The 262,357-nt window shown below is 42.4% G+C and overlaps 6 protein-coding genes and 1 long non-coding RNA gene across 15 annotated transcripts; 3 read left to right on the forward strand and 4 right to left on the reverse strand.

Annotated features, from left to right (window-relative positions):
- Positions 1 to 6,445: 6,445 nt before the first annotated feature.
- Positions 6,446 to 41,159, reverse strand: LOC306930270 (pregnancy zone protein-like). Of its 2 annotated transcripts, none has more exons than XM_079511138.1 (36): positions 40,763 to 41,159; positions 40,017 to 40,197; positions 39,790 to 39,927; positions 38,801 to 38,853; positions 38,556 to 38,576; positions 38,232 to 38,397; positions 36,153 to 36,227; positions 35,790 to 35,907; positions 34,827 to 34,944; positions 34,608 to 34,720; positions 34,353 to 34,523; positions 33,557 to 33,784; positions 33,002 to 33,065; positions 32,653 to 32,798; positions 32,323 to 32,472; positions 31,498 to 31,641; positions 31,263 to 31,356; positions 31,058 to 31,187; positions 30,080 to 30,305; positions 29,574 to 29,697; positions 29,006 to 29,127; positions 28,652 to 28,703; positions 27,552 to 27,638; positions 26,360 to 26,536; positions 26,147 to 26,222; positions 25,849 to 26,020; positions 25,622 to 25,693; positions 24,703 to 24,865; positions 24,127 to 24,317; positions 16,458 to 16,691; positions 16,203 to 16,327; positions 11,573 to 11,663; positions 11,370 to 11,438; positions 8,760 to 8,865; positions 7,725 to 7,782; positions 6,446 to 7,456 (listed from the first exon to the last, which is right to left on the reverse strand). In XM_079511138.1, the coding sequence occupies exons 8-35, from the start codon at positions 35,877 to 35,879 to the stop codon at positions 7,748 to 7,750; spliced, it is 3,570 nt and encodes a 1,189-aa protein (XP_079367264.1). In that variant the 5' UTR covers positions 35,880 to 35,907; positions 36,153 to 36,227; positions 38,232 to 38,397; positions 38,556 to 38,576; positions 38,801 to 38,853; positions 39,790 to 39,927; positions 40,017 to 40,197; positions 40,763 to 41,159; the 3' UTR covers positions 6,446 to 7,456; positions 7,725 to 7,747. The 2 variants fall into 2 exon arrangements, with proteins under 2 accessions (XP_079367264.1, XP_079367263.1); XM_079511137.1 differs by lacking the exons at positions 6,446 to 7,456; positions 7,725 to 7,782; positions 8,760 to 8,865; ... (2 more) ...; positions 16,203 to 16,327; positions 16,458 to 16,691 and adding exons at positions 19,024 to 19,130; positions 19,957 to 20,019; positions 20,857 to 20,962; ... (2 more) ...; positions 22,877 to 23,001; positions 23,132 to 23,365 and having other exon boundaries at positions 40,763 to 41,110.
- Positions 41,160 to 44,866: 3,707 nt separating this feature from the next.
- LOC306930269 (alpha-2-macroglobulin-like) lies at positions 44,867 to 81,445 on the forward strand. 6 transcript variants are annotated; one of them, XM_079511133.1, is made up of 37 exons: positions 44,867 to 45,023; positions 45,185 to 45,365; positions 45,455 to 45,617; positions 45,807 to 45,859; positions 46,128 to 46,148; positions 46,313 to 46,478; positions 47,381 to 47,465; positions 47,644 to 47,761; positions 51,013 to 51,130; positions 51,237 to 51,349; positions 51,434 to 51,616; positions 52,184 to 52,411; positions 53,006 to 53,069; positions 53,273 to 53,418; positions 53,606 to 53,755; positions 54,445 to 54,585; positions 54,727 to 54,826; positions 57,347 to 57,473; positions 58,215 to 58,440; positions 58,826 to 58,949; positions 59,170 to 59,291; positions 62,843 to 62,906; positions 63,217 to 63,267; positions 64,308 to 64,391; positions 65,234 to 65,410; positions 65,557 to 65,632; positions 65,723 to 65,894; positions 66,050 to 66,121; positions 66,957 to 67,119; positions 67,462 to 67,649; positions 68,739 to 68,972; positions 69,103 to 69,227; positions 69,669 to 69,759; positions 69,893 to 69,961; positions 71,252 to 71,357; positions 80,463 to 80,532; positions 81,333 to 81,445. In XM_079511133.1, the coding sequence occupies exons 1-36, from the start codon at positions 44,938 to 44,940 to the stop codon at positions 80,501 to 80,503; spliced, it is 4,428 nt and encodes a 1,475-aa protein (XP_079367259.1). In that variant the 5' UTR covers positions 44,867 to 44,937; the 3' UTR covers positions 80,504 to 80,532; positions 81,333 to 81,445. The 6 variants fall into 6 exon arrangements, with proteins under 6 accessions (XP_079367259.1, XP_079367258.1, XP_079367257.1 ...); XM_079511132.1 differs by lacking the exons at positions 80,463 to 80,532; positions 81,333 to 81,445 and adding exons at positions 72,476 to 72,543; positions 73,381 to 73,489; XM_079511131.1 differs by lacking the exons at positions 80,463 to 80,532; positions 81,333 to 81,445 and adding exons at positions 72,476 to 72,538; positions 73,383 to 73,489.
- Positions 81,446 to 84,216: 2,771 nt separating this feature from the next.
- Positions 84,217 to 87,735, forward strand: LOC306930272. 2 transcript variants are annotated; one of them, XR_013790871.1, is made up of 7 exons: positions 84,217 to 84,280; positions 84,380 to 84,472; positions 84,563 to 84,640; positions 84,724 to 84,815; positions 84,922 to 84,990; positions 86,240 to 86,297; positions 86,548 to 87,735. It is a non-coding gene; the product is annotated as an uncharacterized lncRNA (long non-coding RNA). The 2 variants fall into 2 exon arrangements; XR_013790872.1 differs by lacking the exons at positions 86,240 to 86,297; positions 86,548 to 87,735 and adding an exon at positions 85,153 to 85,374.
- An 11,920-nt stretch (positions 87,736 to 99,655) lies between these two features.
- Positions 99,656 to 174,158, reverse strand: itga7 (integrin, alpha 7). The gene is made up of 25 exons (XM_079510386.1): positions 173,715 to 174,158; positions 138,980 to 139,107; positions 137,832 to 137,911; positions 135,637 to 135,892; positions 133,379 to 133,483; positions 129,882 to 130,089; positions 127,453 to 127,649; positions 127,003 to 127,091; positions 126,222 to 126,349; positions 124,667 to 124,762; positions 124,496 to 124,557; positions 120,976 to 121,145; positions 120,029 to 120,181; positions 118,444 to 118,559; positions 117,586 to 117,775; positions 116,225 to 116,299; positions 114,725 to 114,804; positions 113,445 to 113,522; positions 112,723 to 112,825; positions 111,109 to 111,366; positions 110,643 to 110,771; positions 109,047 to 109,160; positions 106,863 to 106,961; positions 105,633 to 105,758; positions 99,656 to 100,865 (listed from the first exon to the last, which is right to left on the reverse strand). The coding sequence occupies exons 1-25, from the start codon at positions 173,924 to 173,926 to the stop codon at positions 100,710 to 100,712; spliced, it is 3,408 nt and encodes a 1,135-aa protein (XP_079366512.1). The 5' UTR covers positions 173,927 to 174,158; the 3' UTR covers positions 99,656 to 100,709.
- A 10,961-nt stretch (positions 174,159 to 185,119) lies between these two features.
- LOC306930004 (protein shisa-5-like) lies at positions 185,120 to 187,878 on the reverse strand (the record flags this gene model as incomplete). Its single annotated transcript, XM_079510741.1, has 4 exons — positions 187,807 to 187,878; positions 187,198 to 187,372; positions 186,300 to 186,442; positions 185,120 to 185,277 (listed from the first exon to the last, which is right to left on the reverse strand). Coding segments are annotated over exons 1-4 (543 nt in total), but the record flags the coding sequence as incomplete, so codon positions are not given.
- A 4,063-nt stretch (positions 187,879 to 191,941) lies between these two features.
- LOC306929746 (uncharacterized protein) lies at positions 191,942 to 209,564 on the reverse strand. Of its 2 annotated transcripts, XR_013790835.1 has the most exons (6): positions 209,049 to 209,564; positions 206,263 to 206,422; positions 204,777 to 204,904; positions 198,451 to 198,759; positions 193,419 to 195,523; positions 191,942 to 193,347 (listed from the first exon to the last, which is right to left on the reverse strand). XR_013790835.1 is itself a non-coding variant. In XM_079510398.1 (5 exons), exons 1-5 carry the CDS (start codon positions 209,116 to 209,118, stop codon positions 195,321 to 195,323), a joined length of 870 nt encoding a protein of 289 aa, XP_079366524.1. In that variant the 5' UTR covers positions 209,119 to 209,564; the 3' UTR covers positions 191,942 to 195,320. The 2 variants fall into 2 exon arrangements, 1 of the variants encoding a protein (XP_079366524.1); XM_079510398.1 differs by having other exon boundaries at positions 191,942 to 195,523.
- A 6,885-nt stretch (positions 209,565 to 216,449) lies between these two features.
- Positions 216,450 to 234,581, forward strand: alas1 (aminolevulinate, delta-, synthase 1). The gene is made up of 11 exons (XM_079510389.1): positions 216,450 to 216,620; positions 220,684 to 220,910; positions 221,893 to 222,063; positions 223,209 to 223,358; positions 224,531 to 224,750; positions 225,843 to 226,027; positions 227,497 to 227,676; positions 229,904 to 230,068; positions 232,662 to 232,930; positions 233,700 to 233,862; positions 233,983 to 234,581. Exons 2-11 carry the CDS (start codon positions 220,709 to 220,711, stop codon positions 234,141 to 234,143), a joined length of 1,866 nt encoding a protein of 621 aa, XP_079366515.1. The 5' UTR covers positions 216,450 to 216,620; positions 220,684 to 220,708; the 3' UTR covers positions 234,144 to 234,581.
- Positions 234,582 to 262,357: the final 27,776 nt, after the last annotated feature.

Below are 262,357 nucleotides of genomic sequence, written 5' to 3' on the forward strand. Positions count from 1 at the left end.
AAGAGCAAAAGCGAGTGAATGCTAATGATTTCAGTGGTGCTATGTCAGGAGGTGCATCAGCCATGTCATCACAATTTCGGGGAAATGTGCAGGATAGCTCCAACACAGTGGGAGCAGCAGACAGAAGCACGTGGAGATGTTACAAATGTGGGAAAGAAGGCCACTTAAAACGTGATTGTCCGACCTGGAAAAATAAACCAAAAAATAAATTCCACAAGGCCAAGCACATGATGTGTGAGGATGAAGAAGATTCCTCTGAAAGTGCCTTCGTGATCAGAGAGGCAAACAGTGACAGACCACAACAGGCTGAATGGGTAATTGATTCTGGAGCATCAAAACACATGACGTGTGATAAAGAAATTCTTCAAGAATACCAGCAATTCACAAAAGCACAGTCTGTGAAACTGGGTGACGGCAGGATGGTTGACGCCCTAGGAATTGGAAATGTCAACATGAAAATGACTTTCAAATCAAGTGATGTAAAAAATGTCACAATGTATGACGTGCTGTATGTTCCAAAGCTGTCTGGGAATGTATTCTCAGTGGGAGCTGCTACGAAGAAAGGGAATACAGTGCAGTTCAGAAAGTCTCGTTGCAACATACGTGGAAGAAATGGAACACTTCAAGGAATGGGAACACAAAGAGCTGATGGACTATATCAGCTGGATATTAAAGGAAGTGAAACTGTCTATCACAGTGCTTCAGTAGCAGCCAGCCTGTGGCACCAGCGCCTTGGTCACACCACCAAGCTTAAGGAACTCAAAGATCTGGTTAACGGAGTGAACTTCTCTGCAGAAAATGAGATTCCCTTCTGTGAAGGATGTGTGGAAGGCAAGTTGGCTAAGAAGCCATTCAAGTCGATTGGAGGAATCCGTTCCAAACGCAAGATGCAGCTGATTCACAGTGATGTCTGTGGTCCCATGCAGACCAAATCCATAAGTGGAGCAAATTATGTTGTGACTTTCATTGATGATTACACAAGATGCTGCAAGGTATACTTCATAAAACAGAAGAATGAGGTGATAAACAAATTCAAGGAATTTGAGAGAATATTCTCAAATGAGTCTGGTCTGAGCGTCACAAGGCTGAGGACAGATAATGGTGGTGAGTACACATCAAAGGAGTTTCAAGAATATTTGAAGTCTCAAGGCATCCACCATGAAATGACTGTACCTCACTCACCACAGCAAAATGGTGTTGCAGAAAGAAAAAATAGGACATTAGTTGAAGCAGCTAGAAGCATGCTGTCACATGCTAAGTTGCCAAAGATGTTCTGGGCAGAGGCTGTAGCCACCGCATCTTACATACAGAACAGGCTGCCCACAGCTGTTCTGAAGGACGAGACACCCTACGAGAGATGGTGTGGGAAGAAACCTGACATGAGTCACATGAAGGTGTTTGGCTGTATTGCTTATGCACATATCCCAGATGAAGAAAGAAGGAAACTGGACAAAAAGGCTGTGAAGCTTCGTTTCGTGGGATATGCAAACAATGCCAAGGGATATCGCCTGTATGATGAAGAGAAGAGGAGGATTCTAATCCGTCGTGATGTCATCTTCGATGAATCAAACTTCAACTGGAAGCAGGAAGTGAAAGTACCCTGTTCAGAGAACGAGATAATCATACAAACAGATGAGAGTGAAACACAACATGATGAGGTCACAGTTGACAGCACTGTCAGAACAAGCGGCAGAATAAGAAATGCTCCAAGGAGATTTGGATATGATGAGTTTGCCGATATAGTGACTGTTGATCATTATGCCAATATGTGTTGTGTGACAGAGCCAATCACACTGAAAGAAGCATTGGTGAGTCCAAATGCAAAAGAATGGCAGGAGGCGGCTGACTTGGAATATGAGTCACTGCTGGAAAATGAGACGTGGGACTTGGTGGATTTACCAAGAGAAAGAAAGGCAGTAGGATCGAGATGGGTGTTCAGAGTCAAGCATCATAGTGATGGAAGAGTGGAGAGATACAAGTGCAGGCTCGTTGCCAAGGGCTACTCACAGTTGTATGGTGCTGACTATGATGAAACGTTTTCACCAGTAGTACGTTTCAGCTCTATTCGTACATTATTGTCCTTTGCCATTCAAAACAATCTACATGTACACCAGATGGATGTTGTAACTGCATTTCTTAATGGACATCTGGAAGAGGAAATCTACATGGAGCAGCCAGAGGGCTACATCAAACCAGGGCAGGAACGCCTGGTATGCAAACTGAAAAAATCAATCTATGGACTGAAGCAGTCTCCTCGCTGCTGGAGCAAGGCTTTCACAGAGTTCATGATGGAAATCGGATTCAAGCAGAGCACATCAGACCCCTGCGTGTTTGTGAGATCAAGAAAAGAGCTTGAGATACTCGCAGTTTACGTCGATGATTTGATTCTGATAACGGAGTCAACTGAGAGGCTCTCAAGGAGTGCTACAAGATGAAAGACATGGGAGAGCTGTCCTATATCCTGGGCATCTCTGTGATCCAAGATAAAGAGAAGAACCGTGTCATTCTTCATCAGAAGCGTTACATTGAAGGAATACTTCAGAAATATGGAATGGATAATGCAAATCCTGTGGCAACTCCTGCTGATGCCAACGTCAAGTTGAGGAAGAGTGATGGTGTCAGTAAGCCAGTGGACCAGCATACCTATCAGTCAATGGTGGGAAGTCTGCTGTATGCTGCAATGGCCACAAGACCAGACATAGCTCAAGCAGTGAGTGCTGTGTCAAAGTTCAATGCAAATCCAGATGCTGCACATCTGACTGCTGTGAAGAGGATACTTCGATACTTGAAAGGGACAGCAAACCTTGCTCTCAAGTATGAGCAATCAGACTCTGGAGCTTTGATTGGATTCTCAGATGCTGACTGGGCTGGAGATCAGCATGACCAGGCAACGTCTTTCTACTGAGTGGAGGGTTTTGTGTTGAGTTTCAAGTACATCGCACTCAGTCAAGCCGCTCAAGAAGGAGTCTGGCTGAAAAGATTACTGAGTGATCTCGGAGTGGAAGCTATGTCCACAGTGATCCTGGAAGACAACCAAGGAGCCATCGCAATCGCGAAGAATCCTGTGAACCACTCCAGGACCAAACACATAGACTTTCGCTACCACTACATCCGTGAATGTGTGCAGAATGGACAAATAGAACTGCAATATTGTCCAACAAATGACATGAAAGCGGATATCTTTACCAAACCACTGCCTAGACAGAAGTTTGAATATTTCAGAGGAGAGATTGGACTTTTCCTTATTTAAAGTAAAGTGGTTATTTATGCTTGACAGGTGTACGCCGAACGCTGCCTGATCAATGCAATTCTAAAAAAGAAAAATGTGAAAAAGAGTTCCAGTGAAATCATTGTAAACAAAATAAAAGAGTTCCAGTGAAAACAATGTAAAAGAAAAATGTTTTTTGTTGTTTGACATTATTTGTGAAGGAGAGCACAGCTCTGTAATATTATTTAAAGGGACTTAATGTTATTGAAAACTAAGTGGGAGTGTTGTAATATGCAGTAGTTTTCCAATAGTTTCTCCAGTAGATGGCACTGTTGCACTGCCGATTCATTCCACCTCTGCAGACTGCTTGTAAAACAAGAGAAGCATCACTTCCTGTATTCGGTTACTGTTGACTACATGTGTGCGTGCTGCCAAACAATACTCTTTTCCTCAGTTTTAGTTTGTTTTTCATTGTTTCCATGCTCTACAGTGCCTCCAGTATTTTATAACATTATTGAAAGAAACCCCCTTTACTGTATCTTTTACTGAATGACCGTTGTTACCCCCCTTCCCCACTTCTAGTGTGATTTTACCTTTTGACTAACAGTCAGCAAGTGTTTTGTGTGCGCAACATAAGTCGCAGTGCCATGATAGTTGCAGTGATTTATATCTTATTCTCGTAACAGTTGCAGCGATTTATATGTTATTCTCATAACAGTTTGCAGTGATTTATATCTTATCTTAACAGTTTGCAGGTTATATTATGAGAAGTGCTATATTGTCCCTCCGGTCAAGTAATTGAAATACAACACTTATGAAGGTTTTGCTATCTGTATTATGTGAAATTGTGAATAAAAGTTGATCTAGTGATTGTACACAGAAAAGCCTCTGTCGTCTATAAAGTACCTTGCATGGGGATTTTGGTTACAAGAGTAAATACTGAATACGGGTCTCTCACCGATTGAGAGTGGCGTAGTCCTAGTCTATGAACTTTGGTTCTTATTCCAAAAGTATCATCAGTGTCCATCTGGTCACATATATATATATATATATATATATATATATATATATATATATATATATATATATATATATATATAAAAGAGGCCCTGTACATTAAAAGGTACAGGGCCCAACACACCTCTTCACTCATTTATGAGTGGTTGCCAGACATTTACAAAGCCTTGATAGTTGCAATGTATGACATATGTAAGCTTTTCTAAGGGTATTATCCTTAACACTGCTTCATACCAGTCTGATAATGAAGGTGGTTCTCTGGCAACCCAGACCTTGAGAATGCTCTCTCTCTCTTGCAATATACAGAAGTAGTACTAATCAGTTTGACATTGTATTTTTTCGTATATTTCCCACATCAGCAGCCAGTAGGCCTATACAGTGTAATGATGAAAACTCTATATGATAACCCATAATTTTACAGATATCTTCCTTCACGTCCTCCCAGAAATGTCTGATTACTGGACAGCTCCAGATCATATGTACATAGTAACACTCATTGTTGAATCCTATCAAGTTTTTGGTTTTATGTACAATAGAAAGTGTCTCAATGGCTCTGTTTGGATAACAAGAATGGAGGTGGGAGAGACTCATTTGTGTACAGGACGTGAATATAGTGTTGTTTATTTTACACATGACATGCAGAATGGTTAGCAGAAAAAGGTGAAATGTGGAGTATATGTAGGTATAACTGTATAAGTCATAGATAGCCTGCTGTGATGTGTTCCCTCATTACGACTTGAGATGTCCAAGTCCAAACAGCTTTGATCAGTTCAGACAAAGGTATAAAACATGTTCACCATTCTTTCCCCCTCTGAGGGGAGATGATTGTTCTCTTTGAGTGCATTTACTCCTGAATTAAGAGATCTCCACTTGTTAGAGTGGAGAGTGTAATAGATAATTTACAACTGAAAGGGTTTATGATCAGTAAGCCTAATGGGGCCATTTCCATTGTCACTGATCTCTACATGGACACGGTGTGTCTATGTGAAGCAGTGTGTACAGGTGTGATCTGCATTACCATTGATGGAATGTGGGCTCAGATGAGGCAATGTTTTGGGATTCTCTAGCCTTACTGTTGTGTTGACAGTACTATTAGTTGGTATGGGGATTTTTTATGTTGGATTTATCATTGGTATATAATTCTGAAATGCATTTTTCGACTACATTTCAACATTCTATTGTTGTTCTATATCACTGCTAATTGCTCAGTTAATACAAGCAATCAAACAGTTTTCCATACTCTGTTACTTGTAACACTCTGTTACTTGTAACAGAGTATTTCTATATTGCAGCATTGATACTTTCTACAGTAAGTAGAAAGTGTGAGTACTTTTTCCACTACTGGCAAAACTGTTATCTGCTCCTACATTACAAGGTGTGTTGTTGCCTTCCAAACAGTAGTCCATATGATTGACTGAAATTACCACACACACACACACAGTACTCCTATAAACAAAAGCTCAAAAAACTCCTCTTGACTTGTTTGCTTACCTTTATTCGTGACTGCACTACTTATTTACATGTAACACAAAATAAACAGAACACTGCTTTATGGTGTCATTCACTCACAGTACACATTGAGAGCCCACGCAAAACTGCCCATAATCACTTTCACCTAGAAAATCCATTCACATTTTTTATAATTCAGCTGACTGTGGAGACACATGCTGGAACTTTTTACTTTGAAATGTTTTATAGTTTGAGTTATTTAATTTAAACGCCAAATGCATTCTCAATGGCGAAAACACAAACTTTGGCACCACGTGTTAAAAAAAAAAGAAAAAAAAGAAAAGTTGATTTTTCTTTAATAAAAAAAAGAAATAAAAAAGAAATAAAAATATATATTTTTTTTTCCAAAGACGTCCACAGACGTCTTGGGCTATGCACGTGCGGTAATACCCAGGACGTCCACAGACGTTTTGGGCACAAAATGTGTTAACAGTCTTTGTATTGAGTTGTACTTGACATGTACTGAAATTCTGCAAACTGTTAATAAATCAATCAATCAAAACAACTCCATGAATAAGAAATACTATTACATAGATTGTGTTTAAAACAGTGTGTTTCTCGTCCTTCCATTATTGAGATCTTATCATACTGTTCACACTAACCAGGCTTATCTTTCATATATATATATATATATATATATATATATATATATATATGTGTGTGTGTGTGTGTGTGTGTGTGTGTGTGTGTGTGTGTGTGTGTGTGTGTGTGTGTGTGTGTGTGTGTGTGTGTGTGTGTGTGTGTGTGTGTGTGCTCATGACGTGACGAGTGGTGGCTTGAAGCAGTAAAACTCTTAACCACACTGACCACAACTACTTTAAATCCAGTGTGTACTTCCACATAATTTGAATCACACCCCAGTGTGAATTCTCTGGTGGCTTTTAAGGTGGGACATTTCAGAGAAGTGCTGTCCACACTGATCACATCCATAGGGTTTATCTCCAGTGTGGATTTTCTGGTGTCTTTTAAGACTTGCCATTTGAGAGAAGTGTTGTCCACACTCATCACATCCATAGGGTTTCTCTCCAGTGTGAATTCTCTGGTGATTTTTAAGGCTGGACATTTCAGAGAAGTGTTGTCCACACCCAACACATCCATAGGGTTTCTCGCCAGTGTGAATTCTCTGGTGCTTTTTAAGGCTGGACATTTCAGAGAAGTGTTGTCCACACTGATCACATCCATAGGGTTTCTCTCCAGTGTGGATTTTCTGGTGTCTTTTAAGACTTGACATTTGAGAGAAGTGTTGTCCACACTCATCACATCCATAGGGTTTCTCTCCAGTGTGAATTCTCTGGTGTTTTTTAAGATTGTTCATCATAGAGAACTGTTGTCCACACTGATCACATCCATAGGGCTTCTCTCCAGTGTGAATTCTCTGGTGCTTTTTAAGGGTAGACATGTCAGAGAAGTGTTGTCCACACTGATCACATCCATAGGGTTTCTCTCCAGTGTGAATTCTCTGGTGGCCTTTAAGGTGGGACATTAAAGTGAAGTTCTGTCCACACTGATCACATCCATAGGGTTTATCTCCAGTGTGAATTCTCTGGTGTCTTTTAAGGTCAAACATTTGAGAGAAGTGTTGTCCACACTGATCACATCCATAGGGTTTCTCTCTAGTGTGAATTCTCTGGTGTCTTTTAAGGGCAGACATGTAATGGTAGCGTTGTCCACACTGGTCACAGCCATGTTTTTTTTGTTTAGCCAAGCTTCTATGTTCACTTACTGTTGGTAAGACATGGATTGGAAAGGTCAAAAAAGGTTAATAAAGAAATACACAAATAAATATAAGAAAATAGCAAATCATTATACAGTAACAATACATTCAATATACAACAGCCCTTAATTGCACTAATACAGTCTAGTATACAGGGTTAGGTATTACTACAATCACTTCTATTTACAAATTCACTGTGAGAAACAAATTACTATGAAACAAAATGGAAGATTGAAACATTCAATATATGACGGGTGAAAGCGGCAAGTAACATACCATGGTCTTTGTGTTCCTCCTGTTCAGCAGAGTTGAGGTTGATAGAGTTCATCTTCACCTGAAGTACACAGTCAGATCTGATCAGAAATTATTGATATCCTGGAGCAGTTGTGGAGAACTGACACAGACCAACTCTTCTTATACTAGAGAGCCTGAGGTGGAGCTGCTTGGATTGATAGGCCGAAGAGGAGAAGAATAGAACCATATCTCAACCAATCACAACCTAACAAACTCTGCGTGCTCCGCCCCTCCCTCCTCCCCAGGCATGCTCAATGCAACCTTCTAGAAAGAAACTGGTAACTGTGAGATTGCTTAGTTAACTTAATATGTAACATCTGAATCTATATCTAATATGGACATTATGCACATATAGTGAGTTTCCGGGCAAAAATATGTACAGTCTAACACTATTGAATAATTGCGAACGCAGTGAGCATTTACTATGAGACCCAGCAGATCACGTCTGTGTGTGTGTCACACTGTAACACCACCCGCCCACCACCAGAGGGCGCAGCTGTATCACACACACACACACACACACACACACACACACACACACACACACAAAAAAAACTTAAAAAGGAAAAACTTTAAGGAAAAACTTAAAAAAAAAAAAACCTTAAAAAATTACGTAATTTATTCTAATTGTTGTTTTTGCAATTTACGAGCTGCGTTCGCTTCCCGCGTTTGCGCGTCTTACTTGTATAATTCAATATGAATTCATTGTTACTGAAGCAAAGCCATTAAGTAGAAGAAACGACTGTGATTTACATCCCAGAATCTCAATTTATCTTGCAAAAAGGTTACTTGGGGTTTAGTCACACATGTACTCACTCAGGTTTTAGTCACACATGTACTCTCAGAGTTTAGTCACACATGTACTCTCAGGGTTTAGTCACACATGTAGTCACTCAGGGTTTAGTCACTCAGGGTTTAGTCACACATGTACTCACTCAGGGTTTAGTCACACATGTAGTCACTCAGGGTTTAGTCACACATGTACTCACTCAGGGTTTAGTCACACTATGTACTCACTTGGCTGGTAGTAATCGTAGATCTTGACCAGTGCTGGTTTCAAGTTCAGAACTGGGACATTCTGTATGAGCTCCAAGGTGTGGTTTACAGGTGTGCCTCGTGTTAACTGTTGGCAGAAATGTAGTTGACCATACTGTACCCTATATATATATATATATATATGTAACCAGATGGAGTCGCTACGTACTCCTAATGTCACAGTGATACTACGCCACTCCCAATTACAGGGTGGGAGACCCGGAATACATATGAAGGTAAGTGTTCAGTTGAGTGAACAATAATTGTCGGTTGCTTCATGGGAATATAACTTTATTCGGAGAAAGTACAGAGTATTGACATTTCCTTTAAAACGTATATTCACTATTCACAGTATTGACATTTCCTTTAAAACGTATATTCACTATTCACAGCGTTACCAATAAAAGGTTATCAAGTCTTCCACTACACAGATAAAAGGGATTTGAATCAATTGCACTAGGATGCACTCAGTTCCTATGTCCATAGACACACAGTTAAGCACTGCAAAGAAACCCAATATCACTCAGAGCCAAATATGGTTGGCATTAAACACTGCAAAATAATACTAAAAGGCTAAAAGCCAAAAAGAACACCACACTGTAAAAAAGGACAGTAGTCCTTGAGTGCAACCCTGCAATATAATCCTTGAACCACTGTATCCGTCTTTGGCGGTTAACTAGTTAACACTTTGGTTAGAGCAGTAAAAGTGAGGACCATTATATAACACCACTTGGGCGTGATCTAGTACAAAACCAATATAAAAACTATAGCAGCATAGCATAGACTTGAATTCAAAACAAAAAAAGAACAGCGGTTCACAGTATGAGGTCCAATCTGTAATGGAATTAAAGTGCTTTCATGGTTGTACTCAGACTCAGATTCTGAGTACAACGCTGATGTAGCCAAACAATCATACATGACATGCATTAAATGTACTTTGTACTGCTAATTAGCACATACCCTGTTAAGGTGATCAGGGCATCCAGGTTGTTGGTAAAACAGTCAGTGTTTGCTCGGTCGGGACACAGTCTGTGTAATATAAACGTCATGAGGACTAATATAAACATATCATGAGGATTTGCATTTTACTTAACAAAGACTGCTATGCTGTCGCAGTATGGACGCAAGCCTACCTCTAAACTCTGGTGTGTAGGCTTACACGCACAACGGACACCACGTTAGTCAGGCTCTTGTCAGTGTATTACTGGGTAGAAACACCGTCTGTGTAACAAACGTATCATGAGGACACACGTCATTCATCAAACACAAACTTTTATGCTGTCACAATACGGACGGAAGCCTACCTCAAGACTCTGGTGTGTACACACACACACACACACGCACGCACACACTAGCCGGCTCGTTCACCGCTGCGTCTAACAACGAGACAAGCATTTGCATAATTAACTGGGAGACAATTTAACGTAACGGCTCGTTTGTGCTGTTGCGGTATGAGGCAAGCCTACCTTGGTTTCTCTGAACTGTGCACACACACACACACACACACACGCTGACAGGGCTGTCACTAGATCAGAGCTCCACAGTTTCTGACGAAGAAAAATAATAAAGCATAAATAAACTGGAGGTTGTTGACATAAATCAACCTAGAGACAGGTAACCCTATATTAGTAAAAACCAAGAGCTTACCTCGATGCTACGAGCACAAACAAAACACCACCCAACAGCCTGACTGGAACAGGAAACAACCTGGGTAAAACACCGCCTATTCCCTATGCATGGCCAGCTACCCTATATGCTGAGCTGAGGGGGTGGTGCTATGAAACGTATTGGTTCCGAGTCCCAGTGGGACTGTCCCACTGATTACATATATATTGTCATAATACTAGTTATGCCAATAGTCCTCCTTGGTCTTTCTATCGTACCAGGACCACTAGGACTAGTCTTTCTATTGTACCAGGACCACTAGGACTGGTCTTTCTATTGTACCAGGACCACTAGGACTGGTCTTTCTATTGTACCAGGACCGGTGCTTTTCCATCTTATAATATCCCTTATTACACGGCTTGGTTGAATGCTTGATTCCAATTGGTCAATCGCTGAATTCAGTGGTCTGTCATTTCTTGATAATGACCACTCCACTGGCTAATCAAAGCCTCCGAGCACCTGCTGCACCCTGCTGATTTACTGCCGTTTCCACCATGACAGCCATGTAAACACACACACACAATGCCATTTACAGCTAAACATTGCTCTCAAAAATGTTTTTGAAAACATTTGAGCGAGGAATAGACAATGCAGTACCCAAAAATGGGATTCCATTTGATCAACTCAGTTCCTTGTTTTCCACTGGGCAGACGCCAGCCAGCGCAACACTTGTGGAATACTTTAATAAATTGACCCACAACAGAACGAGGCATTTCCTAACTTACGGTAATTAATGCATTAAGTAGCTGTGTATTAAGTGGGATAATGTCTGCCTAGGTGGTCATTGTAGGGATATAATTCACCTTCAGGGTGACGCTTCACGTCGGTGGTTATAAACGCCCTGTCGGTGAATTATCTCCCTACAATGTGACCACCTATAAGCAGACATTATCCCTTACTTATCCTACCTCCCCCCAACACTCTCACCTCTGTTAGATACAGAATGACGTGGTCATCCTTTTGCTCTAGAAGATCCACCAGCAGAGCCTTTTTCAGCTGTGAAGAAACCATATTAAACTGGTTATCATCCATTACCTCTGTATTGGTCATCATATTTTACCCATGTGTTGGAATGTTAACGTCTACAATTAAAAGTTCTCACCAAGTCAAACATGTTTAGAATGACTCACCTTTTTCAAGGACTCTGGGTGTGGGATGAATCCAGAAAGCATCGCTACATCAACCAACACCATGTTTGAAGTAGTTTCATTTCCAGTATATCTGTGTGGGTAGAACATGTTAAAACATCATTTCTAATTCAAGTATTTTGGGGGGAGGTTTTGGGAAGCTTTTGGATGTTTGAATATACAATAATATTGCCTATTCATTTTTTCATAATTCTCATAATTAGTGGGGATTTCTTTGTCGTCAATAGAGCGTCGCAGTCCGGCCCCCTTTCATGACGGCGCCAGGCCCAGGAAATGAATGAAACACATAATTACAAAGAAGAAAAACAACAAAAACCTGCCGTTTTTTTCTTTGTTTGGCCCAAAACATTGTGTTTATTGTCATGATTTGTCACGACAAGAGTTGGCTTTGTCCACGGCGTAAACGTCTTTAAATAAATACGTTCTGAAAAGTCTACGAGGAAAATGAACGGGGGATTTCTTTTCCGGGTCTCTCGAGGGGGCGGGACTGCGACGCTCTATAATGGTTACATTTAACGTAATGTATACTTGACATGGTTGTGGTTCCGTCTCTACAGGTGATCCTTACAGGCCAGTGGCGATTTTATCGACGGTGCAACAGGTGCATTGCACCGGGGCCCAGCCCCCCAAGGGGCCCATGAAGGGGAAGGAAAAAAAAGAAAAGAAACAGCTGACGCCGGGCCCCTGTTTTGTGAATGAAATAGCTGTGGCCGGTCGGTAAGGGGTTAAACGCTGAGAGAGTGGCTGGGCCCGTTTAGCAGTGGGAGGAGTAATGATAATTTGTCCAATCACCTTGATACCTGAACTGTCAATCACGAGTCGTGGAAATGAATGATGTCAGTCAGTTCCCCTTTCAAAAAAAACAAAGCGCGAATGGAATGGATGTGGAAGTTAATGTTGACACAAAAAGTGCAGCCTAGGCTAGGCTGGCTAGTGTATACTGTGCTTCTTAGCTTAGCTAGTAAAGCTAGCGCCTAGCATCATCATCATGTCTAAGAAGAACGACAAGAACAACAACAAGATTCCAACACAGTCAAAAAAGCATAAAAGTGGTAATGAAAAGAGGAAGCAAAAAGAGGAGCGCGATGAGCGTATAGCTAAAATGACAAAATTAGACAAGTTTTTTACAACACAGCAGCCTACCCAGCCCCAGGCAAACGCTAGCAGCGGTGCCTCTACAAATGAAGCGCCAGCCCCACCAGAAGCTGCCCAACTTCCCGCGGCTCCCGCCTCTCCAGGCGGCCAGGAGGAGACTTCCCCCCCGGGCTCTGCTCGTTCTTCTTCCCCGCCACCACCCCAGCCTCAGCGGTCGGAGTTGCCAACGAGTTCGACCCAACCGCCCCGTCCGGTAACAGGTACGGACGTCACGTGGCCTAGCTCAGCTGTAAATAACATAATTCTGATTATAAAAGGTATTTATCATATTAATTTATTTTATCACCCCCGTGCCGTGGCCGGTGGCCCCGTCCAGCCTCTCCAGGCGGCCAGGAGGAGACTCCCCCCCCGGGCTCTGCTCGTTCTTCTTCCCCGCCGGCGCCACCACCCCAGCCTCAGCGGTCGGAGTGGCCAACGAGTTCGACCCAACCGCCCCGTACGGTAACAGGTACGGACGTCACGTCGCCTAGCTGTAAATAACAAACATAATTCTGATTATATAAAAGGTATTTATCATATTAATTTATTTTATCACCCCCGTGCCCCGTCCCACTTCTCCAGGCGGTCAGAAGGAGACAGAGTCGGCGGACTCTGTGACTGTCACTGTGCCCAGTGTACCCGCCACCAGTGAACCTGTTGCAGCAGCAGAGCCTATTGATCCCCCCCGAATGCCCAGCACAGATCGAGGACTCTACGACATCACTCGCCGGCCTCCCGACGCCAAGACAAAAAGCTATATAATAGCAACGGGTTCATGTAGGCCTACCGGACCATTTCCCAGAGACGAAAAAAAAAGGTGTTTCTCTGAAAAATACTACACCACCACTACCAAGGCAGGTATCAAAATACCGAGATCATGGCTCTGTTATTCGCCCACGTTGGACTGTGCCTATTGTGAGCCGTGCTGGTTGTTTGCTGACCGGAGTGCACCTTTCTACAGTGATGCGTGGGTCAAAGGAGTACGGGACTGGCAACATTTATCTGACAGGATTGACTCACATGCACAATCTCAGATTCATACCGGAGCGTGTATCATATATGAAAATTGGAAGAGAAACGAGAGAATTGACGCAGATATGGAGAAAGACGTGAGAAATGCTGCCAATTACTGGAGACAGGTACTTGAGCGTATTATCAATGTTACAATCACTCTGGCCACTTGTAGCTTGTCTTTTAGAGGACACAGGGAGAAAATTGGACAGCCTAACAGCGGGAACTTTCTCAGTATAATACAGCTTTTAGCATGTTATGATCCAGTTCTAAAATAACTTATTGCGCGACCACAAGGTTCTCTTAAATACTTGAGTCATGGCATTCAAAACGAAATAATCTACATTATTGCAAAACGGGTGCAGTGCGATATTCAAGAGGAAATAAAAAGTGCTCCATTTTTCTCTGTTATTATGGACACAACCCAGGACATTTCTAAAATAGACCAGATGAGCCAGCTTTATAGGTATGTGATTATCGAGCAGGATGAAAACAACAACGCTAAAGATATCCTGATAAAGGAGGCTTTTCTAGGTTTCGAGACAACAGAGGAAACATCAGCCCATGAGCTGCAGAAGAAAATTGTGGGTGCCATACAGCGTAACGGATTTGACTTGAGCAAATGCAGGGGCCAAGGATACGACGGCGCGGCTAACATGAGTGGAGTATATTCCGGTGTGCAGGCCAGGATCATGGAGATGGAGCCGCTTGCCAAATATGTGCACTGTGCTGCACACAACTTGAATCTGACTCTAAATGACTCTGTTAAAAATGTACCAGAGATGCGTCAATTCTATGACACTGTGGAGTGTATTTATGTATTTTTTGGCCAAAGTATTAAGAGATGGTCGCTCCTTACTGGTCTAATTTCATCTGAACGCTCAGAGCATGCTAATGTTACTCTAAAACGTCTCTGCCCCACTAGGTGGTCCTCAAGGCATGATGCCCTTAATGCCCTGAGGTACCGTTATGTAGATATCATGAAAGCTTTAGCTAAAATCAACCTCGTGGGCACAAAAAAAGAGGAACGTGATGAAGCTACAGCCTTGAAAAAGAAAATGGAAAATTTCAGCTTTATTTTCCTAGTCATACAGCAAACCAAAATACTGGAAAATGTGAATGCAGTGTCTCAAATGTTGCAAGCAAAAGATGTAGACCTGCATAAAGCAGTTGTACACCTCTCCAAAATAATTCAGACCCTCTCTGAATACCGAGAGGGCTTTGACGAGGTCAAGCGCACCGCTCAAAATGTTGCAGCAAAATGGGGAGCACAGAGCGAGTTCGTGAATACACGCAATAGAAGAGTGAAACGCCACTTTGATGAACTATGTGAAGACGAAAGGCTTGCTGATGGTGAAAGCTGCTTCAGAATACATGTCTTCAACGCCAGCCTGGACATCATTATCAGCCAGCTTTCACAGAGGTTCATTTCTATGCGTGAAACTAACGAGGTGTTCCACGCTATCCACCCGGGCACACTGAACAAAGCGCAGGATGACGCACTTCACGAGGACGCACGGCGCCTCGCGGACCACTACAGCAGGGATTTATCCTCAAGTTTCCCTGATCAACTCCTTGCATTCAGAGCCTGCTTCAAGTCTGAAATAGCAAAAGAGCCAACTGTGAAGGATATGGCTAAGATGCTTATTGTGGAAAACAGCACCATGGCAGCATCATTTACTGATGTTTGCACTGCGTTAATGTTATATCTCACCATACCTGTCACTGTAGCGAGTGCAGAGCGCTCATTCTCCAAGCTCAAGTTGATAAAGACTTATTTAAGGAGCAGCATGGGACAAGAGAGACTCAGTGGACTGGCTACGCTTTCTATTGAGAACTGCAGAGCGAGGGCTTTGGACCTGAGCAGCCTCATCAATGACTTTGCTGAGTACAAGGCCCGTAAGGTGACCTTCTAGGCTTCTAATGAGTGAGTACTCTGGCAACAGCCACATCCATTCCATTCATTAATGCTGTGGTTTTGTAAGGCATATAATGAGCTGTGTTTTTCTTGATGGTTATGCTATGGACATACTGTGGAAGTGGAATATATAATCTTTGTACAAGCTTTGTTAGTGTATGCTATATTTGAATGTTTGATAGTTTGGAGACATCAGGCTGTGGTAGTTTTGTTTGGTCAGGGCAGGTTGTTTATTGATTATATGGACACTGAGTTTGGCAGCTGGTGCTGAAAGGCTGGTTTAAATGATGAGTGTGTGTGGCTCTGTTTACTCAATGCTGTACCATATGTTCTCATGCCAATAAAGCCCCTTTGAATTGAATTGAATAATTTAATTGTGTGGCCGGTCACCTCACCTGTAATGTTAGTCTATACCTATTGTGTGTGTGTGTGTGTGTGTGCGTGTGTGCGTGCGTGCGCACGCACGCACACTTGTTTATGGCGGTGGTGGGGGGCCCACAAAATATTCTCGCACCGGGGCCCACCATCAGGTACTTCCGCCACTGTTACAGGCTGTGAAGTTTCAGAGTCATTGTCCGTGTCAGAGAGTTGCTGCTGCAGTCGGCCTCAGGTGTGACCTTGATGGACAAACTGCTTTCCTCAACTGGTGTCGGGATGTTGTAGTTAAGAGATATCTGAGGAAACGGAAGAGGAATTTCATTTCTACAGTCATGAAGAGTAAATGGCTTATTCTACATGGCTTGTTTTTAGGCCATTTGTAATTATGTATAGGACGGTTAATAACTTCATAGATGGTGAGCTGACCTGCGCTGCGACCAATGCAGTGCCCTTGATCTCCAGGCTGTACACTCCGCTCACAATGTGCAGCGCCCTCTCCTGGTAGAGCAGTTGGTTGGTGCTATTCACATTGAAGATCTCTTCACCGCTGGAGGATTTGACCGTCAGAGTGCTGGAGGCCTCAGGGTTGGAGTAAATGGGGTACTCGTTGATGACCAGAGGGAGGAAGCGAGCCATGGCCTGAATAGCCACTACCGTGTCCTACAAAGCACACAAACCACCTCTGAAATCAGTCTGCCACGTACAGGGCTTGTTGACCAGCTGAACAGTGCTGTTCTGATGTAAATCACCAGACAGGCCGTGTGAACCGTGGGATTGATCTTACTGTGCTCTACAAGCCTACTTCTATGTTTGAATTTCACCACATCTTCACCATCTGAACGCAGCATCTGTGTTTACCGACTAACAGAGCAGTGGGGAAGAGGGCGGCACAGGAGGAAGTCTACATTATGCAAGAAGCTGATCAGTGCAATATCACACCACCTAGCTCAGTTCAGTTACCACAGATTAACAATGAATGAACCATTTCATATTTAAAAAAAATTGAACACATGTGTGACTAAACCCTGAGTGAGTACATGTGTGACTAAACCCTGAGTGAGTACACGTGTGACTAAACCCTGAGTGAGTACATGTGACTAAACCCTGACTGAGTACATGGTGTGACTGAGATGTAGGAGAGGTTTAACACTGTACTAGTATTAGGGGATGTGCATGCATTTTTACAGTAGATTATTGTACAATTCTGACCTAGTATTGTAGGCAAATTGACAACAATTTTGTGTTCTGCATACAGTATATCGGCCATTTCCAAATTTGGGCACGGTTTGAGCCGATCTGTCCCCCTTTACTTCCATTATGAATAACTAATAATAAAAACCTGTGGAAGGAGGTTGACTGTATGTTGACCTACTGGCACAATAAATTTGGCAGAAGCAGATTGCAAGATTAGCTCTGGGCAAAGACATTGAATGGTTTGATTATAGTTTCATGCAGTTTATTATATCATGAGCATTGATCTAAAATGGTGATTAAGCTGCTGGTCAATCTAGGTTTGAGTTGTCCCATAGATCTGCGTTTGAGTTGTTCCAATATCTGCTTAACGGACACCAAATTAAGGACTCTTCTGTCCTGTTGCTCTGAAGTAAACTCTCATGGTCTTGTTTTCACTCAGGTGACAACATGGAGACGGAATACAGCTATCCTTGTCAGTAACTATGCATGATGTAGCCAGCAGGTAGTAGGTACAGACTATTTTACAAATTGATTCCTCAATGTGTGTTTACAGTAAAAGTGTATCTTCTAAATGCATCCCTTTTTTATATATAATTTATTGACCAATAAGTATCGATTTACTGTACATGGCATGCTCTACTACTACAGTGGTTCCCAGGGTGCGGTCCGGGGACCCCTAGTGGTCCTTGAGGGAGTTCCAGGGGGTCCCCAGCGAAATGTTTGGAACCAAATGGACCCTTATGGGTCTAACTGAGTGTACAAATGGACCCATTTGGTTCCATTTGTACACTCAGTTAAATTAACATTGATTTTACAATATACATTGGGGGTCTCGGAGATAGAAATGGGGGTCCGTAGCCTAATGCAGGTCAAACTGGGGGTCCTTGAAATTAAATGGGTTGAGAATCACTGCTGGAGACGTCAAAATCTGCTCTCATGGCTGGTCTATAATGTCAATGTGGGGGTCCTTGACATGAAAAGCTTTGGGAACAACTTTGTAGTAGATCAGTGGTTCCCAAACTTTCGTTTATTTGTTTAACTCTCCTAAAACTATCACTGATGTCCTGTCCTGTCCCATGCCCATTTAAATACTGGGCAATTCTATTAACTTTTCCTCAAAATGTGCATATTGCAGTATACTGTAGCACTGGATCGACACTGTTCAAAATGAGTAATGGATATGATGTTTGCTTAACCCCTTTTTATAAATAGAAATACGTGAATATTTTGAATTGCTCACAATGTCTTCATATATATATATATATATATATCACGTGCATTTATTGTTATTTTTGAGTGGTGTAAACCACTCCTACAACTGGCTTTTTTGTGCAGAAAAAATGAGCATGGTTGCTATGTTCACCCTGTTGTAATGACGTAATGAAATCACACCCGGGTGAACAGGGTTAACATAGCAACCATGCTAATTTTTTCTGCACAAACAAAGCCAGGTAAACCATACCCTGGCTACTATGCGGAACATAGTTGTAGGCCACTTGCTGGTGTAATAGCGTAGCTTGGCTTTGTTGGTCATTCCAGCCAGTCAGCTGGTCGACCAGAAGAATATAGCTTAGCTGAAGTTGACCAACTATACTGACAAACCAGCAAGACCAGCCTGGTAAACCAACTAAAACCAAAAGCTGGCATTTGCAGTCACTTTAAAAAACCATCATGTAATTCATCCCAACTACTGTATATGCCATGCATTTATACATTACATAGACCAACTTAATTTAATGCAAACTTGTTGCTGTACAAGTGAGGTACTGTATATATGCACAAACACACATTCACTACCTTCCATGATAACACAACTTTATTATCTTCCATGATACATTTCCAATTATACATGATTTAATTATAGGTTGAAGAAGTTGAGACGACGTTTCTCTTCAAGTACTCCACCTGTAAAGTAAAAATAAATAAAAAATACACGTGGTATGTATGTGTATATATATATATATATATATATATATATATAAAGACATTGTGAGCAATTCAAAATATTCACGTATTTATATTTATAAAAAGGGGTTAAGCAAACATCATATCCATTACTCATTTTGAAGAGTGTCGATACAGTGCTACAATATACTGCAATATGCAAATTTTGAGGAAAAGTTAATAGAATTGCCCAGTATTTAAATGGGCATGGGACAGGACAGGACATCTAGTGATAGTTTTAGGAGAGTTAAAAAAAATTAACGAAAGTTTGGGAACCACTGATCTACTACAAAGTTGTTCCCAAAGCTTTTCATGTCAAGGACCCCCACATTGACATTATAGACCAGCCATGAGAGCAGATGTTGACGTCTCTAGCAGTGATTCTCAACCCATTTAATTTCAAGGACCCCCAGTTTGACCTGCATTAGGCTACGGACCCCCATTTCTATCTCCGAGACGCCCAATGTATATTGTAAAATCAATGTTAATTTAACTCTGAGAGTGTACAAATGGAACCAAATGGGTCCATTTGTACACTCAGAGTTAGACCAATAAGGGTCCATTTGGTTCCAAACATTTAGCTGGGGACCCCCTGGAACTCCCTCCAGGACCCCTAGGGGTCCCCGGACCGCACCCTGGGAACCACTGTAGTAGTAGAGCATGCCATGTGCAGTAAATCGATACTTATTGGTCAATAAATTATATATTTAAAAAAAGGGATGCATTTAGAAGACTCACTTTTACTGTAAACACACATTGAGGAATCAATTTGTAAAATAGTCTGTACCTGCTGGCTACATCATGCATAGTTACTGACAAGGATAGCTGTATTCCGTCTCCATGTTGTCACCTGAGTGAAAACAAGACCATGAGAGTTTACTTCAGAGCAACAGGACAGAAGAGTCCTCCATTTGGTGTCCCTTAATCAGATATTGGAACAACTCAAAACGCAGATTTAAATTATGGGACAACTCAAACCTAGATTGACCAACAGCTTAACACCATTTTAGATCAATACTCATGATATAATAAACTGCATGCAACTATAATCAAACCATTACATTTTCTGTGTGTCTTTGCCCTGAGCCAATCTTGCAATCTGCTTCTGCCACATTTCTTGTGCCAGTAGGTCAACATACAGTAGCACCTGCAAACCTCCTTCCACAGGTTTTATTATTAGTTATTCATAATGGAAGTAAAGGGGGACAGATCGGCTCAAACCGTGCCCAAATTTGGAAATGGCCGATATACTGTATGCAGAACACAAAAGCAAAGTGCATGTTTTGTCAATTTGCCTACAATACTAGGTCAGAATTGTACAATAATCTACTGTAAAATGCATGCACATCCCCCAATACTAGTACAGTGTTAAACCTCTCCTACATCTCAGTCACACTATGTACTCACTCAGGGTTTAGTCACACATGTACTCACTCAGGGTTTAGTCACACTATGTACTCACTCAGGGTTTAGTCACACATGTACTCACTCAGGGTTTAGTCACACTATGTACTCACTCAGGGTTTAGTCACACTGTGTACTCACTCAGGGTTTAGTCACACTATATGTACTCACTCAGGGTTTAGTCACACTATATGTACTCACTCAGGGTTTAGTCACACATGTACTCACTCAGGGTTTAGTCACACATGTACTCACTCAGGGTTTAGTCACACTATGTACTCACTCGGCTGGTAGTAATCGTAGATCTTGACCAGTGCTGGTTTCAGGTTCAGAACTGGGACATTCTGTATGAGCTCCAAGGTGTGGTTGACAGGTGTGCCTCGTGTTAACTGTTGGCAGAAATGTATTTGACCATACTGTACCGTAGTTCACCATACTATATTGTCATAATACTCGCTATGCCAATAGTCCTCCTTGGTCTTTCTATTGTACCAGGGCCACTAGGACTAGTCTTTCTATTGTACCATGACCACTAGGACTGGTCTTTCTATCGTACCAGGACCACTAGGACTGGTCTTTCTATTGTACCAGGACCACTAGGACTGGTCTTTCTATTGTACCAGGACCAATAGGACTAGTCTTTCTATTGTACCAGGACCGGTCTTTCTATTGTACCAGGACTGGTGCTTTTCCATCTTATATCCCTTATTACACGGCTTGGTTGAATGCTTGATTCCAATTGGTCAATCGCTGAATTCAGTGGTCTGTCATTTCTTGATAATGACCACTCCACTGGCTAATCAAAGCCTCAGAGCACCTGCTGCACCCTGCTGATTTACTGCCGTTTCCAACATGACAGCCATGTAAACGCACACAATGCCATTTACAGCTAAACATTGAAATTTTGAAAACATTTGAGCGAGGAATAGACGATGCAGTACCCAAAAATGGGATCCCATTTGATCAACTCACTTCCTTGTTTTCCACTGGGCAGACGCCGGCCAGCGAAACACTTGTGGAATACTTTAATAAATTGACCCACAACAGAACGAGGTATTTCCTAACTTACGGTAATTAATGTATTAACCCATTTTGGGCGGGAACCCCTTCGTGTTTTAAGCATTATGTTATACTTTAGCTATTTTTGAAAAATCGTGAAAATATTAATTTAGGATTTAGAGGATTTTTTTTTAAATTTTGAGGTCAGGCCTAAATGGGTTAAGTATCTGTGTATTAAGGGATAATGTCTGCCTAGGTGGTCATTGTAGGGATATAATTCACCTTCAGGGTGACGCTTCACGTCGGTGGTTATAAACGCCCTGTCGGTGAATTATCTCCCTACAATGTGACCACCTATAGGCAGACATTATCCCTTACTTATCCTACCTCCCCCCCACACTCTCACCTCTGTTAGATACAGAATGACGTGGTCATCCTTTTGCTCTAGAAGATCCACCAGCAGAGCCTTTTTCAGCTGTGAAGAAACCATAATTAAACTGGTTATCATCCATTACCTCTGTATTGGTCATCATATTTTACCCATGTGTTGGAACGTTAACGTCTACAAATGAAAAGTTCTCACCAAATCAAACATGTTTAGAATGACTCACCTTTTTCAAGGACTCTGGGTGTGGGATGAATCCAGAAAGCATCGCTACATCAACCAACACCATGTTTGAAGTAGTTTCATTTCCAGTATATCTGTGTGGGGAGAACATGTTAAAACATAATTTCTAATTCAAGTATTTTGGGGGGGAGGTTTTGGGAAGCTTCTGGATGTTTGACTATACAATAATATTGCCTATTAATTTGTTCATAATTCTCATAATTAGTGGGGATTTCTTTGTCGTCAATAGAGCGTCGCAGTCCCGCCCTGACAGGAAATTAATCCCAATGCATTTTCCCATAGACATTTAAAAAAGTATTTATTTAAAGACCTTAAGCGTCGCACAAAGCCAACTCGTGACAAATCATGACAACAATATTTTGGACCAAACACATAATTACAAAGAAGAAAAACAACAAAAAGTGTTGTAACCTGCCGTTTTTTTCTACTTTCTAATTCTTTGTTTGGCCCAAAACATTGTGTTTATTGTCATGATTTGTCACGACAAGAGTTGGCTTTGTCCACGGCGTAAACGTCTTTAAATAAATACTTTCTGAAAAGTCTACGAGGAAAATGAACGGGGGATTTCTTTTCCGGGTCTCTCGAGGGGGCGGGACTGCGACGCTCTATAATGGTTACATTTAACGTAATGTATACTTGACATGGTTGTGGTTCCGTCTCTACAGGTGATCCTTACAGGCTGTGTAGTTTCAGCGTCATTGTCCGTGTCAGAGAGTTGCTGCTGCAGTCGGCCTCAGGTGTGACCTTGATGGACAAACTGCTTTCCTCAACTGGTGTCGGGATGTTGTAGTTAAGAGATATCTGAAGAAACGGAAGAGGAATTTCATTTCTACAGTCATGAAGAGTAAATGGCTTATTCTACATGGCTTGTTTTTAGGCCATTTGTAATTATGTATAGGACGGTTAATAACTTTATAGATGGTGAGCTGACCTGCGCTGCGACGAATGCAGTGCCCTTGATCTCCAGGCCGTACACTCCGCTCACAATGTGCAGCGCCCTCTCCTGGTAGAGCAGTTGGTTGGTGTTATTCACATTGAAGATCTCTTCACCGCTGGAGGATTTGACCGTCAGAGTGCTGGAGGCCTCAGGGTTGGAGTAAATGGGGTACTCGTTGAGGATCAGAGGGAGGAAGTGAGCCATGGCCTGAATAGCCACTACCGTGTCCTACAAAGCACACAAACCACCTCTGAAATCAGTCTGCCACGTACAGGGCTTGTTGACCAGCTGAACAGTGCTGTTCTGATGTAAATCACCAGACAGGCCGTGTGAACGATCTTACTGTGCTCTACAAGCCTACTTCTACGTTTGAATTTCACCACATCTTCACCATCTGAATGCAGCATCTGTGTTTACCGACTAACAGAGCAGTGGGGAAGAGGGAGGCACAGGAGGAAGTCTACATTATTCAAGAAGCTGATCAGTGCAATATCACACCACCTAGCTCAGTTCAGTTACCACAGATTAACAATGAATGAACCATTTCATATTTCAAAAAATTTGAACAAAGTTCATCCATCTTCAACCGCTTATCCGTAGTCGGGTCGCGGGGGCAACAGCTCCACCAGACTTCCCTCTCCAGAGCAACATTTAGTGACTTCCTCCTGGGGAATACCGAGACGTTCCAAGGCCAGTGAGTCGATGTTTACAATTTAGCTGGGGACCCCCTGGAACTCCCTCAAGGACCCCTAGGGGTCCCCTGACCCCACTTGGGGAACCACTGGATTAGAGCACAAGAAAGATCAACTATTTAGAACGAGCGACCACTCCACCCACGTCCATTGAAATCGTTCAATGGCAATACCGTTGAGAAGTTTAACCACGGCATACAGGGACAGCTGAAACTTAAGACGGGGGCAAACACAGTGCAACAAGGCGTGTATGTACAGTAGGCATCATTTCATCTGGTAGAAAGATTTGCACTGAACCTGTGTGGAGGAGAAGCCACCGTAGGAGTTCTCCTGGCGGGCCAACCACGCCGCGATGCGCACGGCATAACCCAGGTCTTCAGCGCTAGGATTAGGGCTGGCAAGCTTGGCCAGCAGCACATAGGAGGTGATCTCTACGGACATAGAGGCCGAAGTGTCGTCGGAGGTCTGAGACCAATGCAGGAAAAATCCTGGGGAAGCACCCAGACACACAAAAAAAAAAGAAAACTATCAACTTTACTGGTAAATGCACAATAGAGGGTATGCGCATGCATGAAGTGAGTGGCAAATCGAGTGGCAGAGTTTAACGTTGTCTAATGTTTGGATGTACATTATGGGCCGTCATGGTCAGAAAGTATTTTTTGTCACTCGGTAGGCATTCCCGCATAACCTCTACACACACACACACACACACACACACACACACACACACACACACACACACACACACACACACACACACACACACACACAGCAGTAATGCTTTATGCTAATTTTAGTCTCAAGTAAATACAGTTTGATCATATCTTAACAATCTTATCCAATTTTACGTTATCGAAATGGTTTCTGTCGCACCATCTGTCAATGCAATCGTGTCCAGGTGTTTTAGGAGCAGTGAGCTTGCAGTCGTGTCTCCCGCCAGAGAGAAGACGTAGGCCAGCAGAGCTGTAGTGTAGGTGTTGGTAGTCATGGACACATTGATGGCATCCTTCAGGCAAGACAGACTCCCCACATGTTCCTACAGAGACACACAAGTAGGCCTTACATTCAGAAGTGACATAAGCTAGCCTTCTCCAGGTAAATGTGCTTCATTTGAATAATAGCACCACAGCATTCTCTGAATCTTATTGCATCAAAACCATAAGCTTCATGCTTCTCAGGACAATTACCTCGACATCGATACTGACAACAATAGTCAAACGTAGTCAAATGTCTCGTTGACAATAATGTCAAGTTAGAAATTAAGAAGCATGAGATGACTGTAAATGGCCTATTATTCAGTGTCAGAACTACAATATCTGCGGCATCATTAGGTTCAAATCCATATTAGAATAAAGCAATAAGCCACAAGAGGTCTCAGGTTACCGGGTATTTTATAATGCCTGAGAGGCGTAGTGAGACACGACGCGTCGCAGAGTGTCTCTGACCCTTTCAGCCATTATAAAATCTCATGATAATCTACACCTTCAATCAGAATCACGTATTGGGACTAACAGTTTTAGAATGTACCTTGCATGTCACCCGCTCTTACTTCCTGACCTCTCCTGAAATTAATGTAAAAAAAAAAAGTGCTCACTGGCCTGGGCCGTGGCTCAGCGGTCCAGGCACCTTGGCTGGTAATCCAGTCTGGCAGTGTGCGCATGTTCGACTCTCGATCCCGGCGGCCTTTACTGCATGTCACACACCCCCCTCAGCCTACTGTGATTCTATCCCTCTACAAAAAATTAAATAAGGCAAAAAGCCACAAAAAATATCTTATTGAAAAAGTACTCACTGAAGGCAAATTCATCTCTAGGAATGTAGTAGTGATGTAAGCACTGAGAGTCACTTCATCCGACACTCCACCCTGCAAAGGGGAGCAAACACAAAAACATGTTACAATCTCCAATTATGTTTCTAAAATATATTTTAGAGTTTTACTCTAAAATACATTTTAGAAACGTTAACATGATAGACTTATTTACCGAGTGTGTACCCGACTCCAATTGATCCTCTCTATACCTTCATTCTGTTGTTTAAGAGTTTTCCAGATTGTTCAAAACAGCCATCGGGTTTGCGTTTACTATCCAGCCAGGTCTTCGCTTGTTCTATAGTCGACTGTATAATCAACTGGTCGAGGGAGTTGTAGAAAGACTTTGCTTGGACCAAAGTTCTCAGGACAAATGCAGTCAACCTGGGCAAAGATATTTACACACTTGTGTGTTATCAAGACATCAGTTGAGGGTTGAAGGATTATATCCCACACCTCAAACTAAATTATACTGTAGTATTTGTTATACACATTTAATAATATTCTCACCAAGTGTTCTCTTCACCATTTACAAACGAGCTGTAGGCACCATTTTTGTGCTTGAAGTTTAGTTGTCTCTGGAAGCCTGCGTTTAGATTATTCATTATTATAAAGACATGAAAAATACAGTGGGTGAAGTAAAGGTGCGTTTGGGAGGACGACACTCCATGTCTGGATTTATTAAATGTTTCAAGGGCCAGCAGCAAGCGACACTTGACTCACCGCCGACCAGGAAGGGCATTGCCTTCTTTGTGATGGCCTCCGTCAGCTGGTTTGTGTTCTCCAGGTATTGCAGGATGTAGACGTTGGGAGCTAAGAGCGCCATATTCTGTTCGCCACATCCATACGGCATCCTCAGCAGTCCATCCAGGTTCTTCATGGCACGGCCCATGCCAAGGCCTGTCGTCAAAGAGATACTAGACTGAAACTAACAGCAAAAGGGGCTCCAAGGACAGCAATGTTGGCCTATCAGTCTCAAAATATTTTGTAAACTACGGGCCGTATGTATAAGTTATTAATATTTTAAAATGTTCAATCAACTATGGAAACAATATGATGTACCAGAGAAAATGTGAGGTTATGGCCCGGCCTTCATCAAACCACTCAAGAGAATGTCCCGCTATCACCCTTAAATCTCCATATATTGAGCCGACCTGTTCCGACATTCCATATGTTGAATGGAACGAGTCGCTCTGGATTAAGAGAGTGTGCTAAATTGTAATTGATCTGGCATCAAACGCTGTACACTCAAGACCTGCTCCATATATGGCCAGTACAGAATTCATTCCGTTCATCTGACCCCCCATATCAAAGCGCCAGCCCAGCAGTCTGCCGTCAACGAGGCGGATGTGTGCATGCGACCCTTAGTGTTACTGGTTATAGAACCAGGAAAACGTGTGCATATAATATTTTATCTTGGTGTTCGGCTCTGCTACATTTTCTCCCTGCTCGGCACAATTAAACACCATCATTAAGAGCAGGGAGATAGATATACAACAACCCTCCATGCGGAACAGAAATAACAGGTTATTAGCGGTGGGAGCAAACAGTGCATAACAACCAGGAACCATATGCAGAAGGAAGGCAGCATATTAAACATTAAGTTATAATTTAGCTATTGAAAAATAGCAGATCTACAAGCTCATAGCGCGCCACTCGCGCTACAAGCTTGTAGATCTTTTTTTGAAAAATCGTGAAAATATTAATTTCGAAAACTGGAGGATTTAGAAGATTTTCTTTTAATTTCGAGGTCAGGCCTAAATAGGTTAAACCCTCCAGTACGTACAGTATGTATGACCCTTGAGCATAGCATGAAGCTGCTCGAGTATATCGGACTGAACTGACTCCGCAAGCTACGCATTATAAACAGAAAACCTTGAAATATAGAGTAAAAAAAAAAAACAGGCATCCTTACCCAGGACGGATATAGAACACCTGGCAGATCCCGTAATCACATTATCAGGGAGTTGTAGCTGGAAGTTCTCCGTCAGAGACTCGGAGACTAAAAAGCCAAGACAGAGGAAAAAAGATTAACTTGAACACCACATGAACTCGAGTAACATAAATTAAACTATCACCTCAGTCACAAACTCTGGAAACAGGCATTATTATATTATATCCCGGTGTCAACCACTGAACCACCCCCTAAAGAACCAAACGGCTCACAGCACGTCGTGCTGCAGGATTCTATACCTTTGAAAAATTGCAACAGCAAGAATTCAATTTTGCCTATAATGGCATGCCCAAAAATGAGATGCTGGGATACCAGGGTTTAATTGTTTAACTGACGATCCAGCATATGTCAAGTACTAGAACGGCCCCATGGTGTCACTATATTCAACCGGAACAAGGTACATTAGTCATTTACTTTTGCCAGGGAATTTTGCCCCGCCTTTAATTTCCCCCCCCCAAAACCAGATGATGAAATGTCTCATCACTAGGTCACACTAATAAGTCTGATCACTTTAGAAGCATTAATATTGGCCCGGGCGGCTGGCGTAGCCATCTGGGCACCTTGGCTGGTAATGCAGTCTGGCAGTGTGCCGCAGGTTTGACTCCCATCCCGACGGCCTTTACTGCGTGTCAAATATCTCTCCCCATTTCCCATCAGCCTACTAAAATCTTTAAGCGTTAATATTCCGAGATACTTGGTAAAGCAGAAATTAGGACAGACATCGGTGTTCTGATCCAAATCATGCAGAGCACCGTAGATTTAGAGAGAATAGCAAGTTGTCTGCCCGTAAACAAGTGAATGGCTGCAGACGCACGCAAAACATCCGGGAGCTCTGAGCAAGCCTACGGTAGCAACGGCCGCTGTCAAAAAATGGATTACAGTGGTCCCGTTTTATCATTAAAAAGGACCTAAAGACGTTTACACGCATCTGAGGCATCCCATGGTTTTAAGTGAGAGGATGTGTATGCACGTCCTTAGCATCAAGTATTAAAATATATATATCTTTGCCCTGAAACCATCCACCCCCGTGTTAGTTCTGCCGGTCCTCCATGTACACTCACATCTAGGAGACCACAACCAGTTGTAGATCCGACTTACTTCCGTTCCTTCTGCCTGAAAAGGGAGAAATTAAGGCAGACAATTCAAGCCATTATCGGCCAAATGTACATCGAGTAAAGCAAATTGCACTTTCAAAAGTGCTGGACTGACTGGCCAGACACCCCTAGTGGGGCCAATAACTAAAGTGAATTTAGAAAAGTAGTTATCCAATTAATTTTATTAAGTTATTTGGAGCAGAGGGCACACCAGATTACATGGAATTTGGAAATCATTTATAAACAACAAATAACTATTAGACTGTGGGTTTCAAATCTTAGAACCATTACAACTTGTTAGGGAGACAGACAAAACTCTACCTTGATTATCAGAGAGCGGGTGATGACATCAACGCGACCTCTCTCGGGTACACTGACCGTCTCGTTGTTACACGGTACATTGGACGCCACTGCCTCAGCAGTCACAGTCACATTAACAACGCCTGGAAACGTACATCAGCAATGACACGTCAACCATCTCTGATAACATGCAGATCAGAAGGTTCTCTTGAAAATGGACTGGAAGTTGTGGAAGTAATGGAAGCTGCCTTCCGTGGGCAATGTGCCGTTTGATTATGTGGGTCGGCGGTTCGAATCCCGGCTCAATGTCGAAGTGTCCTTGGGCAAGACACTGAACCCCAAATTTCTCCCGATGTGCTGGTTGGTACCTTGCATGGCTTCCGCCGCAATCGGTGTATGAATGTGTGTGAGAATGGGTGAATGTAATGCACAATCTATGTAAAGCGCCTTGGATAAAGGCGCTATATAAATGCACCATTTACCATTTATAACTTGTCCCATAGGGAAGCCAAAGGCATTTCCATGAGCGTTGGTACAATTTTATTGCACGTTATTGATGATTTAAACTGTGGTAGAGATCAGGTCTCACCTAGGACAGAGACATCCATAGTCCAGTTGAAGGTCTTGCGTTCGTTGGCACAGACACAGGAGTATTCTTCATCAGCGATGGCTGTGAGAGTGTAATTTGATGAGGGGCTGGGAGTCACACTCACCTGATGGAAAAAAAAAACAGTGAAATGAGATGATTGAACCGTACTTTTATTCCATTAAAATATAACAAGCCAGGGCTCCAACTACGGTGTAGCATCTTACAGATCTTGGCCATCTGGCCTACCTATAATTTTGATCTCTACAGTATGACTTATTCCAGTATAACTTTGACTTAATATTTGGGCAATGTTTCAGCCCGAGTTAGCCACCAATGAACATTGTAAATATTTAAACACCAATGACCATTGTAAATATCTAAACATAACATGGCCTACAGTGTGTACACACTTTATAGTTATACATTGTATAGTCTAAACGCTAAAGTGTCTACTGCAAATACATTTGTGGCAACTTTTGGTACATTCTGAAACCTGTATAAAGTACCATGATGCAGCTGGACTGGTAGTTGAAGACTGTAGCCTTCAGAACAAATCTCTCTCCCCTGACGATGGAGTAAGGCAGGCTGAGCTCCAGGAAGAAGGGCTGGAAGGCTTTGAGCTCCTTGGGAGGAGCGAGACCGAAGCCACTTGAGGACAAGCAGAAAGCCTCCGTCTCCCATGTGGTGATGGTGTCTGGGACAGTGAGGGACACGTCCGCTTTTCCCGAGGTCCTGGATGGAAGGACGGACAGGAAAATATTAAACTATTGGACATCAATCAGAACTTGTTCTCATTAGCCAGTATGTACTTGGACAAGTTTCTCATGATTACACAAAGGCCCCTTTTCCACCGGTTGGTTCCCAATGGGAACCGGTTCAGTTCTTTTTGGTTCTTAGTCCATAAGCCAGAGCTCCAAAATTGAAACGTTAATTATGAATTGACTGGGCAAAACCATACCTATATTAGATTGTTATCACAATTAAACTTCCCCAATTGAGTACTTACACGAAGACAATGATTTATTGTATTACAAATTTTAAATATGAAAATGAGGCATTAAGTAGGAAAATATGCAAAATAATCGAAAATATGAAAAAGCTACTACTGTGGAAGGATTATCATGTATTAATTTACTTGTATTGATCCTATAAACAATTTAATATAGGGTAGAGTTTTCCCACCAATTTTGGCACTCTGGCTCATGGACTAAAAACCAAAAAGAACTGAACCGGTTCCCATTGGGAACCAACCGGTGGAAAAGGGGTCAAAGTAATCTTCTGTTTTGTGTGGCTTATGATATTCTTTCAACCTCCCCCCCCAAAAAGAGAACCTGCTGGCTGTGGTAATTTAGCTAAAACATACAAAGTTTGTAGGATTGTAAAGACACCAACCTCATACATAAAGCTTTGAAATGGAATTTGAGTAGTTCAAGAGACACTTCAAAGAATAGGATGTTCAACGTGTTGTAGCTCTGTGCACTCACCCCACCGCCACCAGGTCCCATATCCATGACTCTGGGAAGAAGGTGCGGATCGTCTGTATGGAAGATCCTGGACCACCACTGGGTAAGGGTACTGGTGCCCAGCCTGACCCTGATCCCCTCCACATGGGCACTGATGAAAGAAAAACTATAGTCATGAATGCCACAAACACACTGAAATCAACTTATGTTATCTTGTTAAATTTACTTGGGACTTCTTGTTTGTAGTACTCTCTTCCCTTGAAGAGGACGCAGGACGGTGCTTTGATAGCCAAATTTGTTGCCATCTTCAGTCCCAGGTCCTAGAGAAAACATTAAAAATAGCCCAGTAAATTGGGAGTGCATCCCTCAACAGATAGTGAAAAAAGTTATATACACATTATCCTTTAGAAATAAAAATGTTGTACATATTGAAAAGGTTAGATGATATTGCAAAGAGATACCATAAACACTGTGAACGCATCCTTTCTTTCATCAAGAGCGTAGACACTTCTTTTTTGTCTCACAGGCAAACATTGTACAGCCACACCATCGCCAAGTTCAGACGGAATATAGTTTGCCGTCTTGACTGGCAACCGGTCAAATATCTGTTCAAAAGAAAAGAGGTTTTGAAAAGCAGTTGTCAAAATTACCTGCGTCTTTTGTAAAATACAGGGTGGTAGGGGTAAACAAACGAGGTCCAAAACGGACCTGTGGATAATGTGGACCGGTCCGAACAGCCCCAAGGAAAATTCAAAATTACTGGACCCAGTACGATGCTCATGCAAGTCCCGACTGTGGCATTGAAATTAGCCGAGTGTGTCATCTCCCCAAGTGCCAGGACAGCGTCCGGAGTGGAGGTCTCAGTCACAGACAGTCAAGAGTGCGCTCTGTTGCAGTGACAGCACAGTCGCCCAAAGACGTGCTCCACACAGTTCTAAATTCCGGTGGCTTTTGTTTGCGCTGAAAAAACCGCCAAGGTGTTCAGCAGTGCAGTGTGCTTGACTGTGTGTTTCAATCGGCTGTAAACGTTAAGTGTGGCTCATTCAATATACGAGGACAGACTAACCTTTGATTTTAAATCTCATTTTAAAATCAAAGGTTAAAGACACACGCACGCTTTGCCATATTGACCCGACACAGTTCTGGGTACCCTCTACTACTGTACGCACCGAGTATAAATTAAGAGTAGGGAAAGACTAGATAGAAACACCATGGCAGTTTCAGTATATAAACTGAGGTACTGTATCAGAAACAAATGATTATGTCAGGGAATAAGAAAGTCTCACCTTGTCTGCATCCAGCCGCTTCCCTGGCTCCTTGATGTGAACACTCTTGTCGATGGCACTGACGCCACACAGCGAGCCTGCCGTGGCTGACACCCGCAGTGTATTCTTCTCTCCGGGGATCGCCGTGGATGGAGAGAACTCCAGAGACACCTGGATTGTAAACAAAACAATCACCATGAATGCAGACCTTGACATGTGCAAAGCCCCAGGTTAGCCCCACTCACATTTGAAGGGTCTTCTGACTCCACATCCTCCACAGTGACCAGACAAGGTTACCCAGATCCCATGAACATTGGCACAAAAGAGAGCAGAGGCCAAACTTGAACTGACCTCATTAGGGAAGCATTTCTCTGTGGTGAAGTCTGCGCTGTGAGCAATAACCGTCTCACTGGGGAGGACGGTGTACACAAGCACCTGGAGCAATGGAGCCATTACTGGGGTGACATCCAACTTGAAGGAGATCTCACCGTCGGTGACTGGAAACACAGCAGGTAAGGACATTGGTAGTGAACTGTAGCTTAATCGAATATATATTACTGCTGCAGCTTATAGGCATTTATGCTTATTTTTCTGAATTTTAATAACCTGAAGCTTTCAAACTAAATTTACAGTTTCATTTCAAATTAAACACAGGAAGCTTAACAAAAGACAACGGCAATTACGTCCTGTGTAGACTTACTTGAACTATTCAGCACATCAATAGGTACTAGTCCTATGTCACGAATGGCTGCTCTGGATAAAATCTAGAGACAAAATGGAGATATGCAGATGATGCTTCCAGTCACATATATATATATATATAAGTTTAGTCAACTGCACATTTAGTTAATCGAAGTACTGCATTTCTACTATTGCCAGGGTGTAGACAACCACATGGCCTCTAATACACATGTCACCACCATTTTATATCAGACATTAAGAGTTTCATTGGGAGGAAGATGCTCCCTCATAGTTCAGCTCTCTGCTGAACAGAAATGTAAACAACCTGTAAAGGGTGCATTATTTATGGAGAACAAAATTACACAGTAAGAACTTCCGTTCGGCAGTTCATGCACCTCGAAGATTTAAGAAACCGGACACCTGCTCAATTTATTGTATGCTGCAGGACTTTATAGGCGTTCTGGTTTCTCACCCACAGACACTGTAGTCCCAGGTTTCCCCCCAATGTCTCTAGTAAACTTTACTCCAATTGAGTTCACTGGCTTGCCCAGCCAAGCAGTGTGGTACTACTCACCAGGTACATCAGGTGCACGGGGCCTGCAGCCTCTCCAACTACAATGTAGTGGATGGTGATGTTGTTTTCTCCATTGCAGACCAGTGGGTTCCAGGTCTTCTTCACCTCCAGTGAGCTCACGGTCTTGGGGTCAACGGTGGCTTCCTGGACCAGGGACAGTCGATGTTCCCCTTCCGTATAGTGTGTCACTCTGTACATATGGTACTGCAACTCTGGTGTCGCACTAGCCTTGATGAGAGAGGTTCAATATATAAATGAAGTCAGTCAACCAGAAAATGTGACCAGATTTGACAGAGACAAATTCTAGCTTTTCACCAGAGAAAAGCTTTTCCAAAATGAGTTAATAGCACAGGCAGACTCTTCACATACTAGAGCCTGTCTGAAATAAGTGTCAGACCTGAAATCGACATATAAATATGAAATAAATGCTTAAACATGTAGCTAGGTGTAATGTTTGCAACCACAGAAGTGAACCTTTCAAGTCAGTTTTCTCAACTCGCAGTTTTCTGCAAGACATCACTCTATAAGCCATATCTCCAAAACTGAACAACCAATATGTAAATTTGAAGCTATGATTCCCTGCTTTCATATGGCATGAAAAACGAAATCCAATGGCAGTCCCTCAGTCAAATATTATTTTGTATACGTTCCCTTTTTAGACTTCCGGTGATGCGTCAGCAACATTTTGGAACCCTCGTTCCCTATGATCTGACACGCATAACCTTAGAGCTGCCATTTTCATAGATTTGGTATAAACCTTCTCGTGCAGGAAATTGCATAACCAAGGCTGACTTACAGTGAGAAAGATGTCCTGTCCTGCGTCTGCTTTGGAGTCTGCCGTGTTGAATGAGAAACTGGCCTCACCGTTGACAGTCAATATCTTATGCGCCGTTGACCGCATTTGACCCTTAAACAGGTACACCGTCATGTCAGGAATGGGTGCGTGATTCAAGTAACGTGCTTTGACCTGTTGGAAATAAAAATATTATACAGAGTGCATAACAATAATGGCCAAATGTGCACAACTGTACTATGAAGCATTTGGACTTACTTTCCCTTCAATCACTGATTGGTCCTTATACACCATGGGTGTTTCAATAAAGGAAAGATATCCAATACAATAGGCTAGAGAGATCACTTTTTCTTGTGCAGACAGTGCAATACCTGTGGAGAAAACCCCCATGTCATTTCAGTGTTAGAAACATTGATGAGCTACTAAGCTCATGGCTTCATTCTTGAATTAAACGGTTCCAACAGTGTGAAGACTTGCCTGTTCCATCTTCCTCTACTTTTGCATTGAGTTGAAGTTTATCATCAAGAGACTTTTGGGCAGGTGTGGTGAAAGTTGACATATTGAAAGTGAAAGTCGCACAGCCCCCCTCACACGTCTGTACAAGAGGAAAAGAAAATACATAATGTGTGATTTAAACATAATTGAGAGGACTGAGATTCACCCCTTCTATTCCTCTTGTGCACCAGATAAGACTACCTCAGAAGCCAATGGTTATAGATTGCCATACATTTGATGAGGGCATTTATAGGCACATAACATCATGGATTAAAGCAAAAGCCAAAGCCAGGCAAAGCGTTGGCCAAGACCTAATCTGCAATTTGTGAAACAGTGTTCATAGACATTTAGTACAAATGTTTTGGTAGCCATAGCCAAACCTTGTATTGAATATATAGTTTAACCGTTGCTTTTATGAAATATCCGTGATCATTGATTGAATACTTTAGTGCAAGACATTAAGGCTATAAAGGATAAGGGGATGAGGGGATTGAGGTCACCGTTTCTTTGGCCATCTTCAAATACAATCTCATTGATATTTGCTTAACCCCGTCTTCTACCCTGAGCCATCTCAAACTAGCAAAGTGTGTCGGAATTGGGTGGGTCAATGGAAGTAGTTGCAGTTTGTTTTGGGAGGTCTGAACCTTAGTTTTTAATGACGTTGAGATGTGAGGTGCAAGCATAATCAAAATGGCATTGAATGAAGGCTACAGCTAGTCACCAGTAAGTTTTCTATTGTTAGTTTGACCAATTTAAAATGCTACAAAAAATATGCCATCTACAAATTTGCAATTTTTGGGGTGTAGCCGACTTATATGTAATCCAAATGACCGAAGTCAGTCAGTGGCAACTGAGAAACCAATTGCCTTTACTCTAGTACCAGCGTTGCAAAATGTTCCAGTCATTTTCACTGCAAATAATATATATTATAATAGATCATGTTACCCGTTTACTCTCTTTATGACAGGGCACAGTCATGCCAGGAACAGGAACACTATATCGATCAAGTGGTCGGCAGAGCTCCACTTCTATCATACCAGGCACAGGCTGTCCATAGGTGTACCTGATGAAGAGTGTAAAAACTAATCTCTAAAAGGTAGTCACCCATAGCAGAAAATGTATGCATTTCAACTGCAAAAAAAACATGTATATTTCAAAGCATTTAAAGGTGTTTTTTCCATGCAGGAAAGTAGGCTTGCTGTAAATTATAAAGTTTAAATGTTTATTTTCTGTGGGAAACCACAATGTGTTACGTGTAGACAAAGACCACAGGAACATACAAGCCAAAAGTTGATGCATCATACTTACGTTGCACAAACTTTAGCTGTAAATTCTTCTTGTTCAATGCTCAGCTTGTCATCCACTTCCAATTTGACATCAAATCTTGGCAAAATTGGGGACAATTGTTGCATGTTTATTGTATGACATGAAAGTAAATGGATGCCCCACAAGAGATAGACATTTTCATATACATGCTTAATGTTTAGATGATGGGTGAGACTTCTTCAAATAGAAATGTCCATTTTGGATTCTTGAAATAAACTCTTCACAAAAAGTTCGGAAACTTTAAAGGTATATTCAGTGATTTGACTTAATCTAAATATCTCTTTTTTTCTGGATAATCCTCCCTACTATAGAGTGTGCTGACCATATAAGGAGTTCCTCCCTGTCCCCAGTGAGCCCCTGGGGTCAAAAAACCCTAGTTTCAGTTTTGGTGGCGGGTGGCAAAGCCTTCATCCAATCAGGATGAGAGAGGCCTTCCTCCAATCATGATCGAGTGGGGGGCCTTGGTGCACATGCTGTTGGCCTGTTGCACTTCCCCCCACTGTAGAGCGTGCATGTGCACATTTTGTTACCGGGGCGGACTGGGTGGTTTTCTAAATCACTCAAATCACTGAATGCTCCTTTAACTTTGGGTAGATTATTTCTCCCCTTTAAGACAAATTGGTATTGTATTTTATATATTTTTATCATTGATTAGTCACCTTTTCAATGAGGTACAGCTTGTAAGGACCAGACATTCATGGAATGAGCAACACGGCTAAATAAAACGAGTCCAGACCTCGACCCAAGTGAACACTTGTCGGATCAGGCATGCTGTAGTGTAGAGCGTAGACCAACATAAGCATGTTGGCTGACTCGCAACAAATCCTGGTTCAGGTCAGGAATGGGATGCCATCCCACATCTAAATGTGGCTAGGTTGGTGACCAGCATGAGGAGGAGGAGGTGCCAAGCTGTGGTGTCTGTAAATCTTCCAGACACTACAGAGTTCTTGAACACAGAGAGTAAATATGACCAATATGTGTTGTTGTTTTTTCCTTATTACAAGGGTGAATAACAACCATTTGCCATTTTGGCCAAAAACATTGGAGGCAGTCAGTGGCACTCCACATTCGTAGAATGAGCAACACTGCTAAATGTGTGGGTACACAATCATGTGTGGGTACTAAGGCTGTACCTTAGCCCTTTTTTTTTGGACTCGAACTTTGGCAGGAATTCCCGAGCGAACATCCGGACCATTTGTTTCCAATTAATTTAAAAAACACCGTCAAGTGGCCCCGCTAAACAGCTGATCTGCAAGCTCACGTGAGCTTGCTGGCAGGCAGCTAAAACAGCGTATATTGCTCGTTATTTGTTCCACCTGTGTATTCTGGGAGGCGCATTGAAGTGAAGTGGGCACAGGGCAAAAGCAGATCCTCCGTGACCGTTTTGCTTAACAATGATCAGAGTTCCCTACTTTTTGTGATGTGATGCTAGAGAGCATATGCTAATATATCATGGCCCCTGTCAGCGATCATGCTGGTGTGTACGTGTGTGTGTGTGTGTGAGAGAGACGCGTCAGACATTCCATTCAATTCACCTCAGCTGCAGGCCAATCACCAAATTACAAGCACGGGAGATGGGACAGCAGAACTAAGAGATATTTCTTTCAAAAAAAATCATAACTTCTGATAGGAATGCACTAGAAACTTACTTTTTTTTTTACATGCTCATATCGCATTCTCGCCGAGAAATATTTTTTAATTAATAATAAAAAAATAAAAAAAAAAAACGAATGGTTCAAGCCCATTAATTAAGATTCGAGTGCCAACCCTAACGAGCGAACATTCGAACCTTGAATGTTTGGGGACAGCCTTAGTGGGTACACATTTAGCCGTGTTGCTCATTCCACAAATGCCTCGTTTTAAAGGTGGCTAATCAACGCTACAAAATACAATACCAATTGGTATTATTAAAAGGAACAAAATGACCAAAGTTTCCAAATTTTGTGAGGCGTTTACGTACCGTAGGCCTAGTCTTCCTGCACATTGTTCAAAACATAATCATAGGCTTACACTAGCTTTGCCCATTATGAATACATACATTTCTTCCAAATTAACTCTTACCGTATTTCTCCACCTTGAAATAATGATCCAGTTCCATGTCGTCAACATGAACAATAACTCTGTAGGGTCCTTCGTGGGCCTCAGGGTTCAATGGGTAAGAATGCTCCATGATGCTCGCATTAGACATGTGGTTCACCCACTGTCCAATGCGGTTACCATGAGCATCCTGATCAAACATGAATTGTGGAGAGAAGAGGCAACGGACAACCATATTATCTCGCAAACCAAAATATATGTCGTGTTTTCTACTGGTATAGTAGAAAACATCTGATTTGGTAATATATGCGGTGCATGTCGTTATATGTCAAATGCAGTTAGTCTTACCTCAAGCTCTACCATCTTGTACTGAAAGATAGAAAATTTTAAATTCTGTTAAACAGGAAACTATCATCTGTATCAGTCTCATTATCAAACACTCTGAACATGGATATACTGTAGTCGTACAGTATATTCATATCCACATCAGCTTAATAGACAGGACAGAGACGAGATGACATTTTCATATACATTTGTCTATTTTTAAAACCACACACACACTCTGATGTGATACAAGTATAGCAACCACTCACCAACTTATTGATAGGCATGAACGTGGTATTCATGGTGAAGATTCTGAATTTCACTGCAATAAATGACATTGGATAAAATTATCTACAAGGGGAATTGATTGAATAATAGCCGAAGGCATGGGGAGAGTGTATGTTTTGCACTCCGTCCGTGTGTCCGTCCTTCCGTCCGTCCGTTACCAGCTAATCTCCGGCACCGTTAACCCGGTCGATGCCAAACTTTGCACACACACTCCCTGGATGCCAACGATGAACCTCTGCCCCACATTTTCCAGAACGGCCTGTTATAGCGCCACCATGAGGCAGCTTTTCACATTTTTTACCTAAAACTGCACCGATCTGCGTGAAACGTTGCATGCACACTCCCTAGAGGCCAAGATTGCCCCGAACAAAAGCCTCAAATCATGAATGCAGCATGCAATTTACGTGAAATCTTTCACACATTTTCTTACTAGGCTGAGGAATATATCCCACCCTTTTCACATTGGGCTGTTATAGCACCACCAACAGGTTGATTTTTGCAAAACACATTTTTGGAACAAAATGCCTCAAATCATCCAATTGCCATCAAAGGCGTATGAAGAAATGGCAATCGGTACACATGATCTCTGAAGTCATGTGATCAAGACGAGTGTTGGATTTCTCAGATTGTACACCGATTGGCTAAGATTGCCTTCCAAAGTTTTCAGGAGTGGCCCGTTTTGTACAAAATGCTGCACATGTCCTGCCCATCCAGAATTCTATCCTCAGAGATGCTATGAGTGATCTGGCTCTGCATTTCCTCAACAAAATGAAGAAAATTGTTGCAAAATCAAAACAAAAAAAAACATCCTCCTAAACATTTTGCCAAACATCACACACACTCCTATCCTCCTGGTGGAAACATGTGCCCGGAATGGCACTTTTTCTAGTTGTTTATGAAACACTTACTCAACTTCATTTTCAAATTGTGCAAATTTTGTTAAATCTCATATTGATGAGCCAGCATTTACCCGTTTGTCCAGGGAGGTAGATTGGTTTATCCGTTTGGATGAAGGTCATGGGTTTGTAGGATTTGAACATGATTTTCCTGACTTCTCTAGCAACACCACCTCAAGACTCAGCACCAGTTCATTCTTCACTGGACGAGCCTGTGGTGGATACAGGAAAAGTTAGCATTATGTTGAAATGGGAACAACAAAACCAAGTGAAATCAATTTTATTCTGTGCCAGAGGTGACCTGGAATAGTCCACGGTGGTGGAATGGTTTGTCTGTAGTCTTCTGGAAGATCGTTTTGTTCGAGTTAGGGTAAACTAGAAAGATGGTGATGGTGAGATTTTCGTTGGGCTGCATAAAAGCCACGCAGAACATGGTCTCAGAGCCGGCCTCGATTACTGCAGGAATGGTCACCATGTATTGCCTATAAAAATCATGGAAATGTTTATACATACGTTGTATAAATTTGCTGAAAGCCTAAACTGTAAACTAAAATGTACTCTTCCAACTTTCAAGAACTAAATATCATCCAACCCAACAAGACATTCAAATGAGCTGTGGAGTGGAGCTCTATAGAGCGTCGCAGTCCCGCCTCCTACCCTGGACCAGGAAATGAAACCCAATGCATTATTCTCATAGACATTTCTTAAAGTATTTATTTAAAGACGGTTACGCCGCGGACAAAGCCAACTCGAGTCGTGACAACTCATGACAACACAAACAATATTTTGGACCAAACAAATAATTAGAAAGAAGAAAAAAACGGCAGGTTACAACACTTTTTGTTGTTTTTCTTCTTTGTAATTATTTGTTTGGTCCAAAATATTGTTTGTGTTGTCATGAGTTGTCACGACTTGAGTTGGCTTTGTCCGCGGCGTAACCGTCTTTAAATAAATACTTTAAGAAATGTCTATGAGAATGCATTGGGTTTCATTTCCTGGTCCAGGGTAGGAGGCGGGACTGCGACGCTCTATAGCCTATATACTTACTGTCCTGCTGCTGCTTGACTGATACAAATCCAGGTTAAACAGGCAGACAGAATCCATGTCCACGTCTGAATCCGAGAGAGAGCCATGACTGAGGGATACAGAATCAGTTGCCTCTACTGCTGACTGCTACATACACTCACAAGGTGCTGCCACACGGTCAAAAGAGCTGCGCACGTTCTCGGCTGCGCGCTGCTTAAAGCTTGAGTTTTTAGACAGCTGGTGGATGGAAATTAAGCTCCACCTCCGCTGAATTCTTGCGCGACGGCCAGATTCCCGGAAACGCTCTCCTCCGCTCAAGTCTTCCGCGGAGGTGGAGCTTCTTTTCCATCCACCAGCTGTCTAAAAACTCAAGCTTTAAGCTGCGCGCAGCTTAAGAAGTGCGCAGCTTAAGAAAGTTTTGCGCTATGGTGTGGAGACGGTGACACAGCAGTGAGTGAGCAACAATGCCTGTGGTGGAGGTGAAGGCTGATTTAAGCTGCCTGAGACGCACACCTGACCTGAGTCAAATTAATTAGACTGGGCTGGCTGTGCTTTGTGGCAGGAGGGTGAAATCACCCCTCAACGTCTTCTGACAGAACACGTACACATTGTGAGATTAACCTGACCTCGCCAGATGATGGCGGTAATTAGACCAGTTTCAAAATTAAGGAATTGAGTATTGCAAGTATTCACAAATATGTGTTTGGTTTGGTTTTTATACAGTAGGCCTATAGGTCTAAACGACTCTCCACAAACAAATAAAAAAGGAAAATTAAATAAATAAATATAGTTTTATATATTTATCGTGGATACTAACATTGATGAATTGAAAATGGTGGGGCCATACTAGTGTAATGCGCCTTTAGTTTATGGTGTCGTCCACTCACAGTTAACAGTCTTTGTATTGAGTTGTACTTGAAATGTACTGTAATTCTGCAAACTGTCAATAAATACTTCAATCAATCAATCAATTGAATGTAAAGAAAATCTACATAATAAAATACATTCACAAAATGTATTGCTAATTTCTTGTTTTAAATATAGCCTATGAAATATAAATCATATGGGCCTAACTGTAGAACATTAAACCCAACTTTTGTTACACCATCACTAAACCCTGGTATATTTTACCCAATGTAGGTAATTGTAGTGCATAAAACAAATATTTCTCATAAAAATCAAAAAGTCTCCTTTAATATTTAAACATGAAATGTCAGAAAAAAACCAAAAAATAGATCACAGGCCCTATATATGGCTATGATAAAGGGGAAAAATGTGGGTATTAAAAATATTCCTTAAAAAAAGAATGGAGCTGGGATACTTTTCCTTTGTATTGGTCCACCCATTCCAATGGTCCAGTGAAAAATTTAAATCCTATATCCCTAATCCCAGGTGAAATTAATCCAAATATGTGCTGGTAGAAAAGGGTGGGCCCTATTGTAAACAAGTGTAATGCTTTATGGTGTCGTCCACTCACAGTTAACTGTTTTTGTATTGAGTTGTACTTGAAATGTACTGTAATTCTGCTGTACTGTTAATACATAAATCAGCACCACTCGCACCACACATTTATCTGAGAATGGTTTTAATACTGCCACATGTCGACAGGTGTGTGTAGGCTAAAGAGGCTTTAGGGAAACAGGTTTGTGTATTCATGCAGGAGGCCTTAAGTGCGCAATGAGGACAGGTATGGCTGTGCTCTAGTCTAGGTTGTGTATTTCTATGTTGTTGTGTTTGACAGTGTTTCCCAAAAAAGGACATAGGCCCAATCTCAATTGCCTCCCTCAAGCCCTGAGCCCTGAACCCTCATTGACTTTAGTGACGTCAGCTGTAAGTGCTTGAGGGTGAGAGGCTGCAAGGGCTCCAAATTGTTGTGAAAGGAATGGGACAGCACTTTGAAGATATGAGTCCGCCATTAATGACACTTTGCATCACTTTATATATACCTTATTCACAGCCAGTGCCTAGGCCTACTGTACATGCTTGGCCTATTCATGTCTATCATGTCTATTTTAGTATTTAAGCTGATCATTTTATTATTATTCATATATAATAATATTCATTATAAATTGCATTCCCATATTCTTTTACTTTTGCTCATTAGTCATTTCTCATCATGTTTCCCTTATTATTATTCTTGTTATTAAATATATAGCCTATCCTTCCATTCCAGTCCGTCTCCCTTTGAGAACAGTGAGAAAGCACTATTGTGTTTGTTGACATTCTAACCGCGATACATAACTAATTTGCATACTTAAATGATTGACGTTCGGAGGATCACCCCTCCTTCCCCTGGTAACGCTATGAACTGTGGGTAATTTCTTTGCCAAAGTCAGCATTGATGCTGACTTTGGCAAAGGGTGCATAAAGGGGCGGGGCTGAGCCCTCACTGACTTACCGATTTCAAATGGGACATCCCTCAAGCCCTCGCAGACTTCACATGAACGCGCAGCTAAGTCAGTGAGGGCTCATTGAGTCAGCAAGGGAGTGGATTGGGATTGGGCCATAGTGTTTGATTGGCTGCCATGCAGCCTAGAGGGCAACTGAGCATGTGCAACACCATACCTCTTACACCATGATGTAAGAGGTGTCCTTTGGGAAACCGGGCCAATAAGCGGTTGAAGATGGATGGATGGATCATGGATGGATTGTGACAATAAATCTCTTCAGTTATGTCAGCGATGTTAAACAATATTTAATCTGCAATAATATGCTATATTTGAGTGGAAAAACTGTAGATGATTGCATAGTATTTAAAAGTGCAGATAATTATAGCTCTCCACAAATATAACACTTATTTATAGGCATGAGACTTCTAGTGATATAGATTAGATTAGTTCAGATATACATTTATAGACAAGCCAGCTAGGGAGTCTACAGTAAATAAAACCCACACACAAATGCAGTCACAAGTTTGTAAAAAGCAGGTTCAACAGTTAGTAACTATATAAATGTAACAATGATGTGGTTTTCATAATGTTACTGATGTCTGAGAGATGGGTGGGTCCTTAGGTAGCTTCATGATGCTCAGTGACATTTGATTGATTGATTGATTGATTTATGTATTAACAGTACAGCAGAATTACAGTACATTTCAAGTACAACTCAATACAAAAACAGTTAACTGTGAGTGGACGACACCATAAAGCATTACACTTGTTTACAATAGGGCCCACCACTACCAGCACATATTTGGATTAATTTCACCTGGGATTAGGGATATAGGATTTAAAATTTTCACTGGACCATTGGAATGGGTGGACCAAAGGAAAAGTATCCAAGCTCCATTCTTTTTTTAAGGAATATTTTTAATACCCACATTTTTTCCCCTTTATCATAGCCATATATAGGGCCTGTGATCTATTTTTCGGGTTTTTTCTGACATTTCATGTTTAAATATTAAAGAAGACTTTTTGATTTTGATGAGAAATATTTGTTTTATGCACTACAATTACATTGGGTAAAATAATATACCAGGGTTTAGTGATGGTGTAACACAAGTTGGGTTTAATGTTCTACAGTTAGGCCCATATGATTTATATTTCATAGGCTATATTTAAAACAAGAAATTAGCAATACATTTTGTGAATGTATTTTATTATGTAGATTTTCTTTACATTCAATTGATTGATTGAAGTATTTATTGACAGTTTGCAGAATTACAGTACATTTCAAGTGCAACTCAATACAAAGACTGTTAACTGTGAGTGGACGACACCATAAACTAAAGGCACATTACACTAGTATGGCCCCACCATTTTCAATTCATCAATGTTAGTATCCACGATAAATATATGAAACTACATTTATTTATTTAATTTTACTTTTTTATTTGTTTGTGGAGAGTCGTTTAGACCTATAGGCCTACTGTATAAATACCAAACCAAACACATATTTGTGAATACTTGCAATACTCAATTCCTTAATTTTGAAACTGGTCTAATTACCGCCACCATCTGGCGAAGTCAGGATAATCTCACAATGTGTACCTGTTCTGTCAGAAGACGTTGAGGGGTGATTTCACCCTCATGCCACAAAGCACAGCCAGCTCCGTCTAATTAATTTGACTCAGGTCAGGTGTGCGTCTCAGGCAGCTTAAATCAGCCTTCACCTCCACCACAGGCATTGTTGCTCACTCACTGCTGTGTGTATGTAGCAGGCAGCAGTAGAGACAACTGATTCTGTATCCCTCAGTCATGGCTCTCTCTCGGATTCAGACGTGGACATGGATTCGGTCTGCCTGTTTAACCTGGATTTGTATCAGTCAAGCAGCAGCAGGACCGTAAGTAGGCTATAGAGCTCCACTCCACAGCTCATTTGAATGTCTTGTTGGGTTGGATGATATTTAGTTCTTGAAAGTTGGAAGAGTACATTTTAGTTTACAGTTTAGGCTTTCAGCAAATTTATACAACGTATGTATAAACATTTCCATGATTTTTATAGGCAATACATGGTGACCATTCCTGCAGTAATCGAGGCCGGCTCTGAGACCATGTTCTGCGTGGCTTTTATGCAGCCCAACGAAAATCTCACCATCACCATCTTTCTAGTTTACCCTAACTCGAACAAAACGATCTTCCAGAAGACTACAGACAAACCATTCCACCACCGTGGACTATTCCAGGTCACCTCTGGCACAGAATAAATTTGATTTCACTTGGTTTTGTTGTTCCCATTTCAACATAATGCTAACTTTTCCTGTATCCACCACAGGCTCGTCCAGTGAAGAATGAACTGGTGCTGAGTCTTGAGGTGGTGTTGCAAGGACAAACATCCCTAACCCTATCTAGAGAAGTCAGGAAAATCATGTTCAAATCCTACAAACCCATGACCTTCATCCAAACGGATAAACCAATCTACCTCCCTGGACAAACGGGTAAATGCTGTCTCATCAATATGAGCTTTAACTAAATTTGCACAATTTGAAAATGAAGTTGAGTAAGTGTTTCATAAACAACTAAGTTGGAAAAAGGAATGTCGACAGCACTCCCAGTTTAACATTTATCCATGCTATTATTCAATCAATTCCCTTGTAGATAATTTTATCCAATGTCATTTATTGCAGTGAAATTCAGAATCTTCACCATGAATACCACGTTCACGCCTATCAATAAGTTGGTGAGTGGTTGCTATACTTGTATCACATCAGAGTGTGTGTGTGGTTTTAAAAATGGACAAATGTATATGAAAACAAACTACTCACAGGGGGGAAGAAAATGAAAATGCCATCTTGTCTCTGTCCTGTCTATTAAGCTAATGTGGATATAAATGTGGATATGAATATACTGTACGACTACAGTATATCCATGTTCAGAGTGTTTGATAATGAGACTGATACAGATGATAGTTTCCTGTTTAACAGAATTAAAATTTTTCTATCTTTCAGTACAAGATGGTAGAGCTTGAGGTAAGACTAACTGCATTTGACCTATAACGACATGCACCGCATATATTACCAAATCAGACAACTACAGATGAGCTATACCAGTAGACAACACAACATATATTTTTGTTTGTGAGATGATATGGTTGTTCCGTTGCCTCTTCTCTCCACAATTCATGTTTGATCAGGATGCTCATGGTAACCGCATTGGACAGTGGGTGAACCACATGTCTAATGCGAGCATCATGGAGCATTCTTACCCATTGAACCCTGAGGCCCACGAAGGACCCTACAGAGTTATTGTTCATGTTGACGACATGGAACTGGATCATTATTTCAAGGTGGAGAAATACGGTAAGAGTTAATTTGGAAGATATGTATTCATAATGGGCAAAGCTAGTGTAAGCCTACGATTATGTTTTGAACAATGTGCAGGAAGACTAGGCCTACGGTACGTAAACGCCTCACAAAATTTGGAAACGTTGGTCATTTTGTTCCTTTTAATAATACCAATTGGTATTGTATTTTGTAGCGTTGATTAGACACCTTTAAAACGAGGCATTTGTGGAATGAGCAACACGGCTAAAGCAGTGTTGCTCATTCTACGAATGTGGAGTGCCACTGACTGCCTCCAATGTTTTTGGCCAAAATGGCAAATTGCTGTTATTCACCCTTGTAATAAGGAAAACAACACATATTCGCCATATTTAAACCTTATTAATTTTACACTCTGTGTTTGAGAAAGACACCACAGCTTGGCTCCTCCTCATGCTGGTCACCAACCTAGCCACATTTAGATGTGGGATGGCATCCCATTCCTGACCTAAACCAGGATTTGTTGCGAGTCAGCCAACATGCTTATGTTGGTCTACACTCTACACTACAGCATGCCTGATCCGACAAGTGTTCACTTGGGTCGAGGTCTGGACTCGTTTTATTTAGCCGTGTTGCTCATTCCATGAATGTCTGGTCCTTACAAGCTGTACCTCATTGAAAAGGTGACTAATAAATGATAAAAATATATAAAATACAATACCAATTGGTATTAAAGGGGAGAAATAATCTACCCAAAGTTAAAGTTTCCGAACTTTTTGTGAAGAGTTTATTTCAAGAATCCAAAATGGACATTGATATTTCTATATTATGAAGAAGTCTCACCCATCTAAACATTAAGCATGTATATGAAAATGTCTATCTCTTTTGTCTATCTCATTTACTTTCATGTCATAAAATAAACGTGCAACAATTGTCCCCAGTTTTGCCAAGATTTGATGTCAAATTGGAAGTGGATGACAAGCTGAGCATTGAACAAGAAGAATTTACAGCTAAAGTTTGTGCAACGTAAGTATGATGCATCAACTTTTGGCTTGTATGTTCCTGTGGTCTTTGTCTACATGTAACACATTGTGGTTTCCCACAGAAAATAAACATTTCATTTAAACTTTATTTACTTTATAATTTCCTGCATGGAAAGAACGCCTTTAAATGCTTTGAAATATACAAAATGCTTTTTTTGCAGGTACACCTATGGACAGCCTGTGCCTGGTATGATAGAAGTGGGGCTCTGCCGACCACTTGATCGATATAGTGTTCTTGTTCCTGGCATGACTGTGCCCTGTCATAAAGAGAGTAAACGGGTAACATGATCTATTATAATATATATATTATTTGCAGTGAAAATGACTGGAACATTTTGCAACGCTGGTACTGAGTAAAGGCAATTGGTTTCTCAGTTGCCACTGACTGACTTCGGTCATTTGGATTACATATAAGTCGGCTACACCCCAAAAATTGCAAACTTGTTGATGGCATATGTTTAGTAGCATTTAAATTGGTCAAACTAACAATGGAAAACTTACTGGTGACTTGTGACTAGCTGTAGCCTTCATTCAATGCCATTTTGATTATGCTTGCACCTCACATCTCAACGTCATTAAAAACTAAGGTTCAGACCTCCCAAAACAAACTGCAACTACTTCCATTGACCCACCCAATTCCGACACACTTTGCTAGTTTGAGATGGCTCAGGGTAGAAGACGGGGTTAAGCAAATATCAATGAGATTGTATTTGAAGATGGTCAAAGAAACGGTGACCTCAATCCCCTCATACTTAGACTATTGTGTTATCCTTTACAACATCACACTACTGGTGAGGAAACTCACCAGTAAACGCTTTGATAATTTAAAAAAATCTAAATCCTCTCATCAGAGAATCCCAAAAAATGAAACTAATGTTGACAGGGCTCTAAAACAAACAGATTGGTCTAATATTTTATGTAGTCAGGATGTAGATAGTGGCAGTCATAATTTTGTGACAACTGTTAACAGAGTAATATCACCATTCATTAGGAATGTAAAGGCTAGACCTAGAAAAAACACCCTGCCATGGCTCAATGGCGCCCTCTGGCAGCAGATGAGGGAGCGAGATTATGCTTTAAAGAGATCACTTAAAACAGGTCTCAGTAGTGATAGGCAGATTTTTACAAGCCTTCGAAATAAGGTAGTTAGGAACCTTAGGAAAGCAAAAGCTGATTTCTTTTTTTTTTTTTTTTTATTAAAGTAATTGAAGATGCAAGAGGAAACGGGAAATTGATTTGGGAAAACCTTAATAAATTAACCGGGAGAAACAAGGATCAGAAAACAAAGGAATATGAACTAAAAGTGAATGGAAATTTAACTACAGATCATGATGTCATAGCAAACAAGCCTATTTTCAGGATAAGAGAAATTACCGAATCTGCAGTGTTGGATATTATGAGCTCCCTAAGAGACTCAAAAGCGATAGACGCTTACAATATGGACAACATTTCTAAAAACACACAAGGACGCCCTAATCTGTCCTCTAGTTCACCTGATAAATCTATCGATCAACCAATGCATTTTTCCATGTACCTGGAAAAAGGCTGTTGTAACACCCATTTTTAAGGCTGGGGACCACTCAGATGTGGCAAACTATAGACCAATTAGCATTTTACCTGTTGTATCCAAAGTGGCTGAGAAATGGGTGGCAAAACAACTGACTGCTCATTTGAACTCTGACCACAATCCTTTGCACCCACTGCAATTCGGTTTTCGCTCCAATCATTCAACAGAAACAGCTAACTGTTACTTTCTGGAAAGTGTAAAATCTAAGTTAGATGCAGGAGGCATAGTGGGCTCTGTATTTTTGGACCTCAAAAAGGCATTTGACACTGTACACCATCAGGTACTCCTGTCAAAGCTCTCCTCCTTTAACTTCTCTAAAGAAGCAGTCAAATGGATGCACTCATATTTAACAAACAGGAACCAAAGTGTTCGTATTGGTACTGGTACTCAGTCAACATATCTTAACTGTAACATTGGAGTTCCTCAGGGATCAATACTGGGCCCTATCCTGTTTAGTTTATATATAAATGATCTGCCTTCCGTCTGTCTGTCCAACTGTCTCCATACAAATGTATGCCGATGACACAGTTCTTTATATACACGCTAAAAACAAACTAGCAGCAGATAAATTAACTGCAGCCATGGGCCACGTATCTGATTGGCTGAGGAACTCATGTTTGCATCTGAACACCAAAAAAACTGTTGGTATGTATTTTTTCACACATAACGTACTGCTTCACAACCTGGTCACAGACAAATCAGACAACTTTAAAACCCATAGAATCACTGTACAAACAGACATTAAAAACACTTGACCAAAAGCCCAACCGTTACCACCATTGCCACATAGTTAAAAAGTACAACTTATTTAATTTTAATAGCTTTAAACACTTTTCAGATGCCTGTCTCATTTTTAAGATCTTAAATGGACTGGCACCTCCACCACTGAAACAATTCATAGGCCGAAGGGACAGTGGTGACAGAGCAACAAGGGCAACTACCAGAGGAGACTGTGAAATGCCAATCAGACGTAGTGTGTTTGGTAAAACAGTCTTCTCTGTTAGAGCCTCCCATCACTGGAACAGTCTCCCCACAGAAGTAAGAGAGACCTCCAACTATCTGACCTTCAAATTCAACCTGAAAAGGTGGCTAAAAACAATTCAAATCTGTAATCATGAGTAACTATCAGCACCATTTAGTATTTCTCACCGGTGTCATTATTCACTTCACTATGTAGTTGTTCTGTCCCCTGTACCATGTTGATCTGTTCCTGTAGTGTATTGTATTGTATTGTGTTTGTGTACTGTATGGACAGAGTGTTGGGTGCTAGCACATATGCACACATGGCATCAACGCATGGTGTTGTGTGCTGGCACACTACACTCTGTCTTTCTTTTATCTGTATTGTATTGTGTTTTTGTACGGACAGTGTTGGGTGCTAGCACATTGCACACATGGCATCAACGCATGGTGTTGTGTGCTGGCACACCATACACTGTCTTTCTTTTATCATTCATTTTTTAAGAGCCTGCCCAGGGACTACAGATGGAAATTAGCTTTGGCTAACTCTGGCCCATTTACATTGAGGTGAAAACTGACATGTTGATTAATGAGCTTTGTCCCTGTCGAATGAATAAATAAAATAAAAATATAGCCTTAATGTCTTGCACTAAAGTATTCAATCAATGATCATGGATATTTCATAAAAGCAACAGTTAAACTATATATTCAATACAAGGTTTGGCTATGGCTACCAAAACATTTGTACTAAATGTCTATGAACACTGTTTCACAAATTGCAGATTAGGTCTTGGCCAACGCTTTGCCTGGCTTTGGCTTTTGCTTTTGCTTTAATCCATGATGTTATGTGCCTATAAATGCCCTCATCAAATGTATGGCCATCTATAACCATTGGCTTCTGAGGTAGTCTATCTGGTGCACAAGAGGAATAGAAGGGGAGAATCTCAGTCCTCTCAATTATGTTTAAATCACACATTATGTATTTTCTTTTCCTCTTGTACAGACGTGTGAGGGGGGCTGTGCGACTTTCACTTTCAATATGTCAACTTTCACCACACCTGCCCAAAAGTCTCTTGATGATAAACTGCAACTCAATGCAAAAGTAGAGGAAGATGGAACAGGCAAGTCTTCACACTGTTGGAACCGTTTCATTCAAGAATGAAGCCATGAGCTTAGTAGCTCATCAATGTTTCTAACACTGAAATGACATGGGGGTTTTCTCCACAGGTATTGCACTGTCTGCACAAGAAAAAGTGATCTCTCTAGCCTATTGTATTGGATATCTTTCCTTTATTGAAACACCCATGGTGTATAAGGACCAATCAGTGATTGAAGGAAAAGTAAGTCCAAATGCTTCATAGTACAGTTGTGCACATTTGGCCATTATTGTTATGCACTCTGTATAATATTTTTATTTCCAACAGGTCAAAGCACGTTACTTGAATCACGCACCCATTCCTGACATGACGGTGTACCTGTTTAAGGGTCAAATGCGGTCAACGGCGCATAAGATAATGACTGTCAAGACTGACAGCAACGGTGAGGCCAGTTTCTCATTCAACACGGCAGACTCCAAAGCAGACGCAGGACAGGACATCTTTCTCACAGTAAGTCAGCCTTGGTTATGCAATTTCCTGCACGAGAAGGTTTATACCAAATCTATGAAAATGGCAGCTCTAAGGTTATGCGTGTCAGATCATAGGGAACGAGGGTTCCAAAATGTTGCTGACTCATCACCGGAAGTCTAAAAAGGGAACGTATACAAAATAATGTTTGACTAAATTTGACTGAGGGACTGCCATTGGATTTTTTTGAATTTTCGTTTTTCATGCCATATGAAAGCAGGGAATCATAGCTTCAAATTTACATATTGGTTGTTCAGTTTTGGAGATATGGCTTATAGAGTTGAGAAAACTGACTTGAAAGGTTCACTTCTGTGGTCGCAAACATTACACCTAGCTACATGTTTAAGCATTTATTTCATATTTATATGTCGATTTCAGGTCTGACACTTATTTCAGACAGGCTCTAGTATGTGAAGAGTCTGCCTGTGCTATTAACTCATTTTGGAAAAGCTTTTCTCTGGTGAAAAGCTGGAATTTGTCTCTCAGTCAAATCTGGTCACATTTTCTGGTTTACTGACTTCATTTATATATTGAACCTCTCTCATCAAGGCTAGTGCGACACCAGAGTTGCAGTACCATATGTACAGAGTGACACACTATACGGAAGGGGAACATCGACTGTCCCTGGTCCAGGAAGCCACCGTTGACCCCAAGACCGTGAGCTCACTGGAGGTGAAGAAGACCTGGAACCCACTGGTCTGCAATGGAGAAAACAACATCACCATCCACTACACTGTAGTTGGAGAGGCTGCAGGCCCCGTGCACCTGATGTACCTGGTGAGTAGTACCACACTGCTTGGCTGGGCACGCCAGTGAACTCAATTGGAGTAAAGTTTACTAGAGACATTGGGGGGGAACCTGGGACTACAGTGTCTGTGGGTGAGAAACCAGAACGCCTATAAAGTCCTGCAGCATACAATAAATTGAGCAGGTGTCCGGTTTCTTAAATCTTCGAGGTGCATGAACTGCTGAACGGAAGTTCTTACTGTGTAATTTTGTTCTCCAGAAATAATGCACCCTTTACAGGTTGTTTACATTTCTGTTCAGCAGAGAGCTGAACTATGAGGGAGCATCTTCCTCCCAATGAAACTCCTAATGTCTGATATAAAATGGTGGTGACATGTGTATTAGAGGCCATGTGGTTGTCTACACCCTGGCAATAGTAGAAATGCAGTACTTCGATTAACTAAATGTGCAGTTGACTAAACTTATATATATATATATATATATATATATATATGTATATGTATATATATATATATATGACTCACAGGCAAACATTTGATTTTACATATATATATGTATATATATATATATATGTATATGTATATGACTGGAAGCATCATCTGCATATCTCCATTTTGTCTCTAGATTTTATCCAGAGCAGCCATTCGTGACATAGGACTAGTACCTATTGATGTGCTGAATAGTTCAAGTAAGTCTACACAGGACGTAATTGCCGTTGTCTTTTGTTAAGCTTCCTGTGTTTAATTTGAAATGAAACTGTAAATTTAGTTTGAAAGCTTCAGGTTATTAAAATTCAGAAAAATAAGCATAAATGCCTATAAACTGCAGCAGTAATATATATTCGATTAAGCTACAGTTCACTACCAATGTCCTTAACTGCTGTGTTTCCAGTCACCGACGGTGAGATCTCCTTCAAGTTGGATGTCACCCCAGTAATGGCTCCATTGCTCCAGGTGCTTGTGTACGCCGTCCTCCCCAGTGAGACGGTCATTGCTCACAGCGCAGACTTCACCACAGAGAAATGCTTCCCTAATGAGGTCAGTTCAAGTTTGGCCTCTGCTCTCTTTTGTGCCAATGTTCATGGGATCTGGGTAACCTTGTCTGGTCACTGTGGAGGATGTGGAGTCAGAAGACCCTTCAAATGTGAGTGTGGCTAACCTGGGGCTTTGCACATTGCACATGTCAAGGTCTGCATTCATGGTGATTGTTTTGTTTACAATCCAGGTGTCTCTGGAGTTCTCTCCATCCACGGCGATCCCCGGAGAGAAGAATACACTGCGGGTGTCAGCCACGGCAGGCTCGCTGTGTGGCGTCAGTGCCATCGACAAGAGTGTTCACATCAAGGAGCCAGGGAAGCGGCTGGATGCAGACAAGGTGAGACTTTCTTATTCCCTGACATAATCATTTATGGCCAATAATTTGTTTCTGATACAGTACCTCAGATACTGAAACTGCCATGGTGTTTCTATCTAGTCTTTCCCTACTCTTAATTTATACTCTGTGCGTACAGTAGTAGAGGGTACCCAGAACTGTGTCGGGTCAATATGGCAAAGCGTGTGTGTGTGTGTCTTTAACCTTTGATTTTAAAATGAGATTTAAAATCAAAGGTTAGTCTGTCCTCGTATATTGAATGAGCCACGCTTAACGTTTACAGCCGATTGAAACACACAGTCAAGCACACTGCACTGCTGAACACCATGGCGGTTTTTTCAGCGCAAACAAAAGCCACCGGAATTTAGAACTGTGTGGAGCACGTCTGTGGGCGACTGTGCTGTCACTGCAACAGAGCGCACTCTTGGCTGTCTGTGACTGAGACCTCCACTCCGGACGCTGTCCTGGCACTTGGGGAGATGACACACTCGGCTAATTTCAATGCCACAGTCGGGACTTGCATGAGCATCGTACTGGGTCCAGTAATTTTGAATTTTCATTGGGGCTGTTCGGACCACATTATCCACAGGTCCGTTTTGGACCTCGTTTGTTTACCCCTACCACCCTGTATTTTACAAAAGACGCAGGTAATTTTGACAACTGCTTTTCAAAACCTCTTTTCTTTTGAACAGATATTTGACCGGTTGCCAGTCAAGACGGCAAACTATATTCCGTCTGAACTTGACGATGTTGTGGCTGTACAATGTTTGCCTGTGAGACAAAGAAGTGTCTACGCTCGTGATGAAAGAAAGGATGCGTTCACAGTGTTTATGGTATCTCTTTGCAATATCATCTAACCTTTTCAATATGTACAACATTTATAATTCTAAAGGATAATGTGTATATAACTTTTTTCACTATCTGTTGAGGGATGCACTCCCAATTTACTGGGCTATTTTTAATGTTTTCTCTAGGACCTGGGACTGAAGATGGCAACAAATTTGGCTATCAAAGCACCGTCCTGCGTCCTCTTCAAGGGAAGAGAGTACTACAAACACACCACACCACACCCAAGTACATTTAACACAGCCGACGCTAATCGCGTATCAATACGTTATCAATTAATCAAACGTCCGGTGCGAACCACGTATCCATACGTTTTAATCACTTTTTTATAGCATACTTTCATTCATCTTTTTACCCACCCGGACAATGAAGAATCATCCCCCTATCATTGCTGCTTAGTCCCGCTCACGTGATCAAAAAATAAAAATAAAAAAACCCTCCCCTCCTGAAAACAGGAGGGCGGGCCGCTTTACGTGTAGAAGCCACTTAAGGTGGCCTTACACTAGCCGATTCTTTTCAATCTGATAGCACCACACACTACAGGATAATCGGAGCGGGGCAGAGCAAATATCAAACATGCTTGATGTTGATCGGGTCGATCCCGATCGCGCCCGAGCAGATCGATTGAGTCGGGCACCCCCCGAGCGTCAAAAAATGCCCGATTATCGGCTAGTGTAAGGCCACCTTAAGCCAGTGTAAAATGGACGCGCCCATGGAATGATCCAGTCGGTGTGTGAAAAGAATCAATTTCACCTAACCTCGCCTCACCAGGCTTTCCTCCACCTATTTCCTTTACACAACACTATAATACTCGATCCCCCCCTCCCCTCCTGTTTCTCCTGCAGGAGGAGGGCCTTGCGAGATGGGGGCTCTGTCCTGGCTCTGTCTCTCGGAAAAAAACATGAACGGATCGCTGCCTAAACACATATGCACCGGATCCGATCGGCATTGCATTGCATAACGTCTGCAACACACATGGACAGATGCATGTTTCCTTCTTCATACTGTAGCGACGAAACGATCCCCGAGCCTACAATACTACGAACTAACGACAGTATCGAGGGGCCGCCACGACAACAGACACTGACAGTGTGCCGTTGGTGGATCACGTATCGCCATGCAGAACCGTCATAATCGGAGATCGCTCGACGTGTGATTGTAACGCTTTTTTATTCATTATAATTGTATAGTGATAAGACCGCAATGAACGCATCGGGGACGTAATCGACCCGGGTGTAATGTATAACGAACTTTTCCGCGTCCTAAACCGTGGTGTTGTGATCCGTTGTCGTCGACATCACAGCCGGGTGAATCTTTTTTTTTCCTCCATCGCCCCCAACCTGCATGCCCAGGCATGTTCTCTTGTTAGTAAATATACTTCACTAGCTTGAAAAACAAAATCAGCTGATGATGACAACGCGTCTCACCGTTATACTATAGTTCTGAACCGAACGGTGGAATGGGACTTTTTATAGCCGTACGGATCAAGACTTTTGCTGCCCAATGTGCCCATGAACCCCTCCCCCCCAATCATCAGGCAATCATCATCTAAAGAAAGCAGAGTTATGAAGGTTTATAGTCAGACATTGACAGGCAGATATAACAATAAACACAATAAATATGCTATACATCCTATACACCGAAATGAAAGCCCTGAATGTGTACTTTTACGAGGAAAAGAGTAAACATTGATCCCATGTACAGTTTGTCATAAATTGGTTACATTGCACATTGCGCCCACCAGATATAACTGCAGAGAAGACATGGACCCAAACTCAATATTCACAAAATAAGGCCTATAGCGACATATAAATACTATATACCGTATGAAACGGAAGACTCTCTGCTTTCATAAGAAAAAAACTTCTACTGTAGTAATAATAAAAATCACACCCATGTGAAGTGAGTGGTGCAACTCTGTCCCATATTCTGTTCTCTGCTTATTCAATACAGCTCGCTATATACGGACTGAGGCAGCAAGTCATGTAAACCTTTTATTTACAGTTTGGTCTGTAAACTTCTACTGTAGTAATAAAAATCACACCCCTGTGAAGTGAGCGGTGCAACTGTTCTCTACAGTTGCGCGGTGCAACTGTAGAGAACAGTTGCACACAGAAGTTTTTTTTCTTATGAAAGCAGAGAGTCTTCTGTTTCATACGGTATATAGTATTTATATGTCGCTATAGGCCTTATTTTGTGAATATTGAGGAGTTCACGTCCATGTCTTCTCTGAAGTTATCTGGTGGGCACAAGCTGCATTCAATAACCAATTACTGTCTAACTGTACATGGGATCAATGTTTACTCTTTTCCTCGTAAAAGTACACATTCAGGGCTTTCATTCGGTGTATAGGATGTATAGGATATTTATTGGGTTCAATTTTATATCTGCCTGTCAATGTCTCTGACTTTAAACCATCCATAACTCTGCTCGCTGTTCAAGATAACCACTTCCAGGCAAATGCAGGTGTTGCAAAAAGGTCAATATCTCCAGAATGGAACACGGTCAAAATGTATTTTTTAAATTGAAGTGGACAAGTTCAGCTTTCTTTTGATGTATGCGTGTGATTCTCGCTATAAGAGAACATTTTGCTGTGGGCCCCCGAACAAGGCCTTTGTGCAATGTTAAACGGTAGCAACATCCAAATAGGCCTGCCGAGATCTTGTAGCAATCAAAGTGTTAACAAGATGACATAAGTTGATTTCAGTGTGTTTGTGGCATTCATGACTATAGTTTTTCTTTCATCAGTGCCCATGTGGATGGGATCAGTGTCAGGCTGGGCACCAGTACCCTTAGCCAGTGGTGGTCCAGGATCTTCCATACAGACAATCCGCACCTTCCCAGAGACATGGATATGGGACCTGGTGGCGGTGGGGTGAGTGCACAGAGCTACAACACAAGCGTTGAACATCCTATTCTTTAAGTGTCTCTTGAACTACTCAAATTCCATTTCAAAGCTTTATGTATGAGGTTGGTGTCTTTACAATTCTACAAACTTTGTATGTTTTAGCTAAATTACCACAGCCAGCAGGTTCCCTTTTTTGGGGGGGAGGTTGAAAGAATATCATAAGCCACACAAAACAGAAGATTACTTTGACCCCTTTTCCACCGGTTGGTTCCCAATGGGAACCGGTTCAGTTCTTTTTGGTTTTTAGTCCATGAGCCAGAGTGCCAAAATTGGTGGGAAAACTCTACCCTATATTAAATTGTTTATAGGATCAATACAAGTAAATTAATACATGATAATCCTTCCACAGTAGTAGCTTTTTCATATTTTCGATTATTTTGCATATTTTCCTACTTAATGCCTCATTTGCATATTTAAAAATGTAAAATTTGTAATACAATAAATCATTGTCTTCGTGTAAGTACTCAATTGGGGAAGTTTAATGGTGATAACAATCTAATATAGGTATGGTTTTGCCCAGTCAATTCATAATTAACGTTTCAATTTTGGAGCTCTGGCTCATGGACTAAGAACCAATTGGGAACCAACCGGTGGAAAAGGGCCTTTGTGTAATCATGAGAAACTTGTCCAAGTACATACTGGCTAATGAGAACAAGTTCTGATTGATGTCCAATAGTTTAATATTTTCCTGTCCGTCCTTCCATCCAGGACCTCGGGAAAAGTGGACGTGTCCCTCACTGTCCCAGACACCATCACCACATGGGAAACGGAGGCTTTCTGCTTGTCCTCAAGTGGCTTCGGTCTCGCTCCTCCCAAGGAGCTCAAAGCCTTCCAGCCCTTCTTCCTGGAGCTCAGCCTGCCTTACTCCATCGTCAGGGGAGAGAGATTTGTTCTGAAGGCTACAGTCTTCAACTACCAGTCCAGCTGCATCATGGTACTTTATACAGGTTTCAGAATGTACCAAAAGTTGCCACAAATGTATTTGCAGTAGACACTTTAGCGTTTAGACTATACAATGTATAACTATAAAGTGTGTGTACACACTGTAGGCCATGTTATGTTTAGATATTTACAATGGTCATTGGTGTTTAAATATTTACAATGTTCATTGGTGGCTAACTCGGGCTGAAACATTGCCCAAATATTAAGTCAAAGTTATACTGGAATACGTCATACTGTAGAGATCATATGAAAATTATAGGTAGGCCGCCAAGATCTGTAAGATGCTACACCGTAGTTGGAGCCCTGGCTTGTTATATTTTAATGGAATAAAAGTACGGTTCAATCATCTCATTTCACATTGGGTTTTTTTCCATCAGGTGAGTGTGACTCCCAGCCCCTCATCAAATTACACTCTCACAGCCATCGCTGATGAAGAATACTCCTGTGTCTGTGCCAACGAACGCAAGACCTTCAACTGGACTATGGATGTCTCTGTCCTAGGTGAGACCTGATCTTTACCACAGTTTAAATCATCAATAACATGCAATAAAATTGTACCAACGCTCATGGAAATGCCTTTGGCTTCATGGGACAAGTTATGACACATAATCAAACGGCACATTGCCCACGGAAGGCAGCTTCCATTACTTCCAGTCCATTTTCAAGAGAACCTTCTGTTATCAGAGATGGTTGACGTGTCATTGCTGATGTACGTTTCCAGGCGTTGTTGATGTGACTGTGACTGCTGAGGCAGTGGCGTCCAATGTACCGTGTAACAACGAGCCGGTCAGTGTACCCGAGAGAGGTCGCGTTGATGTCATCACCCGCTCTCTGATAATCAAGGTAGAGTTTTGTCTGTCTCCTTAACAAGTTGTAATGGTTCTAAGATTTGAAACCCACAATCTATAGTTAGTGTGGTTGCCCTAACAATAGTCTGGTTGCCCTAACAGGGCAACCAGACTATTGTAATTGTGGGCTCGCAACAGCGAGCACACACTAGTTATTGCCAGTTTATATTTGTGGGCTCGCAACAGCGAGCACACACTAGTTATTGCCAGTTTATATTTATACTTCTTTATTCCAATTTCCGCCACTTTTTTCGGACTCCTACTACTTTCACACACTTTATGCTAGAAATGTTGTTCAAACTTCAAACTGTTCAGCTCTTTGCAGTTATTTATGCTTGTATTTAACTTTTTATAATTTTTTATACTTTTTTAACTGTTTCACGTTTTATTTTTTTACATTCTTTATAATGAGAGTCGATGGCAGAAAGGTCCCATTTTTCACAGTTCACTTTTTTGTGCTCTAATTACTCTGTCATACTTTCACTTTGAAACTCCATTCAAACTTTAAAATGTTCATCAATCTTTGAATTTATTGGTTTTTAAAAAGTTTATACTTTTTAAAATATTTAACTTTATTTATAAAATGTTTCTCTCATAGACAATGTATGGAATTTTTTCTCTAAATCAACTTCACTTTTGCAGCCTCATTACTCTGGCATACTTTGTCGTAGAACGTGATTTAAACTTTAGCTAACTCACACGACTGTGGACTTTTTCGTGGTTCAAACCGTATTCGAATACGTTACACGTTTTTTCCGAAATCGCAGTTCAATCGCAGGCCGTATCCCCTAATTAGTGCGCCCTTAGAGTGCGGGGCCTCCTTGAGTAGAGTGTGGAAACTGAAACGCTTCCCTCGGAAATCTACCAAACAAATTGTCGTCCTGGCCAAAATATTCACTTTACACGGATGTTCTTTGGTCATTTTGTAGCCACACATGTCCTCTTTCACACAATGTGACCACCAAAGCACAGATACATACAGAATGTGAACTACGGCCTTTTAAGTGACACAAATACAGTCAAGCTGCCCATTGACCTCCATTGTATAATTCTTACGAGGAAAGTATCGTGAAGACAATTCTTAACTCTCTCTTATAACCACATTTTCGATCGTACCAACACCACAATCGTACATGTTGTACCTCAATGTCTCAGGCCACTCACAGTGAAAATAATATTTGCATTCGACTTTTTGCGATAGAGCAATTTGTTCGGGCATAGGTTTTTCCCTATTCAGGCCCATTGAAATCTCCCAGTCATAGTGCTGGCACGGTTTTACTCTCCCACAGCTGAGACATATAAGGGCTTAATTACAGGGCTGACATTAGAGTTACAAGATCTCAATGAGTTGCTCTGTGAAACCTTGTGAGCTTGAAGGTCTGCTATTTGTGCAATTAGGCTCTACACACGTACGCACGCACGCAGCTTGTAGGTCTACTATTTGTGCAATTAGGCTCTACACATAGAGTCGCATGCACACGCACACGCACGCACGCACACACACAAAAACCCTGTCTTTTGCTTGCAGCATGCTACAGTCTTGCAATTTGCTCCATGGGCTTAGACCACCAATAGGAGCACGCTGTACTTAATTAATTGCTTAAGCCCCGCCCCTCTGGCTTCCCATTGGCTGGCCTTTACACAGCTCTAACTTTTGTTTGCAGCATGCTACAGTCTTGAAACTTGCTCCATGGACTTAGACCACCAATAGGAGCACGCTTCCATTGCTTAATTGCTTAAGCCCCGCCCCATTGGCTGGCCTTTACACAGCTATAACTCTTGTTTGCAGCATGATACAGTCCTGAAAATGTGTTTATGGACTTACACCACCAATAGGAACACTCTAATATAAACTTAAAAAAGAAAACTTAAAAAAAGAAAACTTAAAAAAAGAAAACTTAAAAAAGAAAACTTTAAAAAAAGAACTTAATTTATTTTAACTTAAAATTCTTTTAAAGAAGAACTTAAAAAAAAACTTAAAGAGAACTTAAAAAAACTTAAAGAGAACTTAAAAAAACTTAAAAGAGATTTAAATACTTAAAACTTAAAAAAAAAAAACTTAAAACAAAAACTTAGACCATTATCAATAATCATTGTGTTTATGCTTTTAAAGATAGGCCTATATGCTATTTTACCCTTTTTTGTACATGTAAAAGTATGCTATTTAATAAAATTTCTGCTCATTAATGCTTTCATATCCATTGATGTTGTATTTTTTTCTTTTTACCTTTTCTTAATTAATCAAGAATACATTGTAAAGCATTATTCATACATTACAAATCATTAGTAGACAGTTATAACTTTATTCTGCCACTTTTTGGGCATCATACTACTTCCACATACTTTATGCTAGAAATGTAGTTCAAACTTCAACATGTTCCGCTTTATGCAGTTATTTATGCTTATATTATTTTCTTTACAATTTTTTTTTTATACTTTTTAACTTTTTGTACTTTTTTCCAGTGTTCAGACTTGGTGGGTGGTCCCACAGACAGTTATAACTTTATACATTGCGTTTTTAGCGAGCCCACGCAGTTTCTACAGGAACTGCTTTCTAGTTGGAGTCTTTTTTTTGTATGTGCTACTCCTCCCACAGTTTTGACTGTACGCACTTGAGCCATATGTCAAATTGACCGGCTTCATCGGGAAGGATGTGCTTGTATTTTTTTTTTAAGAGAAATGTTGTATAGTTTAATTGATATTAATGTATTAGTGAATAATCAACGTATAATGTTATCGGTCGGCCTCATGGTGGCGCTATAACAGCCCACCTTACGTTTTGGCTTAACTCTTGAACCGTAGGTTGTAAAATCAAAATAATCTCCCCATATAGGCCACGCCCATTTGCGTCATGATAGATTTTCCGCCATTTTGAATGTTCTCCAAAACACACTTTTTGCTTTTCCTCCTACAGATTTTGTCCAAATCTCACAAAAATATGTACACGTGATCTCTGGACCTTTCCGATAAACTCGAACGGCGGAATTTTGATAGTGCGTATCGTTCGGCCGTAATCGTCGTCCGAAGTAGGAGGGGCCTATATCACAAAAAATGCCATAAATCACGAACGGAATGTCCAATCCATCCCAAATTTGAATCACATGTCCGGGGTGGTTTAATCAACCAAAAGCAATTCCATTTTCATCTATAGGGGGCACCGCAAATGCGAAAACTTTAACCATTTCTCGCAAAAACATGTTTGTTTTTTTTGGGGGCAAAAAATCCCCTGTTTACTTACACATGATCACAGGTGTGACTTGAAATTGTAATTTTTTCACGCAATTTTTTTTTAAATTGCGACCTTTCTAGTTATTTGTTGTTTATAAATGATTTCCAAAGTGTCCATGTAATCTGGTGTGCCCTCTGCTCCAAATAACTTAATAAAATGAATTGGATAACTACTTTTCTAAATTCACTTTAGTTATTGGCCCCACTAGGGGTGTCTGGCCAGTCAGTCCAGCACTTTTGAAAGTGCAATTTGCTTTACTCGATGTACATTTCGCCGATAATGGCTTGAATTGTCTACCTTAATTTCTCCCTTTTCAGGCAGAAGGAACGGAAGTAAGTCAGATCTACAACTGGTTGTGGTCTCCTAGAGGTGAGGTTCAAGGTTCAAGGTATTTATTAATGTCCCAGAAGGGCAATTGTGTTTACAGCAACAGTAGTGGTTTCCGACATACAAATACAAAACTATACAGGACAACAACAGACAAGAGAAACCATAGCATAACCGGAGGTCTGGTCGCATCTAGTGCAGGTAGAAGAATAAGAGATAAGAAGCAAAAAAAGTGCTTAAGATATAATATATAAAGTGCATGTTTCAGCAACATCATCACATAACATGAATACTGGCAGCATTGACTGCACGGATCGAGGCAGGGACAAAGGAGTGCTTATATCTGTTTTTTTTTTTTTTACAGCGACTGCCCCCAGACGACGGCCAGATGGCACTGGCCTGTACTCTGACACCAGTGAGTGTACATGGAGGACCGGCAGAACTAACACGGGGGTGGATGGTTTCAGGGCAAAGATATATATATATATATATATATTTTTTTTTTAATACTTGATGCTAAGGACGTGCATACACATCCTCTCACTTAAAACCGTGGGGTGCCTCAGATGTGTATAAACGTCTTTAGGTCCTTTTTAATGATAAAACGGGACCACTGTAATCCATTTTGACAGTGGCCGTTGCTACCGTAGGCTTGCTCAGAGCTCCCGGACATTTTGCGTGCGTCTGCAGCCATTCACTTGTTTACGGTCAGACAACTTGCTATTCTCTCTAAATCTACGGTGCTCTGCATGATTTGGATCAGAACACCGATGTCTGTCCTAATTTCTGCCTCTTAAAGGTTTTTTTTGTGTCTTTTGCCTTTTTTATTTTATAGAGGGATAGGTATACAGTAGGCTGATGGGGAAATGGGGAGAGAGATATTTGACATGCAGTAAAGGCCGTCGGGATGGGAGTCAAACCTGCGGCAGACTGCATTACCAGCCAAGGTGCCCAGATGGCTACGCCAGCCGTCCGGGCCAAATTAACGCTTCTAAAGTGATCAGACTTATTAGTGTGACCTAGTGATGAAACATTTCACGATCTGGTTTAGGGGGGGGTGGGGGGGAGGCGGGGCAAGATTCCCTGGCAAAAGTAAACGACTGTTTTTCTAACGTACCTTGTTCCTGTTGAATATAGTGACACCATGGCGCCGTTCTAGTACTTGACATATGCTGGATCGTCAGTTAAACAATTAAACCCTGGTATCCCGGCATCTCATTTTTGGGCATGCATAGGCAAAATTTAATTTTTGCTGATGCAATTTTTCAAAGGTATAGAATCCTGCAGCACGACGAGCTGTTTGGTTTTTTTAGGGGGTGGTTCAGTGGTTGACACCGGGACCTAATATAACTATTCCTGTTTCCAGAGTTTGTGACTGAGGTGATTGTTTAATTTCTGTTACTCGAGTTCATGTGGTGTTCAAGTTAACCTTTTTCCTCTGTCTTGGCTTTTTAGACGAATCTCTGACAGAGAACTTCCAGCTACAACTCCCTGATAATGTGATCACGGGATCTGCCAGGTGTTCTATATCCGTCCTGGGTAAGGATGCCTGTTTTTGGTTTTTTTACTCCATTTCAAGGTTTTCTGTTTATGATACGTAGCTTGTGGAGTCAGTTCAGTCAGATATACTCGAGCGGCTTCATGCTATGCTCAAGGGTCATACATACTGTACGTACTGGAGGGTTTAATATGCTGCCTTCCTTCTGCATATGGTTCCTGGTTGTTGTTGTGCAGTTTGCTCCCCACCGCCAATAACCTGTTATTTCTGTTCCGCATGGAGGGTTGTTGTATATCTATCTCCCTGCTCTTAATGATGTTGTTTAATTGTGCCGAGCAGGGAGAAAATGTAGCAGAGCCAAACACCAAGATAAAATATTATATGCACACGTTTTCCTGATTCTATAACCAGTAAGACCCCTAAGGGTCGCGTGCACACATCCGCCTCGTTGACGGCAGACTGCTGGGCTGGCGCTTTGATATGGGGGGTCAGATGAACGGAATGAATTCTGTACTGGCCATATAAGGAGCAGGTCTTGAGTGTGCAGGGTTTGATGCCAGATCAATTACAATTTAGCACACTCTCTTAATCCAGAGCGACTCGTTCCATTCAACATATGGAATGTCAGAACAGGTCAGCTCCATATATGGAGATTTAAGGGTGGTAGCGGGAAATTCTCTTGAGTGGTTTGATGAAGGCCGGGCCATAACCTCACATTTTCTCTGGTACATCATCTTGTTTCCATAGGTGATGAACATTTTAGAATATTAACTTATACATACGGCCTGTAGTTTACAAGATATTTTGAGACTGATAGGCCAACATTGCTGTCCTTGGAGCCCCTTTTGCTGTTAGTTTCAGTCTAGTATCTCTTTGACGACAGGCCGTGCCATGGGCCTTGCCATGAAGAACCTGGATGGACTGCTGAGGATGCCGTATGGATGTGGCGAACAGAATATGGCGCGCTTGGCTCCCAACGTCTACATCCTGCAATACCTGGAGAACACAAACCAGCTGACGGAGGCCATCACAAAGAAGGCCATGCCCTTCCTGGTCGGCGGTGAGTCAAGTGTCGCTTGCTGCTGGCCCTTGAAACATTTAATAAATCAAGACAATCCAGACATGGAGTGTCGTCCTCCCAAACGCACCTTTACTTCACCCACTGTATTTTTCATGTCTTTATAATAATGAATAATCTAAACGCAGGCTTCCAGAGACAACTAAACTTCAAGCACAAAAATGGTGCCTACAGCTCGTTTGTAAATGGTCAAGAGAACACTTGGTGAGAATATTATTAAATGTGTATAACAAACTACAGTATAATTTAGTTTGAGGTATGGGTATACACAAGTGTGTAAATATCTTTGTCCAGGTTGACTGCATTTGTCCTGAGAACTTTGGTCCAAGCGAAGTCTTTCTACAACTCCCTCGACCAGTTGATTATACAGTCGACCATAGAACAAGCGAAGACCTGGCTGGATAGTAAACGCAAACCCGATGGCTGTTTTGAACAATCTGGAAAACTCTTAAACAACAGAATGAAGGTATAGAGAGGATCAATTGGAGTCGGGTACACACTCGGTAAAGAAGTCTATCATGTTAATGTTTCTAAAATATATCTTGGGGTAAAACTCTAAAATATATTTTAGAAACATAATTGGAGATTGTAACATGTTTTTGTGTTTGCTCCCCTTTGCAGGGTGGAGTGCCGGATGAAGTGACTCTCAGTGCTTACATCACTGCTACATTCCTAGAGATGAATTTGCCTTCAGTGAGTACTTTTTCAATAAGATATTTTTTGTGGCTTTTTGCCTTATTTAATTTTTTGTAGAGGGATAGAATCACAGTAGGCTGAGGGGTGTGTGACATGCAGTAAAGGCCGTCGGGATCGAGAGTCGAACATGCGCACACTGCCAGACTGGATTACCAGCCAAGGTGCCTGGACCGCTGAGCCACGGCCCAGGCCAGTGAGCACTTTTCTTTTTTTTTTTTACATTAATTTCAGGAGAGGTCAGGAAGTAAGAGCGGGTGACATGCAACAGTTCTAAAACTGTTAGTCCCAATACGTGATTCTGATTGAAGGTGTAGATTATCGTGAGATTTAACATGGCACTGTTTTAGAAGAAAAAAAAAGCAATAAGCCACTCGAGGTCCCAGCTTACCAGGTATTTTATAATGGCTGAAAGGGTCAGACACTCCGCGACGCGTCGTGTCTCACTACGCCTCTCAGGCATTATAAAATACCCGGTAACCTGAGACCTCTTGTGGCTTATTGCTTTATTCTAATATGGATTTGAACCTAATGATGCCGCAGATATTGTAGTTCTGACACTGAACAATAGGCCATTAACAGTCATCTCATGCTTCTTAATTTCTAACTTGACATTATTGTCAACGAGACATTTGACTACGTTTGACTATTGTCAAGGAGAAATTCAGTATCGATGTCGAGGTAATTTGTCCTGAGAACCATGAAGCTTATGGTTTTGATGCCATAAGATTCAGAGAATGCTTTGGTGCTATTATTCAAATGAAGCACATTTGCCTGGAAAAGGCTAGCTTATGTCACTTCTGAATGTAAGGCCTACTTGTGTGTCTCTCTGTAGGAACATGTGGGGAGTCTGTCTTGCCTGAAGGATGCCATCAATGTGTCCATGACTACCAACACCTACACTACAGCTCTGCTGGCCTACGTCTTCTCTCTGGCGGGAGACACGACTGCAAGCTCACTGCTCCTAAAACACCTGGACACGATTGCATTGACAGATGGTGCGACAGAAACCATTTAGATAACGTCAAATTAGATAAGATTGTTAAGATATGATCAAACTGTATTTACTTGAGACTAAAATTAGCATAAAGCATTACTTGTGTGTGTGTGTGTGTGTGTGTGTGGGGTGTGTGGTGTGGGGTGTGTGGTGTGTGGTGCGGGAATGCCTACCGAGTGACAAAAAATACTTTCTGACCATGACGGCCCATAATGTACATCCTAACATTAGATGACGTTAAACTCTGCCACTCGATTTGCCACTCACTTCATGCATGCGCATACCCTCTATTGTGCATTTATCAGTAAAGTTGATAGATTTTTGTGTCTGGGTGCTTCCCCAGATGGTTTCCTGCATTGGTCTCAGACCAATGAGACTTCGGCCTCTCTGTCCGTAGAGATCACCGCCTACGTGCTGCTGGCCAAGCTTGCCAGCCCTAATCCTAGCGCTGCAGACCTGGGTTATGGTGCTCGCATCGGGAGGTGGTTGGCCCGCCAGCAGAACTCCTACGGTGGCTTCTCCTCCACACAGGTTCAGCTCAAATCTTTCTACCAGATGAAATGATGCCTACTGTACGTACACACCTTGTTTCAGCTGTCCCTGTATGCCGTGGTTAAACTTCTCAACGGTATTGCCATTGAACGATTTCACTGGACGTGGGTGGAGTGGTCGCTCGTTCTAAATAGTTGTTCTTTCTTGTGCTCTAATCCAGGGGTTCTCAACCCGTGGGTCGCGACCCCTCGGGGGGGGGTCGCCAAATTATTTTAGGGGGTCCCCAAATTATTAAAAAAAAAAAAAAATGTAAACATTTTATTTTCACGATTTTTCAAAAATAGCAGACCTACAAGCTCGTGGCGCGCTATGAGCTTGTAGATCTGCTATTTTTCAATAGCTAAATTATAACAATGCTTAAAACACAAAGGGGTTCCCGCCCAAAATGGTTTAAGGTTATTGTAGCAGTCAATTTATATTGGGGGTCGGGAGGGGGCAGGGCGGGGGTCCCGAGACATTGCCAAAGCATTTCCGGGGGTCCCCAGCCAAAAACGTTGAGAACCCCTGCTCTAATCCAGTGGTTCCCCAAGTGGGGTCAGGGGTCCTTGAGGGAGTTCCAGGGGGTCCCCAGCTAAATTGTAAACATCGACTCACTGGCCTTGGAACGTCTCGGGATCCCCCAGGAGGAAGTCAATAATGTTGCTCTGGAGAGGGAAGTCTGGTGGAGCTGTTGCCCCCGCGACCCGACTACGGATAAGCGGTTGAAGGTGGATGAACTTTGTTCAAATTTTTTGAAATATGAAATGGTTCATTCATTGTTAATCTGTGGTAACTGAAGTGAGCTAGGTGGTGTGATATTGCACTGATCAGCTTCTTGCATAATGTAGACTTCCTCCGGTGCCTCCCTCTTCCCCACTGCTCTGTTAGTCGGTAAACACAGATGCTGCGTTCAGATGGTGAAGATGTGGTGAAATTCAAACGTAGAAGTAGGCTTGTAGAGCACAGTAAAATCAATCCCACGGTTCACACGGCCTGTCTGGTGATTTACATCAGAACAGCACTGTTCAGCTGGTCAACAAGCCCTGTACGTGGCAGACTGATTTCAGAGGTGGTTTGTGTGCTTTGTAGGACACGGTAGTGGCTATTCAGGCCATGGCTCGCTTCCTCCCTCTGGTCCCAATCGAGTACCCCATTTACAACAACCCTGAGGCCTCCAGCACTCTGACGGTCAAATCCTCCAGCGGTGAAGAGATCTTCAATGTGAATAACACCAACAGACTGCTCTACCAGGAGAGGGCGCTGCACATTGTGAGCGGAGTGTACGGCCTGGAGATCAAGGGCACTGCATTCGTCGCAGCGCAGGTCAGCTCACCATCTATAAAGTTATTAACTGTCCTATACATAATTACAAATGGCCTAAAAACAAGCCATGTAGAATAAGCCATTTACTCTTCATGACTGTAGAAATGAAATTCCTCTTCTGTTTCCTCAGATATCTCTTAACTACAACATCCCGACACCAGTTGAGGAAAGCATTTTGTCCATCAAGGTCACACCTGAGGCCGACTGCAGCAGCAACTCTCTGACACGGACAATGACTCTGAAACTACACAGCCTGTAAGGATCACCTGTAGAGACGGAACCATGTCCACCATGTATACATTACGTTAAATGTAACCATTATAGAGCGTCGCAGTCCCGCCCCCTCGAGAGACCCGGAAAAGAAATCCCCCGTTCATTTTCCTCGTAGAATTTTCAGAAAGTATTTATTTAAAGACGTTTACGCCGTGGACAAAGCCAACTCTTGTCGTGACAAATCATGACAATAAACACAATGTTTTGGACCAAATCATGACGATAAACACAATGGTTTTTGGACAAAGAATGTAATTTTTCTTCTTTGTAATTATGAGTTTCATTCATTTCCTGGGCCTGGTGCCGTCATGAAAGGGGGTGGGACTGCGACAAAGAAATCCCCACTAATTATGAGAATTATGAACAAATTATAGGCAAATACTTGAATTAGAAATGATGTTTTAACATGTTATACCCACACAGATATACTGGAAATGAAACCACTGCAAACATGGTGTTGGTTGATGTAGCAATGCTTTCTGGATTCATCCCACACCCAGAGTCCTTGAAAAAGGTGAGTCATTCTAAAAAAAATTGACTTGGAATGTTAACGTCTACAAATTAAAAGTTCTCACCAACACATGGGTAAAATATGATGACCAATACAGAGGTAATGGATGATAATGTTTACTATGGTTTCTTCACAGCTGAAAAAGGCTCTGCTGGTGGATCTTCTAGAGCAAAAGGATGACCATGTCATTCTGTATCTAACAGAGGTGAGAGTGTGGGGGGGAGGTAGGTTGAGTCATAATGTCTGCCTATAGGTGGTCACATTGTAGGGAGAAATTAATTTAGGCCTGACCTAAATATTTGAAAGGAAAAAAAAAATCTAAATCCTCCAGTTTTCTGAAATAAATATTTTCACGATTTTTCAAAAATAGCAGACCTACAAGCTCGTAGCGTGCCACTCGGTGGCATTTACAGCAATGATTTTACATACAAGACATGGACACACAGTACAACAAATATAATACACAAGCACATACACACAGAAACAAAACCTTGTAACCAAATGTTACAGAAAGCAGGTGCATATGCCTTCCTCTAGTGTGAGGTCAGTTAAGAGTCTTTTAAAAGTAGTAAACATTCAACTTCAATTTGTTTTGACAATTATGAGCTTGTAGATCTGCTATTTTTCAATAGCTAAAGTATAACATGCTTAAAACACAAAGGGGTTCCTGCCCAAAATGGGTTAATGCATTAATTACCGTAAGTTAGGAAATACCTCGTTCTGTTGTGGGTCAATTTATTTAAGTATTCCATAAGTGTTGCGCTGGCCGGCATCTGCCCAGTGGAAAACAAGGAAGTGAGTTGATCAAATAGAATCCCATTTCCGGGTACTGCATTGTCTATTCCTCGCTCAAATGTTTTCAAAAACATTTTTGAGAGCAATGTTTAGCTGTAAATGGCATAGTGTGTGTGTGTGTTTACATGGCTGTCATGTTGGAAACGGCTGTAAATCAGCAGGGTGCAGCAGGTGCTCGGAGGCTTTGATTAGCCAGTGGAGTGGTCATTATCAAGAAATGACAGACCACTGAATTCAGCCATTGACCAATCCGAATCGAGCATTCAACCAAGCCGTGTGATAAGGGATATTATAAGATGGAAAAGCACCGGTCCTGGTACAATAGAAAGACCGGTCCTAGTGGTCATGGTACAATAGAAAGACTAGTCCTAGTGGTCCTGGTACAATAGAAAGACCAGTCCTAGTGGTCATGGTACAATAGAAAGACTAGTCCTAGTGGTCCTGGTACGATAGAAAGACCAGTCATAGTGGTCCTGGTACAATAGAAAGACCAGTCCTAGTGGTCCTGGTACGATAGAAAGACCAGTCCTAGTGGTCCAGTCCTAGTGGTCATGGTACAATAGAAAGACCAGTCCTAGTAGTCCTGGTACAATAGAAAGACCAAGGAGGACTATTGGCATAGCGAGTATTATGACAATATATATAGGGTACAGTATGGTGAACTACGGTACAGTATGGTGAACTACATTTCTGCCAACAGTTAACACGAGGCACACCTGTCAACCACACCTTGGAGCTCATACAGAATGTCCCAGTTCTGAACCTGAAACCAGCACTGGTCAAGATCTACGATTACTACCAGCCGAGTGAGTACATAGTGTGACTAAACCCTGAGTGAGTACATGTGTGACTAAACCCTGAGTGAGTACATGGTGTGACTAAACCCTGAGTGAGTACACGTGTGACTAAACCCTGAGTGAGTACATGTGTGACTAAACCCTGAGTGAGTACACGTGTGACTAAACCCTGAGTGAGTACACGTGTGACTAAACCCTGAGTGAGTACACGTGTGACTAAACCCTGAGTGAGTACATGTGTGACTAAACCCTGAGTGAGTACATGTGTGACTAAACCCTGAGTGAGTACATGTGTGACTAAACCCTGAGTGAGTACATGTGTGACTAAACCCTGAGTGAGTACATGTGTGACTAAACCCTGAGTGAGTACATGTGTGACTAAACCCTGAGTGAGTACATGTGTGACTAAACCCTGAGTGAGTACATGTGTGCCTAAACCCTGAGTGAGTACATGTGTGACTAAACCCTGAGTGAGTACATGTGTGACTAAACCCTGAGTGAGTACATGTGACTAAACCCTGAGTGAGTACATGTGTGACTAAACCCTGAGTGAGTACACGTGTGACTAAACCCTGAGTGAGTACATGGTGTGACTGAGATGTAGGAGAGGTTTAACACTGTACTAGTATTAGGGGATGTGCATGCATTTTACAGTAGATTATTGTACAATTCTGACCTAGTATTGTAGGCAAATTGACAAACATGCACTTTGCTTTTATGTGTTCTGCATACAGTATATCGGCCATTTCCAAATTTGGGCACGGTTTGAGCCGATCTGTCCCCCTTTACTTCCATTATGAATAACTAATAATAAAATATGTGTTTGCAGGTGCTACTGTATGTTGACCTGCCCAATAAATTTGGCAGAAGCAGATTGCAAGATTAGCTCTGGGCAAAGACACTCCTGGAGAAAATTGAATGGTTTGATTATAGTTTCATGCAGTTTATTATGTCATGAGCATTGATCTAAAATGGTGATTAAGCTGTTGGTCAATCTAGGTTTGAGTTGTCCCATAATTTAAATCTGCGTTTTGAGTTGTTCCAATATCTGATTAAGGGACACCAAATGGAGGACTCTTCTGTCCTGTTGCTCTGAAGTAAACTCTCATGGTCTTGTTTTCACTCAGGTGACAACATGGAGACGGAATACAGCTATCCTTGTCAGTAACTATGCATGATGTAGCCAGCAGGTAGTAGGGACAGACTATTTTACAAATTGATTCCTCAATGTGTGTTTACAGTAAAAGTGTATCTTCTAAATGCATCCCTTTTTTATATATAATTTATTGACCAATAAGTATCGATTTACTGTACATGGCATGCTCTACTACTACAGTGGTTCCCAGGGTGCGGTCCGGGGACCCCTAGTGGTCCTTGAGGGAGTTCCAGGGGGTCCCCAGCTAAATGTTTGGAACCAAATGGACCCTTATGGGTCTAACTCTGAGTGTACAAATGGACCCATTTGGCTCCATTTGTACACTCTCAGAGTTAAATTAACATTGATTTTACAATATACATTGGGGGTCTCGGAGATAGAAATGGGGGTCCGTAGCCCAATGCAGGTCAAACTGGGGGTCCTTGAAATTAAATGGGTTGAGAATCACTGCTAGAGACGTCAACATCTGCTCTCATGGCTGGTCTATAATGTCAATGTGGGGGTCCTTGACATGAAAAGCTTTGGGAACAACTTTGTAGTAGATCAGTGGTTCCCAAACTTTCGTTTATTTGTTTAACTCTCCTAAAACTATCACTAGATGTCCTGTCCTGTCCCATGCCTATTTAAATACTGGGCAATTCTATTAACTTTTCCTCAAAATGTGCATATTGCAGTATACTGTAGCACTGGATCGACACTGTTCAAAATGAGTAATGGATATGATGTTTGCTTAACCCCTTTTTATAAAAAAAAATACGTGAATATTTTGAATTGCTCACAATGTCTTCATATATATATATATATATATATATATATATATATATATATATATATATATATATATACCACGTGTATTTATTGTTATTTTTACTTTACAGGTGGAGTACTTGAAGAGAAACGTCGTCTCAACTTCTTCAACCTATAATTAAATCATGTATAATTGGAAATGTATCATGGAAGATAATAAAGTTGTGTTATCATGGAAGGTAGTGAATGTGTTGTGCATATATACAGTACCTCACTTGTACAGCAACAAGTTTGCATTAAATTAAGTTGGTCTATGTAATGTATAAATGCATGGCATATACAGTAGTTGGGATGAATTACATGATGGTTTTTTTAAAGTGACAAATGCCAGCTTTTGGTTTTAGTTGGTTTACCAGGCTGGTCTTGCTGGTTTGTCAGTATAGTTGGTCAGCTTCAGCTAAGCTATATTCTGCTGGTCGACCAGCTGACTGGCTGGAATGACCAACAAAGCCAAGCTACGCTGTTACACCAGCAAGTGGCCTACAACTATGTTCCACATAGTAGCCAGAGTGTCGAGCTACTAAGTATAAAGTAACTTTGAATCGGGCATAAATCAATTTAAATATTCACAATACCCTTAGAAAAGCTTACATATGTCATACATTGCAACTATCAAGGCTTTGTAAATGTCTGGCAACCACTCATAAATGTAGTAGATACTTCCAGGATGAATACTCTGTTGTCGGTGTGAAGGTGTGTTGGGCCCTGTACATTTGAATGTACAGGGCCTCTTTTATATATGGTTATATATATATATATATAAAAGAGGTTATGTCTGAGCAGAAGTGATCCCAACATATTGTACTGTGATCTGAACCTAATAAAAAAGAGACCACATGGACCCTGCCATGATGAAGACATACCAGCCAAGCTGCACATTCCAATGGATGAAGGTGACACCATGGCTTGGAGCTTTCACTTTGACCCCATCAACCCTGGGCATTGTGTCTTGAGGGGGGTCCCTATTGCCTCACATGGAAAAGCTCCTAAGCAGAGGGCTGAAGATAACAGCTCCACCTGGACCAGCCATGTAGAGCCCACCAACCCCAGGCCGGTGGTGGTCCAGAGGAAGGTAGCTGCTGTCCCACGCGTCCAAGCAGCCGAGCAGCAGGTGGTCAACAAGTCAAGGGTTGTCACAAAGAAGAGAACCCACAGTGATGCGTGGAGGAGGGTGATGAAGGTATAGCAGCCTCCATGCAGCAGAAGAAGACCCCTGGATCATCTTTATAAGAGACCAGTTGGTGTACCTGGAAAGCAACCAGTCAAGCGCCTTCAAAAGGTTCCAGAATCAGATGAGCCCAGGAGAACAGCCAAGTTAGCCATCCTGATTGAAGCCCTCATGAACGCCCCCAGAGCGTTCTAGAGCAGGAACTGTGCACCAGTTTTTGATAATAAGCACACCCTATGGCTATGACACGGTGATAAGGCAATGGACAACATTTGCCAGCAAATTAGAAAATATATTCATACAAACAATGTTGCATATTAGACAATTATTCATCAGTCAATCATGAGATTAATTTCTCCCTCTCAGCAGATATGCATTCTACAGTAGGCCTATACAGGAGGCATGACCTTTGAGAATTAGCTGTTAGTTTATCATATCTCCATTTCTGTATCAAACAGTTATGTTAGATTACAGTTATAATATTACACATCAGATGTTCTATTTGTTTTTGTTTATAACATGTCAGAGTAGTTTGACATAGGTTCCCTACTAGATCAGATTATATCCAGAATAGAAGGTTGGCAGCACCATCTTGTGGATCTTATAGTGAACTGCAGGTTTATTCAGTGTCAATCACTTTGTCCATATGATGATCAATGGAACAAATTATTAAAATTTCTCCATTTATTTTTATTTACAGTGTTAAAACAGTGCAGCCAATCCAAAAAATAAATAAAACATTGAATCATAGACACAAAAAAAGGAAGGGAGAGGGTGGGGGGGTTATCAGAACAGCAATATGAGCTTCATGCAGCTAATACAAGATTGTCCAGCAATACCTAAACAACAACAAGCCGACCCTTCATATCATGCTTTACAGCCATGGCATTGAACCACAACAGATCTACAGCAATGAGTCAGTGTGATTCCAGCCTGAGGGATCCCATTTCTCTCCACGGAATCTTCTCTCGCATTGCTTGAAACTTGGCGACCATCCGATCCCAACCAAGGTAGCATTATACTTTTTCTTCTTTTTGCTATTTAACTAGAACAAATGATGCCGGTTTTAACATAAGGCACTTGTATGCAGGTATAGGCTACATTAGAGTATCGACACGACAGTAATGTACAAAGTTATCCTGGCCAGTTGAAATAATGTTGCCACCGCTGGGGCCGTGCTGCACACAGATTAATCCAATCCCACTTTACAGCTTGAAAACTACTTGTACAAATGTCAAAATTTGTAAAAGAAAGGAAAAGTAAATTAAAAGGGGCTATTGGTGCTGCTGTCCAATGAAAGCCTTATAACTTGGTTCATTAATTAAAATAGTTATGTGTTTGCACTGAACAAGTACACAATGACCCTTCAGAGTAATTCACAGAAAGCCCACTGTATCGTTTCCAAACAGTAGTCCCTAAACTGCCTCCCCCTGGCTAGCCGGGGCGCCTGGTGGAGGGGAAAGGAACTGGTCGGAATAACGTGTTCCTTCCACGCACTACGTCCGGCCGGGGAAACTCTCCCCTGTCAGGTGAAAAGAAGCAGCTTGGACTCCTCATGCATAGAAGGAAGCATGAGGTCAGTCCACTGCCCCCCCCCCCCCCCCACCAGGTTGGCAAAGGAAGTGTTGCACCCATAATTGACACTGGTGAAAAAACAGGTTACAAAATTGTGGGATAGGCTATAACATTAAAAAAAAAAAAAAAAAAAGTTTCCAAACAGTATGCCTAGGGATTTGGACATTGTTTTTCTTTGTCTTTTTTCCCGTCCACCTTTGAGTTACATGTGTGTGGGTTTCATCTGAAAACAGCACTAATGCCATGGCGGCAGTACAATCTGTTATGGTTTTCCTGTTCTTATTCAAGTTCACTCAGGCAGTGGATAGAGGGTATGCGCGTGACATCATCATCAAACCCGGAAGTTATGTGGGAACGCAACTGAGTGGCAAAAAAGTACTTGCTGGCCGTGACAGCCCAAAACATCCAAACAGAAAAGTCTTATCCGATTGCATTAAACGACATTAAACAATGCTAAACTCACTTTGCCACTCACGTTGACACTCGATTTGCCACTCGATTTGCCATTCACTTTATGCATGCGCATACCCTCTATTGTTGGCATACAGTACATCCCACTTACGTCTTGAAGTGGAACGTGGAGGAAAAAATCACACCCGTGTGAACTGAGTGGTGTAAGGTGTAAGGTATTATATAGCCTGTCTGACGTAATTAAATCATGTCTGACGTAATGAAATCACACCCGGGTGAACATAGCAACCATGCTTATTTTTTCTGCACAGACTAACAAAGCCAGTTGTAGGAGTGGTTTACACCACTCAAAAAAGGGGGGAAATAAAAAAAGAAAAACTGCATCCTCTTTGAGATGACATTCCATGTCCTTAAATGGGTGTTTGTGGTACATGACCAGGTCAACTTATCGTTATAACTTTGACAGCATATCAGAGAGCCCAAGATGAAAAGACATTAGTTATTAACCTCTAAGATTATCTGATATTTTATATCACCACTTCCTAATGTTAACCAGCTCTATGTAAAAGGAAATCCCCAAACATTATCAACAAAAGAAAAAAGAAAGTATGTATTTTTTTTGTTTTGCCCATCTCAGTCTTACAGTAGTTAAGGCAAGAAGCCCTTCATGGCTTCTTGTTCAAAGGGATCAACATGCTCCTGTGTGTGTGTGAGTGCGTGAGTGCGTGCGTGCGTGCGTGCGTGCGTGCGCACGTATGGATGCGTGAGTGCGCGAGGTGAGAGCTTTTGTTTGTGTGCGCTTCTGTTGTCCTCTGGTGTGTCTGTCATTATTGATGCCAGTCGGTGAGGTCCATTTGAGCATCAGTGCTCCATTTGCGGGCTATAAAACATTATCGAGCAGCTATAGCTAGACTGGGAAGTATTGACGTCGTCGAACCCCCGGCATTTACTGTAAAACACCAACGCAGATGCACAGTACAAATATAGACCATCCGATAGATCCAGTCGACGTGTAACGCGGCACCGACACACACAAGTTACTGACGCATCACGACGTGCACCCGCATTTAAGGGTGTCATCAGTTCTAGGTGCACCTTTTTTTTCAGCCAGTTAATTGTGCTGCAAAGGGAGAGAGAGAGAGTGAGTGCCACATAGTGTTTTTAAATTGATTGACTCAGTGGGGGGGTCCGAGCATTTTAAGAGGTCCCGTCGCTCCAGTGCGTGGCCCACTCCTTTTTATGGACGACTCCTGACTTCTCGGTCTGGAACTGTGGCCGGTCCTCACGAGGAATCTTCACCGCGTGGTACTGAGGCACTTTCTCTTGGTACTGGACCCGCCGGAAAAAGCCACACTGTTGTTGCGCGGAAAGGAAGAAAAACAGAAGAGAAGAGAAGAGAATCACTGAGTGCAACAGTTTAATTTCCATTAAATGTTGCTGAGCCAGAGGCAAGGTGATCTTTCAGTAACACACGAATAAAACGCAAAAAGAACATCCACATGCGTTGTCATTTTAATAAATTCAGCTTCGGTCATAAGTGTATACTCGCGTGCTAAACTCTCAAAACACCCGTTAGGAGAAAACAAAACGCACACTATTAACGTGGACAAAAACTCGAGACCTTTTGACAAGTTCATTCTGCCATCATTATACAATAGAAAGACTAGTCCTAGTGGTCCTGGTACAATAGAAAGACCAAGGAGGACTATTGGCATAGCGAGTATTATGACAATATATATAGGGTACAGTATGGTCAACTACATTTCTACCAACAGTTAACACGAGGCACACCTGTCAACCACACCTTGGAGCTCATACAGAATGTCCCTGTTCTGAACCTGAAACCAGCACTGGTCAAGATCTACGATTACTACCAGCCAAGTGAGTACATAGTGTGACTAAACCCTGAGTGAGTACATGTGTGACTAAACCCTGAGAGTACATGTGTGACTAAACCCTGAGTGAGTACATGTGTGACTAAACCCTGAGTGAGTACATGTGTGACTAAACCCTGAGTGAGTACATGTGTGACTAAACCCTGAGTGAGTACACGTGACTAAACCCTGAGTGAGTACACGTGTGACTAAACCCTGAGTGAGTACATGTGTGACTAAACCCTGAGTGAGTACATGTGTGACTAAACCCTGAGTGAGTACATGTGTGACTAAACCCTGAGTGAGTACATGTGTGACTAAACCCTGAGTGAGTACATGTGTGACTAAACCCTGAGTGAGTACATGTGTGACTAAACCCTGAGTGAGTACATGTGTGACTAAACCCTGAGTGAGTACATGTGTGACTAAACCCTGAGTGAGTACATGTGTGACTAAACCCTGAGTGAGTACATGTGTGACTAAACCCTGAGTGACTACATGTGTGACTAAACCCTGAGTGACTACATGTGTGACTAAACCCTGAGTGAGTACACGTGTGACTAAACCCTGAGTGAGTACATGTGTGACTAAACCCTGAGTGAGTACATGTGTGACTAAACCCTGAGTGAGTACATGTGTGACTAAACCCTGAGTGAGTACATGTGTGACTAAACCCTGAGTGAGTACATGTGTGACTAAACCCTGAGTGAGTACATGTGTGACTAAACCCTGAGTGAGTACATGTGTGACTAAACCCTGAGTGAGTACATGTGTGACTAAACCCTGAGTGAGTACATGTGTGACTAAACCCTGAGTGACTACATGTGTGACTAAACCCTGAGTGACTACATGTGTGACTAAACCCTGAGTGAGTACACGTGTGACTAAACCCTGAGTGAGTACACGTGTGACTAAACCCTGAGTGAGTACACGTGACTAAACCCTGAGTGAGTACATGTGACTACATGTGTGACTAAACCCTGAGTGAGTACATGTGTGACTAAACCCTGAGTGCGTACATGTGTAACTAAACCCTGAGTGCGTACATGTGTGACTAAACCCTGAGTGCGTACATGTGTGACTAAACTCTGAGTGCGTACATGTGTGACTAAACTCTGAGTGCGTACATGTGTGACTAAACTCTGAGTGCGTACATGTGTGACTAAACCCTGAGTGCGTACATGTGTGACTAAACCCTGAGTGCGTACATGTGTGACTAAACCCTGAGTGCGTACATGTGTGACTAAACCCTGAGTGCGTACATGTGTGACTAAACCCTGAGTGCGTACATGTGTGACTAAACCCTGAGTGCGTACATGTGTGACTAAACCCTGAGTGCGTACATGTGTGACTAAACCCTGAGTGCGTACATGTGACTAAACCCTGAGTGCGTACATGTGACTAAACCCTGAGTGCGTACATGTGTGACTAAACCCTGAGTGCGTACATGTGTGACTAAACCCTGAGTGCGTACACGTGTGACTAAACCCTGAGTGAGTACACGTGTGACTAAACCCTGAGTGCGTACACGTGACTAAACCCTGAGTGAGTACACGTGTGACTAAACCCTGAGTGAGTACATGGTGTGACTGAGATGTAGGAGAGGTTTAACACTGTACTAGTATTAGGGGATGTGCATGCATTTTACAGTAGATTATTGTACAATTCTGACCTAGTATTGTAGGCAAATTGACAAACATGCACTTTGCTTTTATGTGTTCTGCATACAGTATATCGGCCATTTCCAAATTTGGGCACGGTTTGAGCCGATCTGTCCCCCTTTACTTCCATTATGAATAACTAATAATAAAATATGTGTTTGCAGGTGCTACTGTATGTTGACCTGCCCAATAAATTTGGCAGAAGCAGATTGCAAGATTAGCTCTGGGCAAAGACACTCCTGGAGAAAATTGAATGGTTTGATTATAGTTTCATGCAGTTTATTATATCATGAGCATTGATCTAAAATGGTGATTAAGCTGTTGGTCAATCTAGATTTGAGTTGTCCCATAATTTAAATCTGCGTTTTGAGTTGTTCCAATATCTGATTAAGGGACACCAAATGGAGGACTCTTCTGTCCTGTTGCTCTGAAGTAAACTCTCATGGTCTTGTTTTCACTCAGGTGACAACATGGAGACGGAATACAGCTATCCTTGTCAGTAACTATGCATGATGTAGCCAGCAGGTAGTAGGTACAGACTATTTTACAAATTGATTCCTCAATGTGTGTTTACAGTAAAGTGTATCTTCTAAATGCATCCCTTTTTTATATATCATTTATTGACCAATAAGTATCGATTTACTGTACATGGCATGCTCTACTACTACAGTGGTTCCCAGGGTGCGGTCCGGGGACCCCTAGGGGTCCTGGAGGGAGTTCCAGGGGGTCCCCAGCTAAATGTTTGGAACCAAATGGACCCTTATGGGTCTAACTCTGAGAGTGTACAAATGGACCCATTTGGTTCCATTTGTACACTCTCAGAGTTAAATTAACATTGATTTTACAATATACATTGGGGGTCTCGGAGATAGAAATGGGGGTCCGTAGCCTAATGCAGGTCAAACTGGGGGTCCTTGAAATTAAATGGGTTGAGAATCACTGCTAGAGACGTCAACATCTGCTCTCATGGCTGGTCTATAATGTCAATGTGGGGGTCCTTGACATGAAAAGCTTTGGGAACAACTTTGTAGTAGATCAGTGGTTCCCAAACTTTCGTTTTTTTTTTTAACTCTCCTAAAACTATCACTAGATGTCCTGTCCTGTCCCATGCCTATTTAAATACTGGGCAATTCTATTAACTTTTCCTCAAAATTTGCATATTGCAGTATATTGTAGCACTGGATCGACACTGTTCAAAATGAGTAATGGATATGATGTTTGCTTAACCCCTTTGTATAAATATAAATACGTGAATATTTTGACTTGCTCACAATGTCTTCATATATATATATATACATACCACGTGTATTTATTGTTATTTTTACTTTACAGGTGGAGTACTTGAAGCGAAACGTCGTCTCAACTTATTCAACCTATAATTAAATCATGTATAATTGGAAATGTATCATGGAAGATAATAAAGTTGTGTTATCATGGAAGGTAGTGAATGTGTTGTGCATATATACAGTACCTCACTTGTACAGCAACAAGTTTGCATTAAATTAATAAGTTGGTCTATGTAATGTATAAATGCATGGCATATACAGTAGTTGGGATGAATTACATGATGGTTTTTTTTAAAGTGACAAATGCCAGCTGTTGGTTTTAGTTGGTTTACCAGGCTGGTCTTGCTGGTTTGTCAGTATAGTTGGTCAGCTTCAGCTAAGCTATATTCTGCTGGTCGACCAGCTGACTGGCTGGAATGACCAACAAAGCCAAGCTACGCTGTTACACCAGCAAGTGGCCTACAACTATGTTCCACATAGTAGCCAGAGTGTCGGGCTACTAAGTATAAAGTAACTTTGTATTGGGCATAAATCAATTTAAATATTCACAATAGTATAGAGGGTGGCACTCCCCCTATGCTGCACCTACAGTATTGGGTTGGTAGTGCGTTTATAATACACGGCTCGCCCATGTGGGGCAGATGGTAACTGTTTTAAAAGCTTTATCTGTTACAGTGCATTACTGCCACCATTTGGGGTTATACTGGTGTGAAGTGGTCCTATCAAGGTATTTATTTTTTACTGCAGGGCCTTTGGCTGTTAGCCATACAGTAGGTGACTGGGTGGGGTGGCGACTGGCTACCTGGTGAAGCGAGCCATAGGATTACAGTATGTCAAGTACAACTCAATACAAAGACTGTTAACTGTGAGTGGATGACACCATAAAGCATTACACCTGTTTACAATAGGGCCCACCATTTTCAATCCATCAAAACATTTAGAGACGTACGAATATACACAACTATAGTCAAAACAGGAAATCATAGAGGAGGTAAAAAGGGAAAATAAACATAAACAGTGAGGGGGAAAGGGGGTGGGTAGGGGATTCAGATTTTACGGGCCGGTTTCGAATTGCAGCCGTCCCTATAGGTGCCCTTTGAGAGTAGTTTTGAAGGAATTTGCATGTCTTAATGGCTGTGTTTCAGATAAATCGAAAACGGTTCCAGGTGGCTTGTGTACAATTCAAATGTATCTGCCATTTTGCACATTTCCATTGCCTTACTATTTTTTATTATCATCATCCTTTGTTATTCTAATATACTGTGAAAATACTATAGAAATACTCTGTTACAAGTAACAGAGTATGGAAAACTGTTTGCTTGTATTAACTGAGCCATTAGCAGTGATATAGAACAACAATAGAATGTTGAAATGTAGTCGAAAAATGCATTTCAGAATTATATACCAATGATAAATCCAACATAAAAAATCCCCATACCAACTAATAGTACTGTCAACACAACAGTAAGGCTAGAGAATCCCAAAACATTGCCTCATCTGAGCCCACATTCCATCAATGGTAATGCAGATCACACCTGTACACACTGCTTCACATAGACACACCGTGTCCATGTAGAGATCAGTGACAATGGAAATGGCCCCATTAGGCTTACTGATCATAAACCCTTTCAGTTGTAAATTATCTATTACACTCTCCACTCTAACAAGTGGAGATCTCTTAATTCAGGAGTAAATGCACTCAAAGAGAACAATCATCTCCCCTCAGAGGGGGAAAGAATGGTGAACATGTTTTATACCTCTTTGTCTGAACTGATCAAAGCTGTTTGGACTTGGACATCTCAAGTCTTAATGAGGGAACACATCACAGCAGGCTATCTATGACTTATACAGTTATACCTACATATACTCCACATTTCACCTTTTTCTGCTATCCATTCTGCATGTCATTTATGTGTAAAATAAACAACACTATATTCACGTCCTGTACACAAATGAGTCTCTCCCACCTCCATTCTTGTTATCCAAACAGAGCCATTGAGACACTTTCTATTGTACATAAAACCAAAAACTTGATAGGATTCAACAATGAGTATGTTACTATGTACATATGATCTGGAGCTGTCCAGTAATCAGACATTTCTGGGAGGACGTGAAGGAAGATATCTGTAAAATTATGGGTTATCATATAGAGTTTTCATCATTACACTGTATAGGCCTACTGGCTGCTGATGTGGGAAATATACGAAAAACACTCTGTGCGGCTACAGTCTTGTCTTTCCTGTGTGACTCCTTGAGTTTGCTTTGATGATTGTTAAGTCCTGGAGCAGCTTGTTCAACCTCGAGGTAGCCTACAACTTGAAAAGCTTCCATCATCAAACCCTTCCTTAGAGTTGTTTACACTTCAGGACCAGTGCCATGTCTCATTGTAATGAGTCATCTGCATCCATTTGGCCTCTTTTCTAAAGACAGCTAGGCTACTCCATGTCTCATTGTAATCAGTCATCTGCATCCATTTGGCCTCCTTTCTAAAGACAGCTACTCCACCATTTACAGGACAAAGGGAATGTTGCAGTGCAGGGGTGAGGCGAGTGACCACATGACCATGCAATGTGGTGGAACTGCACAAAACAGCACATTGGCATGGTTAAATCATATTTCTAAATACTGTTTCATGTCTGAAAACATATCAACGCTAATTAAACCTTTCCGTATTTTGTCATCTTGATCAATATATCAATATATCTTAAGGCACAACATACACACAGGTTTGTGCACTGCAGGCTTTCTCTGAATTACTCTTCACTCGTTCTGTCCTGTCGTCCTCCTTTCATGTCTCCCCTTCCTGTTGTCTATGTGTAATCAGTGGGACAGTCCCACTGGGACTGGGAACCAATACGTTTCATAGCACCACCCCCTCAGCTCAGCATATAGGGTAGCTGGCCAGGCATAGGGAATAGGCGGTGTTTTAACCAGGTTGTTTCCTGTTCCAGTCAGGCTGTTGGGTGGTGTTTTGTTTGTGCTCGTAGCATCGAGGTAAGCTCTTGGTTTTACTAATATAGGGTTACCTGTCTCTAGGTTGATTTATGTCAACAACCTCCAGTTTATTTATGCTTTATTCTTTTTCTTCGTCAGAAACTGTGAAGCTCTGATCTAGTGACAGCCCTGTCAGCGTGTGTGTGTGTGTGTGTGTGTGTGTGTGTGTACACACAGTTCAGAGAAACCAAGGTAGGCTTGCCTCATACCGCAACAGCACAAACGAGCCGTTACGTTAAATTGTCTCCCAGTTAATTATGCAAATGCTTGTCTCGTTGTTAGACGCAGCGGCGAACGAGCCGGCTAATGTGTGTGCGTGTGTGTGTGTGTGTGTGTGTGTGTACACACCAGAGTCTTGAGGTAGGCTTCCGTCCGTATTGTGACAGCATAAAAGTTTGTGTTTGATGAATGACGTGTGTCCTCATGATACGTTTGTTACACAGACGGTGTTTCTACCCAGTAATACACTGACAAGAGCCTGACTAACGTGGTGTCCGTTGTGCGTGTGTGTAAACCTACACACCAGAGTTTAGAGGTAGGCTTGCGTCCATACTGCGACAGCATAGTAGTCTTTGTTAAGTAAAATGCAAATCCTCATGATATGTTTATATTAGTCCTCATGACATGTTTATATTACACAGACGGTGTCCCGACCGAGCAAACACTGACTGTTTTACCAACAACCTGGATGCCCTGATCACCTTAACAGGGTATGTGCTAATTAGCAGTACAAAGTACATTTAATGCATGTCATGTATGATTGTTTGGCTACATCAGCGTTGTACTCAGAATCTGAGTCTGAGTACAACCATGAAAGCACTTTAACTATATGGTAAATCGTGAGGCTAATTGAGGTTTGTGTTCCATTACAGATTGGACCTCATACTGTGAACCGCTGTTCTTTTTTGTTTTGAATTCAAGTCTATGCTATGCTGCTATAGTTTTTATATTGGTTTTGTACTAGATCACGCCCAAGTGGTGTTTTATAATGGTCCTCACTTTTACTGCTCTAACCAAAGTGTTAACTAGTTAACCGCCAAAGACGGATACAGTAGTTCCCTACAGAATGTTAACCCCATGAGCGCTGGTTTAGAAATAACAGGTAGCCTACACATTGCTTTTTAAACAAAAACAAAATTAAATGAATTAGTTATGAGTTCACATAACGTTATAACGTTTTTTTTAAAGAAAATAAACAACACACACACACACACACACACACAAACTTCAGTACATTTACAAGTCCAGGTGTGAAGGAGTACTGTGTTCATGGATTGAGTAATTTGGAAAACAAATCTATGACCCACCCGTACTTTACTTGTTTTTGCCCTTGGTTATAACTTATAATACATGTTCAAAGTCAATAGTTTTTTTGTATCTGTGGCTGGTAGGAGTGCGTTGTGTTGACAATTTCAACCACTAGGCCTAACATAAAATAGAGAGGCAATAGAAAGCATTATCATATTAAAGCAAGTAACCTTTTTGCAAGATAAATTAAGATGCTGGGATGTAAATCACAGTATAATGAGTAATTTCTTCTACTTAATGGCTTTGCTTCAGTAACAATTAATTCATATTTAATTATATTATTCAATAGTGTTAGACTGTACATATTTTTGCCCGGAAACTCACTATATGTGCATAATGTCCATACATATTAGATATAGATTCAGATGTTACATAATAAGTTAACTAAGCAATCTCACAGTTACCAGTTTCTTTCTAGAAGGTTGCATTGAGCATGCCTGGGGGAGGAGGGAGGGGCGGAGCACGCAGCAGTTTGTTAGGTTGTGATTGGTTGAGATATGGTTCTATTGTTCTCCTCTTTGGCCTATCAAGCCAAGTAGCTCCACCTCAGGCTCTCTAGTATAAGAAGAGTTGGTCTGTGTCAGTTCTCCACAACTGCTCCAGGATATCAATAATTTCTGATCAGATCTGACTGTGGACTCCCGACTTCAGGTGAAGATGAACTCTATCAACCTCAACTCTGCTGAACAGGAGGAACCCAAAGACCATGGTATGTTACTTGCCGCTTTCACCCGTCATATATTGAATGTTTCAATCTTTCATTTTGTTTCTCACAGTGAATTTGTAAATAGAAGTGATTGTAGTAATACCTAACCCTGTATACTAGACTGTATTAGTGCAATTAAGGGCTGTTGTATATTGAATGTATTGTTACTGTATAATTTGCTATTTTCTTATATTTATTTGTGTATTTCTTTATTAACCTTTTTTGACCTTTCCAATCCATGTCTTACCAACAGTAAGTGAACATAGAAGCTTGGCTAAACAAAAAAAACATGGCTGTGACCAGTGTGGACAACGCTACCATTACATGTCTGCCCTTAAAAGACACCAGAGAATTCACACTAGAGAGAAACCCTATGGATGTGATCAGTGTGGACAACACTTCTCTCAAATGTTTGACCTTAAAAGACACCAGAGAATTCACACTGGAGATAAACCCTATGGATGTGATCAGTGTGGACAGAACTTCACTTTAATGTCCCACCTTAAAGGCCACCAGAGAATTCACACTGGAGAGAAACCCTATGGATGTGATCAGTGTGGACAACACTTCTCTGACATGTCTACCCTTAAAAAGCACCAGAGAATTCACACTGGAGAGAAGCCCTATGGATGTGATCAGTGTGGACAACAGTTCTCTATGATGAACAATCTTAAAAAACACCAGAGAATTCACACTGGAGAGAAACCCTATGGATGTGATGAGTGTGGACAACACTTCTCTCAAATGTCAAGTCTTAAAAGACACCAGAAAATCCACACTGGAGAGAAACCCTATGGATGTGATCAGTGTGGACAACACTTCTCTGAAATGTCCAGCCTTACAAAGCACCAGAGAATTCACACTGGAGAGAAACCCTATGGATGTGTTGCGTGTGGACAACACTTCTCTGAAATGTCCAGCCTTAAAAATCACCAGAGAATTCACACTGGAGAGAAACCCTATGGATGTGATGAGTGTGGACAACACTTCTCTCAAATGGCAACTCTTAAAAGACACCAGAAAATCCACACTGGAGATAAACCCTATGGATGTGATCAGTGTGGACAGCACTTCTCTGAAATGTCCCACCTTAAAAGCCACCAGAGAATTCACACTGGAGAGAAAAACTAGGGGTGTGATTCAAATTATGTGGAAGTACACACTGGATTTAAAGTAGTTGTGGTCAGTGTGGTTAAGAGTTTTACTGCTTCAAGCCACCACTCGTCACGTCATGAGCACACATATGAAAGATAAGCCTGGTTAGTGTGAACAGTATGATAAGACCTCAATAATGGAAGGACGAGAAACACACTGTTTTAAACAAATCTATTTAATAGTATTTCTTATTCATGGAGTTGTTTTGATTGGTTGGTTGATTGATTTATTAACAGTTTGCAGAATTACAGTACAACTCAATACAAAGACTGTTAACTGTGAGTGAATGACACCATAAAGCATAAAGCTGTTTTTTTTATTTTTTGTTACATGTAAATAAGTAGTGCACTCATGAATAAAGGTAAGCAAACAAGTCAAGAGGAGTTTTTTTTAGCTTTTGTTTATAGGAGTACTGTGTGTGGTAATTTCAGTCAATCATATGGACTACTGTTTGGAAGGCAACACACCTTGTGTTGTTGCCTAATTTCCAGAAATTACCAGAAATTGCCTAATTTCTGGTAATTTCTTCTCAATGACTCTGTTCGAATAACACGATGGAGGTGAGAGACTCATTCACACACATGGACAAGGACATGAATGGTGTTTATTTTACATGTAAATTCAGCAGTACATGCATAATAGATAGCAGTAACCTTTAGAGCAGGGGTTCTCAACGTTTTTGGCTGGGGTCTGGACCCCCGGAAATGCTTTGGCCATGTCTCGCGACCCCCGTCCTAACCCCCACTCCCCACCCCAATACAAACTGACTGACTGCAAAAATAACCTTAATAATAGAGAAAAATGAATACTGAAACCAGATATAATCATTAAGGAAGGTTTATGCGTGTACTATGTAAACTCTTCTTTTCCAGCCATCCAGTTGCAAAGTCAGAGACACACAATTCAGGTCATGTATAGTGTTGTTAAGTATAATTCAGGTAACCTGAGATATCATGAACATGTGCATGGGATATTGTACGTTTACATGTCCAGATTTGAAGGAGTACTATGTTCATGGAATGGGTAATTTGAAAAACAAATAAATGACTCATTACGCTTTACTTGTTTTTTGTCCTTCTTGGTTTTAATGAATGTTCAAAGTCAATAGTTGTTTTTTGATCTGTGGCTTGTAGGATTGTCACGAACACAACAGTGTTCGTGACAATTTCAGCTTCAGTAACAATTAATTAATATTACATTATATTATTCAATATTGTTAGACTGTACATATATTGCCCATATACTCACTGTATATGTGCATAATGTCCACATATTGGATATAAATAGATTAATATGTTACATATAACGTTTACAAAGCAATCTCACAGTTACCAGAAGGTTGCATTGAGCATGCATGGGGGAGGAGGGATAGGACCAGGTGGAAGCAGATAGTCGCAGCCTTATGTTCCACCGGGAACGAAGAGGATTAAGTAAATACGTTTGCCACAAAGTGTACAGACAACGGGCATATCTCCTGTATGAGTCCCTATGTGTGCCATTGTCACATACCATAGCTACTCTACAGCTACAGGTAAAGGCCCTTTGCCTGTAATGTGTGTGCCTTTATGTTACTTACATTAGGCCTATGTCACTCAACCCTGTGCCACAGACGGTACAAGTAAAGGGTTTTTCCCCTGTATGAATCATTGAGTGTGTCTTCAGATTACCCTAATTATTAAATGTTTTCCCACACTCTGTGCGGCTACAGTCTTGTCTTTCCTGTGTGACTCCTTGAGTTTGCTTTGATGATTGTTAAGTCTTGGAGCAGCTTGTTCAACCTCGAGGTAGCCTACAACTTGAAAAGCTTCCATCATCAAACCCTTCCTTAGAGTTGTTTACACGTCAGGACCAGTGTCATGTCTCATTGTAATGAGTCATCTGCATCCATTTGGCCTCCTTAAGACAGCTACTCCATCATTTACAGGACAAAGGGAATGTTACAGTGCAGGGGTGAGGTGAGTGATCACATGACCATGCACTGTGGTGGAACTGCACAAAACAGCACATTGACATGGTTACACATTAAACCTTTCCGTATTTTGTCATCTTGATCAATTATATCAATATATCAATATATCTTAAGACACAAAATACACACAGGTTTGTGCACTGCAAACTTATATAATGATACAGGCTTTCTCTGAATTACTCTTCCTTTCATGTCTCCCCTTCCTGTCGTCCGTGCAGCAACACACTCCCCCTCTATACGTTCCCTACAGAATGTTAACCCCATGAGTGCTGGTTTAGAAATAACAGGTAGCCTACACATTGCTTTTTAAACAAAAACAAAACTCCTAATGTATTAGTTATGAGTTCACATAACGTTAATGTTTTTAAAGAAAATAGAACAGTGTTTTCACACACACACACACACACACACACTTCAGTACATTTACAAGTCCCGGTGTGAAGGAGTACTGTGTGTTCATGGATTGAGTAATTTGGAAAACAAATATATGACCCACCCGTACTTTACTTGTTTTTTTGTCCTTGGTTATAACTTATAATACATGTTCAAAGTCAATAGTTGTTGTTTTTTTATCTGTGGCTGGTAGGAGTGTGTTGTGTTGACAATTTCATTAAATATCATAAAATAGAGAGGCAATAGAAAGCATTATCATATTAAAGCAAGTAACCCTTTTGCAAGATAAATTGAGATTCTGGGATGTAAATCACAGTCGTTTCTTCTACTTAATCGCTTTGCTTCAGTAACCATTCATATTGAATTATATTATTCAATAGTGTTAGACTGTACATATTTTTGCCCGGAAACTCACTATATGTGCATAATGTCCATATTAGATATAGATTCAGATGTTACATATTAAGTTAACTAAGCAATCTCACAGTTACCAGTTTCTTTCTAGAAGGTTGCATTGAGCATGCCTGGGGGAGGAGGGAGGGGCGGAGCATGCAGAGTTTGTTAGGTTGTGATTGGTTGAGATATGGTTCTGTTCTCCTCTTCGGCCTATCAATCCAAGCAGCTCCACCTCAGGCTCTCTAGTATAAGAAGAGTTGGTCTGTGTCAGTTCTCCACAACTGCTCCAGGATATCAATCATTTCTGATCAGATCTGACTGTGGACTCCAGACTTCAGGTGAAGATGAACTCTATCAACCTCAACTCTGCTGAACAGGAGGAACCCAAAGACCATGGTATGTTACTTGCCGCTTTCACCCGTCATATATTGAATGTTTGTTTCATAGTAATTTGTTTGTCACAGTGAACTTGTAAATAGAAGTGATTGTAGTAATACCTAACCCTGTATACTATACTTATTAGTGCAATTAAGGGCTGTTGTATATTGAATGTATTATTGCGAACGCAGTGAGCATTTACTATGAGACCCAGCAGATCACGTCTGTGTGTGTGTGTGTCTGTCTGTGTGTGTGTCACTCTGTAACACCACCCGCCCACCACCAGAGGGCGCAGCTGTATCACACACAAAAACACACACACACACATGCACGCACACACGCACGCACGCACGCACGCACAAAAAACTTAACTTAAAAAAAAACTTAACTTAAAAAAAAACTTAACTTAAAAAAAAAACTTAAAAGGAAAAACGCACACACACACACAAAACTTAACAAAAAACTTAACTTAAAAAAAAAACTTAAAAATGAAAAACACACACAAAAAAAACTTAACTTAAAAAAAAAACTTAAAAATGAAAAACACACACACAAAAAAAACTTAACTTAAAAAAAAACTTAACTTAAAAAAAAACTTAAAAAGGAAAAACTTAAAGGAAATAAAAACTTAAAAAAAAACTTAACTTAAAAAAAAAACTTAAAAAGGAAAAACTTTAAAAGGAAAGAAAAACTTAAAAAAAAACTTAAAAAGGAAAAACTTTAAAAGGAAAGAAAAACTTAAGAAAAAAACTTAAACACAAAAAAAGAGAACTTAAAAAAAACCTTACAAAATTACGTAATTTATTCTAATTGTTGTTTTTGCAATTTACGAGCTGCGTTCGCTTCCCGCGTTCGCGCGTCTTACTTGTTACTGTATAATGATTTGCTATTTTCTTATATTAATTTAGCTGTGCATTTCTTAAAATGCACAGCAAAATTGTGTATTTCTTTATTAACAACATTTTTTGACCTTTCCAATCCAGTGTTGCATCATGAGTCTGGTCTCCATGTCTTACCAACAGTAAGTGAACATAAAAGCTTGGCTAAACAAAAACAACATGGCTGTGACCAGTGTGGACAACGCTACCATTACATGTCTGCCCTTAAAAGACACCAGATAATTCACACTGGAGAGAAACCCTATGGATGTGATCAGTGTGGACAACAGTTCTCTATAATGAACGATCTTAAAAAACACCAGAGAATTCACACTGGAGAGAAACCCTATGGATGTGATCAGTGTGGACAACACTTCTCTCACATGTCTACCCTTAAAACACACCAGAGAATTCACACTGGAGAGAAACCCTATGGATGTGATCAGTGTGGACAACACTTCTCTCACATGTCTACCCTTAAAAAGCACCAGAGAATTCACACTGGAGAGAAACCCTATGGATGTGATGAGTGTGGACAGCACTTCTCTGAAATGTCCAGCCTTAAAAGACACCAGAGAATTCACACTGGAGAGAAACCCTATGGATGTGATGAGTGTGGACAACACTTCTCTATAATGAACGATCTTAAAAAACACCACAGAATTCACACTGGAGAGAAACCCTATGGATGTGATCAATGTGGACAACACTTCTCTGAAATGTCCAGCCTTAAAAAGCACCAGAGAATTCACACTGGAGAGAAACCCTATGGATGTGATCAGTGTGGACAACACTTCTCTCAAATGTCCAGCCTTAAAAAGCACCAGAGAATTCACACTGGAGAGAAACCCTATGGATGTGATCATTGTGGACACCACTTCTCTGAAATGTCCAGCCTTAAAAAGCACCAGAGAATTCACACTGGAGAGAAACCCTATGGATGTGATGAGTGTGGACAGCACTTCTCTGAAATGTTCAGCCTTAAAAGACACCAGAGAATTCACAGTGGAGAGAAACCCTATGGATGTGATCAGTGTGGACAACACTTCTCTCAAATGTTTGACCTTAAAAAACACCAGAGAATTCACACTGGAGAGAAACCCTATGGATGTGATGTGTGTGGACAGCACTTCTCTGAAATGTCCAGCCTTAAAAGACACCAGAGAATTCACACTGGAGAGAAACCCTATGGATGTGAACAGTGTGGACAGCACTTCTCTGAAATGTCCAGCCTTAGACACCAGAGAATTTTCACTGGAGAGAAAAACTAGGGTTGTGATTCAAATTATGTGGAAGTACACACTGGATTTAAAGTAGTTGTGGTCAGTGTGGAAAGAGTTGTACTGCTTCAAGCCACCACTCTTATTCATGGAGTTGTTTTGATTGGTTGATTGATTTATTAACAGTTTGCAGAATTACAGTACATGTCAAGTACAACTCAATACAAAGACTGTTAACTGTGAGTGGATGACACCATAAAGCATTACACCTGTTTACAATAGGGCCCACCATTTTCAATCCATCAAAACATTTAGAGACGTACGAATATACACAACTATAGTCAAAACAGGAAATCATCATAGAGGAGGTAAAAAGGGAAAAGAAACATAAACAGTGAGGGGGAAAGGGGGTGTGTAGGGGATTCAGATTTTACGGGGCCGGTTTCGAATTGCAGCCGTCTCTAGGTGCCCTTTGAGAGTAGTTTTGAAGGGATTCACATGTCTTAATGGCTGTGTTTCAGATAAATCGAAAACAGTTCCAGGTGGCTTGTGTACAATTCAAATGTATCTGCCATTTTGCACATTTACCAATGCATATTCATATATTCAATATTGGTAAATAAGAAAATGCAGTAAACTTAATGTTAAAACTTGAATCAACATATTTTACATCATCATTGTGTTCAGAATCAATAAAATCCATTTCAATAAATGTGCAAAATGTAAGCATCTCTTTTACATCTTTCATCACATCACATTACTAGTTTCAATAATAAAACTTCTACTACCCATGTCATTTCTAAAATACATGTTAGTTTACAAATACTCAAATAAATATCAATACATATGTTACAATTAAACCAAAATACAAGCACTCTTGTGGAGTTGCTGCTAAAGCCATGTACTCAGCTTCACAAGTTGAAAGTGCTACGGTGCATTGCTTTTTCTGCCCAGTTTTCATCGCTATATGCTAGTAATCCTAGTTCTTCACATTTTCTATAGCACAAAGATTTATCCCTGGTTCAAAATCAATGCCAATAAAATGTCTCAATAAATAGCAATAAATAAATCACATGAATCACAAATATCCCCCAAACACAAATTAACACATATTTTTCCTTTTCTTTTGTTTTACTGTGTTGTGACAATCATGCATCACCACCCTGTTTTTGTTTTTACCCCCCACTGCATTCTTGCCCTCTGGCAGTATAGTCAGGGTAAATGTATCATTTTCTCTCCTAATTCCATAACAATAATCAAAGGTTACATTTCCCTGGTAATCAGATTTAACTTGACACTCGTAATCCTTTAAATATTGAGGTGGTCTCCTTTCTCTTTGTGGGTAAGTTGTACTCTGGCCACTCTCACCTGCCTGAAAGTCAACCAGATCTCCTACCTCGGATTCTGCATCCTGTTCAACCAGATTACTCATTTCTGACTGCATTTTGTTCTTGTGTCTCTTCTAGAGTTACATTGGTTTTCTTCATTTCTGACTCTACATTTTGTTCTTGTGTCTCTTCTGGAGTTACATTGGTTTTCTTAACTTTAGGTAGATGGTTTACAGCCCTCCTCATACTGTACTCATCATCCTCCTCATCTTGCCCTGTTTGGGTCTGAATCTCAGTGACACTCCTCTGAATGAATTTTACCAATCTGTGTTTAGCTACAAGTACTTTCCCTGTGTCAGGACAAAATACCAGATAAGCTGGGCTGTTTCTGTCATAGCCGACAAGAATACCTTCTTCACATTGTGAATCCCACTTTTTCTTATCTTGCTTGTATGCATAGCATGGGGACCCAAATGTTCTCATTCTCGAAAGGTTTGGCTTCTTTCCTGTCAGCATATAGTATGGTGTCTGCCCTACACACTTGTTGAAACACCTGTTTCGAATGACAGCAGCAGTCCTTACTGAATATGTCCACTTCTGAGCTGAGGTCTCATGTCTGATTGCATTTTTGCTTAGCAATGCTTGAAATAGGCCAGAAGCATACTCGGTACCATTATCTGATCGAATACACTTAATGTTCCCATAAGGTGAAACATCAGCAATGTATTACCCTGTAGCTTTGACTATGTCACTCTTACATTTGAAGAAATAAACAAAAATTGCTCCTGAGTAACCATCAGTAAATGCTAAAATGTATTTGAATCCATCTTTAGCCGTTGGATAGATCGGTCCAAATAATTCAGTGTGTACAAATTCTAGTGCAGCTTTAGCCCTTTGTTCTGGCTCTCTGTTTCGGCTCTGAGCAAATTTACCTTCTGTGCACACTTCACATGACAATTTGGAAATATCAACTTCGCCTTTAATTTCCATACCTTTAGTTACATTCTGCAATTTCAACACATGAAAACGTGGAATTTCATGCCACGTTTTGATATCATAACACCCTTGACATTCATCAACATCAGAATTTCCCTCTACATTGTTTAAATAAAACAATCTGTCATGTACCTTAATGTTGAATGTCGTACCGTTTTTATGGATGAGCTTGTTCTGTCCCTCTTTGAATATGACTGTGGCTCCATTTGCTGTAGCTGCTTTGACTGAGAAAATGTCTTGGGGAAAGGATGGAACGTAGAGCGCCCCCTTCAGCATCGTTTCCACCTCTCGACCTTGTTATCCCTCAGGCAAACTACTGCAGCACCTCTCTTCAGCGCTATGCCAGAGGCCCTCACTCCATCAGCCAACTCTAGAACATGCTTTCGTGGCTCGAAACTCTCGTCGAAGTTTCGGAACTTCTTCACGTCGGTCACAATGTGGGACGTAGCCCCGGTGTCGACCATCAGCCCTCTGCTCAGAGCAATGCCCTGACAGAGTCTCTGCTTCGGTCCCCCGGCGCCGTCCACTTGGCAAACCTTGAAAGCAGACGTGTGCTCTCTCCGTCTTCTCCGCCTGCAGTTGGTCTCGTAGTGCGTGGAACTTTTACAAAAACTGCACCACCGTCTCTGCTCCCTCCGACCAACAGCAGCCTCAGTACACTCGATAGCTTTATGTCCCTTCTGGCTGCAGTTGTAACAACAGGACGACAGTTTCATGTCTTTGCCTTTCATCACGCTGTCTCCGACGACAGAGTTGCACTTACCACTGAATTCATCAGTGCTCTCGTAACTCCTCAGCTTGGTTCCTCAGCAAAGGTTATCTTGTCATCACTTTGTGCAATGTGGATAGAAAATGGCTTGTATGAATCTGGTAGCCCCTTCAGAATCATAGTTGTCAACAAGCCGTCACTTATCGTCTCTTCCGCATTCCTCAACTTCCTCAGTGCTGTGATAGTGGTTTCTGCTCGTATAATAGTCATTAATTGTCTCATTAGCAGCTTTCTGGAGCGACGTAAGCTCTGTGTACAAACTAATCACTTTTGGTTTTCCCTTACCAGTATAGTAATTGTTCAGAATCTTCAACGCCTTCCTCCCGTCGTCTGCTGCATCGCGCACAATCAAAGACAAACTTTTCTCGTCAAGCACCCGAATCAGTTCAGCGTATGCCTCCTCATTTCTCTCGGCGTCCATATTGTCGCTGTTGTCATGCGCATTCAATATGGTGCTCTTAAGTCCTCGTAGCTTCAGGTAGGAGAAAAGTCTGGTCTGCCATACCTGGAAGTAGTCCCCGTCTCCATTAAACAACCTGCTCCACGGTTTGTATACTTTGTAACAATATTCTTCCCTGGGCCCATAACCTGTTAGACAGAGCTGCATTACAGCGATAGGAAGAGTCTATATACTGTGGACACAAGTCGGATGTATGGAGGAAATAAATAATGAGACGAGTAGGCAGCAGCGTCAGTTCACATCCACTCTCTCAGCTGTACACAACAGAACTGATGTGAGGGAACACATCACAGCAGGCTATCTATGACTTATACAGTTATACCTACATATACTCCACATTTCACCCTTTTCTGCTATCCATTCTGCATGTCATTATGTGTAACATAAACAACACTATATTCACGTCCTGTACACAAATTAGTCTCTCTCACCTCCATTCTTGTTATCCAAACAGAGCCATTGAGACACTTTCTATTGTACATAAAACCAAAAACTTAGGATTCAACAATGAGTATGTACATATGATCTGGAGCTGTCCAGTAATCAGACATTTCTGGGAGGACGTGAAGGAAGATATCTGTAAGAGTTTTCATCATTACACTGTATAGGCCTACTGGCTGCTGATGTGGGAAATATACGAAAAAATACAATGTCAAACTGATTAGAATACTTCTGTATATTGCAAGAGAGAGCATTCTCAAGGTCTGGGTTGCCAGAGAACCACCTTCATTATCAGACTGGTATGAAGCAGTGTTAAGGATAATACCCTTAGAAAAGCTTACATATGTCATACATTGCAACTATCAAGGCTTTGTAAATGTCTGGCAACCACTCATAAATGTAGTAGATACTTCCAGGATGAATACTCTGTTGTCGGTGTGAAGAGGTGTGTTGGGCCCTGTACCTTTTAATGTACAGGGCCTCTTTATATATATATATATAAGAGGTTATGTCTGAGCAGAAGTGATCCCAACATATTGTACTGTGATCTGAACCTAATAAAAAAGAGACCACATGGACCCTGCCATGATGAAGACATACCAGCCAAGCTGCACATTCCAATGGATGAAGGTGACACCATGGCTTGGAGCTTTCACTTTGACCCCATCAACCCTGGGCATTGTGTCTTGAGGGGGGGTCCCTATTGCCTCACCTGGAAAGAGCTCCTAAGCAGAGGGCTGAAGATAACAGCTCCACCTGGACCAGCCATGTAGAGCCCACCAACCCCAGGCCGGTGGTGGTCCAGAGGAAGGTAGCTGCTGTCCCACGCGTCCAAGCAGCCGAGCAGCAGGTGGTCAACAAGTCAAGGGTTGTCACAAAGAAGAGAACCCACAGTGATGCGTGGAGGAGGGTGATGAAGGTAGCAGCCTCCATGCAGCAGAAGAAGACCCCTGGATCATCTTTATAAGAGACCAGTTGGTGTACCTGGAAAGCAACCAGTCAAGCGCCTTCAAAAGGTTCCAGAATCAGATGAGCCCAGGAGAACAGCCAAGTACTGTGCACCCGTTTTTGTTTTTGATAATAAGCACACCCTATGGATATGACACGGTGATAAGGCAATGGACAACATTTGCCAGCAAATTAGAAAATATATTCATACAAACAATGTTGCATATTAGACAATTATTCATCAGTCAATCATGAGATTAATTTCTCCCTCTCAGCAGATATGCATTCTACAGTAGGCCTATACAGGAGGCATGACCTTTGAGAATTAGCTGTTAGTTTATCATATCTCCATTTCTGTATCAAACAGTTATGTTAGATTACAGTTATAATATTACACATCAGATGTTCTATTTGTTTTTGTTTATAACATGTCAGAGTAGTTTGACATAGGTTCCCTACTAGATCAGATTATATCCAGAATAGAAGGTTGGCAGCACCATCTTGTGGATCTTATAGTGAACTGCAGGTTTATTCAGTGTCAATCACTTTGTCCATATGATGATCAATGGAACAAATTATTAAAATTTCTCCATTTATTTTTATTTACAGTGTTAAAACAGTGCAGCCAATCCAAAAAATAAATAAAACATTGAATCATAGACACAAAAAAAGGAAGGGAGAGGGTGGGGGGGTTATCAGAACAGCAATATGAGCTTCATGCAGCTAATACAAGATTGTCCAGCAATACCTAAACAACAACAAGCCGACCCTTCATATCATGCTTTACAGCCATGGCATTGAACCACAACAGATCTACAGCAATGAGTCAGTGTGATTCCAGCCTGAGGGATCCCATTTCTCTCCATGGAATCTTCTCTCGCATTGCTTGAAACTTGGCGACCATCCGATCCCAACCAAGGTAGCATTATACTTTTTCTTCTTTTTGCTATTTAACTAGAACAAATGATGCCGGTTTTAACATAAGGCACTTGTATGCAGGTATAGGCTACATTAGAGTATCGACACGACAGTAATGTACAAAGTTATCCTGGCCAGTTGAAATAATGTTGCCACCGCTGGGGCCGTGCTGCACACAGATTAATCCAATCCCACTTTACAGCTTGAAAACTACTTGTACAAATGTCAAAATTTGTAAAAGAAAGGAAAAGTAAATTAAAAGGGGCTATTGGTGCTGCTGACCAATGAAAGCCTTATAACTTGGTTCATTAATTAAAATAGTTATGTGTTTGCACTGAACAAGTACACAATGACCCTTCAGAGTAATTCACAGAAAGCCCACTGTATCGTTTCCAAACAGTAGTCCCTAAACTGCCTCCCCCTGGCTAGCCTGGGCGCCTGGTGGAGGGGAAAGGAACTGGTCGGAATAACGTGTTCCTTCCACGCACTACGTCCGGCCGGGGAAACTCTCCCCTGTCAGGTGAAAAGAAGCAGCTTGGACTCCTCATGCATAGAAGGAAGCATGAGGTCAGTCCACTGCCCCCCCCCCACCAGGTTGGCAAAGGAAGTGTTGCACCCATAATTGACACTGGTGAAAAAACAGGTTACAAAATTGTGGGATAGGCTATAACATAAATTTTAAAAAAAAGGTTTCCAAACAGTAAGCCTAGGGATTTGGACATTGTTTTTCTTTGTCTTTTTTCCCGTCCACCTTTGAGTTACATGTGTGTGGGTTTCATCTGAAAACAGCACTAATGTCATGGCGGCAGTACAGTATCTGTTATGGTTTTCCTGTTCTTATTCAAGTTCACTCAGGCAGTGGATAGAGGGTATGCGCGTGACATCATCATCAAACCCGGAAGTTATGTGGGAACGCAACTGAGTGGCAAAAAACTACTTGCTGGCCGTGACAGCCCAAAACATCCAAACAGAAAAGTCTTATCCGATTGCATTAAACAACATTAAACAATACAATGCTAAACTCACTTTGCCACTCACGTTGACACTCGATTTGCCACTCGATTTGCCATTCACTTTATGCATGCGCATACCCTCTATTGTTGGCATACAGTACATCCCACTTACGTCTTGAAGTGGAACGTGGAGGAAAAAATCACACCCGTGTGAACTGAGTGGTGTAAGGTGTAAGGTATTATATAGCCTGTCTGACGTAATGAAATCATGTCTGACGTAATGAAATCACACCCGGGTGAACAGGGTGAACATAGCAACCATGCTCATTTTTTCTGCAGACTAACAAAGCCAGTTGTAGGAGTGGTTTACACCACTCAAAAAAGGGGGGAAATAAAAAAAGAAAAACGGCATCCTCTTTGAGATGACATTCCATGTCCTTAAATGGGTGTTTGTGGTACATGACCAGGTCAACTTATCGTTATAACTTTGACAGCATATCAGAGAGCCCAAGATGAAAAGACATTAGTTAATAACCTCTAAGATTATCTGATATTTTATATCACCACTTCCTAATGTTAACCAGCTCTATGTAAAAGGAAATCCCCAAACATTATCAACAAAAGAAAAAAGAAAGTATGTATTTTTTTTGTTTTGCCCATCTCAGTCTTACAGTAGTTAAGGCAAGAAGCCCTTCATGGCTTCTTGTTCAAAGGGATCAACATGCTCCTGTGTGTGTGTGAGTGCGTGCGTGCGTGCGTGCGTGCGTACGTATGGATGCGTGAGTGCGCGAGGTGAGAGCTTTTGTTTGTGTGCGCTTCTGTTGTCCTCTGGTGTGTCTGTCATTATTGATGCCAGTCGGTGAGGTCCATTTGAGCATCAGTGCTCCATTTGCGGGCTATAAAACATTATCGAGCAGCTATAGCTAGACTGGGAAGTATTGACGTCGTCGAACCCCCGGCATTTACTGTAAAACACCAACGCAGATGCACAGTACAAATATAGACCATCCGATAGATCCAGTCGACGTGTAACGCGGCACCGACACACACAAGTTACTGACGCATCACGACGTGCACCCGCATTTAAGGGTGTCATCAGTTCTAGGTGCACCTTTTTTTTCAGCCAGTTAATTGTGCTGCAAAGGGAGAGAGAGAGAGTGAGTGCCACATAGTGTTTTTAAATTGATTGACTCAGTGGGGGGGTCCGAGCATTTTAAGAGGTCCCGTCGCTCCAGTGCGTGGCCCACTCCTTTTTATGGACGACTCCTGACTTCTCGGTCTGGAACTGTGGCCGGTCCTCACGAGGAATCTTCACCGCGTGGTACTGAGGCACTTTCTCTTGGTACTGGACCCGCCGGAAAAAGCCACACTGTTGTTGCGCGGAAAGGAAGAAAAGAAAGAAAAACAGAAGAGAAGAGAATCACTGAGTGCAACAGTTTAATTTCCATTAAATGTTGCTGAGCCAGAGGCAAGGTGATCTTTCAGTAACACACGAATAAAACCCAAAAAGAACATCCACATGCGTTGTCATTTTAATAAATTCAGCTTCGGTCATAAGTGTATACTTGCGTGCTAAACTCTCAAAACACCCGTTAGGAGAAAACAAAACACACACTATTAACGTGGACAAAAACTCGAGACCTTTTGACAAGTTCATTCTGCCATCATTATGACAAGAGCCAGTTTGGTGTGAGACGTGCACTGCACAGACTGAAAACACACAGAAAGGAGGGGGGAAGTGAATTAAGCAATATTACACTCGAGGGGGTGGTTTAACGTCAAGTTACGTCATTAATGCACGCCTGCGATGCTGCAGCAACGCAGAAGTGCATTAATGATGTTAAACCACCCCCTCGAGTGTAATATTGCAATTATACAACAGTTACCCTTAAAAAAATATATAATGCTCTGGGAGAACAGAGCAGCTGAATTCTTTGTTTTGATTAGCCATTCCATGATGCTGGTTTGAAGCACAGCTAGAAGAAGGCTGTTTCAACCAATCAGATGGCTTCCTCGAAACGACCTCTTGTATAATGGTAAACGGCTCATAGAGGAATTGCCAGAATGAACCAGTGTCAAGTCACGGGAGACTCTCTTTGGCGGAGCCTGGGAGTCGATGGTCGCTGAGGGGGCGCTGGTTTTACAGGTTAGGGTCATGGTTAGGTTTAGCCATAGTTTCACTGAGGTTAGGGTTAGTTTTCTGGTTGAATTAAGGACTTCAGTGTTTTGTACCATACAATTGTATGTATAAGTACAGGACAAAGAATGTTTGCTTTCGCCATCTTTGTTGAAGAAGATTCTGGGCAATTATGTTTTAGTTCCTTTTATGCCAGTGTTTTAGTTGGCTAACACTGGACTAAAGCTAAATAGTTTAAATAGCCTTGGTAGGCCTAAAGTTCAATGGTGTTCAACTGGTCTCACTTCCTTCCTGGACTACATGTTGTCTCCGTAAGGGTCTGAGCTCCACCCACGCGGCAGATTGCCGCGTTGGCCAGATTCCCGGAAAAGCTTGCCCCAGCGGCATCCTGCCGCGGGGGTGGAGCTTCATTTCCATCCACCAGCTGTCTAAAAACTCGGAAATGACGCAAAACACAGCTTCCTTTGGCCGCGCATGCATGGAAGTACAAGTGTGCCCAGGCTGTGTGACAGCCCTCTCCCTCTCCACAAGGTGGGGAGAGTGCAGCAAAGCATTATGGTAATTGTAGTAATCCAGCAGTAAGACCAGTGTCCATGACACTTGTCTCCCAAACATCATTAAAATAAGATCTGGTTGCAAAAGCGGTGAAGATTTTTTTTTAAATAGGCCTGAATTGGTGGTTAAGCCTATTTTATGTTTATAAGCATTTTGTTTTGTTTTGTTGCTTGTAAACCAGTTATTTTTGGCAGGCATCTCCATCATGCGATGAAGCCTAAATGAAAAAAAAAACACTAATAATGCAGGGGCAGAATGTACAGAGACGTTTTGCTTTTGCTTTTTTCTCATTCGCATTTCCAACATGTTTGGCCACATCATCATCATGCCATTCATATTTTAACCCATTTAAGCCTGACGTCGAAATTTAAAAAAAATATTTTTAAAATGTTCTGAAAAACCTCATGTTTCTATATCAGTAGTTCACAATATTTCATGTCAAGGACCCCAAAAATTATATGTAATATGCCGCCGACCCCCATCTGAAAATATGTTCCTCCCGGAAGCAAAGATTTGAGTTAAAAACTGAAACTCTGAAAGAATATATATTCAAAGATTTGGCACATTTTCACGATATTTAAAAAATAGCAGACCTACAAGTTCATAGCGCGGCACTCAGTGCCGCGCTATGAACTTGTAGATCTGCTAAAGTATAACATTACGCTTAAAACACCAAAAGGGGTTCCCGCCTAAAATGGGTTAATCACCAACACACGTCAGGCACGTCAGGGCGAAGGTGAGGCTGGTATATGCTGTGGGTATAGGCGGGGTGAGGATGTTTACCGCTTGGGGGGGAGAGGGTTGGAGGGGAGAGCAGGCAGGCCAGAGTACAGGGTTTGTTTTGGAGGGTGGTGGTGGTCCGGGAGGGAGGGAGGGGGGGGTGGTTGAGACCCTATAGCTCTGACACCTGCTTCTCCGCCTCCGAAGGCTGCACCCCGAGGTGGGCGCGGTAGTATTCTGTGTCATAGTGGCGGCGAGGCTCAGTGCGCTTGAAGAACCCACACTAGGATGATCCATCCCAGATGGCCACGGAGAGGTGGGGTTGAACGGGAAGGAACGAGTACAGGAGGAAAGATGGGTGGGTGGATGGGTGGGTGGGTGGGTGATGAGTGGATGGGTGGGTGATGAGTGGATGGGAGGGTGGATGATTGATGGAGCAATGGAGGAGGGAAAGTAGAGAGTTGGAAGGTCGGAATATCGGGTCCCCAGATGAAGTTGAGAAGGAGAAATACAGAGAGAGGAAGGAATGAGATTAAAATATATATATGAATACTAAATAGTAAATTCAAGGAAATGAGACAGAGAAGACGGACATGAATACAAGCAAAAGGGGGAAACAAACGAGAGTGAGCTGGAAAATATAAACCGTTTAAATGACGGAAGAGGAATCAAGGAGAAATAATTGTCCTATCAAAGAGTGCTGAAATGGCCTGGGGGAAATGACAGCGGTGAGGGAAGGAAAGCAGGGACGTGCACACATACAGGTCTATCTCAATGAATTAGAATATTTTGTAAAAGTTCATTTTCTTCCGTAATATAATTCAAAAAGTGAAACTTTCATATATTCGCAATTCATTGTGCATAAAGTGAAGTGTTTAAAACCTTTTTTTGTTTTAATCTTGATGATTATGGCGTACAGCTCATGAAAATCAAAAAATCCCAATCCCAAAAGCTCAATGATTTAGAATATTTTACGAGACCACTATAAAAATGATTTTTTTATACGAGAAATGTCGACCATCTGAAAAGTATATTAATGTATGCAGTTAATACTTGGTCTGGGCTACTTTTGAACAAATTATTTCATCAATGGGGCGTGGCATGGAGGTGATCAGCATGTGGCACTGGTGAGGTTTTTTTTTCCAGTTCGATCTGGCACCTGCCCACAGAGCCAAAACTACTAGTAACTGGTGTACTGACCATGGTATTACTGTGCTTAATGGCTCGTACACACTGCCCCATATTTACTCCGATTATGCTGTCGGGGACCATTTTTGGCGCTCGCCGACAAAACCCCCGATCTGACACAAGATCGGTCTTTGATCGGCGAGGTTTTGCTCGCTGTGTGTGAATAGAAAGGCTCTGCGAGAAGATATAGTGCCGATAAAAGTGCTCGCCGACGCCTTCCCGAGCGTTGCTGAATATCAAGCAAGTTTGATATTTGGCTCTGTCGCCGACTGGACATCGTACAGTATGAAATGGGTTGCGATCACGTCCCGAGAAGTCCTGTATTACAGCCATTGAGAGCACAGGACAGCTGTGCTCACTGCTCACCGCACTGCTGTCTGTCTGTCTGTCTGTCGTGTCGACTGTATCGATAGATGATCAGATGATAATATATAACCATTATTCCTTGGGTAAATCCCTGTCCTGTGTCATACATGGTAGCATTAGGCCAATGTTGCTGTTAAATAAACCATAACCAAATCATTTCACTTGAATAATGTTGATAAAACCGCATCGGAGCAAACTTTTGGACCATACGCTCTCTCTCTCTCTCTCTCTGTGTGTGTGCGTGCATGTGTGCACACGGAGAGAGACAGAGTTATTTCATGAAAATCAAGATTTAACGTCCTGTCTCACTGCAGCCCACGTAGGCTACACTACACGCTGTCACAAACATTTCGCCGTGTAGCCTGGCTATTCCTGTGTGTGTGGCATGCACAGAGAGAGAGAGAGAGAGGGGCGTCCTCTGTGTCGGTCTCACGCTCGTATCATGGCATCATGCACGTGCGTGAGATGTAAAAATGATAAAATAAAAACAAATGAATATCGGGTCTTGATCGCATCTTGGTGAACTCTTGCAGTGTGTGATGCCTAGTCTGCGACCAATCGTTTAGTGTGAAAGCCACAACGATATATATGATGACAGACGATTTAAAAAAAAGACTCCTGCAGTGTGAAATACATAACGATCTGATGACTCGCCGACAACTTTAAAACTCCTACAGTGTGTGGGGGCCATAACTGAGCACGTCCTGCGCTCAGGATGTTAATAATCAGTGGTGAAAAAAGTAGTACTAAAAGTATCAATACTGCAATGTAGAAGTGCTCTGTTACAAGTACAGAGTCCAGACATTCAACATTCTGTAAACAGACAGAGGTTGAAAACGGGCGGAGTCGTCCTTTAACAAGAGTGGTCATGTGGTGAGGAGACATCCACTAGAGTCAGAAGGACTATTAGAAGACGGATACATTTATAGTTAGTTTAACTGTCCTCTCTGCACTTTAGGGGGGGGGGGGGGGGGGAGTTCTTATTATCTTTGAAGATTAAAAAAAAATAATCATTGTTGCAGAATACACACCAGAAGTCACCTTCACTGAAGTCTTTACAGATTACGTGTGCACGCTGTGTGCGTGCGCGTGTGTGCGCATGCGTGTGTGTGTGTGTGTGTGTGTGTGTGTGTGTTTGTGTGTGTGTGTGTGTGTGTGTGTGTGTGTTACCTTCCACAGTGCTGCGACCAGCAGGGTCAGGAGCAGGATTCCTAGCAGCACGGCGATGAGGATGACCCACCAGGGGATCTGGTACTGGTCAGCCAGTCCTGGCTCTGGGTAGATCATCACCGAAACCTGGTGGGACGAGGAAAACAACACTGGTGGCTTGAGCAATAGGCCTATCTCACAGCCCGTTTTTCACGCCCACTTCCGGTAAATAGTGGTGACTTTAACATGAGCATTTACACGTTTTTTTCTCTGGAGAATCTAAGTACATTTTCTAATGTAAAAATGTGACAGACCAATATTATTATGAAGCAAACAATATGGTAAATCAGCTCGAATAGATAGAACAAACCTTACCTTGAGAAAACAAAAGTTGTAGACTTCTTAAATTACCTCTGTTAACATGAAGCGTCTATGGAGTGACGTCACGCTATCACCACTAACCCCGAAAGGGGGCGTATTAAGGGGGGCGGGGAAATTCTGTGAGATAGGCTTATTGCACTAACCTAATGGTCGGATTAATGGACACAACGGACCCCTGCCCAATAGCATATGCAGACGCTCTTTAGTTGTTGTGCTAACGGCGGAGATTCAGAGTCTGTGTGCATGTGCGGAGGTTGATTTAGCGGCCGTGACCTCCTTTCATATAGGCCAGGGCCAATATCACTCGCACGCACATTGACAAGCCTCCACGCCACGGTCGTAACTGACCAGGGTTGTCGCACTCACACACACACACACGCGCACATGCACACGCACTCACACACACGCAGTCGCACACGCAGTCGCACATGCACACACACACACGCAGTCGCACACGCAGTCGCACATGCACACACACACACACACACACACACTGACCGAGCGCCTAACACCAAAGCCTGCATATCATTTGGGTGCAGCACAATCCCCGGGTATGGACTATAATTGAAGATTAGTTTGTAAATGGTGCATCAACAAAACATAGTCAGTAAACCAGTGTCGTTTGGCCAGTTTTTCTCCTCTGGTGAAAAGCTGGAGGCTGGATATCTTGTCCCCTAGTCCCTTCCTAACGTTTTAGTCTAGTTTTTCTTTGTTGATGAAATTGTCAATAGGCTATGTTATAGTCTTATAGTCATCACAGCTTAGTTTTCATTCAGTTTCCATTTATTTTCCGTCAGTGAAAACTAGGTAGTCGACGAAAATGTTTCGTCACAGTCGACTAAATCAACACTGCATGGTCAGTAGTAGTACCTGCGACGCAGCGTCCTTGAGGATCAGATGTTTGACGGTGGACTTGACGGTGATGTTGGCTCTGACTATCAGCTCCAGAGCACTGACGGCTGGAAACTCCTGGAAGAGGCAGACAGAGATAAAGAAACCATACATACATACATACATACATACATACACCAGTGTTGTTTTTGGCAACATTGTGAGCTTGTAGATCAGCTATTTTCAGCATGCAACTAATTGTCTAGTTTTTATTTGTTGACGAAATTGTCAATATATTTAGTCTTTGTTGTTTTGTCGACTGAAACTATGTTTTGTCATAGTTTCAGTCGACGAAAACAACACTGACATACACCCATTATGCTATAGAGCTCCGAAGTCTGACGTCACTTTCAGTAGAGGGTGTCAATCTCCAGGTTCATGTATTTGTTTTTTGCATTGAGATCCCCAAACGGCGATTTTAGGTCGCTTCATATAAGAACTGTGTTTGAAAAATAAACCGACCACCTCGGCGTTTCTGTCAGGGGAGTGGCTGTGCGTCGTTAATGATGTCCATTCATATTTGATACAGCCAGTTTCTAGAGAAAATGGAATTAATGTGACCGCAAAAGCCTTGAAACTACATATGAATGCAATGTCGCTGAGCATATACGTCACGCCCAGCTGTCAACATATTGCGTTCCTGAGATTCCTCGTTGACGTAAGCTCAGCTGGTGGTGACTCGACTCTAACCACGATACATTATATATCAATAAAATAAACGTAATTAACGTTCAGTTTCTGTTGTGCGACGGGCTGCGGGCAGAAGCAGCCTACCCGGAAATGTAGTCTCTGGGTTGTTTGGCTCGTTTCTAACGCTTATTTTGTTACTCTTTGGGTATATTTGTACATTTCCACCTTCAGTCGATGCTTCATATCCATATGAGTGAAAAGGCCCGGGTGATCGGTTTATTTTTCAAACACAGTTCTTATATGAGGCGATCTAAAATCCCCCTATGGAGAGTACAATGCTTATAAAAACATACATGAACCATGGCGCTCACTGCCCTCTACTGGTAGTAGAGGGCAGTGACGTCGGTGCTCTATAAGGGTAGTCTAGTCCCTGCATTGTTGTGTTGCATAGGCAGCGGTCACTATTCCATTTAATGCTTCCTTCCCTCAGTTCCATTCCTTAAATTCTCCTCTAGGTGTCACCTTGGCTTCAGTTTATGAGTTGAGTGTTCTTCTGGCCATATAAGCAGCATGTTGTGAGTGTACAGGGTTTGTTGAAGTCAGATCAACATATGGAATGACATGCAGAACTCCATACAGTATATGGAGATCTAAGGGTGGCAGCGGGGACATTCTCTTCAGTGTACAGGGTTTGATGAGGGCCCAGGTAGGGCCGGGCCTTAATTTTCGAGCCTGTTGAGAACTCTAGTTTTCGCCGGCTGCCGGGCGTGGCTACACTAATAACTTTGGGGCAGGCCCGTTCAGAGTTTGAAATTTGAATGGACAGGTATAAGTCAAATGGGTTTGAGGTCAGATGTAGAGTTGTTGGCCAATATTGATGACATCAGGGATCTCCATATATGGGCTTAACTGTGACAGCAGGTCGCATTTACTATGACATCAGGGTCTCCACATCTTTATCCCTGATGATGTCACTTGATGCCACGAGACCTGGGCACCATATATGGGGGCCCAGGTCGGGGTGACCAACAAACCAACCAACAAATTGACGGAAAATGCACGATTCCATAGTAAATGCGACGTGCGGTCGCAATTAAATACGTATACATTGATCTCTCAAAGAGGATGTTATTGCAAGGTAAACCATTTCAAACCAGTTTCTCTCCTGAATTGAAGTAAAATGGATTACAGTAGATCTACAAGCTCATAGCGCGGCACCGAGTGCCGTGCTACGAGCTTGTAGGTCTGCTATTTTTGAAAAATCGTGAAAATGTGGTGCAAATCTTTGAATATATATTCTTTCAGAGCAAACGTTTTTAACTCAAATCTTTGCTTCTGGGGAGGTCCCTGGAACATATTTTTAGATGGGGGTAGGCAGCCAATTACATATATTTGTGGGGCTCCTTGACATGAAATAGTTTGAGAACCACTGAAACATGAGGTTTTTCCAGATTTAGTAGACATTTGTAGAATCATCCTCAGGTCTAAATGGGTTAATTAGAATGGACAGACAGCCGTGTAATCATCTCTCACCTCGATGAAGGTGCTGTTCCACAGCCTGGCGTGGATGTTGAGGACAGCCTTGCCAGAGAAGCTCTGCAGGGGACACTGGATGAGGACACAGCGAGCTGACCCCAAGAGACAGTCCTGGTAGGAGAGACAAAACACTGGATGAGGACACAGCGTGCTGACCCCAAGAGACAGTCCTGGTAGGAGAGACAAAACACTGGATGAGGACACAGCGTGCTGACCCCAAGAGACAGTCCTGGTAGGAGAGACAAAACACTGGATGAGGACACAGCGAGCTGACCCCAAGAGACAGTCCTGGAGGAGAGACAAAACACTGGATGAGGACACAGCGAGCTGACCCCAAGAGACAGTCCTGGAGGAGAGACAAAACACTGGATGAGGACACAGCGAGCTGACCCCAAGAGACAGTCCTGGAGGAGAGACAAAACACTGGATGAGGACACAGCGAGCTGACCCCAAGAGATAGTCCTGGAGGAGAGACAAAACACTGGATGAGGACACAGCGAGCTGACCCCAAGAGACAGTCCTGGAGGAGAGACAAAACACTGGATGAGGACACAGCGAGCTGACCCCAAGAGATAGTCCTGGAGGAGAGACAAAACACTGGATGAGGACACAGCGAGCTGACCCCAAGAGACAGTCCTGGTAGGAGAGACAAAACACTGGATGAGGACACAGCGTGCTGACCCCAAGAGATAGTCCTGGAGGAGAGACAAAACACTGGATGAGGACACAGATAGCTGACCCCAAGAGACAGTCCTGGTAGGAGAGACAAAACACTGGATGAGGACACAGATAGCTGACCCCAAGAGACAGTCCTGGTAGGAGAGACAAAACACTGGATGAGGACACAGCGCGCTGACCCCAAGAGACAGTCCTTGTAGGAGAGAAAAAACACTGGATGAGGACACAGCGCGCTGACCCCAAGAGACAGTCCTGGTAGGAGAGACAAAACACTGGATGAGGACACAGCGCGCTGACCCCAAGAGACAGTCCTGGAGGAGAAACAAAACATGTGAGCTCACTGTGAGCTCAGAGATATTTTTTTTGCTTTCAACTAAATGTGATCTAGTTTTTAAGATGCAATCGTTTTTTTTTTTTTTGTTTTTTTTTTAATTATTGATTGATTGATTGACTACTTTATGAACAGCTGGCAAAAGGTGCAAATGTACAGTTATACAATGATGCTATATTATTGCTAGACTTGAGAGAGACTTGATCCTCATTAATTTGCTTCCTCATCTCTCATTATTTTGTGCACATGGGCTGGGACTCAGATTCTCTGACTCTTGTGTCTGTCTGTCTAATAACTATGTGTATTTCTTGAGTCTCTTTCTCTCTCTCTCTCTCTCTCTCTCTCTCTCTCTCTCTCTCTCTCTGACACAAAGAGTCTCCTTTGTGTCTCCATAGGGAGCGCACAGGGAGCATAAGGGAGTCATCAAATGGGGTGAGTCATCATTTTGGGGGGCATCGAACTATCCCTTTAAAAACAGGGTTGGTACAACTTGTGTGCCGATGGATGGCGCAAGCGAACATCTGATGTAATAACCTCATCCTCATTGCGTCTTGTCTTGGTCTTAATGATGTCCGTGGTCTTACCAGTGTGAGAGACTTGCGTCTCTCCGAAGCAGCGACTGATGGCGTGGTTCTTCTTCCCGCGCTGCCTTTGGTGATGACCTGACTGGCTGACTCCTCCTCCTCTGGGTGGGACCGGCCCTGCCTGCCCGCCTGGTGAGGGGGGGGGGGGGGGGGGGGTGAGAACACAAGAGCCTTTTTGTTACATCAGAACAGTAACGCTCAAACGTTTTTTATTTCAAGTAGCCCCGTGTTTACTTTGCATTTAGGATGTTATACTTCGGCTATTTGAAGATCTAATTTTTTGTGTTTATCAAATTGGCATCAAAGGTATATTTTGATGCCAATATATATACTTTTGTACTTTTTCTTTACCCATTTGAATACAGGACTTGTATTTGTAACAGCGTATATTTTTTATTGTGTTATTATTGGTATTTTATCCAAGTAATACAACATCTCAGTCAGTACTTCTTCCAGCAGCACTCACCCTGAGATGTCCTGCTTGCGGCGGCTCTGTGGCTGAACTCTCTGTGGTGGGAGGCCGCTGTGTTTTTGCCAGTTCTGCGGTGGTGGAGTTGGGCTGCAGTTTGAGGTGATCGATGGCGTCCGCTGGCGAGCACCGTGTGCCGTTCATCTCCACGCTGGCGGGGTACAGGAGCCACTTCCCATTGGCCAGCTCGTAAGGCCACATGATGTTCAGGAAGGCGTCGCCGAGTGCCTTGTCTTCTTTGCCCATGTTGGCCACCTGAAAGAACGAACGCATTCCACTTTAAAGGAGAATTCAATGCTAGAAGGCTTTCTTACCTTTTATTTGAGGTTGTTGGAAATAGCCCATAATGCGCTTTTGCACAAAATAACACCTGGACCTCTTTGGTGGGGACGTAACAACTACAAATAAAGGAAATAATGCCTTCTAGCATGGAATTCTCCTTTATTGATTCTCCTTGCTGTGACACTATTTTGAAATGGAGCTAATAGTGTGAGCTAATCAATGGAAAATGCAAGGCAACGCAAACCTATGTGTAGAGCAGGCAATACCAAATGGCTTTACATAAACCTCTAGAACCATGACGAAGTGAAAAAGAAAGGCATTATGAAAAAACATTTGGGAATTGGCATAACAAATAGGGAAAATTAAAGTATAAAATTAAAGTAAAGTAAATAGGGAGGAAAAAAGGGAGGACATTATTGGCAATAAATAAAAAACAAAGGGACATTTTAATACAACATAAAACTGTACGTAAGAATAAAAACATATGAATAATAAAGAATAATTTGAAAAAAATACAGAAAGAAAGTTGTAGTGGAGCGTAAAAAATGAATCAAAAGCCTCAGTATGATGGAAGCAGCAAACAGCATTTATTTAAAATAACAGAGTTGTATAGCAGACCTGCTCTTTTCCGGTATGTTCCACATATCTGGGGCATAAAAACTGAACAATAAAGATAAAGGTAAAGATAAAAATCAAATGTACACAAATATTTTTAAAATATTTTCAAATGACCAAAATATACTGTATATACTAGGGTGGCTAGAGCACCGAAGTCTGAGGTCAATATCGCTAGAGGGCGCCAATTCCACGAGTTTGTGTATTTTTTATAATTGTATTATTATCCCTATAGGGGCATCTTAGATCACCTCATATAAGAACTGTGTTTGAAAAAGAATCAAATCATCCCGGCAGTTTCACCCATATGGATATGAACAATCAACTGACAATTAGTTAGACTTTTTGCTAGAAACAAATATGAATGACTGACCGTTATAAACAATACAGAGACACCTCCCAACAATATCACAGAGACAGTTTGTTTATTTTTTAGAGAAAAACGACCGCAAACCCCTTGGAACAGGGGATGACGTCAGGACTTTGGCGCTGTATGTACATGTTTTGTGATAATAATCAAAATCTACAAAGTACCTAGTAACTAAAGTTTTCAAATATTTGTAGTGAATTAAAAGCAAACAATATTTGCCTCTGAGATTAAGTGGAATAGAAATTGGAAATACTCCAGTAAAGCAAAGGTACATCAAAATGTTATGCAAAAGTACAATACTTGAGTAAATGTAATTAGTTACTTTCCACCACTGCACACCTTACCGTGAACTCAAAATCCACAGGGCTACCAATTTCTTCCAGATCCTTCATGCCGCTCTCTCCCCTCACAGCCCCGCTGAAGAACAGCTGGTGAGGTGTGGCCACTCTGTGAGACACACAAAGTAAGATCAAGGGTGATTGATTGATTGATTGGTTGGTTGGTTGATTGATTGATTGATTGATTGATTGATTGATTGATTGATTGATTGACAATTGTATTAACAGTTTGTAGTGTCGAAAGCACAGTCAGCCAAGAGGATTGAAATACCTTGGTTATACCTGGAATGTTTCAGTGTTAGTCTAGTTTCAGTTGACTAAATGTCATGCGATTTAAGTCGACTAAATCTACAGTTGATTTAGTCGACTAAAATGTATTTTGGCACGTAATGGCTGATTTGACACTTGCTGAAAATAGCCGATCTACAAGCTTTTTAGCGTTGTGAGATTGTAGATCTGCTATTTTCAGCATGCAACCAAGTGTAAAATGACTTATACTGGATTTCTTGTCCACTAGTCCCTTCCTAACATTTTAGTTTAGTTTGTATCTGTTGACGAAATTGTCAATACATTTAGTCTTAGTCATCATAGCTTAGTTTTCATTTAGTTTCCATGTAGTTTTCCTCAGTGAAAAAAAGGTAGTCGACGAACATTTTTCGTCTTAGTTTTAGTCGACGAAATCAACACTGGTCACTACTGGTGTCAATGAGAGCACTGACTGCACTTACCCGATGACAGACAGGGGGAGCTCTATCACCACCTTAGCATAGGCTGTGACTGGGGCCAGGTCAGACTGCTCGCTGATACTGAGAACACAAGATGAAATATTCATATCACTCAGCAGGGGAGGGCTTTGATTGGGACTGTGTTATCCAGTCACATATTATAAACGTAATGATAATCATCATCATAACCATCATAATACACCTTTTTTAACCCATTTAGACCTAATGACGATTCTACAAATGCCTTCTAAATCCTGACAGTTTTCTTGAAAAACCCTATGTTTCTGTGTCAGTCGTTCTCATACATTTTCATGTCAAGGACCCCCAAAAATGTATGTAATTGGCCGCCGACCCCCATCTGAAAATATGTTGTTCTATAGGGACCTCCCAGAAGCAAGGATTTGAGTTAAAACCGTTCGCTCTGAAAGAATATATATTCAAAGATTTGCACTACATTTTCATGATTAAAAAAAAATACCTAAAAAACCTATGTCAGTGGTGCTCAACCTTTTTCATGCCAAGGAAGGACCCCCAGAATTATATGTAATTGGCCGCGGACCTCAATCTCAAAATATGTTGTTTCAGGGAAGAAGCAAATATTTGAGTTTAAAAAGGTTTGCTGTGAAAGAGTATAATTATATTCAAAGATTTGTGCCACATTATCATGATATAAAAAACAAAAATAGCAGATCTATAAGCCCGTAGCACCGTACTTGGTGCCGTGCTACGAGCTTGTAGATCTGCTATTTTTACAGTATGACATACAGTAATGCTTAAAACACCAAAAGGGGTTCCCGTCCTGAATGGACAAAGTGCTTCACAATAGCAATATAAAATAAATACAGCCATAAGGAAAATACAACACAGTAAAAGAAAAATCAAAGGACAAAATAATTACGATTAAAAACAAAGAGCATCAATTAAAATAAATGTAAAAACTAACTAATTAAGACAAACATGAAAAGGTACAGAAGGGAGAAAAAAGTGGCAATAAAAATGGCAATTATTAAAAACTAAAAAAAGTGATTTAAAACGATGACAATGACTTTGCTAGCCTGAGAAATGGTTTAATGTTTACTAAACTATTGGTCTGAATACAAGACTACGTTTATTTCCAATGAAAATATCCCCAAAAAACGGGGGACCTCGTATTATAATCGGGGACTAGACTATTTGACATTCAATGTTCTTTTTCCAATGAGTCTTGAAAAACGGGGGTTCGTCTTATATTCGGTACAATACGAGTATTTAAGATGTCAAAGAAATAAAAAATGTAAACTCACGTTGCCAATAGCAGATCCATGCTCAGCTCGGTGGTTTCTATAGTGATATAATCTGTGCTCAGCAGGATGTAGAACTGCAGCTGAAGGACAAACACAACAGACGTTAATATAATATAATAATAATACAATATAATTTATAATGATAAAAACGCTGGGACAACGCTCTACACGTCCCAAACTCTTCTCCCTTCTGGCTCCAAAACTTTGGAATGCACTTCCCATTACAGTCAGAACTGCAGCCTCACTCCCAACCTTCCGCCGTAGTCTGAAAACCCACCTCTTCAGACTCCATCATGGCCCGTAGCACTTACCCAGTTACCCTAGCCCCAACGACCTTACAGGCGTATGCAAACGCTCAACTTAGATAGCATTTTATGTAGACTTAGATAGCATTTTATGTAGACATAGCACAATATAGTAGGCCTATATGCATAGTTTCATTATATAGATATTCCACTGTTACGTTCTTAGCTTAAGTATTTTGATTGATTGATTGAAGTATTTGTTTGCAGAATTACAGTATACATTTCAAGCACAACTCAAAACTGTCAACTGTGAGTGGACGACCAATAAAGCATTACACTTCTTTACAAGAGGGTCCACCTTGTTCAATTCTGCAAACAGGAACAAGTTGCTGTCACTAGCTGATGTCATGTCGTTTACATATATTAGGAACAGTAAAGCCCCTAGTATGCTTCCTTGTGGAACGCCACTGCTCACTGGGAGGGGGCGGGGGGGACATTGTTCCGTTCACCTCCACCATCTTTTCTCTCCCCTCCAGGTAGGATTGCATCCAGCTCACTGATGTTAACCAGTATGGTTAACGGTGTCAAAAGCCTTTTGGAGGTCCAGCATGACCATGTCGCAGTATTTGCCAGCATCCACCACGTGTTTGATGTGGTCGCTCAAATAGAGGAGGCATGTGTCAGTTCTGAAGCCGGATTGGAATTCGTAAATGAATTTTTTGGTGGCAAGATACTTTTCAACCTGTTCATAGACAATTTTTTCTATCACTTTCCAGGATGGAGCTAACAATAGAAATAGGGCGGTAGTTGCCGGGGTCTAATTTGCTCCCTTTCCTGTGCAGGGGGGTTACTTTGGCCATCATAAAATCTTGGGGGACCTGTCCCTGTTTGATGGAGAGGTTTACTATGTGGGTGATGATTGGAGCTATAAAGATGGCAGAGACTCTGAGTATGATTCATGATAACTACTTTTTTATGTATGTGATGTACTGCCATGTTTTTTGTTCTTGCTTAATGTGAGTCGCTCTGGATTAAGATCGTCTGCTAAATGCTTAAATTGTAATTGTATAATAGTACAACATTAATGACCAGAATGACCACATTTTACAGTGGAACCACTTATTATTATTATTATTATTATTATTATTATTATTACTACATAGTAGTCATGCTGTATGTACAGTGTACAGTATGTGTATTTTTGACAACAGAAGATTCAGTTCCCAAACTTTGAATTGGATTTAAAACGGTTTACCACAGCGTCTCTCTTGAAAGGGTTTCCCAGATCACATTCAACATCCCAGCTGGCATTGGATTTGAGTTGACACACCTGTGTTGACAGTGACAGAGACATACAATTAAAAAACAAAGAAACAAACACAGTTAACCCATTTTGGGGCGGGAACCCCTTTTGGTGTTTTAAGCATTATGTTATGCTTTAGCTGTTGAAAAATAGCAGATCTGCAATCTACAAGCGCGTGTATTTTTCCAGTTTTTCATGTGTCTATGAGGTGACAGTACTTCATTAGACACCCTGGAGTCGTTTTTATGTGCAATAGTGTATTAACTTTGTATTTAGGGTTTCTTCCTGGAGGCTGAACTCTTGACAGTCAAACGGGCCAATGAAATAAACAGTAATATAGTGACACCACACTATCAGCCCCTCCCCTAACCCCTCCCCCTTTATCATACAACTACAGCTGTGGGTGTGGCTTCAGTTCAGGTGGATCACCACCCACCAGGCAAACCAGGCATACTAATGAACTGGTGGGCGTGCCCACATAAAAACAACATTTTAACAAATACCGTACACTTTTTTGAAAAAATTATACCTCCTTATATAACAATAAGACCTGATGATCATGTTTTAGGGTGGATGTCTATACAAGCATGGCAAATGAAACATACTACACAGCTAAAGGGTATATGTTGAGGATATCCTGTTGAGGATAATCTGCAGTAGCTTTAGCAGAGTTCAACCTATAGCGGTATTCAGGCCACGTATTTAAAGACCTCCATGTAAGTTGTGTGAAGACAACAAGATGGTCCCATATTTTGTCAGGTCACCAATTTCACCATAACACCCGCCATGCTGGAGTGACCGAGTGGCCCAATCATTTGGGGTATTGGAATTTGGCTTCATTGTGTGTGCACATACCCTATTATAGTGTATACTATTATAGTGGATATAGCACTGACGAAGGTCTTAGGACAGAAACGTTTGCTTTTTAATTGCACTTTGAGCACTAGAGCACTTTATGACTATGAGCATGATAAAATAAAAGGAAAAAATGTCTTCTTAAGTCTCGGTATAAAGGAGTTTTCCTTCATTTTTTATACAGTGAGCGAGTCTTTTTCTGCCAGGTTTTTCCTCTATGTTTTTGAGACCACCGCTCCTGTAGTCAAGTTTGAAAAAAAGAACAATTGGGAAAGGAGTTGTGGGAGAAAATATAAAAACAAAGAGTTGTATTTTCTTTTCTTTTTGTGAAACTTGCATGTGATGTCATGCTCATACTCTTTGAATAAAGTTTATTTAGAAAAAAAAGAAAAAGAAAGGCGCAACCGTTTCCTCAGTGCTTCACATACCCTCTTATACGGCTGATTGTGGTTGGCTACCTGGGTCAGGTCCCGGGTGTTGGAGTAGGTCAGCGACGGCGGGAGGGAGACGAGCAGCTGGGCGGCGTGCGCGTCGTCCCCGTCCTCCTGGGGCAGGCGGGGGTCCGAGGGGAGGTTGGTGACGCTGATCTCCAGGGCCACCCTCCCCCGCTGGTCCGACTTGGAGAACACCTGCACGCCCTCCTCGTCTCTGGAGAGAGAGAGAGAGAGAGAGAGAGAGAGAGAGAGAGCAGTGTTGGTTTTTGGGCAGCACATTTTGATTTTAGTTTTAGTCATCATAGTCTCTTCAATAGTTTTCATTTAGTTTCAGTCACATTTAGTCACCCGGAATGTCTTAGTGTTAGTCTAGTTTTAGTCGACTAAATGTCATGAGATTTTAGTCGACTAAATCTACAGTTGATTTAGTCAAAGAAAATGTATTTTGGCGGTCCTTGATGCCGCTTATCTAGTACTTATCTAATTTCACTTATCAACGTGTCGCACTGCGACGCGTTGTGAGCATGCTATTTTCAGCATGCAACCAAGTGTAACATGACTTATCCTGGATCTCTTGTCCACTAGTCCCTTCCTAACATTTTAGTCTAGTTTTTATTTGTTGACGAAATTCATTTTAGTCTAGTTTTTATTTGTTGACGAAATTGTCAATACATTTAGTCTTAGTTTTAGTCATCATAGCTTTGTTTTCATTTAGTTTCCATTTAGTTTTCGTCAGTGAAAAAAGGTAGCCAGATGCCCATACACCTGGCAAAGACATAGATTTATTTATTATCTGTTGAGGTATACATATGTTTCCAGGGAAACGTTTTTTTTCTTTGCAGCCTATAACCTAGGTTTGCACTGGGTGGGGTTGGTACTAACTTTGGCAGAGGGGTGAAGAGTTCAGAGGTGTCGTCTCTGGTTCCGAACTGGTAGCTGAGCTTCAGGTTGCTCTGGCAGACCCTGTCTTCTCCACATCCCTGCTTCAGGAAATTCACCTGCAAAGCACAACACTTCAACTAAGCATGTTTCCATGGTGGACATTACAGTACGAGTGCAAATGCTTAAAGGAGCATTCAATGAAATGTCATGGGGTATGTGGATTTCTATACAAGCATGGCAAATGAAACATACTACACAGCTAAAGGGTATATGACGGCTTTTAGCTGGCTATAATCTCAGTCTACTGATTGATGTATCATATTGTCGTTGCTACATCCCAGCAAGCACGGTCAGGACCTGGACGAATTAGTGACGTCTCGATTGGGGCCAGATCAACTTAGGTCATATCATAACTAGTCATATCTGGCCCAGAATAAGCTATATTATTTCAACCGGTGAAGTCGTCCTGGAAATGACATAAAGATCATCCCCATATGGGCTGTGATCTGGCCTAGTCCTGAACGTCACCGGAGTCACTGGAGGACGTCATCATAACGTCATCATGACGTCATTTGGCTTGCTGGGATAGCTCTAATCCTGTTGAGGATAATCTGCAGTAGCCCTGCTGTGGTAACAAAGTCATTTTTACACAACGAGTTGACATCATCATACAAATATAACCTGTTTTTAAGGAAGCAGTTTGGGCGCTATACTCCCTGACCTGGAAACAAGTCCCCGGGACCAATTTGTCTTATCCTCGAAGCATCAAAAGAATAATTCACCCATATATATTATTTTTTTTGCTTTTGTCGCATTCCTAAACCAATAATTTGATGACTGGCTGAGATGCTAATGTCTCCAGTAGGAGATTCAATTGACCTGCCTTTGAGTCTCCGTCAGTCAGCTTAGGAATGTGACAAAATCTACAAAAACTACGAAATAAGTGATTATTTTTGGGGGGTAAATGGTGCATTTATATAGCACCTTTATCCAGGGATTACAGAGATTGTGCATTACATTCCCCCATTCACACACACATTCACACACTGATGCCGGAGGAAACCATGCAAGGCACCAACCTGCACATCGGGAGCAATTAGGGTCTTGCTCAAGGACACTCTACCCCTGAGCCACTGGCGCCCACAACAATTCCTTCAATGTCTTACTATACGACATGATGTTTACATTTCTGACTAATAAAGCCTTCAATTAGAGATGTCCTGATACTGTATCGGTATCGGAAAAGTATCGTATCGGCCCTTTTTGGTCATATCGGGTCATATCGGTATTGGTGAATATGCCAATCTAACCACCAATCCGACACAGGGATAAACGGTTGACACTATGGCAAGTAAATAAAATGTTGGGGCATGTGATGCGGAGTTTGCTTTGGAGTTGCCCAAACAGCAAGTGCACATTTCAGTGAGGAGTCTGCTATTAACAACACAAGATAAAATAAGTAATTGTATTGTTTTATTATTATAAATATTATTCTCTGGTATCGGTATTCGGTATCGGTATCGGCTAACACAGAAATTGTGGTATCGAAAAAAGTGTACATCCCCATTTTTCAATCAATTCAAACCTCAGTATGCAGCTTGGTAGCAGGTACGATGTTGAGAACAGGGGGCAGCTTCTCCAGCTTCTTGACGCCTCCCGAGTGCCTGCGCGGTGCCACGGGTTTGAGGGAGTGGGTGACCACCAGCGAGATGGGACTCAGCTTGTCTAGAATGTTGTCCTGTATTTAGAAAATATACAAAAAATAGATGGAATTATCACTGGTGGAAAAAGTACTCACATGTTTTACTTATACAGTAAGTAAAAGTATCAATACTGCAATGTAGAAATACTCCGGAGAATCCGGAAAGTACTTGATTAATTCTTTCTGTGCCAGCTAGCTATTAGCATTTTATGAAAAACCTATGTTTCTATGTCAGTTGTTCTCAAACATATTCATGTCAAGGACCCCAAATATATTATGACATTGGCCGCTGACCCCCATCTGAAAATATGTTGTTCCAGGAACCTCTCAGTAGCAAAGATTTTAGTTAAAAACTCGCTCTGAAAGAACATTCCAAGATTCCATTTCACGATTTTTAAAAAATAGCAGACCTCGTATAGAAGCTTGTAGCGCGGCACTCGGTGCCACGCTATGAGCTTGTAGATCTGCTATCTTTCAGCTGAAATATAACATAATGCTTAAAACACCAAAAGGGGTTCCCGTCCAAAATGGGTTCCTCCGGGTTCGGCGGGGTCCGTACCCGGCGCAAAAATAATGAAAAGTACAAAAGTATCGTTATTAAAAAAAAGTACTCATTATGCAGAATGCCATATTTCACAAGTATTAACAAATAACTGCTCGTGACGGAAGGTTCCGCCAGTTGGAATCCAACCGGCAACTGCTATTGGCCTCAATGTTCCGTCTGATAAGCTTTATTGATTGTTGCTGACCTGCAGCTGGAAGACAGCGCTGGTGCAGGCCTGCAGGTTCTGCCCCTGCAGGCCTGTGTGTTGTGTTGTGTTGTTGCTAACCTGCAGCTGGAAGATAGCGCTGGTGCAGGCCTGCAGGTTCTGCCCCTGCAGCTCCACCTCCTCGGTCTGCGTGTACTCCGGCCCCAGTTGACTGCGACCCAGGAAGTGAACGCGGTGCGCGAGGCCCAACTTCCTGCGCTCCGTGTCGGCCTCAAAGTGGACCACCAGGGCTGAAGACAGAGAGGGACAGGGAACAGAAGGAGAGACAGAGAGGGACAGGGAGCAGAAGGAGAGACAGAGAGGGACAGGGAGCAGAAGGAGACAGAGAGGACAGAGAGGGACAGGGAGCAGAAGGAGACAGAGAGGACAGAGGGCAGAAGGAGAGACAGAGAGGGACAGGGAGCAGAAGGAGACAGAGAGGGACAGGGAGCAGAAGGAGACAGAGAGGGACATGGAGCAGAAGGAGAGACAGAGAGGGACAGGGAGCAGAAGGAGAGACAGAGAGGGACAGGGAGCAGAAGGAGAGACAGAGAGGGACAGGGAGCAGAAGGAGAGACAGAGAGGGACAGGGAGCAGAAGGAGAGACAGAGAGGGACAGGGAGCAGAAGGAGAGACAGAGAGGGACAGGGAGCAGAAGGAGAGACAGAGAGGGACAGGGAGCAGAAGGAGAGACAGAGAGGGACAGGGAGCAGAAGGAGAGACAGAGAGAGGGACAGGGAGCAGAAGGAGAGACAGAGAGGGACAGGGAGCAGAAGGAGACACAGAGAGGGACAGGGAGCAGAAGGAGAGACAGAGAGGGACAGGGAGCAGAAGGAGAGACAGAGAGAGGGACAGGGAGCAGAGGGAGAGACAGAGAGAGGGACAGGGAGCAGAAGGAGAGACAGAGAGAGGGACAGGGAGAAGAAGGAGAGACAGAGAAAGTTAGGCAGTGCTTCACAAACATTTTCACGTGTTCAAGGAGGGCCCTCATAATTGTCTCCACCAGGCCGAAGGCATGGGGAGAGAGTATGTTTTGCACTCCGTCCGTCCGTCCGTGTGTCCGTCCGTCCGCCCGTCCGTCCGTGTGTCCGTCCGTCCGTCCGTCTGTGAATAGCTAATCTCTGGCACCGTTGGCTTGATCGCACCCATACTCTGCACACACACTCCCTGAATGCCAGAGCTGAACCTCTGCTCCAAAGTTTTCACATTGGCCTGTTATAGCGCCACCAGGAGGCCGCTTTGTGCAAAACAAATGTTTTGACAGTACACGCACATTCCCACTAGGCCGAGGAAGAAATGCCACTTGAATATTTTCAACTCAGCCTCATGGTGGCGCTATAACTGGCCGATTTGTGTTTTTACCTATAACTGCACCGATCTGTGTAAAACCATGTATGTACACTCCCTAGAGGCCAAGGAAAAACCTTTGCCTGGAATTTTTCACATCTGCTCTTTATAGCGCCACCAGGAGGCCGACATTATGTAAAACACATTTTCTAATATTACTCCTTTAGATTTAATCCAAATTCCACGCAAATCGGTACACATGCTCTCCATAGTCATGTGATCATGTGATTTGTTTGATTTCTCATAATTATCCATCCTGATTGGCTACGATTGGCTCCTAAAGTTTTCAGGAGTAGCCCGTTTTGTACCTGTTTTGTACAAATCGCCACAACTCCTCAACGCAGCGTCCGATTGCGGTGAAACTGTGCATGCCTATTCCCACTACTAGGCTGAGGAAGAAATGCCACTTGACAGTTTTCAAATCAGCCTCATGGTGGCGCTACAACAGGCCAAGTCGCGTCACACACACACACACACACACACACACACACACACACACACACACACACACACACACACACACACACACACACACAAAACCCAAATAAACATGTTTATATTACTCCTAAACATTTTTCCAAACATCACACACACTCCTATCCTCCTGGTGGAGACCTGTGCCCAGAAGGGCACTTTTTCTAGTTGATTGTGTTTTTGGCCCCCTATCTGAAAATATAGAAAAGATTTGCGTGAAACGTTTTCAAAATAAAATAATATAATATAATTTAATCTTTTTATTGCTGCTAAAATACAAGGATGAAAACGCCAACGTGGATTAAGTGGTTAATTCAGATACAACTAGAAAAAGTGCCCTTCTGGGCACAGGTCTCCACCAGGAGGATAGGAGTGTGTGTGATGTTTGGAAAAATGTTAGTAATATAAACATGTTTATTTGTGTGTGTGTGTGTGTGTGTGTGTGTGTGTGTGTGTGTGTGTGTGTGTGTGTGTGTGTGTGTGTGTGTGTGTGTGTGTGTGTGTGTGTGACGCGACTTGGCCTGTTGTAGCGCCACCATGAGGCTGATTTGAAAACTGTCTTTCTTCCTCAGCCTAGTAGTGGGAATAGGCATGCACAGTTTCACCGCAATCGGACACTGCGTTGAGGAGTTGTGGCGATTTGTACAAAACGGGCTACTCCTGAAAACTTTAGAAGCCAATTGTAGCCAATCAGGATGGATAATTATGAGAAATCAAACAAATCACATGATCACATGACTATGTAGAGCATGTGTACCGATTTGCGTGAAATTTGGATAAAATCTGAAGATGTAATATTAGAAAATGTGTTTTACATGTCGGCCTCCTGGTGGCGCTATAAAGAGCAGATGTGAAAAATTCCAGGCAAACGTTTTCCTTGGCCTCTAGGGAGTGTGCATACATGGTTTTACACAGATCGGTGCAGTTATAGTTAAAAACACAAATCGCCCAGTTATAGCGCCACCATGAGGCTGAGTTGAAAATATTCAAGTGGCATTTCTTCCTCGGTCTAGTGGGAATGTGCGTGCAAAATTTCACGGAAATCACACGATGTGTTCATGATTTGCAGCATTTTGTTTGAAACGGAGCACTCTTGCGAACTTTGGAAGCCAATCGTAGCCAATCAGGATGGAGTCTGAAAAATCTGAAAGACCCGTTTCGTTGAATGGCTCTAGAGAGACTGTGTACCAATTTGCGTAATGTTTGGACAACATCTGTAGGTATACTGTCAAAACATTTGTTTTGCACAAAGCGGCCTCCTGGTGGCGCTATAACAGGCCAATGTGAAAAATTTGGAGCAGAGGTTCAGCTCTGGCATCCAGGGAGTGTGTGTGCAGAGTATGGCTGCGATCAAGCCAATGGTGCCAGAGATTAGCTGTTCACAGACGGACGGACGGACACACGGACGGACGGACGGACGGACGGACACACGGACGGACACACGGACGGAGTGCAAAACATTCTCTCTCCCCATGCCTTCGGCCTGGTGGAGACAATAATATTAACTAATTGTGTTGGGTCCCTGGAACCCACTATGAAAACCACTGGATTAAGAGAAATGTCAGGTCACACCGGGAGCACTCGGGAGCACTCCAAGAGCCCCACTAGGGGTCGTAAAACACCTCACATCTTGTGAGGGAATACTAAATTTACAGTTCAGATTTGATTCACCTAGGCATTAGATTACCCCACATAGACGAGGCGTCCCTTTATAAATAGTAATGAGCGAGCTACTGAAGGTTGTCCGTGGTGCATACAAGAGAGAGGCGTGATGTCTTACTGATGTGAGGCGAGTAGCGCTTCGGTTTGGCCGTGAAGCTGAAGCAGGCGCTGACCTCAACGCTGAGAAAAGAAAACGAAAACAAAGTGGCATATGCTTGCATTTGTGTAAATGTTCTATCATTTCATTTTCTATTGTCTTTTTTTTGGTACATGGTATATGTCTCCTTACCATACTGCATCTCTGCCCTTGCAGTTGTGCTGCTCCAGATCAATGTTCTCGGGATCAATAGATATGTCTCTGATCAACTGGAGCACAGGACACGACCTTGGAAACACACGCATGGCTGTTATGGAAAGGCAACAGCAACAACAACATGAATGGTAATGGTATGCTCAGTTTGAACACAAATCTACCAGGAAAAAAAAGTCACCTGCAAGGAATTTTTATGAAACAAACACTTTACAGATTGAAAGAGGTTAATTCAAGCTTTTTGTACAGCTGCAATGTTGGTGAGTTTGACGTTGTTTAATACAGATAGGACTTTTCTGTTTGGATGAATGGGTTGTCTATGGGTTAGTTGCACCTAGTTAGCACCTTGCTGGCAAGATGGCCGCGGTCTGAATATCGTCCATTGTAGTGTAGATCCCATAATAAACTGAACCGACAGGTTGCCTGATCCAGTCCAAATGAAGGTCCTTGGCCTTCATTTAGGTCTTTACACGATAACCGTGTTCACAGAAAACGGCAAAATAAAGTATTGTTTGCTGGGGTCCCTTCTTTAGACGAGAACTGCGTTTTCAGGAGGTGAAAAGTGAAACCACCTCCCAGAGTGGAAATCTTTGAGAACGCCGTTTCCTCCCGTCTACATGTAAACAGGCAAAGCGGTGAATCCGCAAAACTTATGACATCATGGCTCACGTTGGCTCACAACGTATATGTTTATTATGGAGTTCCTACAATGAACAAGCCTCCCTGAGTCCTAACAAGCACTCCTCATCAGCGATGGTGAATGTAAAACCATGATGTAAATAAAATGCCTTGTGATAGGCGGGCAGCAGCATTTATGTAGCCTAATGTAGCCTATTATAAAATATATAACCATCCCGTGGCGCGCTCTGTCTGCATGCTCTGGGCTGCCTGTCAGCCTGTGTGTCACCTCGATGCGTTAGTATTCAAAGCAGGCAGCGAGCGACGGCCACAACCCCGTCGTGGTCTGGAAGCGTCATTCAAAACCCCGATAGGGTTGCCTTCTTCTTCTTGTACGTGGGTGACTGGTCTATCCGGCAGCCCGTTAGCGCCACCTAGCGACATTATAGCGTTTTCATAAAGTGTGCGTTCTCGTGTTTAGACACCGTCGTGTCCCGTCGTGTTAACACAACGGGACTTTGCCGTTTTATCTGGAGACGGTCGCCGTCTAAAAGAGGCCCTGATCTTTCTGAGTTTTATCTTTTCATATCAGTGCCTGCATTCATTGGCAAGTAAGTCTGTTAACACATTATGTGCCCTTTCATTCTTTCAAAATGGCGACCCAGGGTGCCAACTTTTAGACCCACTTTTTGACATTTTGAAAGAACCCCCCCCCCCAAAAAAAAACCAAGACGTCCACAGACGTCCTGGGCACTACATGCGGTAATTCCTAGGACGTCTGTGGACGTCTTGGGCACACATTGTGTCAATAATGCATCTCCACTCTACAAACCGTGTGCAGGACTTGGTCCAAAGGTTGAGGACATTTGAGGCATTTCACACAACTGTGGAATAATAATAAATGTCTCCTCCTCACCTGAATAGAACCACTGAGTCACCCAGTGAACCCACGGCCAGGTCTGGGTAGTGGTTCTTATCGATGTCCAAACCACCGGAGATGGAATAGCCAAAACGCTTGACGTCATAGTTCCGACCATCCAGCACCTGAAGGGTTAACATCATTGTGATCACTATATCTTTGTCATCTGTTAGACAGGGTCTCAATGGACTTTCTTTCTTAGCTTTTATTCTCCCATATCCAATCAGTGTTGTTTTTGTCGACTAAGACTATGACGGAAAATGTTCGTCGACTACCGTTTCACACTGAGGAGAACTGAATCATAACGAATTAAAAACTAAGCCATGATGACTGAAACTATGACTAAATATACAGATAATTTCGTCGACAAATACAAACTAGACTAAAATGTCAGGGAGGGACTAGTGGACAAGAGATCCAGTATGAGACATTTTTACAGTTGGTTGCATGCTGGAAATAGCTGATCTACAAGCTCACAACGCGTCGCAGTGCAACACGTTGTGAGCTTGTAGATCAGCTATTTTCAGCAAGTGTAAAATCAGCCATTACAACGGCAAAAAGGCCCGCCAAAATACATTTTCGTCGACTAAAACAACTTTAGATTTAGTTGACTAAAATATTATGATATTTAGTCGACTAAAACTAGACTAACACTAAGACATTCCTGGTGACTAAAATGTGACAAAAACTAAAGGAAAACTATTCAAAAGACTATGACTAAAACTAAAATCAACATTTGCTGCCAAAAACAACACTGTATCCAAATGGTACAACTCACCTGTGCGGGCTTCGTTTCAATGCCAAAATCGGAGCCTCTGTAGATGAAGACTTTACCGTCTCCGTCAAACGGCGCTCCCACAGCAATGTCTGAACAGATATGACATAATGTCATGGTTTGTTATTTTAAAACGAAGAATGTATATAATAAGGGACAGGTCGATTTCTATAAAGTGATCCTCCATTGGACTCAAAGTAAAGCTTGTAGATCGGCTATTTTCAGCAAGTGTAAAATCTGTCATTACGACGGCATCAAGGCCCGCCAAAATACATTTCAGTCGACTAAATCAACCGTAGATTTCAGTCGACTAAAACTAGACTAAACACTAAAACATTACAGGTGACAAAAATGTGACTAAAACTAAATGAAAGCTATTCAAGAGACTATGACTAAAACTAAAATGTGCCGCCAAAAACAACACTGTAAGCCAGGGAATAATATTCCTCTCACCTCCGTAGCCATCTTGGTCCAGATCCCCGATGTTGCAGACCACTATTCCAAACATGGAGTCATAGGTTCCGTTGAGCCTGATGGGCCGGACCTGATCGGCCCAGTAACCAAAGGGATTCAGGTACACGTACACAGCCCCGCCGATCTCCGCCTTGCGGTCGAAGTAATTCGGGGCTCCCACGATCAGATCTGTCCAGCTGTATGAAGGGGCAGATGGTCATGACAAAAAGAATGGAAATGATTATAACCATCGCTATACATTCTCCACAAATATTATTTTTACTTACAGTATAAAAACAATCTATTGCCCTTGCCTAGATGACAAAAAGGACTCAGAGGAGTCCAGTGGGTTATCAAAAATGACAATAGTTGTACAAATGTGTCTTAACAACTTAAAGGAGCATTCAGTGATTTGAGTGATTTGGAAAACCACCCAGTCCGCCCCGGTAACAAAATGTGCACATGCACGCTCTACAGTGGGGGGAAGTGCAACAGGCCAACAGCATGTGCACCAAGGCCCGCCCCCACTCGATCATGATTGGAGGAAGGCCCCTCTCATCCTGATTGGATGAAGGCTTTGCCACCCGCCACCAAAACTGAAACTAGGGTTTTTTGACCCCAGGGGCTCACTGGGGACAGGGAGGAACTCCTTATATGGTCAGCACACTCTATAGTAGGGAGGATTATCCAGAAAAAAAGTCAAATCACTGAATATACCTTTAATGGTATAACATACCAAAACCCATTAAACCATTTAGACCCGAGGATGATTCTACAAATTCCTTCTAAATCCTGACAGTTTTCTGAAAAGAATATATGTATTTGGCCGCCGACCCCCATCTGAAAATAGGTAGTTCCAGGGACCTCCCCGGAAGCAAAGATTTGAGTTTAAACGTTCGCTCTGAAAGAATATATATTCAAAGATTTGCGCCACATTTTCGCAATTTTCTAAAAAATAGCAGACCTACAAGCTCGTAGCGCGGCACCGCGCTATGAGCTTGTAGATCTGCTATTTTTCAATAGCTAAAGTAAAACATAATGCTTAAAACACCAAAATGGGTTCCCGTCCCCAAAATGGGTTACGGTGACACAGACGGGTTCCAGGTCTTAAAGGCATAGTGAAACGGAAATGGTGGACATTTTATTTTGAAGTTTCAGACGGTCTCAAGTTGAAACACCGCTATGAAGTTTCTGAACCAATCAGAGCGTCGCATCCCTTCAGGGGATGGGACGGTATCTAGGGACGGGTAGCTATGCTACGCAGGACAGCGTGTGGATGTTTGTTTACAAATCAGATAGTCAGCCAGCTTTACCAGTTTACACTTAATGTGGCTTATTTCTACCCTATAATGTTTTCAGATACATTTTTAGCGTGATGATTAAGTTGAAACCGAGTAATACACTCTCTGGATGTTATCTTGAATGGGAATAAAAACGGAAGATGTCTGTAATCAGTAGCAGCTGTGCAGCCTGTGCTGGACGGATGCGGAGATATGGGGAATTAAACTGGTGAGCTTCATTTTTATTGGCTTTTATCGATGTTGGCCTCGACACGTCATCACGCAGCAATAAGGGTTGAAAGGGGAAAAAAACTTGGAAATATGGGATTAATTAATTAATTAAGCCCATTCTGGGCGGGAACCCCTTTTGGTGTTTTAAAGATTGTTATACTTTAGCTATTGAAAAATCATTTGTGGCGCAAATATTTGAATATATATTCTTTCAGAGCAAACGTTTTTAACTCAAATCTTTGCTTCTGGGGGGGGGGGGGGGGTCCTGGCTGGAACAACACATTTTCAGATGGGGGTCGGCGGCCAATTACAGATAATTGTGGGGCTCCTTCACACGAACAAGTTTGAGAACCACTGACAGAAACACTGTCAGGATTTAGAAGACATTTGTAGAATCGTCCTCAGGTCTAAATGGGTTAATACTAGGGGTGTAACGATACATTTTAACAGCGATACGATAAGTATCACGATACATGGTTGACGATACGATACATGGTTGACGATACGATACATGGTTGACGATACGATAAATGGACCATATTAGTTCATTATGGCGATTCAATGATTTGAAATCAATACAGTAACTATTTAAAATACATTGACATTATTTTAAACTAGGTAATTAAACCCCTCTTTTTTCTTTTTTCTTCAAAAAATTGCTAAATACCACGCACAAAAATGTAGTATTGATACAATCGATGATTTGCATAGCAAAACGATTCAATACCGATTGTTTGCATTGCAAAACGATACGATACATAGTCAATGTTGCTGTTTTCATTTCGATATACTTCGATTCTTGTAATTAAACAACGATCTTTCGATGCAGTTACTATATCGTTACACCCCCAGTTACTACTGCTCCTCCATGACGGACGGGGGCATCTCAACCCCAGCCGTCTCCAACGTCCTCCTCACCCGTCACTGTTGAGGTCGGCGGTGGCCACCGAGTAGCCGAAGGAGGACGCCAGCTCCTCCCCCCACAGGACGAGCTGCGGCACCAGCCGGTACACGTTGTCCTTCTTCAGGAGCACCACCGCCCCGGTGTGGTTGGCCCGTGGCGCCCCCGCCACAAACGTCAGCTCTCGGAGCTTCATGATCCCCATGGCCGAGTCCACGGAGAAGCCTGGAGGAGGAGGAGGCCAGGTGGATGTGAAGGAGGAGGAGGAGGAGGAGGAGGAGGAGGCGGGGGAGGAGGAGGAGGAGGAAGGGGGAAAGGTCAGGGGGTTAGTATTGACCATTGGACTCGGAGGATCATCTCTTTCTCCGTGTTGCTGATGTTCATCCTCTTCTTACTAATGAAATGTGTGCCTTAAGTGAGTATTGATTTTTATGTCAAACTCGTGATGTGTGTAAACGTCCTGCGTGTGCTGCTGGGTTTTTTCGCTGGTCTGCTGAGCAAAGGAACGCATGCAGTCAGTCCCTGGCTTTGAGATGAAGAGGAGAGTCTGTGTTTGTGCGCTGCTGAAGGAGAATTAGATGTATTAAAAGCTCCTCGTAATGTCTCAAGAGATTCACGGTTATACCGCAATGTATCTGCTGCCTCTGGTGAAGGCAACATGTAAACACTAGTGGCTGGAGATTAATCAGATTTATGGCCCCTCTCCCTCTCTGTGTGTGCATGTGCGTGTGTGCGCGTGCGTGCGTGCATGCCTGCGTGTGTGAGTGCGTGCGTCCATACGTGTGAGGGAATGTGAGCATGTGGCTGCATACTAATCAGGCAGAGTGGCGGGGCAGAGAGCGCAGAGGGAGGAGACCCTTCATGCTTGTGTCACTCAGCGGTGGCTGGTGCTGCTAAACATGGCAACTCAACATCATCTCAACAGGCTGTGACATGTAACACTCAAATATCAAAAATATTCCACAACCAAAGAACGAAAGTCAAACATGCATGCGTAATATTATATTTATACTCCCCAACAGGTTGACATGCAGTAGAGTGTAGAGTAGGAGAGTAGCGACACGCTTTGATCTCGCCGCAAAGCAGGTGCCTATGGGCTATAGTTCCAAACATTGCTCCTATGGCTGGAACTATCCCATTGAGATAGAATGAGCACTTCCGCATTCCATTGTTACAATGGGAGTCAACGCTAGTGTCGCCACTCTCTTACTATATTACTCTGACATGCAGGAGGTGGGGGGGTAAACTAGAGGGGCAGAATCAGGGGCAGAGGGGGGGCTGTCTGTTAGTCCTGAGTAAACATGCTGCAAAAGGAGGATTTTGTTGGAAGACAAACGGAGACAGACAAACAGTGAGACAGCTCCAGGGTGGCAGGTGTGGAATGCAACAGTCGGCGTATAAAAACAGCTCCTGTAAATAACCAAACGGACGAGCTGCTACTTTTTTACACACAGAGCTCGTCCCTTCTGTCCGAGAGGGTGACTGACTGCTGGTGTGGCCTTTTTTTAAACACACACACGCAACCACCCAACAATGCAGTCTCTGTAACACTAAATGTGGAACGGTCGCAAACCTTATCCAGAACAGACAAATTGCAGAAAATAGCCAATCTACGAGCAGATTGCATTGTGATGCTTGTACTGTAGATTTTCTATTTTTGCTCTTTTTTTTGACAGTTCTGTCCAAATGCAAACATTTAATGACATGCCCAAAATAGGGACAGTGTTGAAAGTGGGTGGTTAAATGTGGTTAAATGTGGGCAGCAATGCAGGCTTGTTGTGAAAGGCCAACTGCAGCCTAAACGGATTGAATTGTGATGTTTACATTGTATCTGTCGATAATGATCTGAACAAATAAAACTAAGTGCTGAATAGTGGAGCTCAAATTAAATTTAGCTAGGCTGAAAAATCATCCAATGATATTTTTACAGCATTGTACCGTACGTACAGTACATGACTTGAGTGGAGCTCGGCTTAGAGCTCCAAGATCATGAAATGTCTGCTCGGATTGTATTGATCAATACAAAGGGAATTACTTCACCAACATAATTGTTATAAAAGCTGGCATCTATAGCATCCTGTGAAGGAACTTAAGGAAGTGTTCAAAATGAAATACGTCCACGTTAGAACACCTCTGTGTCTGGGGGTTTTAGTAGGCGTGCATACATATGGTCAGTAGTAACAGTATGTGTGAGACTTCATTCCGTTAGGATTTATGGAGGACATGCGAGTTGATGACCATTGGTCATGTGGGAATTGCTGCCGTGGGGGGGGGGGAGGCGACGGCTCTTTATGAGGAGTGTAAGGTAAGTGGGATTGGTATAGCATGAATAGAGAGTAGGTCCACACATAACAGCTATAATGGAAAGGAATAACTGACCTCGCCCCAAAACGGTAAATTACTTCACATTCATTAGCCCTCAAATGGCCATGTGAAATCTGTTGTTGTTTTGGTCACACACAGGAAGAAAACATCATACAGCTTAAGTGGGGTCGAATAGACTACCCTCTAAAATGGCGATATCACTAGTAGGGAGGTTAAATACGAATAGATTAGACAAACAACTCTGAATTCAGTCTGGATGCGTTGAATCTGAATTCTGTATAGTTAGCACTGACAAACAGTTAGCACCGCAAACCGCGCGTTCAACGAGAGCTCTGCCTTTATAGGTTGTTAGTCAAATGCACCTATATCTTGTCAGTAAACCAGCCGATAAGAGAAAACCAAGCGATGAAAATATCCAAGAAGAACCACCACCAAGAGACCCTGGATAGTAAAGACTAGACGCACACACACAGTACACGTATACATGCAGACTGACAGACTGGCTGAACAGACCACAGAGATGATCTACAGATACACACACGATCCCGCTGCTACTCAAAAGAGACAACCATTGCCTTGCTGGGTGTCAAATCACCAGCTAGCCAGTGTATGAATCCTCAGTGTTCATTTCAATCTGAGAGCATGAAAATGGACCCAAAATGGGACGGGAAAATGTAAGTTACGGTTTACATGAGGGCAGCTGGTTCTCGGAACGAATTGGGTACGGGAGGGGACCCCCAGGAGGTCTTAGGAGGCCTCAGCTAAATTATTGATAGTTAGGAACTAAATTGACCCCCTACAGGTCAAGTAATGAGTGTGCAAATGGAACTGGGTCCATTTGGTTCCAATGTGCATGTGTATTGTGTACACTCTCAAAGCTATGGGGGTCCATAGCCTAATATACCAAACTAAAGTTCAAATTGACCATTTATTATGCATCAATTTAAATGTCAATGGAGTTGAAACTGAGGATGGCTGTCTCTTTAGGACAGTGAGTAGTGACAAATCTCAAGGTTCTACACAGATTCTAGACAAACTAGTAGTCTCTATAAAGACCCCGGTCAGAATCAGCACAAAGAAAACAGATAGGGAGATTAAGAGACAGAGACAAAGGACACAGACAGGACTACTGCCACTATACAACCCCAAGTCCGGTTCAAACAAAACGGCAAACCTCACGCCTACAAACCTAAGTAGCTATTAAGAGCTACGTCTTCAAACGTGGGCTGGCTGGAGGGCTCCAGAGTTTTGTAGAGCAGCGCATCTTCAACGGGGCTAGCCACGAACAAGAGCCCTATGATGGCCCCACGCAGACAGAGAGAAATAGAGAGGAGAGGAGAGGAGTGGAATGCATGGGGGGGGGGGGGTGGAGGGGGGGGTGGAGGAGTGGGTGAATGGTGAGGGACAAAGCGTGAAAAGAGAGAGAAAGTGGGAGAGGAGAGGGAGGTGCAGGTGAGAAAGGGAGGCGTGGCTGATTGGTGATTTCCATGGTTTTTCTTTCTTTCGCATCCACATGGGGTACCTGGCGAAGCGACGACAAGCCCAGATTCACCATTGTACCCAAAATCCCTTTTCACTGCCCACTGAACATGACTCACCAGGCATTCCACCTCGGAGGAAAGCCTGGTCTCTGTTCCAAAAGTGCCGTGTGAACCGATCTGGAACGGATGATATCGTTACGTCATGTTGTAGTCATTGTTTTGTAGTCATCAGGCAGGAACAATTAAACGGAACTTCCTTTTCCCTCAAACCGGAAGAATAACAATAAAAGCTCTCGTAGCCTCTGGCTGTTATTGAGAAAAATCGGTTTGAGGGAAAGGGAAGTTGGCATCATAGATGGTTAACCCATTTTGGGGCAGGAACCCCTTTTGGAATTTTTGAAAAATCCTGAAAATGTGCCACAAATCTTTGAATACATATTCTTTCAACGTTTTTAACTCAAATCTTTGCTTCTGAGGGGAGTCCCCTGGAACAACATATTTTCAGATGGGGGTCGGCGGCCAATTACAGAACGACTGACATAGAAACATAGGGTTTTTCTGAAAACTGTCAGGATTTAAGAAGGCATTTGTAGAATCGTCCTCAGGTCTAAATGGGACGGTCAACAGTGGGAAGGTGGGTATTTTGGGTACATTCCTGAACTCTTAGTGTCGCCCGCTCCATTTGCCCCTCTCGCTCTCTCTCCACTGTGGGTGGGCGGGCAGCGGGCAGCAGCAGCGAGGAGCGGGCAGGGCGGATGGATCCTACCCAGGTAACTGTGGTAGGGCACAGGGATGAGCTGGGCGTTCAGCTGCTTCTGATCGGCCACCTCGTAAGGCCCGTCGTCATAGAGACCCAGATCCAGCAGAGACTGGTTGAGGAGCTGGACTCGCAGCTCACCTGGAACGGAGACCATGTGAAGACACAGTGCACGCACGCACACACACAGTCACACACACAGACCACAGCCATTCACACAGTCTAATACAAATGGATAAAGACCCTAGCATACAGTACATTACATATTCTCTCACACACGCATGAACGCAGACATGCGCGTGCACACACACACACACACACACACACACACACACACACACGCACGCACATGCGTGCGCACACACAAAGACAAACACACTCAAGTGCAACCTGTACACATACAGAATACACAAGGGGTACATATACTGTACACCCTTCTCACTGATATACAAAATGAAACGTTTGCAGTGCAAAATTTTCTATACGTCCAGTTGTTTTGTATGTAAATTGGGGTATAAGATTACATTAGACAGTAAACCCTGTATCCTGTCTACACTGTAGAGTCTACAGTATCTATACAGTATTGACCACATAGTCCATGACAAAACTATACATCAGCAACGACTTGCTGCAACGGATCTATCATAGTACTTTCCTTAATTAACAATTAAGGAAATTGATCTGTACTGAATACTGGTTCCATCCCATAGATTAGGTTATTAATCAATTAGATATTGTTTATCCAACCCTATGGTATGGAGAGTGAATTGGATTAGACTTATGCAGCATTGTTGTATAAGGGGGGAGTTTACAAGAAGCAGCCACTGTGCCTTACAGTTCACCGTAATAGATTAGGCTGTAAAAAGGTTTTTTGACTCCAGGCCAACTGTAGGACATTGCTGTGTCATATTGTACTGGGAAAAAGACAGAATCATACGTTAATATACTATTTAAGCCTTACAACCTCCATTCCTCTAAAGGAGGTCATATAATTGGAACACAGAACCCTGGGAAAGAATTATCGTAACGTTTTTAGAACATAAATATTGATCTGTACGCCTGGATATCATTACCCTGTTGACATGATATTGATTAGAAATTTTAGATGCATAATGTAACATTTTTAGGACTAATAATTTTAATAAAGCTGGAGGGGGGACCGCATGTGGCCCCCGGGCCGCCAGTAGCCCCATGTATGCTAGTATATACCTTTCCAGTTGTAGGTCCCCGGAGCGCCGAACAGGATGAAGTCGTTGTCCGGGGTGAAGCTGACGGACATTCCCTGCTGACAGTAGCCGAACTGCTCGTGTCCCTGAGGCCGGCCCTCGCAGAACTTCCACTCGCCTCCGTCCAGGTCGTCCCGCTCCGTCAGGTCCTCGCTGAGGACGTAGCAGCGCCCGATGGGGTCGCGCGTCTCCGACGACTGGTTGACGCGCTGCCTCAGCTCGTACAGGTGGGCACAGGTCTGCGGGGTAGGGGGGGGGGGGGGGGGGGGTTGGAAGAACATATAATTGAGATATGTAAAGAAGGAAAATGATATGCACATCCCAGTTTCAGAATACGGTGCTGGACCCAAAAAATTACTGAATGAAGAAAAAAAAGAGAAAGCCCGGAGGGGCGAAACGTTATTTCGCCCCTCGTATTTACATGTAGGTTGAAATAAAAATAAAAAAGACGGGAAGCAGAACTTTATCGTGTGCGGACATTCCACTTTTTTCTTCATATAATTGAGATACCCATTTTGGGCGGGAACCCCTTTTGGTGTATTAAGCATTATGTTATACTTTAGCTATTGAAAAATAGCAGATCTGAGCTTGTAGGTCAACATGTGGTGCAAATCTTTGAATATATATTCGTTCACAGCAAACGTTTTTAACTCAAATCCTTGCTTCTGGGGGGGGTCCCTGGACAACATATTTTCAGATGGAGGTCGGCGGTCAATTACATATATTTTTGGGGGGTCCTTGACTTGAAAATGTTTGAGCATCACTGACACAGAACATAGATTTTCCAGAAAAACTGTCATGTTTTAGAAGATATTTGTAGAATCAAACTTAGGTCTAAATGGGTTAATACTTTTTTATATTTTTTACATATTTTTGATTTCATTTTGATTCATTTGATTTCAATTGTTTCAACATGGAAACGATTGGTGATTATGCAAAAAATAATTGTGATTATCTCAAATAATTTTAATTGCGACTGGGCGATTACTGTATGTAATAATAGTGACAGGCCTTGAAATGTATCTCATCCAGAATGAAAGACAGACACTAAGAAAGACTCCTATTGTACACTGTATCTCCTATTGTACAATGTATTTTGCACCCTGTAATCTTGTGCATAATGTTACTAATAATAATTTACAAAATCTTCTTCCTAATATCGTTGTTGCTACCAAACAGCTGAAGGAGTCATCCAATCTAAAGTCACTAATAGACTCCACGCATCTGTGACTGTGTCAATTTGTTCAATTTACAATAAATTACAACGTCAAGTTGTCACAATCCGTGGTCCCTAGTGGTCCTTGTTCCTAGTTTTGGTTAATGTTTTCTGTTCTTGTGTGCTTTTATTTTGTAGTATTGTTTCCTCTATGCCTTGTTACTGTTTTCCTCCCTTGTCACACCACCTGTGATTATTAGTTTGCTCCACCTGTGTTCTGTTAGTCTCTTAGCCAATCCCTGTCTTGATTTTAAGTTATGTTCACCTGTGCCCTGTTATCCCTGTGTGTATTTATACTCCCCTGTCTTTTCAGTTCCTTGTGAGATCTTTGTTGAAATGTCATAATAAGTTGTTATGTTCCAGTCTTTGTTTGCATTTGAGCTCTTCGGCCTCTCTGTCCTGCATTTGGGTCCTACCCCCCCTTGGCTCACCGTGACACAAGTCAATATAGTATTTGACTTGTCACTTACGGTGTTGTTTTTGGCAGCAAATTTTGATTTTAGTTTTAGTCACATTTTAGTCACCCAGAATGTTTTAGTGTTAGTCTAGTTTTAGTCGACTAAATATCATGAGATTTTAGTCGACTAAATCTACAGGTGATTTAGTCGACTAACATGTATTTTGGTGGGCCTTGATGCTGTAATGACTGATTTTACACTTGCTGAAAATAGCAGATCTACAAGCTCACAACGCGTCGCGCTGCAACGCGTTGTGCGCTTGTAGATTATTTTTCAGCATGAAACCAAGTGCAAAATGACTTATTTATAGTGGATCTCTTGTCCACTAGTCCCTTCCTAACATTTTAGTCTAGTTTTTATTTGTTGACCAAATCGACAGTAGTTTTAGTCACCATAGCTTAGTTTTTATTTCGTTTTTATGTAGTTTTTGTCATTGAAAAAAAGGTAGTTGACGAATATTTTTCGTCATAGTATTAGTCGAGGAAAACAACACTGGTCACTTACCACCACTTTCCCACCAATCCCCTGGCTCTTCACCGTAACTCCCAGCCATTGGTTGTCCTTGCTTTCTCTTTCTGGACTCACTGGGGGGAAACAAAGTGACAGTCATTGTAGTTTACATCATGAAAAGGAATCCATATCCAGTGTTTTTTTTTAAACGGCACACAAATTGCCTGCAGGAAAAATATTAGTGAGTGATATGTGACCAAATTTGACTGAGGGACTGCCATTGGATTGATTTGAATTTTCGTTTTCTTCATGTCGTATGAAAGCAGGGAATCATAGCTTCAAATAGATATATTGGTTGTTCAGTTTGACCCACCAGTTTTGGAGATATGGCTTATAGAGTAATGTCTTGCAGAGAAACAGCGAGTTGAGAAAACAGGCTTGAAAGGTTCACTTCTGTGGTCTCCAACATTACACCTAGCTACATGTTTAAGCATTTATTTCATATTTACATGTCGATTTCAGCTCTGACATTTATTTCAGACATGCTCTAGTATGTGAAGAGTCTGCCTGTGCTATTTACTCATAAAAAAGAATTAAAAGTTTTTCTCCTCTGGTGAAAAGCTGGAATTTGCGCGATGACAGGCTCTCAGTCAAATCTGGTCACATATAATAGCCTCAATGACTTTCGCTAAATCCCACCCCAAAAAGTGATTGTCCAATCCAAATAGTTTAGCAACTGTCTATGCAGGTCAAGCTTTCGCCACCTCATAGCTGTCAGTGTTATTTTGCATGGCTGTGTTGTTGAACATTTACACGGCTTAACGTCGGGAAAGTTACACGACTGTCCCACCCAGGTGATGGCAATAATAATACTAATGACCGTAGTCTGACCGTGTAACACGAAAACTCCTGTCGGGCGGTCGTTAAAAGTTGATTTCTCCCTCTGTCATTTCCTCATATTTTTAGTTCATTTAAATAATGTCATGCACATTTTCCCAGTGCATAGCCTACTGCAGGCCTGGTTGACTAGATTTAGAAGACATTTTGAAGGTTTTTATTCTGAAATCGATCGAAAATCGATTATTCTAAAAACATAAATCATAAAATTGCATTGAATAGCACTGACAAAGAATGTTTAGAAATGGTCTGGGGTGATTATAGGAAGCCATAGATAATAATTGTTATGAAATAAATAAACGAACCGTCTCCATCAATATCCACTCTTTCACAGTCGTACTCCTCTGGTGTGATGGGACACCTGAACAGTGCTCCCGGACGACTGCCTCGCAAAGCACCCTGTCCTGCAGCTTGCGGCGCACCCACCAGGATCCTACGGGAACAAACATTAAGTTATAGTTTAACACTCCGAGCGCCCGGCGATTTATAGCAGCGGAGCACTTTTACAGACGGACCGGATGCAATCCCGGATGTGGCTGGAGCAGCTAAATGTAGCCAAAACACTCTAGAGCCGATCGACAACAACGGGAGGTATGATTAAATCTAACGCGACTAGCGACGGGACCGCGGTGGGCCGCCTAACACATGATCTTTTCTTAGAATTGGACAGGATGATTTAGATCAAGAGTTATTAACGTTTTAAGATTTTTGTTCTCGTCGGCTAAACAGGGGGGGGGGGGGACATGTTCGATGACGTCCCACTGCAACATCGAGTATTGCGCAACAGGCGCTCCTAGACTGTGGAGCGATGCGATCGGTTTTGATATCAATAATCTTCGTCTTTTGGATAAAACTTCATCCGGGGCGCTGGGTATTACTAATTGAAAGGACGGTAAACTTCGTCCTGGCCGATTGGGGTTAATGTCTGGTTTCTTAAGGTTCCGTCCATGACGCCAGAACAGGACATTGAATGGATATTCATTTTCCAGGCTGTTTTCAGGCAGAAAAGGTTTAAGGTTTATGCTGTATTCCCATAAACACATGTGCTTAGTTGATAATTTGTCCTATAGTCACTCTAGTCTGGCTATAGACAACCGACAATGTGAGTCGGATGACTGTACTATTACATCATCAGAACAAAGTGAAACCATGAGCTGATACGAATATGTGAAGACAGCCATGCATGTGACACAGCCTAATCATTATCCATCACCATCACCTGCTCTCTTTCTATTTCAGATGGGATTATATCAGTTCTGTTTTCAAATCCAGCAGCCACAGCATGCCTGAGTCAGGCAGTCATTACTGTACATCCAACTGTATGTTTGAATGGTTCAGTGCAGTCAGTGCACCAAGGTCATGGATTTGAATCCTACTAATCCTAAAATGTTGATGATGTATAGGCCTACACAGTCAAGTCTGGAGTGTTCATCATTTGAACTAAAACAAATAGAAACCCCTACAGTCTTTAGTAACAAAGGCAGGAAACGTTTTATTTTCCAATGAGGTGAGTGCTGATATTTTTGGGGGCCATATAGCACTGCTGTCTACCTTATTTGGAGTGGCTAGGCTAGGCCAGGAGGCTATTTAAAAACCCTCCGTTGAGCCACATTCCACCCAATGCTGTCAGCCGTGGCACAAGCAGAGGAGCGAGACACACAGTAACAGAGGGAGAGGTTAACAGACAGACAGACAGGGAGTGAGTGTGACAGGGAAAAGCCAACGTATGTAATGATTCTAATGGAATCAACACGGGTTTGTGTGTTTGTTTAGTCAAACAAACACCAAGTTAAGGTTAAGATAAGGTTCAGAAGGTGCACATGAATTCCAGTGTAAATAGTCCCCACTTCCTCCACCCCCATGATGCCTATATCTGCCTTGTTGTATGTATATGCAACTCACTTAAATTAGAGTTCTTCATGGCTGGGAAACATTTTGGCTATAAATATGGTCCCCGCCAGCTGATAGCAATGTGAGTGCCAGACAGACTCAGGCAGTCACAGACAGACAGAGAGCAGAGATGTGAAAGACCCTGGAGTCTCTTAATGAAGAGTAACAAGATGTCTGGTTAGACTCAGTCGACCTCCTGGAATCAAAACCCTGCTTTAACTCACAGTCTGTGTTTGTTGTGCAGTTTTATTCAAGCTAGCATTAAGCATCTGTGTCTGTATGAATTTGGCTTAAATAGCCACACCACAGCTGACAACAGGCAGCTTCAGATACTGTACAGTATATGAACAGATTCTGTGAAACACCTGTTCATATTTATATTTATATTTTTGATATTCTGTGATGCAGGGGCTGGGCGATATATCAATATTATATGGATATTGCGATATGAGTGATTTAAAAAACACAGGACATGATGTTAATTATCCAAAGTGCCTACTGTCTGGGATTCTGCATAATTATCGTAATCTAATCATCATATGGCAATTGGGTCTTGTCTTTTTCTGCTTTTAATCAACGCTTGCAGCATTGTTGAGACCCACAGTGTCAGTGTGGCTGATTCCTGAGGATTACTCATCCGATCCACTTCACACTGACTTGACACTGCACTCGCTTGGATCTTCAGAAATAGAGCCATGGATGAACGGTTCTCGAGAGTATGCTTAGGACGGACCGAAACGATACAGATGTACAGAGAACCCTGGAATGTATTAGATTCTATGAACAAATCTGTCAAACCAATAGACAGGATAGAATAGAATAATATTTTCCCACCGTTAACTTTAAAGAGTATAGTTAATGGGTTCCAGGAAAGGAACTACAGCTGTTGTCAGCCCCCCATTGTCTGAAGTTAGTTTTGCTTTGTGCCACTATGAGTCAGTGGTCATGGAGAAGGGACCGTGGAGAAAGGGTGGTTCAGAGGTCATAGGGGTGGAGCCAGGTTACACACTCTCCAACAGATACAGCAGCGGAAACATCCCGCACCCCTCCAGTCGTCTTCCAGAAGATATGTCCACACACGCCCCACATAACTGCTTCTTATCTCCCACCTGACGAAAAAGCCCTTCAAACTCAGCAAGCATTGCCTAAAAAAGAATCACACACACTTTCGCGTGCACAGATGCACGCACGCACGCACGCACGCACGCACGCACGCACGCACCCTCATGTCGCTGTCGGGTCTGGAGTGGCTGCAGGTCTCATGCAGGCATTCCACTAGGCTCTATCTGTCACTCTCAACACCCAGCCTTCACCCACATGGTTGACGGCAGAACTGGGAAGCTCACACGGTCGCAGTCACACATCACCACCAGGGCTGTATTTGGGGCTGCTGGGGCGGGGTCCATGCTTCTGCTCCTGATATCTCACTGTCTGACAATTCATTTTTTGAGTTGTGCAACCACTCCCTTACGGAGCTATGTGGGTGGGTGGGTGGCTGGGTGGCTGGGTCTGAGCACGAAAATAGAATGGTTGTTTTTCACCACCTAACACACACACACACACACACAAACACACACGCACATGGGCGTGTGTGTCAAATCTGTCCGCTTACTGACAGATGAGCATGGAAGTGGAGGTGTCCGACTGTGGATGATGTTACCGTCTCTGACTCTATGCCCAACAACGATGTGAGCAAGGAACTTGGCAAAGGGTCAGTGGTGGAAAGTAACTAAGTAATTTTACTTAAGTACTGTACTTAAGTACAATTTTGAGGTATTTGTACTTTACTTAGTATTTCCAATTTCCAGTACTTTTACAAATTTTGGCTCTGAGATGTAGTGGAGTAGAAACTCCACTACATCTCAGAGCCAAAATTTGTACTTTTACTTCACTACAATTATTTGAAAATGTTAGTTACTAGTTACGTTGGAGATTTTAATTTTGATTAGAAAACATACATTAACCACTTCAACGCTATACATTTTGGCAATTTGAAAATAGCCGATCTGCTATTTTGAATAGATTTTCTACACATTTTTAATTACACATTTTTCAACTCTGCACATTCTGCACAATGAGTACTTTTAGTATTTTAAGTACATTTTGATGCCGATACTTTTGTACTTTTACTCAAGTAAATTTTCAATTCCGTACTTTTACTTGTAAAATTCTAAATTGCAGTATTGGTACTTTTACTTAAGTAAAACAATTGAATACTTTTTCCACCACTGCAAAGGGTAATGAAAAAATCAGACCAGACCAGAACATAGTAACATAGTCACATAGTCACATAGTAACATAGTCACATAGTCACATAGTCACATAGTCACATGGTCACAGGGTCACATAGTCACATAGGGACAAAGCTGTTCCTTGGAGTGGTTGCACCACTCAAAAATGAAATCATTGTTTGCCCATAACATTTTATCTGTGACCATTTTGGAATTATAGAGGGAGAGAGTGCAGCTGAGGCTAATGTGAGGTAATTTTATTGGTGGCGCTATAACAGGCCAATGTGAATAGGGTGGGATATATTCCTGGTGGAACACAGCTTCCTGGTGGAGCTATAATTAACAGGCCATTCTGGAAATTGCCGGAGATTAGCTGTACACAGACGGACGGACGGACACACACACGGACGGATGGACACACACACGGACGGAGTGCAAAACATACTATCTCCCCATGCCTTTGGCCTGGTGGAGACAATAGGGTGGCTGATCTAAGCACTCACGCCGGGCCTGAGTTGTACTTGTGTCACACACGCGCTCCTGAAACACATGCTGAACGACACACGCACGCACGCACACACACACACACACACACACGTACACACGTACACACGTACACACAGTCACACACACACTTTAGTTAAAGTGGCAATGGAAATGCAAGCAGCATAACTGTATGTGTATCGTTCTCAAGCTCTGGAATATAAAGATCTCGTAATTTCAAGAATCCTGCTTTGTCATGTAGCCTCTGTAACAGACCCGCAGGGAGGTTTTTCATGTTCACTAATGTGTTGTAGCTGAAACCTATATTTTGAAGGCCTATCAGGTATCACTGCTTTTATTTGAAGGGCTTATTTTTATATTTATTTGAAAGGCTTTATAGAGCGTCGCAGCCCCTTTCATGACGACGCCAGGCCCAGGAAATGAATCCCAATGCATTTTTCCCGTAGACATTTCACAAAGTATTTATTTAAAGACCATTTAAGCGTCGTACGAAGCCAACTCGAGTCGTTACAAATCATGACAACAAACACATTATTTTGGACCAAACAAATAATTACAAAGAAGAAAAACAACAAAAAAAGTGTTCTAATTCTTTGTTTGGCCCAAAACATTGTGTTTATTGTCATGATTTGTCACGACAAGAGTTGGCTTTGTCCGCGGCGTAAACGTCTTTAAATAAATACTTTCTGAAAAGTCTATGAGGAAACAAATTATTTGTTGACGAAATTTCAGTCATCATAGCTGAGTTTTCATTTAGTTTCCATTCAGTTTTCATCAGTGGAAAAAGGTAGTTGACGAACATTTTTCGTCATAGTTTTAGTCGACGAAAACAACACTGATGCACTGTATGATTTTATTGATTACATAATTATGGTTTTAGTGGAACAGTTTGTTATGCTGATAACGAGATGTTTGATATGATCATCTATTTGTCTGATTTATGGTGCATTTTATGCACTGATCTATGAACAAAGCAACTTCAAATCCTCAGTTCAGTCTTCAACCTTCCATGGCCAGTACAGCTGGTTCCCTACACCCTCCTACCATACCTGGCATGCACACTATTATGGGTTTACGCATCATCGGTTACTTGCCTACTTGACTGGAATGGGGAACAGATGAAGTGCTCAAAATTCAGATCTAATGGACACCTTTTGAGATGTTCTTTCAATGTTTTTTTCTAAATCTGACAGGCTCGTATGGTTGACTGATTATTATTATGTCTTCCTCGGTTAGACAAACAGATTTGGTGTCTTGGCTTATCCCACTACCAGCATATATATATATCTCCCCTCTCTCCCCTGAGTGTAATATGTTATACCAGTTTAGCAGACCTCCCACTCGAATACCCAAACACCTGCCTGTGTGTGAAGAAGAGAGAAGTATCACCCGAACTCCTCAACACAAACCAGGGGTCTGTGGAATGTACAGGGCTATAATACACATTATCATGCTTTTCGTAATGGGCTGTTTCTCTTTAGCCACGTCCTTCTTGTTTAACATGTGCTATAATAACCGCAACCTTAACGCATATAGTCTGGTGGCGTTAGTAATGTAGATGTCAGGTCATGTTAGATATCATGCTGCTGCTGCTGGCTCTCGCTCACTACCACTCTCCAGTCTAGTTTTATACAACACTGTCGAACGACGGTGTTGCACGTCAAAAAAGAGAACGTCATTGTATTATATGTGTTATCTTTGAAAGAAAAACATTTTGAAAATGTTCACCTATTCTTTTGCAATACAATCTATTTCGGGCTAGACTACAAATCAATCCAGGTTTTTAAAATGCCCTGGTTTTCTTGGATACTCGATTTAATTTGAAGAGTTCTGGTGCTGTTAAAGGGTTTCCATTTCCTCCTCACACTTAACGTTCTCCAGGGTAACGAGGAGTGACAATTGACAGACAGGACAGGGGATATTGTAATATGACGCTATCGGAAGCTGCGTTCAATTAATCAATAGCCCAAACTTGCAGCACTCACCAAGTGTCATCTTTGCACTTCCTGTTGAAATTATCGATTGACAACTCCAAAGACAAGTCAGAGTTCACCAAATGCTCCCTCCCTTTTGGACACCGTATTTATGGATCTTGTTCGAACAAGTTTACAATAATATATGCAACAATATCTTGGGCAGCAAAAACACAACCAGGTTCACTGTATTGGATTACCTATATCTCAAGTCTCAACTGCAAGTTGATTATCACTAGACCTGTACGTGCCCGTCGGCCATCGGCCTACATGGGAACCTAATAATACCCGTTGTCAACTTGTCACACCCGATTTAACTATCTGTCTGTGTCCCACATGGAGATCTCTGTATCTGCCAGTCTGCCTGAAGTGTGCAAACTGACTGTGAAAAGTGGAGTGGTTAAGTAATCAATTAGCAGGTGTGGGGTTGCCATGGCAATCAATTGGCTAAGGTAGAGGCTGGAAATTGCACAGGTGAGGGGATTTAGGCTGATTAGGCCCACTGGCAGAGCCTGACCAGAGCCTTTTGTGGTGGTTCTCAACTGCAAGTTGATCATACCATCCTGAAATGAATGGAATCCAGTGGCTTTCTCAGAATTCAAAGAAACTACAGAATGCTTTGGAATAGCTACTGGTCGCCAGTAGCTATGACTATACGTATAGACGAGTCACAGTCAATGGGTTAACATGAGGGCTAACACCCTCCTTACTGGCCTACCGGCATGCAAACGTAAGCGTCTCCAACAGATCAAAAATGCCGCAGCTCGCTTTGGTCTTCAACCAGCCAAAATTCCCACATGTCTCCCCCCTTCAGAATACAAAACTCTGATGCTGCTGGCATTCAAAGCAACCAAAGGTATGGCTCCCCGCTCCCCCATATCTTGCAAGTATGATCGAACCCTACAAACCCTCCCGCGCACTCAGATCAGCCAACGCAGGGAAGCTGGAAGTACCTTCACTAAAAACGCTCCACACATCCCAAACTCTTCTCCCTTCTGGCTCCAAAACTATATGGAATGCACTTCCCATTACAATCAGAACTGCAGCCTCACTCCCAATCTTCCGCCGTAGTCTGAAAACCCACCTCTTTAGACTCCATCATGGGCCGTAGCACTTGCCCTAGCCCCTTAGATAGCACTTTATGTAGACTTAGATAGCATTTTATACAGACTTATAGCATGTTACGTAGACACTAGACAGCACTAGAATTTAATTTTATGTAGTCATAGCACTTTATAGTATAGTATAGTATATATAGTTTCATTATATAGATATTCCACTGTTACGTTCTTAGCTTATGCATGTTTCATGATAACTACTTTTTATGTATGTATTGCCATGCTTTTTGTTCTTGCTTAGTAAGTCTCTCTGGATTAAGAGCGTCTGCTAAAATACCTAAATTGTAAAATGCCTAGACAACTGGTATGGTCCTTTAAAATGAAAAGCGTTTTTTGTCAATTATTCTGTCTGTTGTATGGCAGTATAACGGTAGAGTTCCAATATTTGAGCTACTCTAAAAGCATGCATCTCACTGGCTGTCTTGGTTTTGCCACTGTTTCTATTCTAAAATCAAAAGACAGCATTGCATTGCATAAAACCACATAACACCACGTGTTTGCTGGATATATAGGCCTATGATTATCAGTGTTCTGGTTTTAGGGAAACATAACATCCTCTCCCACTGTTGACCACATCACCCCTACTTTCCTAAATTGACCCTCACATGGGCAGACACATATATACACACACACACACGCATGCACGCACATGACGAGAGAGAGAGGCCCCATTCCACTCATCCCCACTATACCCTCATTCCCATGTGTTCATTGAGGGGAGTGTGTGCAGTGACCCCAGCACTGAGCCTCAGCAGGACGCTGTTCTCCCCACCCCCCACATCAACCCTCACACCACACCGCACCGCACCGCACCTCCCCACCCCCCACATCAACCCTCACACCACACCGCACCTCCCCCAACCCGCCACACTCAGGTCTCTCCCGACTTATTCTTGGTTGCGTGCCAGACTGCATGGTGGCCACGCTGAAAATAGCCGATCTTAAAGCTCACACAAGTTTGCACACGTCACGGATCTGGTATTTTTTGCCACTGGCTCCGCAATAAAGTCAAATAATTCAGCATGGTAAAAAGGTCGCCCCTTTTCCATCTCGGCCCACTACTCTACCTAGCTGTAAATAACAAACATAATTCATGTTGGTGATTATATAAAAGGTATTATCATATTAATTTATCATTGTTAAGTTCACTCTGTATATCCACGGGCATAATAGCATGATGATGCCATTACAAAACATGGGCTACATGGAAGAAATGAATGGGTTAATAAAACGAAATTAACTGCTAGAAGGTCCTAAATTAACTTAATTAAGCAGTCACCGTCTCTGTCTCATGTTATTCTTTCTTAATTATTTTTAGTATAGAGATCGACTACTATACAATCAAATTAATCTGTATACAAGATCATTTCAGATTTCAGAGAGGGAGGGAAATACTAATTTAACTTAACTACATTAAAACATTTTGCGGGGGCGAGTTGGTAAAGGGGCGAGTCGTTTGGTATTCTTCAGAACAGATTTCAGGCAACAATCGGCTCGCTTGGCCGCTCGAGAATGAAAAATCAGCTTTTTGTTTCTTTTAGAAAGGATGGTCGCACAACACATAATCAAATTGCGACAATCAGATTAAACACAAAGAAACCTGTGGGATGAAAAGAGAACGAGAGTCAAAAGAGAGTGACAAAGCCCTTCAGACGTGAATGAGGCAGCCAGCCACCCAACGCTGCACTTAAGCCTGATTTATGCTGCGACGCGCGACAGTGTCGAGCGCGTAAAATAGCAGACCTACAAGCTCACAACGCGTGAGTGAGTCCTCCTATACAGTCTGAGAGGACAAGCCTTTCCCCACTTGAAACGTTAACGTAAAGACAACTATCCAAAGTGTTTCCTTTTAGAAACAGGCATGCTGAAAATAGTAGCCTATACTTCAAAAAAACGCAGAGGTAAAGGCAGTCGGTCACGCATCACAGCCACAGTGCACAAGTACAGGCACTTCCGCATATAGAGAGTATGCACATGCATGATTTTCCCATCAGGACACGCCCCCCTCATCTAGACTGAGTGGCAAAACATGCATGGAGTCCGAGTGTTGGAGTTTGGAAGCGCTCCTTGGAAATCACTCAACCGTCCTGCGTACCACTGTTTCTAAATGTCACATAATGCAGGAGGCAGCAAAACGTTGTGTTATTGAAAACAGGCACTTCCAGACTCTGACAAAATAATCAAATGCAGGGCATTTCTTGACAGAAAGTAGCTCATAACGTTTCTATGGTGGATTTTCATGAAACAAAAACTTTGCAGATAGAAAGAGGATAATTCAAGCTTTTCGTTCAGCTGCAATGTTGGTGAGTTTAACATTGTTTTAATGCAACCAGACAGGACTTTTCTGTTTGGATGAATGGGCTGTCAAGGCCAGAAAGTAGTTTTTGCCACTCAGTGACCTCTGCAAGTCTGTGGATTCATGAATGTATGTATATAGACAATATTTTATGCCAATAAAAAAGACTATATACCAAATTTCCCACTTTAAACAAAAGAAGCCTGTTGGCTGCCGGACTACAACACAATGCGTTGTGAGATTGGTCGCCTATTTCCCCGCTTGTTGCCCTGACATGGCATTAGGCCAGGGATTCCATGGTTAAGTGTTTAACATACTATACATTTCCCAAGCACACCTCCAAAGTCAAAGATTATCTGGAGTGTTTGTGACGGACGGTAAATAAAGTAAAGCATGCACTATTTCTGATCTGGGAAACCATTAACCATAGCGTGTAAGACTTTCATCTAATGTGGTTAGTCCTACAACTACAATCTATCTCAAACCTCCCACGGGGCAGCACACCTAAACCTAACCTTAACCCATGTCTAACCAATGACTAGTCTAAACTAAGTATGCACCCCGTTCTTATTACCATGTATAGTTTTATGAGGCCTTCCCCTTCCATTATTTAATGTCCAACCGCAACATCTGTCTATAGTCTAGAGAGTTTTGGTGCTGTTGCTGTTCAGCACATCAGCAGACAATGTGGGACTACATTTGACTGAAGGACATTGGAATATTTTGAATTTTCTTTTTTTTTCATGTCATATGAAAGCAGGGAATCACAGCTTCAAATTGACATATTGGTTGTTCAGTTTGACTGAACAACCAATTGGCTTATAGAGTAATGTCTTGCAGAGAAACAGCGAGTTGAGAAAACAGGCTTGAAAGGTTCACTTCTGTGGACTCTAACATTACACCTAGCTACATTTAATTTATAAATGTAAGCATTTATTTCATATTTACATGTCGATTTTTAGCTTATTTCAGACATGCTCTAGTACGTGAAGAGCCTGCCTGTGCTATTAACTCATTTTGGGAAAAGAAAACAAAACGTTTTTCTCCTCTGGTGAAAAGCTGGATGTTGCACGATGGCAGGCTCTCAGTCAAATCTGGTCACATGTTTCTCCAGGCTCCGCATGGGGCCAGGGGTGTTTAGGCCTGCTGTTGTAACCCTGGGGCTGGAACCAGGCCTTTGACCTGCACGCAAGGCACGCACGCACGCACGCACGCACACATGCACGCACGCACACATGGGGGGAAACAGGAATGGATGGATCATTCCATCAGTCAGTCAGTCTCACACACACGTGCGCGCACACACACACACACTAGCTCAGACACGCACACACACACATGCACCACATACATTGACATATACTATCTGATCGTGTCAACGTGTTACATGCAGATAAACAGCCTTTGCTGATGACGTGCTTTCAGAAAATGCTTGTCTTCCACACCTGAGCCTTTTGCTGTCAGGGTTTTATTGATGAGACGACAGCAGCTGAGAATGGGATGATTGGACCATGAATCACCAACCCCCTTTTATTCCAAAATCTGAACTGGAATGCCCCCTCTCTCTCTCTCTCTCTCTCTCTCTCTCTCTCTCTCTCTCTCAGTGTCTCTGTGTCTCTCTCTCATGACTGGACAACACAACACACATAAGACAGACAGACAGAGAGGGACAGACAGAGACAGCTGCCACTGTGTGTAAATCCCACTGGGAGGCCACGTGGTTCACTGCCCAGCAGCGCCCACGGTCGTTGTGACTCAACTTCATACTTGTTCCAAGGATGATGCCATCATGAAATAATGCCATCATGAGATAATGTCTTCATGAAGTCTCCACCATGAGAACCGCAGGGGATGGGTCTTCTTTCCACGGTGTGTACCTGTGTTGTTTTTGTCGACTAAAACTAATTTGTTGACTACCTTTTTCCACTGATGAAAACTAAGCTATGATGACGAAAACTAAGACAAAAATATATTGACAATTTTGTTGACGAATATAAACTAGACTAAAATGTTAGAAAGGGACTAGTCGACAAGAGATCCAGTATACCGGTAAGCCATTTTACACTTGGTTGAATGCTGAAAATAGCCGATCTACAAGCTCTCAACGCGTCGCGCTGCAACGCGTTGTGAGCTTGTAGATCGGCTATTTTCAGCAAGTGTAATAACCGCCAAAATTCATTTTAGTCGACTAAATCAACTGTAGATTTAGTCGACTAAAATCTCATGACATTTAATCGACTAAAACTAGACTAACACTAAAACATTCCAGGTGACTAAAATGTGACTAAAACTAAATGAAAACTATTCAAGAGACTATGACTAAAACTAAAATAGAATTTTTCTGCCAAAAACAACACTGGTGTCTACCTGCTGTAACCTGAAGACAACAGTAACCCTACCCCCCCCCCCCCCCCCCCCCCCCATCTTTAACAAGCCCTGAGCTATCACCACCTGCCCCCGGCCCGATGGGATCAATATGTTAAAGTGAAAGGCCACTTCCAGGCAGAGATGAAGCAGTGATCTGCCCTCAGGACTGACATGGAAAAACAAGAGAACTCAGTGATTTAAATAGGTTTTCACTGTAATGAGTCCCGGGATGCAGGGATGGTCTTTTAGATGAGTCCCAGGATACAGGGATGGTCTTTTAGATGAGTCCCAGGGACATTTTATGAGTCCCACTTCAACGATGTTAGGAGTCATATTTTGCCTTTTTCTTTTTACAAATTGCAGCATTTAACTCCCATTTCATTTTATATGGTTATAATGTGGTTATATTCATGTAGAAAACACTAAAAACACTAAACACTAAAGCTAGTAAAGTAAACTAGAATAACAGTAATGCATTCCGTGGATGCAGAGGTCGTTGTTTTATTGCGTCCCATAACTATAAACTGCGTTTTGGGATAAAAAATGCACCCTATTTTAATTTCTGGAGAACACAACCCCTCGACAGCGTCCTTCCTTCTTCTCTCTCTCTCTCTCTCTCTCTCTCTCTCTCTCTCTCTCTCTCTCTCTCTCTCATATTATGGAACAGGGCTTATAAGTGATGAATTGAAAACTCCCTCATCCGTGTTTTCCTCCAATGAAGACATCTTATTGAAAGACTTTCACGTCAATTGCTTTTGTGTCGTTACCATATCAGCCCCTCCAGGTTTACACAAAGAGATAGACCTTAAATTAAAAGCCAATCATCCACATAGGCATTGCTATGAATAGATCTTCTTTCACATCCATGGCCGACGTACCAAAACTCATTTACTCTATCTGTATACCCCTATACCACACACAAAGAGCGACAAAGACAGAGTGAGACAGAACACCGAAGAGTGACGAATAGCCTATATATAGACAAGAGAAAGTCCAAGGCAGAAATACAGAGAGGGGGGTCTTTCTTGCCGCAATTCCCCACCTAATTACAGAATAAAGATTGAAGCGGTAAGTAGGCTGATGACTGCTTCTTTACCATTCTAATCACGTTGTCCTGTCTCTGGTGTGCTCTCTGCCAGGGACGTGCGCACATAGACATCAAAGGGGGCTTCAGCCACCTGCCCTTTTACCCGTCTGTAAAACAACTGCGCTTTCCAGTTCACGAATGTATAGCGTGTACTACATGGTGAAAGAAATGCAAATGCCACTCCTCTCCTTTCCATGCCATGCCGGAAGGCAGCATTCAGGAGAATTGCTTTTTTTCCAAAGTCTCCTGAACTTGAACACAGTATTTTGCGTTGAACAAATTTGTTTAGAAATCCATGTCGTACATCGCATCTCCACTAGCTAAAGAGTGCTGGGTTGTGCCCCGAAAATAGCTGATCTACAAGTGTTGTGAGCTTGTAGATCTGCTATTTTCGCTATTTTTACCCAAAAGTGCCCTCTTAACGGGATTTCAGCCCCTGCCCCTCTAACACTCTCTGCACGTCCCTGCTCTCTGCTCCAGTGACCAGGCCGGTCCCAAGAGACCTGAGATAAAAGCCACTCCCTCCCTCCAGGAAATAACAGCACAGCGTTCTGTTACTGATGGATTTACTCATCGTATCAGCACATCAGTCAACACCACTGTCATCAAACCCACCACTGAACTGTTCATTCAAATACATGACAATGTTGTACACACATCTTAATATTCATGAGAAGACATAGCTATTATATGAGAGAGACTCGGAGTAGATCCGCTGCTCCTTCGCCTGGAAAGGAGCCAGCTTAGGTGGTTCGGGGCATCTGGTTAGGATGCCTCTCGGGCGTCTCCCTAGGGAGGTCCTCGATGCACGTTCCACTGGGAGGAGACCCCGGGGCAGACCAAGGCGCAGATGGAGGAAACACATCGACTCACTGGCCTTGGGACGTCTCGGGATCCCCCAGGAGGAAGTCACTAATGTTGCTCTGGAGAGGGAAGTTTGGAACACTCTGGTGGCGCTGTTGCCTCCGCGACCCGACTACGGATAAGCGGTTGAAGATGGATGGATGGATGGATGGATGGATGGATGGATGGACAGACTTATTCTGGGTAGCCTATATGTCATAATAGACAAACATTCTGTGATAATAGGCGATAAGAGATTTGGTGTAGAGGGGAAACAAGGAGGGGACCAAGTAAAGACCACTAGGGCCCTGTCAGTGGATTTGTTATAAGTAGAACCAGTAGAAGTATGAATGCTAACTCATTTTGTTAACTGCAAAAATGCTAACTTTTTTAGACTCTCGATTTGCTTAGCATGGCACTTGAGATGAGCTATGATGTGTTTGACAGCTCTTACAGTCAGAAAACCTTGTCAGGCCAAACGAGGCCATGACATGGCGGTTCCCAGGGTTGGAATGTGTCAGATTTGCAGGGATGAATACACGATTGTAAGCTAGTTGACACTATGATCTTCTTAGAGGAGAATAGCCCTCTTATCTGTGGGCCTTTTCAGGCCCTTACAGGGTACAATTGTCCATTTTGGACAACATTGTTGATGGTTTCAGCTTCACTTGATATAGAACATCTGCCACTTTCTCAAGAAATGAATGAAGAATCGCTTTGTGAATCCAGCCGAATGCAGAGGAGAATGTCTTTGCTTGGATCACTTGGCGTTGACACATCGACAGGTGCTAATGCTGATGTCTGGGTAGTGGGTGTTATTGCATTCTTGCACAACTCTGTTGGCTAAAATAGTTTCCCATGTTGACATGTTGTGTTGACTGGCTTTCTTTCCTTGCTGTAACTTACTTCCTATAAGTCTGTTCTCTCATTGGATCTTGTTCTTAACATTCTTCGTCCAGGCCTGTGCGGGGGACGTTTTTGAGCAGGGACCCACAGTCCACAGACCATCTCAGGCTTCGTCTAGGCCTGTGCGGGGGGTGTTTTTGAGCAAGGACCCACAGTCCACAGACCATCTCAGGCTTCGTCTAGGCCTGTGCGGGGGGTGTTTTTGAGCAGGGACCCACAGTCCACAGACCATCTCAGGCTTCGTCTAGGCCTGTGCGGGGGGTGTTTTTGAGCAAGGACCCACAGTGCACAGACCATCTCAGGCTTCGTCTAGGCCTGTGCGGGGGGTGTTTTTGAGCAGGGACCCACAGTCCACAGACCATCTCAGGCTTCGTCTAGGCCTGTGCGGGGGGTGTTTTTGAGCAGGGACCCACAGTCCACAGACCATCTCAGGCTTCGTCTAGGCCTGTGCGGGGGACGTTTTTGAGCAGAGACCCACAGTCCACAGACCATCTCAGCCGAAGTGCAGCCTCTCACTCGGGGTGAAGTTGACTAAAGGAGCGTTCAGACTTGGATGGTTAGAGCGGCGCGATTACATACAAAGTCAATGCAAAGATGAGAAGTTGCGTGAGCGCTGCATGGGAACGGGTACGGAGCGGCCTGGCGCAGCACAAACGGGACGAACCGAGGCCGAAGTCTGAACGCACATTAAGTCAGTGACTGGTATTTCAACGAATTTGCCATATAATTGTCAATGTCATAATTCTTTACAAAGGACACTATGACTATTTTGTTTCACTGGTGCTGTTTGTGAAGATCTTGGCACCTCAGTCATGTTGCCGTAATACATGGTAAGATGTTGTAGGGTTTGTTAGGAAATAAAATAATTCAAGCTTGGGAACCTTCTGTGTGGTAAATGGTGTCACGCCCTGCTCCTCTGCCTTTGTATTTGCACCGTGACTATATGGCTCCAAACCCTGAACTATTATGGCATGGCCATTTTCTGTTTCTTGTTCTGTAATGCCTTGGATGTTGAGAAAGGAAGCGCTTGCTATTAGTGTTGCCTTTGTACACTGGTTACAGTCATTGTTATTCTTATTCTGTGTTTTCAGTATATTCTGTATTTTGGTTACTTTTTACTCTGTTGTGTTTTTGGTTGTCTTATTTTGTAGTATTGTTCTGTGCCTTCCTGCCCCCTCTTGTTGGTGTTTCCTGTTCTGTCTTACCTACCTGATTATAGAGACACACGGGGACTACAAATTGCACGCCCCCAAATGAGACAGCGGCCCCATTTCTGGTCCGTTTCAACTGTGTACTGCAGCTGCCAATGCAATCCCTATGAGAGGCATCATGAAATACCCTAATTTCACTGGTTCATTACTGAGGCTATAGCGATTTTTTTTGTGTTCTAATAAAGTGTCCCATATGTTTGATTTGTCCTTTTCGATGTCACATACCTGCCATCTCAATATACATCCTACAATGTACTATAATATACTCCATCAGTTTGTGAAAAGTACTAGCATTGTAATTCTCAAGTCAAAGTGGTCGCACGGTATATACGTCAGGGATGCATCCCTTGAGGTTTTCAATACCCAGATATATTTGTAGTATTTCGTTTCATATGCTATGTATTTGTTGAAAATGATCTAAACAGCATCTTGCAAGACTACTATTAATACTCATCTGGAGAATTCACTAGGTAGTTGAAAATGTCAGGATGTCACTCCTCCATTTAGCTGGGTTATTTTCCCATGCAACTATTCAGCAAAGTTAATTATACAACAAGTTGACAGCGGTAAAACACACCGTCGGAGCTCCGTGGTAGGTAGAACATATATAGTGAGCCCGTGACATGTTCAAAATATAGACATGAATAACAAAGTCAGTCGGGATCGGGATGTATATTGAGAATTCCACTCTTCAAAGTCGGCGCTCGTAGCCTCGTAAAGGCAGTGACGTCCCTTAAAAGCGACAGGTTCTCTGTCTGCCGTCTCCCCTCTGCTCCGTTAACATTATGGGTAACTCATTCAAGTGGTAAATTAAATGTGAAATACATCCTCTATTGAGAAAACAACAATATATGTTGACAAAGACACTTCATACATTTGGAAACATATTTTTATTCAAATCAATATAGTCTTCAGTTAATTTCATATTATTTTAAAAGTAGGCTAACTACAGTTGAATTTCAATGGACTTCTATGGGCTGGCCTGCAGTATCCGTGCCAACGGACCAGAAGTGGGGACGCTGTCTCATTTGGGGGCGTGAAATTTGTAGTCCCCGTGTGTCTCTATTGTATCCTAGTCACCTGTGTTTTGTTCGCCTGTTAGCCTATCCTGAGTTTGATTGTATTTTGAGTTCACCTGTGTCCTGTTACCCCTGTCTATTTAAGCCCTTTGTTTGCAGTGTGTCCTTGTTGGTTCTAGACCTCTGTCAAGTGAGTGTATGTGTTTTTGCTGTGCCTTTGTTTTGCCCTATCTTGGTTTAGTGAAATAAACACTTTGAATATAGTCTGCTTTGCATCCTGTTGCCTGCTTTTGGGTCCTCCCGTAATGCATTCCTGACAAATGGTGCATTTATATACTGCCTTTATCCAAGGCGCTTTACATAGCTTGTGCATTACATTCACTCATTCACACACACATTCACCGATTGCGGCAGAAATCATGCAAGGCACCAACCAGCACATCAGGAGCAATTAAGGGTTCAGTGTTTTGCTCAAGGACACTTTGACACTAACTCTGGGGGAGCCCGGGTTCGAACTGGGAACCTTGCGGTTTCCATCCAGCCACTCTACCCCTGAGCCACAGCCACCGCAAGGTGTTATGCGTCCTTGTGAATCTCAAGATCCACATGAGAACAGCATCGCTCCAGTCACTGACGACCAATTTATGAAATGTGGGCCCTGTTGTCTTCTATTATTATGAAATGAAAGTGAAATATTGCAAAAATATATAAAACACATGTGGGGAAACAACATGCATGGATGTACTACTTTGGCCTAGTGGTCGGTCCAGCGGTTAAGAAAACAAATTGGTTTAGAAAGAAAGAACACACACACACACACACACACACACACACACACACACACACACACACACACACACACACACACACACACACACACACACACACACACAAAGCCTCTTATAGACGGCCTTCCTCCTACATATCTATGCTGTGTTAACTGACCTCAACATCAGCAGCATCAGCATCCCTGCCCCCATCCCATCGTCAGAGTAGCGATCCATCTATTCACCCAGACGCACGTGCACCGTCCATACCTCTCGTGGAACCTGCACTTAACCCATTTGGACCTGGGAATGATTCTACAAAATGTCTTCTAAAAAACCCTATGTTTCTATGTCAGTCGTTCTCAAACATTTTCATGTCAAGGACCCCCAAGATTATATGTATTTGGCCGCCGACCCCCATCTGTATATAAGTAGTTCCAGGGACCTCCCCAGAAGCAAAGATTTGAGTTAAAAACGTTAGCTCTGGCCTGGGCCGTGGCTCAGCGGTCCAGGCACCTTGGCTGGTAATCCAGTCTGGTAGTGTGCCGCGGCTCGACTCCCGATCCCGACGGCCTCCCGACTCCCCCATCTCTCTCCCCATTTCCTGTCAGCCTACTGTCTGTCCCTCTATAAAATAAATTGAAATTGAAATATTTTTCAATAGCTAAAGTATAACACAATGCTTAAAACACCAAAAAGGGGTTCCTGACTGTCCAGAATGGATTAATTACATCAACATGAAAGAGATCCTTAAAACCACGGACATGTGTGCAGTCATTCATCACCAGTTCACTGCACCTGAAATCTGACAAGCAGCGTTAAGGTGCAGTGGAAAACATAACAAAGAGAGGAGACACACACAGGCTTCTTTGGTACAAAACGGCTCAGGAAATATAACACTATTTTTAGGCCCCAACTGTGTTTAGGCAATACAATAATGAGAAGACTGAGCTGGCATTATAGGCTTGAGTAATGAGACTGTTTTCACTCTGCCAAGACGCTATGCCTCAGAATCAATGAGCACACCTCTTGAATGCAGACAAAAAGCTTCTGCGATGTATAATTTCCTGTTCCCGACCCGTCAGCAAGATTTCACTCGAGATATCATCTCGGCTGATCTCAGTTCCCCCAATACAGTCGTCATCAGGTGATAGAGAAACGGAATCTTTATCAGAATGCGCACGCGCGGAATGCGCACACGCACACACACATGCTATTGAAAAGCAGGGCTGTCGTGATTTATTAATCTTCAGCTCTGGGGGGGAAAAGTGGAAAGAGGGGGAAGGTGAGTGAGCGCACGCACGCACGCACGCACGCACGCACGCACGCACGCACGCACGCACGCACGCACTCACACACACACACACACATACACACACACACACACACACACACACACACCATTCAGTCCAGCTAATGAGTCACCAGCTGAGCTCCTCATCATTCTGAAAAACAACTTGAACCTAGAATGACTCGTAATATCATCAGTGACAAACAATTTGTGACCTCACAACATGCTTTCAGATAAGAGTCCACTCCTGATAATGGTCTGAGGACAGAAATGTTTTTTTTTTGTGTAAATAAATAACCTATTTTTGCATTGGAAAAAGCCTGAAGTATTTTATACTGGCCTCATGCCAGATTCTGTCCAACACCAGGCACTGCACGCACGTGGCCCATTCTTTGGCAAGCCTTGAGTCAAGAGCGCACATTTTTTTTTATATCAACCATTATAATACCTAGCTTCCCTATTCTGGGCATGTCTGGGCATACTGTAGGTGAACATTCAGCCAGAATAGGCACATAGTAGTAAATAGCAAACTGTGGGCATAAATTAGATTGGCTATTTTCAGCGAAAATGAAGGTTGTACTGCATGTTTAGTAGGGGAAAAAACGGAGGCAAAGAAGTATAGACCACTGGGGAACGCTGGTCAACAAGTATAGACCACTGGGGAACGCTGGTCAACAAGTATAGACCACTGGGGAACGCTGGTCAACAAAGTATAGACCACTGGGGAACGCTGGTCAACAAGTATAGACCACTGGGGAACGCTGGTCAACAAGTATAGACCACTGGGGAACGCTGGTCAACAAGTATAGACCACTGGGGAACGCTGGTCAACAAGTATAGACCACTGGGGAACGCTGGTCAACAAGTATAGACCACTGGGGAACGCTGGTCAACACAGTATAGACCACTGGGGAACGCTGGTCAACAAGTATAGACCACTGGGGAACGCTGGTCAACAAGTATAGACCACTGGGGAACGCTGGTCAACAAGTATAGACCACTGAGGAACGCTGGTCAACAAGTATAGACCACTGGGGAACGCTGGTCAACAAGTATAGACCACTGGGGAACGCTGGTCAACAAGTATAGACCACTGGGGAACGCTGGTCAACAAGTATAGACCACTGGGGAACGCTGGTCAACAAGTATAGACCACTGGGGAACGCTGGTCAACAAGTATAGACCACTGGGGAACGCTGGTCAACAAGTATAGACCACTGGGGAACGCTGGTCAACAAGTATAGACCACTGGGGAACGCTGGTCAACAAGTATAGACCACTGGGGAACGCTGGTCAACAAGTATAGACCACTGAGGAACGCTGGTCAACAAGTATAGACCACTGGGGAACGCTGGTCAACACAGTATAGACCACTGGGGAACGCTGGTCAACACAGTATAGACCACTGGGGAACGCTGGTCAACACAGTATAGACCACTGGGGAACGCTGGTCAACACAGTATAGACCACTGGGGAACGCTGGTCAACAAGTATAGACCACTGGGGAACGCTGGTCAACAAGTATAGACCACTGGGGAACGCTGGTCAACAAGTATAGACCACTGGGGAACGCTGGTCAACACAGTATAGACCACTGGGGAACGCTGGTCAACACAGTATAGACCACTGGGGAACGCTGGTCAACACAGTATAGACCACTGGGGAACGCTGGTCAACACAGTATAGACCACTGGGGAACGCTGGTCAACAAGTATAGACCACTGGGGAACGCTGGTCAACAAGTATAGACCACTGGGGAACGCTGGTCAACACAGTATAGACCACTGGGGAACGCTGGTCAACACAGTATAGACCACTGGGGAACGCTGGTCAACACAGTATAGACCACTGGGGAACGCTGGTCAACACAGTATAGACCACTGGGGAACGCTGGTCAACACAGTATAGACCACTGGCGAACGCTGGTCAACACAGTATAGACCACTGGGGAACGCTGGTCAACACAGTATAGACCACTGGGGAACGCTGGTCAACACAGTATAGACCACTGGGGAACGCTGGTCAACACAGTATAGACCACTGGGGAACGCTGGTCAACACAGTATAGACCACTGGGGAACGCTGGTCAACAAGTATAGACCACTGGGGAACGCTGGTCAACACAGTATAGACCACTGGGGAACGCTGGTCAACACAGTATAGACCACTGGGGAACGCTGGTCAACAAGTATAGACCACTGGGGAACGCTGGTCAACAAGTATAGACCACTGGGGAACGCTGGTCAACAAGTATAGACCACTGGGGAACGCTGGTCAACAAGTATAGACCACTGAGGAACGCTGGTCAACAAGTATAGACCACTAACAAGTCTAGACCACTGAGGAACGCTGGTCAACAAGTATAGACCACTGGGGAACGCTGGTCAACAAGTATAGACCACTGGGGAACGCTGGTCAACAAGTATAGACCACTGGGGAACGCTGGTCAACAAGTATAGACTACTGGGACCACTGGGGAACGCTGGTCAACAAGTATAGACCACTGGGGAACGCTAGTCAACAAGTATAGACCACTGGGGAACGCTGGTCAACAAGTATAGACCGCTGGGGAACGCTAGTCAACACAGTATAGTGTTTAAAAGGTTAACAGAAGCAGATAAGAGATAAAACAGCTACAGGATTTTAGAAGCACTTGGACGACCTTGACACATTTATCTGAATGGCATCTGTAGACAACCTCCTCCGAGTGGATTAGCACAACCAGCCAGCCCTTATACTCCTATAGGCCGTATAGGGCTATGATTTGTGCATGTGGACCGTCGGATCCTGGCTGTGTGTGTTTTCTCCTGACTCTGCATATTGTCCCCCGTCGATCCCCCAGTGAGCACGTGGTCCACAGTGTAATATTCCTGAAAGCCCTGCTCTCTGCCGGGCAGCCCTGGCTGCATGCTTCCCCACCGTGCTTTTATCTTACGGCCTGGCAGGCCAACGGCAGAGCTGTGTGAGAATGCTAAAGACAGACAGAGTGTGCATTATGCGTGCGTGCGTGAGTGCGTGAGGGTTGCGGGAGAGCAGAAACGTGGAGACTATTTGAATCTCAGAGTTTGCATTGTGAGTGTGAGTGCGTCTGTATGTGTGTGGGCGCACATGCATGGATTTTGCTTGTGTGTGTGTGTGTGTGTGTGTGTGTGTGTGTGTGTGTGTGAGTGTGTGTGTGTGTGTGTGTGTGTGTGTGTGTGTGTGTGTGTGAGAGAGAGAGTGAGCATGCATGTGTCTCACACTGTAAAGCACCATACCAGCCCCTGGTCGTTGGCTCTTTCTGATCGCAGACAAATAAATAACCCCCCGCAACAGGGTGCAGCGTCTACATTTACGAGGCTTTTCACCGCTGTGGCCCCTGGGAGCCCCGACAACAAGACCTACTACTGTGGCCCCTGGGAGCCCCAACAACTACTGTGGGATCAGGCTAAAAGGAAGAGAGCAGGAGAGAAAAATAATGAATTGAATTAGGGCGGGAAAAAGGGGAAGGTGCATTGTCAACCCCTTAAGCCGGTGCTCTAAAGGCAGCTTTTATTTAGCTATTCTGATGCAAATCAGCCCTCAGAAATTGTCCATTGTGTTCTGAACGCGTGAAGGAGTTATGCTTGTGTGCCACGTTCACCGACATCCGTCAACGTGTGTTGTAGAGGGAGAGCTGCACTGTAAGTCTGTCTGTCTGTCTGTCTGTCTGTCTGTCTGTCTGTCTGTCTGTCTGTCTGTCTGTCATTTGCTTTAATTATAATTCTATTTCAAATCAAACATGTGGTTTACGCACTGTAACAATCCACCATATCGGTGAAGAGGAGGAGAAACAGCTCTACAGGTGCTGAGAGGTGGGAGAGTGCACAGTTCAAAGTCCTCCAAATAACAATCCACTCAATACAGAACTGTACTGTAGGCCAGGGGTTCTCAACGTTTCTGGCCGGGGACCCCCGGAAATGCTTTGGCAATGTCTCGGGACCCCCGCCCCGCCCCCTCCTGACCCCTAATATAAATTGACTGCTACAATAACGGTTAACCTTAATAATAGAGACAATACACCATAAATAAATACTGAAACCAGATATAATCATTAGGGAAGGTGTATGCATGTACTATGTGTACTATATGTAAACTCTTCATTTCCATTTTACAGCCATTCAGTTGCAAAAAAAAGGAAAAAAAAGTTTTTTGGGGACCCCCCAAAATAATTTGGCGACCCCCTGAGGGGTCACGACCCACGGGTTGTGAACCCCTGCTGTAGGCTACTGTACAAGCTCTCCTCCCTGGCCTTTATTGTTATTCAATAAACTATTTCTGTAAATTAAAATCCATATTCCATTGCTTTCTGTTCATTTCTCATCCCTCTGCCATGCACACAGCCTCACTGTTTAGAGCTGTGTTAAACAAGCCTTTAGTTCAATGTGCATATTTTTAAGAATCTCTCTGGCCAGTGGCCACCAGAGACGTCCACAATAATAGAATGTCTAGGTTTATAAACACACACACACACACACACACACACACACACACACACACACACACACACACACACACACACACAACACACACAACACACACACACATGCACACACGCACACGCACACACTGTAAGCTACTACGGTCCTGCAGTGACAGTTGAACTGTGCATTCCAACTCATAATGGACTAGGGCAGATCAATTTGTTCTAAACATGAACCTCACAGCAACCCGAGCTTCTCTTACTTCCCCCAGTCTATGTCAGCCATGCGACAGACAGAGAGCATTCAAGTTCCCCTGACACCAACAGACCAGGGCCAAATTAGCCATTGGGCCAATGGGGCCGTGGCCCAGGGGCCCTTGGCTCTCAGGGGCCCTTCTGGGAAAATGTAAAGCCCTGTAATGGGTTTGAGGCCCTGAAAAAAGCTCCTGGGGACCTTCATTGGCCATTGATTTTGTTCAATTTAGGTAAAAAAAATTATAAAACACAAAAAACCTAGAAAATTCTGCGCGCACGCACGCTAGGGGGGCCCCCAAAAAATGTACCGGCCCAGGGGCCCTTGTGGGGTTAATCCGTCCCTGCAACAGACTATAGTCTGGCAAGCCAGCAGCACTCTAACATTGTTTTGAAGAATGCAATGAAACAATGCATTCTTGTCACTCAATGCAGTGAGTGGTACTGTACTGTACTGTACTGTACTGTACTGTACTGTACTGTACTGTACTGTACTGTACTGTACTGTACTGTACTGTACTGTACTGTACTGTACAAGCTCTCCTCCCTGGCCTCTGTCTGTGTGTTAGGCTGCACAACAGTGACACTTGGTGGTGACAATAATTATGCTATTTTCGGAACCGACACACACACACACACACACACACACACACACACACACACACACACACACACACACACACACACACACACACACACACACACACACACACACTTACATAGCTGTCTATAGGAGTGGTTGCACCACTCAAAAAATAAAATAGAATACATGTTGTGCAGCAACTGGAAATTGCTGTCAGAAGTGATGCCTCAATAGCTCTGGACACAAAGAGGGACAGGATATATTAGAGAGGTACAATAGATGTTTCCCAAGGCCAGAGTAGAGAGGCCCAGCAGTAAAGCATCAAGTGAAGATTTGCAGCCTGCATCAGAGAGGGAGGCAGAAGACTATTGACTTCCAACACTCAATAGCACGCTACTACAACACCTCCATTAACCCATTTTGGGCAGGAACCCCTTTTGGTGTTTTAAGCATTGTGTGTATTGAAAAATAGCAGATCTACTCGAAATCTTTGAATATATATTCTTTCAGAGCGAACGTTTTTAACTCAAATCTTTGCTTCTGAGGGGTTCCTGGAACAACATATTTTCAGATGGGGGTCGGCGGCCAATTACAGATATCTTTGGGAGTCCTTGATATGAAATTGTTTGAGAACACTTAAGTAAAGTCTGAAACTCGATGCGTTCCAGTAGAGATGTACATAGCTTTTGGCAAGGAACTAAACATTTATATGATGTGCCTCATGCTATTTTAGAGTACGCCATCGAGCCCATCTGCCTCACGTTGCCAGCAGTTGTAAATTGCTAGACAACTGCCACCTGCATGGTAACGGGAGTTGATTGGCCTTGACGTCACATGCTGAAAGGAGCTTGTACACAACCTTAACCCATTTTGGGGCTGGAAGTCGGGAACCCCTGCTATTTTTGAAAAATCGTGAAAATGTGCCTCAAATCTTTGAATAAGTATTCTTTCAGAGTGAACGTTTTTAACTCAAATCTTTGCTTCTAGGGAGGTCCCTGGAACTACATATTATCAGATGGGGGTCGGCTGGCCAAATACATATAATTTTGGGGGTCCTTGACATGAAATATTGAGAACCACTGATATAGAAACAGAGTTTTTCAGAAAACTGTCATGATTTAGAACTAAATAGGTTAAACCTGTCTGTGGTGAAAGTCTTGAATCTGTAACTGGAGGAAGACAATAGGTATATAAGGGAGAGGAGGACAAATCAACTTGCCGTCCCCAATGGCCTATAATGGCCAGTGGTTAGACATACTAAACTATGGCAACAAAAAGAAAAGAAAAAAAGATTCAACATCAATCTCATGCTAGCATGTGGACACAACAAGACACACGAGCTTAGAGCAGCCTTTTTACACACTCAGCAACTACATTATGCACTGTGTGCATTCAGAATGATGCATCTCTGAATTAATGTACAGAGTACAGTAGGGATGTCCCGATATACTTTTTTCGTTCCTGATCCGATCCCGATACCACAATTTCTGTTAGCCGATACCGATACCGAATACCGATACCAGTGTTGTGATCTCGTGTTGTGTTTATAGCTATCTAGCTATATATCTTTCTTGTGTTGTGTTTATAGCAGACTCCTCACTCAAATGTGCACTTGCAGTTTGGGCAACTCCAATGAAAACTCCACATGCCCCAACATTTTATTTACCTGCCATAGTGTCAACCACTTACCCCTGTGTTGGATCTGTGGTTAGACCGGCATATTTGCCGATACCGATATGACCCGATATGACAAATAAGGGCTGATACCGATACATTTCCGATACCGATACAGTATTGGAACATCTCTAGTACAGAGTGTGTGATTTTGGCCTTCCTGTTATAGCTTGAACAAGTGTGACCGTTCGCTCTCCTCTCTGACCTCGTTCATTAACCCACAGAAACTCCAGACAATAGTGTAGGATATCCCCCAGGAGGAGAAGCAGCCAGGGCATGTCATACAGTTGGAGGCCATCGATATTGTCCTTTTCTTTTTGCTGAGGTTTGCGTGATCTGCGCAAAAGGACAGTTAACCCATTTTGGGCGGGAACCCCTTTTGGTGTTTTAAACATTATGTTATAATTTAGCTATTGAAAAATAGCAGATCTACAAGCTCATAGCGCGCCACCGAGTGGCGCGCTACGAGCTTGTAGGTCTGCTATTTTTGAAAAATCGTGAAAATATTTATTTCAGAAAACTGGAGGATTTAGAAGGATTTTTTTAAATTTTGAGGTCAGGCCTAAATGGGTCAAATGATAAGGGACAATATCGGTGGCACCCAACTGTATGCCACGGTCCAACCCTTCACCCTGTCTGCTTGCCTCATCATATACCGAGGTGCAGCAGATAGATGACCTCTTTGGACGAGCAGGAGCAGGATGTTTTGATGAGCAGGTGTGTGTGTGTGTGTGTGTACGCCACGCACGCACGCTTTGGAGCATTACATTATGCTTCGCTTTCTCGTAGTTAGATACCATACAGACGTAAAGCAACGATCCAAGGTGTAATAATAGGCAGCAAACTTTAGCCATCAAAACAAAGATCCTTTTTTGCTGAGCAAAGGTGTTTGTATCCATCATGTTCCATCAAGCATCTGTCCTGCAATGCATGTTTACTGTTAAATGCTTGTATTACCATTATACAATTATTGCTCTTATTGCTCTTATTGTCTTAGATCATTGCCCATTATTGGAGACAACAAGTAAATATTTCACTGTGACAGCTTTTTGAGGGGAGCTTTAGCCCCTCCTATGTCCAGCTTCGAGGGTTTGTCTAAACACAAACATTGTTTTGCAAGTGTTGATTTCGTCGACTAAAACTAAGACGAAAAATGTTCGGCAACTACCTTTTTTCGCTGACGAAAACTAAATGGAAACTAAATGAAAACTAAGCTATGCCGACTAAAACTGAGACTAAATATACTGACAATTTCATCCAAAAATAAAAAAAAGCTTGTAGATCTGCTATTTTCAGCAAGTCTTAAATCAGTTATTACGACGGCATCAATGCCCAACAAAACACATTTTAGTCGCCAAAATCAACTGTAGATTTAGTCGACTAAAATCTTATGGTATTTAGTCGACTAAAACTAGACTGAACACTAAAACATTGACAAAAGTGACAAAAATGTGACTTTGTGTAAACACAAACATTGAATACCATTGACAATGAATGGCCGGCTTTGAGTGTTTGTGTAAACACAAACATTGAAGACAAAAGTGTGAACGCAAATTGTGATTGGCCGGAATGAGATGATGTATGACGATAAGAGCACCCCTCACTTCACACAGGTGTGATTTTTGAGGGGCGCTAGCCCCTCCTATAAACAGCATTTGTCCCCACAAGCGTCTCAAGATTTGCCATTGACAATGAACGGAGAAATTAGGTCAAACGTTGACATTGAAGGGAACATTTACGTCATATGGAAACGAGGAAATCTGCTAACCAATCACAGGCAACGGGCATTCTGATTGCATGATGATGTATGATCACTTCACACGGGTGTGATTTTTTTGCTATATTGCTTTGCTATAACATCATACAAACATACTTGGGGAGCCAATGACCAAGTCACCATAGAGGGGACATCCCCTTCTCATCAGGCTGGTCTATTAGCGGAATCGCCTCTCCCACAGCAGTATAAATAGAACACACACACACACACACACACACACACACACACACACACACACACACACACACACACACACATAGCACCAGGAAGGGCACACTCACACACCCTCTCATTTCTCCTTCCATCATTCCCAGCGGCATAGTATACCCGAGCTTGCTTGAACTCGGTGCAGTGCTTTAGATTTTTGGAACGCTGAGACAATCAAGAAAGCTAGCCGCCGCCCGCCGCACTTGGTCCAAAGATGCAATCCCTGGGCACCTCCTACAGTAGCCTATACCACCCTTCGTGTGTGGCATTCCTTCACTTCCTGCCATGCCATGGCTGAACCAGGATCACCTTACAACAGGCTCATCAGTCAACATGACGTAGCGCTTCTATCCGAGCTAAACGGAAGGGGAGAGGGTCGGGGGACCATGGTGGGCTTTATGCTTTGACCTTTGAGGAGCTTCCAGGGGGCTCTGTGACGATAAGCTCGGGCCAAGAGATAACACCAAAGCAGACAGACAGACAGACATATTTCCATAAGCATGCCAGCAGCAGCATAGAGCACAGAAGTCTGACGTCAATATCGGTAGAGGGCGCAAATCCACGGGTTCCCCATAGGGGGATTTTAGATCGCCTCATATAATAACTGTGTTTTGAAAAATAAACAAATCATCCAGGCCGCTTCACTCATGGATATGAAGAATCAACTGACTGAGAGAAAACGCTATTGTTACTGCTACTGAATTAGTTACATTTTCGCTAGATACAGACTGCATCATATATGAGTGACTGACTGTCGCAAATGATACAGAGACACCTCCCCGACAATAACGCTGAGACAGCTTGTTTATTTTTGGACCACAACGCTTATAGTAGATGATTTTAAGATGAGCCCATGTTATTCGCCATAGAGAAATTACTTCCGTGAACCAGCTGGGGAATCGAGGGGACGAGCGATTGACGTCAGGACTTCGGCGTTCAATTTGGAGCTGCATGGATGTCTGTGAAAGATGTCATCCCTGACATTTATTTAATGCACCTGCATCCCTGTCATCCAACCTAACACCACCACACATGGGGAGTTTCTAAAAAGGGTTAGGATGACTAATCTGTGAATCATAATAACTGCTGCCTTGTGCGTTGTGTGATGCCATTATGACAAAGAACAGAGCGGAGCACCGAAAAGTACAGTAGCAATATCATGTTCACTAACGAGTCGGGTGGCTTAAAACACAATAAACTCCATAACACAATGGGGCCAAAGGCTACAGAAACCCAAACCTTTCTTACTTCAAATGAGACATGACTCAGCAGCATCTAATTACAATATGTCTCAGTGAAATTACTTTCAGACCTGTCACTGTCCTAATTTATTGCCAGGGTCTTTTCAGTCAGGTTGTTATGTTAAGGCGAACATGCAACATTACCTCAGGTCGTGAACTGGAAGTTAGCAAACGGCTAACGCAATCTTTTTTTATAATTCACCTGAAACGTACATTTTGCAAACCGCGATCAGTGACACTTTACTTATGAGCCGTGAATATAGCCTCGGTCTCGGTCAGAAACGCAAACTGAGAAAAGAATCCGAGATAAATGGTAAATTTGATAAATTTTTTTAGCTCTAAATTGAGTGCAGTATGAAGAATATATTATTGAACATCTAAAGGTATGATTCAGCCATTACAGTATGACTGACTCAGCACCAGTCCTACAGTAGTTATGATGTTACAGGGTACTGGCAATAAGATTATTCATCTCATGAATCACCAGAACTTGTATTTCTATAGTTTGCCTATAATGTTTTAATTTGGAATGATGATTCAGCAACATTAAATGGTCAAATATCAGAGAAGACTTCTACTCTTGGGTCTGAGTGACAACTGCCAAAAAGATTCAAGACTTGAAATCTACAACATTTTGGCTATTTTTGGGGCGAATGTTATTCCCCCCAGAATGCAGACGCTGCCTGTGATTCAAGTGGTTAACAGTGTAAAGGGAAATACATACAACTATCACTTGGTTGGTACAAGGCGTTGCAGAAGACTGTTGAAATGTTATTCGCCAAGCCAGTGAAATAACATACGGTGTGTATGTGACTGTACATAAATGTATACCGTGATGGTAGTTACCAGTAAGACGCACCGAACCGACCTCGCCCTGTACACATCTGCCGGCATGGGTGACGGCAGACTGCTGGGCGAGCGCTGGCGCTTTGTAGTGCTGCCAGAATTGGCCAAAACTTACATTTGAATATTCCTTTTAAAACACCACATGGATTCGAACGAATTTCGAATGATTTCGGATGTCGAACGTATATGATTCTAATATGAATATGATATGAATATTGCAGCCTAATATGCTGTAACACGTTCTCTTTCTTTATCTATGTGGTCCGGTCCTGTATGGGCAGCGGTTGGTGCTGAGAAATGCGCTCTCTTGAGTCTTGCGAGATCAAATGAATGATTCATAATTATCTTAATAGCCTAATTCTTGTATAATGTTTTAGTTTACCTGGCACAGAGTCTCGCCAGAACTCACACAGCAATTGTATTGTTATTTTTTTAATTCGAATCTTAATTTAATAAATTTGATTATTCTTTTATTTTTTTACATTCGAATATTCATTCGAATATGGAATATTCGTTGGGAGCACTAGTGCTTTGGCTGTACTATCTAACATCATTCACTAACAATAATAAAGTAATTCCTTTGCCTAAGAATTGGAAATGTATAAGCATGTAAGTATGGATATGCGTGCGTGTGAGACACAGACAAATTATTGAAAATGGGGGATGGGGGGACAATCTTAAAGTCTTACTGGGGGGACTAGTAACAAGAGACTTCTTTGCCCGGGGTCCCCCAGGGCTATATGTGACTGCTCCTTTATTTTCCCACTACACCAAATCTCTTCACCCAAAATCAGATTAATGCTCACACCTTCTTCATCTTGGGTATATAAGACTCCTTAATGAAAAGGGCACACGTGTCAGGGAAATAACATGGCCTATGGTGGTAGTATTTACAGGAGCCAAGCAAATATACATACGCTTTCAGCATGTTGTCATGCTGGGTTTAAACCTGGTACCAAGAATGCTTTGGGCAGTTAAATAGGCAGCAGAGGGAGAGGGGTGCCTCTCCGCTACACAGGGTGACTGGCTGCTGATGTCATTCCACTGGTCTTACCAGGCGACAGGGTGACTGCAGCGCGGGTAAACTGAGGAGCCGTTGGTTAAATATGGAACTCCTTAATGTGGCGCTGGCTGTAGTAAATTGACACAGTTTGAACTTCTTATTTGAAAACTGTTTCTGGAAATGGAGAGATCCTTACAGTAACGTTGTGTAAGTTCATAACGTATACTATCTGTGTCAATCTTTTTGAGGGGAGCTATAGCCCCTCCAATGCATGGCTTTTCAAGTTAGGTCATATGGCAGCCAAGTCTATGTACTTTTAATGCTTGTTTAGAGCACTTTTAACTAAAATCGAATGGAAGCCAAGACTATGGACTTTTAATGTTTGTTTAAGGGAGAAGTTAAAGGTATATTCAGTGATTTCACTTAATTCAAATATCACTTATTTTTTCTTATTTTTTGGATAATCCTCCCTACTATAAAGTGTGATGACCATAGGAGTACCTCCCTGTCCCCAGTGAGCCCCTGGGGTCAAAAAACCCTAGTTTCGGTTTGGGCTTTGGGTGGCAAAGCCTTCATCCAATCAGGATGAGAGGGGCCTTCCTCCAATCATGATCGAGTGGGGCGGGCATTGGTGCACGTGCTGTTGGTCTGTTGTACTTCCCCCACTGTAGAGCGTGTGCATGTGCACATCTTGTTACCGGGTGGACCGTTTTTTTTCTCCAAATAACCCAAATCACTGAATGCTCCTTTAAACAAACATTGAAGACGTGAAACGTCATGTGGCCAATATAATGCAGCCCTATAGTGTTACTTTTTTTCATATACTGCTTATTTTCGTTTTAACGATTGTTGCTATTTTTGACAGGGGGCGGAGGCATTCGAACAAGTGGCTGAATATGTGTTTCACTTTTTTTGTACAAAATGTTATGCCAGTTTCATTATTATTATTTACTAGAGTCCTACAACATCTGGCCACAGTTCAGTGCGTCTGAACCTTCGAGTATAGACGTCATGACACCGGATTTCTCCTCCCATCCACTTGCATTAAGTTGCTCAAAAGCGCATGAGGCGATTTCACTCCTCCTTCTGGGTAGGAACAGAGTGCATTCTGGGATGGATTGGGCCAAATCGTGAACGCGCTGGACCGTTGACTATCATTGCACACGTTCACGTATGAGACAGCGTTCACATGTAATTGCCCCAATAACATGAACGTGCGCAATGATAGTCAACGGACCAGCGCTGGCTCGAGCTGCAATACCAAATTCGGCCACTATGTCAGGGTTTCCTCCGGGTGCCGTCTCTATTAAAGCTGCTATAAGCAATAATATGTCAAAATTTGAATGACCTTTTCTTTTTCTTTTTGTATTCAGACAGCCAGCAATGGGTAGAACGCTCCCCAAAACATGTAGTCTCTGTGACACATCTAGGGGCTGCAATCTGCTCAATCAAATCAAAGATGTTCCTAGAAGCTTTGTCATTGGTCGAAAAAAACCCGGTTGCAATGACTAACCAATCAGGAAGCAGACATGCAAATCGACCAATGACAAAGCTTCTGGGAACATCTTTGAATGCCGATGCGGCCCCTAGATGTGTCACAGAGAGCTGTCTGAAAACCAAAAAGAAAAATGGTCGTAAAAATGTTGACAAACAACTGACCTCTAGGGGGTGCCATACTGTGTGGTAGGCTCAATATGTCAGTTTGTCACCTCCTCCTTCACATTCAGTATAGATGCTGTGATCTTTTGTGGCCAGATGTAATTTCCTGGGGTCTATACTATAGCCTAAATAATAATAAAGAAATTGCTGTGACATTTTGTAAAAAGAATAACAGAGACATACAGTTATTTAGCCACTTGTTTGAATGAACAGTTATATTTTACTTTCTTTATTATTGCAAATACTGTAATTGCAATAGGCTACTATGATGATGTATATGAAATATAATTGGAAAATCTCTGTGTACATGAAAACAAACACTTTCTCACAAGCACCTCATCTGATGAAATATCTCTGGGGTGGCGGTGGCTCAGGGGTAGAGTGGCTGGATGGTAACCACAAGGTTGCCAGTTCAAACCCAGGCTCCCCCAGAGTTAGTGTCAAAGTGTCCTTGAGCAAGACTCTGAACCCCTAATTGCTCCCGATGTGCAGGTTGGTGCCTTGCATGGTTTCCTCCGCCATCAATGTATGTATGAATGTGTGGGTGAATGTAATGCACAATCTATGGAAAGCACCTTGGATAAAGGTGCTATATATAAATGCACCATTTATGAAATAACCTATTTAAAGTTATTTTAAAAAACAATCCATTGATATTGCAGTAGGCACATGACATGAGAGTAAATGAAGGCTGCGTCTTGTTTACAGGCACGCAGTAAACATTTCCAAAGGTTTAAATTTGGAAGTGTTGTTATCATTTATTCATGTGCACTCTGGAGGATACGTGTGCATTTGAGCCTTATGAGTGTTCCAGTCCCACGGTGAGACCAGCCAAAGCATCTGTTAGCAAGAAGTATGATGAGAAGAACACACAGTCTCACACACACACACACACACACACACACACACACACACGACTCATACAGAGTAACAAACTCACTCGTGTAAACACTAAACAGTGGCCTACAAGATGACACACACACATAGGCCTACACACGTCACACACGTACATCACACGCACACACACACACAGTCACACACACGTCACACACACACACACACACACACACACACACACACACACACACACACACAGTCTCACACACACACACACACACACACACACACACACACAGACAACTAGAATAAAATGTCTTGTACAATGCAGAGGGTCTTGCAAGTTGCACTGCAGCAGTAAAACCCACTGTGACAACCTCCCTTCCCAGTAAAACCAGTGTAAAAGGCCCGGGCTCACCCACCCACCCAGTCTCTTGGCATCTTCACAAACAGTACATGTATGCTGGTCTATACTAGTGAGTACAGTACAGGCTGATGTACAGTAGTCCTCCTACATTAAGATTAAGCACTCGGGAAGTATACTGTCTGCCAGTGCTCTTCTACATTATCAGCATTTTCTAATGCTATCAGTGACGAAGCAAATTCAAGGCATCAAATAAGTGGAGAAAACGCACAATACAGCTCCATCCCTGTTTCTATAACAGGCCTAATGGTTTTCACACTGACGGAGACATTATATGTTTATTTGTATTATCAGAAATAAGACAAAAAAATGTGGTATGCAGTACACACACACGCACGCGCGCGCGCGCACACACGCAAACGCAAGCACATGTCAGTTTCACTCACTTTTGGGGACATTCCATTCACTCAGATTCATTCCTCTCTAACCCCCAACAACCATAACGGTACCAATTATGTCTAGCAATTTGACATGCATCCTCGATCAATCCGGGTTTATTGGTGTCCAAAATGTGGCCCTTTTCAGGAACACATGCACGCACTCACACTCACTTGACTCTATACTGTATCTTTTCTCTAGTCCACTGAACTCACCAGCTCTGAGGCTCCGGTGTAAGCTGCTGGTGAAGGGCTAAAGAGAAGCCGAAGAAGGTCCCTCTGTCCCCCAACTTGTGCAGAGTGTGAGCGGTGTCCAGGTTGAAGCCAGAGGTCAGGCCCAGCAGCAGCACGGTCAGCAGTATGATCCAAAGACAAGGTGATCGGGAGGTGCTTCCATGTCGCACCGGCGGCGGCGGCGGGGCTGCCATGGTGGTGGTGCAAAGACAAGTGCAGCTCCCTTCTGCGGAGCAAGTCCACTTCAAGAGGAGAGAGAAAGAGAGAGAGAGGGAGAGAGAGAGAGAGAGAGAGCACGCTTTAATAATCCCTTTGTGGCCCCTGCAGCCAGAAGAGAGAGAGAGAAGTCCAGCGTAATTCACCTCTCCTTTCCTCTCCACTCTCACGCCTCTCTCTGTCCGCCTTGTTTTCAGCCAGTCTCTGTCTCTCTGTCTCTCAGTGTGGCTGTTCTGTTCTGGCTCTGAACTCCGTTTGTTGCTGTCAGTCTACGGACGGAGCAGCCTGAGAAAATGTGGCTGTGTGCAGGCTAGCGCGCGTGTGTGTGCGTGTGCGTGCGTGCGAGGCAGCAGCACGAGCGTGCGTCTCTTCTGGATGTGTGCGTGTGTGTGTGCGTGCCTCCCCCTCCTCTCTGTGTTCTCCCTACTGAGTCCCTGTGCTTGCTCTTTCTCTCTCTGTGTGTGTGTGTGTGTGTGTGTGTGTGTGTGTGTGTGTGTGTGTGTGTGTGTGTGTGCGTGCGTGCGTGTGTGTGTGTGTGTGCGTGTGTGTGTGTGACTGAGGGATACAGCGGACAAGTGCCTTGAATAGCCTGCTCACTCCTCCCCCTATCCTCTCTTTCAATCCCTCTCCCCCCACACACACACACAGCACCACCACCAGAACCCCCACCCCACCCCACACACACACACACACACACACACACACACACACACACACACACACACACCCTCCACCTCCTGCTCCCCTCTCAGCTGACATCAACACTCAAGGGACTGCTGCCAAAATACCAGGCAAGGTTGTCAGGATACTTGGACGGCGGCTGAATAGGGAGAGGTTGAAAAGACAAGCATACAGACTGTTTTATACTGTTAAGCTCTCACACGGTCCAGTGCGTCTATATACCGCATCACTTTCTCCGTCCGGACACTGGACTGACTGTAGATTACTGTAGCTGCGCATCCCTGGGAAGAGGGACAGACAGAGGATGAAGATAGATGGTGGGGATGGAGGAGGTCACTGGGTTTTCTCAGGAGAACCTGAGCTTAAAGGGCCCTTGATGTCTAATAAACTTCTAGCTATACTGCGCTGACGTGGAATTAATGTGGGAGACAAAATGAGCCCGGAATGTGCACAGTGACCCGCAGCTGGGACGTGCAGAGTGTTGTTAGAGAGGCAGGGGCTGAAATCCTGTTAAGAGGGCACTTTTGGACAACAAAAATTGCGAAAATAGCCCAGCACTCTTCAGCTATAGTGGAGATGCGGTGTGTGTAACGACATGGATTTCTAAACAAATTTGTTCAACGCAAAGTACTGTGTTCAAGTTCAGGAGACTTCGGGGAAAAACAGCTATTCTCCTGAATGCTGCCTTCCGGCATGGCATGGAAGGAAAGGAGTGGCATTTGCATTTCTTTCACCATGTAGTAAATGCTGCATTCGTGGTCTGGAAAGGGCAGTTATTTTGCAGATGGGGTAAAAGGGCAGGAGCTGAAGCCCCCTTTGATGTCTGATGTGTGCACGTCCCTGGTGACCCGGTAAACTTTATTACAGACCTTTCAAGTCTTCCGAATAGAAAGGAGTGGCAGAGCTGTGGGTGTTGTTGTGACACAGAGCAACGCGCTAGCCAGGAGACGTAAACAGTGTGCCCTGAATGGACCTTATACGAATACCCGACAAGTCGCCCCTTTACCAACTCGCCCCGGGCGTACAGCCGGCGGAACTGCGTGGCCTGGTATTCCTAAAGTAACCTAACTAAATTATGCTCAAACGGTTAAACCTAACCTTATTCCTAACCTTAAGGTGGTTGCACACTGGATGCGTTTTTCGGAAAACCTGACGGAAAAATGCTGTTAAAAATCTGAAAAACGCAGCAGTGTGCAGGGACCTTTAACCTCAGTAAAACTATGCCTAACCCTAACCCTATACCTAAACTTAACAACAGTAAAACTATGCCTAACCCTAACCCTATACCTAAACTTAACCCCAGTAAAACTAAGCCTAACCCTAAACTTGTCGGCGCGAGGGCGGCTTGAAAAGAAAAATCGAGGGGCGAGATGGTTTAGGGGCGACCGTACCTGATACCCCTTTATAAGGGTCCATTTGGTTACATTTTGTAAATGGACACTCAGGATTTGACTGTTTGCAGAAGCCTTGCTTTCTTCCGCTGGGGTCAGTGTTTCTGAGCAGCAGAGGTCAAAGGTGAAGTGACGTCATGCCTTCCCTGCCCTCACAGGATGCCATGTCTTGTCCAAGTTGTCCACAGCTGCTCTGTTTTCACACAGCTGATTTCTGCTCCCGTCTTGTGTCTGTCTGCACAGTTGTCTGCGAACCTGGTCACCACCTCAACTGTTCCCCACCCATAAACCTCACACTCAGCATCCAAAACATTTGTGTTGTTGTTGGTTACAATTTAATTGAACAATTGATGCTATTTGCATTTTACTTTTTATTTTATTTTTATTTTTTTACAGTTTGTAGTGTGTGTGTGTGTGTGTGTGTGTGTGTGTGTGTGTGTGTGTGTGTGTGTGTGTGTGTGTGTGTGTGTGTGTGTGTGTGTGTGTGTGTGTGTGTGCGTGTATATGTATTTATTGTTTCTGGTAGCATGCACCTTCAAAGATAAAGTGAGATCAAATGTTTGTTTTTCTTGCATGAATCTGCCCTCTGCTGCCTGTAAGTGGTACAGGAATAAAAATAGGCCTACTATAAATATATAAGCTTTGATTGTATCGGCGAGGGATCGTATTTACTCCATCTGGTACATTATCACGATATTGCTCTTTTTTTTAGGAATGATCTCTCATCCTGTCCACCCTGGGCAAGACCTACGCTGAAAAGACTATCAGCGGAAGTGGCGGAAGTGTTGCGTGTAAGATAACTACGTCACGCGGTGCGGCTGTGTTTACTAGTCCCCACCGAAACAAGGAAATGACGTTGATGCTTTACAAATCAGTTCACATTCTCCGCGAATGAAACAAGTGTTGTGATTGGTCGGGAAAATATCGTATCCGGGGGAAATACATCTGATGGATGTTCCGGAGGATACGTCCGCCGATAGCTTCTTTGCCTTACGTTGTGACCAGGCTCTTCTTTTCGCAGTTAAGTGAGCCTGGGACCGAGGCTACATCCTGTCTCTTTCCAAGGATGTAAGAGCTGCACCTATGGACGGCTGCAATTCGAAACTGGCCCCCGAAAAAAATCTGAAATCCCACCACCCACCCCCTTTTCCCCTCACTGTATATGTTTTTTTTTAATTTGTTTTACCTCCTTTATGATGATTTCCTGTTTTTTTGGCTATATAGAAGTGTATATTTGTACGTCTCTAAATGTTTTGATGAATTGAACAAGGTGGACCCTCTTGTAAACAAGTGTAATGCTTTATTGGGTCGTCCACTCACAGTTAACAGTTTATGTATTGAGTTGTGCTTGAAATGTACTGTAATTCTGCAAACTGTTAATACATATTTCAACCAATCAATCAATCAATCAATCAATCAATCAATCAATCAGCAAGGAGGGTACACCGTACCCATATTTCAACAAAGCATGTTGGGAACAGTGTTGATTTCATCGACTAAAACTAAGACGAAAAATGTTCGTCGACTACCATTTTTCACTGGCGAAAACTAAATGGAAATTAAATGAAAACTAAGCTATGATGACTAAAACTTGACAATTTCGTCAACAAATAAAAACTAAATGAACTAAATGAAACTAAAATGTTAGGAAGGGACTAGTGGACAATCATTACGATGGCATCAAGGCCCGCCAAAATACATTTTACTCGATCAACAAAGTACAAAATCAACTGTAGATTTAGTCGACTAAAATATTATGATATTTAGTCGACTAAAACTAGACTAACACTAAAACATTCCAGGTGACTAAAATGTGACTGAAACTAAATGAAAACTATTGAAGAGACCATGACTAAAATTAAAATCAAAATTTGCTGCCAAAAACAACACTGATTGGGAAGAACTGAGTCACGGGACTGTCACATAGAGGCTGTTGTCAGCTACGGCCCGGGCAGCTGTAGCAGAGTGGGAAGAGACTTGAGAGGCTGTGTGGAATCGGAAAGTCGCTGCAGGCTTGACCCTTGGCTCACCCAGTCCAAGTGTCTCTGAGCAAGGCACTTAATAACCACTACCTGCACCCTGCACTGCATTAATAATAGCAGCACCCACTGCTTCTACAAGTTAGGGTGGGGAAATGTAGAATTCCACACATCATTGTGTGCAAATATATTAGGTTGAAAAGGAGACAATTATTATTATTATCATTATCGTTATTTAAGAAGGCCACAATCATAATCTCACTCCCACACTCACCTAGTGGGTCCGGGAGTGAGATTCCTAGTCCGATCCATTATTCGACGTGTATATCATGACATGCAACTAAACTTTAATTAAGCTCGACATAAAAACAACCCGGTCATGATGATTCCAAAGAGAGCAGAGAAAAGGCAGGAATGGAGTGGGGACTTGCTGAGAGAATGCTGAGAAATGTCTTAATGGTGGTCACGGGCAGGAGGCCAGACGAGGAGGACGGATGCCTATGGACAGAGAACAAAGCCCTGTCAGAGAGGGAGGCGTGGAAAAGGGGAGAAACAAGGAGAAGAAAGGGAAAAGGAGGGGAACAATGGTGATGCCCAGCAGTAAAGACTATCGTGGCAGATTGTTGGTGACACATGCGTCGCAACACAAGGTCCCATTAGCAGTGTTGGAAAGTAACTAAGTACTTTTACTTAAGTACTGTACTTAAGTACAATGTTGAGGTATTTGTACTTTACTATTTTTTCCAATTTCCAGTACTTTTACTTCTACTCCACTACATCTCAGAGGCAAAATTTGTACTTTTACTTCACTACAGTTATTTGAAAACTTTAGTTACTAGTTACTTTGGTGATTTTAATTTGGATTAGAAAACATACATTAACCACTTCAACCCTATACATTTCGGCCATTTGAAAATAGCTCACAATGCGCCGCGTTGCGACACATTTTGAGCTTGTAGATCAGCTATTTTCAATAGATTTTGTACAGTTTGAACTTGTGAAATGGGACATTCTGCACAACGAGTACTTCTACTTTTAGTACTTTAAGTACATTTTGATGCCGATACTTTTGTACTTTATCTCAAGTACATTTTCAATTCCGTACTTTTACTTGTAACGAAGTAGTTCTAAATTGCAGTATTGGTACTAAAAAGTAAAACAACTGGGTACTTTTTCCACCACTGTGCATCACAACACAAGGTCCCATTAGCAGTCTGAGCCACACTTCAAGGAGAGGTAGCTTATTTTAGATGGCAGCACTTTACAGGCAGGGTCATTTTCCACACTCCCTCTTTAGCCCCCAGCCTGCACCGCTACTGAGATATGCTTCATTTAGACTCCATCGTATGCCGGTGCCGTATGCCCGGAAAGAACAGATTTACAAGCTCACAACCCGCTGCGTTGCGACGCCTTGCGAGCTTGTAAGTTGCAGTGTTGTTTTCGTCGACTAAGACTAAGACCAAAAATGTTCGTCGACTACCTTTTTTCACTGACGAAAACTAAATGGAAACTAAATGAAAACTGAACTGAAATGATGACTAAAACTAAGACTAAATATACTGACAATTTCGTCAAACAAATAAAAACTATGTTTGGAAGGGACAAGAGATCCGATATAAGTCATTTTACAATTAGTTGCATGCTGAAAATAGCCGATCTACAAGCTCACAACGCGTTGTGGGCTTGTAGATCGGCTATTTTCAGCAAGTGTAAAAACACTTACGACGGCATCAAGGCCCCGCCAAAATACATTTTGTTCGACTAAATCAACTGTAGATTTAGTCGACTAAAATCTTATATTTAGTCGACTAAAACTAGACTAACAAAACATTCCAGGTGACTAAAATGTGACTAAAACTAAGTGAAAACCATTCAAGAGACTATGACTAAAACTAAAATAAAAATGTGCTGCCAAAAACAAAACAAACAAACAAAAAGGGAATTGAATAGCTAATGGATTAATACCACCTATTTAGAAACCTTCTCGTCAGCAATCAGTTTTTGTATGATATTCATCAGAAAAGAACAAGCAACAAGATGCTAAAATGTCCTATTTTAAACACATTATATTTCTGTATTAGTAGTATTATTAAATTAGAATAGTAACAACAATAGTAAAAGGCATATAATGTACTAAAGTAGACAGACAAAAGAGAATACATAGTAATATCAGTGCAGGATCTCTGACATCCAAACTTTATGTATGTACAATTGTCGCCACCTTGTGGAACTTAGTCATACATGCAGTCCTTTACTGTACTGTACATATACATGTAGTTACAGCAGGGCTGTTCAGATAAAAGTATTTTGGGCCTGCCGCCTGATGATTCACACACACATGACACATATATGTTGGCCAGAGGCTAAAATGGGAAAAAAACAGCCATGAAGGTAATTGGTAGGAAAGATTCTCCATCTCTTCAGACAATCTTTGAGAAAACGGTGCTCTGTCTGTCAAATAGAGTGTTGTCTGATCCTTCACATATATTATCTTCAGAGTATGAGCTCCTCTGGTAGACGTTACAGAGCGTGCCGTTGCAAGAGCTACCGCTTCAAACTTTCTTTCCTTCCCACTTGTTCTACTGAGCAACCGCCACATAGTTCATAGCTCTTAGTGAGGAATGGACTTCTTGATCTTGGTCTGTTATTTATTGTTTTTACCTTGTGATACTTTAGCTTGTGAATACTCTCGTAGGTTTTATATTCATATACCTTCTCCGATTGCAATTTTGCACTGATCTCCTGTGATACTCTTGTGATACTATATTTGTACAATGCTGCTATTGTGTATTGTTTGTCTGTGTTTTAAAAACGTTGATGTATTACTGCACTTTTGCCCAAGATAAATTTCCCCTCGTTGGGACAATAAAGTATATCTCATCTCATCTCAGACTGTCCATTATGCCACTCTGCTGTGTCAAAGCTGTTAAGTGCATTACCATTTACAGAGCAATATTTCTCTGTTCATCATACATCGTGTTCATCTTAAGTTTAGTTGAAAAATTTGTTTGGTAAAGAAGAGTTTCATTGTTTCATTTCTATTACATCTACTAACCATTTTCTCTTCCGAAGCCTTGTTGTTTCATTTCTGTCTGTTCTGTCAAAACATCTGTAATTCGCAAATGGACAAATGAAAGATAGTATTCTAACCTGGGTAGGTAGGTTCATGTAGTCTTGTATGTAGACTTAAGGCCTCATTCACACTATTGAGACAGCTGTCTTGTCCGTGTCTTGTCCGTGTTTAATGGCCGCCCTAATGCATTTCCAATGGAAGTCACATGGTTTGACCAAACATTTTTGTTTGATGGGGGGAGGGGGGCAGAACACAGCCATCAAACAAAAATGTTTGGTCAAACCACGTTTGAAATTCTTTATTTAGGAATACCCCATGTAGTATCTCGTTTCCGAGAGGGTCCTATGGAACCTGGGCCATTAAATACGGACAAGACACAAGACACAGACAAGACAGGTGTCTTTTAGGTGTGAATGAGGCCAGAATGAGGCCAGTCTTTAATATGAAGGGTTGTAGGAGGGTGGAGTTGCCCGTTCGTCTGGACCTGGCGTTGGTGCGCTGGGCTGGTTAGGTGGGCGTAAAAGGTACATCTCCTGCCCCTCACTGAAAGCAGCATTGCTGTATGGTAGTGACGTTGACGAGTAGCCTGGATCACCTACGAAAAGAAGGCAATTGAAAAATAATAGTGGTCGTATTTTCTTTCTTTCTTTCTTTCTAGTCCGGGAACCGAAGGGTGATTTTTGGCTGAACATGGTTTCGTCAGATAATGTTTTTTTGTCAACTGATTCTTGTAGCTTGGGGTCACCTCTTAACACGAGGCCTGCCGGGAACATAGGAATTTTAAAACGTAGAATCTTGTGGCCTGCCACAAACGGAAAAGCCGTTTTAACAGCGATGTATTAATTAATGCATGTTTTAATACGATCGTATCGAAATCTACCGTCAGTTAGCTTTGTTATGCTTCTGACACAATGGGCGCGGCCATTTTGAAAATGCGCGCGCATCCACTTACATTGCCGGCTCTGGTTTCAGACGGCTTTATCTCACAGAAGCGACATTGCAGAGGACGCTTTGTCCCAGACAAGCGTTTTCAACGGCCTGTAGCAGGCGCTGTGATACTCGCGGTCAGCTTTTTCCACCGCCGAGCGAGACAACAACAACCGGTCATGACACCACACACAGCAGCTTTTCACAGGAACAATGCGATTACGGATATTTGGATCTTCAAAGTAAGTGTTACGCGCGATAAAACCTTGGCAATACGCAATCGAGGGATTAATGAATGGCGGCAGGCAGACGGTTAATAATTCAAGAGGGTGCCCAGTGATATCCCTTGGGCATTTTTTGTTATTAGCCCCTTAATGCCCGAAACACAAAATAATCCACCCAAAATAGAGTTGTATGGTATTTCATGCAAAATACTTGGTCTAAATGCATCAACTTTGATGTCTACAGTGTTTATGAATGTGGATATGCAATCCACATTGTATAAATGTATAAAATGTACGATTAATGCATTATTTATTAATGCATATTATTAACCCCTTCATGCCTGAAAACCCCAACATGCCATAAAATATATCTTTTGAGAATGAGATTTGAATGTATCAAATCTGCTTTCTACCATCTGTATTAGTGAAACTGTAGCATATTTCTTTTCAGGTTGAAGATGGTGGCAACAACAGCCAAATCCAATTCAAATGATACACTCCAAAGTGTATGACCTAAATTATATCTATTCAATGGTCATCGTACTCCTGTCTATAGTGACTGTGATGTTCATGTGGAGGACGCCCTTGCCTATGAGCTGGCACCAGTCTTAACTGCCATGTTCACAGAGGATGGAATGCAAATGTATATACCTTTTATTGAAAGGATAAGCCCCTTGATATGCATCATCTCATTTTAGAGGGGGTCCTCAACACAGATGAACAGTAATAATAAACAGCATCATCGAATAAGCAAGGTATAAATATGAACATGCATATTGGAAAAGAGGCAGCACTTTGTTTGTTGTAGAAGGACAAAGTCCAAGAAAGAAGAAAAAGATTAGAAGCATGAGCACGGTGTTAGAAGATGAGTGAAAATCGATTCTTTAAATACATTGAAAAGAAGTGATTGATCTAAGTCTAAGTAATTCAGAAAGCCACGTCCACATTGAAGACGTCACTTCGGGAGGAATGCTGCTGATGCAGATGTCACTGTCATTGATGTATCAGACCTTTGGACCATCCAGCTGATGTCAACCACATACCTGTCTGACAGTGATGTCTACCTAATCTTCGAGATATAGGTCTACTGTGATTACAATATCAGGTCAGTCAGCAGAGATGCCAGGGAGACGGGGGTCAGCTAGAAATACCATGTCCTATCATGATATATCTCCTCCAATCACTGTAGATACAAACAGCCGCCTTTTGAGGTCTGATTTCCACACTCCTCATCTTGTGCTATAGGCATTCCAGCAAGTGCCATCTGGACCTTCAGGTCCTGTTCCGTTAAGGAAACTATGGAGGAAACTAGACTACTAGTCTGGGAGAAAAGAATGGGAAAGGTCATGCATGTACTTCAAACCAGCTGCACTACCACCAACAGATTAATTGAGAATGTATAGATCCCCCACTTTTCAACATCTTTGTGGCAAAATGTTGATGGGCATCTTACACCAGCATGAGACCGAGAGTAGTTTGGATGGAAAAAGACAGATCTATCAGGCCACTGAGCCCTACCAATCTACCTAAAGACCTGCAGTAATAAGTGTAATAAAGTAATACAAGTAATAAGTGTAATAAAGTAATAAGTGATCGAGTTAATTCATAGGAAAGGAGGTGTGGTGGACATGACCACTTCCAAATAAGCATTTATTTTGGAATGCAAATTTGTTGCTTTTGCATTAATTATTGTAGGCCTATTTTATGGGCTTTTGCTGTGTTAAGCATGACGGGGTTAATATCTAAAAATGCCCTATTCTGAAATCAAATATATTGTACATATCCACATTCATGCGGATAAACACTCTAGAAAGCTAATTTGATGCATTTAAACAATATATTTTATGGGATTTGGGGGTTTGAGGCATGAAGGGGTTAATATGCATTAATTAATAATGCATTCATCATAAATCTACTACATTGTGCCTATCCACATCCACAAACGCATGTAGAAAGCAAATTTGATGCATTTAGACCAAGTCATTCGCATGAAATACCATAAAACTTTATTTTCAGGGATTTGTTAGTATTTCAGGCATTAAGGGGTTAATAACTAAATTTGCCCAAGGGATATCACTGGGCACCCTCTTGAATTCGTGAGAGGTGACCCCAAGCTACAAGAATCAGTTGAGAAACCACGTTCAGCCCCACGGCTCCCGGACTATTCTTTCTTAGAAGTTTTATCATACAAAACACTATGACACAGCGCAGAAAATAAATGATGAGTAACATGCCTCGATTACAGTAAAATGGGCTATAAATGCGTAATAATCACTAGCTGTAAATGGTAAATGGTGCCTTTATCCAAGACGCTTTACATAGATTGTGCATTACATTCACCCATTCACACACACATTCATACACCGATGGCGGCGGAAACCATGCAAGGCACCAACCAGCACATCACAAGCAATTTGGGGTTCAGTGTCTTGCTCAAGGACACTTCGACACTAACTCTGGGGGAGCCCGGGTTCGAACAGGCAACCTTGCGGTTGCCCAGGCACTCTACCCCTGAGCTACCGCCGCCACCCTGTGTATTGCAATGCATTGTGTGATGCACCTGGCATAAATTACATGAATCCAGCTTCATGCCCGATAACTTAATCACAGGCAATCATTTACCACTGCCACACTCTAATAGATAGCATAGCTTGTGTTTTAGAAATGTTAATGTATACAAAGCCGGAAACATACCAACTTCCATATATGATGGAGGTGGTGCCGAGGGCATGGGCAGCCCATGGCCCCCCTGAGGCATGGGCTGGACTCCGTAGCCTGGCATGGGCGGCCCATGGCCCCCCTGAGGCATGGGCAGCCCATGGCCCCCCTGAGGCATGGGCTGGACTCCGTAGCCTGGCATGGGCGGCCCATGGCCCCCCTGAGGCATGGGCCACCCCTTGCCCCCCTGATGCATGGGCTGGACTCCGTAGCCTGGCTGAAGAGGCATAGACTGGTAGACTGCTCCCTGGTAGGACTGTGGATGTCCCGGTGAAGCCTGTGGTTGCTGGGGTGGTGTGGTGACTAATGTGGTATGAGCGGTGGCATCTATCACAGCTGGAGAAGAAAGTCATAGTGTCACTTACGTTTGTCATTGTATGCACCTCAATTCAGAGTTTAGTCTGCTGACAGCCAAATTAATTGTCAATTTACAATTTAGGCATTTAGCAGACTCTCTTAATCCAGAGCGATTTACATTAAAGGGGCATTCCACTAATTTTCAACATTTTACTATGTCATTAATGTACCTTAGAGGTGTTGTGTGTAAATAATACAAAAGTTCCCCCATTCTGTTTTTCCTAGAACTAGAGGTCTGAAAAAAATCATTAACATGGTGAAACACATCTTGATGATGTCATCAAGATGTGTTTCACCACGTTAATGATCTTTTTCATAATTACAGTTCTAGGAAATACAAAATGGGGGGACTTTTTTATTATTTCCACACAACAGCTCTAAGGTACATTAATGACAGCATGGCAATACATCACATACATAAAAAGTAGTTATCATGAAACATGCGTAACCTAAGAACGTAACAGTGGAGTATGTATGAAACTATACTACTATACTATACTATACTATACTATACTATACTATACTATACTATACTATACTATACTATACTATACTATACTATACTATACATATGTACTATAAAGTGCTATGACTACATAAAATGCAATTCCTACATTTTGGCACTGATTTGTAGATTGAAATACATATTCAAATCTGTTTTCCGCACCAAAACAGGAACAGATTCTACCGCTGAGTCATAGATCACTGCATCAACGTACTTTTAGCCTACGCTGTTTGCTGCGGAACTAGTTTGAGCAAGTCTTTGGTAATGACAACTCTTATGGATTACACAAAATGAGTAATGTGTCTGTTGTGCACTTGAGTCGATGTAGTCACTGTTGTTCCACTCCAAGTAGGCCTACTTGAGTGTACATTGAGTGTCAACCCAAACAAAATATGCAATAATCAACTTCCCATTCATATCAACTATGAGAATCATTATAAGTACAGATGATGAATTAAGGGACACAGATAACCTAAAACCAGAGACATCAACCTACGATTATGACTGCGATTTTGATGAAACCTCTTGTACAGGAAGCAGCATGGAGACACACAGCAAATTATGAGACCCACGCAGATGATGACAGGGAGGAGACTGCCTACGACAGTTCCAATGATGTAGGGAATTTTACTTGTTCTCCTGGGGGGGAAAAAAACAAGTAAAAATAATCTATTTAGCTATTGAAAAATATTATTTTTGAAAAATCGTGAAAATGTGGCGCAAATCTTTGAATATATATTCTTTCAGAGTGAACGTTTTTAACTCAAATCTTTGCTTCTGAGGGGGAGGTCCCTGGAACAACATATTTTGAGATGGGGTCGGCGGCCAAATACATATAATTCTAGGGGTCCTTGACATGAAATAGTTTGAGCACCACTGACATAGAAACATAGGGTCTTTTTTTTAGAAAACTGTCAAGATTTAGAAGGCATTTGTAGTCCTCAGGTCTAAAAAGGAAGTCAAACGGTGCATTAGTTGTCAAATGAACGAATGCCATTGCACATACATACTGTACTGTCATTCAAAGAGTCACATGCAGGTGAGTACACCATAGACCAGGGGTGCCCAAAAGGTAGATCGCAATCTACCAGTAGATCACAAAGGCTGTGCAGGTAGATCACATGACATGCCCCTAATAGAATTTCATTTAAATATATTGAAGAAAAAAAACGATAAAAAAAAACATTTCTCCCCCTCTATTTCCCATTCCAAGTGCATTTGTCTTATACTGTGCAGAATGTAACACAAACTCTACTATTCCGAAGCCCCCTCAGGTACATATTTAAACTATTTTCAGCAATGGTATAATAATTGATTTGGTGGGTAGCTGGTCATTTTGAAAGTAGCTCTCAAGTCAAAAAGTGTGGGCACCCCTGCCATAGACCATACCGTACCTCAGAGGACATCGGTCTTGTTCCTCTTCAGACAGACGGTGTTTAGCATCAGAGCAGCAGTATCTGTTGCTGCAGTCTCCACAGCAGAAGTACTGGCTCCCCCCCGAGGAGCCACATTGCTTGACATCCTGGTAACCACCACTGGTGTCCCAATAGACTTTGCAGACTATTGTGGCTATAGTACACAGAAAGTGTGAAAAATAAGCAAGAAGAGGTTTAATCGATAAGACAAAGAAAACCAAATGTTTAGTCACACCAACAAGAAGTGCAACGCATGCACAGACACACCCCTATGTGTGGCTACAATACAGTAGTGCCATGAAAAGTCAAATAAAGTGGTAGGATGTTAATGACTAAATCAGCCTATACGCAGTACACAGTTAAATACTAATTTGATTCAGATAAGTTAGTTCCTATAGTTTGTTCTGCTTTCCATAACGTTAGGACTTCTCCTTATGGACCTCAGCTAGTTCTGATTCAGTGATATGGTCATTGCGGGTAAACAAACAAACAAGGAAGTCATTCAAATTACCATGAATCTCTTCATTGTAAATAAATAAACAAGATAAAACAATTAAATTATTAAAAAAATAAAGAAAAAACACTCACCAGACACAGTCGGGAGTAGTGTCACACCTAAAAGACAGAGCAGAGTGGATGATACAGCCAGCGCCATAGCTGCACGCTGCACTGATCTGCTGCAGGAGGAAGGTAACAGAAAGGAAAATAGTTGTTACAACCTGCTGAACAGCATTCCACACCTCTGTCATTACCAGTGGTGGAAATAAAAGTACAGAAATGTTTAATACTGCAATTGTGCAATATATAGAATAACCCATTTAGACAATTCTACACATGTCTTCTAAATTCTAACATTTTTCTGAAGAACGCATGTTTCTATGTCAGTCGTTCTCAAACTATTTTCAGGACCCCCAAGATTATATGTAATTGGCTGCCGACCCCCATCTGAAAATATGTTGTTCCGGGGACCCCCCCCCAGAAGCAAAGATTTGAGTTAAAAATGTTCGCTCTGAAAGAATATATTAAAAGCTTTGCACTACATTTTCACGATTCAAAAAAAATCAACTGAACTGAGTGGTGCAACTCCCCCCCTCCCTGGCTTCCACCTCCCCCCCTCTCTCTCTCTGTCACAACAGCGCCCCTACTGGTACTCATGAGTCACACATGAGTCTCCAACCAAGGAAGGACTACAGCAGCAACTTGATCTCCTACACAAATTCTCCCAGACATGGGCCCTGACAGTGAACCTAACTAAGACTAAAATCATGATATTTCAAAAAAGATCCAGCCGCCAAAACCAATTTTTCCTAAATACAATCCCACTAGAACAAACAAAAAACTATACCTACCTTGGCCTAAACATCAGCAGCACAGGGAACTACAACCAAGCTGTAAAGGACCTGAGAGACAAGGCAAGAAGGGCATTCTATGCTATCAAAAGAAACATCAAAATAGACATCCCAATAAAAACCTGGCTTAAAATACTGGACTCCGTGATAGAACCAATTTCCCTCTATGGTTGTGAGATCTGGGGACCATTAGCAAACCATGACCTTGAAAAATGGGATAAACACCAAACCGAGACCCTACACACAGAATTCTGCAAATCCATTCTCCGTACCCAGCGAAAAACACCAAATAATGCATGCAGGGCAGAATTAGGACGATACCCACTCATAATCAAAATAAAAAAGAGAGCACTTAAGTTCTACAACCACCTAAAAGAAAGCGACCTAGATGCACTCCATAAAAAGGCACTCACACACAGCGAAACTCTAGAGAGATGCCCCCTCAGCCAGCTGGCCCTGGAACTCCGGGCACAAACGCAAAGAGAGCCACGAGATAGAAAACCCATTGGACTAAACCAAATTATAAAACAGCAAAAGGAAAACTACCTGACACATTGGAAAGAAGCAACACAAAAGCAGAGTAAACTAGAATGCTATCTGGCCCTAAACAGAGAATACGCAGTGGCAGAATACCTGAGCACCGTGACCGACCCAAAACAAAGAAAAATCCTAACTAGGTACAGACTCAGTGAGCACAGTCTTGCGATCGAGAAAGGCTGCCATAGGCAGACCTGTATCTCGAGAGAAGACAGACTATGCACCCACTGCACACAAAATGAAGTGGAAACCGAGCTACACTTCCTAACCATCTGTCCATTGTACCAAGACATCAGAGACACATACTTCCCACAGATTACAACCACACACGGAGATTTTGAAAACATGACCAATGACAAAAAACTCCCATATCTGCTGGGCGAAGTACAACAATGTGCAAACACAGCAGCAAGATTTGTGAGTTGCTGTGATAGGAGAAGGATATCAAACGGAACACAACCACCCTAAAGACTAATCATTGTGTATATTCCTGCACTATACCTGCATCCAGTGATCTTGGTACAATATAGAAATTGATCTATTGAAGATTCTGACGTTCAAATGTACATATTTTTTGTTTTGATTGTATTGATGTATTGTTGTATTGTGTTTTCTGCTTTGGCAATGTAAACGTATGTTTTCTCATGCCAATAAAGCCCTTTGAATTGAATTGAATTGAGTCACACACAAACATACATAGTCACAAACATAGGTGAACAACACGGACATTGCTGTTCCTTGGAGTGGTTGCACCACTCAAAAATAACAGACCTACAAGCTTGTAGCGCGGCACTCTGTGCCGCGCTACGAGCTTGTAGATCTGCTATTTTTCAATAGCTATAGCATATAACATAATGCTTAAAACACCAAAAAGGGTTCCCGCCCAAAATGGAACAATACTCTGTTACAAGTAAAAGTCAGGAATTCTAAATGTACTTAAAGTACCAACAGTAAAAGTAGTAATTGTACAGAATGCCCCATTTCAAAATTTAAAATGTATAAAATCTTTTGAAAATAGCAGCTCACAATGCATCACAAAACGCATTGTGATCTAGTAATTGGCTATTTTCAAAAGGACACATTTATATCGGGCTGAAGGGGTTAAAGTATGTTTTGTAATAATAATCAAAATATGCAAAGTAGCTAGTAAATAAGGTTCAAAAAGGGAGAAAAGTACATTATTGTACTTAGTTACTTTCCATGACATCACATTTTATTTTTTTACTGAAGCTATCACTTGATTCATTCATGAAAAAACAACCCTATAAACCTATAAGCTATAATAGTATTCGTATAGAAATTTGCACATAAAAAAGCTATTTACACATTGTACACAGATAAGAGACCTTCATAGTTTTTGAATAGTATCCCATCCAGACAAATCATAGTCATAGATCATAGAAAAATCATAGAAATCATAATAATGATTAATAACCTATACTTTGTCACATGATCTGTTGCTTGAAAATAACATATTTTCAACAAGTGCATGACACCACGTGAGAAAGTTAGTGGCACAAATTAAGCAAGTTATAAGCAGTTTTTACAACTACAAGTTATTGCAATAGCCTAAACATTTATGCATGCCTAATGCACAAACATGCAGCTCACCGAGCTCTTACTGAAAGCTCTTACTGAGCTCTTACTGAAAATTAACCAAAGTGGTATGTTATAATGTTATTATGTGAGGAGGGTTAGTCAGTTTAAGCTGCCAATTAAGGCTGAAATGAGCTGAAATGTAAAACCATATTTCAGTTATTTAGTTTTCAACGCTTAACCATGAATTATTGGCTTTTAAATGCAAGACGGGGTGTGTTAACCCATTTAGACCTGAGGACGATTCTAAAAAGGTCTTCTAAATCCTGAAATTTTTCTGTCAGTGGTGCTCAACCTTTTTCATGTCAAGGTCCCCAAAAATCTATGTATTTGGCCGCCGACCCCCATCTGAAAATATGTAGTTCCAGGAACTCTGAAAGAATATATATTCAAAGATTTTTCGAAAATAGCAGACCTACAAGCGTGGCGCGCTATGAGCTTGTAGATCTGCTATTTTTCAATAGCTAATTTATAACAATGTTTAAAACACCAAAATGGGTTAAGACACTTTGGAAACTTCTAACTTATGTAAAAACCAGGCGAGTAAAGACAATTTCTAACAGCAGATTTCTGGGTACCAAGAAGTTGAGAACCTGCATGCTATCCCTGTCGCCTCCACTGTGGCGGGAGGTCACAGTCACAGATAGGGCCAGCGGTAGACATGATTTGTGTTCATTCATGGCATGCAACACCAGTGTTGATTTCGTCGACTAAAACTAAGACGAAAAATGTTTGTCGACTACCTTTGTTTCACTGACGAAAACTAAATAATGACTAAGCTATGATGACTAAAACTAAACATATGACTAAAACTAAATATATTGACGTATATATTTATATATTGTATATATTTCGTCAATAAGTAAAAACTAGACTAAAATGTTAGGGACTAGTGGACAAGAGATCCAGAATAAGTAATTTTACACTTGGTTTGCATGCTGAAAATAGCCGATCTACAAGCTAAGCTCACAACACGTCGCAGAGCGACGCGTTGTGAGCTTGTAGATCGGCTATTTTCAGCAAGTGTAAAATCAGCCATTACGACGACATCAAGGCCCGCCAAGATACATTTTAGTCGACTAAAATATTATATTTAGTCAACTAAAACTAGACTAACTAGACTAGACTAAAATGTGACTAAAACTAAATGAAAACTATTCAAGAGACTAAAATCGAAATGTGCCGCCAAAAACACTGATGCACACCTCACCACCCCCTCAGTAAGCAGGACACAGAATCGATTGATTGGTCATCATTATATTTACAGACAAAGCTGAAATTGAAAAGACAAGGCATATTGTGTTGGAAAATAAACACATCAGGGATTCTTTACCCCAGAGAATCGAGGTTACACATACATCTGACCACAGTGAAACTGACTGCACTGCAGAATGGCTTGGAAAATTAAAATCACAACATATTTGGTAAAGCAACAGATAGTAGGCAAAGCTATAGGTAAATATTTCACAAAATATGTATTTTTTTCTTTTTCCCCCAAAGCAAATGCCACAAAACATGGATAAACAAAGCATGGTGAACTAACAATGAATAGAAAATGGTGAAATAGTATAAAACACATTGTGAATCAAACAAGAAGACCTAATGAGGTTGGACCAAGGTTCATTAAATAAGGTTAGGAAGCCAAGACCCAAATGTGTGCATGTACAACTTCCTGGTCTCAATTGCGCATGTTTCCTTCCATGGAGCAACATGGAGTCCACTGTACGGTCTTGGCTTCCTAACCTTATTTAATTAACCTTGGGATGGACCAGGATGGAGGAGGTCAATTGCAAAATGGCAGACAGACATGAAAAGACTTCCCCATCACCAGTGAAGCAAGAGTGGAAAAAGCCACATTCCCTCAAAACGAAGAAAACAAGCATTAATATCAAAACACAAATAAATAGAAAATGTTTTCTCATTCTTTGTTGTTTTTTTTTCATTTTTGAAATGTCAGGTTTAAAGAAGGCACAGTCTGTCAACTGAATAGAGGAATCAATGCTGTGCCGTGGTCGTTTTCATTCTAGAAGCAGCTATCTGTTACACATTCATTTAACATTCTACCTATGGTCAACATCTAGCTACAGCTACAAAAGTGGGCATACGAAACACTTAAGCATCCTGAGAAAAATTAAACTTCATCTGGAACTTAGTGAACACACTGAAATTGCACGGAATCTTGAACGTTCTCAGTGCATGTTAGCTCAGGAGATTACATTTCTACAAAGGTTTTCAAAGCAAGTTCAGCACATAAGAGATGAAAGTAGTCTCAAGTATTCTACGAAACACAGAAAAGGATTCAGATGCATTTTCAACATACACAAAAGGAAATATGATAAAATAAAACATGAGATCTACTAGAATACTTTCAGCTTTTTATGTACATTGTACTAGCTCTAACCAACCATCACCTGAGAAGAGCACTGCTGTGAACAGGGCACCTATAGGGTAACCTTTTCAGAACCTTAACCCATTTAGGCCTGGGAACGATTCTAAAAAAATGTCTTCTAAATCAGTTTTCTGAAAAATCTGTCGTTCTCAAACAAAGCAAAGATATGAGTTAAAAAAACGTTTGCTCTGAAAAGAATATATATTCAAAGATGTGCGCCACATTTTCACGATTTTTCAAAAATAGCAGACCTACAAGCTCGTAGCGCGGCACTCGGTGCCGCGCTATGAGCTTGTAGATCTGCTATTTTTAAACAGCTAAAGCATAACGTAATGCTTAAAACACCAAAAGGGGTTCCCGCCCAAAATGGGTTAAGTATAAAAACTAGGTGAAAACACGATCTATGTTGGGTACAGCAGATGAACAACACGTGAACATTCCCTTTGGCTGTTAGTTCACAAGGAGGAGTAGAACCAAGGACAGTCTAAAGAGGACGAGACGCGAAGACCGTACGGGCGACGCCATGTTGCTTATGGTGCTCCATGGAAGGAAAGAAACATGCGCAATGGGCTATATGCAACCAACACTTCCGCGTTCAGCTTCCTTGGTCTCAACTGCGCATGTTTCTTTCCTTCCATGGAGCACCATAAGCAACATGGCGTCGCCCGTACGCTCTTCGCGTCTCGTCCTCTTTAGACAGTCCTTGAGTAGAACAAGGAAACAAGAGGGCGGAAATAATACATCTATGGATAAGGCAAGAGCAAAAGTCACGTTTGTTTTGCCAGAAACAGCAGTTTGTAATTTCTGGTATAAAGGATATATCGCCTAATGCTTGAGACATACAGTAGGCACAGTTTGTTGTTGTTGTTGCAATTTGTCTGATATGCCTCTAATGAAAAGGTAATACATTAGGGGCTCCATTTTCGCCACCGCTAAAACCCTTATCCCTAAACTTCTTTGCCTTTTTTCTTTTACTATTTTGAAAAACATTTTTGAATAGTTCAACTAGCCAATCTACATTGACACGTTGTGAGCTTGTAGACTGGCCATTTTAACTATTCAAAAATGTTTTGCAAAATAGTAAAGCGGTGACGAAAATGGAGCCCTAGGAGTCTTCCAATGAAACATAATTCTATACAGGATCAGTCTCATTCCCGAGTCCAAGTAAAAATCCTTTGCTTCACAGAGTGCAATATTTTTTGCACCGTTGATAAAGATGCAGAAAATGTCTATCAAGGGGTACAAATAACTCTGGATCGATTTCAGAAACAGAGACACACAACAGAACAGGGTTCATCAGTGTAAAAATAAAAACAGCAGCAAGCAATCATGTAATGTTTATACTTAAATGGCAGTTTTAAAGTCCCCACCTAAATTTGAACCTTTGGGACAAATTCCTACTCACTGTGGCTGGTGAATAGACCGGATGAATTGTGGATTCAATGACAGGGTTATTCATCTTCATACAGGAAAGAAGGAGGAGACTCTGGGGACATGTTCAGGAGGAGGCTGAAACTTGAGATTAATTAGATGCTCTGATAAACGGCCACCGATCGGAGATCGGCCAATATTCACTCCGATCGGCAATTGACCCTATCTAGAGAAACCGATCTTTTACACCATTTATACATTTATGGTATAAATGTCAATCAGATATATAGTATAACATCATTTAGCATTTTTGTGACAGGCCTAAACATTCTCCCCTTCCTCCCCACACACAGGAACAGTTTTGATGTGGGTTTTGACATAATTATTAAAAAAATTGGAAATATTCAAATTTGCCTCTTATGCACAAGATCGGCATCGGCCATATCGGTATCGGCCGATCATGAGAAAAACAATCGGTGATCGGGATCAGCCCCAAAAAACCTGATCGGAGCATCCCTACTTGAAAGTGATGAGATGTACTTCTTGGATATACAACAATATAAAACAAACTCAGTGGTTTTGTTCCCTAAGCATGGTCCGTGACAAAGACATAGCTGAAAAAAGAAACAATCAATGGTTCTTTACTGACTGAGGTTACACCGTGACGTCATGCAACAAAAACCTTACGCGTACGGTAATGCCTCAAGAGATGAACTACAGGCATCACATTCACATCTAACCACCAAATATACGTCGCAGTGTCCCTCATCAGTTTAAACACATCACAAAACACGCACATAATTCAAAGTCCAGCACATCGAACACGGACCAGGATGTTGTGATATGGGGGCCTAACAGGTTCAGTTCTTGGGCGGAGGTGGACCGTATGCCGGGTTGTAGGCGGGCTGGGCAAGGTAGTCTGGCTGAGCGCCGTGAGCGGGCGGTGCGTTGGGCTGGAGGGCCTGGGCCTGGGCCGGAGCCGGTGGCTGGAGAGGATACGCTGGTTGACCGGGTGCATATGCTGCCTGGCTATAAGGCATCGGAGCGGCAGAGTAGCCGGGAGCTGCCGGGGGGACAAGAACAACAAAACATTTGTATTTTAACCCATTTTTAGACCTGAGGACGATTCTAGAAATGTTTTCTAAATCCTGCCAGTTTACAGAAAAACCCCATGTATCTATATCAGTCGTTCTCAAACATTTTCATGTCAAGGACCCCCAAAAATTATATGTAATTGCCCTCCGACCCCCCATCTCAAAATATGTTGTTCCAGGGTCAGAATGGATTAATATAAAAGAGCAAGTGAAGCCACCACAAAGTACGCTTTGCTGGGATTATGTTATTTGTCAGGAAGTTTCAGCAACCACAGGCTCAGTTCCGTCCCCGAGAAATAAATACACTTGTGCCTCCAGTTCCTTTTTTTTTTTTTTACATTTTATTCAGACATATGCTTTCACAACGCCAACAGTATCCACTCCTCCACATCCAGCTGCATCTATTTTGAATGCATTTACCAGAAACCTGCCTCGTAATTATGTTAAGTACCCCAGTGGCTGCATCCCAAGTCTTTTGCCTTCTTTATCCTCACTTGAACCGGAAGTTCAATTCGGTGCACCTTTGACGGATAAGCCAAGTCTCTTATTCCCGCTACAAGGAGCTACGTATGATCGAGGAGACACAAGTTTCTCTCCAAGAAGACCTTTCCAAGCTGAACTGCATGACTCTGTCCCTACAGCAAGCTGAACTGCATGACTCTGTCCTACAGCAAGCTGAACTGCATGACTCTGTCCTACAGCAAGCTGAACTGCATGACTCTGTCCCTACAGCAAGCTGAACTGCATGACTCTGTCCTACAGCAAGCTGAACTGCATGACTCTGTCCCTACAGCAAGCTGAACTGCATGACTCTGTCCCTAGAGCAAGCAACGCTTGCTATGTTACAGTTGTGCTTCGGTGGTTTTCGCGGGGGATGCCGATGTGAAACCGTAGTGGGTCAAAATTAAACTGTGGCGTTACCCAAAGAATGTTTTTTCATCAGAGGACTTTTTTTCTCCTTCTCTAAACATCGTCATCAAGTGGGCTCAGCTGTGTTATCAGAAATGGGCGTCGCTTAACGTGGCGCTACAGAGGAGCCGACTTACCACTTCTTAATTTTTTTGTTTGTTTGTTTCCTCATCTCCTGTGGCGCAAAGAAAGGACGCAACTCGTGAGGAAAACAAGGATTTAATTTAGAGACCTGGGATGCAGCCATGTTAAAAATACCTTGTTCTAAGTGCCTCACAAGGGTGTATTTTGAAGAATATCTTATAATCTACAGTTCAGAGTAGAGCTATCTATTAACAAAAAATAATAATAATCACACCCGTGTGAAGTGAGGGGCGCTCTTATCATCTTACTATGATTAGGTGATGTAATGATGATATAACACAAACGATGTCAAATCTTTATTGTTAATGGGATTTAATGTTTGTGTTTAGGGACAAAACAAACATTAATTTCTCTTCATTGACTGTCAAAGGCGTTTTTAAAACAAACATTGAACTAAAAACAAACATTAAACCTGTATATGATATGGCTTTTAGAAATGATATACTCAGATAAACATTTTATCCAGCAGTGGCTCAGGAGGTAGAGTGGACAAACCCGGACACAAAACTATAATGTCAATAAAGCAGTTTTTATTCTGTTTCTGTAATTGAAGCGATTTTCAGTACCTAGAAAAAGAAAATTGTACGCATTACTAGTACTAGACCTGTACGTGCCCGTTGGCCACCGGCCTACTTGAGAGCAATGCAAATTGGGAACCTAATAATACCCGCTGTCAACTTGTGATAGCACCCGTTTTAACTATCTGTCTGTGTCCCACATGGAGATCTCTGTATCTGCCAGTCTGCCTGTGTGTGAAGAGTGCAAACTGACTGTGAAAAGTGGAGTGGTAAAGTAATCAATAAGCCTATCTCACAGAATTTCCCCGCCCCCCTAAATACGCCCCCTTTCGGGGTTAGTGGTGATAGCGTGACGTCACTCCATAGACGCTACATGTTAACAGAGGTTATTTAAGAAGTCTACAACTTTTGTTTTCTCAAGGTAAGGTTTGTTCTATCTGCTCGACCTGATTTACCATCTTGTTTGCTTCATAATAATATTGGTCTGTCACATTTTTACATTCGAAAATGTACTTAGATTCTCCAGAGAAAAAAACGTGTAAATGCCCATGTTAAAGTCACCACTATTTACCGGAAGTGGGCGTGAAAAACGGGCTGTGAGATAGGCCTATTTGCAGGTGTGGGGCAAAGGGCTGGAAATTGCACAGGTGACCAGAGCCGAACAACTCAATGCCGGGCACTGCACTCCCTGCGGGGGTGTGGAACGCGTGTGTCGAATGTGAAGTCGGTGGGGCAAACGGTTCTCGAGTTACGTAAATTACAACCGTACACACACACACACACAAACACAGACACAGACAGACAGAGACGTGGCACATTTATAGAAGGACTAGACCTGTACGTGCTCGTCGCAGTCGGCCACCGGCCTACTTGGGAACGATGGAACTTGGGAACCTAATGATATACGTTGTCATAGCACCCGTTTTAACTGTCAGCCGGTGTCCCACATTACATGGAGATCTGTGTATGTGCCGGTGTTCCTGTGTGTGTGAAGACTGCAAACTGAAAGTGTACTTGGCAATCAATTCGGCCCACTGGCAGAGCCTGATTGGTTGAGCCTCAATTGGCTGAGGCAGAGGCTAGAAATTGCACAGGTGAAAGGAGTTGGCCTCATTAGGCCCACTGGCAGAGCCTGACCAGAGCCTTTTGTGGTGGTTCTGGAGAACCGTGGGTCTGAACGACTCGATACGCGTGTGTCGAATGTGAAGTCGGTGGGTCAAACAGTTCTCGAGTTACGTGCATTACAACCGTACACACACACACGCACGCACACAGAGACGTGGCGCATTTATAGTAGGATTGTAATTATCATTTCAAACACTCACCAGCTTCCTGATACGGGGGTGGGGGTCCCGGCGTGTAAGGTTGCCCCTGGTAGGGCGCAGTGGGTGACCCGTAGCCCTGGGGTTGCGCCCCGTAGCCCTGGGGTTGCGCCCCGTAGCCCTGGGGTTGCGCTCCGTAGCCCTGGGGTTGCGCTCCATAGCCTGGTTGGGCGGGTATCGGTTGGTATTGGCCTGGATACTGCCCGCCCTGGTAGGACTGTGGCGGTGCGTGGACCGTCGGCTGCTGGGGGTAATGGGCCCCCTGGGGAGTAGAGGTGACCACCGTGGTGTGTGTGGTGGTGGCTATCACAGCTGTGGAGAAAACACAGGAAGAGAAATGAGATGAGAATAGAGAACTTATGTGGTGTGTGTGGGTGGTGGCTATCACAGCTGTGGAGGAGAAACACAGGAGAAATGAGATGAGAATAGTAGAACTTCTGACTTTAAAAACCCATTTAGACCTGAGGACAATTCTACCAAATGCCTTCTAAATCCTGACAGTTTTCTGAGAAACCTCATGGTATCTGTACAGTATGTCAGTCGTTCTCAAACAATTTCATGTCAAGGACCCCCACATATATATGTAATCGGCCGCCGACATCTGAAGATATGTTGTTCCAGGGACCCCCCAGAAGCAAAGATTTGAGTTAAAAATGTTCGTTCTGAAAGAATATATATTCAAAGGTTTGCGCCACATTTTCACGATTTTTCAAAAATAGCAGACCTACAAGCTTGTGCTATGCGCTTGTAGATCTGCGATTTTTCAATAGCTAAAGTATAACATAATGCTTAAAACACCAAAAGGAGTTCCCGCCCAAAATGGGTTAAAAGTAGTAGTTCTGCATGTTATCCCAGTGTTGTTTCAATGTGTCAATATTTGTATTATAATTATAATTTTTATAACCACTTATTTTGTATACATGCTTTCAAAAGTAAAAGGTTTACCATTATTATTATTAATTTATATTTGAAAACAATATGTAGAAATTAGGAATATTACAAGATACATCTTTAATTGTTTGGAAGGGGGGGGGGGGGAATCACACTTGTGTGAAGTGAGGGGCGCTCTTATCATCATACATCACATTCCGTGCTCGGACAAAATGCTACGAGTAATTAATAGTAAGTAATTAGTAATTCGGGCAAATCACTTTTTGGCGTCTTCAGTTTTCTGCCCTTTTTTTTCATCTTCAATATATACTTTGCTCAACCAATCAAATCATCGCTATGGGGGGTGATCAGCCAATCACAAGCCAATGTTTGTGTTCACACAGACCCCGAACACTGGGCATGGGAGGGGCTAGCACCCCTCAACCAATCACTAGCGCCTCCATTGCACAATAATCACACACATTCAGTCAGAAAACGAATGAAAGCGGCGCTATATTCACTCAATTAGTTCACTCATTTGTCCAAACAGTTTCTAAATGTGATAAAACTCTGATGCGATACGACATGCTGAAGATTTGTCACGTAAACTCAGAGTAAACAAAAACATAACTCAAATATAAGCTTAACCACGTCTCTTAGCTAACCAAGTATTCCAAATCTCCTCTTATTTCATTGTAATTCCCATTTCCTGGCTGCTAATCCTCTCCACTGAGGGGAAGGCAGGATACTCGTAGTGTTTCCACTTGAAGAAAGTCAGGTGACGTTAGGTTGCATTTGACGACAGGGATGTTTTCAGAGAGAACTTTTGTTTGTCCAGGGTTGTTCAAAGTGTGTATCGTGTGTGTGTGTGTGTGTGTGCGCGTGCATGCATGTGAAAGAGAGAGAGACACTAGACAGTTCATCTGCACCACCAACTAATCTTCCACAGTTAGCGAGGACTCATTGTGACCACTTCCTGTCAATGACGTGCTGTGGTTGTCGTGGAAACAATGAGTCACACAAGGTGGAGTTCTGAAATTCCTGATTTGGATTCCCGACAAACATTCATGCAACGGCCTCAACTCAGGACTTTCCACGCTCCCTCTCTCCCTCTCTCTCTCTCTCTCTCTCTCACTGCTTCAGTCTGCTGCACTTTGAGACTACAGTCTGGAAAACTAGGACAGCCTGGCTAGAACCACAGACTGGAATGACAAGTGTGGGGAGGGAGGGAGGGAGGGAGGGACGGACAGACAGACAGCAGTGTTGATTTTGTCGACTAAAACTAAGACGAAAATTTTTCGTCGACTACCTTTTTTTCCACTGAGGAAAACTAAATGGAAACTAAATGAAAACTAAGCTATGATGACTAAAACTAAATATATTGACAATTTCGTCAACAGATAAAAACTAGACTAAGTCATTTTACACTTGGTTGCATGCTGAACATAGCCGATCTACAAGCTCACAACACGTCGTGCTGCGACGCGTTGTGAGCTTGTAGATCGGCTATTTTCAGCAAGTGTGAAAAGGCAAGTGCATCAAGGCCCGCCAAAATACATTTTAGTCGACTAAATCAACTGTAGATTTAGTCGACTAAAATCGTATGATGTTTAGTCGACTAAAACTAGACTAACACTAAAACATTCCAGGTGACTAAAATGTGACTAAAACTAAATGAAAACTATTCAAAAGACTAGGACTAAAACTAAAATAGAAATTTTCTGCCAAAAACAACACTGACAGACAGACCACCCTGGGCAAGACCTACGCTGTAAAGACTATCATTTGTTTGGGCGGAAGTTGCAGGATTTTAGCGGAAGTATATCGCCCAAGGACATGACGTCGATGCTTTACAAATCAGTTTACATTCTCCGCGAATTAAACAAGTGTTGTGATTGGTCGGTAAAATATCGTATCCGGGGGAAATACATCTGATGGATGTTCCGGAGGATACATCCGCCGATAGCTTCTCTCCCTTAGGTTGTGACCGAGCTTTTCTTTTCGCAGATAAGTAAGCCTGGGACCGAGGCTACAGACAGACACACACCTTTGAAGTTTTCCTCCATTGAGAGAAAGTTATAGAGCGTCGCTGTCCCGCCCCTTTCATGACGACGACAAAAGGCCCAGGAAATAATTCCCCATACATGTCCCCCCCATAGACATTTCAAAAAGTATATTTATTTAAAGATCTGTAAGCCTCGAACAAAGCCAACTCGGATCGTCACAAATCATGACGACAATTTGTTTTTGGCCGAACAAATAATTAGAAAGAAGAAAAAAGGGCAGGGTACAACACTTTTTGTCGTTTTTCTTTTTTTGTAGTCATTTGTTCTGCCCAAATGATTGTGTTTGTTGGAGGACTGCGACCTCATGTTTCTGTATCAGTGGTGCTCGATATACTGAAATATGCTGCTGGCTCATCCGTTGTGTTAAATACTGAAATATGCTGCTGGTGCATACGTTGTGTTAAATACTGAAACATGCTGCTGGCGCATCCGTTGTGTTAAATACTGAAATATGCTGCTGGTGCATCCGTTGTGTTAAATACTGCCAGCAACATTTGCACCTGGCACCGCTCCCTCCCACCCACGATGCAGGGCTGTCCTCTACGGGATGAAAAAGTTGGAAAACGTGGGTGACGTGGTGCTGTACTGCATACCACTGGAGTACAAATTCAATGTCACACACACACACACACCCCCACACCCCCACACCCCCACACCCCCCCCCCCCCCCCCCCCCCCCCCCCCGTCGTGGCCGTCAATGGGTACGCTCATTTAAGAGCTCCCGAGAGGGGACAGAAGGTCTGAATGAGCAGCCTTCTCTCTCAACCAAAACAGAAGGTGGAGGATCATTATCAGGTTCTGTCCATCCGACATGCCCACACGTCATAAGCAATCCAACCGACGCCGTGCTTTGACGTGTGTACACGTCCTAGCGCATTTGCATCGATATCAGACGAGAGAAGAATATTCTGAATTTATTCTCTTTTTTATTTTGAGTTGGACTCCAAGGCCACCATACTCTTCGCTCTTCGTTCATCTGCGGTCCCGGTCACTTCCTAGTTTACCGCTGCAGAAAGAATGCCTCGTATATGCTAATCTAGGGCGCTCTCCGTGGTTTTGATCTGTTGTAGATTAAATAATCTTCCAAAGATGAAGGAATGACAGTTCTTCAGGGTGAAGTATTGAGAATTTATTAAGAAGATTCAGCAGAGAAACAATATACAGAGTGAGGAACAGGCCTCCTTGCCTGTTCCAGCAGCCCCTCCGGGCGCAAGCCTCCTCAACTCTATTCTCAGACAGTCCTTATAGTCCTGTCTTAACAGAGATGCTAATACTGAATGTCCATATACGGATCTGCGCTAAACATAAGGGCGACACACAAATAAGTATACCTTTGCTGACAGCGTGGAGGAGTCAGGACACAGGTCAGCTGTTAGATTGACAGCTGCATGAATTAGGAAGGGGGGGTGCTTTACAGAGTAAAAGCGGCCATATCTGCGTGGCCCCCGAGCTGTTACCCCTGAGTAGGTTTGTTTGTTTTTACCAGTCATCTCTAAATGAGTGCAATCCAATACAAGTGGGACATTCTGAGAAAGAGAGGTAATTTCACAATGAATGCATAATTTGAATGTGAAGGTGTTTTCACTCTGAAATAGGGCGTTATGTTCCGTGTGTGGTTTGACCTTAAACCGGTGGGAGGCTGCAAAGTTTACTCCTACCTTCTCTAAGAGCAAGGGGACTATCCTGCTGTTGCAGTCATGCATACCCAGTACACTTTGCAGATCTACTAATGGCTAGTTAACTGTTGTAGCCTCGCACAGCCAGCCTTCACTTGCAATGCATATAGACAGGAACCCCTTTTGGTGTTTTAAGCATTATGTTATACTTTAGCTATTGAAAAATAGCAGATCTACAAGCTCATAGCGCCGCACCGAGTGCCGCACTACGAGCTTGTAGATCTGCTATTTTTTTTTAATCGTGACAATGTGGTGCAAATCTTTGATTTTGAATATATATTCTTTCAGAGTGAATGTTTTTAACTCCAATCTTTGCTTGTGGGGGGGGCCCTGGAACATCGTATTTTCAGATGGGGGATAAGTCTGGCCCCTCTCAATTGTGGGAGGACTTCACGCCAGAAATGGTGACGGCCAGCCAGATTGGTCTGGGGCCTGGCTATTATAGGGCGGGACATTGCTGACAGAAATCTAACACTGAGAGGGACGAGACGTATCGCTGTGTGGAGTTTGCATGTTCTCCCCGTGTCCCCTAGGGTAGGTAGTAGGTACCCTCAGATGTTCTCCCCGTGTCCCCTAGGGTAGGTAGTAGGTACCCTCACATGTTCTCCCCATGTCCCCTAGGGTAGGTACCCTCACATGTTTTCCCCGTGTCCCCTAGGGTAGGTACCCTCACAAAAAACATGCAGTAATCCTGGTCTCTAAAAATAACGTGCTACGTCCGGCCGGGGAAACTCTCCCGTCAGGTGAAAAGAAGTGGCTTGGACTCCTCATGCATACAAGGAAGCATGAGGTCATTCCGCTGCCCCCCCGCCCGTAGTTTTAACACCCCGAACACCCAGGGTTAATTAATCCATTAAATCAGAGCGCCCAGCGATTTATAGCAACAGAGCACATTTAGCGACGGACCGGATGCTATCCCGGATGTGGCTGAAGCAGCTTGATGTAGCCAAAACACTCTAGAGGCGATCGACAACAACGGGAGGTATGATTAATTCTAAAACGACTAGCGACAGGTGGGCCGTCTAACACATAATCGTTGCTTAGAATTGGATGGAATGATTTAGATGAAGAGTTATTCACATTTTAAGATTTAAAATGTTTAACATTTTCGATGACGTCCCACCGGAAAATAACATTGAATGTTGCGCAACAGACGCTCCCAGCCTGTGGACCGATGCGATCGGTTTTGATATCAATAATCCCCGTCCTTTTTAATCAATCTCCGTCCTGAGCGCTAGTGGGCGTTACTAATTGATTGAAAGGAGAACTCCGTCCTTGCCACTCAGGGTGTTAATAATCAGTATAATTACAGTGCTTCTTGTGTAAAAGGTCATTTGAACAACAAAATAAGAGAAAACATTTGCGTTTTAGGGATGCACCGAAAGGGAAATTCTTGGCCGAAACCGAATACCGAATATAGGAAACAGTTGGCTGAAAACCGAATACCCGAATATGATTAATATTATATATCTTTTTTCCTACCATTGCTGTCATGGCCGTACCTAAAGGTACCTGATTTATGGCAAAATAAATGATTATGGCTAAACTTAACTTAAATAATAATCACTATTATGGGTCCATAAAACATTTATGGCCTATTCGGGCCGAAACCGAATAGGCCGAAAATGCATTTTTACTTTTTTAGCCATTTTCTGCCGAATATTTTCTGCGGCCGAATATTCGGTGCATCACTAGTTATTAGCAAAGTGTTCCTTACGTCGTGGCTTGCGGCACATCTTGTAGAGGCAGCAGCAGGGACACACACAGCAGCAGATGAAGAGGATGATGATAATGACCACAGCTGCCACGCCCGAAGCGATGGTAACGGTCTCCTGCATGCCGAAGCTAAGACAGGGGATGGGGTTGGACGATTAATACACACAAAATCATATTGATATCATCCATTAAACCATTCTGGGCAGGAACCCCTTTTGGTGTTTTAACCCATTTAGGCCTGACGTCGAAATTTAAAATAAAATGTCCTCTAAATCTTGACAGTTTTCTGAAATACCTCATGTTTCTGTATCAGTGGTGCTCAATATTTCATGTCAAGGACCCCAAAAATTATTATGTAATTGGCCGCCGACCCCCCCCCCATCTGAAAATATGTTGTTCCAGGAACACCCCCATCTGAAAATATGTTGTTCCAGGAACCCCCCGCCCCAGAAGCAAAGATTTGAGTTAAAAACGTTCGCTGGGAAAGAATATATATTCAAAGATTTGCGCTACATTTTCATGATTTTTCAAAAATATATTTTTCAATAGCTAAAGTATAACATAATGCTTAAAACACCAAAAGGGGTTCCCGCCCAGAATGGATGAAGCATTATGTTATACTTTTAGCTATTGAAAAATAGCAGATCTACAAGCTCATAGCACGGCACCGAGTGCCGCGCTACGAGTTTGTAGATCTGCTTTTTTTTTTTTTCGTGAAAATGTGGCGCAAATCTTTGAATATAATATTCTTTCAAATTCAGAGCGAACCTTTTTAACTCAAATCTTTGCTTCTGGGGGAATCCCTGGAACAACATATTTTCAGATGGATGGTCGGCGGCCAATTAGATATATTTTTGGGGGTCCTTGACATGAAAATGTTTGAGAAAGACTGACATAGAAACATGCGTTCATGATTTAGAAGGCATTTGTAGAATTGTCCTCAGGTCTAAATGGGTTAAAGTACAGGCTGAAGTGATATCATCAACAACCAATATACATAATACATGTCATGTGCAACTATGTCAAAATAGAAGAAATAATGGTAAATTCTCATGTCTAATTTAACCTATGACGACACATACAGATGAACATGATAAACAGTGAACCGTGCTAGTAACTAAAACTATGAATTACCGGTATTAACAAATTAATGAGAATAAATATGTTTCGTAACATTTCGAATCTTGAACGTATGAGAACTACTGGCATTCGTAGAATCTGCCTCAATGTTACAGAGCAAAATCCTCAAGTGTCAACTTGTGGTGTGCGTTGTGTAGCCACAACGCACACCAAAAGGGGTTCCCGTTCTGAATGGGTTAGAATCAATACCTATTACCTGCCACTATGTTCCTGTTCTAACCGCCAAAAGCCACGATTGCAGCAGTATCTGTTGAAGCAGCTTCCGCAGCAAAGCCATTGGCCGTTGCATTTGTTATTTTATGTTATCCATGTAAGACTTTACAGTGGCAGTATGAAGATAGTTATACCTGTCACACTCTTCCTGTTTATCCTCGTCAAAACGCCAAAAGAGATCAGTGCAGCAGTGTCTGTTCAGGCAGCTTCCGCAGCAGAACTCTCCCCGCCCCTTGCATGATATCTTCTCATGGAATCCAAACGCATCCGTGTAGGACTTACAGTGGCGGTCCCCTGTCGGTATGAACAGAGTTTAGTTTAGAATCAATACCTGTCACCGTTTATCCTAGTCAAAACTGGGAGGAAAAAAAATCACACCCGTGTGAAGTAAGTGGTGCAACTCCGTGTGGGGGGTCCCCGGAACTATCAGACCCGCAGGAACGCGCCCAAGGGTGCCGGCCTGGTTCCGGCGAGCCGCCCCGCGTCCGAAGCGGTCGAGAAATGACAGAGTTACCGTGTGGGAGCCCCCGGAACATCCAGACCCCCAGGATGTTCCGGGCAGGCACACACAAAGCTAAAGATGGAGTGCCACGATTCTTTTCCACCCTAAAACATGATCATCAGGTATTATTATAATATAAGGAAGAAGAACTTCCAAAAAGTGTACAGTATTTGTTAAAATCATGCTTTTATGTGGACATGCCTGCCCACCAGTTCATTAAGTATGCCTGGTTTGCCTGGTGGGTGGTGATGGGTGGTGATCCACCTGAACTGAAACTGAACTGGGGAGGGGTTAGGGATGGGGCTGATAGTGTGATGTCACTATTTTACTGTTTATTTCATTGGCCCGTTTGACTGTCAAGGGTTCAGCCTCCAGGAAGAAACCCTAAATACAAAGTTAGTACACCATTCCATTGCACATAAAAACAACTCCAGGGTGTCTAATGAAGTACTGTCACCTCATAGACACATGAAAAACACAAAAAATGTGGCACTCCATCTTTAATGAAGTGGTTGCACCACTTAAAAAAATTATGTTTATCAACAACAGATAAATAGCGGCTACTAGAGGTGCTCTGCTCGACCGGCCACCGATCGGTGAGTGGCCGATTTTCACTCCAAATGATTTGAACAGCGATCTGCAATTTACCCAATCTGGAGAAACCATAAATCAGATATATAGTATAATATCGTTTTGCATCTTTATGCCCCCCCCCCCCCCCCCGCACACACAGGAACAGTTTTGAAATTTTCCCCTTACGCACAAGATCGGTATCGATCCCAAAAAGCCTGATCGGAGCACCTCTATGTGTAGTATCGGCTACTGCCAATATCTGGAGCTTTATTTATAATACAGATATTAATGGACAACAGCAAATATCAGCTGATACCCATACGTCAGTGCATCACTGAAGACAACTTAAAGCAGTCAGTGAGTGTCATGGAATTTATGGGAACATATCATGACCAACTTCCTCCTTAAACAAAGAATGATATGTAAAAATAGAACTCACTGTAGCTCTCCTTTTATCTGTGATATCATATTATTTTCTCATTTTTAATGAACTGTGCTCGTGATGACTAAACATTAGATCATGGGATAAATACCCCCACACCCCACCTTTCCAAAACAAATCAGCAAATTGCAGCAGCAATGTTCCAATTTGTGAAAAGCCATCCCAGAACAGTGGAGAATGTTATAGTAGCAAATTAGCAAAGCGATTCAAATGGGTTTATTTGTCACTCGCTCCAACAACAACAAGTAAGGAGGCCGGCAAAATGTTGGCGTGACATGATGCTCTGCAGACTGTGCCCACAACAATATAATGTTGGTAAAAAACAACATACATGTTAAATAGTTAAGAACTCCATGATGTCAACACTTGTGATTTGCTTCCATTTAAGCCAATAAAGACCATTGTTGTTGAGGTCATAAGATAACACAAATGTTGGGCGATTAATGCCTGGCTCACAATATGACAGGGTAATATTTAAAAAAAAAAAAATACAATCTGTATGGTTGCGCATGGGGGGCGTTGGCATACACTGATTGATTGATTGATTGAAATATTTATTAACAGTTAATTACAGTACATGTCAAGCTCAACTCAATACAAAGACTGTTAACTGAGCCAATAAAGCATTACACTTGTTTACAAGAGGGTCCACCTTGTTCAATTCATCAAAACATTTAGAGACGTACGAATAGACACTTCTATATATGGCCAAAGCACAGAACAGGAATTCATCATATAAAAGGAGGTAAAAAGGGGAAAAAAACATATACAGTGAGGGGGAAAAGGGGTTGAACACAGGAAATGGCCCTCCACTTAACAATTTCCAAAATAATGTAAGCACTTGTTTTGTCTAAGATTATGATTCCTGCTGTAGCATTAATTTATTAGCCTTTGATGAAGACTGTTTATTATGTGACAGTCTTGTACCAAAGCTGTGGCATTTGGATACATTTAGATAGAGCAGGGCTGATGGGGGTACCAATTTAAATAATAATAATAATAATAATAATAATAATAATAAACGAATTAGTTTGGCCATGTTTTGACTCGAGTGTTGTTCGCCAAGTACAGAAACGCCAAACGTTCCAATTCCGTCGCTCAGTTACAACAATGTTGGCAACAAAAACGGACAACTATAATGTCACAAAGACATATATGGTCCTTTCTTTTAGAGAACTGCGCCAGAACAGAAAACAATGATGCTTTAAATGTAAACACTTTCACTGTCTCACACTTAGCGTAGCTAATACCTTTAGCATCGCCCCAAGCCGAGCCTCTCTTCACGTCGACCTCTAGTCGGCCGAAGCCGAGAGGAAAAGCCCCGCTAGAAAACAACAATACAACCCCTCCCCGGTCCGGCAATATGGCGAAGAAAACAACAATATATTATCACACTCACTCACCAGACACCGTGGGAACGACACATGCACAGAAGACAAACAGGAGAACACCGGACAGGCCGCCCGCCGCCATGGCTACTTAAAGATATTCCTTCAAACAAATCTCCCCGTGTGCCTCCTACCGTCCTACGGGTGGAGACTGGAGACAGTGGAGAGAGAGAGTACTGGAAGAGCTTCCCTTGTTTCGGTTCTTGCCTGTGTGTGTGTGCGTGTGTGTGTGTGTGGAAAGCCTGTGTGTGTGTGTGTAGTGACTGTAGTCGTGTGTGTTGTAGCTACTCGTCTCGTCCATCTATCTAATAGAAGAGTTACGACATTGAGGGGGCAGAAACCGAGTGCTGTTCATGCAGCCTGGATGGAGAGGGACAAGCTGAGGTTTGAAATACATTGTGTGCAACATGCCAACTGTTTTAAAGTATTGTACAGTGACAACTAAAGTCTCTTTAATGTTTATGTTGTACGATTATTACTACAAAACAATCTAAAATAAAGGGATTTAAGAGCATTAAAGCTGGGTCCAGGACTTGTCCCTACTTGTTGTCCCCATTCTCAATAGAAGTCTATGTAGAGAGCCGCCATTGCACTGGTCTGGCCCCATGTAGTAGTAGTACACTTCGTGGTACGACGGTGTCGCTAGCCATTAGCCAAAATTAACTTCCACACACATTTATAAACAACCTGGTTTTATTGATTGATTGAAAATGTTATTCACAGTTTGTACGACGGGTACAGTTCAACTTCAAACGTAGGTACTCCTGTTCTCCTGCCCTTGAACAAGGCATCAACCACTACGATGAAATGTGTTCTATGAGCAGGGCCTGGCTGGAAACAAGTTCTTGAGCTTAGCCCAGATACCCTGGGTAAATATAGATTTCATTTCATTTCATTACTAAGGTACAGGTCAAACTGCTACGAGGATGAAAACCAGAAAAAGCCTTGTTGAAGACTTGTTTACATCAGGGTCCTCCATTTTCAATGCATACGAACATAAACTAAAGACAATACTACACACTTCTATGCAAAAAAATAAATCATCATACAGTTGAAGTCATTATATATCAGCTTGCATTCCATTGTTATTGTACCTTTATAGTGGGGTTTTCTGTAGTCGCGTTTGCAGTCTCTAGTCACTGTGTGTGTGTGTGTGTGTTGTGTTGGGACCTCATATATACTCTAAGGTTGGGACTGTCACTCTGTCAGTGAGACAGCATTCCAGGACAGGGGGGGTGCACAGTACACGCCCAAGCATTCTGGCTTCTTTTGTTTAGGGGAGAGATCCGAGAGAGAGAGAGAGAGTGTGTGTGTGTGTGTGTGTGTGTGTGTGTGTGTGTGTGTGTGTGTGTGTGTGTGTGTGTGTCTATACCTACATCCAGTGATCTTGGTACAATATAGAAATTGATCTATTGAAGATTCTGACGTTCAAATGTACATATTTTTTGTTTAGATTGTATTGCTGTATTGTTGTATTGTGCTTTCTGCTTTGGCAATGTAAACGTATGTTTTCTCATGCCAATAAAGCCCTTTGAATTGAATTGAATTGAATTGTGTGTGTGTGTGTGTGTGTGTGTGTGTGTGTGTGTGTGTGTGTGTGTGTGTGTGTGTGTGTGTGTGTGTGTGTGTGTGTGGAGGCAGGGGGGAGGTTAAGTTAAGATAAACTTCAGTTTATCTACAGACACATTTTATTTATATAGACTACTTAATGTTTTTTAATCTCCAAAACATAAATGTATGGTGTGTGGGCATGTCCACAGCTAGCATGCAAATTAAATATAGAGAGGGCAATACTATACTATAGGCCAGGGACTCCACCCACTGGCAGTGGCTGGTTATTACAGGTCAGCCACCTGTTTCCTTCTTCCTGTGTGTGTGTGTGTGTGTGTGTGTGTGTGTGTGTGTGTGTGTGTGTGTGTGTGTGTGTGTGTGTGTGTGTGTGTGTGTGTGTGTGTGTGTGTGTGTGTGTGTGTGTGAAAGCTGCAATGATTTTTTTGCACATAGTTATAGGGGGAAAAAAACATAACCTGGCATTATACACCGAAACTTCAGTTTAGAGCTCCGAATGTTGTAGGCTAGTAGCCTATTAAATTGATTCATAAGATTGCATGGGCACATACAATCATACATTTTATATATATTCGATACAGGTCCTGGGTCTGGTGAGAGCAGGAGTGGACCTGGTGAGACGTAGGAGGGACAGGAGCCAACCCACAGAGCCTAGTCTTTCCATGCGCCAGAATCTGGTTCTTCTAGTCCTGACAGAGTAGTTCCGGAGCAACGGATTGTGTGGCCCTGGTTTTTCCCTAATGGGACTGATCGAGTGCAGCTACTGGGGCGTAAGTCTGGACTTGATCACCCCGGCTGGGTCACCCGAGTGAGGGGTATGAGTTCGAGAGACCTGAAACCCTGATGACCTTGGGATCACTGAGGATACGTCCCAGGTGCATCCATGCAATGTTTTTTGTTATAGATAAGATACATAGGCCTAATGTTTATTGTTTATCTCCAACATATAAATGTATGGTGGGTATGACTATGTCCACAGCGGTTCATAGTGTTTAAGGTTCAAGGTTCAAGGTTCAAGGTTCAAGTTTATTTAGTGTCCCCGAAGGGCAAATTGGGTTGCAGCATAGACGTACATTAAACAATGAGACAAGTACACATAAACAACAGTTCACATAGCAGATCATACCAAAGTACAAAGGTGCACATAACCAATAAAGTGCAGGCGTTAAAGTGCTATGCCATAGTCATAAAAGTGCGACAATATAAAGAATGAATACGCTATACTCACCAATACAAAGACGGTTTTGTGGTGTCGAAAGCACTCTGAGCCCCCCACCATTACATATAAAATGCACTTTTTGGCCAAAAGGCAAGCCTTAACGCTAATTGGATATAGAAAGAGCAATACTATAGGGACTCCACACACTGGCAGTTGTTGGTCATAGCTCAGCCACCTGTTTCCTTCTTCCTGTGTGTGTGTGTGTGTGTGTGTGTGTGTGTGTGTGTGTGTGTGTGTGTGTGTGTGTGTGTGTGTGTGTGTGTGTGTGTGTGTGTGTGTGTGTGTGTGTGTGTGCGCGTGCAAAGTGCGTGCAAAGTGCGTGCAAAGTGAGTGGGTGTGAGAGAGAGATATGTACCAATAGAGGGTATGCGCATGCTTAAAGTGAATGGCACATCGAGTGGCAAAGCAACAGGCAAAGTGAGTTTAACATTGTTTAATGTTGTTTAATGCAATCAGATATTACTTTTCTGTGTGGATATATGGGCTGTCAAGGCCAGAAAGTAGTTTTTTGCCACTCAGTAGGCGTTCCTGCATAACTTCCTGGTTTGATGATGATGTCACGCGCATACCCTCTATACCATGATCTGCTTTGATTTAGGACCTCAACATATTGTGTACAGTCAGTAATACAGTTTGAATTATTGTTGACTCAATGCTTTTAACAGTGCAGACGAGAATGAACGCAGGTATAACATAGCCATGCATGTCCTATGAGTCATGAGTCATCCATCTTCAACCACTTATCCATGGTCAGGTCACGGGGGCAACAGCTCCACCAGAGAGCTCCAGACTTCCCTCTCCAGAGCAACATTAGTAACTTCATCTCCTCCATCTCATCCTTGGTCTGCCCGGGGGTCTTCTCCCAGTGCATCGAGTACCTCCCTAGGGAGCAGCCGTTTCGACCGAAAATCAACCGACAATTCCCAGTAGGTTACTTATTACGCCGATCTTATCTAGCCGATCGGCTCGTCTGGAGCCTACTGGCTGTGATTGGCGTTGATGACACGTTAACCGATCTTATCGTTCTAGTCAGGTCTACTGGACATGCTGGGAGCCTACTGAAAATTACAAGCCTCCTCATACCCTCCCCTAAACTTAACCGCAAGCATGTTGCAGCGCGGTCCTAATATTAACGCATGTTCGCCAACCTTAATCCTGTCGTTTTGGTCTACTGCCTACTAAAAACGACAAGCCTCCTCATACCCTCCCCTAAACTTAACCGCAAGCATGTCGCAGCGCGGTCGTAATATTAATGCATGTTCGCCAACCTTAATCCTGTCGTTTTTTTATCAGTCGGCAGAGCATGCCCATACTCGTCGAAAACAATCGCACTGATCCTAAGTGATCACTGCGGTCTTGTCTATTGATAACAGTCGAATCGGGTGCAGGGAGACGCTCGAGAGGCATCCTATAGCCAGATGCCCGAACCACCTAAGCTGGCTCCTTTCCAGGCGAAGAAGCAGCGACTCTAGTCACTCTACTCCGAGTCTCTCGTGTGACTGAACTTCTCACCCTATATCTCTAAGGGAGATGCCAGCCACCCGTCGGAGAAAACTAATTTCGGCCTTGCGAGTCGCGACCTCATTCTTTCGGTCATGACCCACACTTCATGACCATATAGGTGAGCAGGGCCGGTCCTGAGCAATCTGGCGCCCCAAGCCCCCCCCCCCCCCCCCCCCCCCCCCCCCTGACACTGTGGAGGCACTGGGGGGACAGTGGGGACACTGTGGAGGCACTGGGGGTCCATTGGGGAGGCACTGTGGGGACACTGGGGAGGCTCTGTGGAGGCACTGGCGGGACACTGGCACTGGGGAGACACTGGGGAGGTACTGGGGAGGCACTCCCCCATGGCGCTCGAAGCCGTTGCTTCGTCGGCCTGTAGGAAGAACCGGGCCTGTAGGTGAGAGTAGGAACGAAGATTTCTCGGTAGACAGAGAGCTTTGCCTTCTGCTCAGTGCGGTACAGTGACTGCAATACTGCCCCTGCTGCTCCGATTCTCCGGCTGATCTCCTTCTCTGTCCTCCCCTCATTCGTGAACAAGACCCTGACATACTTAAACTCCTTCACCTGCATGGGGTAATGTCACATCCCCTGCTTGGACTGCACAATCCATCAATTAAGTCAATCAAAACTAATATACATTTTAAAAGTGGGAAATGATCAGGGGTGGAAAAGGTACTCACATTCTTTATTTAAAGGGATTCATCGACTGTTGACTGATAATGTCCTAATACGTGAGGGGGGCCGTGGTTTGTCATTTACTGTTTTAATTTATTTTTAAGAATTATTTTTGACTTTGTGAGGAGGAGGAGGAGCTGCTGTAGTTTAAATAAATGTATTAGAAGCGTATTAGAAGGACAATATCAGTCAACAGAAAAAAGTTTAGGTGTTTTTGATGAATCTATCATGGTTAAAATGGAGTTTTAAGTTATAATGGGTTTGTATAGGAAGGGGACGGGGCAGCTAAAAAATAAAAAAATGAAATATCCCTTATGTAAAAGTAGCAAAACTGCAATGTAGAAATACTCTGTTACAAGTAGAGGTCTGGAATTCAAAATTCACTTGAGTAGAAGTACAAAGTATTGGTATAAAAAAATGTTAATATGTATGTGTGTGTTAGGCTGCACAACAGTGACACTTGGTTTTGAAAACCAACCAAATGCTATCTTTGTGCTCAGACCCAGGCACCCAGGCAGTCAGGCACCCAGGCACCCAGGCAGCCAGGCACCCAGACAGGCAGCCAGGCACACACAAAGCTACTTAATGAAGTGGTTGCACCACTTAGAAATACCTCAAAATTGTATTTAAGTAGTCTACAGCACTTGACCACTTGGAATTATACATCCATGCCACTTATCCACAGTTCCACAGCACACTGTCAAAGTTGTCAATAGAGGTCAGTAGAGGACAACATTTGCAGTGAGTGGGTCAGTCACACACACACACACACACACACACACACACACACACACAAAGCCCACAGGTGTGTTTCTTGTCCTATTTGGAAAAATAAAGGGAAAAAAATAAAAAGAAAATAAATAATTATTTTTTAATATTCGCATATGGTTCATCATTATAATCGCAATGATAAATATGGCCTAATTATGTTTAAAGTGAAAAGGGTCGGTGCTGTAATGTATAAGTGCACGCACGTCGCACAACAAAATTCCTGACATTTCATTTTAGAAGAGAAAAACTAAAGGCGCCAAATATGCTCAGCTCACACTTCACAATTTCCAGTTCAACGTGTCTTTGAACACTAGGGGTCGCGCCTGGACTGCAAATATCAGTCACATACAACTGTAAATCCCTACAAATCGGATTGTGTGTGAAGACTTGAAGAAATGCCGAGGTCATGGCCATCACATATTCCATATGCTAGTTTGTGACAGTCCGAGATGCCACAGTAAATCCGCTTAGATTCAATATACATTGTGAAGAATTGTGCTTATCAGACATGTGTATGTATATATATATATATATATATATATATATATATATAAGCCTGCCCTATGACCTATGATAAACGCTCTCCACCTTAGGTCTATAATGATTAGGCCTACTGTATGTCAAGGGTGCCCTGGCCTACACTAAGGCCAGGGCAGTAGTAGCTCTACAGTCTTTTTTGACTGTAGAGCTACTTTCAAAATGACCAGCTGGACAATATCTACCCACCGAAAAACAACATTATGCCATTGCTGAAAATAGTTTAAATATGTACCTGAGTGGGCTTTGGAATAGCAGAGCTGGCGTTACCTATTAGACAAATGCACTTTTGAATGGGAAATTGAGGCGGAGAAATGGAATAGGGATTGTTTTGGATTTAATTTGTAATGCTATACTACAGACAGCAACACTCTTGAAAACAAAATACTTGCATTGTGGGTTTGAGCTGACAGGCCCTTTTGTTGTCAATGAATCAAGGTCACCTTAATTCAAGTGGCAGATGTCAAACTATTTTTTTTACATTTAAATTAAATATTCTTTAGAGGTCATGTGATCTACCTGCACAGCCTTTGTGATCTACTGGTAGATCGCGATCTACGTACCTTTTGGGCACCCCTGGTGTAGGCTATATGAAAATCAATAAGATAGATTAGGCTACTTCTATATACGGAGTCATTATTTTTGATATAATTTCCAAAAGGATGAAACCCACCAGTGGTTCTAAATGATGTCACATCATCATCATCATCATCATCATCATCATCAAATGCTGGTCCTTACGTACGTGGCCCAAATTCCGAATAAATAATGGACCTTCATATGAAAAAGGTTGAATTGATTGATTGATTGAAATATTTATTAACAGTTTGCAGAATTACAGTACATTTCAAGCACAACTCAATACAAAGACTGTTAACTGTGAGTGGACGACCAATAAAGCATTACACTTGTTTACAAGAGGGTCCACCTTGTTCAATTCATCAAAATAAACCAAAGTAACCTAACCTAACCAACCACAGTGCATAACATGTAAAACATGAATGGGTGAAACTAAAGAAAAATGTAGGGGAAGGGCCACCTGACGTCACAACAAAACGTGTCTCGCGATAACCCCCTGCGTCACGATTCTTCTTGCCCTTATAAGCCGGTTGCATCTCGTCTGTCCTTTGGTTCGTCCTCAGTGTAGGATAACACGGCCGGCTGTGATCTTTATAACATCTCCCTCTCCCCTGACTTCCCAAACTTACTGCACTTTACCTGGCTCTGGATTCACACTGACAATCTGTTAGCTTATCTAAGCTGCTAGAGGACTGAGGAGGACATTTCTTTCTTTTTTACATTTCCCCGCAAAGGTAAGATGCCTCTCTCTCTCTTCCGTCATCATTTCGGTCTCCTTTCCCTGACACTATGGCTATAGCTAACCTTTAGCTAGTTAAAGTTCCTGCTGTCAGAACTACAATATGTTAGTGTATTACTGTTTACCCCTAACCCGGGGACAGACTATTAATAACAATGTAATAATCTAACGGATTGCGTAATGTTGTATTAGTTGACAAATTAAAATTTGACAACGAACTACAGGCTTTGAATCATCACACATATGGGCCATTATTAAACACAAGTTTGGTCTGCAGTCAATCAATGATCGTTTATGAAAGTAGTAGCCTCTGCACACTTTACATTATTGCTTGTACGACAATAGCGAAAATAGGTGATCCACAAGTTCACGTCCCATTGCTGATGTTTTCTCTTATTTGTATTTTTTTAATAAAAGGACGAATAGAATACTATATGGGCCGCTAGGGTTCATGGGGAATGAATGTTAGCCCTGAAACCTTGACAGTCATGACGCCACTTCACCTTGTTTTGCGCATATTGTTACATTTAAGTTAAAAGTCTACATATTCGTCTGATTTCAACTCTAAAGTGTCACCCCGGGGTGCCACGGACGATAGATTTTTTTTACGGGCGAGAATTAGCACCCGTGCATTCAGTATTATTCAATAAAACATGTTTTTTTATCCGACCGCCGGCCAGTTTCTAAGTTTTTCCACCATATGCTTTTAACTACGCGCCCCTATCGACTGGGTGGTGTACTGCACTCTTGATGCGTTATAACTTTTTTGTTAGAATTGCCACCGATCCGGGTTAAAACGCCTTTTGTTGAAGAATAAGGAATGCGCGGCTGCTAAAATCCGCCCGTACAACATTCTAACATCCGTGGCACCGGGGGTGAGCACTTTATATTTGAAAACAACCTTTTTATTTAGACGTGTGAACGTTGTAAATGTAACAAGGTGCGCGAAAAAGGGGTATATATTTCCGCCATTGTGAACCATGGCTATCTATCTCGACATTCAGGTCTACACAAGAGCTGGAATCGAATGTCAGCCAGTCGCGTGACAGAACTTAATTTAGAAACAACTTACGCACGTGGAAGTGTAGAGTACTAGTGTGAGTGTTTATTATTTATTCACAGTTCAATCTTATCTATATGTCGGCGTGGAAACTGGAAGGAAGGCCCTAAACAACAAGCATGTCATCATTATTAGTCATAGATATTCTTCGTTTTGGACTTTGGACCTTTTCCTTAGCGTGCGTGTGTGTGGTGTCAGTAGTAGTGGGGGATCATTTCCTGGAAAACTATCTGTAATCCAGGACTTTTACTGTAAATGGCGGACAAGGGTGTTGTTGGGCTAGCAGGTAATCATACTTTAACAGGCAGGGGTCCTTCACCTTGAGAGGTTTCAGGGGCTCCCTCCACCCCCCCCCCCCCCCCTTAATCGTGAGCATTATACAGTACTTGTGAAATTTGTTAATAGCCCGCACAAGAGTGTTTATATATCCGTCATTTTGGTCATTTTTCGCTGTCTTCTTGTCCTTTAATAGCTCTTGAGTAGGCTATAGAGACCTATTATTTTTGATGAATTGAAAATGGTGGGCCCTGTATGTTTCTTTTCCCTTTTTGACCTCCTTTATGATGCATTCCTGTCCTGTTCTTTTTGGCTATATAGAAGTGTCTATTTGTACGTCTCTTTTGTAATGTTTTGATGATTTGAACAAGGTGGACCCTCTTGTAAACAAGTGTAATGCTTTATGGTGTCGTCCACTCAGTTAACAGTATTTGTATTGAGTACTTAAAATGTACTGTAATTCTGCAAACTGTTAATAAATCAATCAAAAAACCTAGTTGGATTTGTGACGACCATTTCATATAACATATGATGACAGTCTTGTATCAAGGCTAGACCTATAAGTGCAAAGAATTTATTGATTCTTTTTTTAAAAGTATTTATTAACAGTTTGGAGAATTACAGTACATTTCTAGTACAACTCAATACAAGAACTGTTAACTGGACGACACCATAACATAAAGCATTACACACTTGTTTACCAAAGGGTCCACCATGTTCAATTCATCATAACATTTACAGACGTACAAATATACACTTCTATATAGCGGATAATGGAAGAACCAAGAATACAACAAATCTTGTCAAATGGGTGTCCATGACCTATTGCATATCAGACATTACAATTTCTTTTAAAAATCACACTTGTGTGAAGTGAGGGGCACTGTTATCATACATCACATTCTGTGCGCAACCAATCAAATCGTCACATTCCCGTGCAGCTACAAACACAAGCACGGCTCACACACACAAACGCACAAAGCTGGGCATAATAAAACAAAATTGTAAAGAATCACTGTACTATAGTTGGCAAGATGTGTTTGCCAGTGGTGGAAAATGTACTCAATTGTTTTACTTAAGTAAAAGTACCAATACTGCAATTTAGAAGTACTTCGTTACAAGAAAATGTACTAGTAAAAGTACAAAAGTATCGGCATCAAAATGTTCTTAAAGTACTAAAAGTAAAAGTACTCATTGTGCAGAATGTCCCATTTCACAAGTTCAAAATGTGTACAAAATCTATTAAATAGCAGATCTACAAGCTCACAATGCGTTGCAACACAACGCATTGTGAGCTTGTAGATTGTCTATTTTCAAATGGCCGAAATGTATAGGGTTGAAGTGGTTAATGTATGTTAAAATCGCCAAAGTAACTAGTAACTAAAGTTTTCAAATAATTGTAGTGAAGTAAAAGTACAAATTTTGGCTCTGAGATGTAGTGGAGTAGAAATAAAATTATTAATGGAAATACTCTAAAGTGCAAATACCTCAAAATTGTACTTAAGTACAGTACTCAAGTAAAAGTACTTAGTTACTTTCCACCACTGGTGTTTGCTAAGGTTTCTCTATTCACGGGGCAATGCACTTTCACCTGTTAAGGACACACCTGTTGCACCAAAAGAATGCATGGTGAACTGGAAATGCAGAAGTGGAAGTTAAACAAATGCATCCAGGGACCATACTAGGGACCAAACACGCTGGGTTTATACAAATTCAAAACAACTCTCCCCTTTACCAACTCGCCCCGGGCATACAGCCGGCGGAACAGCGCGGTCTGGTATTCCTAAAGTAATATAAGTAAATTATGCTTAAACGGTTAAACCTAACCTTATTCCTAACCTTAAGCTCAGTAAAACTATGCCTGCGAGATGGAATTGGGGCGACTGTACCTGTTACCGTTTATACTGCTAGTCTATTTATATACTCTCCACTGCGGTAAATGTCTCACCGAATTGGCAGATAACATATTGAAGTGAACTAGTGAAGTCCTATTATGCTTTATAACCTGGCCGCAAAATCACTGCTCAGAAACATTACTTGAACATGTGTGCACTGTTTCCCCATGTTGTTTTCGTCGACTAAAACCAAGACGAAAAATCTTCGTCAACTACCTTATTTCACTGACAAAAACTAAATGGAAACTCAATGAAAACCAAGCTATGATGACTAAAACTAAGACTAAATATATTGACAATTTCGTCAACAAATAAAAACTAGACTAAAATGTTAGGAAGGGACTAATGGACAAGAGATCCAGTATAAGTCATTTTACAATTAGTTGCATGCTGAAAATAGCCAATCTACAAGCCCACAACGCGTGGCGCGCCGCCGCGTTGTGAGCTTGTGGATCTCCTATTTTCAGCAAGTGAAAAAAAACGGCCATTACGACGGCATCAAGGCCCGCCAAAATACATTTTTGTTCGACTAAATCAACTGTAGATTTAGTCGACTAAAATCTTATGATATTTAGTCGAAGTCTAACGCTAAAACATTCCAGGTGTCTAAAAGGTGACAAACTAAATGAACTATTCAAGAAACTATGACTAAAACTAAAATAAAAAAAATGTGCTGCCAAAAACAACACTGGCTAGAGCTAAAAGTCCATGGATCTATTCTAAACCCCTTTCTTTCAGATAACCATTAGTATACTGTTCTGGAGATGTAACACTAAAACTTCCTGCAAATGTTCTTATTTCCATTCGGTCTCCTCCTTCTCTCCCAGGCTTTTTAAAAATCCATTGTTGACTATGGACGTGGTAGTGCGCCGCTGTCCGTTCCTGGCCCGCGTGCCCCAGGCGTTCTTCCAGCAGGCCAGGAAGAGCATGGTGGTGTACGCCCAGCAGTGCCCCATCATGATGGAGCTGGCCTCCAAGCCTCTGGGGCCCACGCTGGTCCGATCCCTCTGCTCCTCCTCGTCCCACCAGAAGACCGAGGACATCATGTCTGCCGGTGAGTGGGAGGTTTAGGTATAGCTAGTTTTAGGTATAGCTAGGTTTAGGTATAGCCAGTGGTGTTTTAGTCAAAGGGCAGTATTATGCGTGTCTTAAGTACCAGGTCTTATGACTTAACTTAAGACCTGGAGGCGTGGTCAATGCTGTTTGGCCACTCAGAATAGCCAAATGGCATTGATCACACCTCCATGTCTTAAGTTAAGTAATAAGACCTGGTACTTAAGACACGCATAATACTGCCCATAGTCTCTTGAATCGTTTTCGCTTAGTCACATTTTAGTCACCTGGAATGTGTTGGTGTTAGTTTAGTTTTAGTCGACTAAATGTCATGCGATTTTAGTCGACTAAATCTACAGGTGATTTAGTCGACTAAAATGTATTTTGGCGGGCCTTGATGCCGTCATAATGGCTGATTTTACACTTTCTGAAGATCTACAAGCTCACAATGTGCCGCAGCGGCTATTTTCAGCATGTAAACGAGTGTAAAAGGACTTATTCTGGATCTCTTGTCCACTAGTCCCTTCCTAACATTTTAGTCTAGTTTTTATTTGTTGACAATTGTCAATATATTTATATTTAGTCATCATAGCTTAGTTTCCATTTAGTTTTTGTCAGTGAATAAAGGTAGTCGACGAACATTTTTCGTCTTAGTTTTAGTCGACGAAAACAACACTGGGTATAGCTAGGTATAGGCAGGTTAGGTTTAGGGTTAGGTTTAGACGGGGCTCCATCTTGCACCACCCTTATCCCTTATCCCTAAACTTATTTGCCATTTTTTTAAATTGCAAAAAAAAAATTGCTTTCTCTTTAACTTATGGCATCCAGAAGTATGATTTTGATGAATAAAGGCCATTCAGGAAGTTTCACGAAAATGTGTTCTGACACGATATTGACTTTTAGTGCATAAATATCGGAAGTACACTTTTGAATTTTCTGTGTGTGTATCTTTTGCTCTAAAGCTTCCTCTCCTTTCTCTCCAGTGCCTAAGAAGTCCCAGCTGCCCCCTTACCACCCGATGCCACCCTCTGGCCAGGCGGCGGCCACCAAATGCCCCTTCCTGGCTGCCGAGATGGGTCAGAAGAACAGCAGCGTGGTCCGAGAGGTCAGCATGGAGCAGGAGGACGTTCAGGAGGTCCGCACTGTCCAGAACGGTAAGATTCATAATTCACATGGTAAATTTATCCAAGGCGCTTTACATAGATTGTGCATTACATTCACCCATTCACATTCACGCCGATGGCGGGGGAAACCATGCAAGGCACCAACCAGCACATCAGGAGCAATTAGGGGTTCAGTGTCTTGCTCAAGGACACTTCGACACTTCTGGGGGAACCCGGGTTCGAACTGGCAACCATCCAGCCACTCTACCCCTGAGTTCTGAATTTATTTATCACACTTAGAATATGCACAGTCGGGGAAACGTTGACAATTTACTGAAATGTTTTTACCCATCTAGGATTTGTATTGTATAAAATCCCCATGTCGCTTCAAATTGATGTTCATATTATATTCCTACTTTGGCCATCTTATGGCATGCTTACTAGCTGCTAGTATAGATATACAGGTCTAATATTGTTTTGCATCTTTGTGACGGGACTATTAAACATTCTCCCCATATCCCCCCCCCCCCCCCCCCCCCCCCCCCCCACACACACACACACACACACACATACAGGAACAGTTTTGACATAATGAATCATTTTGGAAATATTCAAATTTATCGTCCGATCGTGAGGAAAAACAATCGGTGATCTGGATCGGCCCTAAAAAAACCCGATGGGAGCACCTCTATAGTGTGTATTTGTAAAGGGTACTGTATTTGGGGGTGAAGTTGCATGGTCACATTTTCACATGGTCTGTATGTAGTAGACTAATCCTGTAAGATGCTGGTTTCTATGCTCTATGTTCCAGATCAGTGTTGTTTTTAAATGGAAACTAAATGAAAACTAAGCTATGATGAACTAAAACTAAGACTTCAGTATACTGACAATTTCGTCAAATAAAAACTAAAATGTTAGGAAGTCATTTTACACTTGGTTGCATGCCGAAAATAGCCGATCTACAAGCTCACAACGCGTCTATTTTCAGCAAATGTAAAAACAGCCATCACCTGTAGATTTAGTCGACTAAAATCTCATGATATTTAGTCGACTGAAACTAGACTAACACAAAGACATTCCAGGTGACTAAAATGTGACTAAAACTAAATAAACTATTCTTCAAGAGACTATGACTAAAACTAAAAAACTAAATTTTGCTGCCAAAAACAACAACACTGCTGCTCTGTATGTTCCAGATGTGTCCCCTATGCACCTGAAGCAGTCCTCCTCCATGAGCAACAACAACAAAGTGGGCGGGGGGGATCGTGCCACGTTGATGAGGAACCTCCTGAAACAACGGCCCAAACGAGTCTCTCACCTGCTACAGGACAACTTGCCCAGTCATGGTGAGTTGAGTTGGTTTGAGTTCCTAATAAACCCTTTCTGAAACCAGTCCTTTGACTTGAAGTGCTCTCGGGAGTGCCCCTCCAGCTGAATCAAGTTCCCTTGATTAGGGTGCTGGGTATAAAAAACAGTTACCCTCCGAGTAAACAGAAACAGGAAACAGACACCATTCATTGCCATGGTTACCATCATGCAATTGTGTTACCTGTTATTTTGTTTGTACAGTTATATTGCATTGTGTATGTTTGTGTGACATGTGGATTTCATGAATATGGAAAAAGGAAATGCAGCATGACTGTCAAAAATGACATGTCATATACATCCATGAGCCCTTGTGAACATCAGTTGGAGCGTTGTCTATTCTGCATCAGATGAAGATTGTTTAGGAGCAGTTTATTTATAATTTATTTGTGGTGGTACTTACATTTGTAGGTCGCGGTTTCCATGCGGACAGAGAGCAGGGCTGCACAAGGCAATCAAGTCTAGATCGGCACAGAGGGCTTGAGGGCTTTATAAGCCACTTCCACTCGAGGCTGCTTGGTTTCGAACGACACTTAATATGCGTGAATGCGCATATCGAGGGCACAGAGGGCTTGAGGGCTTTATAAGCCACTTCCACTCGAGGCTGCTTGGTTTCGGACGACACTTAACACATTGAGAGCCCACGCTTAACTGCCCAAAATCACTTTCACCTAGAAAATCCATTCACATTTTTTATAATTCAGCTGACTGTGGAGACACATGCTGGAACTTTTTACTTTGAAATGTTTTATAGTTTCTGAGTTATTTAATTTAAACGCCAAATGCATTCTCAATGGCGAAAAAAACAAACTTTGGCACCAAGTGTTTTGATTTTTCTGATTTTTTTTTTTTTTTCAAAGACGTCCACAGACGTCTTGGGCTATGCACGTTGCGCAATACCCAGGACGTCCACAGACGTCTTGGGCACAAGATGTGTTAATATGCGTGAATGCGCATATCGAGGGCAAGTGTGCAGGGCGAGTGGCGAGGAGGTTTCAAAAAGAGGGCTAGCGTCCATGTTTTCCGGGCATGTCTCAATAGGCAAACATTCAGAGGAAAACATGTAAATATATAAACATACTTGACCCTGTTTTCCTGACTCTGTTACCTGTCCTGACTCGACAACCAACCTCCCTCTACCCATTTTTAACAGTCTCCAACTTCCATTACGATGGCTTATTTGAGAAAATGATTGAGGAGAAGAAGAGCGATCACACCTACCGCGTGTTCAAGACCGTCAACCGGCTGGCCACCGAGTTCCCCATGGCAGAGAACTACACGGATTCCTTGGAGGACAAGAAGGAGGTGTCCGTTTGGTGCAGCAACGACTACCTGGGCATGAGCCGACACCCGCACGTGGTGCAGGCCATCATGTAAGTGTTTGAGGAGGAGGCTGTTGTGTGTGTGTGTGTGTGTATTTGCATGTGTAATTAGGCCTCACTCACTGCACTAGGCTGTACCTTTTGTCATGCTAGTGTGTGTGTGTGTGTGTGGGTGGGTGGGTGGGCGGGCGGGGTCAAGTGTTATTGGGCTAATCGGCACTATAGGCTGCAGCTTTGTTATGCTATTATTACTGTCTTTCTGAAGATAGTGGTGAAGTGGTCCTTTAATGAGATGTTATAAGCGTCTTTGTCTTAGATGAAAAAAGAAAATTGCACAGTAGGTGTAATGGGTTGTAAACCCATTTCTCACACTAAATAATGCAGGGTGGACCCTTGGAGTATAAATATAATGGAGACGTCACCAAGAGGAACCCCTGAGGTGAAGTGGACATAGTGGCCGAATTTGGCAGTGCAGCTCGAGCCAGCGCTGGGCCGTTGACTATCATTGCGCACGTTCACGTTATTGGGGCAATGACACGTGAACGCGAACACGCGCAATGATAGTCAACGGCCAGCGCGTTCACGATTTGGCCCTATCCAGCCCAGAATGCACTATGTTCCTACCCGGAAGGAGGAGTGAAATCGCCTCATGCGCTTTTGAGCAACTGACCTGAGGATGATTCTACAAATGTCTTCTAAATGTCGTTCTCAAATATTTTCATGTCAAGGACCCCCAAATATGTTATGTAATTGGCCGCCGACCCCCATCTGAAAATGTGTTGTTCCAGGGACCCCCCCCCCCAGAAGCAAATATTTGAGTTAAAAAAACGTTCGCTCTGAAAGAATATATTCAAACATTTGGGCCACATTTTCATGATTTTTCAAAAATAGCAGACCTACAAGCTTGTAGATCTGCTATTTTTCAACAGCTAAAGTACAACATAATGCTTACAACACCAAAAGGGGTTCCCGCCCAAAATGGGTTAATGCAAGTGGATGGGAGGAGAAATCCGGTGACGTCTCTATTAATATATATATATATATATACTCTAAGGGTGGACCACATACATTCTGACTGGCTGGAAGATTCTGATGCAATACACATGATGTGTTAAAAATAAATCCAAATTTTGTTTTTTTCAGGGAGACGTTGAAGAAGCACGGTTCGGGAGCAGGCGGGACCAGAAACATCGCGGGGACCTCCAAGTTCCACGTGGAGCTAGAGCAGGAACTGGCTGACCTCCACGGGAAGGACGCCGCACTCCTCTTCACTTCCTGCTTCGTCGCCAATGACTCCACCCTCTTCACCCTCGCCAAGATGCTGCCAGGTAAATCCAACATCAAACTAATTCACCCTTTGTCAAGTCCCGCCCGTGGTTGTGCCCCTCTTCGCACCCATTGGTTGCCGTTTAGTGGTTGGACAAAAATCCTTTCTCTCCATCCACTACCATTGAAATAACGTGTTTTTTCAGTTGCTTCGTATTGATATTCTGTGCGTTCAATTGTTATTTTAAACTTGGTGTCAGTAAAAAGGAACATCACAGGTGCAGCATGGTGACTGCAGGGTATATCATGTTTGTTTTTAGTTTTTTTCCAAAAATTATGTTTTAGCAAATTCAACATAAACGAGGCTGAACCAGGGCGGAACAAGGCAGAAAGAGCCTGCTGGTTAGTCTGACAAATGGTCAATTGGCTGTCTTCAGGTCTAATTGACTACCAAAACGGGGATCCGTTTCAGGGTAAACTAGATAAATAGTCCCCACAGGAATCTGCAGGAAAAAAAGTCTTGATTCCGTGGCGAACATTCATAATTCAGCGGACAACAATCCTTGATTCCGCGGCTTAATATTACGTGGGCATTAAATTATTTAACCTGCAATGACCAGTTATCAAGCTATTTTTTTTTTTTTTAAATAGGTAGAATCTTTCATGAAATAGATACAATTAATTGTAATTATGGATGTGTCGATCAAAGATTCCAATAATCGTTTTTGGGGATCGATTATTATTATATTGTTTTAATTATTTGTTTTGGTTGCAAAGGTTGTCATTCAAACCCTCCCGCGATCGCGGATTCCTGTGGGGACTAGATAAAGTGCCCCTCGGGGAACAGGTCTCCACCAGGGCAGGTCAGGTTGTGGCCTCCTTGTGGCGCTATAATAGGCCAATGTGAAAAGGGGTGGCATTTCTTCTTACGCCTTGGATGGCAATTGGATGATTTGAGGCATTTTGTTCCAAAAATGTGTTTTGCAAACATCCACCTGTTGGTGGCGCTATAACAGGCCAATGTGAAAAGGGTGGGATATATTCCTCAGCCTAGTAGGAAAGTCTGTGAAAGATTTCACGTAAATTGCACGCTGCTTTCATGATTTGAGGCTTTTTGTTAAAAACGGGCCAATCCTGCAAACTTTGAAAGCCAATGTTAGCCAATTAGGATGGAATATGAAATATCGGACAGATCCGTCTTGAACACATGACTATAGAGATGGTGTGTAACGATTTGCGGGATTTTTGGACAGAATCTCGAGGAGTAATATAAAAAAATGTGCCTCCTGGTGGCGCTATAACAGGCCGTTGTGGAAAATGTGGGGCAGAGGTTCATCGTTTGCATCCAGGGAGTGTGCATGCAAAACAGTGCCGGAGATTAGCTGGTAACAGACGGACGGACACACACACACACACACGGACGGAGTGCCTTCGGCCTGGTGGAGACAATTAGTTTACCCTTTTTTTTTATTACTGTTCCAGCAGTGAGAGTAAAGGGGGCTAAATGACTGAACCTGTTTTGTCCTCCCAGGGTGTGAGATCTACTCTGACGCAGGCAACCACGCGTCCATGATCCAGGGCATCCGGAACAGCGGCGCCAAGAAGTTCATCTTTGGCCACAACGACGTGGCCCACCTGAGAGAGCTGCTACAGAAGGGAGACCCCACCAAGCCCAAGATCGTGGCTTTTGAAACGGTTCACTCTATGGATGGTCAGTGTCTGATGGTTCCTCTTTCTTAAACATTATGACAACATAATAACGTTTTATATATTTGCTGATGGCTGATACTTGAAAATATAAAAATATAATATGAACCATTCAGGGGGTGAAGGACAAAGCACCACAGCATAGTGTAAAATAAGGCCTTTCTCTTCCTCGTGTCCTCCACAGTTCTCCCTATAATACATAATACATACATAATAATAATACATACAATTTATATAGCGCTTTTCAAGGTACCCAGGTACAGAAAAAAATAAAAACGGTTTTATTGGAAAAAAAGTAAACTAGTTAACAAGTCAAAAGGTTAAACTAGAAACAAGGTAGGCAGACAAGGAGGGGGGAGGGGGATTATGTGGGAAAAGCAAGTCTGAAAAGGTGGGTTTTGAGTGTTCTTTTGAACATGTCAAAGGTGGGGTCAGCTCTGATGTGGGCTGGGAGTGAGTTCCACAGCGAAGAGGCGGCCACTGCGAAGGCCCTGCTGTCACCCCAGGTTCTCTTGTTGGACTTGTGGGGTTCCAGTAGGTTGGCAGTGCTTGACCTGAGGGAGCGGGTGGGGACATGGCGTTGGATGAGTTCAGAGAGGTAGAAGGGGGGCCTGGTTGTTGAGGGCTTTGTATGTGGTGGTGAGTATTTTGAGGTCAATTCTGAATTTGACTGGGAGCCAGTGCAGTTCACGGAGGACCTTTCTTAGAAGCACTTCTAGCCAAGTCGGAGACAGATGCAACCACACCCCAAGGCCCTGGTTGTTTTCCTAACACCAGGTCCTTGTTGTTGTCCTAACGTGAACCAAACGGAGCTTCTAGGTTTGACGTAGTGTAATCAGCTGTTCAGAACAGCAGGTGTGGAATGTGCAGCAGACAGCCAGGCACACCGGGAGCATGGGCATTCACTTCTAGTCATTTTGACTAGTTGACTAGTTGCCTAGTTTACTAGTCGACTAGTTGTTTAACTACCTATTATGTATACAAAATTATATTATATATTATATTTGTACATTTAAAAACTGTGTAAATTGGTGACTATAACATAATCTACCTGATCTTGAGGTCTGCAAAATCGGGGAGAAAAAAGGTCTGCAAAGTGGATTTACTAGTCTACTAGTTTAATAGTCGACTAGTTGCTTAATGCCCGGCGGGAGCCATCAGATGGATGGATGAAATGAGTGAATACAAAGTATTGATCTTCACACATTACATATTTCCATGACACAACTTCAACCCAGTCCCAGATGCCTTTTTATTAGCATTTTGAATGATTTTTATTTTTTTAATGAATGAATAGTTTATTTTGGTACTTACATTTTCATGTTTAAAAGACAGTTACATGATCAGGTTTAGCACCGAAAAGGTGTAGGCTGAAGCCAAAGTTTATTATGCCTACCCTTTTTTAAGAGTAACATTAGTTGCTGACAAAACAAAAACCAAGTAAGAAGAAAAGACACAGCAGAAGCAGAGAAGAGAACAAAACATTTTTATTTTTTGCACAGCATGTCTGAAGTGTCCAGAATACCTTACTATCTGTGACGTCAGTGAGTCAGTCTCTGTTATTAAGTGGGTTCTGAAGGGTCCCTGTGGAGTGCTGGCTCTGCGTCATCACTCCCGAGTACTTTTCAATGACTTCTTTTCATTCCGTCAAATACAAACTCTGGGTGTATCTGTTTTTCCCAGATAATTTGTTCTATCCACTTCAACCACTTTCAGCCTGCATGTCCTCCCTATTTTGAGATGGGTGAAAATTGTAAAAGAAAAGTGGCAAATACGTCAAGATTGCCTATTTTCGCTATTCAAAGTATGCCGTAACATGGCTAACCTGTTTTACCTTTCAGGGCGGGAACCCCTTTTGGTGTTTCAAGCATTTAATATGTTCTACTTTAGCCATTGAAAAATAGCAGATCTACAAGCTCATACGAGCGTATAGGTCTGCTATTTTTTTTAAATAGCGAAAATGTGGCGCAAACCTTTGAATATATATTCAGAGTGAACATTTTTTAACTCAAATCTTTGCTTCTGGAAGGTCCCTAGAACTACATATTTTCAGATGGGGGTCGGCGGGCCAATTACATATATTTTAGGGGGTCCTTGACATGAAAATGTTTGAGCACGACTGACATAGAAACATGGGGTTTATCAGGATTTAGAAGACATTTGTAGAATGATAGAATATTTTCTCAGGTCTAAATGGGTTATTTTGTCCCTCTCTGCTGTTAACCCCCCAGGCGCGGTGTGTCCCCTGGAGGAGATGTGTGATGTGGCCCATGAGTTTGGGGCCATCACCTTCGTAGACGAGGTTCACGCCGTGGGGCTGTACGGGTCCCGGGGAGGAGGTATCGGGGACCGGGACGGGGTCATGCACAAGATGGACATCATCTCAGGGACTCTAGGTAAGCATCTAGATGAGATCTTTGTTACTGTAAAAGACGTACAACGTAACTTTGTTTAGTGCTTCCCAGTGTTGTTTTCGTCGACTAAAACCAAGACGAAAAATGTCCGTCGACTACCTTTTTTTTCACTGACAAATTACATGGAAACTAAATAAACTAAGCTATGATGACTAGAGCTAAAACGGGACTAGTCATTGTTTAGACATTAGTCCTACAACTACAACCTATCTCAAACCCTAACCCTAACCTCCCACGGGGCAGCAAACCTAACCTTAACCAATGACTAGTCTAAACTAATTATGCACCCCAGCTAAGACTAAATATACTGACAATAAGCCTATCTCACAGAATTTCCCCGCCCCCCTTAATACGCCCCCTTTCGGGGTTAGTGGTGATAGCGTGACGTCACTCCATAGACGCTACATGTTAACAGAGGTAATTTAAGAAGTCTACAACTTTTGTTTTCTCAAGGTAAGGTTTGTTCTATCTGTTCGAGCTGATTTACCATCTTGTTTGCTTCATAATAATATTGGTCTGTCACATTTTTAATTTTTTACATTAGAAAATGTACTTAGATTCTCCAGAGAAAAAAACGTGTAAATGCTAATGTTAAAGACACCACTATTTACCGGAAGTGGGCGTGGAAAGCGGGCTGTGAGATAGGCCTATTAAATATTTCACTAAAACATTCCAGGTGACTAAAATGTGACTGAAACTAAATAAACTATTCAAGAGACTATGACTAAAACTAAAATCAAAATTTGCTGCCAAAAACAACACTGGTGCTTCCACAAACGGCACTATCAACAAACGTCCGGCTGGGGAAACTCTCTCCTGTCAGGTGAAAAGAAGCAGCTTGGACTCCTCATGCATAGATGGAAGCATGAGGTCTGTCCGCTGCCCGCAGGTTGTCTGAGTGTAGTGCCCAGGATTACATTAGATAATTGACACTGGGTGAAAAAATGGGTTGCAAAATCGTGCAGACGTGTACACACACACACACACACACACACACACACACACACACACACACACACACACACACACACACACACAGACTTGGTGCATTTATAGTTAGATAATACATGGCATTATGGATGGATTGGATTGACATTACAGGCTAGGAGCCACGCCGATCCACACAGATTACATTCGATTTTGTTTGTATTTTTGTTGTCTGTATTCGTCAGCCATTGGGTTTTAGCTTTGTGGGGAAACGTTACACTTTGGTGGCGATCCTCCCGGCAAACTCATGTTGTTTGACATTCAGTGTTTGGTCACCCAATATACCACAGCGGCTTAGAGAAGCTCCGCTTTAACCGGAGGTGTTCTGCTCCTGTTGCTAGGAGACTGTCGTCTCCTGTGATTCTCTTATTGAATCTCCCCTGAGGCTGTCGTCGAAGTGAGAGGGACAATTATTCCTTCAGAGCTCATGCAGCCTCTCTGTCACTTCAAAGTGATCCCCAGTGTGTTCAGAATATTTGGAGACCGTTTCTCCCGAGAAAACGAATAAAAAAAACAAACGGGAAAGGGTCGTGTCGTGTATTGCCTAAACTATTCTCCACATCGAACCTCTCAACAGTGTCTTGTTGCTGCTTATGAAAATGCAGTATTCGCTGGAAAGCTCAAGGATTGCGTGTATAGTACGTTAGATCTTTGGCGATTCAGAAAAATATGCCCAAACAAAGTATTTTTGAATTGGTCCGGCCCAGAGCCATCTAATAGAAGAGCTACGATATAGAGGGGGCAGAAACCGAGTGCTCAACCTGAACTGAGCCAAGCTGGAGTTGGAAATGCATTGTTTTCAACGAGGGCGGCGCAAACGAGAGCTATTTTAAGCATGTGTGCAACATGACAACTGTTTTTTTAAGTATTGTACAGTAACGACTAAAGTCTCTTTAATGTTTATGTTGTGCTATTACTACAAGAACAATCTAAAATAAACCTATTTAAGATCATTAAAGCTGTAAAACTTCCATTGTGACTTCCATTGGAAATTCATTGGGGCAAGATGTAAACAAACCCTTTGTTTACATCTAGCATCCAACAATGTTGTATGCTAGATCGAAAGGTGTTAGTGAGGCCTTAGGGTGCAAGTGGATGCGCGCACATCTTCAAAATGGCTGCGGCCACTGTCCCACTTTGACTGTTATGCTAACGAACAGCAGCTAACGATCTGATCAAAACATGGATTAAAGTATATAAACCCTGGAAAACTTCTGGCAGGCTAGACGATTAATTTAAGCCTATACGGTTCTGGCGGGCTGCGTGTTAACTCATTCTGGGCGGGAACCTCTTTTGGTGTTTTAAGCATTATGTCCTTCTCTATTGAAAAATAGCAGATCTACAAGCTATTCAGAGTGAACGTTTTGAACTAAAATCTTTGCTTCTGGATGGTCCCTGGAACAACATATTTTCAGATGGGGGGGTCGGTGGCCAATTACATATATTTGTGGGGGTCCTTGACATAAAAAAAACGATTTTCAGAAAACTCTCCAGGATTTAGAAGGCATTTGTAGAATCGTCCTCGGGTCGAAATGGGTCTAAAACCATACAGGGGCTAATAACTGCATGCTACTACTCTTGTTTTCAGGCAAGGCCTACGGCTGCGTCGGGGGTTACATCGCCAGCACCTCCACGCTGGTGGACGCGGTGCGATCCTACGCCGCCGGCTTCATCTTCACCACCTCCCTGCCGCCCATGCTGCTGGCCGGAGCCCGGCAGTCCATCCGGACCCTCAAGGGGGAGGAGGGCCGCGCGCTGCGGCGCAAGCACCAGCGCAACGTCAAGCTGCTGAGGCAGATGCTGATGGACTCGGGGCTGCCCGTGGTGCACTGCCCCAGCCACATCATCCCCATCCGGGTGAGTTGACTGTAGCAGCGGCAGCATTTATTGTCCTAACCCATTTTGGGTGCCGGGGAACCCCTTTTGGTGTTTAAGTTTTTAATGCTTTAGCTATTGAAAAATAGCCTGTAGGTCTGCTATTTTTTTAAACGTTTTTTTAACTCAAAAGTTTGCTCTTGGAGGGTCCCTTGAAACACAATATTTTCAGATGGGGTCGGTGGCCAAATATATATATATATATATATATATATATATATATGATTTTTGGGGTCCTTGACATGAAATATTTTGAAAACCACTGATATAGAAACATGTTTTTTTTTTTTTTGCAAACTGTCATGATTTAGAAGACATTTGTAGAATCTGGTGTCAGTCCTAAATGGGCTCACCCATCAAGACCTGAGACCAGATTCTACAAATGTCTTCTAAAAGTCCTGACGGTTTCCCAAAAATGTTCATGTCAAGAAACGCCTAGAATGATATGTATTTGGCTGCCGGCCGCCACCACCAAATATTTTGTTCCCGGGACACACCAGAAGAAGATTTTAGCTAAAAAAGTTTATTGGGAAAGAATATATATTCAAAGATTTGCGACACATTTTCACAATTTTTCAAAAATGGCAGATCTACAATCTTGTAGCGCGGCACTCGGTACCACACTGAGCTTGTAGATCTGCTAAAGTTTAAGATAATGGTTATAATAAGTGGTTAAAAGCTATAAGGTGACACAGATTCGTTCCAAATCTTATTGGGTGTGTGTGTGTGTGTGTGCCTTCTCGTTGTACAGGTGTCCGACGCAGAGAAGAACACGGAGGTGTGTGACATCATGATGAGTCGTTACAACATCTACGTTCAGGCCATCAACTACCCCACGGTGGCCCGCGGCGACGAGCTCCTTCGCATCGCGCCCACGCCACACCACACGCCCCAGATGATGCAGTACTTTGTCGGTAAGAGGAGCTAATAAGTCCGTCCCAATGTTGGTCTATAAAACGGGTTCAATAAACAAAGTGTTTTCTCTCTTTCATTCCTTCCTAATTCTCTGTTTCCTTGCATGTTGTTGTTAACAGAGAAGCTGCTTCACACCTGGGCCGACGTGGGCCTGGAGCTGAAGCACCACACCTCGGCGGAGTGCAACTTCTGCCAGCAGCCGCTGCACTTTGAGCTGATGAGCGAACGGGAAAAGTCTTACTTCAACGGCCTTAGCCACCTGATCTCCGCCTGCGCCTGACCATGTCGCCCCCCCCCGGGCCACCACTACCACCGCGGGGCCAGAGTGTAGAGTAGGAGAGTAGCGACACGCTTTGATCTCGCCGCAAAGCGGGCGCCTATGGGCTATAGTTCCAAACATTGCTCCTATGGATGGAACTATCCCATTGAGATAGAATGAGCACTTCCGCATTCCATTGTTGCGATGGGAGACGCTAGTGTCGCCACTCTCTTACTGTATTACTCTGCGCGCGGCTGGCTCGAGAGGCCCGATGAGCACACTTGACAACCATTCCTCAAGTTACTGTCACTATAGAATGTATTGTTGTTGGTCGTCTTTAATACTGTATGTGTTTCTGAAGATATCGTGTTATTTAAAGAAGATATTTCACTATATGCTCTATAATATTATGGTTACAATCAAATATAAAAGAGGTGCAATTGTCTTGCCATAAGAGTACTGGGGTGTGTTCCTTTTTTTTTAAATTTCAGGGCAGTGTGGATTTCGTCGACTAAGACGAAAAATGTTCGTCGACTACCTTTTTTTTTCACTGACAAACTAAATGAAAACTAAGCTATGATGACTAAAACTAAGACTATATTGACAATTTCGTCAACAAATAAAAAATAGACTAAAATGTTAGGAAGGGACTATAGTGGACAAAATATCCAGTATAAGTAATTTTGCACTTGGTTTGAATGCTGAAAATGTACTGTATATGTGAACAGAAATCGAACTGTATTTTAATTAGAACCCCTTGGCAGGATGATTGATCTTGGCTGTATTCAAATGCTTCGGTAACCATACTCCTTTTTCAGATATGTTTGGTTTGTACACACTCAGACCTTTTAATGAATAATGGCTGAAGGAGTGAATGGCCCCTCACTTCCAGTATCCAGCATGCTTCCTTTCCAAAAAGCACTACAATTCAGCAAAAACAGAGGACGATTATAAAAAAACAGTTTTCTGATAAACCTATGTTTCTATGTCAGTGGTCCTCAAAACATTTTCACGTCAAGCACCCCCAAAATTATATGTAATAGGCTGCCGACCCCCATCTGAGAATAATGTTTCAGGAACCCTGCGGAAGGAAAGATTTTAGTTAAACTCACTCTGAAAGAATATATATTCAAAAAGATTTTAGTTAAAAACGTTCGCTCTGAAAAAATGTATATTCAAAGATTTGTGCCACATTTTCACGATTTTTCAAAAATATCAGACCTACAAGATTAATTGAATAGCAGACCTACAAGCTCGTAGTGCGGCACTCTGCCGTGCTACAAGCTTGTAGGTCTGCTATTCAATTAATTTTGTCTGGTTCAGGTCTTAGTAACTTTTGATCAAAGTAAAATCTTCACATTTAAAGTCACATGAGTCAAAAATAGCATACACATTTTTTGAACTTTTTTTACCCCTCCCTCCCCCAGAGTTCCCGCTCTGAAAGAGCCACAACCCTGGTATCTTGTACCATTAACAATGAAATAAAAGGCACATACAAATATACATATTCAAAAATAGAAGAAATTAATCAAATAGACACATTATGCAAACAAATAACAATAAATAAAAACAATTACAGTAGGGTCAGTGTAATGAGTTAAGGATTGTTGATGTCAGCCGCGTTCATCCTCTCAATATATGATGATAAAGGTTGCCAAATGGTGTAAAATGTTAAAGCACCAGCGTACCCTCGAATCTTCTCCAATGTCAAATGATGTAAAACATCATTAACCCAAGATTTAAAGGTTGGTGGTAATTTTTCCTTCCATTTAAATAGTATTAGCCGCCTAGCCAAAAGAGATGCAAAGGCTATCATATTCTTGTTTTGCCGGCTAAGACGTAGATCTTGGGAAATAACTCTGCAATAGTGGCAGAGGGTTCTATGGGCACTTCTAATACATCTGAAAATGTTTTAAATATTGATTGCCAAAATGTATTTAGCTTTGGACAAAACCAAAAAGCATGTGCAAGGGTAGCTTGATCTTGATTGCAACGATCACATAGGATCCATGGTAGGAACAAACTTAGATAGTTTTACTTTGGACCAGTGGAGGCGATGTGTAACCTTAAACTGAATAATAGTATGCCTTAGACAGATTGAAGAGGAGTGTATCGTAGGTCTTAGTAACTTGATTACTTTGGCCCACTTACCTAGTTCTGGTCATGAGAGATGGTACACATCTTGTGTAATCATTTTGAGACGAGAGGGATCCATTTCTAACTGACATTATGTTGACAGATCCTATTTGTTTTCACAATGTTTCCTGTGTGTGTGTGTGTGTGTGTGTGTGTGTGTGTGTGTGTGTGTGTGTGTGTGTGTGTGTGTGTGTGTGTGTGTGTGTGTGTGTGTGTGTGTGTGTGTGTGTGTGTGTGTGTGTGTGTGTGTGTGTGTGTGTGTGTGTGTGTGAAAAAGAGCAAGAGAGAATGGATTTGGTAATACTGACCCACTATGACAGTGGAATCACACACGCACACATAGTTACGACATCTATCATCTTCAAAATGTTCGAAATGTAGGGCACCTGCCTGGCTGTTATATAAACCCCAATATGATATTGTTCAACCTACACGTAATACAGATGACCCTAATTTGTGGCTTTTGACACATAAAAACTTAATATTCATGAAAACACATTTGGCCCACAAACACACACACTCACCATTAGTTGTAGAACATTTTCATTTAGGTGTGAAATATAGCAACTTAAAGGGATAGTTCAGATCTTTTTTAACTTAAGTTGTATGAAATACTTGCCATTAATATAGTGGTTGCAACTGTATTAATTGATTGCCCGAGTCCCGTAGTGGGAGTTCTGCTCTGGTTTTGGTGAATATTAAGTAGTTCCGGTCATTGTGTGGGGGGCACAGGGGGCTACACATTAAAAGTAAATTAATCCACAAAACTAACGTAATTTGTATTATTGACCTATTTCTAAAATATTAGTGCGACTTTAGTTCATTTTTCTCTATCACGTGGAACTATGTCACTATGCCCAAAAAAGTAGTTCCATGTGATAGAGGGGTCAAAGAAAAAAGTTGAACGAAAGTTGCGACATGGACTGTGAGGGTCCATGTCTCGGCCCCATACAGCAATACTGACTCCACTGAGGGTCCATGTCTCGGCCCCATACAGCAATACTGACTCCACTGTGAGGGTCCATGTCTCGGCCCCATACAGCAATACTGACTCCACTGTGAGGGTCCATGTCTCGGCCCCATACAGCAGTACTGACTCCACTGTGAGGGTCCATGTCTCGGCCCCATACAGCAGTACTGACTCCACTGTGAGGGTCCATGTCTCGGCCCCATACAGCAGTACTGACTCCACTGTGAGGGTCCATGTCTCGGCCCCATACAGCAGTACTGACTCCACTGTGAGGGTCCATGTCTCGGCCCCATACAGCAGTACTGACTCCACAGTAGCTATGAACAGCCGCCTCTTAAAGCCTTCTCCCATATCTCCCATATCAGTTAATCTCTTAAAGCATGTTTGTTCCTTCTGTTGTATATCATCAGATGCAGGCCAACTCAGTGCCATGCAGCCACACCCTCGTCTCTGGTCCTACTGTAAGTCCAAAAGGTTCAGCTTCTGATTGAGCGAGACCCTTTGCTGTTGTCTTGGCCTTCACTTCATCCAGGTGTTGCTTGTAGGACAGTGGCCGGTCCAATTGACACTAATTATCCCGCGGACCCCCATTTGATGAGATATGCCTGCAGGGACCCCCATAAGAGAAGGTTTTTTTTACGGTTCTAGCAGTGATTCTCGACCAGTTTAATTTCAAGGACCCCCAGTTTGACATGCATTAGGATACGGACCCCCCATTTAATGGCATTTCTATCTCTGGGACCCCCAATTTATATTGTAAAATCAATGCTAATCTGTGTACAAATGGAACCAAATGGACCCGTTAGGGTCCATTTGTACACTCTCTGAGTTACAGACCCATAAGGGTCTATTTGGTTCCAAACTATCATTTAGCTGGGTCCGCCCTGGAACTCCCTCAAGTACCCCTGGGGGTCCCCGGACCCCACTTTGGGAACCACTGCAGGCCAGTCCACGGTGCAAAAAAAACAAAAAAAATAAATAGACAGAATTTAGACAACCTTTTGTATATTGCCGCTGCTGCTTGCTGCTCTTACAACTGTTTGTACTACAATAATAATAATGACTGATCAGCGACGAATACCTGCAGGCTGAAACCTTATAACACAATGCTGGAATACAGCCAGTGTTGTTTTCGTCGACTAAAACTAAGACGAAAAATGTTCTTCAACTACCTTTTTCCACTGACGAAAACTAAATGGAAACTAAATGAAAACTAGCTGACTAAAACTAAGACTAAATATACTGACAATTTCGTCAACAAATAAAAACTAGACTAAAATGTTAGGAAGGGACTAGTGGACAAAGATCCAGTATAAGTCATTTTACACTTGGTTGCATGCTGAAAATAGCAGATCTACAAGCTCAGCTTGTAGATCGGCTATTTTCAGCATGTGTAAAAACAGTCATTACGACGGCATCAAGGCCCGCCAAAATAGATTTTAGTCGACTAAATCACCTGTAGATTTAGTCGACTAAAATCTTGATGATATTTAGTCGACTAAAACTAGACTAAATGAAAACTATTGAAGAGACTATGACTAAAACTAAAATCAAAATTTTCTGCCAAAAACAACACTGAATACAGCCAAATCCATTTGAATGTCATCGGTTGTTATTTTGTTCACAGCCTATCTATAACCTTGTATTGAGGAGTGATTATCTTATCCCTGACCGCGGGGTCAATGCTTAGAGGTCTAACCTTGTATTGAGGAGTGGTTATCTTATCCCTGACCGCGGGGTAAATGCTTAGAGGGAGAGGAATGGCCAACTGGACATGTACCAATTCACTGGTGGAAAAAGTACTCACATTTTGTTTACTTAAAAGGGACACTTCACCCTTTTTGCAAATAAATATATGTTAATGACGTTTAGAAGATTTAGAACACTTTCCTGGGGGTCCTTATGTGTAATATGTGGTTTTTAGATATTTTAGACTTTAGCAATGAGCCCATGCAGTGTCTCTGATGTCATGGACACTGGGCTCACTTACTTCCTGAAAAGAAAGAGCCTCCTCCTCCCCACTTTCGTTTCGTCTTTACAGTCGCGCACATTCGTCCTAACTAGAGCAGGCCAGCTCCATATATGGAGATATAGGGGTGGGCAGGCCCAGAGTCCAGAGCCCGGGCAGAGGCTTTTGTGCTGGTTCTGGACAACCGTAAATGCATGCCTCACCCAGTTATTATGTATGTGTCCCTTTTATGCCCATATATGGAGTTCTTTGTCACGCATGCCAAATGAGGCTTTTGTGTTGTTTCTGGACAACCAGAAATGCAGAGTGTACCCGTTCCACCCACCTGTCATGTGTCCCTTTTATGCCCATGTATGGAGATGTCTGTATCTGTCTCTCTGAGTCCCTTTATTCCTATATGGAGTTCTGTGTCAGGCATGCCCAAATATCTATATTGTGATGTCAGAACAGGCCATGCTTATGGAATGCTGTGTCAGGCATGCCCAAATATAGAGTGGTGTGATGTCAGATGCATGCAGGCCAGCTCCATATGTACCATGGGCAGCTAGGGGGCCTGTAGTTCCACACTCTATATAGCATTCGGAGATTGTGGAATAGTTGTCTGGCTACGTGAGACTACACACCTTGTGAAGTTTTAAAACAGCAAGGCGTACATACAGTATAGGCAAAAAGGCTTTGATTTGGACCCAGCTAGGGCTGGGTGGTGAGAAGATACAATATTTCCATAAAAGATGAGGGGCAGTGGGGACAGTAATGGGCAGAGGCGCCTCATGGGCACAGGCGTCTATTCATGGTGGGGCCCAGTGTTGTGACGTTTTTAACCTCACAGCTATTCATGCCTATCTGATGTTCTGCTCCAGTTACACTACTCTACTGCACCGCTAAAGACTCTCAGCAATGAAACAATGCTGGCTGTGGAGCCTCAGAGCCTGCCGACATTATACAGTCTTTCTCCACTTTTAACCCGTGTTGCGAAAACAAGCTCACAACAAGGTGTCGACCGTGTCGTACTGCTGCAGGCTTGCAGATCGGCGATGTTTGCTTTTGTTCACAGGTTCACACGTACAACATCGCTGTCACAAATCGAAATGATCACTTTGGATAATAAGCAGAATTTTGTACAAATTGCATAGGATGACAAATTGACAAAATAAATAGCTCAGTAATGGTTCATTAATGAATTAGCCTATATCATTTAGTGTATAATGTGGATGTATAGTCGGCGCTATCAACAGGCTGTTAAAAGTGAAATGTTAGGCATTTACCTCGGTTTGATGACACCACCAGACCAGGTCAAATGGAACCACATTATTCTCCTGCGAGTTCAAAGTCTGGAAGAAACTATCATATATTATGCTAAAACATGCGTCCCTTTAAAGCCTGATTTATAATACTTTGTCATATATAACATAACCAATGTGAAAAATCACATTGTGAGCTTGTAGATCTGCAATTGTAGGCATGCCACACTGTCGTGCGTATATGATGGAGCATAACAGCATATTTCAGACCGGAAGATGATGGTGTTCTGGGGAATTCTTGTCATTCTTGGTGCAAGAACGGGCTTGCCCCTTTCTTATAGCACACTGCCTTGCCTTGCTTGCCTAGGGGTTCTCAACGTTTTTGGCTGGGGACCCCCGGAAATGCTTTTGCCATGTCTCGCGACCCCCGCCTAGAAAAAGTGCCCTTCTGGGCACAGGTCTCCACCAGGAGGATAGGAGTGTGTGTGATGTTTGGCAAAATGTTTAGGAGTAATATAAACATGTTTGTTTGTTTTTTGCAACAATTTTCTTCATTGTGTTGAGGAAATGCAGAGTCAGATCACTCATAGCATCTCTGAGGATAGAATTCTGGATGAGCAGGACATGTGCAGCATTTTGTACAAAACGGGCCACTCCTGAAGACTTTGGAAGGCAATCTTAGCCAATCAGTGTAGAATCTGAGAAATCAAACAGACTCGTCTTGATCACATGACTACAGAGATCATGTATACCGATTTGCATGAGATTTGGATGAAATCTGTGCGACTAATATAAACAATGTGTTTTGCAGAAATCGGCCTCATGGTGGCGCTATAACCGGCAGATGTGGAGGGATGCAGGGAAAATGTGCGTCTAGGGAGTGCGCATACAAAGTTGTACACAGAACGATGCAGTTATAGGTAAAAACAGGAATTGCCCTGTTATAGCGCCACCATGAGGCTGGTTTGGAAAATCGTCCTCAGCCTAGTGGAAATGTGCGTGTATAATTTCACGGAAATTGCACACTGTGTTTGTGATTTGTGGCATTTTGTTCGAAACGGACCAATCATGTGAGCTTTGGAAGCGAATTGGAAGCCAATCAGGAAGGAAGATGGGAAATGGTGCAGATCCGTGTTGATCACATGACTATGGAGATAGTGTATACCGAATTGTGTGATGTATGGATAAAATGTGTACGAGTAATCTACAGAAATGTGTTTTGCCTAAATCGGCCTCATGGTGGCGCTATAACAGGCCGTTGAGGAATATTTGGGGCAGAGGTTCGTCGTTGGCATTCAGGGAGTGTGTGTGCAAAGTTTGGCATGGATCGGGCCAACGGTGCCGGAGATTAGCTGGTAACAGACGGACGGAAGGAAGGAAGGAAGGACGGACGGACGCACACACACACGGACGGAGTGCAAAACATACTCTCTCCCCATGCCTTTGGCCTGGTGGAGACAATAATAGAGAAAATATATCATAAACTAGAACTGCACTCTGTCGAGTGCCTACTTGCTTGTTGCACACAAGGCCATAAATGGCCTATTAGTGCGCAAGCAGAGCGCGCAAGTACTGTCGACCGCTACAAACTGTCAAATCTCAGCTTCTCTGTGAAAGAACGTTTGAAATATTGAATTATTAGGTTTAGCTATTTGCTACGTACCTAGTTTTTGTCAATCAGTGTCGGGTGGATTAAAGGAAATGCCTCTATATGTATATGTAATTTGTAAGTTGATTAGCGGTACTGTGGTTACTTTGTGTATACGTATGTATCGTATAGCAGCATGACGTCAGGGTATAACTGGTATAACTAGCTCACAATGATGACGTAATAAAGATGTGGATTAAAGGACCCAATGCCAGGGTGTAATTGGTTTTCGATGGTGACGTAATGACGATATGTTTTAGTGTCGGGAGGATTAAATGTAATGCCCCTATGTATACATGTATGCATCAAACATCGCCCTGGACGAAAACTATTACTTTCGCACTCTGCTTGCGCAAGTAATGAATACTGAAACCAGATATAATCATTAAGGAAAGTGTATGCATGCATAAACTATGAAAACGGTTAATTTCCATTTTCCAGCCATTTCCAGCCATTCAGTTAAGAAAATAATTTGGGGACCCCCCAAAATAATTCGGCGACCCCCTGAGGGGTCGCGACCCACGGAGGGGTCGCGACCCACGGATTGAACAGCCAGATGGTCCTTGGTGGTCAGTAGATACAGAGAGAAACAGTCTGGCCTTCATTCAGTTCAGTGTGACCTGTTGTCTGAGTGAAGTGGTGTTATTATTACTCAGGCCAAGCAGATTACGCTTTGATTTTGTCTGTCTTTGCTTTGTAATACAAAGACACCTGTTTTGCTTGAGCAGTGGACAACATTAACATTTTCGTCCCTATTTGAACCTTCCCCAATAAAGACCTAGTCATATAGGTCAACTGCAAAAATAAATAGCTAGCACGTGATAGCACGTGTATATGTGTGGGAGGGGGCATGTGCTGTGTGTGTGCGTATATTATACGCGTGTGTGTGTGTGTGGGTGGGGGATGGGGTGAGTACAGTATATGAGTGAGTTTTTACGAGCTGTGCTTGTATATACAGTGCTCATGCACTCAGATGAAAGTTTATACGGCCTGTGTTTGGCCTAGAAAGAGCACTGTAGTAGTATATGTGCACGTGACAGCATTCCACCGGGCCAAGGGCTTGGAGATAACACGTACAACCTTGCTACAAGCAGCCAGCCGGGGCTGAGAATGAGTTCAGTGTTACAGACACCCATGACTCTAGGATAGAGGGACTTTTCTAAAAGGCCTGTTCACACTTCGCACTATAACTACAACTATAACTTTAACTCTGGGCGGGAAGGGAAACCCTTTTGGTGTTTTACCCCCTCAGGCCGGGAACCCACTTTGGGGTTCTGTACAGTATGTACAGTATTCAAAAATGTAAAAAATGTGATGCTGCTATGTAAATATTTGAAGTTTTTCCGAAAACTTAGGTCAGGATTTAGAGGCGTTTTTAGAATCGGCCTCAGGCCTAAATGGGTGAACTTGGTGTGAACCATGACCATCCAGCTTGACAGAACGATTTTTAAAAACTAGATTTTTATAGTTAAAAAAAAGAGTCAATACTTTTGTGCTGGAATAGTTAGGATGACTGTTGACAAAAGCTTTGTTACATTTTTTTTGGGACAGTCTATACAGTTTATGAATCTGTCAGCACTTCTGGGCCGGAACCCCTGTTGGTGTTTTAAGAATTAGGTTATGCTTTATCTATTGAAAAATAGCAGATCTACAAGCTCATAGCACGGCACACTATGAGCTTGTAGGTCTGCTATTTTTGAAAAATCATGAGAAAAATGGCGCAAATTTGGGGGGGGGGGGGGGGGGGGGGGGGGGGGTCCCTGGAACAACATATTTTGAGATGGGGGCCGGAGGCCAAATACATATGATTCTAGGAGTCCTTGACATGAAATAGTGTGAGAACCACTGATATAGAAACATAGGGTTTTTCAGAAAACTGTCAGGATTTAGAAGACATTATTTTGTAGAATCAACCTCAGGTCTTATACAAGTGTTATGGCAGTGCCTGAGCACCTACCCTGTCGCTTTCATAGGAGAAAGTGCCATTCTTTATGCCTTTATTATACAACAACATCTCTCATTTATTTCTCTCTTGCTGATCTGAATGACAGTACTGTATCTCTGTCCTACCCTTTCACTCAATACAAAGGCTTGGCTAGGTAATTTTCTTGGCAGGATCCAACGTTTTCCCCTCCTGATGTCTGGTGTTATGGGCATGCCTGGTGCGTGTACACCACGCTGGTGTTAAGGGCATGCCTGGTGTGTGTACACCACGCTCGTGACAACCAAAGGCTTTTTAAACTTTATAGATTCAAGTTTTTCATTTGTTTTGGAGGGAGGGGATGCATGCGGGCTGTTTGAGTATACCACAACGGGAGATCAATCAGAAATAATATTGAAACGTGACATTGCAGTCCTAATAAATAAAGGATCTACTGTTTGCCAACCCCACCTGCAAAGGGGGGCAATTCCCCCAATAGGGTCAGGAATGTTTCAACCTTTGAAATATAATATCGTTGTAATCACTTTCATGAACTCATGATGATAGGCTTATACTGTATTTTCAGAATTGTTCCATCAATAGAATGTAATTTGTTGAATGTGTGTGCGTGTGTGCGTGCGTGCGTGCGTGCGTGCGTGCGTGCGTGCGTGCGAGTACAGTACTGACTATGTTGTCCGGAAGCCCTAAATGGCCATTGTGCTCAAACATGCTATGCTACAGTGTATGTATTTCATCAGATAACAAGACAATTCTCTTGCTTTGAGCAACACCAGGAAGTGACCTTTTGCAAAAGAGATAATTGCTGTCAGACGAACAACAGCCTTCAGCTACTGGATATTATGGTCTGGTTGAGTCCATGTCATGTGCTGTACTATACTCATCTGTTGTTTTCACCCCTATGTGTGTGTGTGTGTGTGTGGGGGGGGGGGGGGGGGGGGGCTCCCGGGTCTGATGAACAGGTAATAAACCCTGATCTGGTTTAGCTCCTTCACACCGCTTCACACATGTTGACAACTTGACAACACTGCTTTTGAGCACCAGATCTCAAGGTATTTATCACATTGATTTCCATCTCCCTTCATGTATTTATTATGAACCGGGGTGCAGGCAGTGGATCAGGGGTAGAGTCGCCAGGTAGAGAGGCCAGGTGGGAACGTGAGATTTCCAGTTCGACCCCATGTGGGCTCCCCCCCAGAGTTAGGCTTCACTCACACCTGCACAACAGATTGTTGTATAGCTGATGCATGAGACTTGTTGACTGATGCAAGCTCGCAATTCATTTCCAATGGGAGTCACATGGTTTGACACAACATTTTTGTTGTATGAGGGGGAGGGGGGCAGTCGAAACACAGCCGAAAGCCGTACAACAAAATGTTGTGTCAAACCATGTGACTTCCATTGGAAATGCATTGGGGAGGCCATGCCACTTACCCTTTGTTTACATCTACCATGCAACAATGTTGTATGCTAGATGCGAAGGTGTGAGTGAGGCCTAAGTGTCGAAGTGTCCTTGAGCAAAGACGCTGAACCCCATTGCTCCTGATGTGCAGGTTGGTGCCTTGCATGGTTTCCTCCGCAGCTCCGCCATGTATATGAATGGGTCAATGTGGGGCACAATCTATGTAATGCGCTACATAAATGCACCGTTTACCATTTACAGTGAGCTCCTGCAACCTTACCTGACAACATTTAAGCCGTCCGTCCGTCCGTCCGTCCGTCCGTCCGTCCGTCCGTCAGCTAATCTCCGGCACCGTTAACCCAGTCGATGTCATCTTTTGCACACACACTCCCTGGATACCAATGATGAACCTCTGCGCCAGAATTTCCAGAACGGCCTGTTATAGCGCCACCAGGAGGCCGCTTTGTGCAAAACAAGTTTTTGGACAGTACACCTACAGATTTTGTCCAAACATCACGCAAATTGGTACACAGTCTCTCTAGAGCCATTCAACGAAACGGGTCTTTCAGATTTCTCAGACTCCATCCTGATTGGCTAAGATTGGCTTCCAAAGTTCGCAGCAGTGCTCAGTTTCAAACAAAATGCTGCAAATCATGAACACATTGTGTGATTTCCGTGAAATTGTGCACGCACATTCCCACTAGGCCGAGGAAGAAATTCCACGTGAACATTTTCAACTCAGCCTCATGGTGGCGCTATAACTCGCCGAAAAGTGTTTTTACCTCTAACTGCACGGATCTGTGGATAACTTTGTATGCCAACTCCCTAGAGGCCAAGGAAAAACCTTTGCCTGGAATTTTTCAAATCTGCTCTTTATAGCGCCACCAGGAGGCCGACATATGTAAAACACATTTTCTAATATTACTCCTTCAGATTTTATCCAAATTTCACACAAATCGGTACACATGCTCTCCATAGTCATGTGATCAAGACGCGTTTGTTTGATTTCTCATAATCCACCTTCATTGCCTACGATTGGCTTCTAAACCTTTCAGGAGTAGCCCGCTTTGTACCCGTTTTGTACAAATTGCCACAACTACTCAACGCAGCGTCCGATTGCGGTGAAACTGTGCATGCATATGCCCACTAGGCTGAGGAAGAAATGCCACTTGACAGTTTTCAAATCAGCCTCATGGTGGCGCGCACACACACACACACACACACACACACACACACACACACACACACACACACACACACACACACACACACACACAAAACATTTTGCCAAACATCACACACACTCCTATCCTCCTGGTGGAGACATGTGCCCAGAAGGGCCACTATATAATTGTGTGGTGGTGTTTTTCTGCAGAAAGACACGTCCCTCTGGCTGTATTTTGATTTTGTTGACATTTCACTGTTCAATGTATGGCCCAATCAAAGGGAGCTCCTGCTGAGCTCTCCCCCCCCCCCCCCCCCCCTCCTCCCCCCACACAGTCCCTGCCAAGGGATGAACGTCAACATAAACAGTGAAATGTCAACATAAACAAAACCAAAATACAGCCAGAGGGGGATGTGTCTTTCTGCAGGAAAACATCCCAGCACAATTATATTGTGATTTATAGAGGGGGGGAAAAGGCTAAATATATAAAAATACATATATTTTGAATTTAGGCTTAAATGTTGTCTATGCTACCTTTAAGCTAGTGGGCCGCTGTCCCAAAGAAAATCTATTCTGACATTCGCTTCCTGGCCTGTATCTTATCCTGCCATTATTACTGTTTAATGAAACAAAGTTAGTGAAACCACTGGAGGCTCCAATTGTTCAGAGGATATCACATAATAAGTTGATTTGGCCTGGCGTGCTGTTCCAGGAAGTGAGCGTGGAAGAGCTCTCTCTGATTAGATCTTTCTTCACATGTCTTCCATGGGCGCGGCCAGCGGCCACAGCTGGGGCATAATGTATTCCCTCTTGACCACAAAATATTTCTAATTTATTTTATTATCTCTCTTAATATTCTCCTGGATTTATACCTCATCATACAACGTTCCCGCGCGCACACACACAACAGCCGATCTATACAGGCTCACGGCGTGTTGCAGCATCAGCCTGTAGATCTGTGTGAGCTTGCAGATTGGCAATTCTCAGTGAGTGACACTGACTGTCACACGATGAAGTTGAATAAACATAGGGATTTCAATTATACAAAGTCAGTGAAGCACCAATAAAGTGTGTTAGTGTGATCAGTGGAAGTATAAAGCAATGACGCACTCTCTCTCTCTCTCTCTCTCTCTCTCTCTCTCTCTCTCTCCCAGGCCTCACTCACACTGTTGCAACATGCATACAACATTTGTCTTGTGTCTTGTCCGTGTTTAATGGAACATCAAACATTTTTGTTTGATGGCTGTGTTCTGCCCCCCTCCCCCGCATCAAACAAAAATGTTTTGTCAAACCATGTGACTTCCATTGGAAATGCATTGGGGCGGCCATTAAACACGGACAAGACACAAGACAAATGTTGTATGCATGTTGCAACAGTGTGAGTGAGGCCTCAGGAAGCAGTTTTCAGAAGCTGATATTCACTGCGTGTTGCAGACAGACAGAGACAGTTTTCCTCTGCTGGTCACTTGGAATTAAACTGTGGTCCACTTGACCACGACCATGAACTAAACGAGCACGACGTCGTGCCAAACAACAAGTTATTTCTCATTAATTGCTTTCACACAAAATGCCAAATGTTAATTAAGCACATCTTCACAGAAGAAAGTTAATCATCATAATTGTCGTCGTCGTTATTGTCGTCATCGTCCAGATGAAAGCAATGTAAAAAGGTACATCTTAAAGGGCCACTTCACCACTTTTCAACCTATCTTCATATAATTGGTCCTAACTAATGTTCATGATAAAATAGCACAATCTTTTTCTACTTGTTCTGTGTCTCATAGTAGGGCTGTTCAGAAACGCGTCCACCAGTGACCTCTTCGTTAGGCAGATTTTTTTTCAAGATATTTAAATTGTAGTTATTCTAATTATAGTGACTATAGGAATAGACTATGTGACAACCCACCGGAGAGACGGGTGACATGACATCCGGAATGTAGACAGCACCTGGGTGAGCAGTATGGGTTAGCGCCCCCGGCCGATACGATTCAGCCAATACTATTTCACAGAAATATTTCCTGTAGTAGTTCCCTTTCTTGCCTTGTGAAAAGTGTCAAAACAGCTGCAGGCCTGCAGCCCAGTTCTTGAGATTCTCATGAACTAACTGCAGCTGTTTTGACACTTCACCTAAAGTTGAGAAACAAAACTTCTCCGCCCACTGAGTATAACCATGAATGGCTTTCTTCCCTGTTGTTCACAACCTGGTGTCCCTATTTTGGTAAGGAGAAAACCGATGAATTGATTACGAAGGGCCCTGTTGAACACGTGTAACATATAACTAAATAGAGCGCTCTCACATTTGAATGGAACTGAAACTACACTGGAACAAAGTTTCAATTAATTGCAACACATGGCCTGCACAAGCCCACAAACTGTCAGTTTTAAAGGGTAAAGAGGATGGGGAGGGCAAGATCTCACACGCACGCACGCACGCACACACACACAATGTTCAATATGAAGTTATTGCGAACGCAGTGAGCATTTACTATGAGACCCAGCAGATCACGTCTGTGTGTGTGTCTGTGTGTGTGTCTGTCTGTGTGTCACGCTGTAACACCACCCGCCCACCACCAGAGGGCGCAGCTGTATCACACACAAAAACACACACACACACATGCACGCACGCACACACACACACGCACGCACGCACGCACACACACACACAAAAAACTTAACTTAAAAAAAAACTTAACTTAAAAAAAAAACTTGAAAAGGAAAAACGCACACACACAAAAAACTTAACTTAAAAAAAAAACTTAACTTAAAAAAAAACTTAACTTAAAAAAAAACGTAAAAAGGAAAAACGCACACAAAAAACTTAACTTAAAAAAAAACTTAACTTAAAAAAAAACTTAACTTAAAAAAAAAACCTAAAAAAGGAAAAACGCACACACAAAAAACTTAACTTAAAAAAAAACTTAACTTAAAAAAAAACCTTAAAAAGGAAAAACGCACACAAAAAACTTAACTTAAAAAAAAACTTAACTTAAAAAAGAAACACGCACGCACGCACACATACACACAAAAAAAACTTGAAAAAACATTTAATTTAAAAAAACTTAACTTAAAAAAAACCTTAAAAAGTACGTAATTTATTCTAATTGTTGTTATTGCAATTTACGAGCTGCGTTCGCTTCCCGCGTTTGCGCGTCTTACTTGTATAAATGTTTCTCCTTCATGAAACATCCCACAAAGAATGGGATCTGAAGGTTTAATTATCAAACTATACCATTTCTTCTCATGCACTAGATAGAGATCTATCTAATCCCCATGTTTGCTTTTCATTTGAATGTTTTTGATTGCTTAGTTTTTAGCTTTTTAACTAGAGACACGTGCAGCTGTGGATCAGTACAGACAATGTCCCACCTACTGGAATGTGCAGATAGCCAATTTGCAATTACAATTTAGGCATTTACAGTAGCAGACACTCTTTAATCCAGAGCAATTTTTCAGTAAGCAAGCCATGAAGGAATACAACAAAGCAGATGGTCGCTCTCCTTAGCTCATAGTCTAACGTCAGTCACTCACAGCCATAAACTGGCACTATTTCTATTTACTAGTATTGATATGTTTTCTGTTCATGGTCAAAGTTGGAGGTTTGTCTGCATCTGTTGCGATTCCTATATGTCCCTTTTCAAATATGCACTGTATTGATATGTCTCCTTTTTTCTTCCTGTATCTGCTCTGTGTTTCTTTTATTTTATGATCAGTACTTTATTTGGATTTTTTTTTACAAATAAACAGAAAAAACACAAGCAACAACAACAACAACAACAACAACAGGATACAAACACAATATAAAACAAGGATAGACAAGATAAACAAATAAAAATAAAAATACATCAAATTAAAAATGTAATATCAACTGTATCATATGTATACTAAGACAGTAAACAATCAAAAGGGCTGACCATGGATCACATCATGGACCTGCAACATTACTGAGGAACACGTTCCACTTCGAATCATATTCATCATTCTAACTGATTATTCTGCTCTGTGTTTCTTAATGCTGTATACATACTGCCATTGGCGACTGTATTTCCCCCTGCATGAATGAATGTCTATCTAGCTTTAGTTTCCTTGCAGTGCACTTCGGCCGTGCACTTGCCCTTATTTTTCCTTTTGCTGCAACCTTTGTGATGATGGACAACTGAATTGAAATTGAAAACAGAGTTTCCAGGGTTTATGGTCCTTCAAACACCTTCACTCTCACGCACGCACGCACGCACGCACGCGCGCACGCACGCACACACACACACACACACACACACACACACATGTGATTGGGTGCAAGTGTGTTTGTATATGAGGTAAGAAACGGTGGGAATGAAAGAGAAAGCCCTTCTGTACAGTACGTGCATGTCTTTGCCATTTGTTTATTTATACTTGCACGCGACACAAGCGATGATACGGTAATAGAGTTTTGCACGAGAGCATTGGAAACAATAGAGTTCATCGTGAACGGGGGAAGGGTCAGTATATTTTTTCCCCAATCCATTTTATCAGCTCTCTCACTCTCTGCCAAGTGCCACAGCATTTTCTCTTTTAGGCGGAAAGCCTGCTGATATAATCAGCATTCAGTAAACAGACCAGAGTCACGCAAGGCAAGGGAAAGCAACATTCATTACCTAGTCAGCCAAATGTGACACCAGTATATATTATTGTGCCCTTTATAATAAACTTAGTTTTAATACACTTGACTTAACAGAATGTTAAGTAAAGTGCTACCTGTTTCCAAAACAGGTAGCACTGGTAGCTAATAAAGTCCTAGAGTCTGACATGGTCGAGGCAGATGGCCGTCCACCCTAGAGTCTGACACGGTCGAGGCAGATGACCGCCCACCCCTGACACGGTCGAGGCAGATGGCCGCCCACCCTAGAGTCGGGTTCTGCTTGACGTTTCTTCCTAAGGGGGTACCACTGTCGCAATATTGCTTACTCTGGGTGGGATCTCTGTCTGTGTTTTGCAGACCGACAGAGATCCCACCAAGAGTGATTTGTCGCTCTACATGTAAAGTGTCTTGAGACATGTAGTTCAGGCGCTTTTGAGGACCTGGCAAAAAAACAAAACAAAAGAACTCTTGCAAAGGTTTGTTATGCTGAATATGTCAGTCAGAATAATTTCTGTCTTTTATTGCATTCATTTATGTGAACATTTCAAACAGTCACCTTTTAATAGTATTCTACAGCATTCTCAGCTAGTCAATCAACAGCAGCATGCTATTGGTTTCTAGGTGAGATGTTTTCAAACATATTGTGAAATAGTCAGGACCTTGGCTCCAGTGATTATGCAGGTGTCTCTGCTGCCAAGTTTCTTCATGCTGGTATGAAGCTGTTGTGGGACTTTATATTCAAATAAACTGGCTATGCTTAGTTAAGATCTAACCTTGGAATGATAATAATTTACATCACAATCTCATTTTGATTCATTCTCGCGCATAAGAAGGTGCAAATGAGGGATTATTTTCTCCTGCTGTGATAGAGGTCAGTTATAATGATGTCAATGGTTCACTTAGAATGAAATTGAATGTGGAAGCATTGTTATATAATAGCTGCTACAAATGGAGACACTACCAGTTCATGCCATGGACTTGTCATGGCACCAATACGTGGACTGTTATTTAATAAATATGCTGCAGTGAATTTGAGGTGTTTGCTAAATCATTACACTATAGTGAGTTTGTAAACTTCCCTAATCTGCAGCGGAGTTTGGAAACTTAATAGTGAAATATTGCAAACTCTCTGGGTTCCTCAAATACACATGATGTGAAATACAAATAACTACTATACTCATATTTGAACCACTTGAACCAGCATCCCACACTTTTCTGACCTGAGAGCTACTTTTAAAATGACCAGCTCAACATGATCTACCCACCCCGGAAAGAAAATAAATAAATCACACCCGTGTGAAGTGAGGGGCGCTAATATATTAAAGTCTAACTCATGTTGATTAGGTGATTTAATGGTGATGTAAAACTGCGACGCGTTGTGAAGCAAAGCAAAGCAAAGTTACTATATTTACCCAGGGTAACTGGACTAAGCATCAGATACTTGTTTACAGCCAGGCCCTGCTCATAGAACATTTCATGGTAGTGGTTCAATGCCTTGCTCAAGGGCACTTCAGCGGTGGTAATTTTAACGTGCCGGTCCGGGGATACGAACTGGCGACCTTCCGGTATCAAGACCTGGGGCGACTGTGGCTCAAGAGGTAGAGCAGGTCAGCCAATGATCCATGGGTCGGCCTTCCTCTCTAACACTCTATGCACGTCCCCGGGTCACATGATTGCCATTATTACACCATCCCTAAACGCTTTGCGGCCCCGAGGCGAGGCTACACCATCTCTCTGGTGAAATGTGTGTTTCTAAACGCTTTGCGGGCCCGAGGCGAGGCTACACCATCCCTCTGGTGAAATGTGTGTTTCTCAGACAGATATTGCAAAAGATTCCCTTTTTAAGTAGTAGTAGTTAGTAAAAAATATAGTAAGTGAAAATCGTAAAAATAAAATGTATACAACGTATATGGTCATATCAATGAAATGAAAACAAGCAATCAACAATGTAGTAATGGTAGTAATTATATGTGTGTGACATGATTTGACATGACTACATATAATTAAATTCTGACCTAAGTTTTCTGAAAAACTTCAATATTTATATAGTAGCATCAAAGTTTTTACATTTTTGAATACTGTACATACTGTACAGAACCCCAAGAGGGGTTCCCGTCCAGAAGGGTTAGAACACCAAAAAGGGGTTCCCGCCGAGAATGGAGGACGATTCTACAAATGTTTCCTGAAAAACCTAATTCTTCTATGTCAGTGGTGCTCAACCTTTTCATGTCAAGGACCCCAAAATGTATCTGTAATTGGCCTGCCGACCCCCATCTGAAAATATGTTGTTCCAGGGCCACTCTGAAGGAATATATATTCCAACTTTGTGACACATTTTCATGATTTTTCAAAAAATAGCAGATCTACAAGCTCGTAGCGCGGCCGCGCTATGAGCTTGTATATCTGCTATGTTTCAATAGCCAAAGTAGGCCTATAACATACCCATAATGAACGCACACCAGTCTTAGTAGTGGTGCCAGCTCACAGCAGAAACATCTAAAGAGTTAAGTCTTAAAAAGACAAAAGAGTGATAACACACTGATAACACACTGATAACCAAAGAGCCGACCAAAACCAAAACCTACTCTGCATCCTAATAAATAATCGGCTCTTTGGCTATCAGTGGGTGCGGCCACTCTTTTGTCTTTTTAAGACTTAACTCACTAAAACATAAACAGTCTGATTATGCAAATTGATTTACATATTGGGAAATCCGAATGTTGACAGACTTGTTTTTCACCTTGCATATTAGTGCTTTAAGCAACTAGTCGACTATTCAACTAGTCGTCGACTAGTAAATCCACTAGTCGACCTTGTTGGTACTAGGTACTAGATTTTGTAAGCCTCAAGATCAGGTAGATTATAGTTATAGTCAACAATGTACACAGTTTTTAAATGTACAACTATTTATTTCCACAAAAATATATATAATAGATATAGTTAAACAACTAGTCAACTAGTCCAGGGGTTCTCAACGTTTTTGGCCGGGGACCCCCGGAAATGCTTTGGCAATGTCTCGGGACCCCCGCCCCGCCCCCTCTTGCCCATATTGCATATCCTGTTGTCCTCATGTGGTCCCTGCATGTCCAATAGAGTGTCACAGATTTTATGTATCTACTTTTGGTTCATATATATGGTTTTCTAATTGTCTATGTCTTTAAGCTTAATCATTGAATCTTAGGTTGTTATCGCATTGCAGCAAATGTGTTGAGCCTTCAGTTGAACAGATCTTGTCCTCACATGCCCCCGCCTGCATGCCTGTTAGCGACGTGCTATTGGCTGTTTGTTGTGAAGGGCAAGCTGGTTCTGCCTAGCGGGGTCTGCTGTTAGCTCGCCACGTAGAAAGGAAGGTGACCTTTCATTGTTTTTTAATGTGCCCTTTAATGGGATCGGGTTGACTTGCGGAAACGATTGTGACAGACTGACCTTAATCCATTCCGTACGGGAACCCCTCTTGGTGTTCTAAGCATTATGTTATGCTTTAGCTATTGAAAAATAGCAGATCTACAAGCTCATAGCACAGCACCGAGTGCCGCGCTACAAGCTTGTAGGTCTGCTATTTTTGAAAAATCGTGAAAATGTGGTGCAAGAATGAATATATATTCTTTCACAGAATTTATAACTCAAATCTTTGCTTCTGGGGGGTCCCTGGAACTACATATTTTCAGATGGGGGTCGGAGGCCAAATACAGATAATTCCTTGACATGAAAATGTTTGAGAACTGTCAGGATTTAGAAGACATTTGTAGAATCGTTCCCGCCCAGAATGGGAATTAAGAAGTGTTTTGTCAGTGTCTGTGGGTGTGAGTGTCTGTATTCCATGCTTGGCAATAATTACTAGGTCATTTGTTATATCCAAATGATTATAATCTCTATCGTGGGCAGAACATTTGGCAAATATAATAGTTGGTGCAGGGTAAAAAGGAAGGGGACAATAAATTAACAGTCACACCACAATAAGTGGTTAAATTTAAACGACTAGACTATTGTATGTTGCTACAGTGTAACACGGCCACAAGGGCAGCATTTCAGTGTGTTAAGGTGCATGTGTTATTGTTATCTGTGACGAAGATAAAGTTTGTGGTCGAAACGTTATGTTTTGTATAATAAATGTGGTGGAGCAGCAAAGCTTTGTGGACTTCTTTCTTCCTTCTGACCTTTTCTGAGTCACGCAACTTCCTTCTTAGCACCGTCATTAAAACACAATGACGGTCACAGCTGGAATTGTACTCCAAGCTTTTGACTGCAACTTGTTCCTGTTCCGCAGATGACTCGGCACTGCTGGTCTCGGACCAGGAACAAACTGCAGGTTGAAAAGGCCCTCAGCTCTGAACTCGGTAGAATCTGCACAGTGAGATCAGATAACAAACACTTTAGGAGGCTGGAAATACTGCTCATTTACTATTACTATTACCGCTACTGAACAAGGAAATGCCAAGACATGTATCGGAAGAATTCCAGCAAGCATTGTCAAACATGCCATTACATAATCTGCCATTGTTCTCTGTGGCAATACTAGGAAGGAAATGTCTGCTCAAAGGTAATGCTTTATACAAGTGTTAGAGATTTAACCACTGAAACCCTATACCTTCATCAAGATAACAAATGTGACTGTACTTAAAATACAGATGATGAAGAGCCGTGAGGCTGGAAACGCCATGTCCACTATGGTGTATAAAGGAACCTTAATACATTATTTGAAGCTTTGGAGCTTATTTCAGTGTGCGGACCTTACCTATTTTCTGTACTTGAAATACAACCCATAATTCCAATGCACAGTTCTGTTGGAAGTGCACACGCACGCACGCACGCACGCACGCACGCACGCACGCACACACACACACACACACACACACACACACACACACACACAAAAAAGCCTCAAATTATGAACGCAGTGTGCAATTTACGTGAAATCACCCTTTTCACATTGGCCTGTTATAGCGCCACCAACAGGTGGAATTTGGCAAAACACATTTTTGGAACAAAATGCCTCAAATCATCCAATTGCCATCAATGGTGTAAGAACAAATGGCACCCTTTACACATTGGCCTTTAGTGTCACCTGGAGGCCACAACCTGACTTGCCCTGGTGGAGGCCTGTGCCCCGAGGGGCACTTTATCTTTGAGCCACTGACCACCATTGGATGAGATTTAGCCTCTCAGACCCAAAACGTAGAATAGTTTGTTGTCGTTAAATACGATTTTGTCCACAATTCCATGCTGTATTGATGTTGGTGGTATAACATTAGGAGAGATAACAGGCAAACAATGAACAATATAATAATTCTTCTATACATTCTCAAATTATTGCAGACTTCTTGTCAATTATAAGTAACACAGATGTTTAACAATAATTTAAATCTTAACTCTTAATCATTTTGGGGACCACCTGGAACCCCTTCCTTCAATTGACCACTGGTTGAAAACCAACTGGTAGGCTATAGACCCCTGGGACGATCCCATACAATGTGGTTTAACACTGTCTGGTGAAAATGTACTTTTTCCATTGCATTAGCTATCCATGCAGTATTCACATTCTGTGCCAGCTCTGTAAGGTATAGCTGCATATTCATTTTTGCAACCGCTCCTTTTTACTGACACTACACTACACAGTAGTGTTTTGAATGCCTTGGCAGAGGTGAAGGGGTCATTCAATGTCATGTACGTGTTGGGTACATGTGCGCCTTATTACCCTGTATGCGCAGGTCTCGCTCATCATCTTTAGTTGAGTATGCTGCATCTCTATGTGGTGCGTTGTCTGTGCTACAAATCCTCCTCACTCTGAACTGAACTGACTCATGGGCAGGCTCCGTTTAAAGAATGTAGCATGATAAGAGTTACAACAAACAGGGAGGAGTGATTCCATTCCATCTGTAGTTTTACGCAACAGGTTGGTAGTATACCGGTATTATAGGCCTACTGTACTTTATTCCATTTCGACCTGAGGCCGATTCTTTAAAAAAAAAGTCTTCTAAGTTCTGCAGTTTTCTGAAAACCCCTATGTTTCTATATCAGTGGTGCTCAACCTTTTTCATGTCGAGGATCCCCAGAATGATCTGGATTTGGCTGCGGACCCCCATCTGAAAATATGTTGTTCCAGGGACCCCCCCCCCCCCAGAAGCTAATATTTGAGTTCAAATCGTTCGCTCCGAAAGAATATATATTCAGATTTGCGTGCACATTTTCACGATTTTTCATAATGCTTAATACTTAAAACACTAAAAGGGGTTCCCGCCCAGAATGGGATATCCAAGATACTGATTTCCTAATTACTTGTGGTCAGGATAAAGCAAAGCTGTTCACACACAGCGTTCAGGTAACCTATATGACTCAGAATCAGAAAAGGATTTGAAACACCCGAACGTGTGTTCAATCAACTTCATGTAAAACTCAGTAACAGCAGTAAAATGGCGCAGGTTATGTTGAGCAAGATATTTTATTCGCTTTTTTTTGGAAAGCTGTCACCAATTCCTATGTATGATTGATTGATTGATTGAAATATTTATTAACAGTTTGCAGAATTACAGTACATTTCAAGCTCAACTCAATACAAAGACTGTTAACTGTGAGTGGAGTGTGGACGACCCAATAAAGCATTACACTTGTACAAGAGGGTCCACCTTGTTCAATTCATCAAAACATTTAGAGATGTACAAATATACACTTCTATAAAGCCAAAGAACAGAACAGGAATTCATCATAAAGGAGGTAAAAAGGGAAACGAAACATATAGTGAGGGGGAAAAGGGGTGGGTGGGTGTTGTGTGTGTGTGTGTGTGTGTGTGTGGGGGGGGGGGGTCAGATTTTACGGGGGCCAGTTTCGAATTGCAGCCGTCCGAGAGCGGTTTTGAAGGAGTCAAGGGATTCGCATGTCTTAATGACTGTTGGTAGGGCGTTCCACATTTTGGTGGCATAGGAGCGAAAATAATTTAGTCCCTTGTTTGTGCCGAATCTGGGTTGCACATGGTTTGTTGCACTCCCTCTGGTGTTGTGGGTGTGGACTTCATTGACATTAAGGTAAATTAATGTTTTATGATAAAACTGTTTTATTGTGTATTACTGCTTCCATTCCAAAGTCTATTTAAACGTTGTCACATTGCACCTCTATGAATTGCACGCTGTGGAAATCAGCACCTATAACAATCTGTTCCATCTTCAAGCGCTGCCTGCAACACTGTCATATGACAAACTATAAATGATTATGAACCATAAAATGCATTGTTTGTACTCTCTCAATTTGTCAGAGTGAAAGCAGAAGCTCCCTGGTGTGTGTGGCCCTATAGGTGACATATAGTGCACGTATACAGTATGGTAATTCTCACCATATTCTTATTGTCATCATTACATTAAGCTTTTAAAAGTGACACGTGGGTTACATTTTACGTCACAGTCTTGTCCTGTCTGTGACGATCACTCGGAGAGGAAGATAAACTGAACGGTCTGTGGGAGAGATGTGATGCTAAAAGCGTCACTGGCCCAGAGGCTTATTCTCTGCTCTTTTGTGCGTCACTAGATTAAGATAAATATGGAGTTTGTTCTTGTTTGCCTTGGGATGTGGGAGTTTTTGCTTGTGGATTGCTGTAAACTGTCAGTGGGCCCTACCTACCAGTATATCCAGTAAGGAGGAAGTGTATAGGAATAAATCACGTCACTGAGGAGGACAGAGGAGGAACATGCATATTATACAGTATACTCATGGTTCTTTCCAGTCTGGACCTACTGTACGTGGCTTGAACTGATGACTGACATTGGCATCATTAGAGACCTGCTGTGCTCTTTTTTGCATTTGCAAACACAAATGCCTGAGTATTGAGATGCTCTAGTCTGTTTGAAATTGAGACATGGCACGGTTGCAACACTGCAGCAAGTTGTACAAACAAATGTGTTGTATGCTCTTACGGTATGAAAAAGGGTGTGTTCTGTGTGTGTGTGTGTGTGTGTGTGTGCGTGCGTGCGTGCGTGCGTGCGTGCGTGCGTGCGTGCGTGCGTGCGTGCGTGCGTGCGTGCGTGTGTGATCGCTACATGTGAGGAAACACCTGACCACTCCTTTCCTTGTTCCTTGCGAAAACATAATTATAGTGTAATAGATTCCTTCTCTTTTTCTCTTCCTTCTTCCTTCTTGACTATCCTGTTCACCTATTATTGAACTGGGCCAATATTGACCTAAAAGCATACACATGACAATCACAATCATACAATAAATAATGTACGAGTGTATACACTATATAATATATAGTGAATAGTGAACAAAGTGAACAAACATACATATTATGTATGTTTTTTTTCACTTTGTTCACTATTTTGGGTACATCATTACAGGCTAAATAGCTGGTCTTTATTTATTTAAAAAATAAATAATCAAAGAGCACAGCTGACATATAAAGGGTTAAAGTGGTTAGAGTCCATGGCAGTGTTGTTTTTAGCAAATTTAGATTTTATTTTTAGTCGTAGTCTCTTTTAGTCACCCGGAATGTCTTAGTGTTAGTCTAGCTTTAGTCGACTAAATCTACAGTCGATTTAGTCGACTAACTTGACGGGCCTTGATGCCGTCGTAATGGCTGATTTTCAGCATGCAACGAAGTGTAAAATGACTTATACTGGATCTCTTGTCCACCAGACCCTTCCTAACATTTTAGTCTAGTTTTTATTTGTTGACGAAATTGTCAATATATTTAGTCTTAGTTCTAGTCATCATGGCTTAGTTTTCATTTAGTTTTTATGTAGTTTTTGTCAGTGAAAGAAAGGTAGTCGACGAACATTTTTCGTCTTAGTATTAGTCGACGAAAACAACATACTGGTCCATGGAAATCAATCCTGCCAGGGTGGGGAGGTTTGAAATACGATCACTGAATCACACCATCCCATGAAAACAGGCTTATGAAGCCTATACGCTTCTAAGCTTGTGTTCTCAACCAGTGTTGTTTTTGGCAGCAAATTCTGATTTTAGTTTTAGTCAGTCTCTTGAATAGTTTTAATTTAGTTTTAGTCACATTTTCGTCACCTGGAATGTTTTAGTGTAGTCTAGTTTTAGTCGACTAAAAAAATAAAAAAATAAATATCATAAGATTTCAGTGAGTGACACTGTCTATGATACCTATTAATTAAGCAATATTACACAAGAGGGTGTGGGTTAACGTGATTATTGCCACGACAGTGATGCGGTAAGGAACGAGACAAAGTCGAGTTCCGCAAGCATCACTTTTTTTAATGACAGATGTAGTCACTACGACCACAAATGTCCCAAGAACTATAGCGCTCTGGGAAAACAGAGCAGCTGAATTCTTGGTTTTGATTAGGTGGTGAATGGTGCTGGTTTGATCCACGGCTAGAAGCCGTTTCAACCCATCAGATTGTTTCCTCGAAACGACCTGTTGTATAATATTAATTATTAAAGCATTAATAGTCCAGAAACTATTAGTGCTTAAGAAGAGGTTCTAGTAATTAGTAAAGCCAGTTACATGGATCTACTCGCACATAGATTAGGCCTACATAAGCCATATAATAGTGTAAGGTGGGCTTAGGTGGCTCCAAAGAGGAAATGTGATATCTCTCTATGTTTACTGACAAATGATATCCTCAATGCATTGATTATGAACTGTACCTTGAGGGCATATTAAACAGCAATACAACAGGATCTGTGGCAAGCTGTGAATATATATGAAGAAGCGAAGCCAGTATTAGCAAATGACAAACCTTGATCGTTGAGAGTGGCTATATCAGTTTTAAGAAAAAGTTAAAGTTGTTTTTGTTCAAGCAGGAGATGTAAAGAAGAAGATATGAGCTATATACAGATCCCGATATAATATGGTATTTGTGTTGATGTCAATGTGAAGACTGAATTGTACTAGCTATCAAATGTATTAGACATGCTATGAGGTCATATTTTATGTTGCATTGTATCGTATTGTATTGTTGTGTTGTATGAATGGTGTATTGTCTAAGTAATGACATGAAAAACTTTGTTTTTGATGATGGTTTTGAGACCCCAGGAAGAGTAGCTGCTGTCATGTAGCCTACAGCAAGCTAATGGGGATCTAAAAGAAGAAAGAAAATCAAGTAATTGAGTGACTTTATGCGGTTTTCCCACTTCCCAGTTGCTCTTAATTTAATTCAGTTCAGTCACTGCTGAATTAATTGACTATAGTACATACTCATAAACGTGTTTGTTACTGAATAGAAGAAAGATCTCATTCTCAATAACCGTTGTAAAAAACGTTTGCGGTGAGTGATCCTTCTAAAAAATAATTTGAATGTGTACCTTCTGCCATCTGGTGTCACCTAAAAGAACAGGCTACTACTTCGCTGTGTCACAGTATTACAATTGAACAGAGTCAGGCTACATCTAGTCATAATTACTGTATACCAAAGGTCACAGGTATACCAAAACAAAGTATATTAGTAGAATGGGTTCTGATGCTGATCAAATTGTTTTAAAGCAGAGAGGCAGGAGGAAACCATGTGTCTAGAATTATTATTATTATTTCTTAAAGGTCTGAGTGGTGATTTCTCATCATATCCTCTCGTCATATCCTCATCTGACCCAGTTACATTAGTGACTCAGATTACATTGATTATTTTTCTTTATTACACACACACACACACGCACACGCATGCACACACGCACACGCACACACACGCGCACGCACACACACACACACACACACACACACACACACACACACACACACACACACACACACACACACACACACACACACACACACACACACACACACACACACACATCTGTGTTGTACAGTATATTGTGTATATTATTGGTTCGTACTGCAGATATAAGGTGGCCTATGTGTGTGGGATCTGCGTTTCAATCATTTAAATGACGTGTGTGTAAGGAGCTGTGCGTTTGTAGGCCCTCTGGCCCTGTCTTAACACTAGCATGTCTGAGAGGTCATTTTGAAGTTGATTATCTTTGCCCATGAAGCTTTCAGAAGGTTCCCCTTCCATGACCATCATCATTCCATCATCATTCCATCATCTCAGAAATGTTTGACATCTGAAACATTTTCTAAATATGAATTTAAGCACATGCTACTTCTGTCTGATTTTACTTCAGACATGCTAGTGTGTTACATGTGCATGCAAGAGTATGTGTGTGTGTGTATGTGTATGTGTGTGTGTGTGTGTGTG

This window comes from Electrona antarctica (genome assembly GCF_951216825.1).
Source record: "Electrona antarctica genome assembly, chromosome: 9".
Lineage (NCBI taxonomy): Eukaryota > Metazoa > Chordata > Actinopteri > Myctophiformes > Myctophidae > Electrona > Electrona antarctica.

Bases quoted from the DNA above. Each gene is read 5' to 3' on its own strand.
- LOC306930270 (XM_079511137.1), bottom strand. From the start codon at position 35,879: ATGATAGAAGTGGAGCTCTGCCGACCACTTGATCGATATAGTGTTCCT. The intron at 31,642-32,322 runs GTGAGACTTTCT...TCTTTTGAACAG, and splicing joins AGCGGCTGGATGCAGACAAG to ATATTTGACCGGTTGCCAGT. The intron at 27,639-28,651 runs GTGAGTGTACAT...TTGGCTTTTTAG, and splicing joins CTGGTTGTGGTCTCCTAGAT to TCTCCGAGTCTCTGACGGAG.
- LOC306930269 (XM_079511133.1), top strand. From the start codon at position 44,938: ATGGCTCTCTCTCGGATTCAGACGTGGACATGGATTCGGTCTGCCTGT. The intron at 58,950-59,169 runs GTGAGACCTGAT...GTACGTTTCCAG, and splicing joins TATGGATGTCTCTGTCCTAG to GCGTTGTTGATGTGACTGTG. The intron at 66,122-66,956 runs GTGAGTACTTTT...GTCTCTCTGTAG, and splicing joins TAGAGATGAATTTGCCTTCA to GAACATGTGGGGAGTCTGTC.
- itga7 (XM_079510386.1), bottom strand. From the start codon at position 173,926: ATGGCAGCCCCGCCGCCGCCGCCGGTGCGACATGGAAGCACCTCCCGA. The intron at 135,893-137,831 runs GTAAGTGACCAG...CCTACCCCGCAG, and splicing joins GGATTGGTGGGAAAGTGGTG to ACCTGTGCCCACCTGTACGA. The intron at 124,763-126,221 runs GTGAGGAGGAGA...TGTGTTTCCAAG, and splicing joins GACTCAGTGGTTCTATTCAG to GTCGTGTCCTGTGCTCCAGT.
- LOC306929746 (XM_079510398.1), bottom strand. From the start codon at position 209,118: ATGGCGGCGGGCGGCCTGTCCGGTGTTCTCCTGTTTGTCTTCTGTGCA. The intron at 204,905-206,262 runs GTATAACTATCT...CCCCTGTCTTAG, and splicing joins AAACAGGAAGAGTGTGACAG to CTTCGGCATGCAGGAGACCG. The intron at 198,760-204,776 runs GTAAGGAACACT...TTTTCTCCACAG, and splicing joins GATGTGCCGCAAGCCACGAC to CTGTGATAGCCACCACCACA.
- alas1 (XM_079510389.1), top strand. From the start codon at position 220,709: ATGGACGTGGTAGTGCGCCGCTGTCCGTTCCTGGCCCGCGTGCCCCAG. The intron at 222,064-223,208 runs GTAAGATTCATA...TGTATGTTCCAG, and splicing joins GGTCCGCACTGTCCAGAACG to ATGTGTCCCCTATGCACCTG. The intron at 223,359-224,530 runs GTGAGTTGAGTT...CATTTTTAACAG, and splicing joins GGACAACTTGCCCAGTCATG to TCTCCAACTTCCATTACGAT.